The 256,027-nt window shown below is 49.7% G+C and overlaps 9 protein-coding genes and 1 long non-coding RNA gene across 17 annotated transcripts in view; 6 read left to right on the forward strand and 4 right to left on the reverse strand.

Annotated features, from left to right (window-relative positions):
- Positions 1–14,608: 14,608 nt before the first annotated feature.
- On the reverse strand, positions 14,609–22,986 carry MPST (mercaptopyruvate sulfurtransferase). 2 transcript variants are annotated; one of them, XM_084751222.1, is made up of 3 exons: positions 22,740–22,986; positions 18,210–18,831; positions 14,609–15,212 (listed from the first exon to the last, which is right to left on the reverse strand). In XM_084751222.1, exons 1-3 carry the CDS (start codon positions 22,848–22,850, stop codon positions 14,914–14,916), a joined length of 1,032 nt encoding a protein of 343 aa, XP_084607348.1. In that variant the 5' UTR covers positions 22,851–22,986; the 3' UTR covers positions 14,609–14,913. The 2 variants fall into 2 exon arrangements, with proteins under 2 accessions (XP_084607348.1, XP_084607349.1); XM_084751223.1 differs by lacking the exon at positions 22,740–22,986 and adding an exon at positions 22,659–22,725.
- A 541-nt stretch (positions 22,987–23,527) lies between these two features.
- Positions 23,528–30,164, forward strand: TST (thiosulfate sulfurtransferase). The gene is made up of 2 exons (XM_084751226.1): positions 23,528–24,267; positions 29,702–30,164. The coding sequence occupies exons 1-2, from the start codon at positions 23,673–23,675 to the stop codon at positions 29,998–30,000; spliced, it is 894 nt and encodes a 297-aa protein (XP_084607352.1). The 5' UTR covers positions 23,528–23,672; the 3' UTR covers positions 30,001–30,164.
- A 6,652-nt stretch (positions 30,165–36,816) lies between these two features.
- On the forward strand, positions 36,817–57,575 carry CIMIP4 (ciliary microtubule inner protein 4). 4 transcript variants are annotated; one of them, XM_084749508.1, is made up of 7 exons: positions 36,869–36,909; positions 40,030–40,119; positions 43,530–43,590; positions 47,380–47,789; positions 49,600–49,744; positions 57,112–57,222; positions 57,411–57,575. In XM_084749508.1, the coding sequence occupies exons 3-7, from the start codon at positions 43,569–43,571 to the stop codon at positions 57,500–57,502; spliced, it is 780 nt and encodes a 259-aa protein (XP_084605634.1). In that variant the 5' UTR covers positions 36,869–36,909; positions 40,030–40,119; positions 43,530–43,568; the 3' UTR covers positions 57,503–57,575. The 4 variants fall into 4 exon arrangements, with proteins under 4 accessions (XP_084605635.1, XP_084605634.1, XP_084605636.1 ...); XM_084749507.1 differs by lacking the exon at positions 36,869–36,909 and adding an exon at positions 39,896–39,954; XM_084749509.1 differs by lacking the exon at positions 40,030–40,119 and having other exon boundaries at positions 36,817–36,909.
- Positions 57,576–61,915: 4,340 nt separating this feature from the next.
- Positions 61,916–69,443, forward strand: LOC311609567. The gene is made up of 5 exons (XR_014783444.1): positions 61,916–62,097; positions 62,477–62,565; positions 67,422–67,552; positions 67,792–67,857; positions 69,065–69,443. It is a non-coding gene; the product is annotated as an uncharacterized lncRNA (long non-coding RNA).
- A 4,624-nt stretch (positions 69,444–74,067) lies between these two features.
- LOC311579350 (cytokine receptor common subunit beta-like) lies at positions 74,068–102,060 on the forward strand. Its single transcript, XM_084749830.1, is given in 16 exon segments — positions 74,068–74,206; positions 77,602–77,671; positions 86,153–86,404; positions 87,898–88,021; positions 90,416–90,606; positions 93,168–93,325; positions 93,404–93,572; positions 93,726–93,861; positions 93,974–94,131; positions 96,615–96,754; positions 97,569–97,728; positions 98,292–98,382; positions 98,585–98,642; positions 99,278–99,381; positions 99,984–100,966; positions 100,969–102,060. Coding segments are annotated over 14 exon segments (2,676 nt in total). The 5' UTR covers positions 74,068–74,206; positions 77,602–77,671; positions 86,153–86,316; the 3' UTR covers positions 101,085–102,060.
- A 9,888-nt stretch (positions 102,061–111,948) lies between these two features.
- On the reverse strand, positions 111,949–148,410 carry CSF2RB (colony stimulating factor 2 receptor subunit beta). 3 transcript variants are annotated; one of them, XM_084748651.1, is made up of 14 exons: positions 148,390–148,410; positions 126,171–126,422; positions 125,052–125,175; positions 122,480–122,670; positions 120,810–120,967; positions 120,563–120,731; positions 120,288–120,423; positions 120,018–120,175; positions 117,196–117,335; positions 116,231–116,390; positions 115,581–115,671; positions 115,321–115,378; positions 114,560–114,663; positions 111,949–113,985 (listed from the first exon to the last, which is right to left on the reverse strand). In XM_084748651.1, the coding sequence occupies exons 2-14, from the start codon at positions 126,256–126,258 to the stop codon at positions 112,881–112,883; spliced, it is 2,682 nt and encodes an 893-aa protein (XP_084604777.1). In that variant the 5' UTR covers positions 126,259–126,422; positions 148,390–148,410; the 3' UTR covers positions 111,949–112,880. The 3 variants fall into 3 exon arrangements, with proteins under 3 accessions (XP_084604777.1, XP_084604776.1, XP_084604778.1); XM_084748650.1 differs by lacking the exon at positions 148,390–148,410 and adding an exon at positions 135,686–135,897; XM_084748652.1 differs by lacking the exons at positions 125,052–125,175; positions 126,171–126,422; positions 148,390–148,410 and having other exon boundaries at positions 120,810–120,962; positions 122,480–122,667.
- On the reverse strand, positions 146,544–147,044 carry LOC311578310 (large ribosomal subunit protein uL15-like; the record flags this gene model as incomplete). The annotated part of the gene is made up of 1 exon (XM_084748190.1): positions 146,544–147,044. The coding sequence occupies one exon, from the start codon at positions 147,042–147,044 to the stop codon at positions 146,598–146,600; it is 447 nt and encodes a 148-aa protein (XP_084604316.1). The 3' UTR covers positions 146,544–146,597.
- A 14,090-nt stretch (positions 148,411–162,500) lies between the features above and the next one.
- Positions 162,501–179,028, reverse strand: NCF4 (neutrophil cytosolic factor 4). 2 transcript variants are annotated; one of them, XM_084749831.1, is made up of 10 exons: positions 178,714–179,028; positions 173,929–174,013; positions 173,197–173,350; positions 170,678–170,748; positions 168,987–169,114; positions 168,289–168,346; positions 167,523–167,621; positions 164,381–164,511; positions 164,075–164,140; positions 162,501–162,879 (listed from the first exon to the last, which is right to left on the reverse strand). In XM_084749831.1, exons 1-10 carry the CDS (start codon positions 178,743–178,745, stop codon positions 162,684–162,686), a joined length of 1,020 nt encoding a protein of 339 aa, XP_084605957.1. In that variant the 5' UTR covers positions 178,746–179,028; the 3' UTR covers positions 162,501–162,683. The 2 variants fall into 2 exon arrangements, with proteins under 2 accessions (XP_084605957.1, XP_084605958.1); XM_084749832.1 differs by having other exon boundaries at positions 162,744–162,879; positions 164,044–164,140.
- Positions 179,029–213,632: 34,604 nt separating this feature from the next.
- On the forward strand, positions 213,633–228,736 carry PVALB (parvalbumin). The gene is made up of 5 exons (XM_084749833.1): positions 213,633–213,721; positions 215,904–215,971; positions 217,405–217,537; positions 218,851–218,960; positions 228,509–228,736. The coding sequence occupies exons 2-5, from the start codon at positions 215,911–215,913 to the stop codon at positions 228,535–228,537; spliced, it is 333 nt and encodes a 110-aa protein (XP_084605959.1). The 5' UTR covers positions 213,633–213,721; positions 215,904–215,910; the 3' UTR covers positions 228,538–228,736.
- Positions 228,737–247,927: 19,191 nt separating this feature from the next.
- The window catches only part of IFT27 (intraflagellar transport 27), a 15,141-nt gene continuing 7,041 nt past the window's right edge, over positions 247,928–256,027 (forward strand). Inside the window, exons 1-4 of the mRNA XM_084750181.1 lie at positions 247,928–248,240; positions 254,000–254,079; positions 254,444–254,503; positions 255,668–255,727. Coding sequence (XP_084606307.1) covers positions 248,207–248,240; positions 254,000–254,079; positions 254,444–254,503; positions 255,668–255,727 — 234 coding nt within the window. The 5' untranslated portion in view covers positions 247,928–248,206. The remainder of the gene's footprint in view (positions 248,241–253,999; positions 254,080–254,443; positions 254,504–255,667; positions 255,728–256,027) is intronic.

Raw genomic sequence — 256,027 nt, forward strand, 5'->3', positions numbered from 1 at the left:
ACAGAAGCTTGGAGGTGAGGCATCTGGTAGCCTGCACAGGTCTGCTCTGCAAGGTAGGGAAAGGGAAGTTGTGAGGCACAGACCCCCAGCTACCTCTGTAGGGAGTGTGTGCTGTGTAACAGGACTGGGGTGGTGGGGGTGGGGTTGGGGGTGGGGGGACCAAGGCTCTCAATGAAACAGAAATGGCCTTGAGGTAGTGTTTTGGTATGGTCACTCTGATGTTGGTGTTCAAGGTGATTATTGGGATGGGGGACTAGGTGGGAAGGGAGAAAATGGAATGGGCGAAGCCTGTTTAAGGGACATGGTCTTTGCTGTCCATCCCTCACTGTTCACTGAGCTCCTGAGGACAGCTGTCCTTTTTAGGACAACACAGCAGGTACCAAAAGTACCAAACACTGGATGTGACTTAGGTAGGGATGGCCTAGTTTCACGTTCTGTCCATGTACTATTAACAGCCTGCCAAAAAAGCCAACTTAGGAAGACAATAGTCTCTTTGGCTCATAATTCCCAGTCCCAGCCCTTTGGTGTAGGGAAGTCAAGGTGACCTTGGAGCAGCTGGTCACATCCACAGTCAAGAGAAGAGGGAGGATGAGCGCACATACACTTGTGTTCAGCTCACTTTCTCTACCCAGTGCACGGTGTGGTCCTGGACCCCATCCTGGGGAATGGTACCTCCCACAGTGGGCTGTGTCTTCCCACATCAATTAACGTAATCAAGGCAATCTCCTACAGAAAGCCAGGCAGGCCAACCTGACTTAGACAGTTTCCCCATTAGCTCTCTTCACCGGTGATTCTCATCTGTGACCATTAAAATTCACCATTACTGGGGAGGTGAGTGGAGCAGACCCCTTGTGAGGATGGAGATCAGGTCTTCCTCCTTCAGGCTGCACTTTTTTTTTTTTCCTGTGGTGTCCTCCAGCCAGGGCGCTGCTGTAAGTGCCCAGCCTTAGACACCAACAGCACTCATTCAGCAAAGACAAGTTCATCGACCACTGTGTTCTCAAGGCCACGCTCTCGGTATTCTGTTGTGACAACGGTGGTGACATCAGCCGCCAGAGCAGCCTGGTACTACTCACTGAGGGCTTTTCCTGCTTCGAGGGGGTCACCGTCATTCTGGGACTCAGATACGGTTCAGGGCCTGTGGGCTTCTCCAGTCAGTGCTGGAAGAGCCTATAGAGAGCAGAGCCAACCTCAAAGCTTTGTCTCACTTGACTCAGAAGCTGTCCCACCCTCCTGCCCCCATCCTAGGGCAACCCTGTAGTGGCTTTCTTGAAGCCACACCTCAGGCAAGGAGACCACAGTCCACATGGTTGGTCCAAGCCATTGAATCTGAGGCCAGCACAGGTCAAGGCACTGCCCTGTTTGGCTCCAGTCCCAAAGGCAGCAGATGGAGGGCGGACCAGTACCTTGAGGAAGGCTTGTCTCAATTTCCCCTCCTTCTTTTAGAACCCCTGCCTCGGACACAGAGCCCCTTCAAGCGGATACCTAAATCCCCCCTCCCTGTGTTAATGTTTTGTTACTATGGCAAAATAAAATTACTTAAACAAAGAGTTATTACGTTTTGCTCAGTTTCCATGTTTTACTGACTGATGATTTAAGTTTCCCTTTGTAGGGGGTATGGTAGGGTGCGGTACTCGGAATTGAACCTAGGCTCTGCTTACCCAGGGACAAGTTCTGCTATTGTAAGGCATGCCCCACAGTGACCCACTTCCTCCATCTAATCATCCCCAATGATGCCACCAGCTGGGAACCAAGCTTTCACATAAGAGCTGGGTGAGGAGCACTGCAGATCCAGACCACCAATCATTTGAAGTCACACCCTCACCAATGAAGGTCACAGCCAGAGCCAGGTAACAAGATCCACATCCCCTGAACAGCCAACAGCTGCCTCTATATTCCTTCCCCTGTCTGCCTGGGCTTTAGTCTGGGTCCCTTTTGGGCAGGAATGCGGAGCGTACTAGGAGGCTCTTTGCCCAACTGTGGAAAGGCCCTTAAACCTTCTCTCCAGATGACTTTCAAATTTCACTGAATTTACTGAGCATCTACTATGTGCCGAGATTGAAACCTGGAGATAAAGATGTCAGAGGTGGCCCTGTCTTTCAGGAGGGCTTACTCGCCTCAGGGAGGGTGGGTCTGAGAGTGTGAGATAAAACTCAGAATCTAGGCAGCCTAACTGTTATGATGATGCATTGTCATGTCTTTGTGGTTTGTTTATGTACTTGGGGTTTTTCGGTTCTTCCTCAGAAGACAATTGGGAAATACCCAGCATTCTTTAGATACGTTCCGGGAAGGTGGCTAAGCCTGAAGAGAGCCAAACTTCAAATGCCCCCTGGGAGCCCATCTGATGCTTTTCCATGGGTCCTGATTCAGGTGGAAAGTGAGACAGGCGAGAGTGGAGAGCAGGGGCACAGTCTCCCAGGCAAGGATGCCAGCCAGCAGCCCAGCTTTGTGGCTTCTCCGCTGAATGGCCTTGGAAATGTTACACACCCTCTCTGAACCTTAAAACGAGACAGTGGCTGTGCGAAAGCAGTCCCTAGAGATGGGCACTTACTATGTCACCTACGCAGAGGCCAGAGGACACCGGCTTTTATGAAGCCAGCCAGCTATTATTGTCAAGATTGGTGCCTCACTAGCCATTGGTGAACTAGCCTACCACCCACTCCCTCTGCTGGAGCTGGAAGGGAAGGCAGGAAGACAGGCCACCCCTAGATGCTCCAGGACAGAGTGGCTGGCTGCCGTTGCATACTAAGCCCCAAGGCCTAAAGTGATCCTCAAGTCATTCTATTATAGGGACTCGGAAGACCCCCTGGGTTCTCACCTGAGCACGTCGTTCATGGGCTGCCCCATTTTGAGTCTTCTCCATTTAGCAGTACCTAGCATCAGAGCGGCTGGTGTCAGCTCTGCTGGCAGTTCTGTGACAGAGATGTCATTCATTCGGTTCTCCCCACCTCCAAGTTCAGAATGTCAGAACCATCCCTCTTAGCTTCAAGTCCTTGTTTGGTTCCTCACGTCAGATCCAATTCCACCCCTGCCCTGGGGGTGGGTTCTGCTGTTCATCCTTGTGTGGGTGCTGCCTGGCAGTCAGCACCCCGAGGTCGGGTCACCTGAGGAGAGAATGGGATGGAGTGGGTCAGAGAACACACATCCGGCCTCAGAAACTATTCTGACTAAGCAACAAGCTTCAGAAGTCCAGGGTCTGGATCTGCCCCATGGTCCTTCATTCACCCCTAGTTAGCTGGGTCTGTAGCCTCGTCAAACCTCCCTTTACACTACTTGCAATAATCAGGCCATGATGTCAGTGCACATCCCGACTTCCCAGTGTCCTTACAAGTAGTGAAGTTTAACTCCCATGACTGAACACCTACAGTGTGCTGAGCCTTGGTAAAAGCAACATCCTGGGTGTGGAGGGAGAACAGACCCACAGACCCGAGTGTTCCAAACAACTGCGTCACCATCTTTTAAGCTAGAATGTCCTAGAATTTTCACAGATGTTCCCCCAAGACTGTCACAGGGGTCAGGGTGTAGTTTCAGAAAAAGCCCAGGGCGGGAGGTGAGGGCAGGAGCATCAGGAGCTAAAAGTTATTCTGAGCTTGGCATGGTAGCACACGCCTGTGATCCCAGCACTCAGTGAAGCAGAGGCAGGCAGATCACTGTGAGTTCGAGGCCAAACTGGTCTATAAAGTGAGTCCAGGCCAGCCAAAGCTACACAGAGAAACCCTGTCTTGGGAGGAAAAAAGTTATTCTGACTGCATAGGAAGTGTGAGGTCAGCTTAGGCTGTGGAGACCCTGGCTCGAAGATAGATAGACAGATAGATAGATAGAAAGATAGAAAGATAGATAGATAGATAGATAGATAGATAGATAGATAGATACCAGGTGAGCCCTCTGCCCTCCCCTTGAGGTCACAGGAAGGGCCTATAACTCTCTCCCATTCCATGAGCTGCCCTCACAACTCCACTTATGCTGTGAAAGGGCAATCTAAGGCCAGGTGTGGTGGTGGCACAAGCCTTTAATGGCAACACTCAGGAGACAGAGGCAGGAGGATCTGTGAATTTGAGGTCATCCTGGTGCAAGGGCTATATAAAGAGACCCAGTTTCAAAACAGAAAGAAAGGAGTCGGAGAGAAAGGAAGGAAGGAGGGAGGGAGGGAGGGAGGGGAGGAGAGAGAGAAGGAGGAAGGGAGGAAGGGAGGAAGGATATGCTCACTCACATTTGCAGAGACCTGCCTAGCCACCAGCGGGACCGCCTGGGCCAGGGAGTTGCTCCCTTCAACCAGCAGGGGGCGCGCATCAGGCTCCTCCATCCTCAGGAGAAGGAGGACAGACCAGTCCACCTGCTGCTGGTTCCTCTGCACTCTAGGTTGTTGGCTTTTCAGAAGCATGGTTTGTGGAACGAGGCTATGACCTGTGGCTTGTTTGTTTCTTTTCAGTGTCACACAGTGTATTCCTCAGGACCCCAGACCTGTCCAACCCCACCAGGCACATGGTGAGTGATGACTTTAATCCCAGTCCAGGCTGTTGGCTGCCCTGGGAGGATCCAGAGGGAAGTTCCCACTCTGTCCTGGACAGGGACTCACCTGTGAACCCTCTACAAAGTCAGCTCCTGGTGTCAGCTAAGGATACAAGCAGAAGAAAGGAAGGGCAGAGAAGATTTCCCTTGCCCAGAGCCTCTTCTGGTGAGACTTTCTTGTGACCAGAACACGTGGCTCCAGCTGGCTAGTTTTGCTTTGTTTTCTGGTGGTGGTGGTGGGGGTGGGGGCCTTCTTTGGAGCCCTCATAGTGGCGAATAATTGACAGTGCAATGCCCTTCCAGGGAAGTGTCTCCTCTGATTGGTCCTTGGATACTGCTCCAAGAACAAAGCTATAGAGCAGTGGTTCTCAACTTGTGGGTCACAACCCCTTAGGGAGTTGAGCAACTCTTTCTTACAGGTCCCTCAAGACCATGGGAAAGTACAGATATTTACATTATAGAAACAAAATTGCAGTTATAATGAACTAGCAATGAAAACGATTTTGTGGTTGGAGGGTGTCGCAGGATATTTGATCCCACTGTGAACCCTGAGCTTGTGAACTGTAAAAACCTGTTTCTTGTCTGGTGTGGTTCAGCCCTAACACATACCTTTAATCTAAGAACTTTCTGTTTACTGTAAACAGGTGATTGTGGTGTAGCTCTGCCCTAGCACACAGCTTTAATCCAAGAGCTTCCTGTACACAGGATTTAATTAAGTTATTCCTAGGTCAGGAGGCAGAGCAAGAAACCAGCTGACAGGGGTTAAGTAGGTAGGAGAGACTTTGAGAGAAGAGTATTTAAGACAGTGTGGAGAAGAAGGAGCTTTTTGGCTTTTGGCTTTTTTCCTTCTGGGCTTTTGGGTGAGCTAGAGCCTTTTCCTCCTGGACTGTGAATGGAGCTAGCAAGCTTTTGGCTTTTTCCTTCTGGGATGTAAGCTGAGTAGAAAGGCTTTTTCCTCTGGGATGTTGGTTGAAGAGGAAGGTCAGCTGGGTACTCTCTCTGCCTCTCTGAGCTAGTAAGTTTTCGCCCCAATATCTGGTTCCTGAGTCTTTATTGGTTAAAAAAAAAAATCAAACAATTTGGGATTTTCTTTCTTTTTTCTTTCTTTCTAGCCGGGCGTGGTGGCACACGCCTTTAATCCCAGCACTTGGGAGGCAGAGGCAGGCAGATCGCTGTGAGTTCGGGGCCGGCCTGGTCTACAAAGTGAGTCCAGGACAGCTAAGGCTACACAGAGAAACCCTGTCTCGAAAAACAAAAACAAAAACAAGAAACTAAATTCAAATTCTTTTATGAGGGGGAAAAAAAAAAAAAGAACAGCTTTAGGTGGCCTTTGTACCTTGTTTGCAGAATGTGGGTCCTCAGTGGAGATGGAATCAGAAAACCTGTAGGAAAAAAATTTATCTTCAGGCGTTATGAAGTGTCACCTCCCCCCCAAAAATCCCTAAATGTCACCACTTTGTTATCTTTGTCATCTCCCCCCCCCCATTCCATGTCTCTGTTTTTCCTTGCTTTCTAAACTGATTTTTGTTGTTGTTGTTTTGTTTTTGTTGTTGTTTCTTTTTTAATAAAGCACAGACAATGGCTTCTCCCTCCTAAACTTAGCAAAGGAGTCTAACACCAGGGCATCCCCCTGACCACAGTGTAGGACTAGTAGAGGATCTAGGGGAGACTAAAGACATTCAAGGAAAAAAATTTTTTTTTCTTTTCTTTCTTTTTTTTTTTTTTTTTTTTTTTTTGCATCCAAGCCACCCAGTACTTGGTCTGTCAGCTCTCTGCCCTGTGTGTGTCCTCACCCCTACTATGTAGCCCAGGCTGGCCTGGAACTCACGATCCTCTTGCCTCAGCCTCCTGAATGCTGGAATTATAGGTCTTCACCACCACACCCAGCCCCTCTGCTCTCGGTTGGTCTGCAGCCCTTTTGCTGTCTTCTGTGTTTGACGCCGGCAGGGGATCTGGGTAGCACGCCCTTCACTGTGGCTCTGCTGGATCCTCTCTCACGGTGATGTTCACCCTGTGTTGTTGCCTGGGCCTCACAGACAGACTGAGCTCTTCTGGCTGCCCCATCTTGGAGAGGTGGTGAATGTAGGTTTCCGAGCTAAGCAGTCACTTTTCCTTTCGGGATGAATCATCGGTTGAAGAGACAGAGGAGGCCACGCTGGCTCTCTTCTCCTCCAGCTAATTTCTCTCATCATGACTTTCAGTATTCATTGATTATTCTCGTGTGAAATAATCAACTGTGGTGACAGCTAAGCTCTGCTTCTGTAATCCCATCACTGCTTCTGTGTTCACTGCGTGTCTATCTATTGAACAGCTTCCCTGTTCCCTGAATTAATTAACTAATTAACTAATTAATATCAATACAGGCTATTAATTAATACAGACATCAATTAAAATGCAGGCTATTACTATGAATAATAATTAATATCAATATGCAGACTATTAGAGTCTTTGTTTTATGAGTTATAATATGCTACTGTTGTTTTTATAGTCAAAGTATCTAAGATTTGATTGATGGGAACATCTTCACGGCTTCTGTAGCTTTCTGTTTTTAATAAATTTGTGGTCTGGAAACGTGGCTCAGTTGGTAGAGTGCTTGCCTTTTATACGTGAGCCCTGGGTTCCATCCCTAGCACAGCATGGAGACGCATGGCTTGGTGCATGATAATAAGCCCAGCGTTTGGATGTAGAGGCAGGAGGACCAGAAGCTCAAAGTCATCTTCAGCTATATAGAGTGTGTTGCCAGCCTGGGCTATTGTTTTTAAAACAAAATCTCAAATGTTCAATTTTACCAATAAAGACTCAGGAGCCAGATGCGAGGGTGAAAGCCTGCTAGCTCAGAGAGGCAGAGAGAACACCCAACTGACCTTCCTACTCAGCCAAGGTCGCAGAAGGAAAAAAAGTCCTTTCTTCTTCTCCACACTTTTTTAATTTTTATTTATTTATTTTGGTTTTTCGAGACAGGGTTTCTCTGTGTAGCCTTGGATGTCCTGTACTCCCTTTGTAGACCAGGCTGGCCTCGAACTCACAGCGATCCGCCTGCCTCTGCCTCCCGAGTGCTGGGATTAAAGGTGTGCGCCACCACGCCCAGCTCTCCACGATGTCTTGCTGTTTTAAATACTCTTCAACTCAACATCCCTCCTTCCTATGTTTACTTATGTTCACTCTCTGTCAACTGGTTGCTTGCTCTGCCTCTTGACCTATGGTTGGCTCTACTTAGCTCTTGCTTACAGGAAGCTCTTGGGTTAAAGATGTGTGCTAGGGCTGAGAAACACCACAATAAGAGACAAGTTTTTTCCTAGTTCACACACAATCTCTAGTTTAACAATGGGATCAAATATCCTGCGAAACTGGGCAGGGTGAGATCCTGTCTAACAAACATACATACAAAAGAAAGAAAAAGAAAGAAAAAAAAGAGGAAATTATTAAGCAAATTAATATTTAGCCTTTTTAAAATGGTGGCAAAATACACAAAACATGAAACTAGATGACCTAAGAGATTTTAAGGCCAGCATTCAGCAGCATTAAGTCATACCTCTGACATAACCCCCACCAAAATCACCACTGCCATCAGACCACCCTTGCTATAATTGCCATGATCCCCACCCCCACCCCCACCACACCCACCATGGCCATCACCCCACCATACCAACCGTCCTCACCATCCCCACTAACCTCACCATCGCCCCCTCACTACCTTCTTCACTCTCCCCACGATCTCCACCATCCTCACCACCACCCCATCATCATCAGCATCAGCTGTTCCCATCGTCCACACCATCCTCTCAGTCCCCACCATCTTCATCCCCACTATCCCCATTATCCCCCACCATCCTCATCACTCTCATCTTCCACATCATTAGCACTCTCCTTCCCAGCACTCTCTCACTTTGTGAAACTTGACATCCTTAAATAACAGCCCCTCCCCCTCCACACGTCCTTTGGACTCACCAGGTTCCAGTGTGGTTCAGTGATCGAGGGGTTGGTGAAGCACAGACAGGGCCCTCAATTCCACCCTCAACACATGAGTTAAACCCACCACCAGTACCGCCCCCCCCACGCCCCCACCAAAATGGCGGATGCATGAATACTCACTCTGCGTTCGCTCTCCCTGCTCCAGCAGTAGCTAGGTTCTTTGCATGGATAATGCTGTTTAAGTGAGTCCCCGGGCAGCTTCAGTGCACCGAGGTCATTGCTCCTGTGGGCTCTTAGTGAACAGTGCAAGAGTTGGGAAAAAGACACATGGAACTAGTCTCACATGTGGTTGCACACAGACACATACTTGGTTTTTGTTTTTGTTTTTTCTTTTGGTTTTTCGAGACAGGGTTTCTCTGTGTTAGCCTTGGCTATCCTGGACTTGCTTTGTAGACCAGGCTGGCCTCAAACTCACAGAGATCCACCTGCCTATGCCTCCCAAATGATTGGATTAAAGGCATGTGCCCCCATGCCCAGCTTGTAAGCATGCATGCGCACACGCATGTGTGTACATTTCTCTCCCTCCTTTCCCTGAGAACCCAGAGGTCACTGACACTTCTAACTCTGACCCAGCATGATGATTTCACCGCCCCCACACCTTGTTTTCCTCTCTCTAGCAAAGAACATACTGGTTCCCAGGTTTCTGAGTTTTCTTGTCTTTCGTCTGAAGAAGCACAGTCCTAACAGCCAAAACCACATTCAAGTATTGCCTGCATGGGCTGATGGTCAGAGTGGTTGTCTCTTGTCTGAATTATAGCTGGGTTAGCTTGCTCCTTGTAGTGCTGTGTTCTGTTTCCTTCATCACTGTCGATTGATTGATTACTTGATTGATTGGGATGATTGGGGGGGGCGTGGTTTGGTTTTGTATGTCACAAATCTACAAGCAGGAAAACAGAAAAGTGCCCCCAGTACTCCATCCATCCTGATGTTTCTGCACATCCTCATTTGGTTGTCAACCTCATACCTTTTTTGGTTACCCTTTGGCATGATATTTTACAGGAATGAACAGGTCTATGTCTCTCTCTGTACTTCTGTGTTCTTATACAATAGGTCAGCTGCCGGTTGTGTGCATGGCCTTTTTACTTAACACTTTGTCTTGGGCTTCATATCAAAGTTTGACAGGCTTTGTTAACTTCCTGCTCTTATCTCTTTTCTTCTGCTGTCATTATTCAATAATAATAATAATAATAATAATAATAATAATAATAATAATAATAATAAAAAATGTGTCGGGCTTATGCAGCAAGTATTTTTACCTGATGAGCCATCTCATTGACCTCTTTCTTTCTTTCGTCCTTCCTTTCTTCCTTTCTGTCTGTCTGTGTATGTTGGGGCTAGAGAGATGGCTTAGCACTTAAGAGCACTTACTGCTCTTTCAGAAGATCTCAGTTCATTTTCCAGCCCCAGCCCCATGGGATCTAACATCTTCTTCTGGCTTCTGAGGGCACCTACATACATGTGGCACACACACATACACATAAATTCATTTTTTAATCTTAAAAAAAAAGTAAAACAAGGTTTTGCTATGTAGCTCAGACTGGCTTCAAACTCTCAGTCTCCCTGTCTCAGCCTTTTTGGGGTGACAGTTTGCCACCAAGTCCATCACACCCACCACACCCACCACACCGACCATGCTCTAACACTGGCTAATAAACTTATTGCTATTGAAGTTAAAGTTTTCCCTCCCCTTTATTCTTTATTGTGTAGGTGCTGTTGGAATGTTGCATGTTAATTTTATACAGGACTGACTATCTGCTCAGCTAACTCTTATTCCAAGTTCTCTGTGGTATTTCAAGTCATATTACTTGAAAAGAAAATAAAAGAATAGCTTTCCTTCTGTCTTTCAGACTTTTTATTTGTTTGCCCTAGGCTGGCTTGAAATTCACCACTCTTGCCAGGTAGTGGTGGCGCACACCTTTAATCCCAGCACTCAGAAGGCAGAGGCAGGTGGATCACTGTGAGTTCGAGGCCAGCCTGGTCTACAAAGTAAGTCCAGGACAGCCAAGGCTACACAGAGAAACCCTGTCTCAAAAAAAAAAACCAAACCAAACCAAACCAAACCAAACCAAACCAAACCAAAAACAAACAAGCAAAACAAAAAAGAAATTTACCATTTTCCTGCTTTAGCTACCAGAAATTACAGGCATGTATCACCATGTTTGACCAGTAACTAATATTTTAGAAACCAGTTATTTTATCTATCTATCTATCTATCTACCTATCTATCTATCTATCTATCGGTTTTTGAGACAGGGTTTCTCTGGGTAACCCTGGCTATCTTAGAACTCATTTTGTATCCTAGGCTGACCTCAGACTCAGAGATCCTTCTGCTTCTGCCTCCAGGAAGCTGGGATTAAAAGTATATATCACTACTTCCTGGCTTTATTTTATTTTGAGATAGATTTCTCTGGGTAGCCCTGGCTGTCCTGGAACTCACTCTGTATGCTAGGCTGGCCTCAGACTCACAGAGGCCTGCTTCTGTCTCCCAAGTGCTGGGGTTAAAGGCATGCACCACCACAGCTGGCTGAAGATCTCAATACATAAAATGGTGAAGCTTGCCCATTGCTGGTGCTGACTCCCACCTTCCCTGTGCTCCCTGGCTAAGTTGCTTCCAGTAGGTTCTAAGGGCTCCCCAGTGCCTGGAAGGACTCTTGTCCCCATTTCTCAGAAGAAAGGCTGGGGCCCAGGAAGGCAGCTCCCCAGTGCCAGGGCTGAGGCACTGAGCTGATTTATGATTCAACTCTCTGATTAGTGGGTGCTTTGGACCATGACCCTTAGCGGCAATGGTCCAGAGAGTTGGAACGTTCTGATGCAGCTGGTTAGACAGGGTCAGACAGGGAAGGCCTCAGCGTGGTGGGGGTGCTCAACAAATATTTGTCAAGTAGACAAAACTCTGGCCATTGCTGGTGTTGCAATTCCTCCCTGAATCCCACAGAGTGGGGGTGGGAGCCGTTCACAGAGACTGAGGTGGCCTTGCAGAGGACAGTCAATTATTCTGGGGCTCAGCCTAGTGGGAGGCAGGGCAGAGGTCAGAGACGGCCCTGGGTCATTGCTGGAAAACCCTGGCTAAGTTCAGGATTTCTTGGAATCTGTTCCAATCACCTTAGCCTTTCCCAGGACAGAAAAGGCTCAGCCATTGATCCCTTGCTGGGGTTGGAGCTGAGTCATGGCGGAAAACCCATCACCCGACCCTTTGAAGCACTTTGCCACATCCCGTGCTTGTAGTGCACACATTTCTGTTCTCTTGATCTGTAAATCTGGACTGCAGGCATGGTGCTCTGAGAGATCTCTGCACTGAGGTTTAATCTCCTGTTAGGCTCCTCTCAAAGTAGCTGTGCACACTTGGGCAAGTTGTTCCACTTCTCTGAGTTTTTCGTTTCGTTTTGTTCTTGTTTTTTTTTTTTTTTTTTCTTTTCTTTCTTTCATTAATGTAGCCTGTTATAAAGCAGACCGGTTCATAGAACTCTTTACTCCCTGGAAAATGATAGAAAGTTTTGGTTTCCTTTCTTGGTTTGGAAGCCCTTGAAGCAAGGACGTAAATTCTTGTATTCATTGGTTTCTATCTCCCAATACCAGAGAAAACTTAAGATGCCCAACTACTAAAAATATGCTAAAAAGAACACTGTGGGGGCTGGTAAGACGGCTAAGTGGATAAAAGTACTTGCATGCAAGCCAAGTGGCCTGAGTTTGACCCCTGGGGCTGAGAAGGAGAGCACTGACTCCCAAAAGTTGTTCTCTGATCTTACATGAGCATTGTGAAGGATGCATGCACGCCCATGCACACAGACACACAGACACACACACACACACACACACATACACACAGAGGAGGGGGAAGAGAAATACAAAATAAGTAAATAAATAAATAAACTAACCCAAACACTAGTAGTTGAGGTTAACTGTGTCTAACATCAGGCTGAAGCATTTCTGTAGATTATGTCAGTTTATCTGTCCTATTGCTTAAGGAAGGAACAACGAGGCCAACCTAAAAGAAAAAAAGAAAAAGAAAAAAAAAAAAAGACACCAAAGCCAAGGGAGTCTGCAGCAAGCCCAGAGTTGATCAGGCAGCCTCCGTAGAGAGGCTGTGTCAGGAGGGCAGGGAGAAGGCTCCTGTCTCTCCTAGAACAGACTCCTCTAGGGAGACAAAGCAAGGCTCCGCCTGAGCCTGACAGGAAGGAAGCTCTGGAGAGGAACTGGATGTGAAACTGGGAAGCTTCCTATCAGTTGAGGGACTGAGGGTGTCTGTGTCCATGCTGTTCCTGACTGCTGCTGTCAAATGTCTTTTGTTTGTAGTGTTTTTTCCGTGGAATGTCATAGTCAGGAGTCAAATGACATTTGATGGGTGGAGGTCAAAACGCTGGTGAGTGTCCCGTGGGCACAGGATGCTCTCAGAGCAGAGTTGTCCAGACTGAGACTGGCGGTGCAAGGTTGAGAAATCCTAGACCAAGGAAGGAGAAGCTGTCGTGGCTCTGTCGTGACTCCCCTCTTCTGAAGCAATTGGCTTCCGACTTTATAGAAGAGGAGGTGGGGCTCTGGGGGGGGGCGGGACTTCCCACTTTATAGAACAGGGGGCGGGACTCCAGGAGGGCGAGGCTTCCCACTTTATAGACCAGGAGGTGGGGCTCCAGGAAGGCAGGGCTTCCTTCAGAGCTCTTGGTAGCCAGAGGCCATGCTGCTGGCTCCTCCCTGTCTTGTGGAGGCCGCTCTCGAGAGGGGAGCTCAGAGTCTGGGTACTGGGCCTGGGTCCCAGCTCTGCTGGAAGCTCTCCATGGTTAGGTACTGTCTCGCACTGTTTATTTCCAGAAGATAAAACATCCAATGCCACCTCCGAGGTCCTAGTTACAACTGACATGGTGCTATTCTGTGCCTCTGGAAGGGCATTCAGGGGAAAGATGGGGAAAGGGGTCCGTGGCTTGGCTCTGTAGTACTGTGGTTCTCTAGCAGGTATGAGACCCTGGGCTCAATTCCCTGCATTGCCAGGATGGGGCAGATAAGTCCATCTCTACCAGAGGATAACTACAGTCAACAGGGTATAGCGCCCCTATTCTGGGACAATGGTTAGGCTGTTTTTTTCTGGAACAGAGAGGCTTAGAGCCTGAGTCCACCCATAGTGTGAATTCATTAGATATTTATTTATTTTATGTTGCTATGCATGCTTGTACATGTATGGGTTTATGTGTGCATGTGTATGTGCATGTGAGTACATGCCACAGCACCTGTGTGTGTACTTTCCAGAATTTTCTCCTTTCACCTTGTGAGTCCCAGGGATTAAAGTCAGGTGTCATGAAGTTTTGTGGCACACCTTTGTTCTCTGAGTCATATCACTGGCTCTGTTAGTTTTTTTTTTTTTTTAATTACATTAAGCATTTTTTATTTTCTGGCATGAGTTCAGAGAACAGCTTTGAGTGAAAGGCAGATTCTCCTCGCAGGCCACCAGATTCAGCCTCTTTTCAGAATACTCTGGCAAGGTTGAAACAGCCACCTTAGCTGTGGACCTGTCTTTCTCCTGAAAGGACCTCTGTTGTTCACCCGCATGCAGAAGCCACCCCTCACTCCCCACCCCCATGGCATCCCAGACCAGTCACAGCTAACTTCATCTGATATCATCCAGAGGCAGGGATGTGGACACAGCCCAATCTGTACATGGCTTGCAGAATTTACATTCAGTCCTCAGAACCCATGTAAAACAAGCCAGATGTGGTGGTGTGCACTTGCCATGTCAACATTAAGGAGATGGAGGTGTAAATCCTTGGCGGTCCAGTCTAGTCTACATGGTGTGTTCTCAACCAGTGAGAGATCCTGTCTCAAAAACCAAGGTAGATGGTGTTTGAGGGATGACAGCAAATGTTGTCCTCTGATCTCAACAGGCATGTACACACACACACACACACACACACACACACACACACACACACACACAACACACATATGCAAATAAAATGAAGAACCTAAGTCAGAGGGAGACTCCAGGATTATAGGTAAATGACAGTTTGTCATAGCATCTGGGAACAAGGTCTCAGAGACTCCAATGTTTCTCCCAGGCTGGGAGGCTTCCCAAAGCAATGCCTGCTGGGTGTGCGGGAATCCATGGTTCCTCAGGAAACAGACATTCTCACAACCACAAAGGTTTTGTGCTTGGTGTTTTATTTCCCAACAGTGAAACAAGCTAGGTGGGCCCCAGCTTAGCACCATGCAGGCTGTTCTGCTGTCTGGCCTCCCTGCCTCCCCTGGGTACCCTCTTACTTCCTGCCACCTTCTTTACTCCATCCACTGGGTGAGTCATTGGATCTCCTGGTCTCTGGGATGTCACCCCAAATACCACCTGAGTTGTCTGCAGAAGGACAGACAACTTGGCAAAGCAGAGTCAGAGTGGCCAGGCTGGCACTATGGTGGTCAGGTGTTACCCTGAGCTGTACTGTGTCCTGCCTGGCCTCACTGGGTCTTGCCTCGGCCCTCAGAGATAACATGCTCAGGCTGGGCACGCATGTACCACTCTACCCAGGAGCCATCATAGACAGGTACGTCAGGTTTGCCACAGAGGAAGGCACCCAGGGCCACATGGCAGGCTGTGACACCAGAGCCACATGTGGCTACTAAGGGCTTGGACAGGTCCACCTTCTTCTCCTGGAACAGGCGTTGGATCTCCTCTGGGGACTTCTCCAGACCCTCCTTGGTCAGGAATTCAGTGAACGGGATATTTACGGAGCCAGGGATATGTCCAGGTTCAATGCCTACGCAGGAGGAACACACGGAACAGCAGTATGAGTGACGTCTAGCGTTGCTGGTATTTGTGCCAAATATGTCTCCTATGTCTCATCTTATCTCCAGCCACCAGTTGCTAGGTACCCCTAGGTACCCCAACTACACAGATGGCCAGCCTAAGGCCAATTAGCACCCACAGTCGCTGCATCCAGCTAAGACTCTTCCAGAGCCACACAGGCCCCGGGGCTTCCTGACTGGGAACCTTGGAGGCAGCGGAGCAATACACATGACCTCTGTTCAATTAGAACTTGAGACACTTGGAGGCCTAGAGATGGTGTACAGGGCGGACAGGCAATAACCAGATAATTGCTAATGTGACAAAAAATGCCCTAGGGCTATAGCAAAAAAAAAAAAAAAAAAAAAAAAAAGCAATAGTAATCAAAACAGCTGGCGAGGCTGACCACTTGCTTTGTGCGGGATAGTACCTAGACGCCCCTTAGCAGCATTTTCTCCTTTAGTACTGCCCAAATCCTATGGGAAAGAAATAACTGTCATCCCTACTCCAGGAGACTGAGGTACAAAGGCTAGCATGCTCTAGCCAGCAGCAGGTGGCCTCAGTGCCTAGGGAGGGTGGGGCCTTCTCCCAGGATGAGCAGAAGCCAGCTAGTCAAGGGTCCTGACAGGAGCACGGCAGACAGGAAGAACAAACGGACCCTGGAATTATGCACAAAACATTGTGTCCACCAAGGCTCAGACAATAGGGAGTTGAAGGTGCAGGAATGGCTCAGCGTGTCTGGAAGAGCTTGGGCTCCATCCGGTCATAAAAATCAGACTTTATTCTTAAAAGAATTCAGTCTTGATGCTGGGGCTGGGGCTCTGCTAGTACAGTGCATGCCTAGCATGCATGAAGCCTTGGCTTTCACCCTCGGCGCCTCAGAAACAAACAAGCAAACAAACAAAACGATTCTGGTGATGCCTGAATGGAATCCCAGCACTTGGGAAGAAGAGACAGGGCTCTGAACTGAAGCCCGAAGCCCGTACCAGCAGAGAGGGCATGGGAGAGCTTCCAGGGCTATGGCTGGCTCCTGCATCCTAGCAGGTTGGAGAGACATGGTGGAGGCTGGGGCGGGGGTTGCTGGTTGCTCACTGTGGGTAAGTGTGCAGGGGATCTGAATCCAGAGGGGATCCTTTCTGAGACTTCAGGCAAGGCAGCCATTCCAGGCCTCACCTGCACAATGGCAGCACAGGCATTGCTCCATATTTTCTTTTTCTTTCTTTTTTTCTTTTTCTTTTTTTTTTTTGTTGTTTTTTTTTTTCAAGACAGGGTTTCTCTGTGTAGCCTTGGCTTTCCTGGACTTGCTTTATAGACCAAGCTGGCCTCAAACTCACAGTGATCCACCTGCCTCTGTCTCCCAAGTGCTGGGATTAAAGGTGTGTGCCACCACCGCCCGGCATTGCTCCATATTTTCAAGAAAATTGGTGCCCGGACCCCACAATCATATGAAATGGTGTCTATCATGTAATCTACATGCACTCTCCTAACATTAAAACATCTCCAGATTTTCTCTGATTCCTTTCTTTCCCCTTTGAGTTTTGAGACAGGATCTCACTCTAGTGCAGGCTGAGCTGGAAATCACTATGTAGCCCAGGCTTGGCCTCAAACTCACGATCCACCTATCTGAGCCTCCAAATGCTAGGATTACCGCTGTGAGCCTCTGCACCCCCCCCCCCCAGATTTCCTTCAATACCTATAACAGTTGTAGATGTTAAGCAAAAGAAACTTATTCTAAGTCCTCCCGTTTCGTTTTTCAGACTCCATTTAACCACAGGGAGGTACTACAGTCAAGGTCCCAGGCCCGAGGGGGCGTTGGGCACTTCCCAATAGCTGAACAGCTTCTGCTGTAAGGGGACAGTTGTATGAGTTTAGACTTTTCGGGGACAACCTGTAAGGAGATGGTGGTCTGAGTCCAGCCATTTCAAGGACAACGTCTCCGTCTTGCTGGCCGGTTCAAACTAAGTTCATGTTCTCAGACTCAGGAACCTACTCCTGACTGATGGAAAACGCCCTTGCCCCACCCCTTACGTCGAAATATGATTGGACAGTGCTACAGCCCACCCTGCTCCCCCCCCCTTATGGTTTTATCCTTTAAATATGCTGTACAACATCCCTTCAGGGTCACAGTTCACCTCCCGACTCTGTTCTTCTGCCCTGATGGATCAGTATAGACTTGATTACGGTAAGTTTTTGTCACCTGCACTGACCTAGTGTTTGAGTTATGTTGGATTTAAGTGAACCCCACAGCAGCAAATGCTGTGAAGTTACATCGTTCAGGAATAATGACATGGTAATAAAGAGCACACCCTCAGTACCTGCCCACCCCCACCTCACCACCAATAAAAAGCTTTCTGGGGCTGTTTAAACACCGGATGCGATATTTGCAGGCACTAAAGGCTGCTTCTACCTATCTCCTGAGAGGTTTGAAGGGTCACAGCAGCATGGCTATAGCCCTGTCTGCTTTGCGGGGGCCCCTTTTCACATCACACAGGGTTTTGCCTGGGGAAGGCCACCCCCCTAGGCAGCCGGCTTGGCCCTCACCTGGTGCACCAACCACTCAGTTTGGGCCACCCACCCTACTCCCCTTTTGGAATCTCTTATGATTGATTACTCTGGCCACAGGTGCAGGCATCCAGGGCACCACCTACTCAGGCGGCCAGACGTCATCAGGACCAAGTTTGGGTCTTTCTTAAACCATGTGGAGACTGCCTTCTGCTATTCTGTGGTGACCGCAACACAAGCATAGTTATTGGGCTAGTGCACTCCGGGTGCTCTGGATTCTCAGGGTATTTAGGCGCCCTCAGGCCAAAGTGAGGTAGTGTGGCCTCCGCTCTAAGAAAAAAGCAAGAGGCTTAAAGGGAGGCGCTCTGCAAACAAGCCTTCTCCTTTGCTCTGTATGCATGAAAGGCTAGCACAAGGCTAGCCAGTACCCAGAGCATACACCAGCCTGTCCCCACACCCAATGTGTTACCATCTCGGGGTTCTGGGTCAGTGCCTCGGAACCGGCCAGCTGCGCGGGCGTCCACCACTTGGAAGCGCCGGGCCTCCAGGTTCTCCAGGATGTCCTCGTGGGTCTTGATGAAAGAGGGATCAAGCTTAGCGCTGAATTCCGCAGGCTCCGTGTGGCTCTTGCCAGAGCTGATTGGCAGGTTCTGGCTCAGCCAGTGGCGGAGGCCGCCGTCCAGCAGCGACACGGAGCGGTGGCCGAAGGCGCGGAACATCCACCAGACCCGCGGGGCGGAATAGAGGCCCTGGTCGCTGCCGTCGTAGATCACAACGTGCGTGGCGGCGCCCACGCCCAAGCTGCCCGCGTAGTCTGAGAAGTCCGCGGCGCTAGGCAGCATGTGGTCGTAGGGCGAAGTGTGGTCGCTGCAACGATCAATGTCAAAGAAGGCGGCGCCCGGGATGTGGCGCTCCTCGAACTCACGTCGCGCGTCGCGGCCCAGCTTGGGCAGGTACCAGGAGGCGTCCAGTAACTTTAGCGGCTGCGAGGTTCGCGGGGACCGCAGAGCCTCTGCCACCCACTGCGCAGACACAAGGGCTCGGAAAAGCTGCGGAGCGGCCATGGCTTCGGGGATGCGCGGATCGTGGGCCTGCAAGACAGGGAAGATACCAGAATCTAGAGAGCAGCCTGTCTTCGGGGACTGTGACTGGGGCATATGTGCTAATTGGCGGAGGTGGAGCCTGCGCAGCCGGCAGAGCAGAGTCCAGGAATGCAGATAGGGCCTGGGGTGAAACGACTCTCTGCTTTTATCACCCAGGGATTACCCCTGCCAGCACTTGAATAATACACAGCTTCAATTGACGTTATGACCATGGGCGCCAGGCGAGGGTGGTACGCGACCCTCACTCTCTCTTCCTTGCCCAGCAAGGTCGGGTAGGGCAAGCTCAATTGGCCCTTTCAGTAAAGCAAACAAGGCCAAAGTTTCAACCCTTTCTAAGATGCAGCCCAGCTTCACAGCCAATCAAATTCACTCATTCATTTGAGCCGGTCTAGGTGTCCAATGGGAGCAACAATCAGATTCACCCTTCTCCCAGTGCTGTTTAACCCTAGTATATTACAACACTTGACAGGGCAGCCTCTCCCCAGCCTCCTGAAGGAATAGGCTTTAAGAGGTTTGGTACTGTCACCTTTTTCTGAAAGCCACGAGGCTCCTAGACAGGCTTTGAGTCACCTGGTGTGGAAGCGGTACCTCCTCAGGAGGAGGAGTCTGTACTCAGGAGACTGAGGTAGGAGAACCAGTGTTCAGGGCCAGCATAGTCTATACAGGAAGTTCCAGACTAGTCTGGGCTGCTCAGCAAGACCATCTCACCAAAAACAAAAACAAACACAAACAAACAAACAGACAGACAAAAAAACCCCAAACAACAAACAACAACAACACCCAAACAAAACAAACAAAAACCAGAATAAATAAATACACAAACAACAGAAACCAGGGCACTAAGTAGGAATGGGCTGGAATCACTCACTGCCCTAGGCCTTGGGGTGGGGGTGTGGGCTTGTGAAGTGGGGTGTGGGGGCAGAACTGATAGGCTCAAGCAACTGTGCAAGTGAGAAATTCTGGAGTTTAGTGTGAGCACCCAGGTCTCTACCTCAGCCTGGATGGGAGGGAGAAGGTGGAAGGACTTCCTGAAGGAAGCAGGAGCACACTATGACTTAGGGAAAGAATAAGAATGCAGCCGGGCTTGGCGGCACACGCCTTTAATCCCAGTATTCGGGAGGCAGAGGCAGGTGGATGGCTGAGAGTTTGAAGCCAGCCTGGTCTACAAAAGCGAGTCTAGGACAGCTAAGGTTACATAGAGAAACTCTGTCTCAAACAACAACAACAACAACAACAATAACAACAACAAACAACAACAACAACAGCAATAAGAATAAGAATGTGAATCAGGCGGTGATGGTGCACACCTTTAATTCCAGCACTAGGGAGGCAGAGGCCTCCAGTTCACGGCCAGCCTGGTCTACAGAGCAAGTTCCAGAACAGCCAGGGCTGTACACAGAAACCCTGTCTTGAAAAAGAACAACAACAACAAAAACCTCAACCAACCAACCAACCAACCCAAACCAAAACAACATTAAAAAAAGAAAAGTTGGCTAGCCATGGACTCTGGCTAAGGACTGACCCCAGCGTCTCTGCTGCACCTAGATGTGACAGAGGGGGTGCACAGAGGGCACGGAGGCCAAGGCTGGTGGGGCAACCCTCCCATAAAGCTCCTTTACCTCCATCGTTTTTGGGAATTTTGCCTTCCCAGCTCTGGTTTCAAAGTCAGAGAGTACAAATACCCTGGCACAGGCTGTTTGTGTGGGTATGTGATGGCCTCTGTGTGTGTGTGTGTGTGTGTGTGTGACATGGTCCGTGTGTGTGTGTGTGTGTGTGTGTGTGTGTGTGTGTGTGATGGTCTGTGTATGTGTATGTGTGTGTGTGTGATGGTCCGTGTATGTGTGTGTGTGTGTATGTGATGGTCCGTGTGTGTGTGTGTGTGTGTGTGTGTGTGTGTGTGTGTGTGATGGCCCCTGTATGTGTGTATGTGTGTGTGTGATGGTGTGTGTGTGTGTGATAGTCCGTGTGTGTGATGGTCCGTGTGTGTGTGTGTGTGTGTGTTTGTGTGTGTGTGTGTGTGAAGGACAGAGGACAATCTCAGATGTCAGATGGGACCTCAGGCATTAGCCATTTTATTTTGTCTCATTTCATATTTGAGATAGGGGTCTTTTCGTGGCCTGGGACTCACCACAGCTGCCTGGACACTCAGCCCCAGGCATCTACCTGTCTCTCCTTTCCTAGTGCTGGGATTGTAGGCGTGCAACATGCCTTGTATTGCTTATGTAGGCTCTGGGGATCCAACTCAGGGCCTGTGCTTTCAAGGCAAGCACTTAATTGGCTGAACTATCTTCCCAGCAAACACCCTGCCCCTCCCCCCATCTCACTCTGTATTCTGGAACTTGAAATCATCCCCCTCCCCCACCACCTCAGCTTCCAGAGTAGAGGGGGGAGTCACAAGCAAATACCACTATGTCAGACTCCAAAAAACACCTCTTAATGAGATTTCTAAAAATGAATGCAGGAGGGCCACCGTTTACCCTATATACAGCTTTTTTTTTTAATGATCATTTAGGGTAGTTGAATGTAAACCCGTTATTTCTTCCTTTACTCTCTTAAGTAGCTCTTGAATCTACAGCTGCAGACTATCTTATCTTAGACTTCCAGCAGGGTGGGACTTCAGAGGCCTGAGATCACCTGACCACACTACCTGTTTGATTGACAGATCACAAAAGACGTTGGGCAGCCTAGAGGCTAGGCTATGGGTGTCCCTGGGGGGGGGGGCAGGGGCGGGACAAAAACCAGACACTAGATTCCTTTGTGCTTGCAGGATTCCAGGGGACAGTGGCTCACTGGAGGGCAGTCAGGACACAAAGGGCGGCTCCATGCCATCCTAGGGCTAGTGTGAATATATATATATATATGCACACCACCTTTGCAGAGGGGCTCAGGTGCTCCGCAACATTTCCTCACCTGAAGCCTCTTGGCACCTTCTTTTCCCTCACTGTCAAGCTCAAGGCTCAGAGTACACTTGGAAAATGCTAAGCAGTGTTTGAATTTTTGCAACACTCAGTGACAATATTTCAGGGCAGGATTGATGTTCAAAAAGGGGCAGGGGGAGGAGTCCAAGAGAAAAAGATTCCAGGGCAACAATATAGCCTAGAGAGGTGGTGTAGAGCCAGTTTGCAAGAGCCATGCTCCATCTCCAGATATTTTGCCAACTGGCATTTATATAGATTTACAGTGAAGTGGTCAAAATGGAAGCTCAAGGAAATCAGTTTAAAAAAAATTTTTTTTAAAAGCATATGGCTTCAAGGACTGGCAGGTAAACCAAGGCAGCTCCCAAAGCTTTGGGCTTCAGGTCAGAATAAGTGCCTACTCCACTCCGCACCCTGACGCCTGGGTCCACCCGTTTCTCCTGTTGGGAGAAGTTTCAGCTCTATCACGCGGAGTCGTCAGGGCACTCGGCAAGGCCGCGGCGCGGCAGGCGAGCCGGTTAAACGTTAGTTTCTTAGTTTCGTTTCATTCCACTATGTTCTGCTACTTTCTCCTTTGGGGGAACGCTCGGTCTTCTCACCACAGCCCTTCTGAGCGGCTTTGTTGGTTCTCTCGGGCCCTCCTACTTTCTCAGGAGGCACCAGGTCATTCGAAACCCCAGCCAGCCACTGCTACCCACTAGACTCTTACCCTACCCCAATCCCACAGGCGGTCAGAAGGAGCAGTGGACAGTACCCCGTAATGCAAATTAGGGACACCCAGAAAACTCCTCTCTCAGTCTGCACCCCCTCCTCCACTCCCCTCGTGGTACCATGCTATGCACCCCCGAAACGCTCCCTCCCTCACAGAAAAGCAAATAGGACGCGATGGGCAGCAGATACCAGGGCTTCGTGCTCCCTGCTTCCCAGCTTCGCCATGTCACCCCCTCCCCGCGCCCTCAGAGGTCCCCTTCCGCCACCAACCTGCGGCCAGCCAAAGGGAGGAGACTTGGGCACAGCCCACTGCCTTAGCCACTCCGGGCAGCTGCTGGTTGCACTTTCCATTCTCCGGGCTGCGGGGGACGAACGCACCATGCGACCGGGTTGCGTGCCGTCCCCGAGCCCCCGAGCCCTCAATAGCCCCTTTTGGGTGTCAAAAGTGTTATACTAGGAGAGCAAACAGGCTTTACGTGCGAAGGCTAGGAGCTGCTCTGGTCCCTGTTGTCTCAGAGAGAGGTCCCATCCCCCTATGGGAGGCCGCACAATGGAGAGGGCCATTTGGGAACACTCCCGGCTCCCGGTTTGAACCCGCCAGCTTCTCCCGAGCGCTAGGGCTAGTGCCAGCTCTGCTACCGGGCGGAGCTAATGCCACGGGCCGCCCGGGATGGGGCCGCTGCCTGGGTCCTGGTGGAAAAAGCAGGCCAGGGTGCTTGGAGCCCCTTCACCAGACTTGGGCATTCTAAAAGTCAGAGTACCCAGGCTGCAGAAAACGGAAGCAGAAGGGCTGGCGAGTGGTCAGTGCGCCCGGAGAGGGGACTCGAAGCCCACGGGCCTTCTTCTCCACCTAGGACCTGTGTTCTCATTCTTGCTTTCAGGGTCCTGACCTAGTCCCTCCCAGCTGCTGCTGCTATAGGAGTGCTCCGACGCTCTTGGCCACGCCCACCTGTCCTCCTAGGGACCAGACAGGGAGGGCGCTAGAGCAGTGGGAGGGACGTAACAGGCTTTCCCTAGGGAAATATGCAAACTTTTCCCACTGTCGCCTTAGTCTCACTCTGGGTGAGGTTACCATTGCACGCTGGGAAAGTGTAGTGGGGACAACAGCCCCGCCTCCTGGGCTCCTCCTACCGCACTCAGTGCTCTCAGGCTTGTCCCTTTCTTGGTTCCCACCCGCGCCAGGTGACACGCAGAGCTGACACTATGGTTCATCAGGTGCTCTACCGGGCGCTGGTCTCCACCAAGTGGCTGGCGGAATCCATTCGGTCCGGCAGCCTGGGACCCAGCCTTCGGGTGCTGGACGCGTCATGGTACTCACCGGGGACCCGCCAGGCACGCAAAGAGTACCAGGAACGCCACGTGCCTGGCGCGTCTTTCTTTGATATAGAGGAATGTCGGGACACAGCTTCGCCTTATGAGATGATGCTGCCCAGTGAGGCCCACTTTGGGGACTACGTGGGCAGCCTGGGCATAAGCAACGACACGCACGTAGTGGTGTACGACGGAGACGACCTGGGCTGCTTCTACGCGCCCAGAGTGTGGTGGATGTTTCGTGTCTTTGGCCACCGCACAGTGTCAGTGCTCAATGGTGGCTTCCGGAACTGGCTGAAGGAGGGCCACCCGGTGACATCTGAGCCCTCGCGGCCAGAGCCAGCCGTTTTCAAAGCTACACTGAATCGCTCCCTGCTCAAGACCTATGAGCAGGTCCTGGAGAACCTCCAGTCTAAAAGGTTCCAGCTGGTAGACTCTCGGGCCCAAGGACGGTACCTGGGCACACAACCGGAGCCCGATGCAGTAGGTAGGTGCCGCTGTGGCCCCTGGGGAGGATTGTCCAGCAAGAAAGATGGGGAATCAGAGCACCTGGGACCCTCAGTCCCTCCAAATAGACTTGTCTTTCCGTCTGTGTGCCCATAGCCGTGTGCTAACGAGCTGCCGGCATTAGTAGGGGTGACTGTCCATGGTCCATGTCCAGGCACCAAAGGATGTTCTACCCACAAGTAGTCATTTACATGGTTGTACAGAGGCTCACACCCTCTAGACCCGAGAAACCCTTTCAAACACCAACAGGGCCCTTTCAGGGGCTCTTCTGGGACCCTGCGTAGTGTTTGTGAAAGGCAACTCAGACAGCCTCAGCCTATTTGTGGAGCTGTTACAGTGGCTGCCAGCTTGTCCCACGGATATGGATCCAACGGACCACCTAACTCAGACGCAGTGCTGTTACTTGGTCAGTTAAGTGGTAGAGCCTGGATTTGAACTCAGTACTATTTGGTTTTAAACCTGGCTTCTAAACTCAGATGTAAGCCCATTGGCAACCTCCCCACCACTTCCTAGGGTTCAGGAGACCCCAAGTCTTGCTTTTCCTCCGCACAGGAGTGGTGGCCCTCCTCCCAAGGTTCCTTTTATCAGTAAGTGTCCCTGTCCTGCATGACTTAACACTTGGATACTATTTTGCCTAACTTGTTACAAAGTGCCTCTTCCTTTCGACCAGCTAATGTCGGAAACACTGTTTTTACAGTCTTAATACTAAACTGTGTCCCCACTGGACAGAGCGGGGCTGAGGCACACAGGCAGGAGCAGGTCAAGGCCACACATCTAGTTGGCAGAGCTTGGCATCTCTCCATTCCCGTTCTCTCCAAGCCTTTGATTTGTCCCGCCTGCTGTGCCCTGGGAAGGTCAGGAGAGAAAGATGTACGCTCATTAGGCACTTTGCAGAGACTCCGGACAGGGAACGCCTGCAGCCCCTCCTGGTCCTGGCCCAAAGCCCTTTTTCTTCTTGGAACTTATGCTGGGGGAAGGGAGAGTGAAGCTGGCCGTTGAACTTTCACCAGCAGGCTGGAAAGCAAACTGAGAAATAAGTGATACGGGGCCCAAACATAGTGTTCCCGCCGTTTTATAGATGAGGAAAACAGAGGCTTGGAGAGGGGACACAGCCTGCCTGAGTTCTAAAGTCCCTCTCTTCTTATGACTCTTCCTATCTCTTCTGATTGCCCTGGAGTGCCAGGGAGCTTGGGTTCCCTGTCTAGTTCGGCCACTCCTATGTGGCTATGTGGAGGGCACTGAGCCCTCCTAGCCATAAACAAGCAGAGGTCCCCAGCCCTGTCACATGCACATGGCTTCTGTCCTGTTCAGCAAGCCAGCAAAGGGGCTCTTTGGAGGGGACGACACTGAGCAAAGTCCAGGGCCAACTACACAGGCAGGGGATGGGCCACCTGCCCCGTTCTGTACGACGATTTGCTGGACACAAATGCACACTGCCAAGGTCGTGGCCTGCTGTGTGGGGTGGGTTCAGGGAGGTTCCTGTGGGTTCAGCGGTCCAGATATAAAGCACAGGGGGGTGGGGAGGCCTTGGCTCCGAGCGTTCCTGAAGGGCATGAGTGTGGTGCATGTGCTCTCTCTCTCTCTCTCTCTCTCTCTCTCTCTCTCTCTCTCACACACACACACACACACACACACACACACACACACACACACACCACCACCACCACCACCACCAAAAATACAGGACCCCATGGCTACTTCTTGCCCCCTGGGGGCAATCACCTCCCCCTCAGGACTTCACATGTCTTCCAGAGTTCTGCCTGAGTGAGAGTGCACAATAAAGGAATATTCAGGTGCAGCTGTGTATCCACTGGGAGGAACACTGCAAAGAAAGGCAGAGGTAACCTGTCAGGTCCAAGGCTGGACAACCAGAGTAAGTAGGAAGAATCAGAGAAGAGAAGGATCTTAGAACACAGGGATCTCTGGAGGCTTTGTCAGTAACAGGCTGTCTCCCCTCTCCAAGCCTCAGTGTTCCTCATCCATATAATGGGAATGCTGTATTTGGGCCTGGTAGCATTCATTTCTCAGTTGTTCAGCCTGCATACCTGGGAACCTGTTCTTTCACCTGGTGGGGGGGGGAGAGTGGGTGAAGATGAGGAAGGAGGGGGTGGTGTTGGTTCATGCCTAGCACTTTGATTTGCAGGCCCCTGGATGCAGTCAGCTTCTGGAATCCTGAGTGGCCTCTCAGAGGCACTGGCCCTATTCCACTTGGTTGCAGGCACCAAAGTGAGGCTTGCCTAAGGCTGCTGCAGAGGGTGGGGTGAGCCAGATCAAATGTGAGGACTGGGGCGGGAAAGGTCACCACTCCACACTGTTGCTATGTGGGAGCAAGGAGACCCTCTACCTGTGGCCCTGCCCCTTGGGCCACAGCCAGGGCGCCTACATGAGTTTCCCTGTCTTTGGGAAGAATGCCAGAAAAGTACAGACAGGTTTTCTTGGCTTCCAAGAGCCTTGCCCATCCATGGCCTGAGGGATCTTAGCATGCCTACTGACTCGAATCTCCTTAGCCAAACCTGGAACACAAATGCTTAGACTTCTAGACAGTTGAGGAACACAAGAAGTCATTTCAGTAATCCTTCTGCCTCAGCCTTCTTTTCCAGGGGAGCTCAGAGTGACTAACAAACACAGGCTTTGGAGTCTGGATTGATTTTACATGTCTCCTCTCTCTATCCGTGTGTGTGTATGTGTGTGTGTGTGTGTGTGTGTGTGTGTGTGTGTGTGTGTGTGTGTGTGAAGTTATTATGTCTTCTCTGAGCCTGGGATCCCCATTAGAGCTGGGAGGAAAGACTTCAGTTTTGTGAGGAATGAGGGAGATATAGTTCTCTGGGAGAACCCACTTTTGAGGTGCTGGCTGCAGAGAATAGGAGTGTGGCAGGAGACCTGCCTCTAGCTGCAAGCCTGTCCTCTGTCCTGAGGTTGGTAGTGTTCCAGAGTTCTCTGGACTGGGCCCATGGGTTCGCTGGCTGTCCCTTTGAACAAAGGCTGCAGTTTTTGTTCCTTTAAAGGCCCCAGGTAGAGGCTGGAGAAATGACTTAGTGAGTCAAGCTCTTGCCTTGTGACCATGAGGACAAGTCACATCTCCAAACACAACTTAGTGACTTTTGCTTGTGACCTTAGCACTGAGGAGGCAGAGACAGGCAGATCTGTGGGGCTCACAGCAGGTTCCAGGGGGATGGGCCAATGAGGAACATCACCCGAGGTGGCCCTCTGATCTCCATGTGTATGTTTACAGGGGTGCACTTCTCTCTCTCTCTCTCTCTCTTTTTTTTTTTTTTTTTTTTTTTTTTTTGGTTTTTCGAGACAGGGTTTCTCTGTGTAGCCTTGGCTGTCCTGGACTCGCTTTGTAGACCAAGCTGGCCTTGAACTCACAATGATCCGCCTGCCTCTGCCTCCTGAGTGCTGGGATTAAAGGCATGTGCCACCACCACCCGGCTTATTTATTTTTTCTTTCTTTCTTTTTTTTTTTTTTTTGGTTAGGGGTGCACTTTTCAACCACCATCCGGACGAAAAACCCAGAAGTGCCTTGAGCCTTCCTGGCAGAATGGCCGTTGCTGGTCAGGCTGGTGCTGAGGCTTCGCAGCATCCCTAGCTTCATCCTTACTTAGACAAGGCCCCCGTTATAGACTCAAGACAAGAATCAGTTGGTGTGTTGAAGATAAGAAAACAGCACAGCCGGGTGTGGTGGCGCACGCCTTTAATCCCAGTACACGGGAGGCAGAGGCAGGCAGATCCCTGTGATTTTGAGGCCAGCCTGGTCTACAAAGGGAGTCCGGGACAACCAAGGCTACACAAAGAAACCTTGCCTAAAAAAGAAAAGAAAAAGAAAAGAAAAGAAAACAGTGCAGAGGTTTGGTGCAAATGATCCTGCCCTTCCAGTGCCAGCAGGAAACTGCTGTAACCTGACAGTTGATGTCCTCAGGCCAGCTGCTGCTCCCTACTGACAGGGTTACACATAGCTGGTTTCAAGTTCAGCAGGAAGACCTTCTAGATGTCACTGTTGCAAGCAGGGACATGTGTTCTGTCAGAGGACTGCTTGTGCTGGTGAATCTAGAATCTTCTTTGGGGTGAGGGGTTTACCACATTGCTGCATTGACTGACTGTGTACCCACTGTGCTCCTACGCACACTAGGGTCTTATACCTAGAGGAGGGGAGACTGAGGCCCAGAACAGAGAGCCTTCCTGTCTGTCTGATGCTGTTCACAGTGTTGGCCTGTCCCTCGCTCGCTTGCTCGCATCAGTCGAAGCCCTTTCCTCTCCTTTCTGCCACACCCACCATGCTGTTTCTATCTTGCCCCACAGTTCACATTTAATGGGTTGGTGGGGATTGGGAGAGCCTGAAAAGATGGAGGCAGTTCTGACATGGGCCTCACTCTCAGTGTTGCCTGTGGTGGGGTGCAGGGTACACAAGGAAGAGAGAAATGGCTAAGCATGATAAGACATGGGTCCTTCGGGTGCCACCAGCCAGCCATGGCTCATCTTTGTGGCCTCCCCTTTATTAGTTTGATGTTTTTCAAACAAGGTCAGACTGACCTCTAACTCACTGTATAGACCAGGCTGACCTCAACCTACAGATTCTCCTGTCACAGCCCCCAGCTGAGTTACCATGGATACCACCCATTGCTGGCTTTCCCAAAAACCTCACTGGGTATGCTCTAGAAAGGACCTTGGCCTGCCTCACCCCTGCCCTGCTCCCATAGAAGCATAGAAGAGGGAGCACAGTATTGGGAGCCACAGCATGGGGGCAAGCATTATTAGGGTTCAGTCTATGTCATTTATCCTCATCCAGGAGCATTTACTCCCCATAGGGAAACTGAGGTGCAAAGAGGTGACTTACTGAACATCACCGGTGTAGTAAGTGGCAGAGGTAGGATTTGAACATGTGTCTGAAACCAGGTCTCCTTCCCTTCACAACTACGTGCCTCACAGGAACACCAAAGCCTGGGTGTGGTCCTGGGCTTGCCTGTCCTTCCTTGTGCTTTTAGCTGAGCCATTTCTTGTCAGCACACCTCAGCGTTTTCGCCTGTAAAATACATTCACAGGAGGGTTTGCTTAGTGACTCACAAAGCTAGCCAGCATCGGTGCTCTTGCAAACAGCTGCCCAGGAGGGCCCACATAGTTTCTCTCTGCCATGCCCTTGGCAGCCAGCACACACAGCCATCTACTCTCCCCGGTAATGCACCGCAGATGTCCTTTCCAGCAGAAGTGACTTGGGACATCCTTCCATGAAAACAGGTCTTGGGGCCGGGACTGCAGGCCTGAGGCTTATATATAGCTTGAGTGTTGATGATAAGCAGAGATTGCAAGAAATTGAGTTCCCAAGAGAGCAAAAACCTGATTGTTAATGGTGGTGGCCCCGGGCTCTCCAGTCCCCACCTCCATGCTTGCCCTAACCCATGTCCTCTGTTGCCACCCAGGACTGGACTCGGGCCACATCCGTGGCTCAGTCAACATGCCCTTCATGAACTTCTTGACGGAAGACGGCTTCGAGAAGAGCCCAGAGGAGCTACAAGCCATGTTCCGGGACAAGAAGGTGGACCTCTCGCAGCCCCTCATAGCCACGTGCCGCAAGGGGGTCACCGCCTGCCACGTTGCCCTGGCTGCCTACCTTTGTGGCAAGCCCGACGTGGCTGTTTACGATGGCTCCTGGTCGGAGTGGTTCCGCAGGGCACCCCCGGAAACGCGTGTGTCCCAGGGGAAGAGCGGGAAGGCCTGAGTGTGCACAGCCTCCCCTTCTGCCCACCAAATACAGCCTTCAGTGAGGCTGGGTGTGTCCTGCCATGGGTTCACACCTCTTAGGCAACGGAGAGTGACAGTATTTTAGAATTGCTCTGAGCGCCTCTCTCCCTCCCTACTGAAATAAAGTGCCTTTTCTCAGTAGTGTGTCTGCCCCTTGCCCTGAGTTCCACACTGGACCCCGACCTTCATCAAACTTCAGCTATTAAGGCCATGCAGAGGACACGATTACTGTACTTGGTCCTGGCTGAGGTAGCTGGCTGGCCTCTCTTGGGTCATGTGGCACACTTTTCCTAAGAAGATTTGCCACACATGTCTACTCACCCTGGAACGGGAACACATGAAAGACCAAAGCAACGACTGCACCAATATCCAATTTGGTGAACCAAGGAGTTTTTATTGGGGTTACTCTCGGGAGCATGGGTGAGGCGTCACTTAGAAGGCATAAATCAGAAGCAGCTGCATCATCAAAGCAAACATGCACCCCAAACATGGGTGACAATTCACAGGAGCTGTGCCTGGAGCTCTGGAGCTCTGAACAGCTTGTAGACAGCTCCACAGGCCTTTAAAAAAAAAAAAAAGCACCTCTGCTGGTCCAAGTGCTCTCCTCCAGCATTTTTGGCTCCGTGTGAAGAGGGCTCAGGAATCTCAAATTTTTGTTCTTCCAGACATGTGACCTCTATCTACCTTTTGAGATCCTTCCCCCACCCCTTGTCTAACATGCCTGGAGGGAATGTTTCTTTTTGTTTTTTGTTTTGTTTTTTTCGAGACAGGGTTTCTCTGTGTAACCTTGGATGTCCTGGACTCGCTTTGTAGACCGGGTTGGCCTCGAACTCACATCGATTCACCTGCCTCTGCCTCCCGAGTGCTGGGACTAAAGGTGTGTGCCACCACGCCCAGCTGAGAATGTTTCAATTCTTAGGAGACTGTCATATAATACTATGTCAGGAATGCTCTACACAGAAGATGCTGGGAACTTCCTGAGAGGATATTGAAGGAGGGTGAGGAAGGCAGTGAGAAGCCAAGACTAGCCCAGTCCGGAGCCCTCTACTGTAGGCTCCATGCCCCAAAAGTGGAGAGAGAGAGAGAGAGAGAGAGAGAGAGAGAGAGAGAGAGAGAGAGAGAGAGAGAGAGAGAGAGAAACTAGCCTTCTAAAGATGCAACATATGCCCGAAACCCTGCTTGGAATGGGGCAAAAGGGAGGTGGGTGGTCTTGGCCTTGACTCCTTTGCTGGCTCTGAATAGACCCTCTGGGGATGATGGAAGGTGGGGCAGCTCCACAGAGGTGGGGGGTGGGGGTGGGGAGGGTCCCTGCAAGCCTAGTAAGTATAAGCAGGAAGCCAAGCCGCCATAGGTGAGGACCCCATGAAGAGGCAGAAGGATCATTGCTGATGCATTTTGAGTTTCCAAAAACCAAGCTTTGAGGCTGCGGGGTGAAATCTAAGTCCCATCTCCTGGAGATGTTGGCTCTCTCATGTCCAGCCTTCCAGAGTGAAAAAGGAGTTGGGGTGGGTCCTGAAGGGCTAAGATCATGTTTGTTAGGGAGGAATCCCAGCCCAGTGCTAAGGCAAAAGGGACCCATGAGCTCTGGGGAGGGGCTCTGAGGCTACAGGCAAGGCCTCATTTCTGTCACTTTCCCTCTCCCAATGCCCCTCTTGGAACCTGGATGAACTCAAGCATCCTTGGGGATGAAGGACAAGTTTCTTTCTCCTGCTCCTCCCACCTCAATTGCTCCATCCTGCAGCGGATGTTGTGCGGCCCAAAGAAGCTTGGAAGGAAGGACTGACTAATACAAAGGCCGCGAGGCTGCTGTGTGCAGCTGGGGCCGTGAGTGCATAAGGAGAATGGAAGGGCCCATAGCAGATGAAAGGGTCCGTTAGGTAGATGTTTTACTATGGTGAAGATGGGAAGGTTCAGAACAGGGAGGTGAAGTCATCTTGGCATAGGTTTGGCCAGGACCTTGGCTATCTATGGAGGTGAAAGAAGCCTTCAAGGGGATTTGACTCTCAGAGTCCAGTGTGCCTTTCTGTGGTATCTGTCTTATCCTGTCCCATGCAACTCTCTCCTTTAGAATAAGGGTTGGACCTGTGACTTCGTTATAGTCAACAAAGAAGGGCAAAGTGGATTTTCTTCACTTTGCTTTGATGAAATGGTGTGTCGGGACACTAAAGCCTTATGTCCAGTAGGTCACAAAGCAGTGTCCCACCAGCAGCCATGTATACCTGCAGGGATATCTGTCCCCAAGGGAATCTCCAGATGAGCCCCCACTGGCTCTGGCCAGCATCTCCACTGTAGCCTGCCTTCTGAGATGCTAGGTAACCATTCTTGGATCCCTGTTCCAGCGACTGTGGTCAGTAGTACATAAGAAACTGAGACGGTTGTGGGTGGGCCCAGTGCTGTCCCCCAGAATAAGATCCCTGAAGAGTGTGGTGCAAGCCGCTCACCTGATGAGGTGGCACATCCTGGCATCGCAGCACACCGGAGGCTGAGGCAAGACTGTCATGACTTTGAGGCCAGTCTGAGCCTCGTAATTGAAAATTTTTAGAAAGTTCATTCAACAAGTATCAGGCCCTGTTGATCCCAGACTTAGCCAAGTATCTCTCTTTTCTGGGGAGACCCTGGAAGATACCTACCTCTACCCTGCATCCCCTGGGGGGCAGAGCTAGTGTCCACTGCCATGGTTCTGCTTCTGCATCACTGAATAGAAATCACAACCTTATTGAGCATTGTAGAAAATAAAAATGGGATGTTTATTATGGGCCTATCATTATTATGACTGTATTATCTAACTATCTATCGTAAGCAATAAAAGATACAGACACCTGGTAGGTTTTAGAATAAGCCTTATTTTACCTGGAGCTGGGCAGATATTACCACCCAAGCTATCTTGTTATCTCCCAGCCCCCAGAGCATACCATATGCTTTAATTATTCCTATCTGGGCTACTTCCCATCCACAATCCCAAAATACTTGCTTATGCTTTCTATCTGGCCGCTTCTCTCTATGCCGAACATCCGGGCCCATGTGGTTCTTTTCCTATCCCATGGCGCACTCTGCTCCTTCTTTCTCCTCCAGTACCTCTCTCCTCTCCTGTGATCCTTCTGCCCTCAAACCTTAGCTCCGCCCCTCACGTGTGCCCTCTCCAAGTGTAAGCCTTTCATTCAGCCAATCAAGGAGGCAAGGTTGCTCAGCAATGCTTCGGATGTGTGGGTGTCTGCTCAGCAAGCAGACCTTGGGGAGCAACATAATCAAATACAAAGCACCAGACCATGCTGTTACAATTCCCCCCTTTTCGTCTAATTAAAAAAGCTGTTTTTGTATAAACTATATACAATAAGAACAATTATGAAACAATTATTAAAAACCAATGGTTAAGACTTACATATATAATGCCTAGTCTAGAAAATATTGTCTATCCTATCTATGAGAGTTTAAAATTTTGTGCCTAATTTAAAAAAATATTTTATTAATTTATTTATATTACATCTAAATTGTTAGCCCATCCCTTGTATCCTCCCATTCCTCCCTCCTTCCCGCTTTCCCCCGACTCCCCTCCCCTATGTCTGTGACTGAGGGGGACCTCCTCCCCCTGTATATGCTCATAGGGTATCAAGTCTCTTCTTGGTAGCCTGCTATCCTTCCTCTGAGTGCCACCGGGCCTCCCTCTCCAGGGTCAAAAAAGATTCCTAATTTTTTTTTTACATATTTTTTTACATAGATTTTAAAATATCTTTTTAACTTATAAGCAACTAAGCTTAACTGTAAAACTATAACTATCTAGTCTTCAACCCTATCAGAGACTTGAAAAGGACTAAAATTTATTACTTGAATAATCAGGAAGTGTAGGCTAGCAGCTTCAACACTACAAGTAAATATGACAGAGACAGTTTGCTGCCTGGACAGTCATCCAAAATACTATAATGTTGGAACACCATCTTCAGTCTATTGGCCCAGTATATCTGACAGACATATTTGTGAAGCAGGAATTATTAAGAACTTCGTTACTTGTCTTGGCAGAGCTTGGCAGTCGACTTGGCCTGCATCCAGGCTTGCCTGTTTTAGGCAGAACTCTGTAGTAGAAACAAGGATGTTTTCTTTGCCCTGGTGGCTTGCTTGCCACACAGATGCAGCCTCACATGGAGGTTTCCTAATGCTTGTCTCTTCTCTGAGGTAGGCTGAGTGCTGCCAGGAGTTGACCTATCTGCTGTCAAAGAAACCTTAATATAATAAAATATCTTTAAATGCCATGTTCTATAGCTCTCTGAGGTTTTTAGAGACCTATCTACTTATTTTACCTGTCTATCTATCTATCTATCTATCTATCTATCTATCTATCTGTCTGTCTGTCTTCTATTTGTTTAACCTGGGAAGCATATTTCTGTGATATTTAGACTAGTATCTGACATGACAATGAGTTGATTAACTAACAACTTACGTTACTTTATTATCTGAAGCAGTGTGTGGTAGCAGTTTTGAAAGTACTAGAAGTAGACCTTGTATTTATAAATGAATTATATGGGTACAATAGCTCATGCCCTGTTCACCTCCCTCTGTGTGTGTGTGTGTGTGTGTGTGTGTGTGTGTTTGTGTGTGTGTGTGCGTGCGTGTGTGTGTGTAAAAGATAACTCTAAATTTTAATTTTATACCAATGTATCACAAATAAACTTAATTTTGCATCAATATACAATTTCTGTATCAATGAATTAAAAATAACCTTCCTTGAGAATAACAATTAAGCCTTTAAAGTTGAGGAGTAGATTCAATAATCTACCTTTTGTGCTATCATTTCTATACATTTTCTATATTCCCCCTTCTTTCCTTTTAACCCCTTTCTTCTTACCTAAGAAAGAAAGAAAGATTAAGAGAAGGAAAAGAGAGAAATCCCTCACCTTGCTTTCTCTTTGAATAAGACCATTAATAACTTATAACTAACCCCTTTATAACAACAAACATCCATTACCCAAGAAAACAACCAAAATCCAGCCACCCCACCTTAAGGGGAATAGGACGTTATTCTTCTCAGGTTTGCTTCTCGCTGATTTTGGGGCATCGGATACCTTTTGGAGGGCCCAAATAAATTGGGAAAGAATAGTTAAACAATCCAGCAAATGACATTTGTGGTCCAGTTTGCAAATGTTGAGAAGTTTTAGGCTTAATAGACGTTCTGTTTGGAACAGTCTGAAAAGGCTGGACCACTTGGGATCAGCAGCTTTCTTTGAAGCTGCCCTGGAAGCAGGCTCTGATGGAGCAGTTGTGAGGCTGGAGCACGCAGGATGCTGGAATATCTTGTGCCAGCATCCAATCCAGCAGCATCGGTGTCCAGTTCTTTTGTTCTAAAAACATATATTTTCTTACAAATGATATATAGTTCTAAAATAATAAATGCGTGAGATATGCAACATGCACAGATCAATTATGGAGCTTTTGCTCTTTGTATGAGCAGAAGAAAAGACATCTTTCCATAACCCATTCTGGATTGTAAACCAAATATGCCATTTAAACGAATGACATGACAAGTCTTGAGGATATTGTAGCCAAAGATTTATTGTCCATGTATGGTTGAAGTTCTGGCTGGAGACATTTTTTTATGTCTCAGTCAGTCTTAGAACTGTTCCCATGTGGAGGGATCAGGGATTATGTTACCTGTCCTGTTTGGTTTTCTTGCTTTCTTTTTTTCTTGTGTCTGTAGCCAAGATACTCAGGAGGCCTCCCCCTTGTCATATCTGACCCTTATTATTTTGGGAGGAATCTAAAGCCCTTTTATTTTCCTGTTAACATAGCTGCCCTCTAACGTAATCTGGTCTCCGTCCTCCACTTGGAAGTTACCACAAGCATAGAAAGATCCAGCTTAGCAGTCCACTTTTTATTCAGGTCTGCTACATTTTGATTTTCTCCAAAGGGGATGAATAATATCATCATTGAATATAGAAACACCTCTATGCTGATAAATTAGACAAGATTATAAGAAGTTAAGATATATTCTTTTATAGAGACATAATTATTAATTTCATTGAGATAAGGTTTCTCTGTGTAGCCCAGGCTGCTTTGGATTGATTCTGTAGATTAGCCTCACCAGGAACTTATCTGTTGTCATTGTTTCCCAAGCATTGGGATCAAAGGCCTGAATTTAGTCAATCGGATTATTTTAAAATTAGTTGATTATTTTACACTAGTTATTTATTTACTCATCACTAGTTAAAGTACCTATCGGTTCCCGTGGAAGCTCTTTATCAAGCTGCTCAAAGCATAAATTAATTATTCATTTTGTGCCTGCACACGCCTTTGATCCCAGCACTCAGGAAGCAGAGGCAGGTAGATCACTGTGAGTTTGAGGTCAGCCTGGTCTGAAAAGTGAGTCCAGGACAGCGAAGGAGAAACCCTGTCTTGTAAAAACAAACACGGTCAAACAAACAAAATTATTCATTTTGTATTAGTCTGAATTTCCCTCGTTTTATCCTGAATGTGGCTCCAAACTAGGATGTTGATTCTGGCAAGTTTTTCCCAGGAGCCATTGTATGAGCTGAGGCGGGATTGGTCCCACTGGCTCAAGTTGTTCGCCCCTCCCTCCCTCAGTGGCAGTGATCATCCTATGGGAGCCTCGTGCAGTAGCTGCTGAGTTTGTGAGATGCTTGGAAGCACGGGTGCTAAGTTAGTGTGTGTGCGCAACAGTGTAAAGTTAGGGAGGAGAGGGCCGGGGACGACATCGTTGCTAAGGGGTTGTTGTCCATGTCTCCCAGTCTCGTCCCGTCCTGTCCCCGTCACACCCCCATTCCCCCCCCCCCACCCACTCGCCTCGCGCAGCTTTTCTGTAGCTACGGTTTGAAAAGTTGGAGGATCAGTTAGAGGCAGTGGCAGCTGCTCTGCTCTGTTTGTCTCCTGACTGCCCGCAGTAGGTTGCCTTTCGTGTTTAAGAGTCTCTCTTAAAGAGACATGTAGTAACAGTTTCTGACCTGGCAGTTTTTAGATTTTAAGATTATGTTTTTTCGCCCCCTCGCTGGGATCTGATTCGAACGTAGTTGTAGCGGCCAGCGTTTCTCTCAGTAGAGAGAGTATAAGATTGTAAAGGGAACCCGGAGTCATTCAGACTGTGGGTCTTTTATTCTCCCCCCACCAAACTATGATACCATATGATGTTTAAGGGTGAGGATAACATGAAATTAGTATTGGATGCCAATATATTGTCTGAATATCCTCCTCCGGGCCTCTGGGCCCAGTTGTGCCAGGTTGGGCCGCCACCTCTCTCCCCCAAGAGCACCTCACATCTAAAGGGACAAGTTGGTTGCCCAGAGCAACAGAAAAGGCATTACCTTCATTATTACTGTTGTTATGGTTATTATTTACATGTTTTTAATAATAAACATTATTAGCCCATTTTTATTTTCTACAGCGTATTGGGAAATCAATGCAGGGCTTGAATCTAAGCCTACAGGCTGAGAACTCCTGGGTGAAAGGAGGTTTCTTAGGCAAAGAGCAGGGAACCAAAGCCAAATGCATTTCAAAGGCATGGCTCCCTAAAGAGAATTACCGCCTTGCAAGCAGGCTGACAGAGGGTAGGAAATAGAGGGTGCTTGGACCAGCTCCTGAAGGCGCAGCAACAGGGTTGAAAGCAGCACGCTAGACAGAGCCCTATAGGCCTAGAACTGCGGCTGAAATGAAAACCACCGTGGTAGAGGGCGCTTAGATCTTTTATGGCTTCGTTTGTTGTCGTGGAGCTGGTTGCAATGTGTCCGGTGGTGATCGTAGTTTTCTGTACTCTCTCTAGGCAAGCTGGGGGTGGGGTGGGGGAGTGGGGAGGAAGCTGAAGGATGGAATGCTAAGTTATAGGCAACAGGACTGGAGGAAGGAAAGGGACTCTTCCTGACACACAGTGGGAGGTTGATGGCAGCTGGAGCTCAGAGCGCAGCTATTTCTGGAAAGGGCATGCTGATACATTTTAGCAACAACTAAATTCCAGGGACTGGCAAACAAGGCTTTGCTGTTGCTGTGTGACAATGGCACAACTGGCCCCAAACTGAGAATCTTCTTGAATCTTTGCTTGATAGAGTTACAGTGATTTGGAATTGAGAGAAAATATTTTAACAGAGCGGCAGTGGTGCACGCCTTTAATACCAACACAAAGGAAACAGAGACAGGCAGAGCTCTGTGAACCCTTGACCAGCCCAATCTACACAATGAAGTCAGTGTGTGACCCTTGCTCATAAGATAAAGCTGCTTACAAAAGACAGTCTAGGATTCAAAGTGACAAATTGTTCCTTAAAGTTACTATATAAGTTTTTTCTTTTTCTTTTTAAAATTAATTTATTTTTATAAGTGCTCTATCTGCACCCATGTACACCTGCAGGCCAGAAGAGGGCATCAGATCACACTATAGATGGTTGTGAGCCACCATGTGGTTGCTGGGAATTGAACTCAGGACCTTTGGAAGAGCAGCCAATGCTCTTAACCACTGAGCCATCTCTCCAGCCCCAGTAAGTTTTTCTTAATAATGGATAATAATGTCTTTACTGATCTAGAGGATGGATACACACCAGTCCTGGGTTTATATGAGGAGAGGATGAGTCTGTCAGGTCGTTTTCTTTTTACTGGTGTTTGGTCCTTTTCTCTGTTGATCTGTGTGCTCTCACAGGTGACATGCAGTCCTGCATTTGGATATGCATGGGATGGGGAGGTAAGATGTCACACTGCTCTAAAAGGCCAGCCAGTCTCCTTAGGAAGTGGGGCTCCCACAGGAAAACTGGTGTCAAAGGAAATTTTGGGCTAAGAAATATGTTGTTAGTCAACGTTAAGGGCCCAAGGCTAGGCTGCGAGACAAACATGCAAGCTGCAGTGCTTCTCAGAGGCAAGAGCTATTAAATGCTGACTGAGGTGAGATGTCATGCGGCTGTGGGCAGCCAGCTTATCCCTACAGACCTGAGGCTTTCTCTCGTGGGACAGGTGGTAGTGCAGAGAGACACAGAAAGGGGACAGACAATACAAACAACGAAATATACATTCCAGCCTAAATTAGATTCCTATGTTTGAAAGCTACAAATTCCTATGTTTGAAAGGCAAAACCCGCTCAGTCCGTGTGGAGGAAAGGGCAGGGCAAAGATAGTCACAGCAAATTAGAAACCCAGGTACAAGAGGCCTAGGGTGTGCTCGAGCACTAAAGGTAGAAAAGAGTTTATATGAAGTTTACTCAAAAGGCAATGCCTTTCCTGTTGTTCTGGGCAACCAGCATATTCCTTTAGATGTGAAATGTTCTCAAGGGGAACAGGTAGCAGCTTGGCCTGGTCAACTGGGCCCAACGGCCCAGAGGAGGGTATCCAGACAATTGAGCTCATCTGCAGGGCCCCTGGAGTTCAAGGGGGAGAAGAGGCCCTCACTACGACACCCCATACTTTAACTTTATTCCCTGATTTCCAACATCCAGGTGAGACAGTAAGGATTCGTCACTTTGAATCACACTTGTGCTCTTAAACACCTTTATACCTCTCCTATTCTGTCTCTTCTCAACCATTGAGCTCCTGTGCATACTTCAAGACCCAGCTCAAATGGCCCTTCTGTGAACCCTGCCCTCCATTCTCTAGACAGAGCTGGTTCTAGTGTCTGCTTTTTCCTAGCTCTTCCAAGAGTGTCCTTTGTGCCCTGATCTGAGCCATGTGAACCTGGCGCATACATAGCCCAGCCTTGGTGGCTGCTCCATGGATATTTCTGAGAGTGTCATCTGTCAGAGAGTAACACATGAAAGTGTCTCCTGTCCTCTCAGGCTTGGCCCCCCCTTGCCCTTGGAGGACGAGCCTATCATCGGCTTCTGAGGTAACAGAGGCTAGTATACAGTGTCACCATGGAAACTCCAATGAGCAGCTTGGAAGCCTGCTCCCTAGTAACCCATTGGTCCTCTTGGGTAGCAGTGCTAGTCTGTCTGACCCTCCAGAGTGGTTCACCTGGGGAGGTGAGGCAGAGAGACTTGTGAGGTGGGTGGGACTCCATCACCACCTGGAGTTTCATTTTCCTTGCTCCCATTCAGAGCTGCTTGCGAGTGCCAGGTGCCCAGGCTGCCGCTGTATGCGTCTTCCTGCCGTCCTTGGCTAACACCTCTCAGGACTTCCCTCTCCAGGTCAGTGGCTGGCTGTGAGGCCACCTTCAGAGTCAGCCAGCGAAGGCTGCTCTAACTGGCTGTACCTCTCGGTCAAGGGGTAGCTAAGCATATCAGGTTGTGGTTGGGGAAGGGGACCAGCTAGGAGCAGAAAGATAATTTGAAAGTACTAATTTGAACTTCACTTGGCTTTGAGATGGAGCACAGGGCTTATATTGCATGCTTGACACTCAGTTTCCTATTTCGTCCCACCCCCCAGTCCTACTTCTCTCAACCCCATCTTCTCCATCACGACAGAGGGTAAGGTCACAGAGACTCTTAACACCTCTTTGGGTCCTTCTGAAGGCACAATGATCTGCTGGTTCAATGTTCCATTGCTCTGAAGATATACCATGACCGCGACAACCCTTATAAAGGAAAGCTTTCAATTGGGGCTTGCTTACAGTTTCAGAGGCTAAGTCCATTGACATCATGGTGAGGATACAGGAGAAACATAGTCATGGGCCCCCAGTGATTCTGAGCCCCACAGACAAACACTGAACCGTCCTTGAACTGACTTCAAGGCACAGAACCTCACTCGCAGCCCTGTACTACGGTGTCACTTCCAGGCTAAGTGATGTCTTTTTGCCCAGTGGTGTCTGCTCATTTCATACAGTCTGTGTTGCTTCCACTCCCACCTGGTAGTGCTTTGCTGACTGCAGCACACTGTACACTCCATGGGTCACGCTGGGCAGAAGCCATGTCTTGTTTATTGAAAGAAGCTTCCTGAACAGTGTGAGGTGTGCCCTTCATTACCATACAGTGGTTCTCAACTTTCCTAATGCTGCGACTCTTTAATACACTTTTCATGTTGTGGTGACCCCCCAACCATAGCATTATTTTTGTGCTACTTCATAACTAATTTTGCTTCTGTTGTGAATTGTAACGTAGATACCTGATATGAAGGATGGTCTCAGATGACCCCTGTGAAAGGGTCATTCAATCCCCCTAAGGGGTTGTCACCCACAGATTGAAAAACCACTGTCTTAAAGAGCATTTTATGTGGCTAAAAAAATGTGCTGGTTTCTTTATCTTCCCATGATGTTAACAGGTTGTACATCCTACTGACAGCCTTTGCCTGAAACTATCCTGAGCCTTTTCTTGTATGTGTGCTCACTGTGCACATGTGTATGTGAATGCATGTGCATGCACAAGTGTGTGCGTGTGCACATGATTTTCATGTAAGTCTTCTGTGTGCATGTTTATGTGTGCATGTGCACAGGTGTATATGAGTGCACGTGTGCATGTATGATTTTCATGTGTGTGTGTATGCTTGTGTGTTTGCATGCACATGCTCAAGTTTGCATATCTATGCATCTATGTGTGGAGGCCAGAGGTCAACCTCCAGGTGTCTTTCTTCAGCTTTTGTCCACCTTGCTTTTTTCATTGGCTGGTAACTCACCAATAAGGCCAAGGTGATTGGCTAGAGAGCCCCAAGGCTCCTCCTGTCTCCACCTCCCTAACTCTGGGATTGCAACCATGTGCCACCACTCCTGGCATTTTACATGGGTTCTGGGTATGAACTTTCATAACAAGAATTTTAACCAACTGTACTGTCTCCTTAGCTCAGGGAACCATTTCCTAGTTCTTTCGGCATGTGAAAAGACAATCTTTTTCCTTAAAAGCCATTTTGTATTTTATTTATTGTGTGCACACATACACAGACACGCACACTAAGACAGATGTGGGAGTCAGAAGAAAACCTGTGGGAGTCAGTTTGCTTCTCCCATAATGTCGGTCCCAGGGTTTGAACTCGGGTCATCAAGTTGGTTGACAAACACCTTTACCTGCTGAGCCATCTTGATGGCCCAGGTGTGAGGATTTTCAAGGCCTCTAAGCCTGGCTCCTTTGTGTTTAGTGTTCCTCCTCTACAAGCAACCAGAAGGGCGTGGCTTGCACCCTGTGTCCAGGTGTGGCTGGCTTCTCTACTCTATCCCATCCCTCAGCTTGCAGCTCCTCCATCTTCCTTCTACATCCCTGAAGGCAACAGTGCTGCTGAGTTCTTGCCACTGGGTGCCAAGGCATGTCTTTAAATCCTCTTGATGGTGCCTCGCTGCCCAATGTGCCCTTGACAGCAGCATTCATTTCTTGATTCCAAGATGAGCAGGACACACGTTTCCTACCATGAATCCCAAGCTTCTCCTAGGCGTTCCCATTGCTTGGTCCAGAACCTTCCCCTTCATCTCATTGGCTTGTCCTGGCATCACCCCAATCTTGGTATCAAAATGTGTGTTGGTGGGGATCAGATAGTACAGTGGCTTCAAGTTTTCAAAAGTCACAAGTTAGGGTCTCACTGTAGCTGTGGCTACAGAGGGCCAAGCTAGGAAGGTGCTATGTGGAAGAAGTTGTGCCCAAAAGATGTGTTGAGGTTATTGAAAATGTGGGTTTATTGAGTGACCTAGAAGTCAGACACGTAAGGTCTCAGGACTTCAGGAAAGAGGGAGGCATTGGTATAAAGTCCAGTTACTGTCTGAATCAAGCACCTTGCTGAGGACTCCCAGGCCTGCACCGGGGTGGCATCCTCTTGTCTGACGACTGGGCACTCCAGTTGGCCAGTTTTTTAGATTCTTCTTAGAGTCAGTTTAAGAACAATGCAGAGTACAGGTGAGCATGGGAGACATGACACAGGGCCACCAGTGGCCACAGCCTGCTACATGGTGGGCCAGGTCCCGAGGATGTAATATCATGTGGACCACATTCTCAGGTTCAGCTAGAGGAGGATACAATTCCAAGTTCTTCCAGAGGCAGGGATCTCTTGGTTCTTCGAGGTCACTGGGACCTGGGGCTTGTGCTCCTCCTGAGCTGCCAGCCAGAGGCTGCTTCATCCTCCTCCACGTGGCTTCTGCATAGGGCAGCTTCACACATGGCCTGTCAGAGTAAGCCAAATGGAGGATCCAGGGCAAATGCTGTGAATCTAATCCTGGAAGTGATTGTATCACTTTTATCATGTCAGTTTGATCAAGAAACAAGTCACTAGACGCTTCCTCTAAGCATCTGTGAAGAGTAGCATTAAGGCAGAAGCGTGTGCCTCTTCTGATAACAGCTTTCTCTTTGAAGAAATAAAAGAGATCTCATAGAGCAGGGGGCTGAGGCCCACAGCCAGGGTTCCCTGGAACTGGTGGAAGAGAGGAGGAAGAGACGGTAGGAGACAGGAAAGAGTAAGAACGTCAGTGACGTGGCTGTGTGAGAAAGGCCACAGAAGGCCAGTTGGTGGCCTTGGCTAGCCAGTAGTGAGTGGCAGGTGGTACTGGGGTCAGTGGCAGCTGGCTGCAGCACAGGGAGCCCAGTCAGGGCTGGCTGGATCGCTGGGGCCTCTCTGATCAGTTCTCAGTTGTCATCCTTTATGGAAGCTGTCACCTGAGACCATTCAGGGTGCACTCCTTTGTCTACAGGGCCAAGCTCAGAAATCGTGGGTCCCAGAGCCAGAGTCCATGGAGCTGGACCACCGACAAGGTAGGATGGGAGGATGAGAACATAACCTGCACAGACTGGCTTCTTGGAGTGGGGATGGGTGGGTGGGTGTGTGGGTCCGTGGCTCACCTCCTCGTTTGCTAAGACCTCCAGAGGGCATGGCCTAAATGATCCAGGACACTGAGTACAGAGAAAACTGGAGAATAGAGCTGCTGAGCCCTCCCTCTTCCAGGCCTAAAAGCTCTGACTTAATATTTTCTCGGGCTCCAGCTTCCCTGGGTTAAGGCTGGGTTGTTAGAGGGTACTCCCATGTACCTACAAAATGCAGGGCTGTGGGACTGCTAGGAGTTGTGGGTACAACAGGCCTGGCTGAACCCTGCTCAGGATGACATATGGGCTGGAGTTGGTGGCGAAGAGGGGTGTGCATCTCTGCTCTGGGCACTGGGGAGAAGAGATGACAGGCGTGGGAAGAGAAAGGAGTCTTCTGCAGGTGTGGCTGAGGTAGCTCAGCTCTGAGAATGCTAACCCAGGTTGGCGAGGAGGTAGCCAGCACAACGGGAAGACAGTACCGGGAGCGTCAAGCTATTTCTGCAGCAAGCTTCCCAGTGACAGGAGTCACCCCAACAGCTATTTTACGTCCTTGGTTTTTGGGCTTTTCCTGGACTTCCTGACTCAGGAATCTACTTTTAGTGAGTGTGAGGGGTGTTTTGATAAAAAGGTCAAAGTCAGAAAACAATGTTCGTGGTCCTTCCTTGCTCACAATAGTGAACAAAGCAGGGCTTACTTACTCTGCCTACTTGACTGACGGATGATTAGAGGTGTAATGAAATTTTAGCAAGGCCAGATCAGATATTCTTTAATCCATCTATCCATTCATCTACCTCATATTATCCCATCTCATCCTTCCATCCACCCACCTACCAATCTATGCATCCATGCATCCATGCATCCATCCATCCATCCATCTACCCATCCATCCATCCATCCCACCCATCCACCCGACCACTCGCCAATCCATCCATCCTATCTCTCTTCCCTCCCTCCTTCACATCCATCCATCCATCCATCCATCCATCCATCCACCTACCAATCCATGCATCCATGCATCCATCCATCCATCCATCCATCTACCCATCCATCCATCCTATCTCTCTTCCCTCCCTCCTTCACATCCATCCATCCATCCATCCATCCACCTATCCATCCATCCATCCATCCATCCACCCCACCCATCCACCCATCCACCCATCCATCCATCCATCCATCCATCCATCCATCCATCCATCCAAGAACTCTGCCCCCTTCTTGTCACCACAGAGCCTGGCCCACTGCCAGACACAAGTAGGAAGAGGGTGCGCAGTGGACAAAGGTAACGACCTTTGCTCTCTGAGCCCAATAATACAGGACACACTCAGGCCTGAAGTACTACCAACCCTGAAGGGTGGCAGAAGTCTAGGAAATTATTGTTACTTCATAATGACTCAGCAGATAAGGCAGCCAGGAGGGTAGGCTGGGGGCAAGGCATCCCTGAACCTTGGGTTAGGAAAGGGTGGAGTGTGAAGTTCACCCCTGTACCGACTTTGTCTTCCTGGGGGTAGGTGACGCTTCAGCTGACAACGCAGGTGCAGTGTATTCTGTTCCTTCTACCTCAACCCCTATTCTTTCAGCCTCAGTTGTCCCTGGAGGCCCTACTGTTAGGCTGTCTGCTTTGGTCAGATCCCAGGAGGGAAGTAGGGCCACCTGGCTCCAGGACACAGCTTCTCCCTTTGACTTTTGAGTGTGATAAACACACACAACAGAGTGGACAACAGAGTAGAGTAAGACAGTCAGGAGGAAGTGGGGGGAAGGGAAGAGAACTCAGTTTTTTCTGTGCCCCTCTCCCTGGGGAAGCACCCACCCCACTTTCAGTGGGGCACAGGGTTCTGGCACTACCCCTCATGAAAGCTGAGCAGGGCTCTCAACAGGGCAAGAAACTGACAATGGTGAAACCTGATGTTTGCACCAGCCTGTCCTCAAAGCCTGACTGGTGACCGCCAAGCAGTGGCAGCAGCAGCCAGGGTCTTTGAAAGTAGGAAGGAACATTCCCCCTGCCCCATCCATGGTGCGGACCGGATCCCTGAGGTGCAGAGATGTTTTTTAAACAGCAAGTTAGAATGCATCATGAAATCTGATTTTGTTTATACACAAAGGCAAAACAAAGTGCCTGTTGTAGACTGGGAGACTCTTCTGGACTGTTTAAGAGGGGGAAGCTAACCAAGTACTTCCAGCTGGCTCCTGGGACTGAGGATGGGGGCAGGCTGTGAGGACCATTGGGGGACTCTCATGCACGCCACATGCACCGGAAGACACACCACCATACCGCTTAGAGAAAATGCCCCTGGTTAGCTCCATCCATGGCTATCAATACATACATACAGCCTGTAGTGGGAATGAGACGAGATGGTTGTCTTGGCTTGGATGAGGTGTCGTTATTCCATGGGTTTGATATTCTTCAGCCACCTGTTCGTGTTCTTCTTTACTGGGGGACTCAAATGTTCTGGCCATCGTGGGGTATTGAGGAATGCCTGAGACTGGCCCCCTACATGGACTTTACCTGTGTGACCCTCTCCCCTTATCTAGGAGGAGAAAGGAGGCTTTGTGGAGCTCACATTGAGGTAGAAAGGGAAAAGTCAGGGCTGTGTGGACAGTGTCAGGTGTTGAGCAGAGCCCTGGCCAGCCAGCTGGGGCCGGTAACAGGAGGTGTGAGGAAGAAGAGAAGAGAGTGGTGTCTGCACTTGAAGGGTCTGATTTCACTTTCAAGAAAGGGGAGTGGTGGAGGGTGGAAAGATGGCTCAGCAGTCAAGAGCCATGCTTGCTCTTCCAGAAGACTGGGTTCAATTCCCAGCGGTATTGATACCCTCACGGTGGCTCACGACTGTCTTAACTCCAGTCTCGGGGAATCTAATACTCTCTTCTAGCCTCTGTGGGCACTGTACACTTGAGGTGCATGGACTTACCTGCAGGCAGAACACCCATCTACATAAAAATAAAAAGGTTAAAAAAATAAAAAATACAAAAAGAAGGGAGTGCCACCAGGTAGTGGACCAGTCTGAGTGATGCTGAGAGGCGGGCTGTCTCAGGATAAATAGGGAGGGAGGCAACAGCCCCTTGTTTGAGCCAGGCATGAAAAGAATGGAGGTCCATAGGCCAGGAGTAGCAGCCATCCTTGGCAGCAGGAGTTTTGGGGTGATGCAAGTGGGAATGAGAACAGTAGCCGTTAGTGGCTCTGAGATCTAGGGGAGGTGGCTAGAATGGAAGGCAGAAGACGTGGGGGGGTTGGGGGGGGCAAAGACCCAATCTCGGACCCCATCCTGGCTCCCTGCAGCACCTGAAATTTGGCCAAGCCGAGAGCCGTCTTTGCCATAGCCATATCTACCGGATTCATCTAATGATTTGTTGGGGTTCAAAGTGAGGAAGGGAACCAACCAAAGTGAGCTGGGGGACACTAAAGCTCAGAGAAACTGCATCTCCTGCTTAATGCAATTAGGACTAATGAAGGCTGGACTAACCTGAGTCACAGCCCCTTTGGTCACAGCCTTATGGGGCGGGGGGGGGGGGGACAACACTATTCTGCGGAGGTCTGCCCACTGGTCTCCCTCTGTCCCCTCCTCTCTCCTTTCTTACCTTGCCATGGGATTCTGTGGTTTCTCTATTCCACTTTCTTGTCTGTCTCTGTCTCTCTGGCTTTGTCTACTTTCCCTCCCACTGGTCCCACTATCAACCTGTCCTGCTTCTGCTTCTCACACCATCCTGTGCCTTCCTACCTCTCTTCCCCTCCACCCCCCTGTTTAGGTACAACCACTTTGACAAGGACCCACCCAGACAACAAGGACGATTCCTGGAGAGCTGCCCACAGCCCCTTGGACAGCTCTAAATTCAAGCACCATTCAGGGCTCTCCCAGAGCCCTCGAGGCAGCCCCCTGGGCCAGGGCCACCTGGAGATCCCACCTCCACTCCCGACTCCTACCAGCAGGACTTCTCTGGCCATGAGCTCCCAGTCTGAGGACCCGAAGAAGGGGGCATCCAGATACAGCTCGAGAGAGGCCAGGGAGACCTTCCGAGAGGGAGGTCTGGGGGAGGAAGGCCGGGACTCCAGGACCCTAGAGCAGAAGCCTCTGAGCCAGAAGGACAGCGTCATTCCTGAAAACATCCGTCACAAGTTTGGGAGCAAGGTGGTGGACCATCTGATCTCCGAGGAACAGGTGACAAAGCAGGGATGCGAGAGACTAAGGGTGGGAGAGGGTTATCTTGGAGACTTTTAATGAGGGGGTATGAAACCCACTCCCGGAAAGGGTCCCTATACTGCTAGAAAGTGGCATTTACTGAGACCTGCTACTCATTAGGCATTGGGTGCTGTCTTAACCCTGTGTGTGCGTGTGTGTGTGTGTGTGTGTGTGTGTGTGTGTGTGTGTGTGTGTGTGACAACTATGAAGAGAGAAGTTTTTACTCCCACTTCATAGGAAGTCCAAGGTGAGAGGGGCTGAGTAAGCTAACCACATGTACCCAGCCATGTGGGATGAGGATCCCCCAAAGGGCTGACAGCTCTGGCTGCTGCTGCTGAGTTTGCAGTTACAAGTCTGTTGTTTGCATTAGACATTTTCGATTTGAACACATCCCCTAAGGGGGTCAGCATCTGGGGATAGTCTGTGCATGCTGGATCTCAGAGAAGCCAGGTTTGGACCGTGGCTCTACTTCGGTAGGCCAAGTGACTCATTAATCTGTTTTCTGTCTCCAGCTTTATTCAGTCTCTAGATCTGCAAAACAGAGCACCCAAACTGGTCAGGCTGTTAAATCCATGACATGTATACCACAAGTATCCTAGCCCTACTCATGGCAGACATAACTAATCGATCTTGGCACTCTTTTCCACCTGCTTTGAACTAGATTTCACCTGCCATTTTTTGTCAAAGGATAAGCTCCTCTCTTGCTTTGGCATTCTGCAACACTTAAAAAAAAAAGATTTAAAAAATATTTTATTTATGCTCATGCATATATGCCTGCATGCCAGAAGAGGGCATCAGATCCCATTATAGATGGTTCTGAGCCACCATGTGGTTGCTGGGAACTGAACCTGAGTCGTCCTCTGGAAGAGCAGCCAATCCTCTTAACCACTGAACCATCTCTCCTGACCCCTGAGACATCATATCAACCTTTGTACGAGCAGCAGCATTGTGTGGTCAGCAGGGCAGACGTTATTGCTTCCACTTAAACAGAGGGTGACTGGGACCAAGAGAGGTGTTGTATGTTGTGATGTTCAGAGCGACAAGGTTGGTAGATCCATTTTGTAAAAAGTGAGGGTTAGGGCTCTCCCCAGCTTGCCTTCATTTGTCATCTCAAAGCATAACAAACTTATCCTTAAGACACCCTGGGGCTGGGTTAGGACAGTGCTCCACTGAAGACAGCTGTGGCCACTCCTTGCTGCTCTTGGCCTTTGGAAGACACAGTTTCTGTTTAGCCAGATCTGCCTTCCACCCATGTTTTACAAGTAGGGAAACTGAGGCCCAGAGGGTCCCCAAGACCCACCAAAGGCAAGAGCCACTCACTCTGTGTCAGAACTGGTCTCACACTCAGGTTTCCTGCCTCACGGACCCAGACTTGACCTTGTGGGCCTTGGTTTCCTTCTTGGTATAAGGAAGGCATCACTGGTCTCAGTGTAAATGAAGAAGTTTGACTTGTGGAATGCCTTGGCAGTAGGCAGAAAGTTGGGGCTCTAGGGTTCCCCAGCTGTGTGCACTGGGGGAGTCTGGCTTCTCAAAGTTCTGTTTCTTCATTTTTCTAAAATGGTGGGGCCAGGCTCAGCTTCTGAAGACCCTCTTCCTGAGGGTCAGGCACTCAGTGGATGTAAGACCGTTGCCATCGCTCAAGTCTGAACACTGGGAGGTGGGAATGAATGTGGGGGGTGTCAAGCTTGCCCCGGGGGCTGCAGTTTGCAGTGGGGAAGGCAGGGTAGGAGGGAGAGGATGTATACTTACCTTCCCATCTCTTGTCTCTTGTCCTTGCCTCAACCATCAGGCTCAAAGGGCCATTGGTGAAATCTTTGAGAACCAGAAGAGGTCAAGCTCATGGCCTAGCAGGGTCCAGAGCCCTGTGCAAATCTCCTCCACCTTCTCAGACTACTATGACCTGGGCTACCACATGCGGTCCAACTTGTTTCAAGGTCAGGTTAAAAGGCAGGGGTGGGGTTTCAAGGATGTGTGGTCCCCAGGACATTGGGCACAGAAGGCCTTTGGGGTGTCTACCCTACCTGGGCCTTAAGGTCCAAAGGCACAGGTATCCTCCATGTAGGCATGTCCTTGGCAGGTGTGTCCTCACTGTGCAGGTGACAGGGCTCACTTAGCAGTGAGGCCCTCCCACACTGGACACCTTTGGGTCCCTAGTCTGAAAGCAGGAGGCCTAGGTCCTCCTGACCTGACACCTTTGGTGACAGTGACAGTGGCAGCTTTCTTGGGTTCAAAGGTTAGCTTGGCCACTCACTAACCGGGGATGATTGTGAACAAGAAACCTCCTCCTCTCTGAACCTCTGCCCCGTCCTTTGGCAGCTGGGTTGATAAAGACAGGATAGCTCTTATTGCCACGGGCAGGATTCCAGGACAGGAAGTTGACAAGGCATTCATTTTTTTCCCCCTTGGAGCCTGGTGGTGACAATCCCTGGGGGGAAAGGGTAGGTGGGTTGGAGGGGTACCATTTTGAGAAGGATACCTTGGCCTGTCCGGTCTTGTCTGGCTCAAGAATACCAAGAGCTGCTCATGTCGCAGCTGGGCTTGCAGCCGAGAGCTTAAGAGCTTTCTCTCGTGTGATAAGAAGCGGGACTCAAAATGGTGGTCCCTGGGGGTAACAGGATTCTCAGGGTTATCCTCCATTGCACGGGGCATGGAGTACACAGTGAGCGCGCAGGGTTCCTCCTTGCACGTCTCAGCTCAGCTTCACCACCAACAGTCCACTTTCACTGGCTCTCCTCCCTCTAGCTGTCTTTAGGGCTCCCAGGGTCTGGCAGACCTCTTTTTCCCTGGCTTGGGTCCCTGTTACCCGAGGAACCAGACATGCCTTGGGAGCTTTTCTGGGATTTTCTTTGAGCCCGAGGAAGAGATGACACTGGAGGAGAGAGGCTAGACCTGCTCAAACTGCTGTCTCTCTTTTGGAGCTTGGGATTCCACTTTCTCTTCGACGCTGGTCACCAAAGAGTTCTTACCTACCACATCATAAACATGTGTGTATGAGTCTAAGAGAATAAATACTGTTCTTAAGAATCCACGTCCCCCCTCACCCAGCCGAGGCTAGTGGAAGTGTGCCAGGGGTGAGCAGGGACCAGCTTCTGCCAGCTCACAAGGCTAGGCTCACAAGGGCCCATTGTTGGGTTTTCCTGAACTGACTGCCATATAAATGGCAACTGAAAACTAGGTAGGAGCAGCTTGTACTCGGAGACTGGAGCCAGAATGAGGGCTTCGGGCTGCTAGCACTCTAAGCATGTGACTGTCAGTGTCGGTGTCAAGGTCCACCCAACAGGGATTCACCTTGGCACTTGCCAATGGGAGTTAGTGAGGTGTGGCCACATCCGGGCAAGGGAAAAAAAAAAAAGCCAAAGAGAGCAGTCTGGGTCATGGATCCTAGAAAGTCTTTTTCTGGGGCAGAGTAGGAGCCTAAGGTATCGTGGGAGACAGGGAAAGGAGCTTGTTCAGCTTGAGTAAAGGACTGCTCCAATGCAGGGTGGCGAAGGACACAGGGAGGGGGGCAAGGGAGTGAGGGCAGTCTCTGAGGGACTGGGTAAGGCAGACACAGGATGGTGATGAGGAAGAATGGTAAACATCCAGGAGGGGCCCAAGATGGTGGTCTGGTGTGCTTGTTAGCCTTCTGTTATTGTAACAAGTGCCCAGGATAATCAACTCATAAAAAGGCTAACCAGGTGTGGGGGTTACAGGGCTGTAATCCCAGCACTAAGTAAGCAGAGGCAGGAGGATTACCTAGTGAGTTCCAGGTTAGCCTTGGTGAAAAAGAATAAACCCATTTTCAAACAAGCAAACACATAAAAAACCAAAACAACAACAAATAGAGCAAAGCTTTATTGTGGCTCGTGGTTTTGAAGGTCATCTAGGCTATGATCAGTTGGCTTCTGGCTCTTTTGGGCCTTTGGTGAGGCAGAAAGAACATCATGATTGAGATGTGAAAACAGGGGGAAAAAAGGTAGGCAAGATCTTATTATCCCACTGGTGCTCCCCCTCTCCATCCAGCGACCCGAAGTCTCCAAGTAGATCCCGTCTTGGTTTCCGCCATCTTCCAATAGTGTGAGACCAGGGGCTAAGCATTTGGCACTGGGCCTTTGGAAGACATTTCAGGTCTAAGTTGGTCTACGTTTCTGGGCTGGTGCCCTGAACGTATGCATGTGGCAGCTCTGCCCCAGGCACAGGAGTGTGGGCATTGCGTAAGGATGAAGCAGTTGAGCAAATGGAGCTGGCTAAGGAGTGGACTTGGGTGTGAGAGCGGGGTTATGGCTGATTTCAAAGCAGTTGACCCAAGCAGCCTGCAGAACAGCTTCCTGGTTGTGGAGCCAGAACCTTCCAGGAGGAGCAGACTTTGCTGAGTCATGGATGTAATCCTTTCTGCTCTCTCAGGCTTGCTTTAAGCCCTTAATCCACCCCAGGTCCACTCCTGTTGGCAGTGAGAGGGCTTCTTTCCTAATTGCTTTGTGTGGAGTATTTTTCTCTCCCAGAGTCCCATCTTCCCCCAGGGACTGGCAGGTGTCCACCCTCAGATGTCCAAGTGCGGGAGGCTCTGGTTCCTGTCTCCATCCACCTGTCTAGTATTCCACTGTGGCTGCTTATTTACTGTAAGGTGTCTGGGAACTCAAAACTTTCTGCATCCAACACCACCACTGAGGTCCTGGCTTTCTAGGCCCTTGACTGTTTCATGCAGTCGTAGGATCACTTAGACAGTTTCTGTGAAAACCCTCTTTGAGTTTTTGATGGGAGCACATTGACTCAATGAATCACTTCAGGGGCAATTGTCAGTGTGGTACTAATTCATTTTCCAATTTATCAGTATGCTACACAGCTCCTTCCACTAGAATCTTCCTTCAGCATTTTGTAATTTGGGGTAAGAATATCTTATTTTACCATTCATTGCAAATGGTTTTTTTTTCTTTGTCTTTGTTCTGAGAGAGGATATATAGCCTAGGCTGGCCCAGAATTCAAGAGTAACTCTCTTACCCTCAGCTTCCCAAGTGTTTCTCTATTTCAGATGATATTTTTTAAAAAAAAGATATTCTCTGGGGCTGGGGGCACAGCTAAGTGGCAAAGTGTTCACTCAGCATGTTTGAGAACCCCAGTTCAGTCTCCAGAATAAAAAAATTTAAAAATAAGTGAAACATAACACTTTATATTTTTGCTACTAGTCTATGCAAGGGTCATTTTATTCATTTGCTTATTTATCTATTTACTTACTTATTTTTAGTGCTGGGGATCAAACCCCAGCTAGGTAAATATTCTCCCACTGAGCTGCATGGCTAGCACAGCCATTTTTATTTTTATATGTTAATCATAGAAGCTAGAAGCTCATCTATTCCAATAATTATGGATTCTCTGGACCTTTTTGAATAATTATAGTCAGCTGGCCATAAATATAAATCTATCTATCTATCTATCTGTCTGTCTATCTATCTATCTATCACCTACCTATCTTTATGTATATATAAAAGTTTGTAACTGGAGGCTGAGTGGTGGCTTCATGAATATTAGATAAGCACTTGGCCTGAGTCTTGTTTTTCCTTGGAGGCAAGGCCTTGCTAAGTTACTCTAAGTGGCCTTGCGGTCACTCCTGCCCAGGCGAGCCTCAGACGTATGAACCTCCTGCTTCAGTTCCCGAGTAGCTGGGATTGCGGGCCTGTGCCACCACCCCACAGGGCCTCCTTGCTTGGAAGAGAATTTTAAATTGTGTTTAGGAGGGGCCCCCCCTATACCTAGATTGTTTTTTTAACCCTTTCAAATTCTGACTGGACATTGAGTTTGCTAACTTCTTATTACTGCTGGCTTTTAGATGAGCCTGGATTCTTTTCTCATTTGTCTGGGCATGTAGTAAACCACACGACTGGTTTCCTCGAAGTAAACCAGGCTTCTTGTCTTGCAAGCTCCAGGCCAATGAGAGACACTGTCTCAAAAAAAAAAAAAAAAAAAAAACAAGGTGGATGAAATTAAACTACAGCCAAGATGGTCCTTTGCTCGCTAAGTATACACAAACACATGTGCAACCTCCCACATGCATAAATACACACACATGTGCATATAACAGACACACATACACACAAAGACACACAAGTGCACGCACACTCACATGCACAAAGATATTCACATGTATAAGGACACACAAGTGCTCACACACACACACACAGATACACACAAACACAAAGAGTACACATGGACACCCATATACATAAAGACACCCAGTACAACACACACACACACACACACACACACACACACACACACACACACCCCAGGGTGAACTAGAATTGTGTAGCCAGCACAGATGGGGCCTCCAAAGCAAGGGAAAGTACCTGAGTAATCTGGGTCTAGCTTTGGCTTGGACTGAAAAGAGCTTCGCCCCCAGGGCCAGCATTCCTGAGGAGGAGAGTGTGACCCCTAAAAGGCTGAAGTGTGACAAGGGTTTGAAACCAAGTACAGTGCTCCTGCTGTCACCCCATGTCCCCAGCCCCACTCTTTGATGTTTGGGGGTGTTTTTGGTGCTGCTCCTGCTGGTGTTTGCCAACCCACCCTCTGAAAGCCTCGGAGTGTGACTTCTCAGGGCCTCGGGGTTGGACCCCTTTCTACTGCCTATAGCTGGGTTACAGAAACTTGGGGTTCCCTGAACTGGGGGAGGAGGAGGGTACAGCTGGCTCACATGTGCTCTGTTGTGGTTTTCTCCTGACTCTGAGGCAGTGCAGAAGCTCCTGAAGCAAGCCCTAATTCCATCTAATTAGATTTATTCTGAAAGGTAAGAAGCGGGCATTATTTCTGCCTTGGGGAAATCTTAAAAGCCAAAATGATCCTTTTAAATTATGCAGGTCATTACCCCCACCCCCAAATCTAACCATTTACAGCCTCATCGAAGGCCTGCTTTCAAGTTCTGTCCAAAGGCTTCTGTGTCCCAGCTGGCTTTGGTCTCCAATTGTCATCAGGGCTGAGGGCTTCGGACCAAACCTCCAATTCATTCTGTTCCATAAGCCTTACAAGCTATAGACACCAAACTTGAAAATTCACTTTTCAGAGTGATTTCTACCTTGATGGCATCATCCTCCAAGAAGCAGCCTGCAGCCTTGGACATTGTCAGGACCTGCTTCACAGCCTAGCCCAAGGCTACTTTTGCAGAGCTGCTCCTGAGCTTGCAAATCCTCTTTTGGCTGAAGGCTTTGTGTTTGCCTAATAGGAGAGGCCTGTTAATAACTTCTGCATAAACCCTGTCAGTCTCTATTAACACTCTTTGCTTGATCTATTAATTAATGAAAGATGAACCTCTAAATCCTTCCCATGGCAGCAGCCTCATCAATTTTTCTCTTGACCTTGGCATATCTACTCAGATGCTTGCAATGAAACAAGGTTAGAACCATGGTGCTACCTCAGATAATTAGTTACACACACACACACACACACACACACACACACACACACACACACACACATTCACACACATTAAAAATTTTTAAATGTGAATATGAGGAGGTGGGCACACACATATCATAGCATGCCTGTGGTGGGTCAGAGCATAATTTGCAAATATTAAATCTCAAATTTTGTCTTGAGTCCCAGGGATTGACTTTGGGTCACATACTTGGCGGCAAGCCCCTTTACCTGCTGAGCCATAGTGCCAGTCTCCATTATTTATATTTTTTCTACTGCTGTTGGCTACAGGCTGTTTTGTCTGATATCAATGTAGCAAGGCCAGCTTGTGTTCAGCTGACATTTAGCTAGCATATCTTTTTCTATCCTTTCATACTTATCCTCTCCCTGGGTCCTTTTTTAAAGTATGCTTTAAATAATATAGGCCTGGAAATTATTTGCTCTGACAATCTGTTCTCTGTAACCAATGAGCGAAGTCAGGTTTTATTTCTGTTGCTGATGTATTTGGGGCCATCCATGCTTTCTTTGTGTTTTTTCTTAAGCTTTTAAAAATTTTGTATGAGCTTTTCTTCTTATTTCCCCCCAAATTAGATGTATTTTTTTTGTCCTTTCCCACAGTTCCTCTTTATTTTCTAGCTCTTGCTGACATTTTTAGCTGCACAGCAGACAAATTCTGTGCAGTCTCAGGACAATAGCGGGTGGTTTCCATTCTTCTGTCTCCTTCTTGGTGCTGTGTCCACCACATTGTCCTGTTGTAATATCACAAAGTTGAACTTCCTGTCCCAGCTCTTTGCTTTCCAACTGTGTGGATTTGCACAGTCTCCCTCATTCTGTGCTCCAGCTGTGAAGTGGGGACACCTGCTTCCTAGGAAGACTGATTCAATAGGCAAGTTCTGGGGAAACGTCTGGAATTATTCTTAGGTCCTGGTAAATTCTGAGGAAACATCTGGAATTATTTTTAGCTCCTGGTAAGTCTACACACACACACACACACACACACACACACACACACACACACACACACACACACACAGCGGGTTGGTGGCATGGTTCAGTGTAGAACTCTGGCCTAGTGCAGTACTTTTCCTGCCTATCACATTGATTGGACTGAGGTCTAGAAGATCAGTCAACAGGCCTTTTGGTGTGTCTGGGAGGCAGTTTCTAGAGGCATCAACTAAGCGTGTGTCAGGGGTGGCAGGTGTCTACCCTGGATGTGTGTGGTACCTTTCACATCTCCTGGCTTCCGTGGTGTGAGCTTCTCTCTTCCCACACCCTTATGGGCACCTTGAACTGAAAGCTCTGGAACCCTGAGCCACAAACACTTCTTTGCTCCCTTTAGTTGTTTGGCTCAGGTAGTTTGTCACAGTGACCGGAAACTGATTGACACAATGGCTGGTGTCAGAGGTGTGAATTCCTTGCTGTGACTAAATCTGAGCATAGGATTCTGAAACTAGCTTGTGGGAGGAATCCGGAGAAGTTCGGAGTTTTGAGCCAGAGAACCGCCCGCCCCCCCTCACCCCCCCCCCTCAGGGGACTACAAGCTCAACCAAAGAGTGATCCTCAGGGTAGCCGAGGAGGGCACGCCACCAGTGAAAATGTAAACAGTGGCCTGTTCTGCTGTGTTCATGGAAACAAGGATTCTCCTGGGAACTGGGCTAAAGACGTTCATGCTACAATCTGACAAAGAACGTGTCTACGTTCCATGTCCTGAGAGTTTGTGGGAAGCTGAGTTTAAGGATGGGCGGACAAGACCTCATCCCCTCATGTATGCCCAGAGTCTGAAGCGTGGAGAGGTTAAACACCGAGGCCGAGGCCGTGCTGAACGCTCCTACCCCACTTCTCATCCACGCCCTCTGCCCACAGAGGAAACTGGCTGCATTAACCTTCGGTGACTTGGGGATTTCTCCTTGGTGTCTGACAGGCGCACCCCTGGAGACAAAGAGCCTCATGAAGGCTTCCTACACGCCGGAAGTCATTGAGAAGTCAGTGAGGGATGAGGAGCACTGGCATGGCAGGAAGACGGACGAGCTGGGTAGGTGGAAGCTGGCCTGAGGGGGGCGCCCTCTCCTCCATGGGGAGAGTGGGCGGCTGCATGGCTCAGAGCCTGAGGTGGAGTCCTGCGGGTGGACTTGAAGAGGCACGGGTCACAGCCACTAGGGTCTGTCCGTACCCCCTGGAAGCTGCTGGCTCCTGTAATGGCTCCTCTCCTGTCCCTTGCAGGCCGGTGGCACCAGAAAAACGCTATGAACATGAACTTGCAGAAAGCGCTGGAAGAGAAATACGGAGAAAAGAGCAAATCCAGGGGCAAGTAGCTGAAAGGACGTTGGAAGGAAGCGCAAGGAGAGTGCTGCCAATAAAGAGAGCAAGGCTCTGGTCTGAGCCCCACCCCTGTGTGCTGCTGTTGCTCTCCATGCCAGGATGGGGGACCCCTGCAGGGGGCTGTAGCAACAGCTAAGGAAGACAGAAGCCATGAGCAGCCAGGATGCCCAGACCTCCCCTCTTTATGGCTTTCTCCATGAGCTCCGGAAGAGTCGGGGGGAGTTGAGCCAGTGTGCCCTGGGTGACGGGTCCTCTACTGACCACTGCTAGGTTGTACCCTGCATGTGGGCCCGTAGCTGATTTGAATTGTTTCTAGAAGCCTGTTCCTCCCACACGAGCTCCTCCCACATCTGTGGTAATAGAGATTGGCATCCATGAAAGATCTGAGGCGGGCAGATTTAGTATGCAATGGTTTAGCAAGTGTTAAAATGGGTGGTTAATGTCCCCATGGCCTTGGTCCAAGAAAGCATGACCAAAGCCAGATTGTGAGAGGAGACTCCATAGACACGACTGAACTTCAAAGGGCACCTTAAGGAAAAGGAAGCATCAAGGTCTGTCTTTGGTGCTGGGGAAGCTGGACCTCATCTCTATGGAGTAGCTACTATGTGCCTGGGACACAAGGCACCTGAGAAACTCATTTAAAGCAGGTCCTGCACTGCTGTGACACAGAAGCAAGCGGATGCTTTCCACACACAGCCTCACTTGCTTCTGAGGCCTGTCCTCAGTTATTTCTGCAACAGGAAGCAGGTGTGGGGAGGCCTAGGAAATTGCACAGGCTATACTGATAATGCCTGGGACCCAAACCCACAACCAACAACTAACAACTTTCTTTTCCCTCCTTTTTTTTTCTTCTCCCTCTTTTCTTCCTTTTCCCTTTTTCCTCCTTCCTTCCTTTTTGTTCTTGTTCTCTTTTCACCTCCTCCTTTTCTTCTTCTTCTTCTTCTTCTTCTTCTTCTTCTTCTTCTTCTTCTTCTTCTTCTTCTTCTTCTTCTTTTCTCTCTCTCTCTCTCTCTCTCTCTCTCTCTCTCTCTCTCTCTCAAGATAGGGTCTCAGTACCTTGAACTTGTAATCTCTTTGCCTTTATCGCCTGGTGCTGGGATTGTGGGCAGGTACCACCACACCCAGTTTATGAGGTACTGGGAAATCAAACCCATGCATTTGAGGCAAGACCTCTACCAAATGAACTGAAAGCCACTTCATCCCACAAGATAATCACACTGCAGCATCATCAAATGTGTCCAGCACCACAGACAGAGTTCTGTTAGGTGCTACATTACACTGTCCACCATAGCCCTTGTCCTCAGGGCATCATGGTTTGCAGAGAATTGATGGGGAAGCTATCTTTGACCAATGAGCTGTCTTATGGGCAAAGAGTGAAAACAGCAAGACCCATGTGGGGCCATGGAGGAGAATGGGGTGACAGGTGCAGCAGGAATGGGTTCAGATGAGAAGCTTCATAGCAGAGGCTACCTCAAAACAACTTTGGGTCACTGAGATGGACCATAAGGGGCACAACATTCAGGCCATCATGTTGAGTATGTAGCAAGGGGTATTTGGGGAGATGAGTGTGGCTCATAAAGCTTGGAGCAGAGCTCCATGGAGGAGAGGGTCAGCAGATAGTCTGCTCCAGAAGGGGCTGGCTCCCCAAAGCGCCATACCTGGGAGACCCAGCCCCTCCTTCCTAGGAGCTTATGATCTGGTTGAAACATTCAGGGTCCTCAATGACTGGGTAAACAACACAGGAGAAAAGAGAAAACAAAAACCCTGAAGGCATGCTCATCCTTCTGAGTCAGCAGAGATGCAGATGGAAACAATCAGCTCATCAGACTGACCTAAATTAAGTGTAGAAGGTAACATGGCATGGCATTGCTGAGACAAAAGACCTGACAAAACTCAAGGGTTTATGTGGCTCACAGTTCCATGCAGGGGGAGGCAGGGGAGCAGGAGTGGGGCCTCTGGTCACATTTCAGGCGCAGTCAGGAAGCAGGAGTTATGAATGCTCATGCTTGACATCCCTTTTCTTCGGTCTGGGATCTCAGGGCACAGAAAGTGCAGCCCACATTAGGGCATGTCTTCCTACGTCAGCAGCTAATCTCGGTACTCTAGGCCTGTTTCTATGGTGATTCCAAACCCCATCAAGTTGACCAGATCAACCTTTGCAGATGAGAACAAGGGTGCATTTAACCAGAACTGAAGTATCTGCCAACCTATCCAGATATTTTATCTGGAATTTCTATTCAGAAATCCCACTTCTGCATAGTGCGGGGAGAACCCCTCATACATGCAGAGAGAACCCGCCCTAAACACTCCCTGCAGTGCTGACAGAAGACCAGAGAGGTGGTGGGAAAGAATGAACTTCTCCTACGTGCATCACCACAGAGTAAGGTCACCATGGGCCATGACACCAAATGACAACCTGCAGAACGTGTCCCATAAGAGCAGTGGCTCTCAACCTTCCTAATGCTGCAGTTGTTTAATACAGTTCCTCATGCTGTGGTGACCACCAACCATAAAAGTATTTCATTGCTACTTCATAACTCTAAATTTGCTACTGTTAAGAATTGCAATGTAAATATGGGATATGAGAGGAGTCTGGTATAAAACTACTAAAGAGATCAGGATCCACAAGTTTTGCAAGAGGGAATACACCAGGCATATCACCATCCAAAGGCCGACCACGGCTCACGGGGGTGCTCATAAAAGTAAGGAGGGAGGATCCTAGGGACCCACTTTGATGCTCAGTTTAGCTGAGTACTTTCAGAGCCACTCTGGGGTGAGAGGTGGCTGGCAGAGCGCCTTCTAGTGGGAGCAAGGTGGCTTATAGCACAAAGTCCATGAGCTGATGCAAAGCGACAGAGTGATTTCCGTTTTGGCCTAAGTAAACAAACGCGACACATGCTATGGCCCTAGCCCAGTAAAAGATTCCATCTCAAGACATGAGGAAGAGCTTGGCTTAACTAAACAAAACATACAGTTTTTGGTTTTTGTTTTTAACCTAAAGGAGGCCTTGATCTCTAGGTGCCACTTCTGACAGCTCTCTTGGCTCTCCTTGGTAGAACTCACAGTGATAGATAAGCACCGTGTACAGGGACCAACTGTCAAGAGGCATTGATTAGCATAGTAGAAGCTATCTACCGTCTTCATGATTTGTGTCATGTCCATGTACCACAAAGAGAAGCCCCTGAGGATGTCCTGAGCTAGGACAATGGCTGTCTTATGCTACCTTGGCCCATGTTGGTACAGTCTCTTGACCTCCACCTTCCTGGTGATGTCATTTCCTCCTTCCATGCATATTGTCTTGTGACCCCCCCCCCCACCCCCGAATGGGTAGAAAGTCACAGGAAGCCACTGCTTGGGACTAGGCTCCTGCACTGGCCCCATGTTAAATTTGCAGCCACCAGGACAACAGCCATTTGATCTTCTGAGGGGCCAGAAAACCATGAGAAAGTCAAATTTCCCAATAGACACAGGCATGGAGTCCCCCCTGCCTCAGTTTCCCACAGAAGCAATCTGGAGTATCCTGATACTAAGTAGGTATTTCTTTGCGGCTTTGCCTCCCCAACTCTTCCCTCCCCTCCCCCCCCCCCCTTACAAGAAAGGTATCTTGGGAGGAATGCTCTACTTTTGGCTCTGTTTCTTCCCTTCCCACTAAGCTGTCTTGGGTCTGTCAAGCCAACCTGTTCTGCGTACTCATCAGAACACTTGCTCTACTTGATGGAGTGAACTGTGGCTACAGAGTTAATGATAAACGTCTTTAAGCTGTGTGTAGAGGGGTCTGTTTATAATCCTAGCACTTGGGGGCAGGAGGATCAGAAGTTCAAGGGCAGCTCAGGCTCATAAACCCTGTCATGGAAAAAATTTGAAAAAAAGCAAAACAAGAAAGAGATAGAAAAGCAAATATAAAGATCTTTAAGGTTTTAAAATAGAGTGGGTGTAATTTTATCCCTTGACATACAATACACGCTGGAGCTGGGATTCAAAGCAGGTGGCCTAACCTGAAACCTGTGCCTTGCCCACCAAGCTACCTCACGCCACTGAAGTACAAACTGTGGTTTTCTCAGGAATTCAGGTGGGCATGGACGAGGATTCTAGAATGTTTGTCTAGGGTGCAGAGGAGGAAGTTCACATGGAGATTTTTCTTGTTTGTGGTGAGGCCTTAAATTCTTCCAGATAAGGAAGTGCCAGAGAGCCTTCCAAGCTGGTGATGGAGGAGGAGGAGGAGAAGGGAGAGAGGGAGGGAGAGAGGGGGAAGCAGGAAGGGAGGAGGAAGAGGAGAGGAGAAGGAGGGAAGGAGGGGTGAGAGGAGGAGGAGGGAGGGAGGGAGGAAGAGGAGGAGGAAGAGGAAGAAGAGACACTGTAGGTGCATTTGGTGAGATTTGGGTCAGAGCAAGGCCAGGGCACAAGGAATATTTCCCGCAGTAACAGTTGCCAGGTAGTCACAGGGCATCATGGACTATAGTGAAAAAGTCATTAAGGGACAAAAGGGTAAAGGGTAGAAGTCTTAAGAAATAGTCTATAAACAAATGGACAAACCAAGACACAGGCACAGAGAGAAATGGATTGCTGAGGGAGATCCAGAAACACAGAGGTAGGGGACAGGGAGACAGAGACCGGGCATTGACTTTCTAGGGTGACTTCTTGGAGATCTCGCAGCTTTTTCTAACTATTGTGGAGTAGGGGGTGAGGCTCAATAAAGGCTGGGGTTCAGCTGACCCCAGGCTCCTGTACAAAGGAGAGTCAAAGACTTCCCTCTCAGGGGCCCCCAGTTCTGTGACTGAGCAATGACCAATCAGAACGGGTCATGGAGTAGGGCAGAGTAGCCTCCACATTCCCCACAGGTTACTGGTCTTGAACTGAGAAAGAAAGGCTTTCAGGAGAAGTGGAGAAGCCAAAAGGAGAGGTGGTGGGTGTCTATGGGGGTCAGAAATTGCACCCAAGGCTGGCTCTGAGCAGAGCTATGTCTTCAGGAGACATGCTGCCTACTCCTGGCTGACCCCTCCTTCAGCAGCTGTCTGAACACAGTGGTGATGGATCCCCGAGATCCCTGGAGAGTGCGGTGAGTCAGCAGTGCCTGTATTTAATCTAGTACCTTTCCTAAGCCCCTAAACTGCTAGCAGGGTGGAATGACAGGGCTGGCTTCTGAAATCATGGCTTTAAATACCCTCACTAGCCTGCTAATCGCAGAGACTCCCCCTCGCTAAGCTCAGAAACCCCTCCCCTCTAAAGTGTGAAGAGATCTCCTTGTTCTGTGGATCCCCCAGCCCCCACTCATGCACCATACACGTAGTGGTAGCATTGTTAAGGGACTCGAAATCCCCCCTCAGTCAATGTCCACTGAGCCGTCATGCACACCCTGTTATGTCCATACCTGAAAGAGGAATAAAAAAAGCAAAGCCTCCTCTCCAGATTAGCCGCTGACAGAGGCTCAATGGACACAGCCATTGAGACCAGCATCAGAGGACAGTCTCCAAGGTGGCTCAGTTCCAAGAGCCCAAGTTCTGAGACTAGGGCTCTTATGAAGGGTTTACTTAGGAGCTATTTCCAGAAAGTTTCTGCTTGAGAGCTCAGAGGCAGAGCAAAGAAAGACAATAGAACGTATCCCTCAGCAAACTGCCATCCTGCAGCTGGCTTAGACCCCCAGAGGGCCTCTGGGAAGTGGTCAGAACCTGGGCACTTCCAAGCCATCGCCTAAAAGGGCTCTCAGATGGGAGGGGCTCTTGGACACTGCTTCTCTGATGCAGGCAGCTCTGCTCAGCGCCCTCATGGGGACAATGTGGATGCCCTGGTGGCAATGGGGCTCTGTGGAGTGCCCTGGAATACAGAGAGCGAGAGGGTGCAAACCAAAGAGGAACAGCTGCTTGGGAGTTCCTGGGAAAGAGCAGATTTCACCCAGTAATTGCTGTCAGACGGCAACATGACAGGATTTAAACAGGCTAATTGGTTTTATTTTTGATTCTAGAACCAGGCGGCATTTCATTTTTATAAAACAAGAATAGTTCCAGTGTGCAAACAGAGGGTTGCTCCACAGAGAGGAAAGGTTTAAAGAAAATGGCTTCCCTTACAGGTGTAGACAGATAGGAAAACATAAAAAGCCCTGGCCCCCCTTCAGATGACTTCAAGAGCCCCATTACTTGCCAGGTGACCTGGCATGCTTGGAAGCATGGCTGTTCTCTAATCTTGATTTCTTAGAAGGACAGAGAAACTACTTGTAGCTTGATGTGTAAGGGACTGCTCTGGAGGCTGTGGCAAAACTCTTGACAACGACAATTCAAGAGGAAGAGTTTACATGGGCTTACAGTTCCAGGGAACACAGTCCATCAAGACCAGAAGCAGTCAGGGAAGATCCACGTTTGTGGGCAGCCATAATCCAATTGGCCAGAGTCCCAGATAAAGAAGCAGGGAGGGATGAGTACTGGTACCCAGTGTGCTGTCTCCTTTTTATTCAGTCCAAGACCCCGAGACCTATAGGACGGCACCACCCATATTTAGTGTGTGCCTTCACACACTGATTACCCTGACCTAGCTAATCTCTCACAGATACACCCATAGGGTCTTTTTTTTTTTTCTTTCACGGTGATTCTAGATTGGTCAAGTTGTCAAGATTAGCCATCAAACCGGGTGCCATGGGACTTCAGCAAAATACAATGGCTTCCTGGCTTTTTAATATAATATTATTGACAGAGGGGAGAAAGTGAGGGCCCCTCTCATTGGCTGGACCTTTGAAGGGATGAATGAGGGTGTAAAGGGAGAGAGTGGGGAGGCACGCGTGCTTGTACAGACAGACACACATCAACGTGGCATGTACACCAACATAGGTGTCTGTACACATCTGGGCATTTACACACAGAAGCATTGCTAACATCCACCCAAAGTGTGCAAGAAGGGACAGCTCTGTGCCTATGCCACTGACATGGCCACATAGGACCTCGTGCTCAGAAGAGTCATTACCAGGCTTAATTTAATAAGTCTACTATTGTGTGTGTGTGTGAGGTGTACATGTCTCATGGCGCACACACAACGGCACACCTACAGAAGCCAGAGTACCACCTTTGGGAGTAAATTCTCCCCTACAGTGTATTGGAACTCAGGCCGTCAGGCCTGCATGATGAGTGTGTTTTACACACTGAGCCATCTTGCCAGCCCCACTCTCTTCTTCCTCCTCCTCCCGCTTCTCCTTCTTCTAGGGTAGTTAAGTGTACAAGTCAGAATGAGGAATATAGAACATGGGGTCCTATCTTTGACTGACTGTGAGCAACCAGCTGAGACTGTCACTTCCTTTAACCTGCGCATGCTACGTTTAATGCTCCAGCTACAGTTGCCGTTTTACAGTTCTTAGCAATGTTTGAACAAGAGGTCCGAATTTCCACTTAGCAGCCAAGCTCTGAACAGATGCGCCCACCGGCTCAATCTGTTTTGCGCTTTCCTGTCTTGACCAACCAGCCTCAACCCCTCAAATTCAAAGGTTTTCAGAGGAGGGTGCAGCTGGAGATGCTGACTCCGCAGAGCTGAAATAATGCAGGGTGCCAACCTCTAGGTGGCAGCGCGACTCCAAGTAAACCTCAGTGGGCTGCACAGGGGAGGAAACTGGCTGCTCAGCCAGGAGGATGGGATGCCCCAGGGTTCACCCTCTCCACCTCCAAAGCTTGAGAGTTCCCAAAACAACCATCTCTGAGAAAAATCATCTGATTATTCTTCTACCAATGCATTTTTTAATAGTTTTCTTTTAAAAATCTGATTACAAGCACCAAGTAGTGGCACTACACCTTTAGCCCTAGCACTTGGGATGCAGACAGGCCGGTCTCTGTGATTTGGAGGCCAGCCTGGTTTGCACAGTAAGTTGCAGGACAGCCAGAGCTATATAGTGAGACCCTGTCTTGAAACAGACAGACAGACAGACAAACAAATAAATCTGATTACAAACACATCACATTTTATTGTAGAAAACAGAACACATACACACAGAGATGTAAAAACCATCTTAGCTTGATACTTAAAAGTATTTAAAAATTTTTATATATGTGTGTATGAACATGGATTTGTGCATGTGAGTGCTGGTGCCTATGGAGGCCAAAAAGGAGTCAGACCCCTTCGAGCTGGAGTTACAGGCAGTTGCGCGCCACTTGATACAGCTGCTAGGAACTAAATGTGGGTCCCCTGCAAGAGCAGGAGTGCAAGCCATCTCTCCAGAACCATATGTGGCTTTAAGAACGCCTTCAGCTTTTTCTTTCTACCTTTCTTCCCATCACACTGTTGGTTTTTTGATAGGCATCTCCCCAACTGCAGAGTTCAAGTTAGAACCCAGGGGAAGGGCCCAAGTCCCTGAAGTCACTGGTAAATCTCCCCCACTCCTCAAGCACTGGGGGTATGTGGTCTGTTGAGATCTCCCCAGGAAAGCAACTGTAAGATAGACTTCATCTCTATTCGGGCTTGCATGACTGCAAGGACTCACCACCATTCCCTTCCGAGGTCCCCTGCAGGTGGTGGAGGGTTTCCCACACCTACTTCCTTAGAGGCCTGCCTGGCTCCCCAGTGACTTGCTTTTGACTCAGACTCAGCAGGCAGGAAACAAGGAGTGGCCATCGCTCTCAGAAGGCACCTGTAGCCATAGTGTGGGCACCGGCGGGATCCTCGCATCACTCTTGGGAGTGATTAAAAACCATCCTTGCCCTTTGGTGTAATGACAGTGTCAACCTGGCTGGACTGGGGGAGCACCTAGGAGGTATCATTTCTGGAGCATCTGGGAGGCTGTTTCCAGAGGATCGTGTCTTGCCAGTGGGTTGAGTTTTATGGTCTGACGGTGATGACATCCCAGACAGATCGTCACCATCAGCCCTCAGGCTGCAGGAAGGGCCTGGGTAGGGCAGGAAGAGGAGCCTTGGTTTATACGTCCGTGTGGTAGCATGAAGAAGATGTGATTTCCAGAGCAGCAGAGATGACTCAGGTAGTAAACAGGACCTGACTTCAATCCCAGGAGCCACATTAAAAAGCCAGTGATGGTGGCTTACGTTCATCATCTAGCCCCGGGAGGCAGAGACAGGTGGCTCTCTGGGGCTGCTGGCCAGTCAAGCAACCACACATGGGTCATGTTCTGGTTTGCTCTCTATTGCTGTGATAAACACCATAACCAAAGGCAGCTTGGGAAGGAAAGGGTTTATTTGGTTATACATGCCAGATCACAGTCTGCCCCTGAGGGAAGTCGGGACAGGAAAGAACATGGAGGCAGAAACCGAGGCAAAGGCCATGGGAGAGTGCTGCTGACTGGCTGGCTCCCCATGGCTTGCTCAGCCTGCTTTCTTATACAACCCAGGACCACCGGCCCAGGAGTGGCACCTCACACAGTGGGCTGGGCCCTCCCATATGAAGCACTAATCAAGAAAATGCCCTACAGGCTTGCCCACAGGCCAATCTGATGGAGGCATTTTCTCAGCTGAGGTTCCCTCTTCCCAGATGACCCTCGCTGTGTCAAGTTGACAAAAACTAACCCGTAGGGACAAGCCCCAGGTCAATGAGAGACGTTGTTTCAAAAAGAAAAAAAATGTAGCTAGATCCTGAAGGATGATGCCTGAAGTTCTCCTCTGGCCTATACATGTACACATACATGCATATGCATGCACACACTCATATAAACACATATACATGCATATGTACACACATGCATAGGCATTCATGCACAAATGCACACATTCACATAAATACACACACAGGACATGTACACATATACAAATACATGAATATATATATATATATATATATATATATATACACATACATATTACATATGCACATATGCTTAGGGGAGAGGTTCATGCCTCTGAGTGACACCCAGAGGATGAGAAAGAGCATGAAGCACTTTCAGGTCTCTCTGTAACCCCAACATCTGGCCCCTGCCCTGATTTCTTCTTTTCCTTACAGGGCACAGCCCATGGAGCCACAGGCATCTTCCCAGGGTCCTTCGTTAAGATCCTGAAGGACTTCCCCGAGGAAGACGACACCACCAACTGGCTGCGCTGCTACTACTATGAAGACACAGTCAAAACCATCAAGTTGGTGGCCTGCTGGGAGAACAGGCCCCTCTTCCCTGTCCCTCCTCGCCACCCCTGTCATGCCACAATCTCCCAGTCAACACTTCCATGTTGTCTCTCCCTCCCCTCCCCAGCAGCTGCTGTGGCTCCCACTGCCTTCTAGATAAACCACAGTGCTGCAGCAAGAACTGAATTCTGACCCCCAAACATGTCCCACCTCCTCCACCCTGATGCTTCCTCTCTCCTACTGTCACCCTTAGGGACATTGCAGTGGAGGAAGACCTCAACAGCACCCCTCTGTTCAAAGACCTGCTAGCACTCATGAGGTGAGAGGGTGGACCTGCTAGCACTCATGAGGTGAGAGGGTGGGTAGGAGAGCCGGAAGGGAGCCTGGAGAGGAGACTGGGGCAGATGGGGAGGCTCCCACCTGTGACAGCTCCAGTCCCCACAGCCCACATTGCCCGAGAGAGGAGCCGAGCAGGCTGCAGAGGGGCAAGGGCTCGGCTGAGGCCACAGTGTGTGGCTGTAGATCCACTGTTAGAACACGTCTCTCTAGCTGAGAGCACTGAGATCCAGGCCGTGGCTGAACAGTTACTTCACAGAGCCGTGCAGCACTGCCCCATCTCTCATGATGAAGACAGTGCAGCTTGTATGAGACTATGACGTCTGTAGCCACATTCTAGGATGTGCTCAGATTCCCTCAGTGTGTGCACACACGAATAAACATGCACACACACATAAGCACACTCACACACAGTCACATGAAACAATACAGACCCACGACATATAACAAACAAGCACAAACACAGAATACATACACATATACAAACATACAAAATGTAACATACAAATACACACTATATACAACACAAACACAGACACAGAACATGCACTCACAAACAGAAGTAAACACAAATATACATAAATTCCTGTAACAGAAATATACATACAAAACAAGCAGAAACAGATACATACACACCCACACCCACACACACACACCCACACACACACACACACACACACAAATGCCCCTCCAGCCGTGCCCACCGTTCTCAAGGCCTCTCAATGGCTTAGCCCACCTCTCTCTTTGGTAACCACTATCAACCATATTGTCACCCTTTACTCACATATTGTCTCATTATTTTCTGAGGATAACCTTCAAGAAGTGGGATTATGGGATGGAAGTGTGTGCAAGACAATTAGACTGGGCCTGTTGGGTCAAACGGTGCATGGGAACTCCCCTCAGAACTTGTTCCCACCATCCATGTGGAAACCTGGCCTTCCCCCAGAAGCTGTCAGCTGGTTCCCACAGGCCTCCCAGGGCTGCCATGCCTTCCCTTAGGAAACTCCTAAGCCTTCCACTTCAGGCTGGACCATTAGAGGATTACAAAGTCCCCTCTTCCTTCAAGGTCTCAGTTCCCTCATGTGAAGAATGAGCCCAAGGCTGCTTGGATGATGAGGGTCTGTACCCCTCAAATCCAAAGGCCCTGGGCTCTCCAGGAGCTAAGGACTAACCCCAGTGTGTTCCCCCAGGCGTGAGTTCCAGAGAGAGGATATCGCCCTCAATTACCAGGATGCTGATGGGGATCTGGTTCGACTGCTGTCAGACGAGGATGTGGGACTCATGGTGAGGCAGGCTCAAGGCCTCCTCTCCCAGAAGCACCTTTTCACCTGGAAGCTACATGTCACCCAGAAGGATAACTACAGTGTCTACAACACTGTGCCCTGAGTCATTGGCATCCCTGTGGCAAGGATGAGATGCTCAGCAAAAGGTTTTGACTCTCTAAGAACATGAGGACCATCAGGGAGGCTGGGATGAGAGCAAACCTCCTGGGTGTGCCCCCTGGGCTGGGATTCTACTAAATGTTGACGCTTACCTCTGAATGAAATAAACCATTCTGTCCCTGAGGAACAGACTTGGGAAATGGGGTTCTGTGGAGAGAGGATCAGGGAGTAAAATGCTGTTGACTAAAGCCTCTCACATTTCCAGATGATGTTATAGGGAACACCGTGAACTCTTTCCCTGTGAACACACATTTAACAGGACATTCAGGCAGCCACTCAAAGTCTCTAGCTGCACACAACATGGAGAGAAGAGTCACTGCCAGTCAGCAGTTTGAGAACTATTGGGTCTGTGGTATTAACAGCCATTGCTGTCCTGACCCAGACTCAAGGATGCAAATTCCATCCCAGCTACTCTGCTTGGGGTGGGTGTGGCCAAAAAGATACAGTTCCTTCTCCCTGTGGCTCCTGATCTCCCCCATGGGGTAGGAGTAGACTGCCTGAGCTCCCTGCCCTTCCCAGCCCTGGGCTGGCCTGTGGAGATGCAATTCCAGGCCACTGTGGTGAATGGCCTGAGTCCCAGAGGTGCCGTGACAAAGTACCACAAAACGGAGACTTAAAAGACAGAAAGGCACTGCCCTGTGGTTCTGGTTGGCCCAAGTCCAAAACTAAGAAGCCCACAGAACCGTCTCCCCATTAACCTGAGGGAAATAGTCCTCACCTCTCCCCAGCATCATCAGTAGCATTCCTCACTGTCTTCCCATGAGCTCCCTCTTGTGTGCCTTCTCTCTCTGCGTGCACCCATCTCAGTGTCCAACCACCTCTGTGTATTGGGACACCTGTCAGATTGAATTAGGGCCCCTTAGCAAGGGCCCCATTTTTTAACTTGATCACCCCTATAAAGACCAAGTTTCCCACAGCCTTCATGCTCCACACTATAAGTGGGAACTTCAACATGACACTTTAAACTCAAACAAATAATTCAACCTCTCACACTCACTTCATGCTCTTCCCACATAAAAGGCAGGGGCTCTGCCACAGAGGCAGCAGGCCAGGGCTGTGGGGTACAGATTGTTCAATCGAAACTCATGTGCGTGTGAGTGTGCATGTGTGTGTGCGTACAGATGCACTGTGGAATCTGGGACAACCTTGAGTGGCAGTCTGCAGGCACCTCACCCTTCTGGTTTGAGACAGGATCTCTCATTTGGCCTAGGACTTCCTCAGTAGGGCCAGGCTAGCTGCCAGCCAGCTTCCAGAGCGCCATCGGTCTCCCCCTCCCATCTTGCCATGGCCGAGGCTGCACGCATGACCCACCATGCTTGGGTTCTGTGGGAGTTTGAGGCATTAAGCTTAGCTAATCGTGCTTTAGCATCGAGTCTTCTCTGGAAGACTCCATTTCTCCAGCTCCAGAGTCATATTGTGACTCAGTAATGATCCCTTCAGACCACTGGCACACACTCAGTGGTGACATTCTGAACTGGGAGGAACAATCTGAGGGTGTTAATCGTGCCTGGGAACTGCTGTACTAGCCTCTTCTTGGTTTCATGGGAAAAGTATGGCTCAGCTTTAATTTCTCCCTAGTGTGCATGTACCGTATAGCCTCTGTGCAGGGGATTTTGGAGGAAGAGTGAGTGTGCATTTTTTTTTTAAGTATAAAGACAAAGCCTAAAATTCCACAAGTACCTCGAGATCATTCACACAATGGCAGGGTTTGGGGTGTGGGGGTTGCCAATGAACCAGAATTGATTGAGTGATCCAGATTCTACATGTAAAGATGTTTGTAGACAAATGTGCCCACTGGGCTATGGAGAACATCTTGTGACTAATGAGAAGATGACTTCGTCTTTGTAGAAAATGGTGATAAGCGTGAATGAGTGAGCGAACAGAGCTGATGTGGAAGGCCAGGTTAACTGTGACTCATCTGTTGGATGTTCTCTGCATGACAGGGGGAAGGAGGAATGGCTGCTGGGGACAGATAAGAGCCGAGGGGGAGATGATAACAGCACTGAGGTGACAGTGCCCTGATATTTGTATTTGTTAGTTGCTGACTTGAACCAAATGATGACCAGGGCATCTTGGGAAATGCTCTCATTGAAAACGGGCCCTCTTTACTTTGTTATCCTGTGGTGTCTAGTAAGGGGCATTGTTGTCCCATTAGGAGGTAATGCCATTAAACTCTTTATATGTACATATGTATAAGACTCCCTCTTGAAATCTCCCCTTTACTATTTTCTGACCTCCATGGATATTCCAAATGGAACACATTTATCTGAAGACTCAAGGCTAACATCCTTAAATGAGAGCAAATGTGTGACATTTGTATTTCTGGGTCACCTCAGTCAGGATGATTGTTTTCAGCTCCATACATTTACTTTGAATTACACATTTCTTATCATCTGAATAACAGACCATTGTGTAAACATATCACATTTTTATCATCTGTTCCTCAGTTGAGAGACATATATCCAGAAATTGGTTCACTCCTTTGGAGTTGTTGCAAATGAGGTCCCATAGACCATCTGCTAACATTACAGGCTATCATCAGTGCTCTGAATACTCTTAGTGCTCCAGAACTTGACAGCAAGACCCTATTGCAGAAGGCACCACTATATAGACCAGCCTAGCCTCCAACTCATAGAGATCCACCTGCCTCTGTCTTCTGAATGCTGGCACGAAAGGTGTGTGTCACCACAAGCTGGCTTTGTAAATGCTGCATTTCCAAAACAGTTCACATTGTGGTGGCATTAGGAGTTTCCACTTTAGCTTGACTTTCAGCAAGTGCAATCCTGCCCTGGTAGATGGTAGATAGCAGCCCACCAGGGATGGGAACGTGTGTGTGTGTGTGTGTGTGTGTGTGTGTGTGTGTGTGTGTGTGTGTGTGTGTGTCTGAGATGACAGAAATCATTTTCCTCATGGCTGACCCAGAAGAAAGTGATAGACACAGAGAGAGAGACAAACCCACAGCAACCCTGTGGCATGGATTGAAACGGGCAGGATCAGTGTGAACCTGCTGTGAAGATATTCTCTCACTCACTGACTCACTCATTCAGTGCCTCTGTCCACCAGGACACCTAAGAGCAGGGGTTACCAGCAGAGGCTATGAGGATGCCTGACTCTACACTGTGAAGAATCTGGATGTGTTGGAGTGAGTCCAAGGCTGGAGCAAAAACACCGACAAGATGAGACCGAGGCACCTACCTCACGGTGCCTGAAAGATTGTCAGGGACATGTAGAGAGCGATATTACAGAGCTCATTTCGATCATACCTGAGATGACATGAGCCTCTAAATCAGTCATTTTGAAAATCACCATTTGGAAATCATCACCGTCATCACTGCCGTCACCCTCATCCTTGTCACCACCATGACCATCATCACTGCCATCACCATTATCAACAACAATTTCATTGCTATCATCACGTGTAAGCTGATGGCATGGTCACTCACGGTATGGTTAAGAGAAAGACTTTTATTGTAGATGAGAGAGAGAGAGAGAGAGAGAGAGAGAGAGAGAGAGAGACAGACAGACAGAGAGAGACAGAGAGAGACAGAGAGACAGAGACACAGACACAGACACAGAGACAGACGGACGGATGGATGGACAGACGGACGGACATACATACATACAGACAGACCAGAGGCATCTGAAAGAGTCCAGTGCAGGGAGAGGAAGAAGTGGACTGAACATGGTGAGCAGACTGGACCTGGCCAGGGCTATCTGTGAGGGAGAATAGCAGGGGAGAGAGGATGGAGGAAACATGGTGAGAGAAGCAGCAGCAGGACACAGAGTGAGAGCAAGAGTGAAGGGGGCGGGGCATCAGACAGCAGAGTTATAAGGAGAATGAGTAGTTGGGTGGGGGAGGGCCATGAACTGCAGGGAGGTTAGGGTACAGGGAGGAGGTGAGAGGGCATAGGATGATGTAACATGTCCTTGTGATGTTGAAGGAGCCTGGCACCAATGACAGCGACGTGTCCCTTCTGTCAGAGGTCAGGGGAACCACGACTGCCTTTGGCAAATGGGAACCAGTTTCGGGAGCTATGAAAAATGCTGGCTCTTATCATGTGCTAAGCTGTGGCCTAGCAAGCATTAGCCACCTGCCTCTGACCTCCATGCTGAGAACACTCCTCCACCTGGGCACCTGGTGCCTATAGCTAGACTGTAGCCTCTGCCAAGCATAAGGGAAAGTTGAAGGAAAGAGGCTCAGACAGATGTTCTTCCAGCCTGTCCCCTCTAGCCACAGACAATCCTCTCCTCTCCTGACCTGGCCACAGCACAGAAAGAGAGACTTGGTCAAGGTACTGAGAGAACTCGGGGTCAGAAGCTTCTCTCTGGCCACTCCAGCTAGGGATTTCCCTGCCAGGGTGGAAGCTCCAGTATTGCAAGCTATGCATGGACAGCACTGGGCTTCCTGGCAGGAAGTGGGGGGAAGGGAGGGAGAGGAGAGGAAGAGAGAGACAGAGACACAGAGAAGAAAAAAACAAAGCAAAACAGTCAGGCTAGGCTCGGCTTCCTGGCTGCCGTAGATTGAATGTCTTCTTCATGCTGTGTACCTCCGATGTGATGTACAGGAAACTTAGAGCACCAGAAGAAAGCCTTTGGCCTTCCTTCATGGTGCTCTTTCCCCAGGGATGTTCCTGACAGGGGATTCTCACCTCCCCCTGCTAACTCTTCAGCATGCCACTGCAGAGGCTTTGCTCATGGGACAAGTCCATGGAGCCAGTGCTGAGGGACAGCCCAGTCTGCCTCCAGCTGCCAGACGGAACAGATTGGACATCACCATCCTCTGCCACCCACCCCACGCTGACATCCACTTGAGACTGAGGAGCAGAGCAGGTTTGGAGATGCCCTGTGATGCAGAGATCCTGGACGCTGCCCTCCTCGACGGCAAGCTATGTGGGTTGTGGGCTTTGTTTCCATGGTGGCTTCTTTTTTTTTTTCATTTACAATGGACATAAATGTGGTGAGTTAATTGGCAGAGATGAAAACTTCTTGGGTGTCTTTACCAAGGTGGAATACAGGGGGTTCTGCAAAAGTCCCCAGAGGATACCAGTGCCCAAATATGATAAGAAACAGTAAGGTAGAGCACTAATCTCAGAGCTCAGGTCTTAGGGGATTCAGACCTGTCACTCAACAGTGGGCTGTACTGCTCTCTCACTGTCCTGCAGACAGAAGTGTGTTGGCTAGGCCAGGAAACCAGCTAGTGAGACATTTCTGTCACATACCTACAACTGCCTGGAGCATCACAGCCACTGGGAGCTTCAGCCAAGCCATCTGCATCTGTCCTGCCCATGTTAGTGTGGTGCTATGTGTGGTTCCTGTGGCCCCCAGTGTGTTTAAACCAGTGACAACCGGAATTAGCTTGATCCTGGCAGCAAGCTTTGTGCTGCAGCAAACTGGCATTTTTACACAGTAGAAGGAGCATCTAGCCTGTGCTTTGTCTTCCCTGGTGAGCTTTGTTCTGGTCCTTAAGACTTTAAAAGCTGGTGTCCTTGATACTGAGGTGTGAGAGCCAGTGAAGAGCTGCATTGTTTGTGTGCCTGATTGGTCAAAAACATGAACAGGTGTGTGGGTGTTGTCCTGACTTTATTTGTACTGTGACAAGTACCATGACCAAAGCAACTTAGGGGAGGAAAGGGCCTGTTTCAGATCACAGCCCTTTACTGAGGGGAAGTCAGGGCGGGAACTCATGCAGAAGTGTGAACAGTGGAAGAACACTGTGTGCTGGTGGCTCGTAGGCTCACGCTTACCTAACCTCTTCCACAGTTCAAGACCCAGGGAATGCTGCCGGGCCCTCCTACATCAATTAATAGTCAAGACAGTTGGTGCACTTGCTCACACCTTGTGGAGGCAAAGGCAAGCTGACCTCTGAGTTTGAGGCCACCCAGGGCTGCCTAGTGAGCTTCTGTCTCAAGCAAAGGAACAGTCATGACAAACCCATCTGATCTGGACAGGTTCCCATTTGAGACTCCTTTCTCAGGTGACTCTAGACTGGTTAAGTCACTAGTTATAACTAACAAGACATGTGTGAATAAATGAAGACATTAAAAACACATCCCTTGTGTAAACTACGGTAGATTAGTAAGTGTAGGTTTTGCTTTAAGACAGATACTGACATTTCCAAGGCTCTAATCTGCAAGCCATAGGACACTCCACAAAAATGCACCAGGGACTTTTGATTTAATAAAGTGACCTACAGACATATTGGACGGCTTAGGCATAGCATACCTTTTGTTGTTTGTAAGGATGTCCTTCTAAATGGCCTTTTTGGCCACTAACCACTTGTGTTCGTTTTCACTTTGAGTCAAGATTCGAGATTGAGTGGGACCTGAACTTCACAGGAGAAGGGCACTTTATCTCTGCTCATTCCTTGTTAAGAAAGGAATGGCTGTCTAGAAGAGGCAGCAGGAGCATGGGGGACAAAGACTTGACAGGTCACTAGTCTGACACTGTTCCCAAAACTAGTAGGTTGCCAAGAAAGACATGTTGTCACTGGGGTACAAGTGAAGGATCAAGGGATTTCCTGTTAGCTTTACATGCTGGAGTGTCCTGTGTAGGTAGTGATAGCGGACGTGACCGTGTATGCATTGGGACTGAGTTTAAGGGCCATCTGGATGACACATTCATTTTCCTCAAACACTGAGGTATTTGGAGAAGCAGTTAGGCAACATGTGAAGAGATAGTCATTTCTCTAAATTTCAAGGCCACAAAGCATGGCAGATCCAGTTATCAGATAGAGGCCCCCTGCCTTGTGTGACTATCCCACGTGTACAACAAAAGGCTCGTGTGGGTGCCACACAATTCCTACTCCGTGCCATTTGCTGCCAGTGAACATAGCATAGCTATTACACAGGCCAAAAGGATTTACTAAGCAGTTAATTAAACACCATTGCGAACCAAGGGCGTTCCATCCACCTGCTGTCTACCCCATGGGCTGAGTCATCGCTACCAGCCCACCTGTGTTAGTCTTGACTTCTGTTTTCTATTGAATAAAGGAAAATGTGGGTTAAAACAAAACCTGTTGGAGCCGGGTGTGGTGGTGCACGCCTTTAACTCCTTTACTCAGGAGGCAGAGGCAGGCCGATCGCTGTGAGTTCAGGGCAAGCTTGGTCCACAAAGGGAGTCCAAGACAGCCAAGGCTAACACAGAGAGACCCTGTCTCAAAAATCAAGCAAACAAAAATTCAAACAAACAAACAAACAAACAACAACAACAACAAGAAGAAACAAACACCAAACCTATCAGTGTCTGAAAGTCAGGTGTCTGTACCGCTGTAGATTAAAAGTGTACGATCTGAACACAGCGATCTCCAAGGAAAGAACAGTCAGGACAGAGGACGACAGGTGGCTTTGAGCCTGTGCCTGACCCAGTTTGTTCATTCTGAGCTGATTCCTGTTCCCTTCCCAGGGGGCCCCTCTCCTTACCTCTCTGGCCTCCTGCATCTGTAGCTCTGTATTAGGACATGAGAAATGACCAGTGTGTCACTGATGCTGCCTTTTTTTTTTTAAGGCCGATGCTTCATACCTTGGATATTATACTCATTTGATTATTTATTTTTACCATATTGTATTACAATATCACTCATTTATATGGCTAAGTTTTAGTGTACCTTTAAATTTGGCCCCTAGGGATTGACTCACTGGCTTCATCATAATTTCACCAGCCTCAGAGGTACTTATTCTTCCGTTCATTCATTGATTCATTGACTTTACATCCATGCATGAGGTCCTCCTCTGGGCCATGGCTGAGCACTGGGGAAGGTCAGTGGAGGCTCACTCCCACTTTCTCTGAAGGCCAAGTTGGGGGAAGGGCACAGTGGCCAAAGCTTCCACTGCATACAGAGGGGTGTGAGCTTAGGTTTTTGACATCAGTGGTGTTCTCTCAAAACCCATCTAGATTGTAGATACTTCTAGAAAAATACCACAAGGGGTCCCAAGGCTTGAACCTGCCACCTTTAGGTGATTTGCATAAGGCCACTTGATGAAAGGTGGTGCCCTTGGGGCCCACCCCAGCTCTGCCTGGCTCTGGGGTCACACTTGCAAGGAGGTGGTTACTGCCCCCTGTGTCTGCTCCCTCCAGAGGAGTCAGGGAAGGTGCCTTGGAGGAGGCCATTCCTGGACTGTGACCAGGGGTCAGCAGGATGCAAGTTTCCCTGGCAGAAATAAATGCCGTGACTATTATCAGAAACTTAATGTCCGCAGTTCTGAGAAGCAGGCTGAGCTGCTTGTGAAAGGGACTGGCGCTTCCTCATTCTGCTCTCTGTTTCCTCCCGACGTGGCACAAATAAATAGGAAGCACCAAGGCTCAGGCACTGCTGCCTGGAGGCTCCCGAAGGAGGCTGCCTGCGCCCCCAGCGCGGAGGTAAGGGTCTGGCTCCTGCTATCGGGCTGAGGATGGGATCAAAGTAAGGGGGTGTCAGGGTCTCCAGGATGGAAAGGGACAGGAGAAGGGGCTGGAGTGACATGTTGCTCTAGAGACCTGAGGAGCTAGGACTGGCCTCTCTGGGAAGACTATGTCCCAGACTCCAAGGCAGATTTTAGGGTAGGGGACACCCAGTAGTGGACTAGCTGGGTACAAAGCCAGGGGTCCAGGAGGGTTAGGGTCAGCTCTGGGGTCTGTGAGACCCGGTTTCATCACTGGCAGTCTGGTGGCAGGGAGGGTTCCCTTGAAAGTTCTACCTGGGGGTAGATGGAGCGTTCCACCTAACTTTGCCATGTATATGTTAGTTCTGTCCCTGTCCTGAGCTTCCGGCCACGCATCTGTGGTGTAGGATGAGTGGGAGATAAAGCTCCCTCTGTCCTCAACTAGAAATGAAGGGATGAGAAAGAGAGGGAGAGGAGAGAAAATTTACCTGGGATGAAGTGTTGGGGACAGAGTCGGAGATGTAGACTCTCCTCCCACAGGAGTGAGTGGAACTTGGCATGCCCACTTGGGAAGGGGACCAGAAACATACCAGATTCTCTCTCTCTTTCTCTGTTTCTGTCTCTCTTCTCTGTCTGTCTCTCTGTCTGTCTCTGTCTGTCTGTCTGTCTGTCTGTCTGTCTGTCTGTCTCTCTCTCTCTCTCTCTCTCTCTCTCTCTCTCTCTCTCTCTCTCACATCACACTGTACTCTGAACCACTACAGATGGTTTGGGTTTGGTGCAGATATGTGTATCCTGTACCTAAGGTGCTGGCTGGTAGATGCCTCATCACATAGCAAAGGACTCGTCTTTCCTGAACAAGGACACACTCAGCCCCTCTGCTGACTGGGGTCAAAGACAATCTGACCACTGTCTCATCTCACAAACTCACCAGCTCATATGTCCGCATGCCATGTCCCACAGGTCATATAATAACTGTCGTTTGACAGAAATCTCCATGATTTTTTAACCTAAGAATTTCCTTGAGGTTCAGTCTCCCACCCCTTAGTGCCTTTGAACCTAATTTGGCAATGAAAAGGGCCCTTCACCTACTTCTCTGTGGTGCAGTGCCTGCCCTCTCCACACCTCCTTCTGAAAGGCTTTAAAAGAAGGCTCCTTCTCTGTCTGGGCACGCTGAAATGGCACTTCAGACCCTATCATGCCATCAGCTCTAACAAATCTTCTGCTGGAACCTAACATCAGCTACTGGCACCTGAGGGGTGTCAATGAGGTTACCCCATAAGGCTCCTCCTCCTTAGGTCTGTTGTTTCTGCATCCAAGCCTGGACCTCCATCCTCCTCTGCTGAGTCCCGGGGTCTTCTCTGATCTCCTGCCTGTCTGTTCCGGTATATATGTCTATGTACTAAGTCACAGCTTCCATGGGGCTCGGGTCCTTCACCCAGACCCGTTGAGTCTAGAGATATCTGTTCTCAGTCTCCATCTACTGCTAGTGGCCCAGACACACTTCAGGAACAGAACCCGGGGTCTACAAGTAAGCTTGTCTCCCCTTGCTGCCTTTCATTCAAGGCCAGCGGCTCTCACTTTGTGGGTCAGGATCATTCCTTTGGGGGTCACATATTACATATCCTGCATATCAGATACCAATATGACTATTCATAGCAGCAGCACAATTATGGTTACAAAGTAGCAACAAAATAATTGTATGGTTGGAGGTCCCCACAACATGAGGAACTTAATAGAGGGACACAGCATTAGGAACGGTGAGAGCCACTGCTCTAGACCCTCTTGACCAGATCTTGTGATGGTATCGCTCACTCTCTCCTGCCTAAGGACTGTCCTCCCAGCTGTTTTCTGTGTGACCTCTACACACTTCACCCCAGGGAAGATATCAAACCTCAAATCCTGATTTTCTCTACTGACCACAAGGCAAGTAGCCTGGAAAACAGCTCCTTTGATCTAAAACTTCCTAGACTACATCACACAGTGCAAACCAAGCAAGGGCCCTGAGATTCCTTATACTTGGCCATTCTTCCTCATCCATAACTGCCCGTCTGTGAATCTAGGACCACATTCCAAATTCTCTTTTTTTAGTTTAATTGATTTATTCAGATTACATCTCAATTGTTATCCCCTCACTTATATCCTCCCGTTCCTCCATCCTTCCTTTTTCCACACTAATCTTCTCCCCTAGGAGTATGACAGAAGGGGACCTCCACCCCCACCATATGGTTACAGCCTATCAAGTCTCATCCTGGTAGCCTGATTATCCTTTCTCTGAGTGCCACCAGGCCTCCCCACCAAGGGGAAGTGGTCAAATATGGGGCACCAGATTTCATGTCAGAGTCAGTCTCTGCTCTCCACACAACTGTAGATCTGACTAGGTATTCAATGTTTACTGCATGTATTGTCCTTGATTGGTAAGGTAGTTTGAGTAGACACCCCCTGTGTACAGATCTGCCCATCATGATATTTTTCTTGTAGGTTTGTAGGGCCCTCTGGATCCTTCTAGTTTCCCATTCTCCCATACTTCTCTCACCTAGAGTCCCAATAGGAAGTGCCCACATCTATCCCAATCTCCTGGTAAGTGAAAATTTTCATGGGACATCCCTTTTGGGCTAGTGTCCAGTTATAAGTGAGTATATACCATGTGAGTCTTTCCGGGTCTGGGTTAACTCACTCAGGATGGTCATTTCTAGTTTGATTAATTTGCTTGCAAATTTCAGGATTTCCTTGTTTTTAATAGCTGAGTAGTATTACACAGTGTAAACGTGTTACAGTTTCTTTATCCATTTTTCGACTGAGGGATATTTAGGTTGCCAGGTTCTGGCTATCATGAATAGGCTGCTATGAACATGGTTGAGCATATGTCCTTGTTGTGTGGTAGAGTATCTTTTGGGTTATTCCAAGGAGTGGAATAGCTGAGTCTTGAGATAGCCCTATTCCCACTTTTCTGAGAAAGCACCTGATTGATTTCCAAAGTGGTTGTACAAGTTTGCGCTCCCACCAGCAATGAAGGAGTGTTCCCATTTCTCTACATTCTCGCCAACATGTGCTGTCACTTGAGTTTTTGATCTTAGCCATTCTGATGGGTGTAAGAGGGAGTCTCAGAGCTGTTTTGATTTGCATTTCTCTGATGTCTAAAGAGATTGAGAAATTCTTTGTGTTTCTCAGCCATTCGATATTCCTCTGTTGAGAATGCTCTCTTTAATTTTGAGCCCCGTTTCTTTTTTTTTTTTTACTTTACTAATTTATTCTTGTTACATCTCAATGGTTATCCCATCCCTTGTATCCTCCCATTCTTCCCTTGAGCCCCGTTTCTTAATTGAATTATTTGGGTTTGGTGGTGTTTAATTTCTTGAGCTCTTTATATATTTTTTATATTAGACCTTTGACATATGTAGAGTTGGTTAAGATCTTTTCCCAGTCTGTAGGCTGTTGCTTTGTTCTGTTGATAGTGCCTTCTGCCTTACAGAAGCTTCTCAGCCTCATGAGGTCCCATTTATTAATTGTTGACCTAAAGGCCTGAGTTGTTGGAGTCCTGTTCTGGAAGTTGTCTCCTGTGCCAATGAGTTCCAGGATATTCCCCCACTTTTTCTTCTAACAGATTTAGTGTCTCTTGTTTTATGTTAAGGTCTTTAATCCACTTTGAGTTGAGTTTTGTGCATGGTGATAAATATGAGTCTATTTGCATTTTTCTACATGTAGATATCCATTTAGACCCAAACCATTTGTTGAAGATGCTATCCTTTTTTACATTGAATAGATTTGGCTTCTTTGTAAAAAATCAAGTGTCCATCTGTGTGTGGATTTATTTCTGGGTATTCAATTTGATTCCATTGGTCAACCAACCTATTGCTATGCCAGTACCAGGCAGTTTTAATTACTGTTGCTCTATAGTAGAGATTGAAATCAGGTATGGAGATTCCTCCAGAGGATCTTTTATTGTACAGGACTGTTTTAGCTGTTCTGGTTTTTTTGTTTTTCCATATGAAGTTGAGAATTGAACTTTCAATGTTTTTAAAAAATTGTGCAGGCATTTTGATAGGGATTCCATTGAATCTGTAAATTGCTTTGGTAAGATGGCCATTTTTACTATGTTAATTCTCCTGATCCATGAACAAGGGAGATCTTTCCATCTTCTGATGTCATCTTCAATCTCCTTCTTCAGAGATTTGAAGTTTTTTCAAACAAGTGTTTCACTTGCTTGGTTAAAGTTACTCCTAGATATTTTGTATTGCTTGTGGTTATCTTGAAGGGTGTAGTTTCCTAATTTCTTCCTCTGCACGATTGTCATTTGTATATAGGAAGGCCACTGATTTTTTGAGTTAATTTTGTATTCAGCCATTTTGCTGAAGATGTTCATCAGCTGTAGGAGTTCTCTGGTAGAATTTTGGGGGTCATTTATTTATACTATCATATCATCTTTGAATAGGGATAATTTGACTTCCTCCTCTCTCATTTGGATCTCCTTGATCTCCTTTTGTTGTCTTATTGCTTTAGCTAGAATTTCAAGAACTATCTTGAAGAGATATGGAGAAAGTGGGCAGCCTTGCCTGATCCCTGATTTTAGAGGAATTTCCTTGAGCATCTCTCCACTTAATTTGATATTGGCTATTGGCTTGCTGTAAATAGCAAGCCAATTATGTTTAGGTATATGCCTTGTATCCCTGATGTCTCCAAAACTTTAAATATGAATGGGTGTTGGATTTTGTCAAATGCTTTTTGTGCATCTAAGGAGATGATCATGTGGTCTCTTTTCTTTCAGTTTGTTTATATGGTGGTTTACATTGATGGATTTCCATTTGGCATCCCTGCATGCCTAGAATGAAGCCTACCTGGTCATGGTGAATGATACTTTTGATGTGTTCTTGTATTCAGTTTGCAAGTATTTTATTGAGTATTTTGCAATCTCTCGTAAGAGAGATTGGTTTGGTCTGAAATTCTCTTTGTTATGTTTAGGTATCAAAGTGACTGTGGTCTTATAGAACGAGTTGGGTAATGTTCCGTCCATTTCTATCTTTTGGAGTAGCTTGAAGAGTATTGGTATTAGCTCTTTTTTAAAGGTCTGGTAGAATTCTGTGCTGAAATCATCTGGCCCTGTGCTGTAGGGTTTTCCCTCCTTAGAGGCCCTGCCAGACCATTTGTGCATATTCAGATTCTAACTTTATTAAATCATATCTAGCTTCTTTGCACTTCACAGTGAGTAAACCTTTACTCTCACTGCTGGCAACTCTTCCCCCCACACACACAAACAATCATCAGTTTTACTTTTTGTACCAAGCTATTCATGACCCAGCACTCTATGAGAGGGCATGAGGTTGCTTGTGTTTAATGTCAAAGAAAGACCCTGGACTTGTTAAGGGTTAGAAGAATCCAGGGTCGTGGATGTTGCACAAGCCTTACTGCATTTGTGACTAGGTGTGCATTCAGAAGTGGCTGCTTTAAAACTATCCAGTCTGGTCTGGGAAATGAAACACAACGTGGATTTGAGAGGTTCTGGCTTCAGCAAATTGCACCTTATCTGAATTTACTTTTTGAGGTCACTCAGAATAGGAGGACCTCAGAAACACGGGCTTATTACCCGTGGCTTTGAATTAGTGAATGTTTATAAACAAGACAAATAACACACACACACACACACACACACACACACACACACACACACACACACACACACACAAACCCAGAGTAGCTCATTGGCATGACAGTTAAGTCAGCTCTAATCAGCACCTATTGGAAACTGTCGCCAGCATTGAGGCACAGGAGTAATGTACATAGTATCAAACTCTCTTCTCAGATAAAGAAACCGTCTCCAAAAGGTTTGAATACCTTTCCAAAGTATTGAGTACCATAAAGTTGCTATAAAACAAAACAAAAGTCAGCACAAAATTCCTTTAGTTCTCCTAATGTCACTCTCAGAGACAATGTGTCAATATTGGCTCCCATTAAAACACAGTTATTTTTTCCACACTTATAATTTTAAAAGTAAATGTGTGTGTGTGTGTGTGTGCGCGTGCGTGCATGTGCATGCAGGTGTTGGGCTCCAGCTCCCACACAGAGTGTCAAGTTCACCTCTCTTTTCATAAGACAGAATGTAAAGATTGCTCCAGGCTTACCTCTTGGCCAGCATCACACCAGCTTCAACAGTCTTTGTATTTGTCAGACACATCAGCTCTCACAGCTGTGTGGGGTTCCATTGTATATCTTGTCCAGTGTTCCTATGGTATTCTGGAGTGTTTCCTAACTTGTCCATGTCCTCATTGGTATGTATCCACCTCCATCAGCAGCTTGCCTCTGGTGTCTATTCTGTGACTCAACCTCCCATTGCCCTGATTTTTCCAGAATACCTATCTTCAGACATCTTGGCTTATTCTTAACAACAGCAGTCTGTGTTTAAACGGCTCTGACTCTGCAGTAACTAAGGGGTGAATACTCAGGGACTCAGTTTTCCCTGTCCTTGGGCTATGTCTGATTAATAAAAGTATGTCAGAGCAGGCTGCACAGGAGCAGACAAAGGGTACATCTACCACCTACGGTCAGGAAACACAACCTCTCTGGGAAGCACAGTTAGAGAGGGCGAGTCCTCAGCCAGCTCACCTGGGCTCCATCCCAGCCTGTCTCACACAGCTGTGCCATCATGCACCCACCACTCCACATCCCTATACCATTTCCTGTCTGTAAGGATTCCAACAGCTGCCTTGACCAACATGTACTGATTTCTGCAAAGCACTCTACACACTTCCTGCCTGACAGTTCGCATTAAATCCTGCTAACACGAATCCCCTGTGAGGATTTAAATGCTCTGCCCCTGTTCTTGGATGACACAACTCTGTTGTCTTCCCAGTAAATGATTACTTGTTCTCTGTGTCCTCCCAACTCTCTCATCTTGAAACCACAGGGTGCCAGAGATGAGGCGTTTGGGATGTGAGGGGTCATAGGAGCAGACCCCTCATCGTATTAGACAGCCCAGGCAGCTCCCTTAAAGCCTCCACTACACTGGTAGCAGTGAGATGTCCACAAGGAAGAGGCCTCATCTGACCTCAAACCTGCCTATGCCTTGACCTTGCTACTTTCCAGAACTTCAAAGGAATAAATGTGGTTTTTATGAACTGCCCCATCAGTGGTGTCCTGTGAGAGCAATCCTCCCAGGTTAAGACACTGGTGTGTCTTCTTTCCCCCTGCCATGTGGTCTTTTATTCAGTGACTCTGGGAGTTTTATGGAAGGCAGGAGGCTGAGCTGCAAGATTCTTTCATCCCTCTTTGTCTCAGAATCCTTTGGCTACTTTTAAATGTAGACAGCTCAAGGGCGCTGGCAGCAATGGTTTAATGTGATTTGTAATTAACCTCACGTTTGGGGAGTGGTATGAGATAGAGGCTTGGGGTTTGTGTGTGTGCTGTTATTCAATCATCTTAGCATTTTCAAATGGAACAGGCTGTCATTTTACACCGTTTGCTGGTTCTTCTTCCATTTATATAGGACACCTGGAGTAAAATAACACTTGTTCCAGTCAAGGTGTGCAAGACTAGATAGGTAGATGATTGGTAGGTAAGAGATAGGTAATGATGGGTGGATAGATAGATAGATAGATAGATAGATAGACAGACTAACAGACAGACAGACAGAAAGATAGGTAGATAGATAGATAGATAGATAGATAGATAGATAGATAGATAGACAGACAGACTGACAGACAGACAGACAGACTGACAGACAGAGAGATAGACGATACATGAATGAAGAGACAGATAGATATGGATACATGACACAGCCCCATGGGTAGACAGAAGGATGAATAGACAGATGTGCACATATGAAGATGGAAGGACGGGCAGGTAGACGGATGATGTATAGATAAATAGAGAGATGCATGCATTGATTGATAGATGAAAGATGGACACATAAGTGTGTGCACCATGTGCATCATGACTGAAGTTTCCAATGGCCTTGTAGGAGAAGGGGCCACAGCAACTGTTCTGTGCCTCTGGTACTTCCCAGGTGAACTTAATGAAAAGGAGGAAATCCCCAGGCTTTGGAGAAAAGGAAACTGGGAAGCAGAGGGGCCTGTGGGAAAACTGATGGTAAATGAAGCAGAGGTGGGGAGAGCACCAGGTTCTGCGTGTGCGAGAGAACAAGGGAGGATAGGTGTGTGCAGAGAGAAATAAGAGAGAGATCACACATGGGTGCACCCCCACTCACCCCGCCCCCCAGCCATCAAAGGTGTGGGTTTCACTCCTCTGTGGGGCCTGCTTCAAGTTAAGCACCAGCCTTGCTCTCCTCTCAGGGCCCTGCTTTGTGGTCTGAGAAGGGAACTGCTGCTTCAGAGGCCCTCAGCCCCATCTCTCCATGGTCATGCTTTAGGCCAATGAGGCTTCAGGGAAGGGAACAGTCCAGGGCACCACACATCAGGGCCTCTTATTTAGGTCCTGGCCATGTGACATCAGCAGTGTCCTGGGCAGCTCTCAGCGTTCATGTCATTTGCAGCCTCAGAGGATGCAGTCTGAATGGAGACCCATGAGACATGTGACATGAGTGTGGTCCTAGCCCCTGCCAAACAGCAATGTGGAACCGCAGGACAATGAAGACACCACCGTGCCCATAGCTACAGCCTACCTGTGCAGCTGCCTAAAGTCAGACCTAAAGTCAGAATGGACCAGCAGATGGCACTGACCTGGGGGCTGCTCTTCATGGCCCTGATGGATCCCTGCTGGGGACACGGTGTGACAGAGGCTCAAGGTAAGTCTGAAGACCCCTTTCCCTTTTCACCCATCATTTTAGTGTTGAGTCTGGTAGGAGCCATACCCACCATATCCCCAGGGGCTCCCAGAACACCAGCAGCTCTGGCCAATGTATCCACCTCTGTCTTTCCTGCATCTTCTTTTTTTTTTTTTAAATATTTATTTATTTATTTATTTATTTATTTATTTATTTATTACGTATACCGTGCTCTGCCTGCACATACACCTGCAGCCCAGAAGAGGGCCTCAGATCACATTATAGATGGTTGTGAGCCACCATGTGGTTGCTGGGAATTGAACTCAGGACCTCGAGAAGAGCAGTCAGTGCTCTTAACCTTTGAGCCATCTCTCCAGCCCCTCCTGTATCTTCTTTTTCTCCTCAGGGTTCCCCTGGGTCCCTCTCTTCCATGTTCCCCATGTTCCCGCTCACCCTTGCTTGTCCCTGGAACATGCAGCCCAATGGTGTCCCTCTCTGCCCATACTGCTCAATGTAACCCCCAAAGCCCCAACCTCCAGTGGACCAGGATCTTCTCTGCTCCTCATCCAGGCAGGCCACCTACTCCTCTAAAGTTTTCCAGGTCGGCTAACATTTGCTTCTAGGAGCTCTGGCCTAAAGACTTTTCCCCACTATTGCTCTAGCTCTCTCCTCTACTCAGAGGCCCTATGGTATACTCTCGAGTTTCTATGGCCAGATGACTGTCCTGGGTGCCCCTGGACTTCCTCCATGACAATGTGGGAGTCACATTCATTTTAGAAATCCCAGGTTTAGAGGCCAAAACTCTGTGTGTCAGGACCCTGGAAAGGGATATGCCAGCTACACCTCAGGCCCTGCTGTGCCTGTCCTACCAAGTGACACCTCAGAGAATGTGGAGGGGGGCGCTCTGAGCAGTACCCTTAGACCATGAGGACCTGTGCAGCACCGGACATGCTGTCACAGCTGAAAATCTACTAGACTTTCATGTTCCTGACAGAAAAGGATCATCCCCAACCTGGTCCTCAATACAGCCCCACTAGGCTCTGAACCTGGTCATCTGGGCTTCATCAGAAAGGTGGAGAACCCTCCCAGGGCTGGTGGTGCTTAAAAAAGCTGTGGGACCCAGACCTTCCTGATACCCGCCTTAAATCCCATCAGTCAGGGAACAGAGGTAGGAGTTTCATTGGTGTGTGTGTGTGTGTGTGTGTGTGTGTGTGTGTGTGTGTGTATCAAGATATATATATATCAGGAGAGGGAGAGAAAGAGAGAGAGAGAGAGAGAGAGAGAGAGAGAGAGAGACAGAGACAGAGACAGAGACAGAGAGACAGAGACAGAGAGACAGAGAGACAGAGAGAGCGCTCCTGGTCTACAGAGAAAGTTATAGGCAGCCAGAGAGACAGAGATACATAGAAAAACCCTGTCTCAAAAAAAAAAAAGTTGTGGTACAGGAAAGACAGGGGAGACACCTGGAGGGGAGAGGGTGACCCTCCTGCTTCTCCTCTGCTTCTCCTTGCCAGAAATTGTCCCTCTGCAGACTCTGCAATGCTTCAATGACTACACCAGCCGCATCATCTGCAGCTGGGCCAACACAAAGGATGCCCAGGGACTCGTTAACGTGACCCTCTATCACCAGCAAAACTCGTGAGTGCCACTAAGCCCATTGGTATTGCAGCACAAGGACCTTCCTGCCACCAGCACCCTTCCCACACCTGTGTTGTCAATGATATGCTGCCATCATCTCCTGTCACCTTGTATATGTGCTGCTCCACTGTCCCAACACCTGCAGAGCTGTAGCACAAGGCCTCTCCTGTCCTGAGCATCCTGCATCTCCCTAGCCTCTGCTGCTCACTGATTCCCATGTCTAAGGAGCTGCTGGCTTCTTGGTCCCTCGTGTCTTTCCAGTATTTCTTGTCTGAACATGCTTCCTCTGGATTTGGCTATCTCCAAGGGAATCCAACTGCACCTGTCACTACTCATATAATATGGTCAGGCCTGAACCCTCTTCTATCAAGCCACCCAGGATGGCTTCCTTGTAACTCTCCTTGACTTGTCTCCTGGTCACCACACTCACTGGGGTCCCTGGGGTCCCTGACAGCTCTTTCTGGTCTATTTTCTTTCCTTTTCTCTCCTGTCCACTGGAGAGGGTGAGATCTCTGAACGCGGCCCGGGCTTCCTATCCAGACAAAGTCTTTCGAGAGCTCATGGGCAGGGTCCCTCAGCCGAGGATAATCCACTCCAGCCCAGACTTTCCTGCCTGCCCCACGAGTACTTCTCCATGTTTTTATTTATGTAATCCTTTTCTCTGACTCCAAATTCTGTAAACTAAATTCTGCTCTTGCTCTGAGGACTGTCCTGCTTCCATCTCCAAGTCTCACTTTGTTAATAGGGAAGAAATGGCAGCTTGACTCAATGACTGAAGGAGATGGTTCTAAATGTCTTCTTCCTCCTTCCTGGCTTCTTGTGAATGTTACAAAGCTTATCTCCAAATGAGATGCAAGTCCTGCCAACTCGGACACCATCTCCCTCTAAATTACTTACAATCACCAGGATGGCACCATCACCAGAATCCTTCAAATCCTCCGCCAAACAAGCCCGCACCCCTTCCTTCACTCACAGGTCTCTACAAGCTGGCTAATAACAAACACACAATGAAACCTACTTTCCTTGTGACCAGACCCCATACTATTTTGCTTGCAGCATGAAAGCAGATGCTCAGGGACAAGTTGTCAGGGCCAGGGGAAGGACTGACTAACAAATGTAAAAACTGAGGAAGATTCCAGAGACCACCTGTGGTGATGTCACAAGTGTAGGATTTCAATAGGTATTTGGGTCTCAGGCAAGCTTTGAGGCAGTTACCTAGCCATCAAAACTTTCAGAGTGATCTGGGGTTTGGATACAATGTTGTGATTGTGTGAAGGTTGGTGCCTGTCCCGGGTGCTGCACTAGTAAGGAGAAAAGACTAATCCAAAAGTTTTATGAGGAGGTCTCTTTAGTTTCTTTGCTCAGGAATAGCTAACAAGTTGCAGTTGAAGATACAGAAAAAGTGCATTCTTTGCTAAAGACTGACCTTGACCTGTTTATGTGGCCCTGGTCAGAGATTCTGCATCCAGCAAGGCTGTAGATCAAGAATAATAAACTGCTCAGTGCTGTGGCAGACAAAGTTAGTGATTTTTAAAGACAACTAAAAGCCTTTGAAGCTAGGGGCTTCTTAGGCTCCCCTCTGGTGGCAGTCAGATTTCTTGGGAGTGTTTGCAGAGCAGGCTCATTAACTAGATAGCCCCTCACTGCACACACTCTGCACTCTGTGCATTCCAGTCGTAGGCCTGGTGGCAGCCCCAGGGGCTTTGCACTTGCTGCAATCAGCCTGCTCCGGAATCTGCCTGCTTTGCTCCCAAGTCCTTGGAGATTCTGAGCATATCTCACATGTAGAGAGTGAATCTATCTGTATTCCACTCCTCATTCTTGCATTTTCCTTCTATTCAAGATTTTCTCATGATATATGTTACTTAGTGGTTTAGTGTGTGCCTGTTACCATCAGGATCCTCATGGCATGGGCACATACGTGTGCATGTGTGTCCCTCTGTGTGTGTTATGTATGTGCATTTATCTGTGTTGTATATGTGTGTGTATCTGTGTTGTGTATGTGTGTACATGTGTGTCTCTCTGTCTGTGTGTATTTGTGCATCTCTATGTGTGTGTATGTCTCTCTGTCTGTGTGCCTGTGTATTTGTGTGTCTCTATGTGTGTGTATGTCTCTCTGTCTGTGTGCCTGTGGATTTGTGTGTATGTCTGTCTGTGTGTACATGCATGTGTGTGTACATGTGTGTTGTGTATGTGTGTATATGTGTGTGTCTGTCTGTGTCTGTGTGTTTGTGGATATGTGTGCATGTCCGTATGTGTGTGTATCAGTGCATGTGTGTGTCTATGTGTGTGCGTGTGTATGTGTGTGTATGTGTGTGTATGTTGTTAACTGTCAGACACTGACCGTGGATAAAAACAGGTGTGTAGTAGGACCTAATAAATATTTGCTGACAGGAAACAAGAGCCAGTGTCCTGTGACACCAGTGAGGACCTACGATGGTCAGAGTGCCCGCCACCCCACCGCTGTGCGCCAAGAAGATGTGTCATTCCCCACACAGATTTTCAAGTCGCCCATAATGACATCCACTCATTCCAACCAGATCGGGACCTGGGCATCCAGCTCTTGGTTCCATTGGCCCAGCATGGTGAGGAGCTGGGGTGCTGCCTATGCAGTGTGTGCAAGAGTGGGTGGAGCGAGGATCTCCCAGGTGTAGGGACCCAGTCCTGGGGTTGGAGCAGATGTGAGGTGAGGCCGCTGCCCAAGGCTCCTCCTGTCCTGGCTGCTTGTGCCACCTGCCAAGCCCCAAAGCTCCCCTCCAGGAGGAGCCATGCCTATGACTCCTGCAGGACTCTCCAGGTGACAGAGCTCTGGTCTCTGTTGTTTTGCTTTATGGCTGCAACACTTGCCAATCATTGAGGCTCCAAGACTGACAGAGGTTCCCTGCAAAGTACCAGTATGGAGCAGGGATAGCCATGCTTCCAACCCAGAGCCAGGCTGCTCAACACCCTTCTTCGACCCGACCCGAGGGGTGCGCAGCAGTCCCACAGGGCCCATTGTTACAACATGCTCCTAGGTGCAGCCAATGCTCACCTGGGAGATTTCCTTAAGGACTACAGTAGACATCTCACCAAGACGTCAGATTAACAGAGAAAATGAGGTTTGCTTTGTCATTCTAAGCCTGGGCATGTGTCATGCTTCTAGGGGGGACACCATGGATGATGCTTGGCCTCCAACAATGCTTTGTTGAGTGCTCTTATCAACTGGCCACCCTTGGTGTCTGAGAGAGTCTCTCATCTTGGGTACTTAGAGCTGCAGGCTGAAGGGTTGGCTGCCATGTGTAGGGGATAGAAGGCAAAGGGTGTTAGCAATCAAGAAGAGCTTCCCAGAGGGAAGGAAGAAAGGGAGGAAGTAGCTTTGTAGCCACGCCCTTGCTTTGGGTGGAGCACAGAGCCAGAAGCAATTCTTGGCCAGAAAAGCACACTTGCAAAGGCTGGTTACAGGGCTGGGGCTGGAGAGAATGGGGCATTCTGGGAAACCCAGGGATGTTCATTGTATCCGAAAAGCAGCACGGTCCAATGCCTTAAAAACGGCAGGGAAAATAGGAGACACAGGCAACTCTGTCTCAAGCCTTGAACTAAGGAAGGGGAACAGGGAGAAGTTAAACTTACCCTTGTGTGACAAGACAGGGATGGGAGTTACAACGAGCTGTGACAAGACGAGAAGAGGGGCCAGGGGTTCTGTCTGGGGACAGGAGTCTAAGAAAATCATCCAAGGAGATGATGTTTCTGTTGTGCAATGTCACTCAGTGGTAGGCACCTGCACTGTGGGGAGGGTGGGCAGCAGGGGAGGGAGCCAACTGCCTCACAGTGCCCTCTGCTGGGAAGAAGGCCTCAGTGCACAGTAAGGTAGGAGGAGGCCCCATTGAGTTGAGTAGCCAGGCCACAGAAGGCAGAATTGCTTCTCTCACCTAAAGTCCCAATAGGATGTCCTCTCCTCTGTCCCACTTTCCTGATAAGTGAAGACTTTCATGGGACATGACCCTTGGCTAGTGTCCAGATATAAGTGAATATATACCATTTGAGTCTTTCTGCTTCTGGGTTAATTCACTCATTATGATCATTTCTAGCTCAATCCATTTGCCCATAAATTTCAGAAATTCCTTTTAAAAAATAGCTGAGTAGTATTCCATAGTGTAAATGTACCACAGTTTCTTTATCCATTCTCCTACTGAGGAACACTTAGGCTGTTTCCATGTTCTGGCTATTATGAATAAGGCCGCTGTGAACATGGTTGAGCATATGTTCCTGTTATGTGCTGGTGCTTCTTCTGGGTATATTCCAAGGCGGGGAGGAATAGCTGGGTCTTGAGGAAGCCCTATTCCCAGATTTCTGAGATAGCACCAGATAGATTTCCAAAGTAGTTGTACTAGTTTGCATTCCCACCAGCAATGAAGGAGTGTTCCTCTTTCTCCACATCCTCGCCAGCCTGTGGTGTCACTTGAATTTTTTGATCTTAGCCATTCTTATGGGTGTAAGAGAAGCACTGGAGAATGGGGAAATAGAAGGATCCAGGGGGTCCTAGAAACCTACAAGAAGACCATTATGACAGGCAGATTCGGGCCCAGTGGTCCTGCTCAAACTATGGCACCAGCCAAGGACTATACGTGCAGTAAACATCGAACCCTGACCCAGATCTAGCCAATGGACAGGACATTCTCTACAGTTGAGTGGAGAATGGGGACTGATTTTCACACGATCTCTGGGGCCCCATATTTAACCACGTCCCCTTGATGGGGAGACCTGGTGGCACACAGAGGAAGGAAAGCAGGCTACCAAGAAGAGACTTGATACCCTATGAGCATATACAGGGGGAGAAGGTCCCCCTCAGTCACAGTCATAAAGGAGGGAGTAGGGGGAAAGCTGGAGGGAGGGAAGAATGGGAGGATACAAGGAATGGGATAACAATTGGATGTAATATGAATGAATTAATAAAAAGGAAAAAAAAAAGAAGGCAGAATTGCTGTCACATCTGCAGTTTGCAGGTTCAGGGCCTGAAGCCACAGAGGAAAGGCCCTTCAGGCCCTTGTTAATGATCATGAGCTGATGGTGTCAGCACTGAACCTGGGCCCAAGTGTTGCCCAGAGAGCCAGGCTCTCAGCTCCACCTGTGTTCAGCCCTCAAAGCCACTCAGCTCCCTCTCTTGCAGTGCAGCCACCACCTCCCAAGGACATTAGCATCAGCCCCTCTGGGGACCATTTCCTGCTGGTGTGGAGAGTGCCCATTGGGGATGCCCAGGTTCCCTGGCTGTCAGAAGAGGACATACAGTTTGAGGTGGCTTACAGGCGGCTTCAGGACTCCTGGGAGGTAGGACCCTGAGCCATCTGCACCCAACCTTGGGGGATGACCTACCAGACCTCTCCTTCAACTCCCCTGTCTCCACAGGATGCCCCCAGCCTCCACACCAGCAACTCTTGGGTCATTCTAGAGCCAAAGCTGCTCCTACCTGGCAACATCTATGTGGCCCGTGTGTGCACTTGGCTTTCCCCGGGCTCAGGCTTGTCTGGAAGGCCCAGCAGATGGAGCTCAGAGGTGCAGTGGGACTCCCAGGCAGGTAATGGTACCTGACAAAAGTGCCCCTCTTAGGAGCACAGACGGTGAAGACAGTCTAGACCTGATGCTCCAGCTTCTACCTTACCTTGTCCTCAGCACCTCCCACCAGCCCTGTGTTCTCAGTTTTCCATCTAGGCCACTCTGTCTCCCACAGGGGACAAGGCTAAGCCTCAGAACCTACAGTGCTTCTTCGATGGGATCCAGACCCTCAGCTGCTCCTGGGAGGTGTGGACCCAGATGACTGGCTCTGTTTCCTTTGGGCTCTTCTACAGCTCAGGCTCTGCCTCTCAGTGAGTATCCCCTGTCCATCCTGCCCTGCTTCTCTTCTTCTTATCCCCAGGGTTGTCCCTCTCATGTGACCCTCCCCTTGGCCCTGCTCTCAGCTCAACTATACTTCCCCAGGGAGAAGGAATGTTCCCCGGTGGTGAAGGAGCCACAGGCCAGCCTCTGGACCCGGTACCACTGCAGCCTGACCGTGCCCGATCCCAGTGAATGCAGCCAGTACACAGTCTCTGTTAAGCCACAGAAACAAGAGAAGGTCATAGAGAGCTATAGCCACAGTGAGTTTGTCCTACTTCTATATGACTTCCCAGCACTATAGGGGTCCGTTGTGTCACCCCAATACACACAGGGACTTCTTTGTCATCATTGTGTTTGACACTTTCAAAGGTTTGCAGACCAGTGGCTCACAGAGATGAAATGACTATTCTTGGGTTAGGAGTAGGGTGAGAGCAATTGATGAATAGTCATGAGTTCGAATCCCTGCACCCACATAAAAAACTGAGCATGCTCAGCCAGGTGTGGTGGCCCATGCCTTTAATCCCAGCACTTGGGAGGCAGAGGCAGGTGGATCACTGTGAGTTCGAGGCCAGCCAGGTCTACAAAGTGAGTCCAGGACAGCTAGGGTTGTTACAGAGAGAAACTCTGTCTCTTAAAAAAAAAAATGATCATGCTCATATGTATCTGGCAGGAGCCAGGAGGATGGTTGGGGCTCTCTGACTACTAACCTGGATCTAGGTTCAGTGAGAGAACATATTTTAAGGGAATAAGACACCGAGAAAGGACAGGGGACATCCTCCTCTGGCTTTTGCTTGCCTTTGTACAGGCACGCACACCCATATGAAGGCAGATACAAGAGAGAGAGGGAGAAACAGAGACAGAGAGGTAGAGAGAGACAGAAAGATGGAAGGAAAGGTTATTCTAATATGCTTCTACTGTCTTCAAGGAGACAGGGACATCAGAGCCAGCTTATAATTCACACTGTGCTGCAGCTCACACTGTCACCTCTCTAGAGTCTCACTTGAAACCTGCTCCATCCTTCCCTTCCTCTTTCTCTCATCTACACACCAGTCCCTCCCCTGGACCACCAGCCTTCTATAACCATCCCATCCTGCTGTGATGCCAGCCTTCTCCCTCAGCTCATGTTCTCACTTCTCAAATTCTGATCTTTGTTTTACTGTCATGCCAGGCAAGGTCTGTGTGCCAGCAGATGGCTGCCTTAGAGATCCATGTCCCAGCTTCCTGGCCCAGGGCAAGGAGCCTGATACCAAGGAGTCTTTCCAAGTAGTCAGGAATGCAAGTCATCTTCGGTAGTCAGTCTCTTTGTTGCCTGAGTTCACATCTAGCATTTTCTGCGTGGGGTCTTCCCTCCAGGAAAGGATTCCTCTGACTCAGGAGACCTCTCCATGTGTCATAATCATCCACATTATTTTTGTAAAAGCTCTTTGAAGTCATAAGTTGTGAATCTTTTGTTTTGATGGAGACATAGAAGGCCACGGAGAGCTAGAAGGCCGCAGTGACTGAATAACTTGCTTTACGTTGCCCACCTTGCTTAGAATGTGAACCAGGAACACATGAGGAAGCCTGAATCCCTGCCCATGTCTCAGCTTGTGTCTGCTGGACAAGTGGGCAGGGCTGTCAGAACAGTCTTTGACTTTCAGCTTGGCCACAGTGTGTTGTGGAGAGGGTCCCCAGTGTGTGCCTATTGCAGCCTTGTGTGAGGGGCAGGCTTGCCGGCACATCCTGGCTTAAGGCAACTCCCAGGGTTACCAAAGCAGCAGAAGGGAGTGGTGACATAGGACACTGGAAACACAAGCTCTACAAAGTCCAGTCTTTATCTTCTGGGGGAAGTTAGAGCACCTCACAGGGGAAGGGAGAGAATGGAGTGATGGAGTTCCCAAAAAGTGGGTGTGTTGGCCAGAGCCTGGAACAATCTGTGGGCCTAGATAGAAAGCCAAGTTGGCTTTTCTTTTTTAATCTATCACAAGCCTTGGGCCACCTCATCACCTAGGCTTATCTCACAAGTTCCCACAGGAACCAGCTTGGGATAACGCTGTGATTCTGTATTGTTGGGTGTCTTAGTTCATTTGTTGCTGTTGTAACATCATGAGCAAGGCAACTCATAGAAGAGAGTTGACTTTGGGATTATGGTTTCAAAGGGTTAGAGTTTATGATCAGAGCAGCAGTACAAGACATCAGGGGCAGGAAGCTGGAGAAGCAGCTGAAAGCTCACATCTTTTTGTTTGGTTGATTGGTTGGTTGGTTGGTTTTTAAAGATAGTTTCTCTGAGTAGTCCTGGCTGTCCCGAAACTTGCTTTGTAGACCAAGATGGCCTGAAACTCATGTCAATCTGCCTGCCTCTTCCTCCTGAATGCCAGGACTAAAGGTGTGTGGCACCATGCTCAAATCTTGACCCACAAACCAGATGCAGACTACACACACACAAAGAAACAAAACACACACACACACACACACACACACACACACACACACTCACACACACTTGCTAGTGACATGCCTCCTCCAAAAAGGCCACACTTTCTAATCCTTCCCAAACAGTTCCACCAAGTAGGCACCAACTATTCAAACATATGAGCCTATGTGACCTTTCTCTTTCAAACCAGCGGAGTTCAAAGGAGTCAAAGTACCTGGCGGTTAGGGATGTTGGTCCTGGGAGGAGAGTGCCTGTGACTGGCTTGGATAATAGGGACCATTCTGCTGGTGGGAGAACATCATGACACCCCCTAAAATTATTCTCCTCTAGTCCAAATGAATCCTCCAACTCTCAACGTGACCAAGAATGGAGATAGCTACAACCTGCATTGGGAAAGTGAGAAAATACGTGGTAATAAGAATGGGTACATATTCCATGTCCACTACAAGAAGAAAGAAGATAGCTGGGAGGTGAGGTCCAGGACCAGGGGGAAGTTATAGACAGGGAGAAAAGGAGAGACAGGACACCCTGGAGAGGTCTGCCTGCCAGAAGCCTGACCCCCACCCCCCATTCTTAGGATACACAGGGTCAACAGATGACAGTCCCATTTCTTGATGAAGGATTCAGGCCTTTAGAAATGACATGAGATGGTCCAATGGCCAGTGCTGCCCTTGAGCTGAGGGGCAGACTACTGTCAGAGTGGGGTAGCAGAGGTACCTGGAATAAAATTTTCATAGCTCACCAAGGTCTGGTGTATTTCCTCCCAGGAACCAGAGCTGACCCCATGGTGTAGCTGCTGAGTGCCAAGCTGAGGGCAGGCCCTGACCAGCTCACATCCCATATGCAGAGGCCTGGCACCTAGATGCAGACCCTAGGGCACCACAGAGCCCAAAGCAGGACCATTTGACCAAAATTCTGACTCCAGAGGGGAAATGGGGAAACTGAGGCCTGAGAGTGGGTCAGCGGAGAGTCAGGAGACGATCAGTCCTGACCCCTGACTCCTGGCCTAGGACCCAGCAAACTAGCATGATGTTCCTGGATCAGACAGAATTTAGGCCAAGGCAGCAACCAGACAAACTGGGAGTCTGGGCTTTGGCCTGGGTGTAGCTGTCAGTTCTGGAAGAGGTGGCATCTGGGGAGACCACAATGGTTAGATACAGAGGCTCTGTACTGGGGTCCTAAAATGGACTAGAGAATCAGTGGGTCTAGATGTGGCTTCAAGGAGGGCAGCCTGAGCCCCTGAACCTGGCTAGTGGCTCAGCTTCAGCACATCTGCCCCTGCAGGACAGCAAAGGAGAGAATATAGCGCAAAGCTATAACATGTTCCTGCCTCTGCTGACATCTGCCACCACATATGAGGCCAGAGTGAGGGTCAAACCCAATGGTATCTACAATGGGACCTGGAGTGAGTGGAGTGAAGAGTGCATCTGGACCACTGACTGGGGTATGTCTCTTGGCCACCACCATGTTCCTGGAACAGCCACACTGCACACACTGGACACACACTGTGCAAGGCAAGGGCTGGAGAAGTTAAGAGGACATGGGGATAGGGGCCAGGTACAGGATGGCATAAAGCACCCCACATAGTCAGCCTTGTGGAAGGGAGAAGACTCAGGGTAACAGCCAGTCAGGTAGAAGGGGGGCTGGGATGATGGACTGGGGAGGTGGGAAGGGGACCTAGGTAAGGAGGGCTAGTGTGTTGCCAGGGGGACCCTCTTCTGGCCCACCTTCCCATCTCCCTGACACTCCCTGGATCAGGAGGTCATGCTCTTTTTGCTGCCTCCTTCAAGAAGATTCCCCAGTTGCCAAGCTCTACCAGTCTCCCCTGGCTACTTGCTGCTGCTTAGGGCAGAACTCCCCCATGTTGAGAACTGGGTTTAGACCCAGGGGTTCTTCCCAGGTATCTGCCCTTGCACCCCTCAGAAGTCCTATGGGACAGTAGCCTCCTTCCTTAACCTCCATCCTGTGCCTCCAACCTAATTCTCCTTCTCCTTCTTGTTGAACAAGTGATGTCCACCCTGGGGATAGTTCTCATCTTGGTCTTCCTCATCCCCATCTTGCTCCTGGTCCTCTACGTTGGTTGTGTCTATTGGTACAGGTAAGTACAGTCTGTGGACAGAGGCAAGGGAAAAGCGGGCTGCCGGGTCACAGGGATGACACAGCTTGGCACACTATGTTCCCACCCTGCCACTCTTCCCATGGCTTCAGTGTTCCCTCTCCATATAGCAATGGAGTAGCTGGTCCTGAGGTCTCTGGAACCTCTCCTACATGCATCCCCTCACCTTCCTGCTGTCTTCCAGGCTATACGGGAAGTGGAAAGAGAAAATCCCCAACCCAAGCAAGAGCCTCATATTCCAGGTAGGAAGGCAAGACCTGCTGCTGGCTCCCTGTCCCATTGCTGTCACAGTGAGGAGAGCTGGGAGACTGGGGTAGCAGGAGGTGGCTTTCTATGACTCCTTGGGTACCCTAAGAAGCAGGAATCTCTGTCTGAAGCCACAGACAAAGCTAAGAGCATTCCCCTGTGCAGGATGGCCAAGGAGAGGTCACCACTTTGGGGGGTGGCATAGCCAGGAGGCTGAGGGACTCCAGGACAGGAATTGGGCCTAGCACAAGATGCCTCTGAGCTGGTGGGAGAGCTGGCTGCAGCAAGAGTGTCTCCAGAGGGTCAGGCCTTGAGACAATAAAGAAGGTCAAGACCAGAAGGCTATGGCTGTCTGCTCTTCCTGAGACAAAGGCTATGGATAGATAGCTGTGTCATGGGAGAAGAAGCTGTGGGGAACAGTGGGGCTTGCTCCCCTCATGAGGTTGACAGCTTAGGGGAGTCACTGCCTCTTGGATGCCTCTGTTTCCTGGCATCAGAGGCCCCACCATGGGGGCACTGTGACCCATGTACGAAGCTCATGGAAGATGCCAAAGGCACACGCTGTCCTCTGCTATCTCCTTCTTGCTGAGGTGCCACCTTCACAGGCACAAACATGTCCTTCCCCTTCTAGGATGGGGGTAAGCGACTCTGGCTTCCCGGCAGTATGGCAGCCTTAGCCACTAAGAATGCTCTTCCCCAAGGACCACAGAGCAACCTTCTCACTGAGCTGCAAGGGTGAGTGGTCGGGATCTGACCCTTGGGGAGCCTGAGGTCGGGAACTTTTCCACTGTGCACATTAGGGCAGCCTGTGAGTCTCTGATGAGATTATAGGAGATGATGCTCACTGTAGCTGGTCGTACTTCAAGTAGAGCATCGTCCTGACTCTCAAATTAGAGTGGGACAGAGTGGGACCAGAGGCAGCATCCTGGAGTAGGAAACCTCTGCTCTGCAGGCTACCTAGGGAAGCCCTGTGCTGTAAAAGCCTCACTGCAATGGTCACTGAATGTGATTACCTGCAGGACTTGGTAGGAAGAGCTAAGCCCATCTGTGGGGAAGTCAGTAGCCGTGTATGGGACCCAGGCAAGTGTGAACCTGACCCTAAAGGTAGTGGACGGCAAGGGGCAGAGAATGGTTAAAGGCAAGATGGTGGTGTGAAGTGACCCCTGGGTAACTGATCCCTTGGGACACTAGGCACACACCCATGTAATTCGCAGTGCCCCATGCCCCAGTGCTCACTGTGAGTTCTGGAGGAAGTCAGGACTCCCAGAGAGCCTCACCTGTTTGGGGTATACACTAAGTATCTGGGTTCCACGTCTCTGCCTCCATTGTCCCCACAGGGTGTCATATACACATTTGGAGGAAAATGAAGTGTCACCTCTCACCATAGAGGACCCTGACATTGTCCGAGATCCACCATCTGGGCCTGACACAACCCCAGCTGCCTCATCTGCACCCATGGAACAGCTGTCAGATGATCAAGTCGACCCACCAACTCCTTCTGGCAGACCCGAAAAGCAGATATCCTTTGACGTCAATGGACCCTACCTGGGGTCTCCCCAATCCCACTCTTTGCCTGATCTCCCAGGCCAGCTGGTTTCCCCTCAGATGAGTGAGAACCTGAAGCCAGCACTTCCAAGCTCACTGGAGTACCTGTGTCTGCCCCCTGGAGGACAAGTGCAGCTGGTCCCACTGTCTCAGGCAATGGGGCAAGGCCAGGCTGTGGCTGTGGAGTGTGGGTCCAGCCTGAAGAACACAGGGAACCCATCAATGGAACAGAGGGATGGCCCTGCATTTGAACTGAGGGTGGAGGAATGGGAGCCAAAGGACAGTCCAATGACCCCACCCATGAGCTCTGGGGCACATGAGCATACTCTGGTGGCCTCTGAATACGTCATCCGTGCAGATCTGGTGCTCACTCTGCCCACAGGGCCCCTATCTACCTCCCTGGGTTCCTCTCTAGGGTTCCCCTCAGATCAAAGGCCCAGTCTCTGTCTCAAGCTGACCGGGGTCCCTCCTGGATGCCCAGCTCTGGGGTCACCAGAGGTTGAGGACTATGTGGAGCTCCCTCCAAGCATGATGCAGCCCTCCAAGTCCTCTCCGGGCAATCCTGTCCCTCCTATGCCACACAGTCCCACAGTGAGCCCAGGGGAGCCCAGGGAGGCAGTAACCCCAGCATCCCCACAGCCTGAAGGCCTCCTTGTTCTTCAGCAGGTGGGGGACTACTGCTTTCTCCCTGGCCCCCTCTCACCACGCAGTAAACCATCTTCTCCGGGCCTGTGCCCTGAGATTGGGGACCCAGCCCAGAACTTGCCTGCCCAAAAGCCCCATGCCAGCCCTTGCCCCAGGTGCCAGCCATTCAGTTTTTCAAGTCCCTGAAGCATCAGGATTATCTGTCACTTCCCCCTTGGGACAGCAGCCAGCCTGGGAAGGTATGCTGAGTCCACCCCCTCCCAAGCTCACCAGGAGCCCTGCACATCAGCCTGAGGACCTCAACCTGAGCATCTCAGAGAACCCTTGCTGGAAGCACATTTGTCCTTGTTCTCAGCCCTGACACTCAGCAATACAGGACCAGAGCTCTCTGTCCCTGCTTCCTTCCCTCCCTTCTTTCCTTCCCCTTCCTCTTCCTCCCTTCCTCTCCTTTCTCCTCCCCCTCTCTCCTTTTTTTCTCCTTTCTTCCTTTCCCACTTCTGCTTCCCCTCCCCCCTCTGCAGTTTCCAAGCTTCTGTAGTATCTTCCTTCTTTTCCCTCTGACTTGCTGACTTGCTGGAGTGGGGGATGAAGCCAGAAAGCCCTCTGAGGATCAGATCTGCATGGTCTGTCTAAGGTTTAAGAACTGATGCTGCTTGTCTTCCTCCTCCCCCAGGTACCAAACAGTGCAGTTCCAGCTCAGTTGGGCACCATGGCGATCAGACTTTGAAAATAGACAGGCTCAGGTCACTACAAGAATAGACAATGTCCACTATGGCAGTCTGAAGCTCCAGGGGAGCCCTGTGGGTCCTTGCTGAGGGGACTGAGGACCCTCATTACAGAGAGAAGACACTGGGGTAGGCAAAGTTGGCTGGTGGCCTCGGTTATAACCAAGCTGGAGGGGTGAGAAGCAATGGGGAAGGCTAGGTGGCTAGAGCTCATGGTGGCAACTGCAGAAAGGCCAGGGGGTGGATCCCTAAAGGGCAAGAATGCAGCGATGACACAGGCAGCACATCCAGGGGCTTAGTGTAGATATCCTAGCTGCCCTCTCTCCAGAATACCTGGGTGCCTGCAGCTCCCACTGGCCTCAGGTGAGGGCCTGCTGTGGGCTTGCAGTCCTAGGAAATCTCTGCCTTCTTGGCAGTCTGGCACGATGGCATTACATCATTCATTCTCACTTGCACTGTTCACTCATGCTTTTGTGTCTTGAGTATCGGCTTTTTTGTTGTTGGGGGTTTAGGGGGCGAGATCATAAATAATTTTGTCCCTCAGAGTGTCATCTGAGACTGTACAGCTTTTTCCACATAGTCTTTTTGAAGCATCCACTTCTCCCCTGAATGTACCCTCCTAGTTTTGTGCAGGAGGCACAGTGGCGCCCCGAGCACTTCCATGTCTGCATTGCTGGGAGATGCTTCCCCAAGCTGAACCCCTCTTTGGGGTCCTATTTACAGCGGCCTTTGCATCAAACGTACATGTGCCTTTGTTTATATCCTTTCTGGGTCTTTCTGTATCTAGAGCCTTGAGCAGAAGGCTTTAGCTTTTCTAGAACACGTTTACCCTGCAGAGATCTGTCTTTACATGTTTCCTGCACTCGGGCCAGGGGACATTGTGTCATTTCTTCACCCATCTGCTTCCTGTCCCTGTGTCTGAGCCCTGAGCTCCTTCTGGCCTGTCCCAGCATCCTATCTCATGGCCTCACTGCCTTGAATGCGGCCACCTCTCTTCATTTTTGATTTTGACCCATGGCAGGCAGAGCATGTGTTTCCTGGTCACTGTCAACTGCAGGGAAAAAAAACCCCTCTAACATCTTGAATATGTTTCCGTGGTGATGTTCACCATAGCCTGTTGATAACTTTTAAAGTGGACCCCTCTAGGGAAACGAGCAAGAATGAGCTCCGTGAGGAAACATTGTAATACAATGTTTGTAACGTAGCATAAAACAAGGCTGTGTGTGTGTGTGTGTGTGTGTGTGTGTGTGTGTGTGTGTGTGGTGTGTGTGTTGGGTATGTGTGGGGTATGTGTGCATGTATGTATGTATGTTTGTATGGGGGACATGCACGTCATGGGTGTGAGAGAGGGAGAGGGCACACACATGCATGTACTGTGGAGAGATCCTGGCTGTGGCCCACAGGGTGAGAAGCAGACAAGCTTCTGAGAAAATCCAGGAGGGAAGATGGAGGAGGCAAGGGGGGCCTGAGGCATGCTGCCTCTTCAAAGCTGCTGTCACCTGGGACTTGGGTTTAACTGGGTGTCTCACACCTGCTCTCTGCTTGCAAAAATGGAAAGAGACAGCTGATTTGACCATGGAAAAAGCTGACAACGATAGAGAGTCAATTCTTAACAGACTCACTCAAGTGACTGCTGGAGACTCTGCCTCTGTCAAGCCTGGTTTTGTACCTGAGGCAGGCAAAGGCTGGGGAAGTCAGGGTGGGAGCTGGTCCAGGCTGATTTGTACAGGCATGAGATGTGGCAAAGACTGCACAGCTGAAAGTCTAGAGGCCAGATCCTCCAGGAAGGTGGGGACATGACATAGGAAACGGTCAGGAAACAGGTGGGGTAAAATGATAATGACTTCACTGGGTCCTGCTCAGAGGGCTCAGGCCTCAGAGGCCCCAACATACACAGACTGAGGATGGAAGAGAAAGATTTAGTGATCATCATAAGTAAAGAGTTACCATAAATCAATAAGTTTATCCTCACTAGTAATTAGGTATAAAGGAACTAAAGTTGCACACATTTTTTTTCCATTCACTAGATTGGTAATGATCAAGGGGGGAAAACCTCAATATCCACAACTGGGAAAGGCATGAGATATATTCTTATACTACTTTTAAATTGGACTTTATATCCTAGAGTGGTTTTGTGTTTGTTACAAAATCAAGCTCTGTAGAGTGCCCGTGGTCCCCTATAGCCTCCCCCACACCAGCAGTCTTCAGGATACTTATCCGGTCCCTTTGAGCTGCTGTAACAAGAGATAGGTCAAGGGGCTCAGGGGCAGCAGAATTGTGTTTCCCGTGGTTCTGGAGGCTGGGAAAACCACAGTAGGAGGACACCAGACCCAAATGTGGCAGCAGATGCCTGTAACCTCAGCACTCAGGGAGGCTGAGGCAGGAGAATTGCCATGAATTTGAGGCCTGCCTGGATTCCACAGTGAGTTCCAGACCAATCAGAGCTACATAATGAGTGCCAGGCTAGCCTGGGCTACATAGCAAGACCCTCCATAAAGAGGAAAGACGTGTGAGACTTGGTTCCTGGCAAGAGCCACTTCCTCACAGGCAGGCCCTTCTCACTGTCTCCTCCCATGTCAGAAGGGGTCAGGAGTTCTCTTCAGGTATCCTTTGTAAGGTACCAATGCCTGCTGCAGGGAGGAGACTTTATGACCTCATCACCGCTGTGGAAGACCTCATCTCCTGATGCCACCATGGGGGTTAGGATTTCAAGAGTGGGCTCTTGGAGAGCAGAAAGCATGGCAGCAGTGGCACGTTTCATAAGATGTATGGAGACACCACTGGCTCCCGGAGTCAGAGGTTGGCTTTGGTGTGCACACTCGGCATCTCACGTTCTGTGGACATGGACAAATGCCAACCAACCTGTGGCCACAACTACCGAGTCACACAACTGGCTCACAGCTGGAAGGATCTTTGGACCTCTGCTAGGTCATTCCTCCACCTGCTGAATCTCTTACTGTGCCTGCAATCTTGCCTTCTCACACTGGAAGCACCAGGGATTCTGAAATTGATGTATCATCAACATCCGTAGGGATGAGGTTGTGGGTGGCACTTCCCGGCACGCCCCCACCCACAGAACCAGCAGCTGCTTCACCAGTTGTGGGTCTGATTCTGAGGCAGTGAGGTTCAGCAGCCTTTGCTCCTGCCCTGTGCTTCACAGCCTTTCTCCAGAAACATGGAAGCCCTGAGAAGGGGCAGGGACATCAGGCAGGGGCTAGAGTCTCAACCAAAGCTGAGCAGGGGTGAGGACAGCCTGTTGTCACATCACAAGGCCATGCACACCTACAATGGCTTCACTTTGTTAGGAGGACTAATCCACCTGGCTGTGTCACAAGCTGAGGCAAGCTTTCAGGATGTCTTAGTCTGAGCTCTGTCTCTATCCTGCAGATTAGGGCCTAGGCCTGAGGAGGAAGTGGCCAGACACCAGTGCAGGGAGACAGTTGTCTCTCACCTGTTTCAAAACAAAGAAGCCACTGGGATAGGAGAGTGCCAGGACCACCACGTCCCAAGGTGCTGGACACAGAAGGGGCAGGGCTGGCCACAGTGAGCCTGGAAGACTAGATTATGCTTTGGAAGAAACATGATATGCCTCTCAAAGTCAGATGGGTGAGGGTCCAGATGACCTGAGATGGTCACTGGGGTTTGGAGCTGAGGGGAAGCCCAGAGATGGGGCCAGGGAGCCAGAAGAAGCAGCCCCTGAGAGCATGATGAGACCAGGTCTGTATCAGCATGATATAACCAGAGAGTACTATGAGCTCATAGGCAGAGCCTGGACCTCTCCCTGACACCTGCTGGTCCCTCCCAGCACGTCCCTCTGGAGGACCTTCTGTCCAACTCACCTCTTCTTCTATGTCTCCTGCTTTGTTCCCCTGGGTTGAAGTCCTTACCTCTCAGGTATGCTGGTACTTCCTGTGCTGGACCTAGAACATGTGTCTGTCCAGTAATTCCTTTGTTCCCCTGTGGAGGCTGTGGCCTTTTCTGTCCTTGGTGACAATCAGAGTCAGAGGGAGCATAAGGGCTGGAAGGAGGGTGATTTCAGAACTCCTCGTGATGTCCTCTCACCAGTGCCTTGGTCTAGGTATTCCCAGCTGCTCTCACAAGTGTTCTCTGTCCTGCCCAGGTCACCCCACCTCCAGTCCCTCTTGAGGGCTTTTGGTCCATAGTTCTAGAGTTAGCCCAGAGCTCCCAGTGAGCATCACCCCCTGGTGGACACAAAGAAACACTGCTCCCTGATTAGTAGGCAGGAGGCAAAGCTGCCTGGTCACCTCTACCACTCACTGCCTTTTGGAAGACCAAAGGCGCCCACCATGTGCCTTCAGCTCTAAGGTCACCTGGGTGCCGTGTCCTCCCATTAAAGGCACCTCTTCAAGGCCTTTCCCTCCCAAGGTCTGGTTTGTCATATTTCTGTGGCTACCCATGAGATGGGCTGTGTCCTCCAGGGATGCCCTATGCCACATGTGCAGCTTCAAAGGGTCAGAAACCCTCAGTAACATTGGAGCATAAGACCAAGAAGACAGATCTTTTTGCGAGGTGTTCAATGAATATGTCTTTGTTAAGGTTTTATTGTTGTGAAGAGACACTATGACCAAGATAACTCTTATAAGGGCCAATGTTTAACTGGGGCTGGCTTACAGTTCAGAGGTTTAGTCCATTATTGTCATGGCGGGAAGCATGGCGGCGTGCAGGCAGACACGGTGCTGGAGAAGCAGAGAGTTCTACATCTTGATCTGAAGGCAGCCAGAAGGAAGTTCTAATTCCAAACTGGGAACACAATTTGAGTATAGGAAACCTCAAAGCCCATCCCACAGTGACCTACTTCCTCCAACAAGGCCACACCTCCTAATAGTACCACTCCCTGTGGCCAAGCATTCAAACACATGAATCTTGTTCAAACCACCATAGTATAGCATGGACAAAACAATAGTGATGGTGAGAACTTATTTGCTTTTTCCTTGTGTGTGTACATGTGTTCATGTGTGTCTGCATGCATTCAGCGTTCATACGGAGGCCAGTAGTCTACTTCCGGCTTCTCCTGTGATTGCTCTCCACCTTAATTTTTGAGACAGGAACTCTCCCAGAACCCAGAACTTCTTGGTTTGTCTAGTAAGCCCCGGGCCCTCCTGCCTCTGTCTGCCCAGTCACAGGATGTGCAGCACTGCCACTGGATTCTCAGGCTTGATGCTGGGGAAGGAACTTGAATGCTCTAACAACTCAGGTATCTCCTCGCCTGCCCCAGGACTATTTTCTTTGTTTCCATTTTGCTTCAAAGACCTTAAAGAAAAGGAAAACCCCTTCCTCTTGCCCTAACACTCCTCCCCACCTCAACGAAAAGTCTTGGCAGAGGGGTTATGCCATGAGGGGAGAGTAAGAGTCAGAGGACTGGGGAGCACAGAAGGACAGAGGTGGGAGGAGCCTGTCACCTTCAGCCCCAATATGGATATTAGTTTCACATTTCTGAGCACTCCCTCCGTACTGAACACTGTTCTGGGCACAAGAACAGAATGGTCAGCAGAGCTGAGCTTGCTTCACACAAGACACATGGGAAAAATCAAGGTCTCACTATGGACAGCAGTTAGTGCTGAGAAACAGAGGCAGTCAGAGGACAGAGCCAGTGTGATGAATGGGTCATTTCAGATGAGGTTTTGAGACAAGCGTTTAGAGATATTTTGAGATATAAACGGGTGTGAAAGATGAAGACAGTCAATTTCAAAATCGGGGTTAATGCAGATCTGTAATCTTAGCTACTTGGAGCTGAGGCATGAGGTTCAAAAGTTCTAGGCTAGCCTGGGTTACAAAGTAAGTTCAGGCTAACCTAGGCTACAAAATTCAAGCCTTCCTGGGCAACTAAGTGAGCTCCTGGGTCCAAATGAAATGTAAAAAGGGGGCTAGATAGAGCATTGCCTAACACTCATGGAACTGGAAGTTTAATGCTCAGCATGGGGCCAGGGGCAAAGGCTCCTGGCAGAGGGGACAACAAAGACCCTGAGGGAGGAGGATACCCAAGAGCAACATCAACAATTAGGTGTGGATTGTTAGAGGAAGTGTGTCACTGTGGGATGGGCTTTGAGGTTTCCTATACTCAAATTGTGTTCCCAGTTTGGAATTAGAGCTTCCTTCTGGCTGCCTTCAGATCAAGATGTAGAGCTCTCAGCTCCTCCAGCACCATGTCTGCCTGCACACCGCCATGCTTCCCGCCATGACAATAATGGACTAAACCTCTGAACTGTAAGCCAGCCCCAGTTAAACATTGGCTCTTATAAGAGTTGCCTTGGTCATAATGTCTCTTCACAACAATAAAACCTTAACAAAGACATATTCATTGAACACCTCGCAAAAAGATCTGTCTTCTTGGTCTTATGCTCCAATGTTACTGAGGGTTTCTGACCCTTTGAAGCTGCACAGGTGGCATAGGGCGTAGTCCCTGGAGGACACAGCCCATCTCATGGGTAGCCACAGAAATATGACAAACCAGACCTTGGGAGGGAAAGGCCTTGAAAATGTGCCTTTAATGGGAGGACACGGCACCCAGGTGACCTTAGAGCTGAAGGCACATGGTTGGTGCCTTTGGTCTTCCAAAGGGCAGTGAGTGGTAGAGGTGACCAGGCAGCTTTGCCTCCTGCCTACTAATCAGGGAGCAGTGTTTCTTTGTGTCCACCAGGGGGTGATGCTCACTGGGAGCTCTGGGCTAACTCTAGAACTATGGACCAAAAGCCCTCAAGAGGGACTGGAGGTGGGGTGATCTGGGCAGGAAAGAGAACACTTGTGAGAGCAGCTGGGAATACCTAGACCAAGGCACTGGTGAGAGGACATCACGAGGAGTTCTGAAATCACCCTCCTTCCAGCCCTTATGCTCCCTCTGACTCTGATTGTCACCAAGGACAGAAAAGGCCACAGCCTCCACAGGGGAACAAAGGAATTACTGGACAGACACATGTTCTAGGTCCAGCACAGGAAGTACCAGCATACCTGAGAGGTAAGGACTTCAACCCAGGGGAACAAAGCAGGAGACATAGAAGAAGAGGTGAGTTGGACAGAAGGTCCTCCAGAGGGACGTGCTGGGAGGGACCAGCAGGTGTCAGGGAGAGGTCCAGGCTCTGCCTATGAGCTCATAGTACTCTCTGGTTATATCATGCTGATACAGACCTGGTCTCATCATGCTCTCAGGGGCTGCTTCTTCTGGCTCCCTGGCCCCATCTCTGGGGTTACCCTCAGCTCCAAACCCCAGTGACCATCTCAGGTCATCTGGACCCTCAGCCATCTGACTTTGAGGGGCATATCACGTTTCTTCCAAAGCATAATCTAGTCTTCCAGGCTCACTGTGGCCAGCCCTGCCCCTTCTGTGTCCAGCACCTTGGGACGTGGTGGTCCTGGCACTCTCCTATCCCAGTGGCTTCTTTGTTTTGAAACGGTGAGAGACAACTGTCTCCCTGCACTGGTGTCTGGCCACTTCCTCCTCAGGCCTAGGCCCTAATCTGCAGGATAGAGGCAGAGCTCAGACTAAGACATCCTGAAAGCTTGCCTCAGCTTGTGACACAGCCAGGTGGATTAGTCCTCCTAAAGAAGTGAAGCCATTGTAGGTGTGCATTGCCTTGTGATGTGACAACAGGCTGTCCTCACCCCTGCTCAGCTTTGGTTGAGACTCTAGCCCCTGCCTGATGTCCCTGCCCCTTCTCTGGGCTTCCATGTTTCTAAAGAAAGGCTGTGAAGCACAGGGCAGGAGCAAAGGCTGCTGAACCTCACTGCCTCAGAATCAGACCCACAACTGGTGAAGCAGCTGCTGGTTCTGTGGGTGGAGGCGTGCCGGGAAGTGTACGACATCCCCACGGATGTTGATGATACAGCAATTTCAGAATCCCTGGTGCTTCCAGTGTGTGAAGGCGAGATTGCAGGCACAGTAAGAGATTCAGCAGGTGGAGGAATGACCTAGCAGAGGTCCAAAGATCCTTCCAGCTGTGAGCCAGTTGTGTGACTCAGTAGTTGTGGGCACAGGTTGCTTGGCATTTGTCCATGTCCACAGAACATGAGATGCTGAGTGTGCACACCAAAGCCAACCTCTGACTCTGGGAGCCAGTGGTGTCTCCATACATCTTATGAAATGTGCCACTGCTGCCATGCTTTCTGCTCTCCAAGAGCCTACTGTTGAAATCCTAACCCCTATGGTGGCATCAGGAGATGAGGTTTTCCACAGCGGTGATGAGGTCATAAAGTCTCCTCCCTGCAGCAGGCATTGGTACCTTACAAAGGATACCTGAAGAGAACTCCTGACCCCTTCTGACGCGGGAGGAGACAGTGAGAAGGGCCTGCCTGTGAGGAAGTGGCTCTTGCCAGGAACCAAGTCTCACACGTCTTTCCTGTTTATGGGGGGCGGGGCGGTCTTGCTATGTAGCCCAGGCTAGCCAGGCACTCATTATGTAGCTCTGATTGGTCTGGAACTCACTGTGGAACCCAGGCAGGCCACCAACTCATGGCAATTCTCCTGCCTCAGCCTCCCTGAGTGCTGAGATTACAGGCATCTGCTGCCACATTTGGGTCTGGTGTCCTCCTACTGTGGTTTTCCCAGCCTCCAGAACCACGGGAAACACAATTCTGCTGCCCCTGAGCCCCTTGACCTATCTCTTGTTACAGCAGCTCGAAGGGACCGGATAAGTATCCTGAAGACTGCTGGTGTGGGGGAGGCTATAGGGGACCACGGGCACTCTACAGAGCTTGATTTTGTAACAAACACAAAACCACTCTAGGATATAAAGTCCATTTTTAAAGTAGCATAAGAATATTATATCTCATGCCTTTCCCAGTTGTGGATATTGAGATTTCCCTCCTTGATTATTACCAATCTAGTGAATGGAAAAAATGTGTGCAACTTTAGTTCCTTTATACCTAATTACTAGTGAGGATAAACTTATTGATTTATGGTAACTCTTTACTTATGATGATCACTAAACCTTTCTCTTCCATCCTCAGCCCATGTATGTTGGGGCCTCTGAGGCCTGAGCCCTCTGAGCAGGACCCAGTGAAGTCATCATTATCTTACCCCACCTGTTTCCTGTGTCATGTCCCCACCTTCCTGGAGGACCTGGCCTCTAGGCTCTCAGCTGTGCAGTCTCTGCTACATCTCATGCCTGTACAAATCAGCCTGGACCAGCTCCCACCCTGACTTCCCCAGCCTTTGCCTGCCTCAGGTACAAAACCAGGCTTGACAGAGGCAGAGTCTCCAGCAGTCACTTGAGTGAGTCTGTTAAGAATTGACTCTCTATCGTTGTCAGCTTTTTCCATGGTCAAATCAGCTGTCTCTTTCCATTTTTGCAAGCAGAGAGCAGGTGTGAGACACCCAGTTAAACCCAAGTCCCAGGTGACAGCAGCTTTGAAGAGGCAGCATGCCTCAGGCCCCCCTTTCCTCCTTCCTCTTCCCTCCTGGATTTTCTCAGAAGCTTGTCTGCTTCTCACCCTGTGGGCCACAGCCAGGATCTCTCCACAGTACATGCATGTGTGTGCCCCCGCCCTCCACACTCACCCACCCCCACATACATACATACATATATACATACATGCACAACCCCCCCACATATATATTCATACACACACATGACCTTGTTTTATGCTATGATACAAACGTTTTATTACAATGCTCTGTCTTAATGCAAGGCATATTGGAGTCCATATCTTAACACATGGAGCTCATTCTTGCTCGTTTCCCTAGAGGGGTCCACTTTAAAATGTATGGACAGGCTGTGGTGAACATCGCCACGGAAACATATTCAAGATGTTAGTGGGGTTTTTGATGCAGTGAACAGGGACCAGGGAACACGTGCTCTGCCTGTCACAGGTCAAGATAAAAAATGGAGAGTGGTGGCCGCCATCAAGGCAGTGAGGCCATGAGATTGGATGCTGGGACAGGCCAGAGCAGCTCAGGACTCAGATACAGGGACAGGAAGCAGATGGGTGAAGAAATGACACAGTGTCACCTGGCTTCAGCTGCAGAGAGCATGTAAAGACAGATCTCTGCAGTGTAAACGTGTTCTAGAGAAGCTAAAGCCTCCCGCTCAAGCTTTAGATACAGAAGGAAGCATAAAGAATATAAACAAAGGCACATGTAAGTTTGCTGCAAATGCCACTGGAAATATGACCCCAAAGAGGAGTTCAGCTTGGCAATGCATCTCACAGCAATGCAGATGTGTAAGTGCTGGGGTTGCCTCCTGCACAAAAATTAGGAGAGAGTACACTTGGGGGAAATGTACTCCCCAAAAAAGGGCCATATGGAAAAAGCTGTACAGCTTCAGACGACACTCTGAGGGACAAAATTATTTATGAGCTTGACTCCTGACAATGCCACCCCACCGACAACAAAAAAGCCGATACTCAAGACACATACAAAAGCATGAGTGAACAGTGCAAGTGAGAATGAATGATGTAATGCCATCGTGCCAGACTGCCAAGAAGGCAGTGATTTCCAAGGGCTTCAATTCCACAGCAGGCCCTCACCTGAGGACAGACGAAACTGCAGGCACCCAGGTATTCTGGAGAGAGGGCAGCTAGGATATCTACACTAAGCCCCTGCATGTGCTGCCTGTGTCATCGCTGCATTCTTGCCTTTTAGGGATCCACACCCTGGCCTTTCTGAAGTTGCCACCATGAGCTCTGGCCACCTAGCCTTCCCCATTGCTTCTCACCCCTCCAGCTTGGTTATAACCGAGGCCACCAGCCAACTTTGCCTACCCCAGTGTCTTCTCTATGTAATGAGGGTCCTCAGTCCCCACAGCAAGGACCCACAGGGCTCCTCTGGAGCTTCAGACAGCCATAGTGGACATTGTCTATTCTTGTAGTGACAAGAGCCCCCTTGTTTTCAAAGTCTGATCGTCATGGTGCCCACCTGAGCTGGAACTGCACTGTTTGGTACCTGGGGGAGGAGGAAGACAAGCAGCATCAGTTCTTAAACCCTAAACAGACCATGCAGATCTGATCCTCAGAGGGCTCTCTGGCTTCATCCCCCACTCCAGCAAGTCAGCAAGTCAGAGGGAAAAGAAGGAAGATACTACAGAAGCTTGGAAACTGCAGAGGGGGGAGGGGAAGGGGAAGTGGGAAAGGAAGAAAGGAGAAAAAAAGGGGAGAGGGGGAGGAGAAAGGAGAGGAAGGGAGGAAGAGGAAGGGGAAGGAAAGAAGGGAGGGAAGGAAGCAGGGACAGAGAGCTCTGGTCCTGTATTGCTGAGTGTCAGGGCTGAGAACAAGGACAAATGTGCTTCCAGCAAGGGTTCTCTGAGATGCTCAGGTTGAGGTCCTCAGGCTGATGTGCAGGGCTCCTGGTGAGCTTGGGAGGGGGTGGACTCAGCATACCTTCCCAGGCTGGCTGCTGTCCCAAGGGGGAAGTGACAGATAATCCTGATGCTTCAGGGACTTGAAAAACTGAATGGCTGGCACCTGGGGCAAGGGCTGGCAGGGGAGCTTTTGGGCAGGCAAGTCCTGGTCTAGGTCCCCAATCTCAGGGCACAGGCCCGGAGAAGATGGTTTACTGCGTGGTGAGAGGGGGCCAGGGAGAAAGCAGTAGTCCCCCACCTGCTGAAGAACAAGGAGGCCTTCAGGCTGTGGGGATGCTGGGGTTACTGCCTCCCTGGGCTCCCCTGGGCTCACTGTGGGACTGTGTGGCATAGGAGGGACAGGATTGCCCGGAGAGGACTTGGGGGGCTGCATCATGCTTGGAGGGAGCTCCACATAGTCCTCAACCTCTGGTGACCCCAGAGCTGGGCATCCAGGAGGGACCCCGGTCAGCTTGAGACAGAGACTGGGCCTTTGATCTGAGGGGAACCCTAGAGAGGGACCCAGGGAGGTAGATAGGGGCCCTGTGGGCAGAGTGAGCACCAGATCTGCAGAAGTAACATAATCAGAGGCCACCACAATGTCCTCAGGGCCCCCAGAGCTCATGGGTGGGGTCATCGATTTGTCCTTTGGCTTCTGTTCCTCCACCTTCAGCTCAAATGCAGGGCCATCCCTCTGTTCCATGGATGGGTTCCCTGTGTTCTCCAGGCTGGACCCACACTCCACAGCCACAGCCTGGCCTTGCCCCATTGCCTGAGACAGTGGGACCAGCTGCACTTGTCCTCCAGGGGGCAGACACAGGTACTCCAAGGAGCCTGGCAGTGCTGGCTTCAGGCTCTCACTCATCTGGGGGGAAACCAGCTGGCCTGGGAGATCAGGCAAGGAGTGGGATTGGGGAGACCCCAGGTAGGGTCCATTGAAGTCAAAGGTTGATATCTGCTTTTTCGGTCTGTCAGAAGGAGTTGGCGGGTCGACTTGATCATCGGACGGCTGTTCCGTGGGTGTAGATGAGGCAGCTGGGGTTGTGTCAGGCCTAGACGGTGGATCTCGGACAATGTCAGGGTCCTCTATGATGAGAGGTGACACTTCATTGTCCTCCAAATGTGTATATGACACCCTGTGGGGACAATAGAGGCAGAGACGTGGAACCCAGATACTTAGTGTATACCCCAAACAGGTGGGGCTCTCTGGGAGTCCTGACTCCCTCCAGACCTCACAGTGAGCACTAGGGCATGGGACACTGTGAATTACATGGGTGTGTGCCCAGTGTCCCAAGGGATCATGTACTCAGGGGTCAGTTCATACCACCATCCTGCCTTTAACCCTCATTCTCTGCTCCTTGCAGCCCACTAGGGTTCACACTTGCCTGACTCTCCCACAGATGGGCTTAGCTCTCCCTACCAAGTCCTGCAGGTAATCACATTCAATGACCATTGCAGTGAGGCTTTTACAGCACAGGGCTTCCCTAGGTAGCCTGGAGAGCAGAGGTTTCCTACTCCAGGATGCTGCCTCTGGTCCCACTCTGTCCCACTCTAATTTGAGAGTCAGGACGATGCTCTACTTGAAGTACGACCAGCTACAGTGAGCATCATCTCCTATAATCTCATCAGAGACCCACAGGCTGCCCTAATGTGCACAGTGGAAAAGTTCCCTCCCTCAGGCTCCCCAAGGGTCAGATCCCGGCCACTCACCCTTGCAGCTCAGTAAGAAGGTTGCTCTGTGGTCCTTGGGGAAGAGCGTTCTTAGTGGCTAAGGCTGCCATACTGCCAGGAAGCCAGAGTCGTTTACCCCCATCCTAGAAGGGGAAGGACATGTTTGTGCCTGTGAAGGTGGCATCTCAGCAAGAAGGAGATAGCGGAGGACAGCGTGTGTTTTTGGCGTCTTCTATGAGCTCCATTCATGGGTACAATGCCCCCATGGTGGGAGCGTCTCCGACTCCAGAAAATCAAAGGCATCCAAGAGGCAGTGACTCCCCTAAGCTGTCAACCTCATGAGGGGAGCAGGCCACACTGTTCCCCACAGCTTCTTCTCCCGTGACACAGCTATCTATCCATAGCCTTTGTCTCAGGAAAAGCTGATAGCCATAGCCTTGGTCTTAACATTCTTGTCTCAGGGCCTGACCCTCTGGAGACACTCTTGCTGCAGCCGGCTCTCCCACCAGCTCAGAGGCGTCTTGTGCTAGGCCCATTCCTGTCCTGGAGTCCCTCAGCCTCCTGGCTATGCCACCCCCCAAAGTGGTGACCTCTCCTGGGCTGTCCTGCACAGGGGAATGCTCTTAGCTTTGTCTGTGGCTTCAGACAGAGCTCAGGGCAATTTATGAGATTCCTGCTTCTTAGGGTACCTGAGGAGTTCCAGAAAGCTCCCTCCTGCTAGCTCAGCCTTGAGTTCTCCCACCCTTCTCCACCGTGACAGCAATGGGACATGGAGCCAGCAGCAGGTCTTGTCTTCCTACCTGGAATATGAGGCTCTTGCTGGGGTTGGGGATTTTCTCTTTCCACTTCCCGTATAGCCTGGAAGACAGCAGGAAGGTGGGAGGATGCATGCATGAGAGGTTCCAGAGGCCTCAAGGCCACGTTAATCCTGGGCCATGTAGAGAGGGAAATCCGGAGCCATGGGAAGAGTGGCAGGGTGGGAATATGTGTGCCAAGCTGTGTCATCCCTGTGACCCGGCAGCCCAGTTTTCACTTGTCTATGTCCACAGACTGTACTTACCTGTACCAATAGACACAACCAACGTAGAGGACCAGGAGCAAGATGGGGATAAGGAAGACCAAGATGAGAACTATCCCCAGGGTGGACATCACTTGTTCAACAAGAAGGAGAAGGAGAATTAGGTTGGAGGCACAGGATGTAGGCTAGAGGAGGCTAGTGTCCCATAGGACCTCTGGGGGGTGTGGGGGCAGATACTTATGAAGAACCCCTGGCTGAACCCAGTGTTCAATGTGGGGGAGTTCTGTTCTAAGCCGCAGCAAGTACCTACGGGAGACTGGTAGAGCTTGGCAACTGGGGAATCTTCTTGAAGGAGGCAGCAAAAAGGCCATGACTTCTTGATCCAGGGAGTGTCAGGGAGATGGGAAGGTGGGCCAGAAGAGGGTCCCCCTGGCAACACACTAGCCCTCCTTACCTAGGGCCCCTTCCAGCCTCCTGAGTCCGTGGTCCTAGCCCACCTTCTACCTGACTGGCTGTCACCTTGAGATGTCCCCCTTCCACAAAGCTGACTATGTGGGGTGCTTTATGCCATCCTGTGCCTGTCCCCATCCCTATGTCCTCTTTTAACTTCTCCAGCCCTTGCCTTGCACAGTGTGTGTCCAGTGTGTGCAGTGTGGCTGTTCCAGGAACATGGTGGTGGCCAAGAGACATACCCCAGTCAGTGGTCCAGATGCGCTCTTCACTCCACTCACTCCAGGTCCCATCGTAGTCAGGAAGTGGCTTGACCCTCACCCTGGCCTCATATGTGGTGGCAGATGTCAGCAGAGGCAGGAGCATGTTATAGCTTCGCTCTATATACTCTTCCTTGCTGTCCTGCAGGAGCAGATGTGCTGAAGCTGAGCCACTAGCCAGGTTCAGGGACTCAGGCTGCCCTTCTTGCAGCCACTTCAAGACCCACTGAATCTCTAGTCCATTTTAGGACCCCAGTACAGAGCCTCTGTATCTAACCATTGTGGTAATCCCCAGATGCCACCTCTTCCAGTACTGACAGCTACACCCAGGCCAAAGCCCAGACTCCCAGTTTGTCTGGTTGCTGCCTTGGCCTAAATTCTGTCTGATCCAGGAACATCATGCTAGTTTGCTGGGTCCTAGGCCAGGAGTCAGGGGTCAGGACTGATCGTCTCCTTACTCTCCGCTGACCCACTCTCAAGCCTTAGTTTCCCCATTTCCCCTCTGGCGTTGGAACTCTAGTCAAATGGTCCTGCTTTGGGCTCTGTGGTGCCCTAGGGTCTGCATCTAGGTGCCAGGCCTCTGCATATGGGATGTGAGCTGGTCAGGGCCTGCCCTCAGCTTGGCACTCAGCAGCTACACCATGGGGTCAGCTCTGGTTCCTGGGAGGAAATACACCAGACCTTGGTGAGCTATGAAATTTTATTCCAGGTACCTCTGCTGCCCCACTCTGACAGTCTGCCCCTCAGCTCAAGGACAGCACTGGCCATGGGACCATCTCATGTCATCTCTAAGGGCCTGAATTCTTCATCAAGAAATGGGACTGTCATCTGTTGACCATGTGTGTCCTAAGGCTTGGGTATCAAGCTCCTAGCAAGCCGACCTCTCCAGAGTGTCCTGTCTCTCCTTTTCTCCCTGTCTGTAAATTCCTCTTGGTCCTGGACCTCACCTTCCAGCTGTCCTCTTTTTTCTTGTACTGGACGTGGAATTTGTATTCAATGTGTTTGTAGGGTATTTTCTCACTTTCCCAATGCAGGTTGTAGCTGTCTCCATTCTTGGTCACGTTGAGAGTTGGAGGATTCATTTGGACTAGAGGAGAATAATTTTAAGGGTGTCATGATGTTCTCCTACCAGCAGAATGGTCCTTATTATCCAAGCCAATCACAGGCACTCTCCTCCTAGGACCAACATCCCTAATCCCCAGGCACTTTGACTCCTTTGAACTCCGTTGGTTTGAAAGAGAAAGGTCACATAGGCTCATATGTTTGAATTGTTGGTGCCTACTTGGTAGAACTGTTTGGGAAGGATTAGGAGGTGTGGCCTTGTTGGAGGAGGCATGTCACTAGCAAGGGTGTGTGTGTGTGTGTGTGTGTGTGTGTGTGTGTGTGTGTGCACGCGCGCACACGCCTGCGTGCACACGTGCATGTGTGTGTACTCTACATCTGGTTTGTGGGTCAAGATGTAAGCATGGTGCTATACACCTTTATTCCTGGCACTCAGGAGGAAGAGGCAGGCAGAGCTACATGAGTTTGAAGCCATCTTGGTCTACAAAGCAAGTTCCAGGACAGCCAGATCTACACCGAGAAAATATATTAAAAAACAAACAAACAAACAAACAAACAAAAAACCAAGCAAACAAACAAAAAAATGTGAGCTTTCAGCTGCTTCTCCAGCTTCCTGCCCCTGATGTCCGCTACTGTTGCTCTGATCATGAACTCTAACCCTATGAAACCGTAATCCCAAAGTCAACTCTCTTCTATGAGTTGCCTTGCTCATGATGTCACACCATGAACTAAGACAAATATGCAGCAAAATGGAATCATAGCGTTATCCCAAGCTGGTTCCTGTGGGAGCTTCTGAGATAAGCCTGGGTGATGAGGTGGCCCAAGGCTTGTGAAGAATTCAAACAAAGGGGGAAAAAAACCTACCAGTGGCTCTCTGTCTAGAATCATTTGATGTTCCAGGTTCTGGGAAACACACTCACTTTTTGGGAACTCCATTGCTCCTTTTCCCTCTTCCCCTGTGAGGAGCTCTAACTTCTCCCAGAAGATAAAGACTTGAGCCTCCAGTGTCCTATGTCACCACTCCCTTCTGCTGCTTTGGTAACCCTGGGAGTTGCCTTAAGCCAGGATGTGCCGGCAAGCCTGCCCCTCACACAAGGCTGCAATAGGCACACACTGGGGACCCTCTCCACAACACACTGTGGCCAAGCTGAAAGTTAAAGACTGTTCTGACAGCCCTGCCCACTTGTCCAGCAGACACTAGCTGAGACATGGGCAGGGATTCAGGCTTCCTCATGTGTTCCTGGTTCATATTCTAAGCGAGGAGGGCAATGTAAAGCAAGTTACTCAGTCACTGTGGCCTTCTAGCTCTCCGTGGCCTTCTGTGTCTCCATCAAAACAAAAGATTCACAACTTATGACTTCAAAGAGCTTTTACAAAAATAATGTGGATGATTATGACACACAGAGAGGTCTCCTGAGTCAAAGGAATCCTTTCCTGGAGGGAAGACCCCACGCAGAAAATGCTAGATGTGAACTCAGGCAACAAAGAGACTGACTACCGAAGATGACTTGCATTCCTGACTACTTGCAAAGACTCCCTTGTATCAGGCTCCTTGCCCTGGGCCAGGAAGCTGGGACATAGATCTCTAAGGCAGCCATCTGCTGGCACACAGACCTTGCCTGGCATGACAGTAAAACAAAGATCAGAATTTGAGAAGTGAGAACACGAGCTGAGGGAGAAGGCTGGCATCACAGCAGGATGGGATGGTTATAGAAGGCTGGTGGTCCAAGGGAGGGGCTGGGAGAAGAAGAAGGGAGAAGAAGGGAAGGATGGAGCAGGTTTCAAGTGAGACTCTAGAGCGGTGACAGTGTGAGCTGCAGCACAGTGTGAATTATAAGCTGGCTCTGATGTCCCTGTCTCCTTGAAGACAGTAGAAGCATATTAGAATAGCCCTTCTCTCCATCTTTCTGTCTCTCTCTACCTCTCTGTTTCTAGTTCTCTCTCTTGTATCTGCCTTCATATGGGTGTGGGTGCCTGTCCATAGGCACGCAAAAGCCAGAGGAGGATGTCCCCTGTCCTTTCTCGGTGTCTTATTCCCTTAATATATGTTCTCTCACTGAACCTAGATCCAGGTTAGTAGTTAGAGAGCCCCAACCATCCTCCTGGCTCCCGCCCGATACATATGAACACGATCATTGGTTTTTGTTTGTTTGTCCTTTTAGAGACAGAGTTTCTCTGTGTAACAACCCTGGCTGTCCTGGACTCACTTTGTAGACCTGGCTGGCCTGAAATTTATAGCGATCCACCTGCCTCTGCCTCCCAAGTGCTGCAATTAAAGGCGTGTGTTACCACACCTGGCCGAGCACGCTCAATTTTTTGTAGTTACAGGGATTTGAACTCATGACTGTTCATCAATTGCTCTCACCCTACTCCTAACCCAAGATTAGTCATTTCATCTCTGTGAGCCACTGGTCTGCAAATCTTTGAAAGTGCCGAACACGGGCCGGGCGTGGTGGCGCACGCCTTTAATCCCAGCACTCGGGAGGCAGAGTTGGGCGGATCGCTGTGAGTTCGAGGCCAGCCTGGTCTACAAAGTGAGTCCAGAACAGCCAAGGCTACAAAGAGACCCTGACTCGAAAAACCAAAAAAAAAAAAAAAAAAAGAAAGTGCCGAACACTATAATGACAAAGAAGTCCCTGTGTGTTTTGGGGTGACACAATGGAACCCTATAATGCCGGGACGTCATGTAGAAGCAGGACAAACTCACTGTGGCTATAGCTCTCTATGACCTTCTCTTGTTTCCGTGGCTTAACAGAGACTGTGTACTGGCTGCGTGCACTGGGATCGGGCATGGTCAGGCTGCAGTGGTACCGGGTCCAGAGGCTGGCCTGTGGCTCCTTCACCACCGGGGAGCATTCCTTCTCCCTGGGGAAGTATAGTTGAGCTGAGAGCAGGGCCAAGGGGAGGGTCACATGAGAGGGACAACCCTGGGGATAAGAAGAAGAGAAGTGGGGCAGGATGGACAGGGGACACTCACTGAGAGGCAGAGCCTGAGCTGTAGAAGAGCCCAAAGGAAACAGAGCCAGTCATCTGGGTCCACACCTCCCAGGAGCAGCTGAGGGTCTGGATCCCATCGAAGAAGCACTGTAGGTTCTGAGGCTTGGCCTTGTCCCCTGTGGGAGACAGAGTGGCCCAGATGGAAAACTGAGAACACAGGGCTGGTGCGAGGTGCTGAGGACAAGGTAAGGTAGAAGCTGGAGCTTCAGGTCTAGACTGTCTCCTAAGAGGGGCACTTTTGTCAGGTACTATTACCTGCCTGGGAGCCCCACTGCACCTCTGAGCTCCATCTGCTGGGCCTTCCAGACAAGCCTGAGCCCAGGGAGAGCCGAGTGCGCACACGGGCCACATAGATGTTGCCAGGTAGGAGCAGCTTTGGCTCTAGAATGACCCAAGAGTTGCTGGTGTGGAGGCTGGGGGCATCCTGTGGAGACAGGGGAGTTGAAGGAGAGGTCTGGTAGGTCATCCCCCAAGGTTGGGCGCAGATGGCTCAGGGTCCTACCTCCCAGGAGTCCTGAAGCCGCCTGTAAGCCACCTCAAACTGTATGTCCTCTTCTGAAAGCCAGGGAACCTGGGCATCCCCAATGGGCACTCTCCACACCAGCAGGAAATGGTCCCCAGAGGGGCTGATGCTAATGTCCTTGGGAGGTGGTGGCTGCACTGCAAGAGAGGGAGCTGAGTGGCTTTGAGGGCTGCACACAGGAGGAGCTGAGAGCCTGGCTTTCTGGGCAACACTTGGGCCCAGGTTCAGTGCTGACACCATCAGCTCATGATCATTAACAAGGGCCTGAAGGGCCTTTCCTCTGTGGCTTCAGGCCCTGAACCTGCAAACTGCAGATGTGACAGCAATTCTGCTTTCTGTGGCCTGACTATTCAACTCAGTGGGGCCTCCTCATGCCTTGGTGTGCACTGGGGCCTTCTTCCCAGCAGAGGGCTTTGTGAGACAGTTGGCTCCCTCCCCTGCTACCCACCCTCCCCACAGTGCAGGTGCCTACCACTGACTGACATTGCCCAACAGTAACATCATCTCCTTAGATGACTTTCTTAGACTCCTGTCCCCAGACAGAACCCCTGGCCCCTCTTCTCGTCTTGTCACAGCTCATTGTGACTCTGATCCCTGTGTTGTCACACCAGGGTAGGGTTAACTTCTCCCTGTTCCTTTTCCTTAGTTCAAGGCTTGGGACACAGCTGCCTGTATCTGATATTTTTCCTGCCATTTTCAAGGCTTTTGAACTTGATGCTTGTGGGATACAATGAACATCCCTGGGTTTCCCAGAATGCCCCGTTCTTTCCAGCCCCAGCCCTGTAACTCGGCTTTGCAAGTGTGTTTTCCTGGCCAAGAATTGCTTCTGACTCTGGACTCCACCCAAAGCAAGGGCTTGCCTACAAAGCTACTTCCTTCCTTCCTTCCTTCCTTCCTTCCTTCCTTCCTTCCTTCTTCTGGGAAGCTCTTCCTGATGGACAATGCTCTTTGTCTTCCATGCTCTGTACATGACAGCTAACTCTTCAGCCTGCAGCTCTAAGCCCCCAGCATAAGGGACTCTTCAGACACCAAGTGCGGTCAGTTGACAACAGCACTGAACCGATCATTGTTGGAGGGCAAACAGCAGCCGTGGTGTCCCTCTTAGGCGCATGACACATGCACAGGCTTAGAATAACAAAGCAAACCTTTTTTTCTTTGTTAATCTGAAGTGTTGGTGAGATGTCTGTTATAGTCCTGAAAGAAACCTCCCATGTGAGCATTGGCCGCACCTAAGAGCTTGTTGTAACAATGGGCCCTGTGGGACTTCTGCGCACCCCTCAGGTCGGGGTGTTAAGCAGCCTGGCTCTAGGTTGGAAGCATGGCCATCCCTGCTCCACGGTGGTACTTTGCAGGGAACCTCCGTGGGTCTTGGGGCCTCAATGATTTGGCAAGTGTTGCAGCCATAAAGCAAAACAACAGAGACCAGAGCTCTGTCACTTGGAGAGTCCTGCAGGAGTCATAGGCATGGCTCCTCCTGGAGGGGAGCTTTGGGGCTTGGTAGGTGGCACAAGCAGCCAGGACAGGAGGAGCCTTGGGCAGCGGCCTCACTTCACATCTGCTCCAACCCCAGGACTGGGTCCCTACACCTGGGAGATCCTTGCTCCACCCACTCCTGCATACACTGTGTAGGTAGCACCCCAGCTCCTCACCATGCTGGGCCAATGGAACCAAGAGCTGGATGCCCAGGTCCCGATCTGGTTGGAATGAGTAGATGTCATTATCGGAGATGGAAAAATGTGTGTAGGGGATGACACATCTTCTCGGCTCACAGCGGTGGGGTGGCGGACACTCTGACCATCGTAGGTCCTCACTGGAGTCACAGGACACTGGCCCTTGTTTTCTGTCAGCAAACATTCATTAGGTCCTGCTACACACCTGCTTTTATCCACGGTCAGTGTCTGGCAGTTAACAACATACACACACACACACACACACACACACACACAGACATAGACACACACATGCACTCATACACAAACATGTGCACACATACAGATATACACACATATCCACAACCACATCGACACAGAGAGAGACACGCACATATACATATATTCACACAGACACACATATACACACATACACACAGAGACACACATGCACACATACAGAGACATAGATACACCCACATGTATGCACACACAGACAGACATACACACATATCCACAGGCACACAAACACAGAGAGACACACAGACACAGAGAGACACACATGTACACAATATATAACACAGATACACACACATATACAACACAGATACATGCACATACATAACACACACAGAGGGACACACATGCACACGTATGTGCCCATGCCATGAGGATCCTGATGGTAACAGGCACACACTAAACCACTAAGTAACATATATCATGAGAAAATCTTGAATAGAAGGAAAATGCAAGAATGAGGAATGGAATACAGATAGATTCACTCTCTACGTGTGAGATATGCTCAGAATCTCCAAGGACTTGGGGGCAAAGCAGGCAGATTCTGGAGCAGGCTGATTGCAGCAAGTGCAAAGCCCCTGGGGCTGCCACCAGGCCTATGACTGGAATGCACAGAGTGCAGAGTGTGTGCAGTGAGGGGCTATCTAGTTAATGAGCCTGCTCTGCAAACACTCCCAAGAAATCTGACTGCCACTAGAGGGGAGCCTAAGAAGCCCCTAGCTTCAAAGGCTTTTAGTTGTCTTTAAAAATCACTAATTTTGTCTGCCACAGCACTGAGCAGTTTATTATTCTTGATCAACAGCCTTGCTGGATGCAGAATCTCTGACCAGGGCCACATAAACAGGTCAAGGTCAGTCTTTAGCAAAGAATGCACTTTTTCTGTATCTTCAACTGCAACTTGTTAGCTATTCCTGAGCAAAGAAACTAAAGAGACCTCCTCATAAAACTTTTGGATTAGTCTTTTCTCCTTACTAGTGCAGCACCCAGGACAGGGGCCAACCTTCACACAATCGCAACGTTGTATCCAAACCCCAGATCACTCTGAAAGTTTTGATGGCTAGGTAACTGCCTCAAAGCTTGCCTGAGACCAAAATCCCTATTGAAATCCTACACTTGTGACATCACCACAGGTGATCTCTGGAATCTTCCTCAGTTTTTACATTTGTTAGTCAGTCCTTCCCCTGGCCCTGACAACTTGTCCCTGAGCATCTGCTTTCATGCTGCAAGCAAAACCGTATGGGGTCTGGTCACAAGGAAAGTAGGTTTCATTGTGTGTTTGTTATTAGCCAGCTTGTAGAGACCTGTGAGTGAAGGAAGGGGTGCGGGCTTGTTTGGCGAAGGATTTGGAGGATTCTGCTGATGATGAGTAGGGAGATGGTGCCATCCTGGTGATTGTAAGTAATTTTGAGTTAGCTGGACTTGCATCTCATTTGGAGATAAGCTTTGTAACATTCACAAGGAACCAGGAAGGAGGAAGAAGACATTTAGAACCATCGCTTTCAGTCATTGAGTCAAGCTGCCATTTCTTTCCTATTAACAAAGTAAGATTTGGAGATGGAGGCAGGACAGTCCTCAGAGCAAGAGCAGAATTTGGCTTACAGAATTTGGAGTCAGAGAAAAGGATTACATAAATAAAAACATGGAGAAGTACTCATGGGGCCAGCAGGAAAGTCCAGGCTAGAGTGGATTATCCTCGGCTGAGGGAACCTGCCCATGAGCTCTCGAAAGACTTTGTCTGGATAGGAAGCCAGGGCCGCGTTCAGAGATCTCACCCTCTCCAGTGGACAGGAGAGAAAAGGGAAGAAAATAGACCAGAAAGAGCTGTCAGGGACCCCAGGGACCCCAGTGAGTGTGGTGACCAGGAGACAAGTCAAGGAGAGTTACAAGGAAGCCATCCTGGGTGGCTTGATAGAAGAGGGTTCAGACCTGACCATATTATATGAGTAGTGACAGGTGCAGTTGGATTCCCTTGGAAATAGCCAAATCCAGAGGAAGCATGTTCAGACAGGAAATACTGGAAAGACACGAGGGACCAAGAAGCCAGCAGCTCCTTAGACACGGGATGCGGTGAGGAGCAAAGGGGAGAGAGGTGCAGGATGCTCAGGACAGGAGAGGCCTTGTGTTGCAGCTCTGCAGGTGTTGGGACAGTGGGGCAGCACATATACAAGGTGACAGGAGATGATGGCAGCATATCATTGACAACACGGGTGTGGGAGGGGTGCTGGTGGCAGGAAGGTCTTTGTGCTACAACACGAATGGGCTTAGTGGCACTCACGAGTTTAGCCGGTGGTAGAGGGTCACGTTAACGAGTCCCTGGGCATCCTTCGTGTTGGCCCAGCTGCAGATGATGCGGCTGGTGTAGTCATTGTAGCACTGCAGAGTCTGCAGAGGGACAGTTTCTGGCAAGGAGAAGCAGAGGAGAAGCAGGAGAGTCACCCTATCCTTTCTCTCCACCCCCCCTCTCTCTCCTGCCTGTTTCCTGACTGCTGGGATTTAAGGCATGTATCAGGAAGGTCTGGGTCCCCCAGCTCTTTTAAGCACCACCAGCCCTGGGAGGGTTTTCCAGCTTTCTGATGAAGCCCAGATGACCAGGTTCAGAGCCTAGTGGGGCTGTATTGAGGACCAGGTTGGGGATGATCCTCTTCTGTCAGGAACATGAGAGTCTAGTAGATTCTCAGCTGTGACAGCATGTCTGGTGCCGCACAGGCCCTCATGGTCTAAGGGTACTGCTCATATCCGCCCCCCCCCCACTTTCTGAGTTGTCACTTGGTAGGACAGGCACAGCAGGGCCTGAGGTGTAGCTGGCATATCCCTTTCCAGGGTCCTGACACAGAGTTTTGGCCTCTAAACCTGGGCTTTGTAAAGAGAATGTGGCTCCCACATTGTCATGGAGGAAGTCCAGGGGCACCCAGGACAGTCGTTCGGCCATAGAAACTCTAGAGTACCCCATAGGGCCTCTGAGTAGAGGAGAGGGTTGGAGGAATAGTGGGGAAATGTCCTTAGGCCAGAGCCCCTAGGAGCAAGTGTTAGGGGACCCGGAAATCTTCAGAGGAATAGAACACCAGCCTGGGTGAGGGACAGAGAAGAGCCTGACCCATTGGAGGTTGGGGCTATGGGGGTTACATTGAGCAGTATGGGCAGAGAGGGACACCATTGGGCTGCATGTTCCAGGGACAGGCAAGGGTGAGCAGGAACATGGGGAACATGGAAGAGAGGGACCCAGGGGAACCCTGAGGAGAAACAGAAGGTTACAGGAAAGAAAGGAAAGACAGAGCTGGATACATTGGCCAGAGCTGCTGGTGTTCTGGGAGCCCCTGAGGATATGGTGGGTATGGCTCCTACCAGACTCAACACTAAAAAAGGGATGAAAAGAGTAGGGGGTCTTCAGACTTACCTTGAGCCTCTGTCACACCGTGTCCCCAGCAGAGAGCCATCAGGGCCATGAAAAGCAGCCCCCAGGTCAGTGCCATCTGCTGGTCCATTCTGACTTTAGGTCTGACTTTAGGCAGCTGCACAGGTAGGCTGTAGCTATGGGCACGGTGGTGTCTTCATTGTCCTGCGGTTCCACATTGATGTTTGGCTGGGGCTAGAACCACACTCATGTCACATGTCTCATGGGTCTCCATTCAGACTGCATCCTCTGAGGCTGCAAATGACATGAACGCTGAGAGCTGCCCAGGACACTGCTGATGTCATATGGCCAGGACCTAAATAAGAGGCCCTGATGTGTGGTGCCCTGGACTGTTCCCTTCCCTGAAGCCTCATTGGCCTAAAGCATGACCATAGGAGAGATGGGGCTGAGGGCCTCTGAAGCAGCAGTTCCCTTCTCAGACCACAAAGCAGGGCCCTGAGAGGAGAGCAAGGCTGGTGCTTAACTTGAAGCAGGCCCCACAGAGGAGTGAAACCCACACCTTTGATGGCTGTGGGGGAGGGGTGAGTGGGGGTGCACCCATGTGTGATCTCTCTCTTATTTCTCTCTGCACACACCTATCCTCCCTTGTTCTCTCGCACACGCAGAACCTGGTGCTCTCCCCACCTCTGCTTCGTTTACCATCAGTTTTCCCACAGGCCCCTCTGCTTCCCAGTTCCCCTTTCTCTGAAGCCTGGGGATTTCCTCCTTTTCATTAAGTTCACCTGGGAAGTACCAGAGGCGCAGAACAGTTGCTGTGGCCCCTTCTCCTACAAGGCCATTGGAAACTTCAGTCATGATGCACATGGCACACACACTTATCTATCTATCAATCAATGCATGCATCTCTCTATTTATCTATACATCATCCGTCTACCTGCCCGTCCTTCCATCTTCATATGTGCACATCTGTCTATTCATTCTTCTGTTTACCCATGGGGCTGTGTCATGTATCCATATCTATCTGTTTCTTCATTCATGTATCGTCTATCTTTCTATCTGTCTATCCATCCATCTATCTATCTATCTATCTATCTATCTATCTTTCTGTCTGTCTGTCTGTCTGTCTATCTGTCTATCTATCCACCCATCATTACCTATCTCTTACCTACCAATCATCTACCTATCTAGTCTTGCACACCTTGACTGGAACAAGTGTTATTTTACTCCAGGTGTCCTATATAAATGGAGGAAGAACCAGCAAACAGTGTAAAATGACAGCCTGTTCCACTTGAAAATGCTAAGATGATTGAATAACAACACACACACAAACTCCAAGCCTGTAGCTCATACCACTCCCCAAACGTGAGGTTAATTACAAATCACATTAAACCATTGCTGCCAGCGCCCTTGAGCTGTCTACATTTAAAAGTAGCCAAAGGATTCTGAGACAAAGAGGGATGAAAGAATCTTGCAGCTCAGCCTCCTTCCTTTCATAAAACTCCCAGAGTCACTGAATAAAAGACCACATGGCAGGGGGAAAGAAGACACACCTGTCTTAACCTGGGAGGATTGCTCTCACAGGACACCACTGATGGGGCAGTTCATAAAAACCACGTTTATTCCTTTGAAGTTCTGGAAAGTAGCAAGGTCAAGGCATAGGCAGGTTGAGGTCAGATGAGGCCTCTTCCTTGTGGACATCTCACTGCTACCAGTGTAGTAGAGGCATTAAGGGAGCTGCCTGGGCTGTCTAATACGATGAGGGGTCTGCTCCTATGACCCCTCACACCCCAAACGCCTCATCTCTGGCACCCTGTGGTTTCAAGATGAGAGAGTTGGGAGGACACAGAGAACAAGTAATCATTTACTGCGATGACAGAGTTGTGTCATCCAAGAACAGGTGCAGAGCATTTAAATCCTCACAGGGGATTCATGTTAGCAGGATTTAATGCGTACTGTCAGGCAGGAAGTGCGTAGAGCATTTTGTAGAAATCAATACATGTTGGTCAAGGCAGCTGTTCGAATCCTTACAGACAGGAAACGGTATAGGGATGTGGAGTGGTGGGTGCATGATGGCACAGCTGTGTGAGACAGGCTGGGACCGAGCCCAGGCGAGCTGGCTGAGGACTCGCCCTCTCTAACTGTGCTTCCCAGAGAGGTTGTGTTTCCTGACCCTTAGTGGCGGATGTGCCCTTTGTCTGCTCCTGTGCAGACTTCTCTGATAGACAGAGCCCAAGGACAAGGAAAGCTGAGTCCCTTAGCCTGCACCCCTTGGTTACTGCAGAGCTGAGAGCCATTTAAATAGACTGCTGTTGTGAAAATAAGTCAAGATGTCTGAAGATGGGGATTTTGGGAAAATCAGTGCAATGGTGGCTTGAGTCACAGAAGGGACACCACAGGCAAGCAGCTGACAGATGTGGATGTGTACCAATGAGGACATGGACAAGCCGGGGAATACTCTAGAATACCATGGGAGCACTGGAAAGGAGAGCAAGCAGAGGGCAGAGAGTAAGGCATGCATGTGGCGCACAGTGCCAGCTGCCTAGCTGACCCTTGCTTCCTGGGCTTATTTTGCACAGAATAAAAGGCAATGGCTCTTACTCTTTCCCACCACTGTGCATGCTCAGACAACTAAACGCTGTGTAAGAGCCCTGAGTGGAAGGCCGATATGTGCATTTCCCAAAGACTGCTTAAAAGGCATGAACTTGCACTTGAAGAGGTCTGTCTGTTTGTTTTTCTTTCCTTCTCTAACCTATATTTCAGAAGTGATGGTTGGAGCTCCAGCAGCTGTTTTATATCTTAAGGGAAGGATGGAAGCCGTGTGCCAGGAAGTGCAGCAGAAAGGGATCAGGTTTCCTCTTGTCACTCTGATGTCACTAACCAGGCCTAAGATCTGCATCTTGGTGTCTCTATTATGTGAGGGGGAAAGTAAACACTGTGAGAGTTTCTGTAGACAGCTGGAAATGTCTTCTGGATTTAAAGCAAAGTGGCTCTCCACTAATCAAGAAACAAGAGGGAGAAATTTGATTACAGGAGAGGGCTGCTGAGTAAGGGCAGAGACCAAGGTTTCCCCACAATAACGTGGCACTTGCTTTTGAGCTAATGTGAACACCAGCTCTTTCCAGAACAGAGGGGTATAATCCTAGAGAAACTTCCAGAAGGAAACATACAGCAGGCTGTTACCAATAGGACAAAGGTCATATTGGCAAGCAATTCCTCAGTAGGGATCCTGGTATCTAAACTCACAGTGAGGAGTCTGGTAGATGGTTTAGCAGTTAGCAGTTAGAAATCATTACAAATAGTTGCCCAAGCCTGATGAGGTGAGCTCAAGTCCTGGATTCCATGGTGGATAAAACTGAGCCCAGAAACTTATCCCCAACCTCCACACAGGCAATGGTGCCTCTGTGTCGTACCCCACATGAACAACAATACATTTTTAAAAAAACACTTAAGTCTTCCTTGCTGTTCAAGGGTCAACCGAAGGCACAGAGGAATTTTGCAGATACTTCCTGGAAAAAAAAACTATTCTAGCCTGTTCTTTGGGGAAAGACAGGTTCCAAGCAAGACAGTGTGCCAAATTGGAACAGGGAAACCAGCAAGCAGGCTTTGTTGTTAAGTAGGAAAGAATTGCTCCCTCATGAAGCAAAAGTGAGTGGCTACACAACAGTGGCGAGGGCGAGGCAGAAACTCAGATGACGAATGTGGGAGGTGGCTCCGAGGCAGAGGTAGAGGAGAACTGAAAAGTGACTCGGGGCCCGCCTGGCTTTATGAGGGCACAAACCCAAGTGCTGGCGTAGAATATATAAAGAAGGGGACGCTGCCATGTGAGGATTGAGTCAGGGTTTTGGTGAGCATTCAGTATCTGCTAGTAGTGAGGCTGAGACGGGATTATTTCAGACTAGGAGTTTGAGGCTAGCCTGGGCAACATGGTGAGAACCTGTCTTCAAATAAAACAAAATAAGGCTTAAAAATTACTGAGGATGAAGGGTCTGGGGGAAAGGGGGTTGGGGAGCAGTGGAGAGGGAGAAAAGTGGGGAACCAGAATGTTTCCCCTAATTCCTGAGTGTATGAAGAGATTTGGTTGGGGGAGGGGAACAAACAAAAAAATTTACTGCAGACAAAAACAATTTCATAAGCCATTCAGATTCGGATTTGTTGAAGTGTGCATGGCGGCCACATATGGAGCCTTTGATGAGGGGAGAGTCACTCAGAAGTCTGCTCATAGTGCACGGCCAGCAAGAGGCAAAAGGACCATTTACTTGACAGGGCCGTGGAAATGCTTACTACAGAAACCATTCTGATGACCTGAGTTTGTCTGCCTGATACCCAGGCCATTGTAAGAGCCAGAGGGGACTTGTAGGGCTGACCCTCCTGGCCAAGGCCAGCAGAGGAGAAAGTGTCCTGGGGTCAGTTTGCTGGGAGTTGGTCCTGAAGCTCAGTGAAGCAGAAAGGAAGGGTAGAGATGGCTTTTTAATGCCCCTGACTGAGCTGATTCTGACTCCCAAGAGATGGAAGAGAAGATGCATAAGCACTTGCTAATAAATAAATAACAAAGCAAAAATTTTTTAAAAAGAATAAAAACAATAAGGAATACAACCAAGTGTGTCAGAGTTTAGAGTTATAGTGCTGTCCCCAGCCACTGAGAGGTAGGGAGACTGCGTGCCCGTGACTGGTGGCTTCTAGCCAATGCAGGGACCATGCTTATAAAGATATAAAGTTGTCCCTTTATATCTTACCCTCTCTTCCAAACCCAAGGTGAATTAAAGATCTGAAACTCAAAACTAAAACACTAAGAACATGGCAAATATGTCTTTAATCTTAGGGGTTAAATAATATATCGAAACCAGAAATCACAAACCAAACCAAAACAAAAACCTAACCCAGCAGACAGGGCTGCGAAGGTGCTTAGTGGGTTGAATGCTTGATTTGCAAGCATGTGGACCTACGTTCAAGGCCCAGAAGCCACACACAAAACACCAAGTCAGGCTAGGCATGGTGGCACACGCCTTTAACCCCAGCACTTGGGAGGCAGAGGCAGGCAGATCGCTGTGAGTTGGAGACAAACCTGGTCTACAAAGTGAGTCCTGGACAGCGAAGGCTACACAGAGAGACCCTGCCTCGAAAAACCAAACCAAATAAAATAAAATAAAAAAATAATCCACCAAGTCTGACCCATGCCCTTTTGACCCCCAGCGTCAGGAAGGCAGACAGAGGAAGGCAGATCCCAAGGGCTTCCCAGATGGCCAGCTTAGTCTACTCATTGATTCTAGGCCAGTGAGAGGCCCAGTGTCACGAAGAAGGTGGACTCTACCCAAGGAAGGACACCGGAGCCTGTCATCTAGTCTCCGCATGCATATGCACACTTATGCACTCACGCATCCATGATCACACACACACACACACAGAGCCAACAGATGATGGAAACATTTTACATGAAAACAGACAACTTAAGCTTGACAAAGAAAAGGGAGAAGGATAACCCCCAAGGAAATATATTTTCATCACCTGTAACTGAATACTAACACATGGGATAACTGGTTTGGCCATCAAATGTGTGGATGAAGACTGGGAAGCCGCAAGAAGAGAAACTGCATCCTGCGCACTGAGACATTCGGTGGGGCATCATCTTTTGATGCTTCTTCAGTGGGACGTGGCAAAGCCTACTAATTAGACACACCTCTGGGATATGACTCAAGCCAGAGAGACCCTGCAGACTGGTCCCCCCCGGGAGGACGGAAGCTGTTCCAGTTTGCAGGGGAAGTAAAATGGGCTTGGGGAAAACAAGTGACAAAACCAGGGCAGAACCAGAGTGGAGAGCCTTGAGAACAGGCGGTGGGAAAGGTTAAGGATGCATGTAGCGAAAGGGAAAATGGAGAGGCTGCCTGTCTGGAGCGAGGAGAATCACCTCTTGAATCTCAAAAGGAAAAGGCTAGGGAAGAAAACACGGCACCTCGAGGAAAGCTTTCCACAACTGGAAGGCAGCAAATGAAAGGAGCCTAGGTGTTGCCGATGAGCTAAGAGGCTCCTCTGGAGGCCTCCAAGGTGAACAATGCCCCCACCCCACACCCCCCCCCAACCCCCGCAAGAGTGAGAGCTGATGTGTCTGAGGAATATGAAGACTGTTGAAGCTGGTGTGATGCTGGCCAAGAGGTAAGCCTGGAGCAACCTTTACATTCTGTGTATGAAAAGAGAGGTGAACTTGACACTCTGTGTGGGAGCTGGAGCCTAACACCTGTATGCACTCATACAGACACACACACACACACACACACACACACACACACACACACACACACACACACACATTTACTTTTAAAATTATGAGTGTGGAAAAATAACTATATTGTAATGGGAGCCAAGATTGTCACATTGTCTCTGAGAGTGACATTAGGAGAACTAAAGGAATTTTGTGTTGACTTTTGTTTTGTTTTATAGCAACTTTATGGTACTCAATACTTTGGAAAGATATTCAAACCTTTTGGAGTTGGTTTCTTCTTCTGAAAAGAGAGTTTGATACTCTGTACATCGCTCCTATGTCTAAATGCTGGGGACATTTTCCAATAGGCGCTGATTAGAGCTGACTTAACTGTCATGCCAGTGAGCTACTCTGGGTTTGTGTGTGTGTGTGTGTGTGTGTGTGTGTGTGTGTGTGTGTGTGTGGTACACACACACAACACTTCTGTAAGCAGTATTTGTTTTGTTTATAAACATTCACTAACTCAAAGTCACAGGTAATAAGCCCGTGCTTCTGAGGTCCTCCTATTCTGAGTGACCTCAAAAAGTAAATTCAGATAAGGTGCAATTTGCTGAAGCCAGAACCTCTCAAATCCACGTGTTTCCTGGCCCAGACCAGATTGGATAGTTTTAAACCAGCCACTTCTGAATGCACACCTAGGCGCAAATACAGTAAGGCTTGTGCAACATCGACGGCCCTGGATTCTTCTAACCCTTAACAAGTCAGGGGTCAAACACAAGCAACCTCATGCCCTCTCATAGAATGCCGGGTCATGACTAGCTTGGTACAAAAAATAGAACTGATTAATGTGTGTGTGTGGTGGGGGGAGAGTTGCCAGGAGAGAGGGTAAATGTTTACTCACTGTGAAACTTCAAAAGAGCCAGATATTAGAATCTGAATATGCAAAAATGGTCTGACAGGGCCTCTAAGGAGGGAAAAACCCTACAGTCAGGCCTAGGAGCTTGTCGAGTGAGGCTACAAGTCACTCCCAGGTATGAACAGAAACAGATGCACACACACACACACACAAACATGCACAAAGGTATGCGTACCAGCATGCACTTGTCTGTGCACAGTCACTCACCTTTTGTCATAGAGGAATAACTCAAGGCTTGGGAGTGAAAGACTCAATCAGATCAGATTTGCTGCGACGGTTTCAATAAGAGCAGTGGGTAGAAGCACAGTGGGCAAACTCTTACAGGAAAAACAGAGAACCATGGGCCTCAGAGTGGATGGGGTCCTTTTAGGATTTAGAATGTGGTCCTATATTGACAGAGGGGCAGCTATGGAGGAGGAAGGATGCTTTGCACTGTGTGTCTAGGAATTTTTAAATCAAAAAAGCTGTTTTTCAGGCTACTTGTGTTGTGGTCAATAGAAAAAAAAAAAACAGGATTTGAGGTTTGATATCTTCCCTGGGGTGAAGTGTGTAGAGGTCAAGCAGAAAACAGCTGGGAGGGGAGTCCTTAGGCAGGAGAGAGTGAGCGATACCAACACAAGATCTGGTCAAGAGGGTCTAGAGCAGTGGCTTTCACCGTTCCTAATGCTGTGTCCCTCTATTAAGTTCCTCATGTTGTGGGGACCCCCAACCATACAACTATTTTGTTGCTACTTTGTAACCATAATTTTGCTGCTGCTATGAATAGTCATATTGGTATCTGATATGCAGGATATGTGATATGTGACCCCCCAAAGGAATGATCCTGACCCACAAAGTGAGAGCCGCTGGCCTTGAATGAAAGGCAGCAAGGGGAGACAAGCTTACTTGTAGACCCCGGATTCTGTTCCTGAAGTGTGTCCGGGCCACCAGCAGTAGATGGAGACTGAGAACAGATGTCTCTAGACTCAACGGGTCTGGGTGAAGGACCCGAGCCCCACGGAAGCTGGGACTTAGTACATAGACATATATACCGGTACAGACAGGCAGGAGATGAGAGAAGACCCCGGGACTCAGCAGAGGAGGATGGAGGTCCAGGCTTGGATGCAGAAACAGCAGATATAAAGGAGGAGGAGCCTTATAGGGTAACCTCATTGACACCCCTCAGGTGCCAGTAGCTGATTTGTTAGAGCCGAGGGCATGATGGGGTCTGAAGTGACATTTCAGCATGCCCAGACAGAGAAGGAGCCTTCTTTTAAAGCCTTTCAGAAGGGGGTGTGGAGAGGGCAGGCACTGCACCACAGAGAAGTAGGTGAAGGGCCCTTTTCATTGCCAAATTAGGTTCAAAGGCACTAAGGGGAGGGAGACTGAACCTCAAGGAAATTCTTAGGTTACCAAGTCATGGAGATTTCTGTCAAACAATGGTTATTATATGACCTGTGGGACATGGCATGCAGGACATATGAGCTGGTGAGTTTGTGAGATGAGAGATATGACAGTGGTCAGATTGTCTTTGACCCCAGTCAGCAGAGGGGCTGAGTGTGTCCTTGTTCAGGAAAGATAAGTCCTTTGCTATGTGATGAGACACCTACCAGCCAGCACCTTAGGTATAGGATACACATATCTGCACCAAACCCAAACTATCTGTGGTGGTTCAGAGTACAGTGTGATGTGGAGAGAGAGAGAGAGAGAGAGAGAGAGAGAGAGACAGACAGACAGACAGACAGACAGACAGACAGACAGAGACAGAGAGAGAAAGAGACACAGAGAGAGACACAGACAGACAGACAGACACAGAGACAGACAGAGAAGAGAGACAGAGAGAGACAGAGACACAGAAAAACAGAGACTGAGAATCTGGTATGTTTCTGCTCCCCTTCCCAAGTAGGCATGCCAAGTTCCACTCACTCCTGTGGGAGGGTCTACATCTCCCACTCTGTCCCCAGCACTTGATCCAGGGCATCCTGGATGTCCTACGTACATTTTCTCTCCCCCTCTTTCTTTCTCATCCCTTCATTTTTAGTTGAGGACATTCACCCTACACCACAGATGCGTGGCCAGAAGCTCAAGACAGAGACAGAACTAACATATACATGGCAAAGTTAGGTGGAACGCTCCATCTACCCCCAGGTAGAACTTTCAAGGGAACCCTCCCTGCCACCAGACTGCCAGTGATGAAACCGGGTCTCCCAGACCCCAGAGCTGACCCTAACCCTCCTGGACCCCTGGCTTTGTACCCAGCTAGTCCACTACTGGGTGTCCCCTACCTTAAAATCTGCCTTGGAGTCTGAGACATAGTCTTCCCAGAGAGGCCAGTCCTAGCTCCTCAGGTCTCTAGAGCAAGATGTCACTCCAGCCCCTTCTCCTCCTGTCCCTTTCCATCCTGGAGACCCCGACACCCCCTTACTTTGATCCCATCCTCAGCCCCATAGCAGGAAGCCAGACCCTTACCTCCGCGCTGGGGGCGCAGGCAGCCTCCTTCGGGAGCCTCCAGGCAGCAGTGCCTGAGCCTTGGTGCTTCCTATTTATTTGTGCCACGTCGGGAGGAAACAGAGAGCAGAATGAGGAAGCGCCAGTCCCTTTCACAAGCAGCTCAGCCTGCTTCTCAGAACTGCGGACATTAAGTTTCTGATAATAGTCACGGCATTTATTTCTGCCAGGGAAACTTGCATCCTGCTGCCCCCTGATTGCAGTCCAAGATTGTCCTCCTGCAAGGCACCTTCCTTGACTCCTCTGGAGGGAGCAGACACAGGGGGCAGTAACCACCTCCTTGCAAGTGTGACCCCAGAGCCAGGCAGAGCTGGGGTGGGCCCCAAGGGCACCACCTCTCATCAAGTGGCCTTATGCAAATCACCTAAAGGTGGCAGGTTCATGCCTTGGGACCCCTTGTGGTATTTTTCTAGAAGTACCTACAATCCAGATGGGTTTTGAGGGAACACCACTGATATAAAAAGCCTTAGCTCACACCCCTCTGTATGCAGTGGAAGCTTTGGCCACTATGCCCTTCCCCCAACTTGGCCTTCAGAGAAAGTGGGGGGTCTGCCTCCACTGTCCTCCCCCAATGCTCAGCCATGGCCCAGAGGAGGACCTCATGCATGGATGCAAAGTCAATGAATCAATGAATGAATGAAAGAATGCATACCTCTGGGGCTGGTGAAATTATGATGAAGCCAGTGAGTCACTCCCTAGGGGCCAAATTTAAAGGTATACACTAAAACTTAGTCATATAAATGAGTGATATTGTAATACAATATGGTAAAATTAAATAATCAAATGAGTGTGAAAATACAAGGGATGAAGAGTCAGCCTTAAAAAAAAAAGGCAGCATCAGTGACACACTGGTCATTTCTCATGTCCTAATACAGAGCTACAGAGGCAGGAGGCCAGAGAGGTAAGGAGAGGGGCCCCTGGGAAGGGAACAGGAGTCAGCTCAGAATGAGCAAGGTGGGTCAGGCACAGGCTCAAAGCCACCTGTCGTCCTCTGTCCTGACTGTTCTTTCCTTGGAGATCCCTGTGTTCAGATCTTATGCTTTTAATCTACAGCGGTACAGAGACTTGACTTTCAGACACTGGAAAGTTTTGTTTTAACCGATATTTTCTTTTATTCGACAGAAAACGGAAGTCAAGAATATTGCAAGCTACCCGGTAGTGAGTGACACAGTCCATGGGGTGGACAGCAGGTGGATGGAACGCCCTTGGTTCGCAATGGTGTTTAATTAACTGCTTAGTAAATCCTTTTGGCCTGTGTAATAGCTATGCTATGTTCACTGGCAGCAAATGGCACGGAGTAGGAATTGTGTGGCACCCACACGAGCCTTTTGTTGTACACGTGGGATAGCCACACAAGGCAGGGGGCCTCTATCTGATAACTGGATCTGCCATGCTTTGTGGCCTTGAAATTTAGAGAAATGACTATCTCTTCACATGTTGCCTAACTGCTTCTCCAAATACCTCAGTGTTTGAGGAAAATGAATGTGTCGTCCAGATGGCCCTTAAACTCAGTCCCAATGCATACACGGTCACGTCCGCTATCACTACCTACACAGGACACTCCAGCATGTAAAGCTGACAGGAAATCCCTTGATCCTTTACTTGTACCCCAGTGACAACATGTCTTTCTTGGCAACCTACTAGTTTTGGGAACAGTGTCAGACTAGTGACCTGTCAAGTCTTTGTCCCCCATGCTCCTGCTGCCTCTTCTAGACAGCCATTCCTTTCTTAACAAGGAATGAGCAGAGATAAAGTGCCCTTCTCCTGTGAAGTTCAGGTCCCACTCAATCTCGAATCTTGACTCAAAGTGAAAACGAACACTAGTGGTTAGTGGCCAAAAAGGCCATTTAGAAGGACATCCCTACAAACAACCAAAGGTATGCTATGCCTAAGCCGTCCAATATGTCTGCAGGTCACTTTATTAAATCAAAAGTCCCTGGTGCATTTTTGTGGAGTGTCCTATGGCTTGCAGATTAGAGCCTTGGAAATGTCAGTATCTATCTTAAAGCAAAACCTACACTTACTAATCTACCGTAGTTTATACAAGGGATGTGTTTTTAATGTCTTCATTTATTCACACATGTCTTGTTAGTTATAACTAGTGACTTGACCAGTCTAGAGTCACCTGAGAAAGGAGTCTCAAATGGGAACCTGTCCAGATCAGATGGGTTTGTCATGACTGTTCCTTTGCTTGAGACAGAAGCTCACTAGGCAGCCCTGGGTGGCCTCAAACTCAGAGGTCAGCTTGCCTTTGCCTCCACAAGGCGTGAGCAAGTGCACCAACTGTCTTGACTGTTAATTGATGTAGGAGGGCCCGGCAGCATTCCCTGGGTCTTGAACTGTGGAAGAGGTTAGGTAAGCGTGAGCCTAGGAGCCACCAGCACACAGTGTTCTTCCACTGTTCACACTTCTGCATGAGTTCCCGCCCTGACTTCCCCTCAGTAAAGGGCTGTGACCTGAAACAGGCCCTTTCCTCCCCTAAGTTGCTTTGGTCATGGTACTTGTCACAGTACAAATAAAGTCAGGACAACACCCACACACCTGTTCATGTTTTTGACCAATCAGGCACACAAACAATGCAGCTCTTCACCGGCTCTCACACCTCAGTATCAAGGACACCAGCTTTTAAAGTCTTAAGGACCAGAACAAAGCTCACCAGGGAAGACAAAGCACAGGCTAGATGCTCCTTCTACTGTGTAAAAATGCCAGTTTGCTGCAGCACAAAGCTTGCTGCCAGGATCAAGCTAATTCCAGTTGTCACTGGTTTAAACACACTCGGGGCCACAGGAACCACACATAGCACCACACTAACATGGGCAGGACGGATGCATGTGGCTTGGCTGAAGCTCCCAGTGGCTGTGATGCTCCAGGCAGTTGTAGGTATGTGACAGAAATGTCTCACTAGCTGGTTTCCTGGCCTAGCCAACACACTTCTGTCTGCAGGACAGTGAGAGAGCAGTACAGCCCACTGTTGAGTGACAGGTCTGAATCCCCTAAGACCTGAGCTCTGAGATTAGTGCTCTACCTTACTGTTTCTTATCACATTTGGGCACTGGTATCCTCTGGGGACTTTTGCAGAACCCCCTGTATTCCACCTTGGTAAAGACACCCAAGAAGTTTTCATCTCTGCCAATTAACTCACCACATTTATGTCCATTGTAAATGAAAAAAAAAAAAAGCCACCATGGAAACAAAGCCCACAACCCAAACAGCTTGCCGTCGAGGAGGGCAGCGTCCAGGATCTCTGCATCACAGGGCATCTCCAAACCTGCTCTGCTCCTCAGTCTCAAGTGGATGTCGGTGTGGGGTGGGTGGCAGAGGATGGTGATGTCCAATCTGTTCTGTGTGGCAGCTGGAGACAGACCGGGCTGTCTCAGTACTGGCTCCATGGACTTGTCCCATGAGCAAAGCCTCTGCAGTGGCATGCTGAAGAGTTAGCAGGGGGAGGTGAGAATCCCCTGTCAGGAACATCCCTGGGGAAAGAGCACCATGAAGGAAGGCCAAAGGCTTTCTTCTAGTGCTCTAAGTTTCCTGTACATCACATCGGAGGTACATGGTTCAATCTATGGCAGCCAGGAAGCCAAACCGAGCCTGATTTTTTTTGTTTTGTTTTGTTGTTCTCTGTGTCTCTGCGTCTCTGTCTCTGTGTCTCTGTCTCTCTCTTCCTCTCCCCTCCCTCCCTTCCCCCCACTCCCTTCCAGGAAGCCTAGCGCTGTCCAGGCATAGCTTGCAATCCTCCACCCTGGCAGGGAAATCCCTGGCTGGAGTGGCCAGAGAGAAGCAGCTGACCTTGAGTTCTCTCAGTACCTTGACCCAGTCTCTCTCTCTGTTGTGGCCAGGTCAGGAGAGGATTGTCTGCGGCTGGAGGGGACAGGCTTAAAGAATGTCTGTCTGCACCTCTTTCCCTGAACTTCATCTTATGCTTGGCAGGGGCTACAATCTAGCTATAGCCACCAGGTGCCCAGGTGGAAGAGCATTCTCAGCATGGAGGTCACAGGGAGGTGGCTAGTGCTTGCTGGGCCTCAGCTTGGCGCCTCTGTGGATTCAGGGCTTGAAGAGGCCAGGTGGGCTCAGAGATTTCCAGCCTGGCAAGGATACTGTCACCGGCGGCTTGGACACTTCATTTACTACCCCAGGGAAAGCCTAACCACTTGCCTACCAAGATACTCACCCTGACAAGGAGTTAGGTTTTGGTTAAGACTTGTACATTTCTCGGGCTGAGGCACGTGCCAAAGTCTGCCTAGATGGTGTCATGAGGGAAGACTGACCTCCAGCCCAGATCTGGGCCCAGCCAATGATTGCTCTGAGGTTTCTGAGAGGCACTGCCATCTAGGACTTGGTACCCTGGGCTGTCATGCTTTTCTGCATCTTTGTGTTCCTGGCCAGTAACTCTATGCCTGGATCCCTCTCTGAAACCTTGGACTGAGATCTTCAAGATGCATCCTCAGGTGACGTATCCTCAGGGAGAAGGAGAAAAGTCTTGAAGACACTTGTACCCTTTCCAGTTCTAGCCCTAACCCAAGACCTTCCTCCTTCCTTTCCAGGGCCTCCCCAGACGCCTGGAACTTTTGTTCTGGGCTCTCTCAACACTGAAGCCCGCCCTGCAAGTGTTGACTCACGGGACGACCCTCCTCCACCTCCCACAGGGGAAACAGTAGAGAAATAACCATGTCCTCTGGGTTTGGTTCCTTGTTCCCACCACCCAGTGGCCTATCAGGTGCCTAGCACGTTTGTCCTTTGACACTTCCCTCAGTCACCCTAACCCTGGGCAGCTCAGCTGAGCCCCTGACAACTGAGATCCCCTTTCCTTGAGTATGGGAAGATGGGTCTCAGCCTTGGGTCTTCCTGCGGGAGCATCCAGGCACAGAGCCAAGCACATTTCGCACGCATCTCCCCACCCTAGTCCACTTAATCTGAACCGCCTTCACAGACACACACGGCACTGTCTCTCCATAATGATCCTGAATCCAGCCCAGTTGACACACAGCTGGACTGCCTGCAGGGACCTCTGACCTCAGTGGGACTGCTGGTCACGATGGGACTGCTGACTGTGGGACTGCTTGACTTATAGCTCCCCGATTAAAGCAATTCGGCACTGTAAGTGAGGGCACAGTGGAATCACTGGACTAGATTTGCTTCAGGGGTAGACAGATAAGTTTATTTAAGATGAAATTGCCAAGGCTATCCCTCAGGAGGCAGGGAGAGCAGCAGCAAGGAGGGGAAAGCCATCAGATTTTAGGCGTCAGCAGGGCTGGGTATTTGAGCTGACACACTGCTGCTGTTCCCATTGACTGGAAGCTAGAGAGGTCTTTGCCCAAGGTAGTTGACCTTTGGGGCTGATTAAGGGAAGTTTCTCGTAAACAGAAACCGCCTTAAGATATCTATTTCTTCCAGTAAACAGAAACCTGCCTTTAGGCTTGTTTATCCAATAACTTTTTTTTTTCTGATTACTCAGCCAAAGCCCTTCTGTTTCGGACACTGCCACCCTCACTGCCATTTTGGGGTGCTGATTTGAACCTAACAGGCACAATGTCTGTCGACTGTCGTTTAAGCACCCCTTATCACTTCTGAAAAGGGGAGTATACACAGAAGGCATAGTAAGGCGACACTCCTAAGACTATTTAATTTTGCTTAGTCCCAACTATGTGCCCTTAAGAGAGGGTGAGGCATCTCTGATCCATCTCAGATATGTTTGTGAGGTCCCATGGAGGCCGCTGATGCCTGTGAGGTCCCCCGGGGTCACTGACTGATGTCACATATAGAGTGGTCTGGCAAGAGGGTGGGAATGGGCATAGATCCATCTCCTTCTTGAGATCTTGCTTTGAAGGTCACAGCGTTTGGTTCCTCTCTGCCGGGGACTTAAGTTTTTTTCAGCATAACTGAAAAAAACTATACTATATTTATATCAAAGTATTTTAAATTGTAGACATATTATAGGGTGCACATCTCAAGTGTGTGGCAAATGTTTAGATGCCTACGCACCCAGATATTATCCACCATCAGGACAAGAAGTAGGACACTCTAGTCCAAGGTGGCATCGTAGGCCCCTGCATAGTCACTCTCTCTAATGGTGGCTACTGCTCTGCTTTCTCTCACTGCACAGCAGCTGCATCTGCTTTTGAAAAGGCTGTGAGAAGATATACAAAAGTTAATATTTTTGTTGCTCTCATGTGCACAGCCAGTGCCTTATGTACACTTGGATGACTCAGTAACAGTTCCCACCGCCCACCTCAACAACTTTCCCATCTTTCCCAATTGAAACAACGTAGCAGCGTGCCATTTCTCCTCTCTGTCCACAGAAATCACCAGTCTACTTTCTGCCTCTGTAAATTGGAGTACTTAGGGGCCTCATCTAAGCGGCATCACACTGTGTCTTTCTTTTGTGCCTGGCTTATCTCACTTAGAATAAGTTCCCCAGGACTCATCCAATTGTGGCCTAGGTCATAATGTTCTCCATATGTAAGTGATTAGTACAGTGACAGTGGTGGCAAAGATGATGGTGGTTGTCATCGTCAAAGGAAAAGCCAATTCCCCAAGCTCCAAAAGGCAGTCCAGATATCCAGGAAAGAACTCTGTCTGGACTAGAGTAGGGTTTCTGGTGGTCAGAGAAGATCCAGAATTTTTCACAACTCTTGAAACTGGTTCCCATTTGCTGAAGGGAGTTGTGGTTCCCCTTACCTCTGACAGAAGGGACACGTCGCTGTCATTGGTGCCAGGCTCCTTCAACATCACAAGGACATGTTATATCATCCTATGCCCTCTCACCTCCTCCCTGTACCCTAACCCCCTCTGCAGTTCATGGCCCTCCCCCACCCAACTACTCATTCTCCTTATAACTCTGCCGTCCCTGGGATGCCCCGCCCCCTTCACTCTTGCTCTCACTCTGTGTCCTGCTCCTGCTTCTCTCACCATGTTTCCTCCATCCTCTCTCCCCTGCTATCCTCCCTCACAGATAGCCCTGGCCAGGTCCAGTCTGCTCACCATGTTCAGTCCACTTCTTCCTCTCCCTGCACTGGACTCTTTCAGATGCCTCTGGTCTGTCTGCCTGTCTGTCTGCCTGTCTGCCTGTCTGTCTGTCTGTCTGTCTGTCTCTCTCTCTCTCTCTCTCTCTCTCTCTCTCTCTCCCCCTCCCTCCCTCCCTCTCTCTCATCTACAATAAAAGTCTTCCCCTTAACCATACCGTGAGTGACCATGCCATCAGTTTATACATGATAATAGTGATGAAATTGTTGTTGATAATGGTGATGGCAGTGATGATGGTCATGGTGGTGACAAGGATGAGGGTGACGGCAGTGATGACGGTGATGATTTCCATATGGTGATTTTCAAAATGACTGATTTAGAAGCTCATGTCATCTCAGGTGTGATTGATATGAACTCTGTAATATCGCTCTCTACATGTCCCTGACAATCTTTCAGGCACCATGAGGTAGGTGCCTCGGTCTCATCTTGTCGGTGTTTTTGCTCCAGCCTTGGACTCACTCCAACACATCCAGATTCTTCACAGTGTAGAGTCAGGCATCCTCATAGCCTCTGCTGGTAACCCCTGCTCTTAGGTGTCCTGGTGACAGAGGCACTGAATGAGTGAGTCAGTGAGTGAGAGAATATCTTCACAGCAGGTTCACACTGATCCTGCCCGTTTCAATCCATGCCACAGGGTTGCTGTGGGTTTGTCTCTCTCTCTCTGTGTCTATCACTTTCTTCTGGGTCAGCCATGAGGAAAAAGATTTCCGTCATTACACACACACACACATGCACACGCACGCACACACACACACACATGCGCACACGTGCACGCACACACACGTGTACACACACACACACACACACACACGGACGCACACGGACGCACACGGACGCACACACGCACACGTTCCCATCCCTGGTGGGCTGCTATCTACCATCTACCAGGGCAGGATTGCACTTGCTGAAAGTCAAGCTAAAGTGGAAACTCCTAATGCCACCACAATGTGAACTGTTTTGGAAATGCAGTGTCTACAAACCTAGATTGTGGTGACACACACCTTTTGTGCCAGCATTCAGAAGACAGAGGCAGGTGGATCTCTATGAGTTGGAGGTTGTCTGGTCTATATAGCAAGTTCTAGGCCAGCCAAAGGTACTCAGTGAGATATTGTCTTTTAAAAAAATGGTTACAAGTTAAAATGGGACTTTAGGGTAGACCTGTTCACAGGACTGGTGTGATTATAAATACAGGACGTTTGAACACAAAGACAGTACAGAGTGAAGGTGACCATGAACTGGAGAGACAAAACTATAATCTGAGGGCCACGAAAGATTGTAGGAAAACCCAGAAAATACACGAGACTGCATGAATTCTCTGGAGCTCTCTGGAAACTGTAGTCTTACTGTCACCTTGGCTTTAGACTTCCGGTGCCCAGAAATCTGTGGCTGACAGACTTTTACTGTTTAAGCCACCCAAGTTCTTTTTCCCCCCTTGCTGTTGCATTAAGCAGCTCCAGGACACTGAGACACCCACCCACTCACATCAGTCCTGCTGTCAGTGTACTTCCTCCCAGCATGCCACAGGGTAGCCTGATGACTTCAGCTGACAACACAAGTGGGAAGGAAGAAGGACATCTGGAAACAGAACTTGAATTCAAACCCACCTGTATCCCGAAGGCCATATCCTCTGTGTGTGTGTGTGTGTGTGTGTGTGTGTGTGTGTGTGTGTGTGTGTTTGTTTGTTTAGAGACAGGGTTTCTCTGTGTGGCCTTGGCTGTCCTGGACTCACTTTGTAGACCAGGCTGGCCTTGAACTCACAGGGATCCGCCTGCCTCTGCCTCCTGAGAGCTGGCATTAAAGGCATGCACCACAGCCACCAGGTGCCATATACTTATTTAATTCTGTTCTTTCTATGGAATGTCAAAATAAGCCTGTTAGTTAGTAGATCTTTTAAAAAATGTTTTTGCTCTTGAAGGTGGTATTCATCCCCTTGGCCATGCTAGATAAGAGCTATAGCCCCAGCAAGCAGGTAGAACATAGTAATTGCCACAGAAGTTTCTGGTGTACTGTGGCCTACAGACTATAGGTTGAGATTGAAATACTTAGGTAGGGCCAGGGAAGGTGGCTCAGTGTGCTGAGACATTTGCTCCCAACCTGAGTTTGACCCCCAGGATCACACAGTGGAAGGACAGCACTAACTCCTCCAAGGTGTCCTCTACCTCCACAAAGGCTCTCACACAAATAAATAAATAATCAAAATCATAGTAATAGTTAAGGGGTTAGAAAAATCAAAAGAAGGAGAACAGTTAATGGCATAGAGAAATTACATGAACTTATGAAAATTCCAGTTTTTACGTAGTGTTTCCTTGGGGCTACACCCGTGCTCGCTACGAATTCCCCCATCATGGAAAAGTCCTGGAGTTGAAACAAAGATGCTGTGACCTGCACAAGCATATTTGCTCCCTGGTCCTTTATGAAAAAGTCGACCAACCCTGTTCTAAGGTAGACATTTGAACTGCATCTTTTGCAGTATAACAAAAGAGATTTCCACCTGGGGGTGGGGGAGAGCAGGAAAAAGCCCCCAGGGACAGAGCTGGGCACTGAATTGTGAAGGGGGACATAAAATGCTGACATTTATTAAACCATTCATTTACCCAGCAAGTACTGAACTCCTGCGGTGTACCTGTCAGGAGATATGGACACGCTATGGAATTTACAATGCAGAGTTGGCTGTACACAAACCTGTCTTTTCTATGGACCAAGAGGACCCTACCCAATAGCAGAAGCCTGCGGAAGCCAGGGGGATGCTCCTGGGAAATCCAAGCATATGGCACAGAAGAGGTGACCCCTGGAACTGGATGGTGGAAAGACCCGGGTTCTTGGAGATTTTACTGGAGGTTTCAACATTCCTGGTGTCCATTGAGTCTTCTGGAGACTTGAGGGCCAGGACAGGGACTAACCCAGACCTCCTTCCTCTCACACTCTAGGTGGTACCACGAGCTATGGAACTGAGGCCGTGTTCATCTTATGGTCCTCAAAAGGCCAAGAGCACACACGGAATCTTGGGATTTCTGTTCCTTTCCCCCTGTGAACGGCACCTTCTGGAACTTTTGGAAGCACCATGGCTATGCCTAGAGAGGCCCAGCTTGGCCTCGTGTCCACGGGACCTTTGTCCCCCCCAACCCCCAAAGCCTATTTAATCATCTTCCAGCCGCTGCTGAAGATGCTTACACTCTGCCCTTCTTGTTAACCTAACAACCAGTAAGGAGCCAGAGATGTATTGTTAATTTCTTATCCCACACCAGATACATGCGTGCATGATGTGCTAGGCTGCACAGGCAGGGCAGCACAGGACAGGTCAAGTGGGAATGGCACATTGTCCCAGGCAGGATGCCAACCGATGCAAATGGTTTCCCTCCACGGATCTCAAGAGTCACAGGCTCTTCCGAAGGTCCTCTGTGTTAAACACTGGCTCCCCGGGCGGATCTTATCTGGAAATTGGTCACCCTCTTTGTGTTTTTCAATTTTATGGTATCTGAGTAGACTTCCCTTTTCCCTCTTGAGCAACTGTAACTACCAAACCTCAATTCTTTATCTGCAGAGCCCGGCAGCCCTCAGCCTGCAGATGCTCGCACAAAACGGTGGGCACCCAGGCCCTTTACCTGCTCTGTCTCGCTTCTGTGATCAGGTCTGAATGTGCGTCCATTCCACTCGAGATTTGGATACCAGTCCTCATCAGTGACCCACCTGCCACCCTCTCGGGCCTTCGTTATGTCCCTGCAAGCTTCCTGTTACACCTTTCAGCCCTGCATCCCTTCCTCACAGGACTTCCCATCAGGCTTTCCAAAGTGCACTCTTTTTTTTTTTTTCATGGAAAATGTTAGCATTTAATTAACCTCCCCGGGCAGCTTTAAGCCACCAGGACACAGGCACCTCCAACACCCTCAATCTTCCCTTCAGCTCTTCTGATGAAGAATTTGGCCTTCACAATGACTGGCTGCTTAGGGAGCTTGCCCTTCCCCAGAACTTTGTAGTAACCCGATCGCACAACATCAATGATGGGAGCAACTCCGGTCTTGTTTTTTGCAGCATTGACCCATGTCTGCTCACTGACCAGTGTCCACAGCTTATCCAGGTTGACAGTTGGGCAGAAGCTCTGGTTCCTCTTTAAGTGGTAATGCCTCATACCAACTTTCCCAAAGTAACCTGGGTGATATTTGTCAAAGTTGATACTGTGGTGATGCGGGCCTACAGCGCTCCCGTGGCCTCCGGGGTGCTTGGGGTACTTACCGATGCGGCCATGACCGTGGCTTCCGTGGCCCCGGAGTTTTCGGGTCTTCCTCAATCTAGATGGCATGGTGGTGGCAGAAAGGAAAGAGGCCAAGGTTCACTCTTGAAGGTAGAACACAAGCCATGCTTCCAGTGTGTTTACGCAGGACTCTGTTCCCACATGCAACAACTGACTCCTCTGTGGCCACACTCTGGCTGTTTAACTACCACAGGCAGAACATGCCCTGCTGAAAATACTTGGGACCAGAAGAGTTAGGAATAGTCACATGCATACAATAGTCACACACACACAATAGTCACACACACACACAATAGTCACACACACACAATAGTCACACACATACAATAGTTGCATGCATACAATAGTCAGTCACACACATACAGCTATCTAGAGGGCAGGCCCAATTCTGTACAGGAGATTCACTAGTGTGCATCTTATACACAATAGCCCTTTCCAGAATCCTAAATTTCCTTCAGCCTGACCCACAATGCAAAGCGTAAGATTTCCCACTTCTAACACCATGCCAGCACTTTGTAATATTTCGGTTTGGACTTTTGGGTTAGGCTTTCTTAACTCGAATTCATCTATTTAAATCTACTTAACTCCTGCTGCATCTCCTCCCTCTCACACCATGCGTTGTCACCTTTGATCAACATCCCTTACCTGCCACCAAACTCAGGCCTGACCCCTTTGTGAGCCTCAGAGCTCCAGAAGTTCTGAATCTGCCTAACTTCCTGTGAGCAGGGTTGTGGGCACCACCTCTCACCGGCATCTGGCTTTAAAACTCTAATTTTTTATAATTTACTGTGTGTGTGTGTGTGTGTGTGTGTGTGTGTGTGTGTGTGTGTATGTGTGTGTGTGTGTTCATGGAATGATTTTGGGTGTGCAAGCACATGTGTGCACATGCGTGTAGAGGCTGGAGGTCAGCCACAGGTGTTGCTCCTCAGAAGCCATTTGCTTTGTTTTGTGAGGCAGGGTCTGTCACTGAGGTACGCTAGGCTAGGCTGGTGGCCAGTGACCCTCCGGGGCCTGCCTGTCTCTCCCTGCCTCCCCAGGTTGACATGTCCTGGCCATGCAGAGTCACATGGCTGCCTCAGACAGCTGCAAGAAGCATGGATGTGCTAATGGAAGCTGAGAGAAGCAGGTATGCTGAGCTGGCCAGAGAGAGCAGGTGGGGCTGAGTCTTGGCTGCTTGAACTGCCGAAGGCAGGTCTCTAGTTGGCTGAGAACCTAACAGAGGAAGGAAGTGGAGGCCCACAGGCCCTGGTATCCTCCTGAGAATCCCCAGCCCAGGCAGCATTGACAGGAGACTGTTCAGGACACACATGGTGCCCAAACTTTGTTCTTGGGTTCATATGCCTCTCTCCCCCCTGCCTCCTCCCCCATAGAGAGCTGCTTCTCCTCAGTCTACCTGTGTAGCTCTGGCTGGAGATCCGCTCGGCTCATTCTTAATTGCATCATTTGATTCCTTCAAATTGATAATCACCCAAGCACAACACAGGAAGTGGTGAGCATGTGTCCTGGAAGGATTAGCATCTTCTTGGGGAGCTGGGGACACACGGTCATGCACACCGGATGGATGGAGGGGCAGTTAATATCTGGGAGGAGGAAAATGAGAAGAGCTGAAGTGAACTCGGATTGTGTGAGCATACAATGTTGGGTTCAAAGGTGACTAAGGTAGCTTCTATCTAGAGTTCCCCCAGAGACTTGGCCCTGGCACAATTTCTTCCTTCCAGCCCCAATGATCGGCAGCTTTCTATGAAGTTCTCTGGAAGCTCCATGGTCCTCTGAGTCACCCTCCTTTTTCAAGAGGTCCCTCTGTTGTGGCCTCCAGGGCTCATGTCTCCTCATATAAGGTAGCATGAGTCAAGCATCTTTTTATATTATCATGGTGGTTCTCCTACTGAGCACCTGAGGCTACTTGGTGGGGCTAAGAACCCTGGCTGGCTGTGGCAGGCACCAGGGCTCTGGGATGGACTGTGTGGCCTGTTCTGGCCTTGCACAGAGAAGCCAGGCATCCTGGTGATGCCAACTGCTCCCCTGGCTTTAAAGCAGGCCATCTGCTTTTATTCCTGGTTCCACCTGAGAGATGGGCCCCTCAGAGCTTGTCTGTGATGCTCACTCTCCATTGTCAACTTGATGAGATTTAGAATCCCCTAAGAGAAATGTGTCTGGGTGTGACTGTGATAGAGTTTTCAGAGAGGTAAACTGAGGTAAGAATCTCTGCCAGGAATGTGAGCAGCACTGTGCCATAAGCTTGGGGCCTAAGTTGAAATGAAAGAAGACCAAGTACAGATTTCTGTCTGTGTTCTGACGAGGGACACAATGTAACCAGATTCCACACACTCCCTCTATGATGTCTGCCTATCATGAAAGATGCACTGCAGTCTCAAACTGTGGACCGGAACACACCCTTCCTCTCTCAAGTGGCTTCTTGTCATGAACTTGGTCATAGCAATAACATAAGTAGCTATTTATACCTTCAGTCCCCAGTTGACCCCAAACCACCAAGAACACAAGAGAGAGCAGCTGCCTTTTGGCCCTAGTGACATCTGGAATAGGTCATGTTCCCCCTCCTCCCAAGAGACCTCAGAGACACCCCCGTGGCGTGCCTCAGATGCTGGATTTAATGTCAGAGGCGCCGTCTAATTCCTTTGCACCTGTTTCTATGCTCTCCTGGTCCCTCTCAGTCTTCTCCCTCACTGCTCACTCTGTCCTTGTTGTAGCTTGGATTCCCGAAGTCCCTGGCACTCTGGATGTGGCTTTCCTTGGAAGTTGGGTCTTTACAGGAGAATGGAGGTAAGTGGGGCTGTTGACTGGACGCTAAGACCATAGAGCTAGTGCGCTTATTAAAAGATGAAACATTGGCTAAAAAGATGATGCAAGAATAAGTTTAGACCTTGGTATCCATGTCAAAGCTGGTCATGGCTGGATAGATGCCTATAACCCCAGCACTATGGAGGACATGCCACACCAGTCCCACGCTTCCAGATTCATTGACAGGCCTTGTCTCAAAGGAGTAAGATTTAGAGGGAACTAGCTGGACACCCAATGTCATTCTCTGATCTCCCCATACTCACCCACGGGTACACATACCCAAACACTCACCCCTGCCCTCACTTCCCCTCCACTCTCTCTCTCTCTCTTTAAAACACTATATACCACTTGCAGTTTTGAAACACACTATGGAGACCAGGCTGGCCACAAACTCACAGAGCTCTGCTTGCCTCTGCCTCCTCAGTTCTAAGATTAAAGCGATCTGCCACCATGTCCTACAACACTTTACTCTCAGGGTGTGTGTGTGTGTGTGTGTGTGTGTGTGTGTGTGTGTGTGTGTGTGTGTGTGTATAATTCAAACTCTCCCTGCCCCCCCTCTCTCTCACACACACACAAACACATACACAAGGATTGCCAATTAAAGGGATGGAGAAATGGCTGAGTTCAGTTCCCAGCACCCATGTCAGGGGGCCCACAACTGCCTGTAAATCCAACTCCAAGGGCCTGATACTCTCTCTCTGGTGTCTGTGGGCCACTGCATTCATGTGCATAGGCCTCCCCACAATGAAAAATAAAGCAAATCTTTAAAAAAAATGTTAAGTATAAAGTTGTTAGCTAAATAACTAAACTCTAAGGGCATAGAGAATGAGGGGGAGAGTTTAAAAGGGGGACAGAAGGGGATCTTGGGTGGGGGAGCAGTGTCACGTGGCAGGGCCAGTCCTACTAGGGTTAGAAAAAGCTGTAGGATGCCTTCAGCTGCTGGCACAGGGAAGTGTCACACTGCTGAGGTAAAGTGGCATATTCCCAGATCAGCTGACAGTGGTAAATGGGGCTGGGGAGTCCCCTGTCCAACACAGGAACACTCAGAACGCAAGTCAGAAACAAAGGTTTGGAGTCCAGCAGTTCAAGGCCAGTGACATAGGGACAAAGGAGGGAAATAAGGAAATGGGTGGATGGTGGCTTAGACACCTGCCTGTAGTTGGCTTTACAGGCAGGTTTCTGTGGCCAGACAAGAGAAACCCCAGTGGGACTTACCGGCTCCAAACACTTTGAGAGTTAACAAGTGACATCTTTCCAGGATTAAACACACAGGTCATGCAATGGCCGCCACATCCTGTCATCAGAAAGTGCAGAGGCTGCCGCACCACCATTTAAAGCTTCAGCACAAAGGCAAAACTTTACAGAACAACCCAGACTTGGGAACTGAACTCAGGTCATTTTGGTCAGTAGTAAGTGCTCTTAAGCATTGAGCCATCTCTCCAGCCCCGTGTGTGTGTGTGTGTGTGTGTGTGTGTGTGTGTGTGTGTACAGAGTTGAGGATGTAGCTCAGTTGGTAGAGTGCTTGCTTAGCACACACAAAGCCCTGGGTTTTATCTCAGCACTCAGAAGGCGTAGCAGGAGGCTCAGGTGTGAGATATCATCCTCAGTACGTTCAAGGCCAACCTGGGTTACAGGAGACCCTGCCTCAAATGAATGACTACATATGAGCATTCTAACAAACAGTGATTTGTAAAGGAAGAAAGGGAAGTGGCTAACAAATGTGGAGAAGACATTTAAACAAGAGGATGGGTGCCATCCCCATGGGGCCATCGCTGGGTCTCTTTCCGATTCACACTTTCAGAAAAGAATTATCCTTTTTTCACAGCTTTGACCCCACCCATGGGATGCACGACTTTCTTGGGGACAAATGTCTAGTCACCCCAGAGAGGGCACCACAACAGACCACAGACCTGTCCCACGCATGCTTACTAGCTTGAACCAAAGAGCTTAATGGGATTACTTACAGGAATGACTTAGGGATAGCCTTACCACTAAGCACTCTCTCCACTCCGTGCTGGCATTTGTTTATGGTTTATTTGCTCCTCAAGTGCCATCTCATGCACCTTATCCTGGACACTACATGTGGGCCCAATCTCATATGGGTCTCCCTCAGGTAACCACAGCTCTGATTTTCAGGTGCCACTGGGTATATCCTGCTTGAAGGACAGCACCTTCATCTTTCCCTTGCTTTTGTTGTGTTTGCATTTTCAGGTCCAACCTCTTCTCTCCCAACACATGTGCACACACTTGCTTGTGCACACACATGTACTGTAAGAGCCTATGATGGCCCAGACAAAGCCACCAAATGTCCCACTGTAGCTGCAGGGCCCCTGAGTCCATTACATTGACCCACAGGACTCCTGATGGTGAGGTTCTAGTCAACAGCTTGCCAAAATCCACCTAGGAGCCAGAACTATGTCACTACACTCCTGGATGGCTTCACGTTGCTGGGAGTTTCCCTATTTGACTGCATTGTCACAAGACCCGTAAAACAGAAAAAGGATGAGAGCAGTGTCCACTGTGTCCTTGTCCCCTCTGGGCCACGTTTTCATCTCAAATTGCTGAAATTTCTTGTCAGAGCTCAGGTGACTTCTCTGTCTGCCACTGTGTTTTCTAAGTAGGTTTCACATACTAGAAAATGTGCTCAGGAAAACAAGGAAGATGCTGTTACTTATAGCCCATTTTACAGATGCGGAAGCTGAGTCTCTCCTGCAGTGACCCATCGAGGCAGAAGTGGAGAATCCACCAGACCCGGATCCACCTCTTAGCCTCCCTCACTTCTCTTCCCTGCATAGCAACCTCTGAGCAGGTAGCTCTCTGCCTTCCCTTCTTACCACACTCTTTCCATGCCCTCCCCATGCCCAGCAAGTCAGCTCATTGTCCCATTCAAGTTGCATTTTAAGACAATCCTCCAAACAGTGGCCCCTGTGAGGCATTTCTACACTTGTTTATAAGGAAATCTGATTTTAACCTGAATTCTGTAAGTGGAAAGTCCCTAAGTTTTCAGCCTGGGAAACAATATTCAAGTCCCTCGTGCCAACAGCGCCAGGCTTTGGACTGCAGTGTGGACCTTAACTCCAGGGCAAGGCTCAGCCAGCCACAGTGTCACCCAACCCTGCTCTTCTGGAAAACCCCTCACATCTAGCAAATACAGAGGGCACACAGAAGGCAGAGTAGAGATTGTCAGCTGCAGCCTTGGCCACGCCCTCTCAGAATCACTAGGAACACCAGAAAGTTGGAGAGTGGATAGTGCCTGCTCGTCCCCCCCACCACATCTGTTAGATCAGGGAGGACAGGTCAGTGTGATTCAAGACTGAAGCGTACAAAGTGCCATAGAAGGAACCAGAGTGCATCAGGCCATGTGCAATATACTATACACAGAAGGACCTGCTCCCTCTTTTATGTGAAACGTGGGAAAACAGCAGCTTGAGCTGTAGAGTGTGAGCTCCTCTTGCAGAGGACCAGAGCTTGGCTCCCAGCACTCATGCTGGGCAACTCACAGTGCTTGTAACTTCATCTCCAGAGGATCTAGCACCCTGTTCTGGCCTCCTCTGGCACCTGGACTCAAGTGCACTTCCTAGACACACACACACTTACATAGACACACACACACACCACAAACACACATACCCACACCACACACAGACATACCACACAGACACACACACAGACATACACACTACACACACACACTTAAAAATCTTTTTTAAAAAGTTTACTCAAATGTAGAGTAATTATTACTGGAAGAACAAAATAGTTAATAGTTAAGTTCAAAGAAGTCCATTTTATTAGTAGTTGTTTTATATGCAAACTTTCCATAGCTTAGGGTTAGGGAGATGGTATTTTGTACATCTTTTCAAAAGGTGTGGCGGTTCCAATCCCATTTAATTAGTTCTCCTAGGAATTGAAAAATTCCCAAACACCATTCCTGAACTCCCTCTTCCTTTCCATACTGATGTGCACACACTATGGGCACACCTTCCCGAAGTGTCTCTCTGCTCAGATCTGACCCACGGTGACTTGCTCCTTGTGCACCTAGGTGTGTCTATTTTCCAACTTAGTGAGCTGACTTGTGTTTTCTGAGTGGTACCATCCACATTAGAACCTCAGGATCTCGAGCTCTTTAGTGTTCTGTATACATTTTTGCATACACATGTAAAATTCTAAGCAAAAACACTATAGAAATGTGTCCTAGTTTGCTTTCTATTGGTGTATCTTATTTGCTTTCTATTGACCAAATCACCTTGTGGGAGAAAAGAAATCACTTGGCTTACACACTCCCATCTCACAGTCGCCATGTAGGGGGACATCAGGGCAGGAGCTCACAGCAGGGACCTAGAGGGAGGAGCTGAAGCAGACATCACAAAGGAACACTTATCAGTGGTATGATCCCCATGACTTGCTCAGTTTCCGGGGCAACCTCTCCCGGAACAGTAGCACTCACAATAGATTGGGTCCTCCACCATCAACTATTAATCAAGAAGTGCTCCCAAAGACTTGCCCGCAGGCCATTCTGATGGAGACATTTTCACAATTAAGGTTCTCTCTTCTCAGTTTCCATAAAGTTGTCAAACAATAACAACAGCAAAAACAAAAACAAAAAACAAACCTAATAACAACAACCAGCACAATTGGCACCTTGTCAACTTGACACACAAACACATCACTATTAAACCATAATATTCCTTTTATTGTTTATCTCCAATATCTCATGATAATGTCATAGTATAAAACACAGTAAAACTTTAAAGGTCCCAAATACTTCAAAAGCTCTAGTTTCTTTTTAAAAAATCAAAGTCTCTTAACTATGGGCTCTTGTAAATAAATAAATAAATAAATAAATAAATAAATAAATAAACAAGTTAATTTTTTTACTCCAAAGGGAAGAACCAAGGCATAAAAACAAGCACATTTAAAGACCATTGGTATAGCTACAAATCTTGTATCTCACTGTCTGACATCTGGAACCCACTTACGATCTTCTGGGCTTCAAAGGGCTATGCAGCTTCACCACAGCTTCACTGGCTCTGCCATCTGCAGCCCACACAACTTGTCTGAAATGCTCAGACTGGCTCCTCTCTACACCTTCTGCCATCCTTGATGGCTGCCTGGTAACCTCGGCATCTCCAATATCCTGGGGTCTCCACTGAACCTGAGGCTAAGCCTTCACCAATGGCCTCTCACAGTGCCAATCCTCAGCTGCTATCTATGACACCTTCAATGTTGTACCTCTCATGTTGCCAAAAGCAGTCTCATGAAAGAGACTTTTGCAACCAATGTTGACTGCTATCTCAAGATGCAGCCTTGGCCCCCTCGGGACCACAGCTCTTCTGTGCTGACCCAGAGGAAATACTTCTCAGAAGATTCTACCTTATGACTCTGGTCTCTCACATCTTCAGCCTCAGAATGAAGCAAAAGTTTAAATTCAACATACTCTTAATCCAAACTGTTATATACATGGCCCTGATAAAGTCATGCTTCATTCTTAAACTTCACAAGCCTGGTATCCACTATCTGAGTAGGAAGTATTATCTTTCATGTACCTATAACACCTCATTAAGCTCTGTGTACTCAATGACTTTCCCCCAAAGCTCCAACATGTTCCACTTTCCTCTCACAAAACATCCCAAGACACAAAAGCCTCACAGCACAACTCGACTCCTAATACCAATTTCTGCCTTAATTTGCTTCGCTGTTGCTGTGATGAAACACTGACCAAAACAACTTAGTGGGAAAAGAGTCTTTATTTTTATCTTACAACTTTAAGATCATCATTGATGTAAGTTAGGGCAGGAGCTCACAACAGGAACCTGAGGGAGGGAACTAAAGCAGAGGCCATGGAAGAATGCTGCTCAGTGCCTTTATACCCATGGCTGGCTCAGTTTGATTTCTTCTACTCAGGACCACCTGTCCAGGACCACCCACAGAGTACTGGGTTCTCTCAAGCCAATCATTAATCAAGAAAATTGCCCCACAGACCTGCCTATATGGTCAGTCTTCAGGAGTCACTCCTCAACTAAAGAATTACCTTTTTCCCAGGTGACTCTAGTTTGTAGCCAGTTATCAAAAACTAATTGGCACAGAACATTTTCAAAGTTCCATCAACTCTGTCACAATCTATGGATCAGTTGGGGACATTGGTGTCATACATACTGGCTTCCTGTTCATGGTTATGGACTTACCTCTAATTTCAGTTTCTTTTAATTCTCTGACTCTTGCTTTTTGTTATTTCCCTTTTTGAGACAGGGTGCCCTGTGGTCTAAACAGGCCTCAAGCTCACGGTATAACTGAGGATGACCTTGAGTTTGTGATCCTCCTGCTTGTCAAATGCTGGGGTTACAACCATGTGCCACCTTGCTCATCTTTTTCTGTTGTTGTTACTGTTGCTGTCTGCCTTGTGCATCATAAATTACATTGTCCCCGAGTTTCTTAAACATATTATCGTGGTTGTTGCTGCAAACAACATGCCTTTTAAGTTTATTTTTCATGTTATTCATTGCTGATATGTAGAGAGGCATTCACTGTTCGGTATCTATATAATCATCCACCTAGCAAAATTCCATGGCATCATGAAATAATTTACCTGTACTTTCCACTGGGCTTTGGTATAAACAATTGTGTCGAGTGTGAGTAATGACAGTCACACGTCTGCCAGCAAATCCTTATGATTTTATTTCGTCTTAAAGCCCTTCGGGGCTAGCCAAGGCCTCTAATGTTGAATGTCTGAGTGACAGTGGATGTTCTCACCTCTTCCTTTCTAGCAAAGGAACTGATGCTGTTCTAATTGCTGTTCCAATGTTCTATTGCTAAGAATGATGATTGCTTGGCTGTAGAGACAACTCACATTTCCTGTTCTTTCAGAGGACCTAGATTTTGTTCTTAGCACCTATGCCAGGCAGCTCATAACCACATGTTCCAGCTCCAGAGGAGCTGACACCACGATCTTCTGTCCTCTACACATGTATACATGTACACATGTGGTGCACATAAACTCACACAGGTACACACGCCACTTTCGCATGCCTCTTCCAGGGTCACGTGACATCATCTTAAGGCCGTGCCTAAGGAGCTGAGCAGATGGCTCAGAGGGTGAAAGTGTTTGCTGCATAATCACAAGCATCTGAGTTCAAGTCTCTAGTACCCAATGGCTGCTCACATCTGTAACCAACAAGCCTTGCAGAGGAAAAATGGGAATGGCATTAGGACTTGGCATTTGACCACCAGCACAGCTCCAGCTCCAGCTCCAGAGAGAGAGAGAGAGAGAGAGAGAGAGAGAGAGAGAGAGAGAGAGAGAGAGAGAGAGAGATCTATTTAGGGATGGGCATTTGGTTACTTTTGATCTTCTGCATCTTTATGAGTTGTGAATCTCCATGTTAATCGCCATCTACTGCAAAAAGAAGCTTCTCTGGTGAAGGCTGACCATGCACTGATCTACAGGTATACGGATGAGTATAAGGAGTTCATTTATCAGAGTAATAGTAGTCATGTCTCCTTTAGGGCCAATGATCTGTCCAGCCACAGGATCTTGGTCCCAGTCATGGCGCCAGATACGGGTTTCAACTTCCAGAGTGGCCTGAAAGCCGATCCAAAAGTGGCTGGCTATCCCCTCCCCCCCATAACATCCTTGCCACTACTGCATTAGTGAGTGTGTGGGTGTCCCTTTCCAGGCCAGCCATTGTTTCAGCTCACAGACTTCACAGATGGGTAATGCTGGTGACTCCTTTTCTCCGTCAGTGGTGTACATAGCACTCGCTAACACTGTGAACACTAGCCAGCAGGGATGAAGCTCGCAGGTGACTACAAGCCGGTTTCTTTGTGTTCAATGACTCAAGTGTGTTCTGTCTTCTGTGATAGGGTCCTACTGTCGAGTTCTGGAGCACTAAGAGCACTGATGATAACCTGTAATGTTAGGGGATGGTCTACGGGACCTCATTTGCAACAACTCCAAAGGAGTGAACCCATTTCTGGATATATGTCTCTCAACTGATGAATAGATGATAAAAAAAATGTGATATGTTTACACGATGGTCTGTTATTCAGATGATAAGAAATGTGTAATTCAAAGTAAATGTATGGAGCTGAGAACAATCATCCTGACTAAGGTGACCCAGAAATACAAATGTCACACATTTGCTCTCATTTAAGGATGTTAGACTTGAGTCTTCAGATATATGTGTTCCATTTGGAATATCCATGGAGGTCAGAAAATAGTAAAGGGGAGATTTCAAGAGGGAGGTTTATACATATGCACACATAAAGAGTTTAATGGCATTACCTCCTAATGGGACAACAATGCCCCTTACTAGACACCACAGGATAACAAAGTAAAGAGGGCCCGTTTTCAATGAGAACATTTCCCAAGATGCCCTGGTCATCATTTGGTTCAAGTCAGCAACTAACAAATACAAATATCAGGGCACTGTCACCTCAGTGCTGTTGTCATCTCCCCCTCGGCTCTTATCTGTCCCCAGCAGCCATTTCCCCCCCTGTCACCCAGAACAACCAACAGATTAGTCACAGTCAACCTGGCCTTCCACATCAGCTCTGTTCCCTCACTCACTCACGCTTATCACCGTTTTCTTCAAGGATGAAGTTTGCGGTCACCTTCTCGTTAGTCACGAGATGTTCTCCATAGCCGAGAGGGCACATTTGTCTATAAACATCTTTACACGTAGAATCTGGATCACACAGTCAATTCCGGTTTGTCGGCAACCCCCACCCCCAAACCCTGCCATTGTGTGAATGACCTTGAGGGACTTGTGGAATTTAAGGCTTTGTCTTTATACTAAAAAAAAAATTTTTTTTTTTAATTTTTAAAAAGCACACTCACTCTTCCTCCAAAATCCCCTGCACAGAGGCTATACGGCACATGCACCCTAGGGAGAAATTAAAGCTGAGCCATACTTTTCCCATGAAATCAGGAAGAGGCTAGTACAGCAGTTCCCAGGCACGATTAACACCCTTGGATTGTCCCTCCCAGTCCAGAATGCCACCACTGAGTGTGCCACTGGTCTGAAGGGATCGTTACTGAGTCACAATACGACTCTGGAGCTGGAGAGATGGAGTCTTCCAGAGAAGACTCGATGCTAAAGCACGATTAGCTAAGCTTAATGCCCCAAACTCCACAGAAGCCAAGCATGGTGGGTCATGCGTGCAGCCTCGGCCATGGCAAGACGGGAGGGGGAGACCGATGGCGCTCTGGAAGCTGGCTGGCAGCTAGCCTGGCCCTACTGAGGAAGTCCTAGGCCAAATGAGAGATCCTGTCTCAAACCAGAAGGGTGAGGTGCCTGCAGACTGCCACTCAAGGTTGTCCCAGATTCCACAGTGCATCTGTACACACACACACACACACACACACACACACACACACACACGCACACGCACACGCACACGCACATGAGTTTCGATTGAACAATAGCAGTTGTTTAAAGATGGCAGGTGCCAGCTTTTCTCAGTTGTTCCTGAATGTCACATGATTGTGACAGTAGCACGTGGACATCAAGGATGGTCAGCAAGAAACCAGGAGTAACCAGTTGTAAGTCTCATCTGCTTATTATGCAGAGCAGTTTCCTCGAAGCAAAGACTAACTGGTGACACACTTGTCACCAGATCACTTAGTGAGTCCATGGGTGCCCTTGTCAACATCTCCATCATCAGCCAACCCTTTCTCACTTCCAATTTGGACATTTTACCTTAGCTAAACAAAAAGCCCCAAGGGAACCCATCAACTCAGGAGAAAAGAGCAGAGGCCACTGTGGCTGCTAAATGCAACTGTTTAGAGTTGAGGATTGCACCAGGAGAGATGTGCTTACTAAGTGCAGCTGGTGCTGCCCTGTTGTGTATGGACGTGGTGGCGGCCATCCATTCCAACAAGTGAAACATACCAGCTTTGAGCCACTGCCTCAAAAAAGAATAATAGCCTTTCTTCCCACAGCAAAGGCTAACAGCTCCTCAGTGAGGGGTGGGCCCGAGAAATCATCTGCCCCATCTACACTGGGACCTCGGCCGGCTTGATCTTATATAGACAGCCACAGCTGCTGTGAGGGCCCCGTCTCTTTGACTCCATCTCTCCAAGTCTCCACGTGACTCTTAACCCAATCAAATCTAGCACCGAGACCATGGATTTCTCACTTCAACTCTTCTACATTTTAACTCTAAAAGCACAGCAGGATTCACACCCTCACGCTCCTCCTACAGTGGAAGTCGCTATCAGAGCCCTCGTCATCCTGATACTTTCTTTTAATTGCTTACGCCTGGGTTGAGCCTGCTTAACCCATCTGCTGAGGGCCTTGCTGGCTACATCTGGCATCTGGACCCACCTCAAAGGCAATTCTATGGCCTACTTACCCTTACCCCTCCAGATATGGATTATTCTTTTTTCTTTGAATTTCTCATGATTTTTGCCAAGCTCTGAGCATTTTAAATAAATTATAGCAACTGTAGGTACCGGCGTTCCTTCTTCCCCTCAAAGCCTAGTGTTATTATTGTGTGTTTGGTCATTTTTAGTATTTGGGAGATGAACTTACTTCTTTCGAGGACATTTTCCCTACTATGTGCGGTTTCTAACATCCCTGCCAACATTTTTCCTCCTTGGTCTTTTTAGCCTCCTTCCTGGGAGTTGATTCAGTTTGTGGAAGCTGCTGATTAGTGAGCACTTGTGTTTAGGTCGCTCTGTCAGTTAGACATTTACCCCTAGGCTTGGGCCGGGCATGTGGGTAGGAGACTTTTGGAATGTTTGTAAGTTTGTCTGTGTTTAGATGGGAGTTCGGTCCTCCAAACTGTCCTGAGGGCAGGTAGCCTCAAGTGTGCACTGTGGAGCATGTTTCCAGCCCAGGAAGCCAGTGCAGATTTCACTCTAAGCCCGCCTTCCTACCAATGTCCTTCAAGTCAGAGCAGCTCATTGTTCAGTTATTGGTCAGTCAGGATTACACATGCGCTCCGCTGGTCAGTCATGCCTGTGAGTTCTGCTGAGGGGATTATGTGTGGCTTACAGAGTTATTTCAAGTCAGAAATATTTTTTGTTCTCCTAAGTGGATGCTGCCCACACAGGCAACCTTCCCCAGCCTTCATAGATGGCCCCAAGTTTAGAAAGCTGATCTTGGCTGTGTCTCCTTGGACTTAACACCATGCCACTGGCCTTACATTTCTTGGAGCTGACAATCCCTTCTGCGTTGCCAGTCCATGCAACTTCTGCTATTTGAAATCGTGTGTGTGTGTGTGTGTGTGTGTGTGTGTGTGTGTGTGTGTGTGTGTGTGTGTATCAGCCTGTACGTATAGAGGTCATAGGACAATTCTGGGTGTCATCACCTTCTACATAGCTAGAGACTGGGCCTCTAGAAGCACCTCAGTGCGTGCCAGGGCACCTGGCCCAGGAATTTCCATCTATCTCTGGCCTCCACCTCCCATCTTGCCTTAGGAGTGCCGAGATTATGGACCCTGTGGCTGCTCCATTGGGCTTTATGTGGTTCTGGAGATTGGGATCCATTTGCATGAACAGTGCTCTTCCCACTGGCCTCTCTCTCCATCCCAGCGGTCATTATTTTTGGTAACTTTTCCAGCTTTCTTTTCAGGAAATATCAGTTGATGTGACTCACCATCCTTAAATCTCATCTTCCTCCATGGCTGGAGCCTAAGCATCAGAGCTGGGAGATGTGGGCGAAGTCAGCCCGCCTCTCCTGGAGTCTCTTCTGTAGGTGAGCCCCAGAAGAGGACTGTCTCTTAATCTCAGGCTTTCCCTATTGTCATGGAAAGCTTGCTCTTCACTGAAGCTGTACCCCACAGCCCTGGCCTGCTGCCTCTGTGGCAGAGCCCCTGCCGTTTATGTGGGAGCAGCATGAAGTGAGTGTTAGAGGTTGAATCAATATGTTTGAGTTTAAAGTGTCATGTTGAAGTTCCCACTTATAGGGTGGAGCATGAAGGTTGTGGGAAACTAGCTCTTTATAGGGGTGATCAAGTTAAAAATGGGGCCCTTGCTAAGGGGCCCTAATTCAATCTGACAGGTGTCCCGATACACAGAGGTGGTTGGACACTGAGATGGGTGCACGCAGAGAGAAGGCACACAAGAGGGAGTTCATGGGAAGACAGTGAGGAATGCCACTGATGATACTGGGGAGAGGTGAGGACTATTTCCCTCAGGTTAATGGGGAGACGGTTCTGTGGGCTTCTTAGTTTTGGACTTGGGCCAACCAGAACCACAGGGCAGTGCCTTTCTGTCTTTTAAGTCTCCGTTTTGTGGTACTTTGTCACGGCACCTCTGGGACTCAGGCCATTCACCACAGTGGCCTGGAATTGCATCTCCACAGGCCAGCCCAGGGCTGGGAAGGTCAAGGAGCTCAGGCAGTCTACTCCTACCCTATGGGGGAGATCAGAAGCCACAGGGAGAAGGAACTGTATCTTTTTGGCCACACCCACCCCAAGCAGAGTAGCTAGGATGGAATTTGCATCCTTGAGTCTGGGTCAGGACAGCAATGGCTGTTAATACCACAGACCCAATAGTTCTCAAACTGCTGACTGGCAGTGACTCTTCTCTCCATGTTGTGTGCATCTAGAGACTTTGAGTGGCTACTTGAATGTCCTGTTAAATGTGTGTTCACAGGGAAAGAGTTCACTGTTACTCCGTAACATCATCTGGAAAGATAAGAGGCTTTAGTCAATGGCAATTTACTCCCTGATCCTCTCTCCACAGAACTCCATTTCCCAAGTCTGTTCCTCAGGGACAGAACGGTTTATTTCATTCAGAGGTAAGCGTCAACATTTAGTAGAATCCCAGCCCAGGGGGCACACCCAGGAGGTTTGCTCTCATCCCAGCCTCCCTGATGGTCCTCGTGTTCTTAGAGAGTCAAAACCTTTTGCTGAGCATCTCATCCTTGCCACAGCGACCCCAGTGACTCAGGGCACAGTGTTGTAGACACTGTAGTTATCCTTCTGGGTGACGTGTAGCTTCCAGGTGAAGAGATGCTTCTGGGAGGGGAGGCCTTGGGCCTGTCTCACCATGAGTCCCACATCCTCGTCTGACAGCAGTCGAACCAGATCCCCATCAGCATCCTGGTAATTGAGGGCGATATCCTCTCTCTGGAACTCACGCCTGGGGGAACACACTGGGGTTAGTCCTTAGCTCCTGGAGAGCCCAGGGCCTTTGGATTTGAGGGGTACAGACCCTCATCATCCAAGCAGACTTAGGCCCATTCTTCACATGAGGGAACTGAGACCTCGAAGGAAGAGGGGACTTTGTAATCCTCTAATGGCCCAGCCTGAAGTGGAAGGCTTAGGAGTTTCCTAAGGGAAGGCATGGCAGCCCTGGGAGGCCTGTGGGAACCAGCTGACACCTTCTGGAGGAAGTCCAGGTTTCCACATGGATGGTGGGAACAAGTTCTGAGGGGAGTTCCCATGCACCGTTTGACCCAACAGGCCCAGTCTAATTGTCTTGCACACACTTCCATCCCATAATCCCACTTCTTGAAAGTTATCCCCAGAAAATGAGACAATATGTGAATAAAGGGTGACAATATGGTTGATAGTGGTTACCAAAGAGAGAGGTGGGCTAAGCCATTGAGAGGTCTTGAGTACGGTGGGCACGGCTAGAGGGGCATTTTGTGTGTGTGTGTGTGTGTGTGTGTGTGTGTGTGTGTGTGTGTTTATCTGTTTCTGCTTGTTTTGTGTGTATATTTCTGTTATAGGAATTTATGTATATTTGTGTTTACTTCTGTTTGTGAGTGCATGTTCTGTGTCTGTGTTTGTGTTGTATATAGTGTGTGTTTGTATGTTACATTTTGTATGTTTGTATATGTGTATGTACTCTGTGTTTGGGCTTGTTTGTTATATGTCGTGGGTCTGTATTGTTTCATGCGACTGTGTGTGAGTGTGCTTATGTGTGTGTGCATGTTTATTCGTGTGTGCACACACTGAGGGAATCTGAGCACATCCTAGAATGTGGCTACAGACGTCATAGTCTCATACAAGCTGCACTGTCTTTATCATGAGAGATGGGGCAATGCTGCACGGCTCTGTGAAGTAACTGTTCAGCCACAGCCTGGATCTCAGTGCTCTCAGCTAGAGAGACGTGTTCTAACAGTGGGTCTACAGCCACACACTGTGGCCTCAGCCGAGCCCTTGGCCCTCTGCAGCCTGCTCGGCTCCTCTCTCAGGCAATGTGGGCTGTGAGGACTGGAGCTGTCACAGGTGGGAGCCTCCTCATCTGCCCCAGTCTCCTCTCCAGGCTCCCTTCCTGCTCTCCTACCCACCCTCTCACCTCATGAGTGCTAGCAGGTCCACCCTCTCACCTCATGAGTGCTAGCAGGTCTTTGAACAGAGGGGTGCTGTTGAGGTCTTCCTCCACTGCAATGTCCCTAAGGGCGACAGTAGGAGAGAGGAAGCATCAGGGTGGAGGAGGTGGGACATGCTTGGGGGGTCAGAATTCAGTTCTTGCTGCAGCACTGTGGTTTATCTAGAAGGCAGTGGGAGCCACAGTAGCTGCTGGGGAGGGGAGGGAGAGACAACATGGAAGTGTTGACTGGGAGATTGTGGCATGACAGGGGTGGCAAGGAGTGAGGGGGAAGAGGGCCCTGTTCTCCCAGCAGGCCACCAACTTGATGGTTTTGACTGTGTCTTCATAGTAGTAGCAGCGCAGCCAGTTGGTGGTGTCGTCTTCCTCGGGGAAGTCCTTCAGGATCTTAACGAAGGACCCCGGGAAGATGCCTGTGGCTCCATGGGCTGTGCCCTGTAAGGAAAAGAAGAAATCAGGGCAGGGGCCAGATATTGGGGTTACGGAGAGACCTGAAAGTGCTTCGTGCTCCCTCTTGTCCTCTGGGCGTCACTCAGAGGCTTGGACCTCTCCTCTAAGCACAGGTCCAGGACACCGATCCTGTTTCTTTGTGTTGCTCTTTGTGATCGCTTAAAACTTTCATGACCACAAGTCAGAAGATGCATTCTTTTCTGTGAGCATGTGTGTGCACATGTGCATATGTAATATGTATGTATATGCGTTCATGTATCTACATGTGTGTACATGTCCTGTGTGTGTGTGTATCTATGTGAGTGTGTGCATCTGTGCATGAATGCCCATGCATGTGTGTACATATGCATGTGTATTGTGCTTGTTTGTGTGTGTGCATGCATATTCATGTGTGTATACATGTGCACATGTATGTGTACATGTATAGGCCAGAGGACAACTTCAGGCATCATCCTTCAGGATCTAGCTACATTTTTTTTCTTTTTGAAACAACGTCTCTCATTGACCTGGGGCTTGTCCCTACGGGTTAGTTTTTGTCAACTTGACACAGCGAGGGTCATCTGGGAAGAGGGAACCTCAGCTGAGAAAATGCCTCCATCAGATTGGCCTGTGGGCAAGCCTGTAGGGCACTTTCTTGGTTAATGCTTCATATGGGAGGGCCCAGCCCACTGTGTGAGGTGCCACTCCTGGGCCGGTGGTCCTGAGTTGTATAAGAAAGCAGGCTGAGCAAGGCACGGGGAGCCAGCCAGTCAGCAGCACTCTCCCATGGCCTTTGCCTCGGTTTCTGCCTCCATGTTCTTTCCTGTCCCGACTTCCCTCAGGGGCAGACTATGATCTGAAATGTGTAACCAAATAAACCCTTTTCTTCCCAAGATGCCTTTGGATATGGTGTTTATCACAGCAATGGAGAGCAAACCAGAACATGGCCCATGTGTGGTTGCTTGACTGGCCAGCAGCCCCATAGAGCCACCTGTCTCTGCCTCCCGGGGCTAGATAGTGAACATAAGCCACCATCACAAGCTTTTTAATGTGGCTCCTGGGATTGAAATCAGGTCCTGTTTGCTGCCTGAATCATCTCTGCAGCCCCGGGAATCACATCCTCTTTATGCCTCCACACGGACGTATAAACCAAGGCTCCTCTTCCTGCCCTACCCAGGCCCTTCCTGCAGCCTGAGTGCTGATGGTGACGATCTGTCTGGGATGTCGTCACTGTCACACCGTTAAGACTTTCCAGAAAAACACAACAGTGGTCAACAGTTCCTCTTACTGCGGGATGGTCACAACAGCCACTTGAGTGGACAAGGCCGCTGCCTGGCTTCTGAGGCTCAGCGCAAAAAGAGGCACTAGCTCAAGCAGCCTTGTCCCTACACCTGACACACTCACTGTTTCCAGCCTTAGGACACCAAGCACCTGCCCTTGGCCCATCCCAGAGCCTCCTTCAGACATCCCAAGGGCCAGAGAACGTCTAATAGTGACAATATTATGATCGAGTCAGCCAGGCCCAGATCAGGGACCTGGCACACAGCCACCCCTGTCAGTGTAGGGCAAGGTGGCAGTCTGGGGTCCAGCTTCAAGGTCTCATTCAAGCCTTCCCAGTCCCCTAACATGCACCGGGAACAAGGCACCCGGACTATCTGAGGACAAGGCCTAGACAACATCCGCCTCTCTCTCTCATCCCTGCCAGGAACTGATGAAGAAACAGTGTTTTCGTCACTTGCAGGAAAGGAAATCATGGGGTTGAGCAACCTCCTGAAGTACAAGAGGCCAGATAAAAACAGCAAGTGCTCCAGACGTGCTAGTCAAGCGCTCTGGTCCGTTGTTTAACACCATGGAGGGTGGGACCCAGAGCTTTGCACAGTAGGCAAGCTCTTCTCCACTGAGCTGCCTCAGGCATGAATGCACACTCTTCCCCCTCCCACCCAACCCTGCCCCCCTAACCCCCACCCCCCCAACCCCCCACCCCCGCCTCTGGGTTTTTGTTGTTGTTTTGTGTTTGTTTGTTTGTTTTGGTTTTTCAAGACAGGGTTTCTCTGTGTAGCCTCGGCTGTCCTGGACTCACTTTGTAGACCAGACTGGCCTTGAACTCACAGTGATCCGCCTGCGTCTGCCTCCCGAGTGCTGGGATTAAAGGTGTGCACCCGGGAATGGACACCCACACTTAATTACAATATTCTTGCTACTGGCCAGGGAAGTAACATTATCACATATGAGGCCCACATCTCTCAGACTGGCTGTGACCAGATGCACTGCCAACACCCAGTGGGAAGACCAGGCTACTGCTGAGCACCCTGCACCTTACAGAGTAGCCCTCCCTCTCCCAGGTACTATCAGTCCTCCAAAACCTACAGTGTCAGTTCTTCGAACCTCTGTTAGTGGTCAAGAAACTAAACAGAATGTGAAATGGCTGCCCATGCTGACAGCCGGAGTTCCACCTCCAGAACCAGCCTGGCAGAAGGGCAGAACCGACTCCTGCAAGCTGTCCTCTGACTGTCACATGCGCTGTGACACAAGTGTCCTGCTTCACCCGGCTCCACCATGCCTGTGACTCACAGGTCACCCAAAACCTGCCGGGAACCCCAGGATTACAGCAGAGGGCTTGTACTCTCGGGCTTCCCTAGCTCTTTCGTGGTGTCTGCCTGTGAAACACCCACACTACCCTCCTTCTTCTGCCCTCGCCTCCACCTTTGCCTCTTCCCTCGCTTCCCCATCCTCACTTCCACCCTTGACCCCGTCCTCCCCTCTCCTCACTTCGATCCTCAGCATCATCCTAACCCCCATCCTCATCACATCCTTGCTCCCACCTTCTCTCTAACCTCACCTCCCACTCCCATCAACAACTTCCCCCTCCAACTTCCCCTCTAATTTACATCCACCACTTTCTCTCCGACTTTATCCACGCCGGCACCTCCGCCCTCTCTGTGTACTCTCTGACATCACCCTCCATCTCATCTCTGGCCTCACTGAGCCTTGCTGTCTCTGCTCATCTCCATTCTCACCTCCAGCCAGTCCTTGTTGATCCTACTGAGAAGGAAGATCACATCCCCAGCTTTGAAACTCAGCTCCAGCTTGCTGTTCCCAGCGAAGTCGAACAGGGCCTGAGGAAGACACCATGCTGAGAGGGAGAGAAAAGACTCCTGATACAGGCCGCTCTGTTTGTGGGGGTTCAGGTTAGAACCTTACTCTCCCCTCCCCTCCCCCCCCCCCAACTGCGGAATGGATGGTCCTTTCAGAGCTGGTAGGGTGCACATACGGGAATGTGTGAGTGTCCAGACTCTGTGCTGGGCTTGTCTTGCTTCCCCACCCACCTGGGCCTCACTGTGAGGGGGGCTAGAGTCCTCCTATACCCCCCCCCCACTGCTCTCTACCTGGACACTACTCACTCTGGTTTTTTAAATGCCATTTGTGTGCTTCTGGGGGACAGGACCTTGTCTGAGGTTTTGGTCACAAGACCAGGCTTGCCCCAAAACAAAAACAAAACAAAACAAAACAAAAAAAATGAAAAAACAAAAAAACAGCAAGCTCTCTGGGTGAGCTGATGAATAATCACTTACTCTCCTGCTCCTAGGTGATGTGGATCAGGATGGGGGATAAGGCGATAGGGGTGGGATTGGGGGAGTGGTAGTGGTGTAGGGAGGTGGCCAGCATCATAGCTGAGTCTGTAGCCCCTCCTTCCTGACATGAACCCAGCACCATCCAAGATGCACAGTGGCACACAGCAGGTGTGCTACACAGCTGAGGTGGGTGAGGTCTAGCCTGTGGTACCTCTGCTCTTGGAGCTTCCATGCGGTCCATACTGGCGCCTTGTGGAGACACACCCTTGCTATGGAAAGAAAAAAGGGGCTGTCAGCCTTGAGGATCCCTCAGGACTCAGATCCTGGCTTCTGTGCGGCCACTGTTGCTCCCGCAGCCAGCCCCTCACCCTGTAACTCCCACCACTGCCCCAGGGCAGGTTGCTCTCCCACTGAAGACCCAGAGGAGGCAGAGCTTGCAGAAGGAGTGGAGAGACCACAGCTCAGCGCCTTTAACTCTTCACCTGCCCTCAGCTTGGCCCTCAGAGCCAAACTCTCCCAAACACGGTGTTACTATTCTATTTCAGTCCAGGAAATTGAGGCTGTGAGAGGTGCCTGCATAGCTGCAATTCAGACCATGCCTTCCTCGTTGCAATGGGAAGTGGCTGGGAAGAAAGGGAATTTGGGGGAGGTAAGGGCTTAGGATCGCTACCTGCTTTTCCTTGGCTTAAAGAAGTGGCTCACTCTAAGATATCAGTGTCACTTCACTACTTGTGCTGCCTCAAGGTTCTTTTTTTTTTTTTTTTTTTTTTTTTTTTTTTTTCTTTTCTGTGAAGGACTGCTTGAGAAGGGAGCACTGGACTCTTTAGAATGAGGAGCAGCAGCGACCCCTGGGTGTCAGAGATCAGACTCCGACTTAGTCTCAGAAGAGGTGCAGTGATAGTCACCTACATTTTGCGCGTGCGTGGTCGGAGCCTCCGGAGTGCCTGGGGCACCTGCTCTGCGTCATATGCAGACTGATAGAAGAAGATCCTGACGTCGGGGTCCATCAGCACGAAGACTGGCAGGCTCAGGAGGTTCTGTATGGAGAGGGCAGGACAGGGTGAGCAGCCAGCAGAAAGGTCTAGACAGTCCCGTTGCCACACCAGCCCTGTCTATTCATCTCTGCTAATGCAGTCTCAGGTGGTAATAAAAACAAGTTATTAGCCTTCAGCTGCCAAAATAGACAATTCCTAAGCTTTGATCCTGGCCTAGGGGGAGCAGGGTGGGGGATGCAGGGTGGGGGTGGGGGTCTCCAGAGAGCAATGAAGAGGGCTAATTACACTAGGAACTTATCCTATAACCCGGAAGCTAGGTTCAGAAGAGGAAGAGGATCTGCCCAAAGCCATTCTGCTCAGTAAGTAACGGCTAGGCCTCAAACTCGCTCTGTAACCAAGAATGACCTTTAACTGTTGATCATCCCGCCTCTCCCTCCTAAGTGTTGGTATTATAGGTGTGGGCACACCACGCCCACTTTATTTGGTACAGGGGATCAAACCCAGGACTTCTTGAATGCTAGGCAAACATTCTATCAACAGAGTCATAAAGAGGTACCATGCCTGGCTGTGGGGGTGGGGAGCAGATCTAGGAGATGACTGGGATGGGGGGGGTGGGAGGTGCTTGTAGGTTGATGTCCTCCACCCCATGCACACGCATTGAGACTGAGCTATGAGTATATGGAGCAGGGGAGGCTGACGTGACTACCTATCTAGGCCCACAAGCCTTGGGTGCCCTGCAGAGCTGAGGCCAGTTTAGGGGAGCTGCAGTTCTGGAGGCATCCAGAGTTCCATGGGAAATTTCTAAGCATCACAATTTAGAAGCAGTTCCCCACCGCACCCCCTCATTTTCTCAATAGAGCCCGGGTTCACTCAGTGAAAGCGGTGGGCTGGAGGAAAGGAGGGGTTGTCCGGTTTACAATCGAGCAAGCTGAGGCTCCGTGAGAGAGGATTGCTTGCTCATTCCAAGGCACCCATCCAAGCAACAGTCTCCCCAGCTGTAAAAAGCACCTCTGGAGCCTAGGAAGGCTTTCCATCAAACTGTGGCTTGGATGCTCCCATTGATGGAGTGCCCACTACCTTGCAAGGAGCACCAGCCCTTTCCTGCATAGCTGTCATGGGAGAGCATCCTTTGCTGGCCACCCTGGCCTCTGCCTCAAACACCAATCCGTCTGCATCCTCCTGTCATTTAAAGCTGACAGTGTGCAGAGGGGGAACACACAGAGCACCCCAGCAAGGATAGTGAGTGTAGTGCGAACCCATCTGTTCTGGGTTTGAGCTCAATCGGGACCCTTCTCTGGTTTGTGGGGGCGATGTAATCTGCTGTTATGCCCCCGCTGTGCAGGCATGAGACACCCTGTGTGGTTTTGTGGTTCACCAGCCACTGGGGCACAGATATTCTCCTGGGCTTGGAACAGTCAGGGATTTGTCAAGTGTGACTTCTTGTGACCAAGCTCCTGGATTCCTGAGAACATACCCTGTTTCTCCAGCTAGGCCTTCCAGATTGAAGATGGAGCTATGGGAACCTCAAAGAGAGCTCTGTTCTCAATTCATGCCCCAAGGCACTACCCTGCCCACTCAAGTATCATGAAACATGGCAACAGGTACCTTCATGTAGGCATTGAGGGCCGGGATCCGTGTCTCAGCAATCTCCTGTTTCACGCCCATGTAGATTTTGGCTGAGGAGAGAAAAATTGCCCAGAGCCTGGACCACATGGTACCTGCCCTTCAACTGCCCCACCGGTCAGATAACTGTCCAGTAACCCTCTCCACAGCTCAAAGCTCTTCTTGCCTTCTGTCATGGTGCCACAGTGTCACCAAGATACTTCCCAATTGCATCTTCCAATCAGACCATCATTAGAAGATAGGAGTTTGTTATGCCATGCCTGATCCTACACACAAAAGTGTGTACACATATATACACTTTCACTTTTATGCATACACACACATATACACTCAGCACAATGCAGGCACTCTATACACTCATGCAAAGCTCATACATACACAGACACATGCATATACATTCACATGCATGCATACATAGAGAGAAACATGCATCAACACAAATGCATCCACATTAACTTATATATACCTATTTATATATGTGCACACCCATACCACAGATACAGCTGCATTCTGGAACATGAGCATACATACATTCATATATACACACATATACAGTACACCTGCATGTACATATATGCAAATTCACATATAAGGACTATGAGCACATGTACACACACTCATGCAAATATATACACACAACATATGCACACAGATGAAACCTGGTTTTACACACAAATATATGCACACACACACATGAAACCTTCCTTAGAGGTTGCATATGCATGCACACATAGTCACAAGGCTTAGCTCTGAGCATAGGATCTCTGCCTGCCCTGATCACACTGATCTTCCTATCCTTAGGCTTGGATAACATTCAGGTCACCGCAGGGGCTTTCGAGCATCCCACTAGGTAGGGCTCCCCAGAACAATTATATTGTCATCTTGGTGGTGGGAGGTGCTTCCTAAGGTCCCTCTCATCAGGCTGCCATAGTTAGAAACCAAGGACCTCAAGCCCTACTCGCACATACTGGCACTGCAGAGGATTAAGAACCCATTGAGCAGATGAACAGCCATGTCCCTAATGCAAGGAGAGTGTCCTGGGGAAGAAGAAACAGGTGACGTCCAGTCAAGTGACAAATGCCCTCCAGGAGCCTTTAGTCAGGCACTTAGGGGATCTGCCACTCAGGGAGACACACCAAAAGGCAACCCTATCCAACCCCTGTGAAACAAGATAGGCAGGGTGAGCGCCTGTGATGCCAGGAGGGTGACGTATAAACGCTAGAGCTACCCGGGAGCCATGAACAAAAAAGTGACAAAGTTACAGACACCAGCTGGCTTGCCTGAGCATCCGTTCAGAATGAGAAAACAAGACAGGTGAGGATAGCACAGGGAGAGAGCTTGGCTTTGGCAGCAAGAAGGGTGGACCAGAATCAGGAAGGCGGGACAGGTCCTGGTGGTAGAGGAGGCCTCATGGAGGAAGAGAGTGGGAACAAAGGGAGCCTTCAGCATCTGGGCATCAGATCAGGACCACAGGACTCTGTCCCTAGAGGGAGATGCAAAGGTGAGAGACTGCAAGAGAAGAGACTCTGCAGAAGGAATGAAAACAGAATCTTTGGGGACCCTGGGGACAGGAGGCTCAGAAGAGAGGTTCCCTACAGGGCAGCTTGATTGCAGCTTGCGGGGGTGGGGGTGGGGGACAAGAGGCTGAGGAGCCTGTGCATATGCTCTGCAGAGAGGGCAGCATGGCAAGGAGACAAGCCAGAACTCTCTCAAAGGATGCTGGGAGCAGATGATGGGTGGTGAGGATGGAACCTGAAGAGAGAGGTGCCAGCTCAGAGTGGCTGAGTCCCCTCCTCACCACTCAGAACGTGGGAGGGGAATGGGGTGGGGGGGCTTGACTCTCAGCTCAGAGTCTTTGTTGGAGATGGATGCAGAGAATGGGGTTCTTTCCAGAGTGGGGAGGTGGGGCAGTGCACACCTGGGAGGTGGGCTGGAAGAAGGGCAGGCTTCTACAGCTTAGGGAAGATGTGATATGACACAGGCAGGGGCATCTCCAAGGGCTTTCTTGGGCAAGCTCAGGAGCGGGTTGCAAGGGAGATTTGGAGGGGGTAGGGGATGTGGGAAAGAGACAGGGAGGACAGGGATGGAGTGAGGTTATCTGTACTCAGAACCATGTGGTACCCTGATTCCCCAAGGGACAGAAAAGGAGAGCTTCAGCATCTGTAAAGGCTGGGGCTGTGCCGCTGGAGAGCTGGCCACATGGGTGGCTGAGGGAGACAGAAAAGCCCTCCGGAATGCAGATGCTGAGTGCTCCCAGCCCAGGCTCTCTTGGTGGCAGATGGCTGTGGCAAAGTGACTGGTCTGGCCCCCCAGAGGTCAAGGGTTACGAGGCAGAGGCTCTAGAGGCGGCAGGCAGGGCAGACACCGCCAACCTATAGCTACAAGAGGGGCACCAGCTGAACAAATGGTTTGCAAAAAGGGCTTGAAATAACATTCTGTGGAGCCAGAAGGTGAGGGAAGGGTCAGGGCCAGCTCTGGGCATCTGGCAGAGTGCAGCCTACCTGGCAGTGTGGGCAGGGTGCAGGTGAATGGGCTGCTCTTGCTCTCGGGCCCGAACCGCTCCTCCAGCTTGCTCTGCAGGGCGTGGAACTGGCGATACCGGCGATAGATGAGATACTTGGATCCTCCTTTTGTCTTTACCTCGATGACAAAAACCTGAGGGGAGAGGCACCCAGGGCAGGGCATCTAGAATTAAGGGGGGTCTGGGAGGCTGGGGGTGGTTTATGAGGTAGGAGAGCTGGGAGATGGAGGGGTCTGGAAAGTGGAGAAGGGTGGGCTGGAGAGGGACTGGGAGGTGGAAGGGCTGGGAAGGCGGGGAGACTGGAAGGTAGAGGCACTGGGAGGTGTAGGGGGGATAATGGGGGGGGGCAGAGATGAGCACAGGCACTGAGGTAGGGAGAGCTTAGAGCCCAACAAAGAACCAGGAGGTCAGGGCAGAAGCAGGATGAGGTCAGAGGTCACAGAGAAAGCCAGAGGGCAGGCGTTCTCAAGCCCTGTAGTGTACTGAGTAAGGTGAGCCTTCCCTGGAGTGTTCCATGCTTCTGGATGTGTTCAGGAGCACCTTACGTTCTACCCAGCAGGTGTTGGCAACCACCTTGTCCAGAGAAACCACAGTCAAGAGTCTTAGAGAATTGCCAGAAAAAAATGGCCCTATAAAGAACTACTGAGACAGGAGACGAAAGGTAGAGGGTCAGGGGTTTGTGGGCAAAGGACCAGGGGTTGCGGACTCTTACAAAGTGGCTGGTGAAGCCCCTCTTCTCCTCGATGTCAGCGATGTTGGCTGAGATGGCCACATCATCAGGAAGCTGCTCAAAGTCACTGCAAGAGGGCAGAGGGAGGAGCCCACTTACCACCTTGCCTGTTCTGGGCAAACCCGGCTGATGGAGCCCTGCACTCCTCATTCGGAACCCTGTCCATGCCTGGCTCCTCACTGGTGCTGGAAACCCAGAGAAGTCAGGACACAGGGCAAGCCCTGGGCATGAGTGATGCAGAGCTGAAGTTGGATGTCACCAGCTGACTTCTAGTCCAACCAATCACTTGGCAGCCTTGCTGTTTACCCAGGAGCCCGCCAGGTGCCAGTACCCACTCTTGCCAGCCTTGTGCTAGGCTATGCATCACAGGATGAAGAGTGCACTGGGGAGCCTACAGTGCTTTGTGAGTGGAGGAGGGGTCCCCCACAGTTAAAGGCTTAGTGCATTGGGCATCGTGATTGGGAAGTGCTGCACGCCTCTAGGAAGGGAGCCTCAAGGGAGGTCCTTGGGTCCCTAGGGCTGGCCTCGAAAAGGACTGAGGGACCGTGTTTTATTCTTCATCCCCTCTGCTTGCATCTGGCTCCAGCTGCAAGTGGGGTTGGCATCCGGATCTGCAGCAGCCACAGTGCACCCACCCGTGAGGCAAAACCATGGCGCAGAACAAAAGAATCTGCAGTGTCGGTGTCGCGCTCCCTGAGCTACAGAACTAGTTGCAGCCTTTCTCTGGAGTTGCTCTGTGGTAAAGAGCAACCAGTCACTGTTTAAGCCAAGACCGGTCTCTCTTCTCCCTGCTCCCTGGAAGAGATAGAGATGGAAGAGAAAGAGAGCGGGGGAGGGGGAGAAGGATGAAGAAGGGGAGAGGCTGAGGAGGGGGGAGGAGAGGGAAGGGAGGGCAAGGAGGGGGAGGTAGAGGAGAAGAAGCAAAAGTGAAAAATGGACAATGCGTTTTCAAGGGCTACATGACCAAGATATGGCAGCCGAGCTGGAATGAAAGAAAAAGATAAGGCAGGAGTGCTGCCTGCATCCGACCAACACAGGGAGGGGCGGGGCTGGGGGGGGGGGGCTCAGGCCTGCTATTGTGAGAGGCCTCTGGGAAGACATCCAGCAAGAGGCTGGTGTGTAGGTGTAGAGATTAGCATGGCGAGACTGGCTTGGGATGGCTGAGGTGAGAACCACCTGTTTGTTGCTTATAGCTGTGGTTAAGACCCTTAAATGAATGGAAGAGGGGCTGAGAAGGGCAAAAAGAGAAAGAGAAAACAGGCCACCAGGCACAGCCGGGGTCACCACTCTGGCCGCTTGCACACAGACAAGGAAGCAGGAAACTGGTGTAGCCAGGCATTGGTGGCGCCTAGCTGTGATCTCAGAAATTAGAAGGCTGAGCAAGGGGAGTCGGGATGGGATGGAGAGTTCTAGATCAGCCCGGGCTGCAGAGTGAGGCCCTGTTTCAAAAACGGAGGAAGAAGAGGAAGCAGAGGCGTAGTCGAAGGGTGTGGGAGAGATGGAGGATCATAGGATGACAAGGAAGACGGAGGAGGAAGACAAGGACAGAGGAGAAAGAGGGGGAGGGGGAGAAGGACAAAGAACAGGAAAGGATAGGGAAGAGGAGGAGGAGAAAGGAAGGCAAGGAGGAGGAAGTAGAGGAGGAAGAAGGCAAAGTGGAAATGAATATGGAAGAGGGAAGGTGAGGATGGGGAAGAGGAGGAACTGGAGGAAAAACTGGGTTCTCCTGGTAGTGCCTGAGAGACAAATGGGACAGTGTGTCCCATACCTCACAGGGTGTGTGGGCACCAAGAGCCTGCACATCCTCATCTCAGTTCATGCTGCTTCCATGGTCCCTTGGTCCCCTGGTCTGTCCTAGGTTGACACACCAGGACTTAGAAGTCACCAGGCGGTGACTAAGGGAGTCAGAGGGCCAGCAGGGGTATCTCCCAGGCTGGGGCACCTCTGTGGCCACTCACTTTTCAACATGGCCCCTGAGGACACCTTTGGAAAGAGTGGCCTCACCCACTTCCCCTAGAGGCTTAGTACATTACTTAGTGCAACACTACAGTCGATGGTAATTTCATGGGCACTGAGGCTGGGGTGGGGCAGAAAGGAGCTGGAAAGGGAGAAATGGCCATGGGCCATGCTAGAAGTTTAGGTACCACTGATAGCTGGGAGTGCTCATTGAGATCACATCAGGGACTAGGTACCCACTCCCTGGAGATAAAGCCACTTTGGAAACTTGAGGCACAGAGAAGTTAAGGATCTTGCCCAGTTAGGGAAGCTGAGGTTTGAGATGCAGCAGCTGGGAGAGCTTGGATGAACCCCAGCACTTGGCCTGTTCCTACATTCTGCTGCCTGGATGTGTAGAACAGACACTGCTTAGCACACAAAGGACCCCAGGTCTCTGCTTCTTGTACTCTATAGTTCTGAGGAGTGAGGAAACTAATTACCCAATAAGTAACGGCCCTGCTTCACCACTGCCAAGGTCTTTCTGCAGGAGAGAGGACCCCATTACTTTCTTCAAGGAGCCAACAGTGCGGCAGAGGACAGCTTGTGGGGGTTAGGACTGCCAGAGGGAAGCGGGGTTCCCTACATCCAGGGTAAGGAAAGTGCAAAGGAATTGGCTATAGGGACAGGGAAGGCCTTTCAGGCAGTGGCTAGCACAACTGCCTCTGCCCCCGGGGGGCACCTAAGAGAGGCAATTTCAAGGGACCTCAGGCAGGCAGGCAGGCATGGCCAGGGTACACGAGGCACAATGAACACAGAGGAAGCCAGACGCAAGCAAGTCCCACAGAAGGGGGCTTCATGCCTCATGCTAGAATCTCAACTTGACTTTGGGGTAGAATAACCTGGAAGTGTGTTGTCAGCACAGGTGTCAGAAGACACAGCCAAACAGGGCCTGATCAGGCTGGCTTAGGACTAGAATTCTATGGCTCTCTCCATCCTCTGGCTCTTCCTACCCATCTGAAAATAGAGACAACCAAGTACTTATGTCATGTGGTCAGGAGAGCCACTCTGTGACAAGCAGGATCCCTACAATACCACAAGAGCAGGGCCGCTCTTGTATGGCATCCCTAAGTGCCCAGAATTTGCACCGGGAGCTTAGTAGGTTCCCAGCAGTCGCTTGCACCTGAGACAGAAGGTGCAGTGTGAGCAGTCTGGCAGCTTGCTGGGTTGGTGTGGGGAGAGGGCAGGGACCTGGGGAAGGTAGCTGTCCCCTCAGGCCCCACTCAGGTTCTGCTGGGTTGAGACCAGGCTCTGTGCACATAAGAGCAGCTGGTGGTGGTCCACATGGGGACCTGATCTGGAAGAGCCCTGAAAACTGCAGGTTCGTGGTACCTCAGTCACAGTAGGAGCTGGACGTGGGGTTAGAGGAACTAAACTCCGCAGCTGCCCTTGAAGAGAGGCCCTGTTTAGCTTTGGACACTTGTCCACAAGCTTCTAGAAAGTGCTGTTGTATGTACTGTCTCCTTGTTTGTATCTTTGCTGGGCTGGTACCCAAAGAGGACAATGGGGATGCTGGATCTGATGGCCCTAGGACCTGGACCCGTGACCCCATGAGTTACAGAGGGGAGACACCCCTCTGAAGGCGTAGGACAGAGTGGGCGGAGGAAGCACACAGCCCTGCTTACCTTAATCATCTGAGCCCTGCAGCCCAGAAACAGGAAGGGACCCAAGCCTCAAGCAGCTCCAGTTTCTAGAAGACTCAAATTTGCATATCTCAGTTTCCTAGGAGAACTAGGGGGTCAGAAGGGCTGGAATCATGTCCTGCAAGCCTTCTCTGACCTTTGACCAGCAGAAGCCCGAACATTTTTTTTTCCCCTGAGATTACATGGGCCCTTTGCTCCTACCTGGGCCTCATCAGCCAGACCCGGCTGTGGTGTCTGTCAGGCAGTTCACATAGACACTAGCTCCTGCTTAATCCAGGGGACAGACTCCCAAGTCTGTCATTTGGGTCCCTACACTCAGATGGGAGCACAGACCTGGCTCCAGAAGACACTGCTCATAGGCTGACGACTCAATATCAGAAGGAGGTGGCCAGGCTTGGGGCTATCAGGCCTCGCTCTCCCTCTCTGTGCAATGTCAACTTTGTCCAAGATAGAGCTAAAGCTAGGTCATTCTTGGGCTTTCACAGATTTATTGAGCACTTAGTGCAGACCAGTACTGTTCTTCCCTCTCAGAGACAAATGTGGGATCCAAAAATACAAAAAACAAAACAAAACAAAAACCAAAAACAACAATAACAACAACAACAACAAATACACTCTTGGAGCAGACAGAGCAGAAGAAAAATAGTTAATAAGAAGACTCCTGACCCCCCCCCCCCCCCACACACACACACCATTGTGCCAGACATCTAAGAACTGTGTAGTTGGAGTGAGGGGTCAGGGAGCAGAGCCAGGGTTATCTGAACCTAGGACAGGAAACGGGCCGTTTCTGTCTGAACAGCAGATGGAAAAGCCACCCTGACCGCAATGTGGTACCAGGAACCCCGGAGCCCAAGCCCCAGGACACCTGTGCTCCCAGGCTCTGCCGCCCACTCATCTTGTAGCCCTTGGATACAGCCAAGCCACTCCCCATTCTGAGCCTTAGAATTCTCATTGGTGCCCGAGGATGCTCACAAAGTCAAGGTTTCAGAAACAGTTGCGGAGGCCTGCATCTCTGAGTTCACAAATTGGACTCAGTGTTGATACACTGGTACCAGGCGACAGGGAGAGGATGCGGAGTGGGGACGGGGCGAGGGGCGGGGGATGGGGGTGGGGCAGTGTTACACATTCTCACCTCTCTGATCGCAGTTGCTGGGCCAGGGCCATGGCTGTTGGGTAGTCAGGAGAGCAGGTGGGTGAGGGCCTTGCCCAGCCAGGCCCAGGCTGAGTTCACTTCTCACTTCCTCCTGCGTGCATCCGGGAGCCTCCTGAGGCTTGGGGCGTCCCCAGGAGCAGCCTTTGAGGAGGTCCCACCCTCCCCAGCTTCTCTGGACCCTCCCTGAAGTACCTCCTTCGAGCTCTGAGCTGCCTTGGCCCCACACTTCTTCTCACCCACTTCCCAACAGCACGGCAGTTGAGGAAGTGCTACCCTTGTGTGAGACCAATGGCTTTGGGGACTTCCTCAGTGCCTGTCTCTGGAGCTAAGCTCCACCCATCATAGAGTGGTTTCAGCACTGGCTAGTCCATCAAGGAGACCTGTGGCCCTGGGGACTCATTGTTCAAAGGACTCCTTGCCTGAGTCCCTTGTCCAAGGTTCCAGGGCCTGCCATTCCTAAGCTCTGGTAGAGAGATTGCTTCTGTCAGGAAGCTCTCCCACTATCTCTCCCTCTATTATGCCAGGGTGTGAGGGTTGGCATATGGCCCATCTTGCCCTCACCCTGGTGCTCTGGGCCCTGAGATCCCACATTCAGCTGGCCCGGAGCCGTCAATCACATAGATGGTCTCATTACAGTCTGCCTCCACTGTCCTATTCTGCCCTATTCGGCTGGCCTCAGAATCCCCAAGGCCCTGCAGGCTGCCTACTCTCACAAGCTCTTTCTTCCCTCACTGCCTCCTCCTCCGCTCCAATGCTCCCTTCATGGCTCCTGTAGGTCTCTGATGGTAAGTTGTTCTTTGAATGTCAGCCCTGCCCTGCCCTGCCCTGTCCTGCCCTGCTGTCGTCTCCCTGTCACTCTCAGAGCTTTTCCTGTAGCAAGCAAGCCCCTACCAGCTGGAGTTCCCTATTCCTGTGTGTTTCACATGTGTTGTTCATATGTTAGCCTCTTCCAGCCAGCACCACCCTGCAGACACCCAGCCTACTATGTGAGCAGAAAGAGGAAGTTCTTTGTCAGTTCCTTCTAATGCAGAGGGCCCTTTGTGTCTGCAAGAAGCACTCCACAGCCGGGCATAGTGGCGCACGCCTTTAATCTCAGCACTCGGGAGGCAGAGGCAGGCGGATCGCTGTGAGTTCGAGGCCAGCCTGGTCTACAAAGTGAGTCTAGGACAGCCAAGGCTACACAGAGAAACCCTGTCTCGAGAATGGACCCAGCAGCCCACAGGATCTCCCACCCTTCCTTACCCCCTGCAACCCTCCCCAATAACTTCAGTCAGTAGTGTGCAAAGGTAGGAGAGACAGTAACCTGCCACGGTGTCCCTGCCCATCACTAAATAAATGAGCCTCTGCCTATCCCGTCTGAATCAGGAGCCTATCTCCAGTTGGGGGATGGGCCTGTGGAAATGGAGCCATCCCTGGGGAGTCTGGAGCAACCCACATTTCTCACTTTATGTAGGGCTGAGTTAGAACCAGTCTCAGACTCAGACCCAGGGTCTGGCTCCAAGAATACAGAGCTGCTGGCAGCCCAGACCCTTACTTTGAAATGTCCCCCCCTCCATCCTGCCTCTCCAAGGGACCTTGTGGCCCTGGCTCAGCCCAGAGTGGATGGGCCCAGAATCCCAGGATAGAATCTGCCCAGTGAGAATTGCTGTCTGTATGGCCAGGCAGAGCATGGTCTCTGGGGAGATGGAAACCAGGTTGGAGAAAGTCATAGGAGGGGACAGGAAAGAGAGGGGAAGAGGAGCCCTCCACCCGTGGCTGCATGTTCATCAAGGCATTCGTGCTGCACAGACAGAACAAGGTGGCAGATGAACAGACGGTGGAAGGCCCATCCTTCCTCAAGCACATAAAAATGCTATGGCTGGCGGGTTTAGGTCTTTTAAGCATACAAGCCAAGGAAAGGTGGTCCGCAGGCTCTAGGATAGGGCAGGAGTTATACCCATCACTGAGGCTGGAGACTGATGACCCTCAGCCTTGGGAACTAGAGCTGAGTCTCCAGCGGCTGGCTGGAGACCTAGTACAGGCCACAAGTCCCACTGCCGGCAGGATGTCGGCCCTGAGCTCCCATGCGAAGCTGGATATCACAGCAAACACTGAAAAGGATTCCTCAGCTGTTGGACTGGGTGCCTTGGGGAGTGGAGGAACTCTTCCAGCCATGGGGTGCACAGAAGGAGCCTAACGCACTGGGTCAGAGCCTCAAGCCTGAAGCCCCCACTGGCGTGAAATCCAGAGAAAAGCTGGCTCCGAACTGTGCTTCGGAAGCAGTCTGGAGTCAGCACAAACGCAAAACTGCAAACCAGGCGCCTCGGACTTCAGAAGAATTCACACCTGAGGAGCTAGACCCAACCCAGAGGCTCTGGCTCCAGCCTCAGGGCTCAGGCGCCCTGACTTTAGTGGGGGGAAGGAATCAGGGGAGCTGGGAGGGGTGCAGGAGAGGAAGATGTCTATGGGCACAGAGGTACAAGCCCCGGGGCAGGAGAATGTTGGTCAACAGGTGGTCGGGAAACAGGAAATGATGACATGGCTTCCACAAGAGAATGTCACATAACACTAGTGAAACATTGTGTCATAGCATGCATGTCCTGGCTTGAAAATATGTTTGTTTGGGGCCTGGGGTGTAGAGTGCTTGCCTAGCTTGAGTGACTCCCTGGGCTCAAGGCCAGCCTCAAGTAAAACAAGTGTGAGTGCACCTATAATCCCGGCGGTGGAGGCAGGAGGGTCAAGAAGTTCATGGACTTCTTAGCTAAGGATCAGGTCCGAGGCCAGTTTGTGCAGAGACATGTACAACTGTGTGTGAGCAAGTGTGAGTGTTTCTGCAGGGTCAATAAATAACCCTGTAACACAGAGAGTGGCGACATCACAAGCAGGCGCAAACGCTTGTCTCTGATAGAATCTTGGTGGTGGCCCATGCTCACACACCACACATACACACACATACACACACACATACACATTGGCAGTATATCCACCCAGCCAACACATCCTTTAAACTATTTCTCATTTATTTAAAGGAAAAAAAAAAAAAGATTCGGCTCCGTGTGCATGTGTGAATGTGTGCGTGTGTGCACGTGTGTGTGTGTGTGTGTGAGTGTGTGTGTGTGTGTGTGTGTGTGTGCTAGGGTCTCACTCTACAGGCCAGGCTAAATTTGAGTGCATTATGCATTATATAGCCCAGGCTGGCCCCTAATTAGAAGCAATCCTTCTACCCAAGCCTAGAATAATGTCAAGATTACAGGTATGAGCCACCACACAAGACAGGACCTTTTGGTTGTCTTTCGATTTTGGGACTAGGTTTTACTATCTTTTCAAGCTGTCCTCAAATTTGCTATTCTCCTGTCTCGGGCTCCCACACGTTGCCATTGCAGCTCTATGCTACGACAACCAGCCAACACAGTTTTTATGCCTCAGTGTGTGTGCATGTGTGTTGACCTCTCCAGGCCACCAGCCCAGGTCCCCCCAGCTCTCATCCCTTCTCACACTCAGCCCTCCCTCCCCCTAAAGATTATCCTGTGTCCCTGACTCAGCCTGGGAGGCACACGGGCAGCAGGGTCCGAGGAGGGGCCTGGAGCCCGTGCTGGGCCAGCCCTGCCCTTTCTCCCTCTGTCTTTTGCCCCTGCTTTGGGTTCTGCTGAATGTAGCTGTTTCTCTGGCTCCTTTTACAGAGAACACTGCTGCTAATTTTGTGCGGACCTCTGAGGCAGTGTAATTGGAAGCCAGACACCCTGTCAGCAGTGGGCTCCAGGCCTGAGCTGCCATGATTCCTGCACTCCTCCCTGTCCCCCGCTCTCCATTTCACGTTGCCATCTGCCCCAGGGAGAGGAGAGTCATCTGGGTTTCTCCTGCGTGTCTCTTAAGTAAGTAAGCCTCCACTGCCCTGCGCACGTTACAAGGAAACCCCTGGTGCGCTCTTCCAGACTCACGCCTGACTTCCAACGGCCTCCTCCTCCCTCGGCAGCCTGACAGTAAACAAACAAAGGCGACATGGAATCTTGGGTTTGGGACCAGCCTGGGCTACATAACAAGCCCTAGTCCCAGACAAACAAATAATCTGTCTAAGCTCGAAGGCTGCAAGGAGACTGGCATGTTTCATTGAGGAAAGAACGCTCTCAACCCCTCACTTCCTGTCAGGTTTCTTCCACACACTCCCAAAACTAACAACTTAGCTCAGAGACTTGAGATAAGCAAGTCAGGAGGTGGGATGTGCCAGAGAAGTCAGGGGTAGGTACACAGGATTTAAATGAAAGACTAACAAGAACCAAGAAGCTGAAGCATAAAATAAAATAATAATAATAATAATAATAAGGTAAAAAAAAAAAATAAACCACACCACAAACTGAAAAGCAAGTGTCTCCAGGACCATTCACAAAGGGGCATCTCATGTGATCTGTATTACCCTTGGGTGAGACTGAGCATGCATGCTCAGAAATTAGCTGAGGTCCCCAGAGTATGGAGAGAGGCGGTGGAGGGGTGGGGGCTGCAGGAGGGGGGAAATGAGGAGGTCACAAAATGCCCAGCACTGTTCAAGCCCTCCTCGGCAACATGAAGCAGCAGATAGCCCCATTTAGGGGATGAGGCAGAGAACTGCCAACAGTCAGAGCTAGGAGCCCCCAACAGCGGGCCCTGAGGGGCTCATGGTTCTGCTGCTGGATCAGCTGCTCCCCTGGGAACAGAAGGAAAATCCCTGATTAGAGAGACTGAGATTCCTGGGGTTCCCTCATGCACTGTGTTCCCCAACCCTGACCCACATGTGTCTCCCTTCATAATTTATGAGGGGAGCTTCACTGACGCCTCCCTGAGCCATAAATAGCCATCACTGGCAGCTCCCAGGCAGAGCTGAGCACCCAGCGGCTGTGGGGAGGCCGAGAAGGCTGACTCCCTGAGGGTAGAGCCCCACCCTCCTGGAAGCAGAGCCGCCATGAGCTCACGAGCATTGCATGCCCTAGCTGCACTGCCTTCGTGGCCCTGAGTTTGTGCATTCAGCTCTCTAAATTGAGATAATATTTGTCCCATAGAAGTATGTTAGCCATCTGAGCCGGTGAGATGGCTCAGTGGGCAAAGGCGTTTGTTTGCTCCCAAGCCTGCCCGCCTGAATTTGATCCCCAGGACCCACATGGTGGAAGGCGGGAACTGATTCCTGAACGTTGTCCTTTGACCTCCACCTGCGTCCTGTTGGCACATGCACACCTACACAGTACATAGGAATGAAATGAAAACAATTGAAAGCAGTATAGCAATCATATCATCCCAAGGTGACGGGCACCTACTGCATGCAGGCTCTAAACACACCTCGGGACACTTGCGTTAACCAAGGAAATGAATCCTTAGTCCAACCTCAAATATATAATCGTATGACTTGACCCCTCATTTCTCTCTACCCCCAGCACATCTATCTCCCATTTTCTTTGCTCCTCTCTATGGTACAAATTATCAAACTGAAATCTCATTTTTTCGCCCTCCATATTTATTATATCACCTGGCAGAACAGCTCCCCACTAACTACATTTTTATTGGAATGAACACCAGGGGGCGCTATGACTCAGTAGTCAGGATTCCTCACTGCAGCACCACCCAGAGGAGGACGTAAGCACGGAATCCAGGTAGATCTGAGCTCTTCAATCAAGGGTACTGATGCCCATTGATTGTTAGTTATGAAAGCAGTCAGAGTGCACGGAGAACTGCTTGCATCAGCACACTGTCCACGAACTGTTCGGAGGAGCTGCGCGGCAGCCCTCAGGACAGAGCAATGGGCCAGCTTGGAACGGGGTGGCTTTGGTTGCCCCTACCCCAACCACACTGGCGTGCACAAGATGGGTAATGCTCTCATACCTGTTCTGCATATGAGAAAACTGAGGTGCCATGAGATTAGGAGACTAAAGGTACTTAGTGAGCAGGGCGGAGTGAGGCGTGGAGCTCCACTGTTACTAACTGTGCCATAAGGCCCCTCATTCATTTGTTCACCAGCTATACAAGCAGTCAGTTGTCCTCCACTCTGAAGCAGACAACAGTAGACAGAGGCAAACCCAGTGCATTGCTGCCAAGCATCTCAGAAGGCTGTTAAGGTACACTAATAAACCCTGTGTACAATACACATGGGCAGATACATGCATACATTCACATATGCTTACTCATGCATGCAAATATGCCCTCATGCAGGCATATATACCCACGCAACGGAGCTATCAACACACACGCATGCCACATACGTTCTTTCATACATGAACGACGGGGAAGAAACCAGGAAGCCTGTGTTTAGCATCTAATTTCTCCGATCCCGTTTCCAGGGCAGTGCCTCCCACAGACAGGGGCAGCCTTGCTGTTTCAAAGGGACTCTGGGAAAGGCAAGAGGTCACAAAGACTGAGATAGGAACTGGCTCTTGACGCTCTCACCCTCTGGCACTAACTTCCCAGGAGTCCACGGATCCCCCGTTTGGACCTGGCTCCGGGCTGTCCTTCTCCATGCACAGGAGGTGGCTGCTCCCAGGCTCCAGGTCTCTCACTGGCTCCGGGACTGGGCTCCTGCTCTGCAGAGCCTGGAACAAATGTCTCAAGGGTCAGAGCGCCTGGCTAGTGGTGGAACTGTTTCCCTCAGCCTCTAAACCTGCCTCCTCCTGTTCTCTGCTTTTCTTGTCTATAAAGGGCATTTGGCTAGACCCCCATATAACTGAGGACTTCATGAGTATTTGAAGAGGGAAGTGGAAGAACAACAGATTTCCTGTCTGTTGCTGACATGGGCGCAGTTGAGCATGTGACAAACCATGCCTGGGTACCGACTGATGTGGCCGAGACTGCGGCTCCCCTACAATCCACTCTCTCCCATCGCCTTCTCCCAAAAAGCAAGTCGACTCATGGCCACTCAGCTAAAAATAATATTTCTCACAGTCTCCCGACTGTGATGAAATCCCAGAGACTGGTGAGTTGATAAAGAAAAGAAGCCCATTTAGCTTATGGTTTGGGAAGCTGAAAGCCCAAATAGAATAATGTTGACTTTCTTGAGGCTCTGCCTGGTTGCATCACACCACAGCAGGTGACATCACAGGGTGCATGTGACAAGGTGCTCCATGGAAAGACAGGAAGCTAAAGCTGGACTCAGGACTCAGGATCCAGTTATAAGAACTTTTAAAAGTCATCTTAGGGTGGGTTCCATTAGAACCACTTTAATCCCTTCCTAAGTTGGGGGGTCCCCTCTTGAGCCTACCTTGTTTGTTTTTTGGGGGGGGTTGTTTGTTTGTTTGGTTGGTTGGTTGGTTTGGGTTTTGGTTTTTGGCTTTGTTGTTTTTGTTTTTTGAGCCAGAGTTTCTCTGTGTAGCCTTGGCTCTCCTGGATTTGCTTTGTAGACCAGGCTGGCCTTAAACTCACAGCGATCTGCCAGCCTCTGCCTCTGGAGAGCTGGGATTAAAGGCCTGTGCCACCATGTCCTGCTGTGCCCAGCTGCTGCTGCTTCTTCTTCTTCTTCTTCTTCTTCTTCTTCTTCTTCTTCTTCTTCTTCTTCTTCTTCTTCTTCTTCTTCTTCTTTTAAAATATATTTACTTAGTTAAGTATACAGTGTTCTGCCTGAAGACCAGAAGAGGGCATTAGATCACATTATAGATGGTTATGAGCCACCATATGATTGCTGGGATTTGAACTCAAGATCTCTGGAAGAACAGTCAGTGCTCTTAACCTCCGAGTCATCTCTCCAGCCCTATGCCCAGCTTCTTAAACTGTGGGTCATGACCCCATATGACTTCTCCATCTCCTGCATGAGGGTCACAAAAGTAAATGTGGAAATCACACGCAAAAATGAGTCTCATTAAAAAGCTTTGAACCATACTCAACCAAAAATTAATTCCAAGTCAAATGTGTAGTGACCCTGGTGTTTCCGGCCGTTTTATCGTGTGACGTCATTGCAGCGTCGGTTCTGAACACACATGCGCACATTGGCAGGATGTGGCGTTGGCATTTCTCAATGCTGAGAAGTGTCTGAACACATGGGCTGGGATTCCAGGAGATTGTACATTATGAAATGAAGCGTTTTCCACTGTATGCAGTTTCCTTCTCTCATAGAAACATGGAGGAAGAACTATATATAATATTTCTTTCCATCATTTCTTAATTTATAAGCATCAGATTGAGGTATCTCCGGGTTGGGTTGGGTTAGAATATTTGATTGTTAAAAATTACTGTATGAGTTGCTAGCTTGAGTTTCATTGTTTTAAGGTATCATCTGATGAGTTTTAGCTAGGTGTGCTGAGTCGCCATCAGTTTTTGAAATGGTTCTAAACACACTCTCACATTGTACTGTTTATGGTGGTCTCCTTACCACTGATCATAAAATCAAAATATCAGCCCTGAAAAATCATTGAAGACATTTGATGTCCTAACAGTCATATATTAAGCCAAGATTAATTATTTTTTAAAAAATATGCTAATTTGATCTTTAATAATGCTTTAATCTTTTAAAAAATTGTAACAAAGAGTTGCTTTATAATAAAATTTTTATTGTCAGCAAATATTTGATTCATATACCTGTTTATGCATCTAGATACCCAGGTTCTGTATAAACTTTCTAGGTGTGACGAGACCATGAGCAAGTAATTTCAGAGGCCCGTACTGGATCATTTTGAAAAAGTTCTGCCACTCCTTCTTATGTTCAGACACAGGAATCCATGGGTGGCAAGCCACAGATAAAGTATGTGACCAACCTGCCTCAAATCTGTGCGGGAACAGACTACCAACAGCTGGCCAATGCCCTGGAGCCAGGGGTACATACTCGTTAAAGGGACACAGCACACACCCCGTCTCCCTTCTCTCCTCCCACCTACTGGAAAATGGCTGAGTGACAGTGAACCACACTGTCACCCTGCTCCTTTCAGATTGTCAGTGAGGCAGAGAGAATTGCCACAGTGCTCTGCTCAGTGACAACCTAAATCTGCCAGCCATTTTCAGAAAAGGCTAGATAGTAAACACTTCAGGCTTTGCAGGGTGCTGTTCCATCACGATGGCTGACGTCCCTGTTGTCGTGGCATGAAAACAACATTAAACAGTAAATCCTCCGACAGTCTCCAGTATCCAGATGACAGTCTCCAACATCCAGATGACAGTCTCCAGCATCCAGATGACAGTCTCCAGCGTCCAGATGACAGTCTCCGGCATCCAGATGACAGTCTCCAACATCCAGATGACAGTCTCCGGCATCCAGATGACAGTCTCCAACATCCAGATGACAGTCTCCGGCATCCAGATGACAGTCTCCAACATCCAGATGACAGTCTCCAGCATCCAGATGACAGTCTCCGGCATCCAGATGACAGTCTCCGGCATCCAGATGACAGTCTCCAGCATCCAGATGACAGTCTCCGGCATCCAGATGACAGTCTCCGGCATCCAGATGACAGTCTCCGGCATCCAGATGACAGTCTCCGGCATCCAGATGACAGTCTCCGGCATCCAGATGACAGTCTCCGGCATCCAGATGACAGTCTCCGGCATCCAGATGACAGTCTCCGGCATCCAGATGACAGTCTCCGGCATCCAGATGACAGTCTCCGGTATCCAGATGCGGCCTTTGCTCTTTATTTACCGAACCCACTCCAGAGTCCAGAGTCCGGGTAAGGAGCACTGAGGAGAGCTGGGAAGGTTTGTACTCAGTGGGAGCGAGGCAGAGTGCTGCCCAAGGGACACCTTTTACCTGGCTGTGATCCCGACACCACTGCAATGCCTCCATTCCCTAACACTGCAACCAGAGCTGCCCTTGCCTGCTATAGGACCAGGACAGAGAAACAGGACAGAACATTTTGGGCAAGTGATGTCTCATGTTGATCTAAAAATCTTTAGTGTCCAAACAGGGTTCATTGTTTGGTATGTGGGAGGAAGAACCATTAGAGAGAAGGGAAGGAAGTGGGGATGGGGGGGTGGGGGGGTGGCAGCAAGCAAATGGTTAGAGGAACAAGACCCTGAGCTCCCAGCTCCAACAGCGCCTCCTGTGGCACTGAGGCCATTTTCACATCTTCCTAGGTTCCATTCTGGGTCTTCAGGGAAAAGCTGGCCCTTGTCAGGCCCACACTGTTGCTATGACTACTGGCCCACCACACCTCTCCCTGCTGCCCCCGCACCTGGCCCTAACCTCCTGGAACTGGGTCCTCAGCTTACAGTTGGTCTTCTTATCATGATAGTCAGACTTTCCCTTATATAGTCCCCCCAAGCCCCTTGTCCTGTGGGAAGCTACTGTCACCAGTGCCCTGCTGTCCCTAAAGCACCTGTCTGAGCTAAGTTCTCTGCTGTGGACACAGCTTCTGCCTTGCTTGGGCCCCTTCCACCTCTCTGCTCCGTGTCTGGGGGCTCCTTCCCAGGGTTCTCTACAACCTTTCCTTGCATGCCTTCTTGCCTCTCTCTCTCTCTCTCTCTCTCTCTCTCTCTCTCTCTCTCTCTCTCTCTCTCTCTCTGTGTGTGTGTGTGTGTGTGTGTGTGAGATCTCCCATGGGTCTCTCCCTGAGCCAGATCCGTATGTCACTCACTGTTCCTGGTCCCTCTCTTGTCCCAGTTGCCCAGCATTCTCCTCTCTAAATAGAATCTCCTCCTCACCAATTCCCTGCTCACCAGGCATCACCTTGGCTCCTCCCTCCCCCTCCTACCAGCCTGGGAGGCCTGCACCTGGCCTCCTTTAGGGCCCCCACAGCCCTGTCCCAGATCACACTGCCCTCCTCCATCTGTGGATTCTGTCAAGGGCTGCCTCTCAGGGTCTTCCCGTCCACAAATCCTACTCCCCCTTCTGCTCCCCTTCCTCCATGAGTGGGAGGAGCTGACACTGTTCTAGCTGAGCCAGGCTCTGTGCTCAACTCAGCTTCCTTGCCGCCTTCTCCTCAGAGAGCGATCCTCAGTGTACCTCCATGCTGCCTGTGGAAAAACACCAACTCTGCCCTAAGGAAATAAGACAATCCTTTATTCTGAGTCAAAGATGAACAGAGAGCCGAGTTACCCTGCGTGAGTGACATGCTCTGAGTGGGAAAGGTCACACAGACTTTGACAGTCATGGGAAAGAAAGTCCTAAGTCAATATGTCTAGAGGCATGTCAAGTTCATCTACATTCTGAATTGTAAAAAAAAAAAGAAAGAAAGAAAGAAAGAAAGAAAAGAAAAGAAAAGAAAAGAAAAAAAGCCTGCCAGGCATGCCTGTAACCTCAGGATTCAGGGAGCAGAGGCAAGGAAATCAAGAGTTCAGTGTCAACCTCAGCTACATAGTGAGCTCTAGGCCAGGTTGGGCTACCAGAGACCCTGTCCCAAAAGAAAAGGAAAGAAAGAAAGGTAGTAAAGTCACAAGCCGAGGCAGATAGGCAATGACTACTAAAAGCGGGTACAGAGAGAGTCGACGAGATGGCTTAGTGGGAAATGGCGCCCGCCTCAAGGCCTGATGACCTGAGTTGGATTCGCAGGACCCACATGGTGGAGAGAGAGTACCAACTCCCTCAGGTTGCCCTCTGACCTCTGTACACACGCTGTGGCGTGTGCAAGCACACAGGCACACACAAGTAAATGCATGTGATAATTGTCTTTAAGAGATGGCTCAAGATGGCCCTGGCTCTTCGCCTGGCCCCTCTCTCCACCATGACTGTCATTGTGTTCTGTGCCATCTTCCACAGCCATTGGCTTCCTCCCAGCATTCGCCCTGGCCACAGGCTCCGCTGCTGCTCCCATGGTTTCTTTTCACCAGTTTGTCAATAGCCGCACCAGAAATGCAGGTTTACAACAATAAAGAGTATTGATAAGCACCCCTCTCCTTTCCCACACCCAAAGAAACTCAAGTCTTCCCATGGCAGAACCTGGCTACAGCCCCCAAGGTAAATGACTGCAGAGTGCGGACAGGAGAAAGAGCTCTGCTAGTAACAGGGCAGTGTGGAGGACGCTGGGCCAGAGCCCTGAGATGCCACCTTTTCACCTGGCAAGAGGCGTCCGTTAGGATTACACACGGGAGGGGGCGACGGTCTCATAGGGTGGAGCCTGGGAGCGTCCTGACTCCATGAATTAGAACGCAAAAATATAAGTAATCAATAATAATAACAATTAATCTTTGACTCATGTCTGGTTTTCCTTATAGCCATTTTTCGCTCCATATTTCTGGAAGGCTATCACTCCAGGTGGGAACTTTCTGGTTTCCTGGGTGGAGATGTGGAGAGGGAGGGAGAGTGGATCATGGAACCTGCTTCTGGCTCCCTTAGTGTGGAGGTTAATTAGGCAAGAAAGGAAAACAAACAAAGTCTGGGGGAAGAGCCTAACTCCTGTCCAAAAGGTGTTTCTTGCCTTCCTCAGTTGGTTTCATTGTTAGTTCCGCCAGGTGGTTCTTTGTTTCTGAACAAACTCCAGCACTGCTTTTTTATTGATTTATTTATTCATTCATTTAGAAATTATATTTCAGTCTCCTCTTTCTGTAAACAAAAACCAAGTGCTTTCACTAGCCTAACACCCTCCCCTTCCCACCTCCCCAAGCTGGTTATGTCCTGACTCTCGGTTGAAACAGTAGTCTGGTGTCCATTTTCATGACTACACAACTTATTTATTTAAGAGTCTTTGTGGGTATTGTGGAGATTTTCCCCTCCTGAACAACTTTGGTTTTGTTTGGTTTTTTTCCCCCCACAAATCAATGATTGCTTTGACTTTTTAATTCGACAGTCAGCTTTTTCTTTTCTCTGCCTGGTGGACATTGTTTCAACGTGTTGGCTCTCAGCTGTTGCTCCAGCACCAGGCCTGCCTACCTGATTCCGTGCTCCCAGCTGTGGTGGTGTCTTCCTTACGGCTCTACTGCCCTGAGGAGACACCATTGTTGCGGAAGTTATGTTACGTACACATGTTTTTGTTTTAATCCCAGGTGTGGGATATCGGGGCTGAGCCAGTTTTCCACAGCTGATAGCAGCCCTGCGAGAGGGCTTTGTGAACTTTGTCAACAGGAAACTGCCGCGTGCAGAGTTGTGGTCTTTGGAAGTTGGAAAAAATTATGAGAACTCAGAGAGAGAGAGAGAAAACGAGAGGGGGGGGGGCGGCGATGGAGGAGGAAGAGAAGGCTGCTGCTGCATTTGCTGTTTCTGGCTGAATATCCTGACAACAGAGATTGATATTGCCCCCAGAGAACCTGACGACCCTAAACAGCAGGAAGTATCCACAGAGAACTGCGCCCCTACTCCCCACTACCCTCCTTTCTCTTCTACCTGGTTTTGGGGTGTTGGAAGGGATTGGGGTGGAAAAGGGAAAAAGAGACATAAGAAACCAAACTAAAATAGATTTAAAAATACATGATACACACCATGACCAAGGCAACTTATAAAAGAAAGCATTTAGTTACCTTGCTTACAGTTTGAGAAGGTGAGTCCCTGACCACCATGGCGGAGAGCAATGGAGGCAAGCAGGCAGGCAGGCAGCCAGGCACTGGAGCAGTATCTCAGAGCTTGCATCTTATCCACAACTTGGAGGCAGAGAACAAGACTAAATTTGCAGTCTGTGTTCTGGGTTACATGGGACAATCCATTGGGGGGGCGGGGAGAGAGAGAGAGAGAGAGAGAGAGAGAGAGAGAGAGAGAGAGAGAGAGAGAGAGAGAGAGAGAGAGAGAGAGAGAGAGAGATTCGAGGAGGTAGGGGATGTGCAGGAGAAGGGGGGAGACTGTGGGATGAATTTAGGCTTCTGAGAAGGAAGGGGAAGCCGCCTCTCAAGGTCTGAACGCTAGCAGCTTCTCACAGGTGCTTTCTATTGATTGTTACACAAAAGGCCGCTTCGCAAGCCAACTCCAGCATACCAAAATCACTTAGCAGATCTTTACCTAAGCAAGCACGGTCTTATGACTGAGGTCCTGCTAAGGTTCTGAAATTCCCAAGAGCAACCCCAGCAATTTCAGATAACAATCACTAATTATTTACAAGACTAAGTGGCCTTGCTCCAGACTAAATGCCAGGTGCGATGACTCTTCTTAAATTCTGCTACAGCCTTGACCTTTGTTTAGGTTCCAAGCTCAGTGGCCCCATTCTGAGGGCTAGGGTCCTGGGAGCAGATCTTTAGGCGAGAGTGTGGGGCCAGATGGGTGTTCGCAGTGCCATGTGGCCAGGGAAGCTTTCCAAGCCCCGTGGACAAACTCTGGGGGTGGGGTGGGGGGAGCAGGAAACAGGTCACCCATTTTCTGAACCCTGTACAAGTGTCAAAATAAAAGCTTCCAAATAGTAATAGTCCAGAGATGGAAGTGACCTGCAGAGGGGCAGGGTAGGGCACAGGGAAACTGACAAGCCGAGGCCCAGCATGAGAGGGACTTTCTGGGGAGGAAGGCGAGGTTGTATTGGCTAGTTAAAGGCACTCTTTACTCTGGGTGACATACTGATACAGGCTCCTCCCAGACTCCAGGGACCCCTTCTAGCACTGCAAGGGCTCTGGTCTGGCACCTCAGCAGGCCCCTGGGCAGTGCTTGCTGACTATGCAGTTGTGCTTAAGGATTTTCAATGAGACTCATGGGAAAAGCCATGACATTAGCAGACATTGACTCCACGGTGCCTCAGAGCATTTGCTTCTGTATGTGACCTCATTGATAGACACCTCCACAGAGTCTGGTGTGTGTGCCATACACCGAGGATGGCCCTAAGGGAGAGGTGGGTCAAACAAGCGGTAGGTAGAGCTCAAAGTTAGGGCCTAGGAGGCAGTGCCCAGGGTTGAAAAATAAAACAGGAGGGGAAAAATGGGAGGGGAGAGTGTGCAAGTTCCCTGTGAGCAGGCACAGGAAAGCCTTCTAAATCACACCACTGAGCTCCATCTGGGAGGCGAGGAGAAGCAGCGGTTGTGCTGTGTCCTGTGACTTCTGCTTCTATGTTGTAAAAATGAGAGACTGAGAGGGCTCAGCAGATTGTTTGCTGTATAACCCTGAGCACCTAGGCTCAGAACCCCTGTGCCTGTGCAAAAAAAAAAAAAGCAGATGTACAGCACTGGGCTGGGAGCAAGCAGGCAGAACCCCCCGGGGGCTTCCTGGCTAGCTGGTCTTGGTGGAGAGATGCTATCTCAAAACACAGAACAAACCAACATAAACTCAAAACCGCATGAAACAAACAAACAGAAAATAGGCAAAAATAAAACACACACACACACACACACAGTGTACGGGGCATAATCTAAACTTCAGGGCGATTGAACAACATAATAAGTTTAAACGAAACATAAAAGCCTCGAGTTACTTCATAGTATGGCCTTGCTACTCATCAGAGTCTGAAATAATTTGTGTCTCCCTAGGTATCGCAAGCTGGCCTCAACCTTCCGCGGTTGGAATTTCAGGACAGTTGCACCATGCCTGGGTTTTCCATGTTTCAAAAGAGATCATCTGACAGGAGGCATTGCTGGATCGATCTAGTCTCTCACTGGTGGAAACTGGAAGTGTTTAGTTGAGCTGTGCTATGACCAAAGTACTCTCAGTGTCGAAGAGCCACATGTCTGCCAGCCTGCCACTCATGAATCCATCCTCATCCTCAGCTTCATAGTGAGTTCAAGGCCAGCCTGAGCTACATAATAAGACCTTGTCTAGAAATAAGAAAAACAGAGGAATATTCTTCGGGTAAGTATAGAATCATTGTCAAGGCAAAGGGCATGAGCATCTTGTATTGGATTCAAGTGATCAAACTTTTTTCCTTAAGTGATTTATTTATTTATGAATTTATTTATGTATTTATATTTATTTATTTATTTTGCCTCTCCTCCTCACTGTTACTTCTGATCACCATTTAAGCTTTTGTTTGCTTGTTTGTTTGTTTAGAATCTGATGGGGTCAGGCCCTGACTTGGGTTTTGTGTTTCTTTGTTAGGAGACAGGGCTGAACGGAGTCTAAAGCATTCCTCGCCTTGTCCTCTTCCCTGCCGCCTTCCCGTCTGTGGCCAGGGACCCTCTCCTGCCGGCTTGTCCATCTCCACCTCTACAAGCTTATCGTGACGCCGTGTGCTGGTCATTTCTCCACGGCATGCGGTGAAGGCATTTATTCCCATTGGTCTCATTGCTTGTGTCTGTCATCCTTGGGGTGCCCCCCGCCCCCCTCCCTACCCCACCCCCAGCCCCGCCTCGCCTTGCAGAGCTTTCTCATTCTCCCACAGTAGCTCCTCTACCTATTTATTTCTGGTGTCTAGGCAGCCTGGTGGCTGAGGAGGCTCCTTGTCAGCAGGTTAGCGGCCGGGTGCTCTCTCAGCCGCTGGCTGTGCCCCCAGTGCTGCGCCACCCCCATGCTGCCCCTCGGAAGACTCAGCAAACCCGCTTCTTGGCCTGCTGGACCTGACTGAGGGGGACGCTACCTCGCCTTTCACGGCCAAAGCCGGGGTGCTCCCGGTTTGGTTCTCCCTGGACACCCAGTTCCTTTTAAGGAGTTATGCATCTTATACGTTCCTTAATCCCCCGACTAAATTTACCAGCTGTCCCTTGCAGCCAAGACATTGGCTAAATTAAACTCCACAGTGGTGGACACGGTGTATCAGATGCGGCTCTGTGAGCCGTGGCGGGGGCAGCCACGCCCGACCTGTCCTGAGGCCTGGAGGTCAAAGCACCTAAAGGGGGCCTCTCTCTTCCCCCCAAAGCACTGCTGTCTCACTAGCTACCAGGACACTGTTCCTTTTTTTTTTTTTTTAATATAAGATTTTTACTAATTCTTTCATACAATGAATTTTGACTCTGTTCATCCCCCGTAGCGCTAACTGGTCTCAGACCCACATGTGCACATCCCACTCCCTCCCAAGGTCACATTTTGTCTCTCTTTTTAAAATAAGCCACCGAGTCATGTTTGTGCTGCCCATATACTCACAGGCGTGTGGCCATCTGTGGGAGAGGCCACACTCTTAAAGAAAACACACTCCCCTTCTCACCAGAAGCCTTCAAAATGTCATTAACTCTTCATCTGGGAGTGGGGGCTCAAGATCCGTGCTGGGGTTTTAACTGGCTTGATCTTATGTGGGGAAACACGGCTAATGGTGAGCTCATGATTGCAGTGGCCCCTGTCATGTCCTGAAGACACCCTTTCAGCCTGGCCCTCCCTGCCCCGCCCCCTCATCCCGCCCTCACAATCTTTCTGACCCTCTTTGAGTCATGCAGATCCAATTTCTACAGAGAAAGGCTATTGCTAAGGCTCATTCACTTATTCAAAACATTTAAAATGATTGCTTATTAAAGATGTAGTTAATTTTAATTTTTTTGATGTGTGTGCGCACACACACACACACACACACACACACACGCCTACACATCTGCCTATGCACCATGTGCGTGCCTGGTACCCAAGGGGGCCAGCAGAAAAGGCACTGGATTCTCTGGATCTGGACTTAGAGGTGGTTCTGAGCCACTTGTCATGGGTGCTGGGATTTGAACTTGGGTCTTCTGGTTCTGAAAGAGCAGACAGTGCTCTTAACCGCTGAGCCATCCTTCCTGCTCACTTCCAACAATTCTTTGTGAATGCCACTTGTTCCAAGGCAACTTCATGGGGGAGGAAGGACCCCTGAGATGCTGTTTCAGCGATGCCCAAGTGAGTGAGAATCCCACACTCAATAGCAAGCAAAGGGAGAGGAGGAGATGGTGGAGGCCGCATCACATTGAAGTGGCAGGAGAGCACATCTCTCTGATAAAGTGACGTTATACAGCACGAGCCATGTGGGTGTCTGGAGGAAGGTTCCAGGCAGAGAAAGTAGTGGGGTTATAGGGCCCAAAGGAGCAACATGGAATGTCTCTACCCAGGTTTCACAGAGCAGCAGGATGTCCCCCACCTGCCCCAGGGTGTGGGCCAGCTGGTGCCAGGAAGAGTTAGGATGATGCTTGAGACCTGAGAGACGAGCCGCCTCAGTTCCATGGAAAGTGACTTCCTTGTGTGTGAACCTCAGTAGCAACTGGATACAGTCAAGTCAGCTGTGGACTTAAGGGAAGAGAGGCCAGTGGGGCCCTTTCAGGTCCTGGACCCAGCTCTTGGCAATTGTCTGAGTTAACAGACCCACATGCATGTTGCCTCTGCTGTTGCTACTATTGTCCCCTTTAGAGCAAGGATTCTCAACCTGTGGGTTGTGACCCCCCCTGCACACCCCCCCTGGGGAGGTCAAATGACCTTCCATGGGGGTTTTCCTAAGACCAATAGAAAACACAGGTATTTACATTACGATTCATAACAGTAGCAAAATCACAGTTAGGAAAATAATACCATGGTTGGGGGTCACCCCAACACGAGGGACTGTATTAATCATGAAGTCTGTCTCGGGAATGTAAATGGCTAAGGCTTGGGGTGTGGGAACATATGTGGCTGTTACACGTGCCAGGAAGTCCCATGGTCCAGCGGGTCCAAGTAAAGGCTGTCTAGGCTTCAGCTCAGAAGTCATCAGAAACCTTTCCCTAAACCCAAATGCACTCCCACAGACAGCAGAGCATTCGCAGGCTGCTTGCTCAGCAAGCTCGCTGTGTTGGTTCCCAGGAAGACAGGATAAGACAGCAGAGCCTGCAGCAGACAGAATGCAGGAGCTGAGCTGCCGGCCTCCTGAGCACATTAAAGGCATAGGGTGACGGGAGGGGCGCTGAGCATCCCCAGGCGGAGGAGTCTGGCTGCTGGGGAACAGGTGTCCTCTGATCACATGCGCACACGTGTGCACACACACACACACACACACAAAAGTCTGCTCAGGAATGACACTTGAAAACTGTAGATGTGGCAGGCAGGAGCCTTGATAACAGAGAGATAACAAGGGGGGAAAAGCATCCCAGGGTTTAGTTGTGCCCTTTTCTGTTGTCCTTTGAAGGCTAACTTCCCTCACCTACCCCAAAACCCTGGGAAGAAAGAGCAGAAAAGTAAAGGTGAAGGGAAGAAGGGGACCCATTGTTAAGCGTTTATTGGCAAGTTCGGCCATCATCAGGGAAAACAGTATGAGGCCTCTCAAAAATTTTAAACTGGAACTACCATATGAGGAGACTGCCCACTAGCGAATGCGTAGAAGTAACCAGCGTGTTGAGGGGATGTTTGCACTCTTACATCCGTGGGTGCATTGACCATTAGTGCCAGGATACAGCACCAACCTGCTTTTGTGGATGGGCGAAGGACCTGTGGTCCAGACTCAGAGTGCCATAGCCTGTTGAGAGTAGTGAAGAGCGGTTACAGGGAGCTGGGTGGGCTGGCAGGCTGGGAGTGGCCACTAGGTGCAAAGACAGTGACAGAGAAAGAAAATTCTCAGGTGTGCATCTCATCACCAGCTGGCTGTGGCTAACACGAGCTAGTGTGATGGAGCTTTCAAATTAGTTGGAAGAGATGTTTTTGGATTTCCCTGTCAAAGAAAAAATGAGTGTAGGAGGATGTATCCGTTGCTTTCCTATTGCTGTGATGAAATGCCACGGCCCAGGCAACTTTGAAATGAAAACGTTTAAGTGGGCTTATGCTTCCAGTGGGTTAGCATTCATGATGGTGGGGTGAAGGCATCGTGGAAGGACCAGCTGAGTGCTCACATCTTGAACCACAAGCACAAGGCAGAGAGTCCACTGAGAAGAGCCCACCCCTACTGATACATCTCCTCCAACAAGGCCACACCTCCTAATCCTTCCCAAACAGTTCCACCAATAGGGGACCAAGTGTTTAAACATATGAGCTTGTGTGTGTGTGTGTGTGTGTGTGTGTGTGTGTGTGTGTGTGTGTGCGCGGTTTGTGTGATTTTAATTCAAACCACCACAGAGGAAAATATTACACGCCCTTACTGACAGGTACAGAAGATCAACACATGCCAAAGCATCACTCACCCCCCAGAAAGTTACACATTTGTTGTGTATCCATAACATACGAAATAAACTATATATGTAGGGTGGTACATGCCTGTAACTCCAGCACTCAGAAGGAAGAGGCAGAGATCTCTAGAGTAAGCTAGCTAGCTGGACTAACTGTTCCAGGTTCAGCTGGGAGACCTTGCCTAAATGAACAAGGTGGAGAGGGATTGAGGAAAAGTCCTCCACATGCATGTACACACTTGTATAGCTACAGACATGCAAACTCACATACATGCACTACATCCATGAGAGAGAAAACAAGCCAATTGGGGCAGCATGCGCTTGTAATCCCTGCATGGAGGCGGAGGCAGAGACAGGCAGATTCCCCAGGGGGCCACATGGCCAGCCTCGCCTGCTTGACGAACACAGAACAGTTCTGTCCACTTTGCTCCACTTTGCTCCACTGCTCCGTGATGCCCTCTCCCAGAGCCACTTGTTGCGTCTGGTAACTGTGGGTGTCAAGCGAGTCACAGAAGATGCCTCAGCAGAGAGATCTACAAGAGTGGTAAAAAGCGCACATCCCAGCTCTCTCCTCCCCTTGGAGAGATTCCTACCATTGGGAAAGCTGCCTTACCTCTTATTTCCCCACAATGCATTGCGTGTTTATTTGGCCTTGATGCTGGTTCGTCAGCACCTACACACTGACCCTGAGCTATTTCCACCTGAATGTTAGCTGAAGGTGTAAGATGAGAGCTGCTGATGGCCAGGTGAGTGTTCCAGGTGAGAGTCTAGATGCTTCGGCTTCCCCGAGAGTCTGATAGGGCAAATGTTAGATTTCATGGTCACTATTCATGAACTGTTCAAGAAGTGGGAAGGGGAATCTGCCTGGGCCTCAGGCTTGGGTTTTCCAAGCTTTGCTTTGGCGCACTTAGCTGATCTAGGAAACAAGGGTGTCAACCACAGGTTTGTGCAGTGACTCCTGGCTTCTCCTCCAATGCAATGTACGAACAAGATAAACGGATGGAACAGAGAGCTTGGACGTTGAAGATAGTTTCTTAGAATAGGGTTTTTGAGGGCCAGGCATGACCCCAACCCCAAAGAGAAATGGTTGCATATAGCTCAGCTATCCACAGAAGAAAAATGTTCCTTTGTAGATTAATGACTCTTCCTCTTCCTGTTCTGCCTTCTTCTCCTTTGTGTTTGTTTGTGGGGTGCACACACACACACACACACACACACACACACACACAAGCACACACACACACATGCACTGACCATGGGGCGCAACATGGGGATGTCAGAGGACAACTTTCTAAGAATTGAGTCTCCTTCCACCTTATTGATGGAGGCTCTCTGTTATTTTTCTTCTATGCCGCAACACTCCTGGATAGCCAACCCAAGAGCTTCTGGGCCATCCAGAACACCTGGCTGTGTTTACATGGGTGGAAGTCAGACTGTTAGGCTTGTACAGCAAATGCATTTACTTTCTATGCTGTCTCACCAGCCCTCTGACGTATTATTTCTAATGGGTCTTGGGTGGATTGGTTAGTCAATTCTTCTGTTCCATGTAATGTCACCAAAGGTCACTTAATTGGCATTTTGGCTAGCATTGCTTATGGTACAAATGTACACCCCAAAAGTTTTTATGTTGATAGCTTAATCCCCAAGTTCATAAGCCATGGCAGTTAGAGGTGAAAGCTTTGGGAGGTGTTTAGGGTTAGATTAGATCATGAGGGTGGGTCTCCCATAATAGCATTAATGACTTTATATAGGAAGGGAGTCCCTAGAAAGCAGGTAATTCTCTCTACATGACATAAGAAAACTTGCCAGAAGCCAAATATATTCTAGAAACATAAGACTTCCCAACCTCCAAAAGCATGACCCAATGCAAGATTCTTTCCTCTAAAGCTTAAAACCCACTGGTGTTTTGTTATAGCAAAAGAAAACAGAGTAAGATACATTGGAATCCCAAAGTAGCCTCATCTACAAGCCTGTGACGTTATCTGGAATAGGCTGGAGGCCTGGAGGTTGGTCAAACTTCATACATAAGGGTATTTATCACTGAGGGCTTTGGCTCCAATCTGCTTATACTGTAACTGGGTCCAAAGGAAGCAAAGTTGGAAACTTCAAAGCAGCAGGAAGCCTGCATTTTGAAAATTTACATATTTCAAGTTCTGTCCATCAGAAAGACACAAAGACATCCCAGAATCAAGAGGATGGAGAAATCTATTTTTCCTTGTAGGAGAAATGCCATGCACAGTTAGGAACAGGAGAAAGTATTGGAAATTATCTTTGGATTGGCCAGTCTTCTTATGACCATTAATATCCATAGATCTCCAACAGTTGAAACATTCCATGCCTTCCCAAGGCATTCAAAGTTTGCCCAATTGCTACAGCAACTCAAAGGCCAGTGTCCTGTGGCCTATGTTAAGTCTAGTTTATCATGAGGAGCCTCAGGGATATTTTTAAATCTGATATGGTGACTTAAGGGGTAAAAGGATAATTTGTACCACCACCATCCTAAACAAACACATCTAACAAAAGCATAATTTTATTGAGAGAGAGAGAGTCAGAGAGAGACAGAGAGAGAGAGAGAGAGAGAGAGAGAGAGAGAGAGAGAGAGAGAGAGAGACTATATGACAGTAATTTTAAATACAGCAAACATTTGTTACCAATAACATCAAATCCCACTCCTGGTACCAGTTTCCATATATGGTTTCTTTTAATAGCAAATAAATGTTGTTAATTCCAACGTTTATTTTCTTTTTTAAAAAAGATTTATTTCTTATTATGTATACAGCACTCTGCCTGCATTTACACCTGCAGGCCAGAAGAAGGCATCAGATGGTTGTGAGCCACTGTGTGGTTGCTGGGAATTGAACTCAGGACCTCTGGAGGAGCAGTCAGTGCTATCTCTCCAGCCCCAACATTTATTTTCTTAAAGCCACAGAAACAATTTTCTTCATGACTCTTTAACTCTTCAAGATGTAATGGGAACAGCTCATCACTGTTTCATGTGGTGCTAATTAAGCTGGTTTTCCAAAGATTAAGGTAGGAGCCTGGCTGGAATGTCTGGCTTTCCCTGTCACCTCTGTCATCTATCACTCTCCAGGATCTCTTTACCCAAGTGGCCTGTCTTGCTAGAAGGATGCCAAGGTTTCTGTTCACAGTGGTCGGCTTTCTACAACACTATGTCAGTAGGAACACATCGCAGGACCAGCCAAGACTCAAAACAAAGGGAGAGTGAACTCAATTTCCTTGATGAGAAAAGAGACAAAGAATTCGTGATGTTTGTTAATTCATGATAATATGTACTTTCAGCACAAACATTCAGATGTTTCCCACGTGTAAAATATCTTTGCTCATAAGTGACTGTGGATACTCAGTCCTAAAACAGACATATACATTAACCCTTCCATACACCAAGGCTCAAGAAACATCAAGGAAGATGTGATGGGAAAGAAGAGCCTGAGGGAAGATAAGAGTGCTATGAAATGCTTTCTTCTGGACATGATGTGCCCTTTGCATTCATGAATCATAGCATCTATGTGCACCTGCACAGAATCAAGCCAGCACGGTCGGCCAACATGCCAGCGGGAAGCACTTTTGGTTTCAGTGGGTCATGAAAATAAACAAATAAATAAGAAAGAGAGAGGATACCGAGGAGGAGAGGGGGATGTGTTGAGGGCAAATTGAGGGAGTGGGACGGTGGGGAAATTGGGGGTACATATGTTCAAGATATATTGTCAAAGAACAAATAAAAGAATTTTTATTACAAAGATACCTTCTTTCTACCTCAATAGCCCTGAGTGCTCATCTTATGGAGACATCAGGAGGGAGACGTGGATCTCAGCATCTGAGGTACCTCAGACATAGCTCCTTCTGATTGCAAACTCTGTGAATTAAAAAGACAAGATTTTAACAGTAAAGCCCCAAAGCATGCAATGGCAAGGCAGTGACAAGGTAAACACAAGAGACACCCCCATTCAAAGCTAAGAGGAAGGGAAGCCCACAGCTGACCCTGATCCCTCCCAAGTGTGGGGAGGAATCTGAGGATGTGGACCGAGAAGCACTACCTCATCTTGAAGCAGTTCCCTAATCTGCTGTTCTTACCTCTGCTCTCCTGGTCTGACTTTTGAGCCACCTCTTCTTTACCATAACAAATAGCTACATTGGCAGCCTGGTCATGTTTTCCACCTTCTTCCTAACTGCAAGCTGAGGGTCCCAAAGACCTCTTTTCAAAGGCAATATGATTATATATTTATTGCTATCTATCTATCTATCTATCTATCTATCTATCTATCTATCTATCTATCTATTCTCTCTCTCTCTCTCTCTGTGTGTGTGTGTGTGTGTGTGTGTGTGTGTGTGTCTGTGTGTGTGTGTGTGTGTGTGTACAACTTAAGGAAGTCAGTTCTCTCTTTCTACCATGCAGGTCCCAGGGGTGGAAGTTAGGTGATCTGGCTTGGAGGCAAACACTTTAACCAGCTGGTCCATCTCACTGGCCCTCAAAGAACTCTTTTTTTTTTTTTTTAATGTGAATAGTCTCTGTTTCCTTATGGAAGATGCTTTCACCAGTCAGTTGCCTTAAAAATGATGTGGGTTTTCCACAACTCCTGTTGGGTTTCCTGTGTACCCCCCCCCAAAAAAATACAGAGGAGTCCTGTGTACATCAAAATATATACACATAATTCTTTCCCGAACAGACTTTTTTGAGTATGTTAGATAACTTAGCTATTTCAAATTTCTGAGATGAAGTGCCTGATAGAAACAACTTTAAAGATCAATCTTGGCTCACAGTTTCAGAGGCTCACAGTCCAGGGTCTCTTGGCTCCCTGCACTTGGGTAGAACATCATGGCTACAGGAGTGTGGGCAAGGAAAACTGGCTACTGCATAGATAACCAAGAAGCAGAGAAAAAAGGGATGCTGGACCTGCCCGGCTTTCTCCTTTTATTTCTTCTGGGCTCCCAGCTCCTGTGAGGGTAGGTCTCTCCACTCAGCTCATGGAAGGACACTGCCTGCCTCCAGTGTGGGTCTCCCTGCTCAGTTAATCACCTTGAGAGGCATCCTGCAGACACATCCGGAAGCATGCCTCCTCTGTCTCCTAGGTGACTTTAATCCCAGTCAAATTGGCTGTGAAGATGAGCCACCTCAGTTGGCTAACTAAGAAAGCACCTTTGAGATTAAAAAGTCTTTTCTTCTACCTGGGAGGATTTAAGAGCACTTCCGGTCTTGGAGTGTGAGCTTCACCTCGAGCCCCATAGTGCAAGGGCTGTGCCTCTGCTGGGAGCTCGTGTGTCCACCTTCACAGGAAACGCTGGATAAAGCTTGTTCTAGTTATTTACTATTATGACAACGTATCTGATGCATTTATTTATTTGTTCCTTTGCAATGTTAGGGATCAAATTCAGGGTTTTATCGTGGTCTGGAAATGACTTCTTGCTTTGACTGCATCCTATTCTCTGAAAAAAAAAAAACTATCAAGAGTCCTCTATTGCTTGGATTCTCCTTGGAAGTTGAACTGCTACCACCTCCTTTTCCCTGCTGTATGAAGCCCTGGGTCCCATCTCTATGGACGTATAAGACTGGGTGAGACAGTGCGTGCCTGTAATCCCCCAGCACTCCAAGCATGGGGTGGGTCAGAGGTTCAGGGTCACTTTTGCTACAGTCAGTTCAAGACCAGCTTGGGCTGTAGGAAACCCCCTCAGAAAAAGGGGGAAAAAACTAAAATCAACGTTCAGCCTCTACAGCAAAGCTTCTACATGGAGGACAGCCCTTTCTGCAGCCTCTGGTTGCTGACTTCCGGCCTGATGCTCTGCATCTAGCCCACCTAACTCCACCTGCCCATGGAAGCTAATGGCACAGCTTCCGAACTTGGAACCAGGTTCTCTTTCGGTTTTCTACTGTGGCAATTTGGGGCTTAAATATCAAGCTTAGCTCATGGTTCTGTGGATTCAGTGGGCTAAAGTAGACAGTTCTCCTCCGCATGGTATGACTAGGGGAGTCACTGATGGAGGCTGCATCCAGCTGTGGTGGTTGGCACGGTAGTGGTTAGCTGGGCCCACAGGCTGCTCTCATCACCTAGCCGTCTATCTACACTTCTGTCTTGTTAGTTGGGAGAGCACAGATGGAAACTGCTTCATGTGCCAAGCTCTGGGTTCCAGATAGATACAGTCTGCTTTCGCCATTCTTGTCAATCAGAGAGAGCCACAGGTCATCTCTACCCATCAAAAGAGCTGAGTAGAGGGGACTCCAGCTTGGCATACATATACAGTGGTGAGACACTGGAGGCCATCTTTATGGATTAATCCATTATTAAAGGCTTTAGTGTCCTAAGGAGACCCATGAGAAAGGTTTATCTGCATACACTTGGCCCAGTAGACTGATGTCTGATGTATTGAAGTGGCCTGAGGAAACAGCGAACATAACTGAGCTTAGGGGGGAAGTCACAGTCAGGAACCGTGTAATGACAGTTTGCTTAGTGACAGATTTCATAAATGATGGTAGTCCCACAGAGCCATCAGTGAGCTGGGTATGGTGGCATGTGCCTGCAATCCTAGCATTCAGGAGGCTGGGATGGGAGGAACCGCCTCCATCAGATTGGCGTGAACATGTCTTCGAGGGCATTTTCTTGATTGCTAATTGATGTAGGGGGCCATTGTGGAGGGCGCCTTCCATGGGCCTGGTCTGTGCAACAGAGGTGGTTGAGCAAGTCAGAGGAAGAAAGCCAACAAGCAGCATTCCTTTACGGTCTCTGCTGTAGCTCCTGCCTCCAGGTCCCTGCCCTGACTTCTTGCTTTGGGTTCCCTCAGTGATGAACTGTAACCTGTAAGCCAAATAACCTATTTTCTTCCCAAGTTGTGTTTGGTCATAGTATTTGATCTCAAAACAAGAAAGAAAAAACAAACAAACAAACAAAACCCAGAAAAACAAACTAGAACTTTTGTGTGGGTGAGTATGAAGTCCATAGGAGGACATCATGTGTTCTGTTCTATCACACTTGGCCTTGCTCCTTTGAGACAAGATCTCTCACTTACCCTGGAGCTGGTCTGGAAGTCATTATGCCTCAACAATTCTTCTGTCTCTATCCTTTACAGCACTGGGCCTACAGGGGCCCCCACAGCCATGCGCAGCTTTTAAAAATCCACATAAGTAATTTCTGAACTCATGCCTTCACAGCAAGATATCTGCTGTCTTGACCACTTAGAACTTAGAGTTCAGTACTGTCAAGTATGGCCAATGCTGTCAACCACCTCGTGTTACACAGAGGAAGTCTGAGGCACAGAGCTGGCAAAACATGCCCTCCAGAAAACAACAGGGGAGAGATTCACACCCAAGACAGAATGTCCAAATTTGCAGAGAAGAGACAAGAGGCACAGCTTGTCCCACATGATATTAGGAACTTGATGAGAGGTTCAAGACACTGGCTGATTAACCCTCATGCATGTTTGCCTGGCTGAGCTAAGTTCCTCCCTAACCCAGGGGCATGGAACAGATGAGCCTAAGGGATTTCTGGTTTAATGCCAGTGGACTCACTAGATTTATGCGGAAGCAGAGAGGTCAAGGCTAGAACACAAGAGCAGGACACAAATGCTAAGCAACAACGAAGGAAGCTCAGCAACCATGCTTCAGAGAGATCCCAGACAAACCCCCAGCATGCTGTATTTTGTAGGCCAAGCAGAAGGCACAGATCTCTACTGTCATCCACAGCAGCCAGGGAAATTCCTCTAGACTTCTAGCTATCTTGACTTTGGGCAGCCTAGGATCTGTTTCTTTGACACAAAAAATAATTTTAGGACTAACTAGCTTATGGAGCAGAGTAGGTGCTGAATAAAGACGTTTAAGCATCAGGGTTAAGGGAAAGAGAAGCAGTCAGAAGGAGAGGCAGACACATCATCTGATAGCACGGGTGTGGGCTTCTCAAAGAAGGATCTGGAGAGACACTGTCATTACTGGAGACATCAAACCATATGTGCACAACAGAGAACATGGTAGAATGTGGTGACCTACATTTGCACCCAGAACAGCAGGACATCTTTGTCATGGGCTGTCCGAGAACCAGGGAGTTAGTAAATCATTGCACTTAAGGCAGAATATGGTGGAGATATAATTTGTGTGTGTGTGTGTGTGTGTGTGTGTGTGTGTGTGTGTGTGTGTTAACAGTTGATGTGTGAGGGCCCAAACCTCTGTGGGTGGGACAACCTCTGGGCAGGTGGTCCTGGGTTGTATAAGAAAGAAAGATGAGCAAACCATGTGAGCAAGCCAGGTAGCAGCATCCATCCCTGGCCTCTGCAGCAATTTCTGCCTTCAGTTTCCCATCCCGTTCTCCCTTGGTGGATTGTAAACTGCACGGTGAGTGCTCCTGACCAAGTTGCTTTTGATCAGGATGTTTTATTATAGCAATAGAAACTAAACTAAGACAGGGCACGGCTGTAATCAAAAAACATTACATGCAGGTATGAGAATGTCAAAATGAAACTTATTATGTATAATTAATATTTGTTAATTACAAACTTTAAAAGATGCTGGGCGTGGTGGCACATGCCTTTAATCCCAGAACTCAGGAGGCAGAGGCAGGTGGATCTCTGTGAGTTCGAGGCCAGCCTGGTCTACAAAATGAGTCCAGGCCAGGCAAAGCTACACAGAGAAACCCCGTCTTGAAAAACCAAAAACAAGCAAACAAAAACTTTAAAACATAACCCCCTAAGTAAGTATAGTAATCATTCTTTCATTATTCATGGATTAAGAAAATTATGAACAAAAATTCATCATGGATGTGGTCACAATTCTCAGGCTAACTGGTGAGCTGCTGGGGGCTGCCCTGGGTGTTCTCAGCCTATGGCTTAGGATGGATTCAGTGTTTGATTCTGGAGACCCTTGAAACTCAACCTGGATCAAGGGACCATTAGCACCCAGCTTGGAAGCCACTCTCTTCCCTCAGTCTGTCAGAATCATCAGCTTCCAGGGCACGTTTGAACATGTTGCTCCCTTGTCCTAGAATGACCGTCTCTCAGGCCTGGCCAGCCTACTGGGCAAGTCCTTTGACTCATTGCTCACCACTGCCCGGCACGTGGCCCTGCCCATCACCTCAGAACCACAGCCGGGTTTCTGTCATCGTTGGACCACTCTGTGTGTCACTGTTTGTTTGCAGTACCATTGTGTAATCCAGACACTTGGGAGAGGAGCCTGGTTGGCATCTGTGAGCCCAGAGTCCTTGTCACCCTGTCGTGTCTCATGTGGACCAGGCTCTCCCTGACGGCCACCGAAAGACTGATTTGCCTCAACTGAACTGAGGGTGGCAGCTGAACCAACCTTTCCTTCCCTCCCCATCTCTCCCTTTCTTCCTCCCTCCCTTTTTTCCTTCCCTCCATTCTCTTCATTTCCTTTCTCTCCCTCTCTTCTTCTTTTCCTTCCTCCCTCTTCCCTTCCTTCCTTCCTTTCTTCCCATTCCTCTCACTTCCATTTTCCTACCCTCCTTTTCCTTCCTCCCTCCTCCCTTCGCATCTTTCCTTCCTTTCTTCTTCCTTTCCCTCCCTCTCTCTCCCTGCTTCTATCCACCTGTCTCTTCCCCCCCATGTTCCTCCTCCCTCTCTTTCTATTTTAAAAAAGGAATTTGCTCCACTCAGTTCTCTGGGGCTGCGGTGGTGAGCAGCTTTCCAGACCCAGATGCTAAGAACACTTGATCTGCTAATCACAGGGACTGCATTGCCTCTCAACATTGCTAAGTGGTATGGTTTGCTGTGGGCAGGGTCTCTGTGGAGAAGCTACCAATGCTCAGATGGTAGAAATGCCTGCTTCATGACCTGGAGGCAAAAATTCACCGTTAGTGTGCGGCCGGTTGTTTCTTGTGAGCTAGCTATAGGCGGTAGGCTTCTCCGGTGTCCTCCCATGACCTCTGTCTGTCCCACTCTTCTCTTATTAGGACTCAACTCACTCTGGACCAAAACCCACTAACATGACCTTCAATTGATCCGATGGTTTCCATAAAGAGCCTGTAACCTGACACAGCCACTGTTGGAAGTCTTAGGCATTGGGACTTCAACACAAGGGACCAGGACACACTTAGGCTTATAACTCTGGGCACAATGATAGTAAGAGGTGAATCTTTGATTGTCCGCTTTGCTGTGGGAGGTGGGGGACACTGGAGCATTCTGATGGTGATTCACAAAGGTGCTGTCCCTAGAGAGAACAAAGTGTCCTTGGGCGGAGGGAGGGGGGACTTGGAGGTATGTGAGTGAGGAGAGGTGCTGGCCATCCTGAAAGTGAGACATGAGTCCCCAAAGAAGAATGGAAACTCACTTTGCTGCCCCCCACACCACACAGACACAGGCAAGCACGTGAACTTACAGCTCTCTGCGATCTCCCTTCATCTTGCTCCACGATGAATGAATCAGAGGCTGAGGTGGTGGGCGAGGAAGATGTTTTCGAGTTGGGACACAGCCTCGCTAACCTAGGACACCCTGGTGCAACCAGCAGTCCAGACACCACCTGGTACCAGGCTGTACCAGGCCTCTCAAGTTCAAGCCCAGGTTCTTGGCTCCCCAGTCCCCTTCACAGCTCCAGCCCACATATGTCATGGACTAAACTCTCCCCCAACTCCTCTGGGCACCACTGAGACAGGTGGCCTTTCAGGAAAAGGTCACAGAACCCAGGTGGCCAAGAGTCACTGTCACCTTGGCGCTCTTGGCATTTGGCTCATCTCTCTGGTCCAACGTAGTCCCCTTCAAACCCTAGTGACTGACTCAGAGTCCCACCCAGACCTGTCTATTGTTCCTGTCCTTTGGTTCGCCCCTTTTTTTGAGGGTATGGTGCCTGTTTGTTCATATGCTTGTTTGTCGTATTGGGGTTTGAACCTCCGACCTCACATATGCTAGCCAAGTACTCTACCACTGAGCCATACCCTTCTCCCTTTTTCTTAAGCTTTTAATTTTGAGGCAGGGTCTTGCTAAGTAGGTCAAGCTGGTCTTGAACTTCCTCTGTATCCCAGGATGGTCTTGAACTTTTGGTCCTCCTGCCTCAGCCTCCTGAAGCCTGTGTTAGGAGTTTATGACCTCTAAAGGCCTTTCTCCTCTGACTCACTGCCTCTCACAGCTTCCTCCATTTTATGTATGAGGATATTGAGACCAAGAGAGGCCAACTGACTGGCCCAAGGTCACACAGGGACAGTGGCAGAGCTGGGCTTAGGGCCTCTGTGGGGAAGGGGAAGTGGGGCCACCAGCTCAGGATCTGTCTGTCGGGAATGGAGCAGAGATTCTTTGAGTTAATACACGTCACCCCGCAGGACTGGCCTCATAAATATCACTGGATCTGCAGGTCCACCTGTGGCCAGCACCCTGGACCGCAGCAGTTCTGTATCCTATTCCCTGCCACAGCAGGTGGAAATAGCGTGAACTAAGGAAATCCTCGCCGGCAAAGATAACAGCTGAATGCTTGTCTCCTGGCAGACAGAAGCTAAGAGAATGCTGACCCACACACAGGGCCTCTGTCCCCTCCCCCTACCATGGGCTGGAAGGCAGAGCGCGCTTTGGACATGACTGACCAGGCTGTGTGTGCCTGGACAAGTGACTTGACTTCTCTGAACCTTAGTTTTGTTCATCAGTGAAAAGAGAACAGGCAATTCATTTTGGGAGCATCGGTGTAAGTGTAGCACACATGGACGTGTCCAGCTGGAGTCAGTGAGCAGAATTAAAATCCGAGGGATAGAAGGGACATGCCATCAGCGTTTGTGCCAGGCACCTGTTCTCTGTCACAGTTAAACGGGGTGGGGGTGGGGAGGGGAGTGTGTCTGGTGCTCTGATAGTAAAGTGCTTGACATGCAAGCAGGAGAGCCTGAGTTCAGATCCCCAGCACACACACATAGAAAGCCAGTGACTTCAGTAGTTGGGAGAGAGGCTGGGACAGGCAGATTGCAGGAGGGCTGTTCTGGCTGAGTCAGTGACCCCTTAGGTTCAGTGAGAGTGACTGAGGAAGACGCTTGACATCAACCTACACACACACTGCGTATGTACACACAGGGACACACACACTTCACATTCACAATACTTATACACACACATGCATGTGCACACATGTACACACGTGCACGTAAACACACACACACTAATGCTAGGAGACAGTTCCACTGTATGCAGTTGTCGCCTTTAAGATGCCTTTTGGGTATAGGAGACTGGCGGGGTAGCAGCAGGAGGTCGGGGGGGTGCATGGTCTCATGTCCAAAAAGCCACTTTGGGTCTCAGAGAGAACAGTCTCAAGAAGTGTGACGCCCTCAAGCATACTGGTCACTCAGGAGATCTCCCTTATCTGGCATAGCTGGCCACTCCAGGTTCCTCCTCAGTGATTGCTTCCCCAGTTCCAAATACCAGAATTTCACAGCCCTTTGTCCAGAGACAGTCCTTCACCGCGAGAGTCTCACAGTGTCAACACGCCTCATTCTCTAAGCTTGCAGTGTCCCTTGGGGCCCAGGGTCAGGCCTCTCCTGCTCTGTACAGTGATGGAGAACCGAGCACAGCTCCTCACAGCCAGTGAAACCTGACCCCAGGCTTCCCCATCAGACCAACCTTCCCCAGCACCGACTTCCTCTTTCCAACAGGACTTGGACAGGAGACTTTCCAGTGCAGCAGGGGACTGCCCTTTGGTAACCCTTCAGGGATGCCAGTCTGAGAAGGCCACCAATGTGGCACCAGGTATGGTCGGGCCATAGAGAGGAAGAGCCTCCTTGTGGGACCTGGATCAAGATGTACCTGAACGTTCATAAATTTGGTAAATCTCCCCTCATCTTAAGGGCAGGTTGAATTGCACTGTTCTGTCATTCACAGTTAAGAAGTCTTCGGTGATAAATTTCTAATTAACACTTAAAAAAAACTAGCTAGGCTAATAAAGACAAGGCTGCCAGGATTAGCACAGACTCAGGGCGGATGATGCTTTAGGATCAAGTCCTCTGGCTCTGTGACCTTGGACAAGTCCCGAAACTTGTCCGAGACTCTAGCTCTTCAAATTTCTGAGATCCATGTAAGGGCTCAGTAAGGCAATGTACCTAAAGCATGAGGCATACAGTAGGTGCTCAGTAAATGTACCCTGGCAGTGCAGTTCACCTACCATTGTTTACTTACAGGACAGAAGGACGTGCTCGTTGCCAGGGTATCCCTCTGAATGAAGCCTGCTCTCAGTCTATTGCTCTTATTCAAGAAAGAGAGAAACTTGGAAACCGAAGGAGCCTGGATTTTGAATCATGCTTCTGTTTTTGTGACTTTAAGCAAATTGTCCAGGCTATGTGAGCCTTATTTTGACATCCATTAAATAAATGGCAAAGGCATTGCCCACATCCTGAGATGACACAGGATGAGCATGTGCATTGTCCCCAGCTCCGTGCTCTAAAGGCCAGCCTTCCTCAAGGGGACGTTCCTCAAGACTGGGCTGGAATCCAGCCTCCCTGAGCTCAGCCTTGCCCATGACTACAACTTCCAATCAGCCCTGATGACATCAAAGCCTTGTGCCCAGGCCCTGGCCTCCCTCCTCAGTGCTTTCTAGGTATCCCCAAGTCAGAACAAAGTTCTGGCCACCATGCCCCCCCCCTTGGTTGGGTTTGAGTCTGCCACCATGACCTCGGTCTCTTGGCTGTAGTGGGCCAGGGCTGATCACTATGGAAGTTATAATCAAATCCTAATGTCTTCTCTCTGGAGCCTGAAGCCCCCCTCTTCCTGAACTCAGAATATACATAGACCACACGGCCTCACTCCATGAAAACCCAGTTGTTTTGTGAGATTTTGATCTTGGTTGCCAACCTGAGTTTAGAGGCCCCTTGGATTAAAAAAAAAAAAAAAAGTCCACTTCCAGAGATTAACTTGGGAGGTTCTGGCTTGGCCCCTACTTTAATCTAAGGGTCCAGAGTGTGAATGGACTGCTGGGAGGTGGCAGGCCTGTGGAAGGTGGTGAGCCTGTGAAGGGCATCTTCTTTTCACTCCTTAGTGCTTCTCGGCCCCCATGGGGTGAGCCATGTTGCTCTACCAAGCCCTGCCTGCTCCAGGTTGGGAACAATGGAGCAACTAAACTGGACCAATGCCTCTGAAACCCGGAGCCAAAATAAGCCCTCTTCTTTTAGATTGCTTTCTCAGGTATCTGTCGGAGGCAAAAGATGAACACACCAGGATGTGTCCACCTGGTGCACTGGAGATGTTTTTTTTTTTCCACAGCCTATCCAGGCTTGAGCTGGGCTTCCCCACTGTGGACTACCCTCTCTCTCTCCTCTTTTCATCCAGGAGCCATTGGTGGTGACAAAAGAGTGGAGCTTCCTTGCCACTTATCTCCCATGGGAGGCTGGAACTCTGAGGCAACTGCCAAGAATGGGACCCTATAGCTGACCATGTCAGGACCTGAAAGTTTGCTTTCAGGTTGGGGTGGGGGTTAAGGAGAGGGGTGCTTCACGGTGTTTATGTTAGACACTTTGTAAGTTCTTATTGAACTCGTCCATTTAATTACATGTCTCCAAACTCAGGCATTGCACCATGTCGGCAACACAAGATGCCACATCAGAGACCCTTTGGGAATCAGGAAAGTGATGGGTCTTTCTTTTTCAAGTCACCCTTACCACTGAGATTTGGCATACATTGCCAGGGGTTCCTAGCTCCCCTCAAACTCAAGCTTGCCCCTTAGAGCTGTACTTCACCGATGGGAAACTGAGGCACAGAAAAAGAGGCTCCTCCAAAGGTGGGCAATACATCTCCATCTGCCAGACATTGGCTTACTATATGGAAGTGCCAGGCCAGGTCCTGGCTGCAGGACCCGAGCCATGTGCTGCAGGACCCTTAGCACCCCACATCGCTGCCACAGCCCACCCCTCCTCCAATGCTTTAGGGTGTAGCAAGGACACGGTATGTGCAAGGGATCTGGCTCAGCACCTTCACCCCAAGAAGCCCCTGCTCTCTTCTTTCCCTTTTCCCTTTCCTTGCAAGCTTGTAACAAAGTGTGGCTGCCAGCCAAGGTGATCATGGAAGGCTTCATGCAAGAGGTGTGCCCTGCTTGGATCTTGGTGCTGGGTGCTGTGGGGAGGTAGGGGCCAAGGGTTATTAATAGGCCTGGCTCAATAGGTCTGGATGGGGGTGAATGTGATACAGACACCCAGCACCGTGGCTGGGGAGTACCTGACACCGGAAGGGGAGGGGGCCAGGGGCTGGGGGAGCGCCACCTCCCAAAATAGCCAGAGCTGAAGACTATTTAAGTGGCTGTCCCACCACCAGTCTCATTTCCCAACAGGATCTCCCACCATCCCAGCTTTTCTGTACAGGCTCCGGCCTCTGCTCATCCAAGGTAAGTGGTGGCCCTTGAGGTTGGAAGATGGAGAAAGCTGAATCAGTCCAACTGGAAGGGATGGGCCACGTTGCCATTTCTCTAGAATCAAATCGGAGGTAGCTGAGTGCGGACCTCCTAGATTCTCTACCTGCCTCTTGGGTGCCCCGAGCAAATCCTTCCCCCCAAGACTTGACCTCAGCTCTCCATCTGAGACCTAAGAGGCAGAGCCATACATCTGCTCACTCTAATGGCTCTGTCTGGGGGCCAGAGGGCAGAAGGTGGGAGCCGAGCATATGGGTGGGGAGTTGATTGAGATGATGACACCATGTTTCACTGAGGATGAGAGGTCCCCTAGAGGAAGGTCTAGCTCCTCAGCCACAGAGGAGAAGGAGGGGCAGGGGGAGGGGGGAATGGTGCGAACTTTTACTACAGGAGCCAGTGTGGGGCTCAGATGTACTGAGTTTGGTATGACTGAGGCTGGGACAGGAGGCAGGATACCAAGTCATTCCAATGAGCCGGAGCTGACCCTGCTCTGCCAGTCCTTGACAGTGGTCTTTTGGCATTTAGAGACTCTAGGCTCAGTAGAGCACAAGGGTCTCCAGCTGGGGAAACAGATGCTGTAACTAGGCCACAGTGTAAGCAGAGCCTGGATGTTGACATGGCAGTACAGAAGCCAGGCGCATCAGAGCAGGCAGCCCAGCTGGGAACAAGGAGCAAAGCCTGAGGCCACTGAGTCAGCTCAGGCAGGAGCCAAAGGAGCTAAGGCAGCTGAAGGGTCCCGGGACAGCTGAGGGGTCTGGAGCAGGCCTCATGCCCAGAGCTATGAAGTCAGGGGCTGCAGCCTAAGTCAGGGGCAGAGCCAGCTGGCAGGCTCAGGCCCAAAGACGCTGACTCACCAGGAGGGGGCAGCTGGAGCCAGCCACTCCTAAGGTTTCCAGGAAGGGCGGCCTTCCAGGGCTCAGCCAGGAGAGACAGTGTTGACAGCAAGTGGCAGGCAACTTGAGCTACTGGGCAGCTGGGCAGCTGTCCCTTGATCCCCAATATCATCGCCATCCTAGACGCTGCCCACCTGCCTCAGGTCCCACCCAGGGGTCCATCCACCTCCAACATAACATATACAGACTTAAGCCCAGAGATAAAGATTATAACTCAAGGTCATGTAAGGGTTCAGTGTAGCTCACATGTATAAACCAGACCTTTGGACTCCCTATCCAGTGCTCATACACTTCAAAGGCTGCTAGTCACAGATTGGATCTTTGGGAGACCAGAGGGAAGATGACATTGAACTCTGGTCACATGAGATAGAACGTGTGCTTGTTCCCAGAGGTGATACTTGATGCTCTGATCACAAAACCGGGATAGTTTAGAAAGTGTGATCTGATGCGATTACCCCTTATCGCCAAAATAGGGCCAACTAGAAAGGTGGGTAGCTGTTCCGTGGGGTCTCCCTCACTTTAGCCTCCTTACTGGGAGTTAGAGGGAACACGACCCAGGTACTGTGGCCCTGGAGCTCAGAAAGTGTGAGAAAGGGGGTCTTCTGACAGTTAAACTGGCGCCTTCCCCGCAGAAACCAAATCAAGTCTCAGAATGAGCCGCCCTGGTCAGGTGAGGGATGGAGCCGGGACAGAACTTCTGCACCGAGGTCTGCTCGGTCCTGGCTACCTCCTCCTTGGGTCCAGTAGCTCGGGTTTCAAGACCTCAGCATTTAGATTTTTCGCGGCATAAATTTGCATCCAGGACAGTGGACAGGAGGCTATTGGAGGCGTGGAGAGATAGAGTACAAAGCCAAGGGGCCCCCCTCGGGTAGAGGCTGGTCAGCATCATTTTTCCTCCTCGGACATATCCGAGTTGCCCAGATCCAAGCCTCGCTGCCTCCCGGTATGCCCTTGACGGCAGGAGAACCCTTCCTCTCCGCTGGTGGCCCCTGAGATCAGGAGATGGTCCCTTACGGCTGGGTCCAGGTCGAGCCCCCGCCCTCCCCAGGTCGAGGACCCCCTAGGCGTGTGACCCGCTCGGCTAGGCGACTTGGCGGGACTGAAGTGCTGAGCTGCGCGCGTAGCCGGGCGCCCCCTGGCGCGGAGCCAGGCCGGGCGGGCGGGCGTGCGCCTGGCGCGCGACACTGCAGCGCTGGTCATATGAGCAGAAAGGATGAGAAGAACACTTTTTAATCTTTTCGCACTTGCTCTGCCCGCTCAAACAGTTGCAGGATGTCGATGACAGACTTGCTCAGCGCTGAGGACATCAAGAAGGCGTTAGGAGCCTTTGCTGGTGAGCAGTGCACTCCCTTGCCTGGCCCTGTCCCCTTGCCCTTTTCCCACGCCTGGGGCACCCCCGCATCCCGCTGTGAAGCCTCCTCAGTTTCTCCCGCCCACGCGTTGGTCCCCATCCTTGGGGTAGGCTCCCTGGTCCTTTGCCTTCCAAGACCTGCACGGAATTTGCTCCCTGCATGAGCCACACAAAGTTGAGGGTGCAGAAGGGTGTTCTTTCTGAGAGGATTCACCCGGGTAGGGTCCAAGCAGGAAGACCAGGGTGGGAAGTAGGAAGGACCCAGACTGCCTCTCTGCGAAGGGATAGCAAGGGTCTTCGAGAGAGACCCCTTCCTCTGCCCCCATTCCCAACACGACTTTTTCTGGAAGGTAGCCCATTGGTGGAGAGCCCCTCCCAGGACAGACCTGAGGGCACAGTGACCTTTCTGCAGCAGGCACCCAGCCCTGCCCAGCCTGGCCAAACCGGGTGCAGACCCGCACAGCACTCCGTTAGTACCCCCAGCCTCCAGTTCCTGCAGGTAGTCTAGGAAAGGGATGCTCAGTCATTTGTATGACCTCTTAACTCTGCCTGAAGGGACTCTAGCTTAGATGCTGTTCCTCTGTCACCCAGGTAGGGAAACTGAGGCTTGGATAGGATGAAAGATACACAAGGTCACCCAGTCCAGCACAAGAATTGAGAACTGGGGTGCCTTCAGGTATCAGTGTCCCACCTTGATGTGTCAGAGGTGGACAAAACAACTTTCCTTCCCTCCAACTCTGGGCTTTGGGGAGACCATAAGACTCTTTAAGAGTCTTTGGACAGAGGGGGGCACCCATCCACTTTTTTTTTAAAGCCCCTTTTTCTCCAGACACATGAGAGAAGCTCCAGAAAGCCCCTTTCCACTCCTGGAGCACTATGATAATCCATTCACGGTGCCTTGAGCCACCTTGTCACCTTGAGGATGAAACTTACTTGAGTCTTCGGAAGCCCTTCATCCCATCCCCAGCCCCTGGGTGGGTCTCGGAGGGAGTCTGTGCAGGACTTCTGGGTCCTCCCCTCCCCCTCCCATGATGTGACCTTGACAAGAATGTGTTGTCTCAGTGTTCATTGTCTGACAACAATATGTGGCCGTGGAAGAAAGCTGATTTTCTGTCCATCCTAGCACCCACTGCATGCCCAGGTGCAGCCCACCCAGCCTCCACCCAAAAAGGCTTCATAGAAATATGGTTCTCTGGAGGCCAATAGTCTCCGTGTGGCTTCTCCATGCGTACATGGGGGGAACCAAGAGGGTACGACCTTGGGCGAAGCATCCTTTCCTAGCTGGGCTCCATCTGCCCTCCTGTTCCCCATGGCTATGCAGGTGACCTTTAACAAATGCTAGAGCACCCCTTTCCCTGATTTTCCCGGTACCCCTCCCCCATCCTTCTTTAACCTTCCCTTTCTCCCCCCAACAGCTGCGGACTCCTTCGACCACAAAAAGTTCTTTCAGATGGTGGGCCTGAAGAAAAAGAGCCCAGATGATGTGAAGAAGGTGTTCCAAATTCTGGACAAAGACAAAAGCGGCTTCATTGAGGAGGATGAGCTGGGGTAAACTGAGGTCTTGGCGGGGAGGGGGGAGGGGAACCTGGTGCTAACTCCCCAAGTCACCAGCCTTCTCTCTCTCTCTCTCTCTCTCTCTCTCTCTCTCTCTCTCTCTCTCTCTCTCTCTCTCTCTGTAACTCTCATGACAGGCAGGCTTTGCTTTGTCTCTGTAGGGCAATGTCCCAGGCATCAGGGAATGAGCCTTCCTGCTTCTGGGAGGGTCAAACCCTCAGCACAGAGTGCAGCTAACTAGGTTAAATTATAGCCACTTAATATCGCAAATGGAATGGGGTTACTTAATAATTTAATACCAATGAAGAGGCACTTATTCCAGCTGCCTCCCACCGCAGGCAAGGCAGGAGGCATTCTCCTTAGAGTGTCATTGATTTCCCTGTGTCTGAAAGGCACCTTCACTGGTCTGGTCTGCAGACCCCACGCTTCTGGACCAGAATTGCAGCTAAGCAACTTCTGGGCAAGTCAGGAAGGCAGAGCCAGCTCTGGGCCTTCAGGGTCCTTGGAGCAATGCACAGAGGAGACAGCAAACCCTACATCCCTGCATCGGCAGAGAGCCCTCTGCCCTAGCCCGCCTCAGCCACCTGGCCCATCTCTGATGACCCAGCTGTGCCTTCTGTTACTTTCCAGCTAAGAACTGCCTTGAATTTTTTGAGAAAAGGAGGAGGAAGGTGTTTAGGGATGCATTTTAAGTAGGGACTTCCTCAGCCTATCCTGTGTCTTCTCCAAACTTTACCCCAAGGGCACCTTCTTCTAGATCTTTCTCCCTCCTACCTATCTATGCCTGACAAATACATGCACATGCATGTACAAGTGGGTGCTAAGTGCTCCCTGTCCTTCAGGTAGCACCAACTCTAGAAAACCTCCCAACTCCTCCCTCACCTGGGTAAGAGGCATATGCTCTCCTCTGCCTCCTCCATTGGGGTGCCCATCACTCCATCACACATGAGGTCTGTCTGTGAGGAGCTGGCCTTCTTCCTCATGTATACAGAAAGCTTATTACGATCAATGGTGACCCCAGCTTTTATATATTTACTGAATAAACAAAGGCAAGTATCCCCTAAACTGGGCTCAACCCTGCACAGAAGAGGGAAGCCACTCACCCGACACTCACCCACCAAGGCACAGCCAGACAGTGCCACCTGGCCAACCCAGCTGCACACATACATGTCCACCACCGTCCACCACATGTACCAGCTTTCCCCCTGCCTTGCGTGGACTCCAGCCCACAGTTCAGCGAGGCCCTGCAGGTGACCTTGGCCTGACTCCCTCCCACGTTCTCCCATGTTCTCCCTCTTCTCCCTCAGGTCCATTCTGAAGGGCTTCGCCTCAGATGCCAGAGACTTGTCTGCTAAAGAAACAAAGACGCTGCTGGCTGCTGGAGACAAGGATGGGGACGGCAAGATTGGGGTTGAAGGTGGGTAGCTGTGGCTATGACTCTGGGGACACTGGGATTCAGGGATGTGTGGCTGCTAAGGCTTTGGTCTGTTGAAAGGAAGCAGGGATGGGGAGGAGAGACAGAGACAGCCCGTAGGTCGGAGGGCTCTGCCACACTGACAGGCAGAGAAAAACTATGTTTTTTTTTTCTCCAAAATTTGAACAACCCACGAGGAATGGCTTTTTCTTGCTTTCCTGTTGGGTAAGAGGATGTGGGAAGAAGAACTGGAGTTTTTCCCTGCTCCTGCTGCCTAGGTTCTGATCCAGGATCCTCCTACACTGGCTGTGTGACCTTGGGCAGTGTCTGTCCTCCTCTGAACCTGAGGCTCGTGTCTGTAACCAGAGGAGACAGGCCCACTGATCCCTAAGGACCCTCAGGCTCTTGTAGGATCAGATTCCAAGGATGGAAATTCCTTATCTCCTGCCTTCCTCGGGTCTCACCCTGGTGTCCTGTAACCTCAGATAGGCTTTTGGCTTCGTTCAAATGCACCATCATTGTAGGAGAGGCAGGAAAGAACAGCCAACCAGGACCCAGCTGGGAGTTAGGACGGCAGGCACTAAAGGCTTCTGCAGCTTTGCCCAGCACAGGTCTCCTGGCCCACTACCCCACATCCTTATTCGGTCAACCTGCCTGGCATCTGTGGGACACATCCCGGAACTGTCAGCTTTCTCAGTGCTGTGACACTTTGCAGACGGTCGTAGTCTTAGCCTGGTTCGGAGAGCTACGATATAGGATGGGACAGGACTTTTGAATCTAGTTTGAATGTCTGAGCAGCATGCTCTGCCACGTGCTTGTGCGGTAGCCCTTTCTGCCGACATAAAAAGAAAACTGTATTTAGGTCCCTCTGGAGTTCAGACTCTAGCCTTTCTAGGGGAATCACATTACTATTAAGGGCCTTGGCATGTTCATCTCTGGAGAAATCATGGTGGTTCTCCCATAGGGAACCCGTGAGGATGCGGCATGCTAATATGTAAAGTGCTTAGGACAGGACCAGGCACAGAGCATGGAGCACATGCCTTCTGTGTGCCTGTAAGGAAAAGGGGAATGGGGTGGGCGTAGGTTGCATTTGCACTTCAAGCCCCTAGTGTCTACCACAGAACTGAGGCAAGTACTTACTTAGTAAGCACCCGTTGCCAGAGGGGAACGTCCAGTCTCCCACACTCCACTTCCCTTCTGCTCCTCACACCTGTGACCTTGGGCACGCCCCCTGCCTGTGTCTGAGTTCTCTTGCCTGGCACATGGCTTGCACAAACTTATCATGGGACCTATAAGTGGTACGGACACAAATTGTTTTAAGTACAAGATTCTGAAAGTATGTGGGAACTTAGTGAGGGATTTAAAATGGCAGCAAGAATGAAGAGTCTCTACCAAGCTCAGGTGCAGGGGATGCCCTGGCCGTACATCCCCAGCTGTTCTTCTTCTGGGTGGCAGGAAGGAGGGGCCTTTTGAGAGTCCTGAGCAGAGAGTGCAGGAGAGATGATTGACAGCTCTTGGTGACCCGACAATAGCTGCTTTCACACCCCTTTTCTCATCAGCTACACCCCAAGCCCTGACTTCCATTACAGCTCGACTTGTTCCCCCCCCCCATTTTTTTAGATGGAGCTCAGAGCAGGAGGCAGGGTCTTCATGCTGGCTGCTCCCAGCCAGCCTAATGAGGGGAAAGAAAAAAAACAGAAAACCCAAAACCGAGGGCAGTCCTTGACCTGGTTCTCTCCTTCTGCTCCTACTCTCTCCCAGTCTTAAAGGGCCAACTGAACTCTTCCAAAAGGGCCGACAGGCAGTTACCAAGGAGCAATGCAATGCCCAGCATCAGATGAAATAAAAACAATTATGGGCAGGGGCTGATAGATAGCTCAGTGGCTAAGAGCACTGGCTGCTCTTCTCTAGGACCCGAGCACCCCTGTAGCAACTCGGGGATCCATCACCCCAGGCATTCATCCGATCCACCTATCTGTGCATACAGGCAAAATACACATACACATAATTTTAAAAAAAAAAGATAATTAGGGCAGAGGCATAGATAGCATCATGTCCTGATGAAGAGCCCTTGAGCAGCAATCCTGTAATCTGGAGCTGCAGCTTCACGGATCAAACACCCATGAAAACTTGAGAGTATTAAAGACAGCACCCAACACTTAGTAGTTACCCAATGAATGGCATCTATGTATTGTTCATGTTGGCACCATTCACACACACACACACACACACACACACACACACACACACACACACACCCCGAGTCATTTGGTTTGAGTTTGTCTTAATTACAAAGCTCAGGACCAGAGAGGTGTATCAGCTTCCAGACATGTTTGGATTTTGAAGTATTCACATACCGTAGCCATGGCCTTAAAAGGGTTTCAGATTTCCAGAGTCGGGGTTAGGGACATTGATCTGTGCCAGACAGAGCGGAGGTTCAGGCGGCTGAAAAGTAGAGCCATAGGCTGGAGTGCTGCAGGTCGGACGGGACTCAGCAGGCAGGGGCAGGGCCAGGTATGGTGTTATCATCCGTGAGGCCACTGAGGCAGGAATAGTCAGGGGAAGTTTAGAAACAGGCCGGGGACTAGGTTGCCAGGAGTGATCAAGAGATACTCCCTAGGTGGATAGCGTGTCCCGGGACGGAGCTGGGTCCTGCCATTATCTCATTTTCTCCTGGGATGACAAAGGACATACATTCAGAAAAGGTAGCTCAGGGAGGCCAAGGTCGTACTCTCTTCAAGATCCAGGCTTCAGTTCCATTCTATCTGACAGCACAGTGGAGGCCTGGACCACTGTGCACAGCACTTCAGGATCCTGGAGGAGCAGGAATGTAGGGACAAAAGATGGGACTAAGGTGACATTGTGGCACGAGGGCCCTACCCTGTGCTTCCCTAGTGAAGACGCAGGTGCCCCTCCATGTCTATAGCCCAACTTGAGAAGCCAAACAAGAGTGGTATGGAGGTAGAACCCTTCTCCGGGGCCCAGAATGTTGTGTGGCCAGATAACTTTGGGCCTCATCTTCCAGACTGAGGTTGCTTCCATTTCTGTGGGACCCATGCAAGTTATGGTCCCCTGTGTCTGATCTTGAAGACCAACGCTAGGTCACCGTCCTGTCCCTGAAGGACCATGAATCAGGCCTTAGGCTCAGCTAAGACCCTGAGCCATGGTAACAGTCATTCTTAGCTTCATACAACCATTCCTATGTGCCAGGCAGTGCCCTCAGCGCTGTCCTCCGCCATCTTCTAAGCTATCTGTGAGGTGCGTATTATTAGGGTTCCCACTTTAAAGGCAAGGACAGTAAGGCTCAGAGGCAAGGGTTTGTCTAACCCTTCTGTGCCTAGGAAGAGAGAGACGGTCAGGATGAGTGTTGCAGTCTGTTTGCTTGCAGCAATGCATTGAGATGTTTGCCTCATGCCTTGAATGCAGTTGGAGTTTAGTAGGGAAAAAAAAAAAACAAGCCTAGCATTTGATGGTTTTAGAGGCTGACCTCACGGCTTGCTTCTCTCCACCATACTTGGATGCCCCTAAAGCAGGGATTTTTTTCCTTCTCCTATTCTCACACCAGCGCAGTGCAGTGAGAGAAAAGAGAGATTTGGTTAGTGAACAAATGAGAAAAGGAACAAATGAATGAGTGAGGGGATAAACTGGTGAATGAATGAATGAGCCAACCAATCAATCAACGGTGGAATGAGGAAACAGATGAGTATGTGTTCTGCAAGGCTGTAGGAAGAAGCAGACCTAACTCCAGAATGTAACGAGGGCTCTGCATACACCCAGGCTGGGGCCTGTAGCCATAGGTGCTCTGGGAGCGCAGAGATGGCCACTGTCCCTGGCTCTGCTCGCCTCTCTGAGGAGAATGATGTTTATGTGGTTCTTTAAATGCCTGATTGCAGGGAGGGAGAGGGAAGACAGTTCTAGAAATGTTCCTTCAGACTCTGGTATCTGAGGCAACTACTTCCAGGAAGTTTAAAGACATTTATAGATGTGATCGATTGCAGACAGCCACCCTAAAAGGCTGGGACCCAGCATGGAAGGCGAGCAGAAAAGGAGAGAGAGGCCACAAAGAATGGGGAAGGACCCAACAGCCCAGAAGTGGCCCTGAAGGCCAAACAGAGATACGTCTGCGGCAGGGTCTCCTCCACTTCCCAGCCATGGGTCTTAGGCTGGAGCTGGTCCCTCTGGCTCCCAACCAGAAGTGTTTGCTCCGTGAGTGCGGGCCAAGTACCTGTGATTCTAACAAGTTACATAGTGACACTGATGGGCCAGGGAGCCAGACAGAACTAGGGCTTTTCAATAATTCCAGAAAACAGGAGCTGATGCTACCCCTTTACAAGTGAAGCCCTGAAACATGAGAGGTTATGTAGTACCAGGGGTCTCTCAGGAGGCCTGAGCCTGGAGGTCCTGCCAGGACCCTGTGCTACCTGCCCCGCTACAGCGTGTGCCCCCAATGCACAAGGGACACAGACGGGGACTGAGGTCAGACCCCTGGCAACCCAGGGTGCCAACAGGCATGCCTCCCCAATCCAGCGCAGTCAGACCTCACAGAGCTTTGCAGCACAGCTTCGTTTTCTGCCCAGACAAGGAACCCGGGCCTCAGGAAACACAGAGGCTTGCTTCTTTTGCCCACCGAGTCTTAAATTGAGCTGCACACCACACGCCTGTTTGTGTGTGAGCTTCCCCCATTGTGCCCCAGCCCCGATAATGACTCTGTTTGACTGTGCTTTGTGCCGTTTGCAACTCTAGCACCTCTGATCTGTGTTTTCCTCCTTTGGTTGAAAGCGTAGCTGTAGTCATCGCAGGAGCCAAGCCTTTCTGCTTCCTTCTGGCAAAATCCTTAGGAGTCTACTTGCGAGTGGGAGGGCGGGGAGCAGGGGCGGTGGTGGTCAGGTGTCATGGGTGGCAAGAACCAGAACCTTCCTGTGGCTAGACACCACACTGGAAAAGCCTGGTTCTCCTACCTTCTGAGCATCCATTCCCTCATCCGTGAAGTCTGTGTAAAATGTGCACATCTCCACCTTCTTGCTTTGGCTTCCTAAGCTACCTCGCTTTTCCCTTTAAAGGGAATCAAGTCCTAATCCACGGAGAAATGGAACTGAGTGTGAGATGGGGGAAGAGGGGACAGCCAGGACAGGAGACCCCCTTCCTCGCTGTGATTCCCACCTGTCTACTCCTGTGGGATTTGGTATGGGTGCCCATGAGGGCCAGCCCACAGTCCTTAGGTGGACGGTGTCTGGTCGCCTAGGAGACAAAGGTCACAGTCCTCACTGAGAGCTGTGGAAACTGAGGCCCAGTGAATACTGAGGGCCAGGGCATGCCCTTGGTGAGGTGCAGCCTGGCTCTTCCTTTCCACACGCTTCCTCCCCGAAGCCAGGCTGAGCTTTTTTGGAGTTATAAATGTTTCCGTGCTTAGCAATCTGCTCCTCTATTCCCGGGTGGAGTTCCGCTAGCTCCGGCCTTATGCTGCACTAGATAAGATGGAGCAGGGAGAGGACACAGCACTACTTATGTAACCGGCCTCTTTAAAAAAAAAAAAAAAATGGAGCAGCGGTCATAGCGGAACAAGACGTCCTCTCTCCGCTCATCCCTCCCCTTCCACTGCTGAGGCTGCAGCTGGAGTCAGACGGCGAGGCTGTTCCAATCAGTCTCTGAGCAGACGCACAGTCAGGCCCCAGCCAGGTCTCAGTTAGCATCCTCACAGCTGAGACCCAGCCTCAGTTTCCCCGTAAATAACACAAGGTTCAGAGGCAGTGAGGGTGAAATGGGATCGCTGGCAGTGCCTAGCAAAGGGCAAGTCCCCAGGATTGATGATGCCACCCCCTTGTGGCTGCCTGGCTTGACCCCGAGTGACCCCGCCTCCTCGTCCTGCACCCGAGAGAAAGTGATCCTGTTTGCGGCACCCATCTATAAGAAACCGAGCCCTGGAGCTATTTCGAGGCGAGGTGAGGTGATAAACCAGGAGCCAGCTCTTGCTATGGTCATCAGAACGGAGGCAAGGCAAGCCTTCCAGACGCTGACTCCGGGACTCTCAGTTTCACTTGGGGCTATCAGCCTTCCCAGGGCTCACCTGTCAAGAGCTTCTAAATTTGTCCGATCCTCACGGCACCCAGGATGGGGGGCAGCCCTAATTAGGCTAATTTCAGTTTCCTGAAGGAAAGAACAGAATGGCCGGGCCTCTGCCTGCTGCCTCCCTCCTGACAGGCTCCCTTGCATCTCCCTCTCTTTCTGATTGGACAAGGAAGACATCAGAGGCGCTGGGGGTGGCCTTCCAACCACAGAGTAGTGCTATTCGAGTATGTCTTGTGAGAGAAAGAACGTTCCAGATTTTTCTAAAGGAATGCAACCTTGTTAGTCACTGATTTAGTTATACTCAATTCTGTGTGCCAAGTACCCTCTCATCTGCATCTTTTACAGTCTTTCTCATGACCTTAGGGGTGTCCCCATTTCACTCATGACCTTAGGGGTATCCCCATTTCACAGATGAGGAGATTAAGGCAGGATGCTAACTTGGATTGTGTCTGGAGCTTGCACCAGGTCGGCTGATGGCTGTTTAGGTTTCCTGGGTGCTCTGCTTTCGTTGTGCTTGACCTTGATTTAGGAGATTGCTATAGGAGGTTGTTACTGCTCAGCTCCCCTGCCAGCTGTGCTACAGAGACCCAAGGGAGGTGGTGCCACCACTTGTAAGCCACCTCCTCCTATGCGCCAAGCATCTTCATGGACTCCCTCCGTTGCTCTTTAGGAAAGCTTTGTGAGCTGGCATTATTGCCACTTCTCAAAGCCATGGTGGCCCATGGCTGCCTAGCCAGTAATAATGGCACAAGACACAGGCCAGGGTGCTTACATAGGCATGGGCAGATGCCTCGGTAGAGACTGATGATGACCTACCCTAGCAATGGGAGTGACACTGACAGATGAAGATGACAGACAGTGGCTTGATAACCGCAGCTTCTGGGAGCTGAGAGTTTTCTCTGCACCAGGCCTATGAGGGAGAGCAGAAGTGCTGACCAGCCCCCTGAAGCAGCTGGTCTCATGGGCTCCACTTTGAAGACGAGGAAACTGAGACAGGAGCATCTAGCCAAACTCACAAGGAAAGGAGCTGCTGGTGCCCCTCTCCCTGCTTGCCCCAAATGCAAAGTTAGAATACGAAGAGCATTTTCCAGCTGGGATGGGAAGGGTAGGAGGTCTGGTCCAGGGAACCAAAGAGAACAGCAGGAGCACAGATCCCAGCCCCACTCACCAACACCCAGTTGTCATCGGACCCGACTGACAAATCTGTTGACCTAGACGGTTTAACCTCTGTGTGTTTGTCATTTGCTTTTCTTTGGGGTGAGAGGGTATGTTTTAGAGGAGACCTTTGCCAGGAAAGCTGCTAGTTAATTGGCAGTTCCTAAGAGCACTGCCTGGAGGCCAATTCGAGAGTTCTAAGTAGGTAACAGTGGCCTTGCTTTTAGTTTGTCTATAGTGCCCTGGTCAGGGTTCTAGGAGGGATAAAATTAGAGTCCTGTGTTCCCTGGAAAATGCCAGGCTCAGTGGCCTTAAGGATGCCCTCGCTGATTCACAGAAGACCCCGGGGTTTGATGTACTGGGCTTTTGGAAACCTCGCAGGTCCAAAACACGCTATCAGGCTCCCAAAAGCCTGACTCCTCACTCTGGTGAGCCTTCATCGATACTCCTGGTCTTCTGACACGGGCCGTACCCCATCCTGTCTAGACTTCACCCCGCCCTAGCTCGTGGCCAGGAGTTAAGAGGAGTCTTGCTGGGGAGCAGTCAGGAGTGCAGAATCCTTAGTGTGGCTGACTGTACAGGCCCACTCCCTCTGGGAAATTTTGTTTCCTCACAGGATCTGGACCACTGGCCTGGTGGGTAGGGCTCACACAGGAACTTTATGAGGCCAGAGGACGAATTATACCCGCCCCCCATTGCTTACTTTCTATCTGATCCTGGCTGCTTCAGCCCCTACTTTCCCATCTGTAAAATGGGAATCACCCGTGTACCTCCCAGGGCTTGCTAAATTTTAAAGGGGTCTCATGAGTAATAACACTCTTCACCACCCCTCCAAACCCACCCATTCATTTAACGTCTGAGTATTCTCACCTGAAGGGTGTTAGGCCACCAGGAAAGGGATGAACTGGAGAGACACTGGGGAAGACCAACAAAAAATAAGCAAGAAGATAAATAAGTTCATTTCATAGTGTGCTAAGGCCAGGAAGTCAATAAAAATGAGCTAATGTTGATGGAGCCAGTGGTGGTGATATCTGAGCCGGGACATGTGTCACTCTATACCTAGGTTAAGAGAGGTCACAAATCTCCCCATCTGAGAGTGACTGTGGCCAGAATCCCATCTGTTGCTGTGACCACCTCAGAGCTAAACTCTAGGTCCTCAATTTCCCCATCAGTAAAGTGCAGGCCAGAATGGCTCTGTCCTTGGTGGGTCTCAGAATTCCATGAGGTGATAGTCCCTAGATTCTTCCTAAGTAGACATTTGATTAATGATTCACTGATTCTCAACGTGGACAACACAGACAGTGTTAATGAGAGTTCTAACAATAGGATAAAGACCGAGTGCAAGAACACTCCCCCCTCCCCCCTTCCTGTAAGCTCTGTGGGCTCTTGGCTGAGAAGACAGGCACACTGACAACTGACATCTGGGGGAAATTCTTCTGAGCATTTGATGTTTACTCATTTGAGTTCTCATCAATGCTTCTCCCTACTCAGTCCAAGAGCCTTTGGAGGTTTCAAGTGGGACTCAATGTCCCCACCTCGAGTCCCAGTGCAGACTACTACAAAATCACTGCCTTAAGGATGGGAGAATGTGCTATCTATTTCCCAGGCCAAATCTCAGGAAGGTGAGAAGCCCAGGTTTCATCCTCTTACGGAGCTGGGACCAGGGACCAGGTCAGCTGCAGGTTATGTCAACATTGCTCTGGTCAATTTGAATTTTTAAAGTGCTTTTTAATATTTGCAGAATGTGACAGTAGCAGGGAGAGTCTCTTTTGCCTTTCTCTCCAGCCTCCCTGGGGTTAACATTTATGTAACCTTGGTACAGGGGTGACAAGTGAGGAGTGACATACACAGATGTCCTGTACGCAGCCTAGGCAGACAGCTGAATGGATTCAGGGGGCTCCCAGGATCCTTTGGCGGTCTTTTAAAGCTGTTTCATGATGGTTTTCACCCATCGCTCATTCTACCCAGGAAATTGTTCCTGCCACCCTCCATGGATGCAGAAGTAATGGAAATATACTAGGAACTCTTCCAAGAAGGGCCTAAACCTCTCACATTGCTCTTATGTCACAACGGTGCATTTTGGCAAGCCAGAATCTTGGCAGGGGGCGGGGGAGGGTACTCAGAGGCAGCAAATGGCAAAGTCGACATCCGCTCTGACCTCTCGGGTCAAACAGCAGAGATGTTCAAGGAAACGTCCAGGCTCAGAGCCTCCATTTCCTCATCTGCAGCTAGAGACAACGAAGATGTTGCACACGGAGTGTTAAAATAGCCGGTGCACAGTAGGCACGTGGACGAGCACAGGGGATAACACTGTCATTTTTCTTTTGCAGAATTCTCCTCTCTGGTGGCTGAAAGCTAAGTGGCGCTGACTGCCTGGGTCTCCTCCCACCTCTCCGCCACCCCCAACGCCCCATCTCAGCCCTTCTTGCGGCCCTCCTGAGTTTCTGTTCAGTTTGTTTATGTTATTTTTTACTCCCCCATCCTCTATGGCCCTTGAATGACACCATTCTTCTGGGAAATGCTGGAGAAACAATAAAGGCTGTACCAATTGGACACCACCTGCAGGGAGGACCCAGGCCTGGTAGGGTGTTGGTTTGGCAAGTTCTTTTATTTATTTATTTATTTATTTTTAGGGCAATGGAGGTGTGGTCGGAAAGGTATGATAGATGAAAGAGCAAGGCCCTGATATCCTCCCTGCTTGATACTGAGTGTTCACATGGGACACGTCGTCGTTCAATCTGTGCACCTAGCCCACACGGGACGCAATGGACCGTCCACCCTAAAAATATAGAAACTGCATTTTAAAAGAGGGGAAGTGAAGTGTTTGAGCCCATACATGATTACTTCCTGTACTCGAATAGCCACCTTCAGGAGTAGCTAGTTCAAGGGGTCGAGTTAATTGCTTCTGGCTTCGCTGTGATGAGATGCCTGATACGAGCAGCTTTAGGAAGGAGCAGTGTACCTGTGGCTCACGCCAAGGGTGCAGCCCGTCGACCTACGGAAGCCGAGGAGGCAGGAGTACGCAGGGGCAGCCTACACTGAATCCCGTCATATCCCCAAGTCAGGAAGTGAAAAGCGACGAATGCCGGCACGCAGCTGGCTTTCTCCATTTTCTTCAGCCTGGGACTCCAGCCCATTGGGTGATGTTGTCCACATTTAAAGTGGGTTGTCCTGCCTCAGGCTAATCTACAAACTCCCTCCACGGGCATGCCCATAGGTTAATTTCCTGGGTGGTTCTAGGTGCCGTCGAGTCGAGAAGATGAACCATCATCCTAAGAACTCACAAAGTGAGCCCTTTGCTGCTTGTCTCTGAGCACAGCTTCCCTTCCTGCTAAAATAGTGCCCGGGTCAAGCCCTCCTCCCCGTGCTTGCAGGACTCCCCAGCAGGGCAGCTGAAAAGCGAGGATGAACCAAGACCAGTAGAAATGGGCTCCTCCTTCCCCAGCACCCACCCCAAGGGCCCAAACTCAGCTGCACAATTAGCCTTGCTGAAGTTTCAGGAACATGTGTTTGCAGGGACCTTGGCCAGATGCCATTTGCAGCAGCCCAGCAAGGCACCCGTTGTCACAACACCCATAAGACTTGGGGAAGTTAAACATTTCTCTGAGGTCACACAGCACATAAGCAATAGAACCAGGACCCCAAGCCCCAAATCACTCCCAGATTCCTGCGCCCCTCGACAAATATGCCCCCCGATGGTCACAAGAGCCCCCGAGCAGGCAGGCCACTTGGGGGTCAAGTGCATTCTCAGAAGTGAGGGCCAGCCACTCAGCTCATCCCTGCGGCAGAGGAAAGAACCTCTTTGGAAATCTGAAACCAGAGTAGCCACTGAGTGGGCAGCCCAGCACAACACGGCAGGTGGCCCTGAGAGAGGTTCGCTTTAGTGTCCCATGTGGGAGGAGGGACTGGAGCTTCCTCCTCTATGCCCTGTGGGATGGGGGATGAGCAAACTGCACAGTGGCACCCAGACAGAACAAGGGATTGGAGGAGCCCCAAAGCCACCCTGCGCAGATGTTCCCCGGGCTCGAGCCTGCCTCAATGGCCAGTGAGTGAACCAGAGGCAATGTCACGGAAGTGCAGCAGAATGCGCACAAACGCATGTGAGCACAGCGGGGACAGTGGCCAGGGCCAGGGGCTGACTCAAGTTTCCATGAGGTCCTCAGAGTTCTTCACCTTGGACCCCAAGACAGAAGGATGATGAGGGGCTACCCTCTGCTAAGCCACAGGGATGCAGGGAGCCTCCAACGGGGACTTTGTCTCCCCAGAGCTGGGTCTCGGGTCACTACAGTTAACTTTGGGCTGACATTTTTATACGCTGGCACCTTCGCCATGTGGAAGTGGGCTGGCTCCTCCCAGGTTCTGAGAGACCCTGGTGGGACTCTGGCGGCCCCTGCACCACTGGAGTGGCTTAGCTTGTCCCCTGCCTTTTCTCTTCCCTCTCCGACAGCTGCACACTTGGACTAGAGGGTGTTTTCCACGATGCAAGTCAGGTTACAGTGTTTAGATAGGAATTGAGAGATTGTTCAGTCTGCTGAAGAAACTGCAGCTCTGGGCACAACTTCTGGCCTCAGGGTTGCCCAGCCTTCCATGGTACCTGCCTCCCTCAGCAGGGCCTCCCCCTGGCTCTTCAGGTAGTCTAGGTGGCACCCTAGTTGGACCCTCCCCAACCACCTCTCCTGGCTCAACAACAAAACAACAACAACAAAAACCAACAACAACCACCCCGACTCTTGCTCCAGCCAGAATCAGAACCCAGACCTTCTTCTGCAAGAGAAGTGACTCCCATCCCTTCCTCTCAAAGGCCATATGATCCTCGCAGGCAGGGAGTGCCAGGACTAATCCTACAAAGGTGCTGAGAGCCCTTCATTAGGATACAGGGGTGCCACAAGGGCTCACTGAGCTCTGTGACTCTGTCAACACAGAAGAGGCTCAGGCTTGCCTGGCATGCACATCCAGCACCACATACTCATGTGTTTTAATGGTAAAGGCGGAAGGCCAGAGAAGGCCCAGGTGCTGGCCTCAAGCCTCTTGCTGTCTCTCCTTCCTGTGGGGCCTCATCTACAGACACCTACTAACTCAGGAAAGAAGGGGGACTAGAGAGGGACCCTCCCCACTTAACACCCTCCTTAGGAGACCCTGTCACTAGGCCCTGAGGTGACCCAGTGACCCAGCTAGCATGCCTCTACCATCACCCATCACCCCTGAACCTTCTCTATATTTCTCCCCAAATGAACAGGACCTAGTTTCCCTTTCCTAAGCTTACAGGAGCCTCTGAGTCCCCACTACCCACTTCCATCAACACTGAGTTAGGGGTCAGAAGGAGGGCACTTAACTGGGAGACGCTGCCAAGCCAGGTGGCTTTCGCACTACACATGGACAGTAAGGAGTGGCACAAGCACCTAGGCACACAGTGTTTCAGGACAGGAGGTAGTTAGTGGGGACAAAGGATGGAGGGTGGTCAGAGAGAAGAGCATAGGTAGACAAGGACAGCTGGCACAGCTGGCTGGGGCTCCCCAGTCTCATGGGCCTGAAGATCCGATTGTGGCTGCACTGCTGGGGGATGGGCAGGCTGCTTTCCAGACCTGCCTCCTCCTCTGCACACCTACCTTGTCTGGAGAGGCTCTGCACTGCCATCCATCATGATCCGAATCCTCCGTCCCTCCAGAGTTCCTGTGGAAAACTAATCAGCAGTTCAGTAGATTAAGAGATGGGGCCATTAGTCTTGGAAGCCATGCCTTATAAATAGGATTAAAGGACAAGAGGCTGGGGAGGTAGTTCCTGATAAAACAATATGCAAGCATGGAGACCTGTGTTGAGCCCTAGCACCTACTTTAAAAAAAAAAAAAAAAAAAAGGTCTGGTATGGTGCCATACACCTGTAATCCCAGCCCTGGAGAGGCTGACACAGGAGGGTCTCTGGGGCTGGCTCACTGGTTATCCAGAAGCTAAATGAGCTTCAATATCAGTGAGGGATCCTATCTCAAAAGAAGGAGGAGGAGGAAGAGGAGGAGGAGGAGGAAGAAGAGAAGGAAAAGGAAAAGGAGAAAAGGAAGGAGAAGGGCCGGACAGATGGTTCCATGATTAAGAGCACTGGATGCTCTTCCAGAAGACCTGGGTTGGATACCCAGCACACACATGGTGGCTCATAATCACCTGTAATTCCAGTCCCAGTGGATCTGATGCCCTCTTCTGACCACGGTGGGCACCAGGCATGTGCATGGTGCACAGATATACATGCAGGCAAAACACCCATACTCATGAAAATTTTTCAAGAGGTAGAAATCAATAAGAAGACACACAGTAGACTTCTGACCTCTCCACTCACACATGCACACGCATATGCATGTACCTACACACCAACATGCACGCAGGAGCACATAGACACATTAAAACAAAGCAAAGCAAAAACAAAGTAATTCAGGGTTAACAATACGGATCAGTGAGTCAAGGCGCTTGCTGCCAGGACTGACAACCTGAGTTTGATCCTCAGAACCCAGCTGGTGAAAGGAAAATACTGACTCCCAAAAGTTGTCCTCTGACCTCCATACATATACCATGGCACGTGTGAGTACACTCGCACATACAATAAGTGAATAAATGTACAACAAACGTAAAAGATATCCAACAGCCTGTTTGTCCCTTCTCTGGTGAGGCCAAGAATTCTGGGGGCACTGCTTGACAAAGTTCCAGGGCCCCAACAACCAGGTGTCCTTAAGGCCTGCCTGGATGCCCTGGATAGATCCTTTACTGCAGAAATTCCTGTTAGAGGCTTCTCTCCAAAGGCTAGAATTGAAAATTAGTAAAAGCCGATACTAATAAAAACTAATAAAGTCATTGGTGATTCCCTGGGAAATACAGCTATGCATAAAATTGAATCTGTTATAAAACTTGTTCAGATTCATTGTTAGATTATTAATAAATGAGTTTGGTAAATGATTTAGTGAACTTTAAAAGAATTAATAAAGAAGAAAATTTTAGGGAAACTTTGAAAGCTGACAAATTATAATTAAAATCACTAGGTCTTTATGTTCAGCTTCAGAAACAAGGAACTAGTTTAGAAAGAAAAGAGATCCTGACCGTGTCATTATCAACAGACCTTGCTGCCTACCTAGAAGCATAAGAAAACAGTTTTAAAATTCTAGTGTTCCTTCACAGATTATAATAAAGATAGAAATTGCATTGATGTAAAAGTTCATAATGAGGTTAAAGGAAAACATTGGAAACAGTCCTAAAGTCCTAATAGTCTTCTATTCTTTACAAAACTGCAGTAAAGATAGAAATTGTATTGATATAGAAGTTCAAGACAAAGTCACAGAGACAGGCATGTTGTCTCAGTGAACGGCCTGTCCTTCTGAGTAAACATGACAGGCCAGGACTTTCCTGATGTTCTGGAAAGACAAAAGGACAAGCTGCTTCCAAGTAAAAAGGCTACATAATATTTTTAAATGATAGCTTTATTTTAAATATAAAATAGGAGAAGAAAGGATTAATTAAGGGTCAGGAGGGCAAGTTTAGGGTACCAGGTGGAGGGATTGATCTTTGACCTATTAACTATATGCCAACTTAAAGCAAAATCAAATAGAGTCGCTTTGTTTAATACCTTTTGTAACCACAAGGCTTTAAGATACCAATCATTAGGAAGAAAGTTTTAAGTTAAAAGAAACCTGATTTCATCCTAAAGTTAATTTTTAGTTCTCAAGAAATCTGATGTTTGCTTGCTTTGTTCCCCTTGTTTCTATACACTTATGAAACCAAAAAGATTTCAAGCTGTGTAATCAATGATTAAAGTTTTTTAAGGAAATGATTTTGTGTATAAATAAAGCTTAAAGGAGACTCAGGTCGTCAGAGTAGGTAAAGCCACTAAGGCTTCCTCTCTGTCTCGTCTCTCATCAAAGGAATTGAATGGTGTCCCGCATCTGATACTTTCTTCCCTCATCGCTCTTAGATACACCCCTCTTCGGGGCCCGACCCTCATCCGGAGCTGGACTCTGGCACTTCTCCACATGGAAGATGCCTCATGCATGAAGCAGAGACCTCAACTGATTCCCACTCTGCCAGAATCCTGCCCTTGGATTTCCAGCCTTCAGAACAGCGAGCATACATCTTTGCCATACACCAGCTGCCAAGTGTAAAGTGTTTGCTAAAGTAGCTGGGATGGACCAAGACATTGCCTCTTAACCTATGCCATGGGTGCCCAAGGACAAGTCTATTTTTCACATGAGAAAAGGAAGGTTCTGGGAAGTTGGGTAACTTCCCCCAAACCACACAGCTAATACAGCTGAAAATAGCAAGGCTTTTTTAGCTCATTCAACCACTGAACAGAAAAACTCAGCAAAGAAGAACATGGACGGAGATGAGACTGCTTGAGGGCAGCGCTGTCCTGGGAGCACACTGTAAGGGAGTGTGGACTCACGGGGTGAGGCTGTTCTGGGGGCTGCTGAGACCCAGCACAACTCAAACACCAGTAATCAAGCCGCCTGATAGATCACAGACACGGCGGAACACAACTCCATGCTCCACCCCAAGCCAGAATGTTACAAAGCTTTACACACACACACACACAACACACACACACACACACACACACACACACACACACACACAGAAAGAGAGAGAGAGAGAGAGAGACAGAGAGAGACAGAGACAGAGACAGAGACAGAGACAGAGACACAGGGGGAGAGGGAGAGAGGGAGAGAGAGACAGAGACACAGGGGGAGAGAGAGAGAGAGAGAGAGAGAGAGAGAGAGAGAGAGAGAGAGAGAGAGAGAGAGTGCCAAGCCAGAATGTTAGAATGTTACAAAGCTTTCAAGTCTGAAAAACACAAACATCTGTGCCAAGTTACGGTTACATTTTTCCACCAATCAGGATTCAGGGATAGGGCACCTCTCCTAGGAACATGTCTTTGTGGTATATTTATTCCGTTCTCATTGGTTTGTTCAATTGTGCCAGAAACACTTGCCGTGCATTCACGTCTCAACTTGCTAACCAGGATGTCAGTTACCCAGGGAGGTCTTGGGAACGTAAACTTTATTTGACCCCCCTATTCAAAATGGAAGCTTTATTCAAAATGGCTTCAGTTTGGTTCCTTCACACAAGGCAAGGGCACATTTGGAAAGACAAAGGTGAGATGGGCCACACAAAACCTTCTGAAATGGTAACCATCTGCCACTGTGATTGCAAACAGGGGCAATATCAGGCTGAGGGTGAAGACAGCCTGTAGGCAGATGTCCTATCGAAGGTCAGAGGTCAACTTCATGCCATCAGTTCTCTCCACCATGTGGTTTCTGGGAACTGAACTCAGGTCATCAGACTGGAGCAGCCAGTGCCTGAACCCGCTGAGCCATCTCATTAGCCAGGAGACACGTTTCTTGTGAAGGGCTGTGCTGGCCTCTAGGTAGGGATACAGCCTGGCAGCTCTTTTAGAGGGAAGCCTGGTGCTCTGCTCAGTTGCATGCTTATGCACTGCCCAGCACAGGGCACCCTAGGACCCAACCGGACCCCAAACTATCATAAAGTATAATATATAAATGTATAATGTGTGTATGTGCACTGTTTTTTGGCTTTACATGGCTTAACAGACTACCCTAGAGAAAGCAGCTGAATGCCCCATCCCTCCAGAGTTCTGTTCGCATCTAATCAGCAGTTCAGTAGGTTAAGAGATGGGGCCCTGGGAACCCTGCCTTATAAGCAAGCTCGAAGGACAGAGGTTGGGGAGATGGTTGCTGATAAGACACTTAATGTGCAAGCATGGACACCTGCATTTGACTCCTGGCACCTATATAAACAAGGCTTGTTTTGTCTCATGATTTTAGAGGATTCGGTGGTGTTTGCTTGGCTTCCATTGCCTTGGGTCTGAGGTGAGGTAGAATATAATGTCTCGGCAGGGGAGGTGACCATGAGGAGGCTGCTTACCCAGGAAGGCGTCCTGTGCTGGAAATGAGGAATAGTCCCTTCAAGGGTACAGCGCCAGCAGCGCACTTTGCAGGCCCTCATGCTGCACTCATGTCTCAATAGCGCCACCAGCTGGAGAGACTTAAGCCCTTAACTCGGGAGCCTTGAAGGTCTTTTATATTCAAACAATTACACAGCACAATTCCTTTTCTAGGTAATGTTAGCTACTGCTGCCAGAGTGTAGATCAATAAGGGGAAAGGGGGACAGTAGGTACTTGGTGGGTGCAGTGTTCTGGGGGCACAAAACATTTTGACACTAGAGAAAAGCTTGAGCCAATGTGACACCCTAGATGCCACTTCCACACAGTTAGCCAATTATCCCATGACTTTCACCTTAGCCAGGAGCATCTTGTGGGAAAGACTGTAAGCTTCGTCACAGGTGAAAGCGGTCTTGGCGGACTTTACCCTTGGGCACCCCATGGATACCTTGTGATAGACGGAGTAGAGCCATCCTGGGCCTGGAATTCAGGAAGCAGACCTGGGGACTCCACCTGGACTATTGTTTTTCTAATGGACCCTCAATGGGAGAATGGGACCGCCCTTCGCACGTGACACAGGCAGGTGGGGAGGAGAGAACAGCAAGAGGTAGAGACCGGACTTGAGCGCACTTGGATCAGCGAACAGGCTGGACCAGCACACAGGCCAGAGACACCCAAGGACCCGTCCTGTGGAACGGATACCGGAAGGTTCACTCTTTTTTCCCTTTAACCTTTTTTTCCCCCTCTGTGTAAGCTAGTAGGGTTGTATAATAAAGTTTAATTGTTGAGAAACAGAGCCTAACAAGAATAAATTAATTTAAAAGAAAGAAAAAAAGAAAGAAACAGAGCCTACAGCATATACCTTCCATATCTGGCTGTTAGGTACCATGCACCAAACACAGTTACCAGTGACAAGGAAGTACTTAGTTGACCTTTCTTTGAGCAAAGCAACTCTTTATTATTATTGTTATTGTTGCTTTCATTATCATTATTAACACAGTATTTTGCCCATATGTGTGCCTGAATGCCAGAAGAGGGCACCAGATCTCATTATGGATGGTTGTGAGCCACCATGTGGTTGCTGGGAATTGAACTCAGGACCTTTAGGAAGAACAGCCAGTGCTCTTAACCTCTGAGTCATCTCTCCAGCCCACAAAGCAACTCTTAAAACAAAGATATCACTCACAGACCAACAAGGACGGTCTGTTAAGCTTTTCTTAGGCAGGGGTGTGGTCTACAAGCTTGCTCTTGATCACAGTTAAGAAGCCCTGTCCACCCTGGGGCTGCTGACCCGGAAGATAGGCCGTCCTTCAAGGTAATGAGTGTCCTGTCAGGAGAGGTATGCAAGTGGTGATGAGGGAACTCTTTGAAGGGATTTAGCATCAGATGAGAACTGTTAAGAGTGCAAGCTCCTCCTAGCCCTGAGGCGCTGTGTCTGAACCAGCTTAGAGACCCTAGTAATCTAGTTCAGCAGTTCCCTTCCTGCCAACTGCCTGCTCAATGCACACAGCACAAGCACCACGTGGAGGGAACCAAAGAGGACAGCCCATGTCGAGGAGACAGTGCCCAGGCCCTGAGAGAGAGAGAGAGAGAGAGAGAGAGAGAGAGAGAGAGAGAGAGAGAAAGAGAGAGAGAGAGAGAGAGAGAGAGAGAGAGAGAGAGAGAGAGAGTGTGTGTGTGTGTGTGTGTGTGTGTGTGTTGCTGTTTCCAGGTTTCTCTGTCTGGGAAGCTGGTCCCATGTGTGCTTGTCCTCTGTCTCTGACCCCTGTGGTGGCCTGGCTGCTAGCCAGTGCTTCTGATAAGCTTCCCAGCTGAGGGGACCCGATGGGGGCCAGGCTCGGGTGGATGAAAGGAGACTGTTACAACCTGGGAAGGGAGGAGGTTAAGGAAAGAAATAGGATATGTGCCTAGGGATGACCTTCAGAAGGTCATGGGTGCGTTAACCGGTGATTTTAATCTTTTCTCCCCAGAGGGTTAGGAGAATCAAAGACATTTTTATAGGCGGCAATGTTATATTATTGCCTACTGTTTATTGCAGCTGCCAGTTCATTTATAAGTTTTAAATTTTTTAATATTTATTTTTGTTTTATCTGGGACAAAGTCTAGCTACATAGTACAGGCTGAGCTGGAACTTGAGAGCCTCCTACCTCTGGTCCCAACTGCTGGACAGTGGCCATGTGCTCCACACCCAGGGCCCCCCAACCCTTCTCCCATCCTGTTTTTCTATAAGAACGCTGCTTGGATATGGGGCAGTAATGTGCTATATTTTTGTTGCATGTGTATGGATTGATTGATTGATTGATTGATTGATTTTGGCCTGAATGTATTTAGGTGTACCATGTGCTTACAGTACCCATGAAGGCCCTGCAGGGAGAGCTATACCCCTCCCCCCCAAGAAGACAACAGTTTGATCCATAGAAAAGGCAGTTTCAGGACCAAGAGGTGAAGCTGGCCCTCCCACTGGGAGCGACTGAAGGCACAGCCACCACAGTTATGTTAGAAAGCTTCTAGGTCTCTGGTGCCTTCTGGAAAGCTGCTGACAAGGAAACAGGCTCTGGTTTAGTTAAGTGGCTGTGGTTAACAGGAGAGGCGGACCTAAGCCTAGCCAATACCACAACAATCAAAGAGCACCCACAAGGCCTGGGGAGATGCCTGTTGGTAAGATGCTTGCCACGCAAGCATGGTGCTCTGAGTTCGGGTACCAGGCGCGGTGTCTTATGCCTGCAATCCTAATGCTGGGCAAGGCAGAGGCAGCTAAGCTAGTAGCCAATCTAGGGTCAGTGAGCCACTCTGATTGCAAAAGTCAAGCAGAAGGTTGTGCTGGATGGTTTTGTGTCAACTTGACACAAGCTAGTTACCGGAGAAGAGGAAAGTGCAATTAAGGAACCGCCTCCATAAGACTAGACTGATTTGTAGGCAAGCCTGTGGGCACTTTCTTAACTAATGATTGATGTGGGAGTGCTCCGCCCATTGTGGGCGGTGTCATCCCCAGGGAAGGCGGTCCTGGAGCATATACAAGACGCTGGCTGAGCAAGCCCGGTAAGCAGCATTCCTTCGTGCCTCCTGCGTGAGCTCCTGCCTTGGTTTCCCTGCATGTTAGACTAGAAGCTGTAAGACGAAGTGAACCCTTTTGTCCCCGAGTTGCTTTCGGTCATGGTATTTGTGACAGCAACCAGAAACCCTGACTAAGACAAAATGAGTGGAGAGACGGTGCGGGGGCAGAAAGCCTGGCTGCTCTTGGAGAACACTGGGTTCAGTCCCAGCACCCACGTGGCGGCTCACAAGCATCTGAAACTCCAGTCCCAGAGAATCCAATGTGCTCTTCGGGCCTTCATGGGCACTGCCAGTATATGGTACATTTATGTACATTCATGCAAAAAAAAAAATCCATGTACATACAATAAAAATTAGAAATCCTTACTAAGATGGATAATGATTGAGGAAGACATATGATATCAGCCTATGGCCTCCATGGGTGTATGCCTACACACACACACACACACACACACACACACACACACACACACACAGCTCCCTAAAGAAGGCATTACCTCAGAACCTCAGGCTGTGACCATAACAGGAATAAGGCTAGGTAAACTGAAGGTGGCATTCCGGTAAGGGCTTGCTTTGTGAGGGCATCTAGATCAGAGCGGGCCCTGAATCTAATGACTTTACAAAAAGTAAATATGAAAGCCATATGGGAAAGCTGGGTGGATACGGAGTCAGAGAGTAAAAGGGACACAGCTGCAAGTTGAGGGTGGCCAGGAGTCACCAGAAGCTGGCAGAGGCAAGAGGATGCTCCCCGGGAAACTTCTAAGGGCCTGTGGCCCCAAGACGTTGGTCTCAGACACCTGAATTCCAGAACCTAGGGACTCGATTTCTGTTATTTAAAAGGGACCACGCTTGTGGCCATTTTTCAGAGAAGACCTGAGAAACTGACAGATGATGATGAAGGCACCTGGCAAGCTGCAGCATCTTCACTGGATGCTGAAGGATGAAAAGAGCGTTTTGGCCACAAAGAAGAGCCTTCCAAACAGACAGGTGGCAGTAACAGCCACATTTCCAATGCTCCTTAATGGAGGACTTTCTGTCCCCACTGCCACAATCCCAGAGGGAGGTAGAGAGGTGACACAGCAGATGCAACGGTGTGGCGGTCCTCACTTCCCATCTTGAAGACCCAAGCCTGCTGTCTGAAGAAGGCTCTTGATCTCTAGCTGGGAAGCCCTCTCAGGCCAGTGGGGAGCCAGGGGGTGCCCTAGAAGGGGACCCGTAGGCAGAGGATACTGGAGAGGGAGCTGGCTCTGAAGACAGCAGATTGCTTCCTGCAGCATCCCCAAGCCACTTCCCAGCCTTCTCCAGTCCACAGTTCCTCTCCTGAGCAAGGGGGGGGGGCCCACTGGAGTGCCTCCCCACTATCTCCTTCCTCTCCTCAGCTTACTGACCCACTCCCTAGGGGTGTTATGGGGACCACTTACAAGGAGCCACTTCTGTTCAAGTCCTTGCTGAGGGTAAACTTGGGGAGACCCCAGATTAAGACGATATTGACCTCACCCCAGAGTCCAAGCTAAAAAAGGGTCTGGCCCATGAAGCTGGGTGTGTCTCAGCCCAGATGTGCACTCAGGACCCTCACAGGAAAGCAGCTAGCCCTCTGCAGCTGTGACAAGACTGGAGGGACTCAGCAGCTGACAGACCAGCATGGCAGCAGTTCTGATTTTGCAGGCTCTTGACAGTCATGCTGGCAAACAGAACATTCTACCGCATTCTGTATTCAGTGCAACGCCCGCGGTGCTGACTTGGCTGCTCTCCAGCCAGAAGTCAGCTCCCTTCTCTTATTTCTCTGGCTTCTCCAGGTCTCAAGCCACTTGTCACTCTTTCTGCTAAGGCTCACATCTGTGAACTCTCAAGGAACGAGCAGGGGCCGATCAGTTCGGCAAATTGCTCTGGAGAAAAAATTGCCTGGCAAACCGCTGTCGGGTGAGAAATGACTTTGCCCCAACAGCTTTGCAAAAAAAAAAAAAAAAATCCTCCCAGGCTGGAGCAGGGGTTATCTGCAGAAGGACTGTTGTCCAGTCACCACAAGTCTCCGCCTTGTCATCAAGGCTAGAGGGATCATCGCAACGGTGTGGGGCCAGCCTTAGAAAGGTCCTTTCAGAATATAGATGTTACAGAGACACCCAGTTCTGCTAAATGACTTCCTCTGCCATTTTATTTCTGCCTCAAAGGCCTTTCCTTGCCTCTGGGTTGCACATTCCTTGCAAAGGAAGCTTCCTGTCTTTGCAGAGGAGAGAGCGTTCAGATTATTAATGTACCTGTTCACTTATTCATTAGTTTTAAAAACAGGGTGCTCTAGAGTCCTAGATGCAGGTGGCGCCTGTCTGGAGTTTACTGTGTCACCACGGCAAGTGCTCTCTGTGCACATTTAGACTGTGCGTGGTCTCAGGGTGGGTCCTGTGATCAGTGCCATCTTCACGTAGAAGGAGACGGAGGCTCAGCTGGGTTTGTGAGTTCTCCCAGGGCTGCTCAGCCTGCAGCTTGGAGAGTCAGGCTGGGGGCAGAAGGGAACACTAGCCTCAGTCTTACACGTTGTGTGTCAATTGGTGAGCAGCTCAGAACCTCCGTGTCCTCCTCTGGAAAATGGCTGCACCTATAGCAGAAGCTTGTCACCCAATTTGGCATCTGTGCTTTAGTCTTGCAAGACCCTAAATGTTTTAAGTGTTTCTTTCCACCAGATCAGATATGGGAAGTTTTTAAATTTTCCTAAGGAGGCAGGTAGGAACCCAACACATAAACTTCTGTTGTTTTTTACTTGGTTTTTTGAGCCTGCATCTATGGTGCTCAGGATGGGTTTACACTCTTATATTTGAGCCATCCTCTTGCAAATATTTGCCCTCCGAGTAGCTGTGACCCCAGGTACACAGTACACTGCACCTGACTCCATAATGCTTGTGCATATGTATGGGTGTATGTGTGTGTGTGTCTGCACGTGTGTGTGTGTGTGTGTGTGTGTGTGTGTGTGTGTGTTAGAGACATACACGTATGTAACTACATGTGAAGAACAGAGGTCACCTGTGGTGTCGTTCCTCAGGCACCTTCCACCTTGTTTTATGAGACAAGGTCTTTCCCTAGCCTGGAGCTTGCCAGACAAGCTGGGCTGGCTGAGTGTTGAGCACCAAGAATCTTCCTGCCTCCCTGTCCCCAGCACCGGGATTGCAAGCCAGTGTCACCACACCCAGCCTCTTTATGTAGGCTCTGAGGATAAAACTCAGCTCCTCATGGTTGTATTTTACCAACAGGGCTATCACCCAGCCTTTCTGAGGCAGGCTCTGGCTCTCGGCTTCCTGATGTGCAATTTGTTTACAGTCAGACTCCAAATGGAATCTTCTAACTTAAAGGGCCACCTGCCTGTACCACTGCTCCCTGAGAGAGCCAGGAATGTCCCTTTGGAACGCTTGGCCTCCGAAGGTGTCAGCGGGGAGGTTTGAAGGACCGTCTGCCTCACCAGCTCCCTTTACAGGACGTGACAGATGCTACTGTGAGATCTCACAGAAGAGGAGCTCACAGCTGCAACGGCTCTGGAATGTTCTGGCAGCTCCAGTCATCCCCACCTCACCCAGCCCCAGTTAATGTGTTTGGCCAGTCCCATCCAAGAAGAACCCTCAGCTCTGTCCTGTGGGCCACCAGCAGGTGCTTTTGTAAGGCCGCTGTGTGCCAGCCACAAAGGCTCCTTTAGGTGTTGGTGACATACTCCAAAGCTACCTGGAGAAGGTGCCAGGGAACTGACCTCTGCATGGAGTCCATCCTGATGGCAGGGGGATCTCTAGGGTTTTCCTGGCACTTTATAGTTCACAATGCATATCTTGAGCACTGGGAACTTTCAGGCTGCGCCTTCACAGTAGCAAAGAACTTGTGTGTGTGCTGCCCTGTCCAGCCATGGAAGCAGCCTCCGGTATGACGATCACAGAAAGGCTGTGCTCAGCAAGGAGGCTCTTAGGGAAGAAGGACATGGTCAGAGCCCTAGAGGACTACCACTTCTGAAGCAGGGATAGCCCCCAGCACATCAGAGAAACACCAATCAGTATGCCTGCTGCAGGAGGAGCCTGTGACCTAACACCTTGCCAGTTGGCAATGAAGTGTTTGAGTCAAAGAAAGCAGAATAGACCAGGCCAAGGCACTGTGGATGCACAGGTAGGGTGGAATCTGCTGGTCTCGGACAGAGAGAAAGGCGCTGAGGTCAGAGGACAGCTTGTAGAGAAGGTTGGTTCTCTCCTTCCACAATACTGGTCCCAGGGATCAAACTCAACGTCACCAGGCTTGGCAGAAGTGCCTTTACCCTCCCAGCCATCTCACTGACCCTAAAAATGTTTAAGGGTGACACTGGCTGTAGCGTGGAAACAGAACAGAGGACATCAGTAGTGAGGTTTAAGAACATGAGAAAATGGGGCTTGTGCTGTTTTTAGGCAGCTGAGGGACAAGCTAAGGTGGGGTCCAAGTAGTTGTAGACAAATGAGCAATAGCCAGTCTCAACAAGATGGTGTGTCCCTCAGCCTCAGGGCATTATGGGGTGTGAGGATATCACAGAAGGAGGAGGAAGGGAAAAGCTCTAAAGACAGATTACCTCATTGTAGAGGAGTTTGGCCTCTGTCATACTAAACCATCTATTCTTATTTGAACCTTCTGAACATAGCAACACAAGTTTTATGCACCGATCTCAAAAAGGGACTAGGATTTGGGGTGTGTGTCCAAGCCACCAGGGAGAGCCAGTTGAGTTATCCACCCACCACCAGCTTCCAGGTCCGTCATCCACCCAGGAAAGGACACGACACAGTGAACGTAGAATGTTCTGGAAGAGAAGCTCTTGTCTTTCTCAGAGAAGCTGGCAAAGGGTTGTTAAAGGAAACCTCGAGTGACTCTGGAGAAGTAATTTGCTCAATGTTAAGTAAAAGAAGCCCTGAAGACCATGAAAAGCCAAGAGTTCTTGGTCCCTGCCTGTGGCTGGCATTTTTCTCCCAGCGACTGCTGCCCCCTGCTGACCAAATCAGCACATGGCAGCCTTCCCAGCGGGCACCACACAAAGCTCCGGGGCTCTTCCACTTTGCATTCAGAACACAGGGGAAATGAGTCAGTCCCGCAGCCTCTGCCCTTTATTGAGATGTCCACTGCCAACCATTGCACCAGCTGAGACACAAACAAGTAGACCCAGGCACACGAGTGGCAGGCACACAAACCTTAAAGGTCATTACCAAAGGACGCTTCATACTAGATGTGCTGCCCTGCTTTGCAGCCAACTGTAGACCCCCAACACAGCCGCAGCCTCATGCGGCGCCCCAGGAGACCCATCACGCCCCAGGCTGTGCATCAGAGCCAGTGGTGATGAGCTTCCCGGCTGCACATCCATGTACTGTCATGGGAACACGTAGGAGAACTACTGAGCTGCTGGCACTCGGGGGACAAGCAGAGAGAGAGATTCAAACCTGGGGCGCGTGGTCCAAAGACCTTAGAGTTTCCATTTTTAAGTCAGGAGCCTTTTCAATGTCAGCAGTCCATGGGAGGGTTTGACCCTAAGGGGACATTTGGCAACGTCAAACGAAAAGCTCGCTATATTAAGATATCAGCGGTGACTAGGAGAAGGCCTCATCTACACCCACAAGAAAGACATTCTCTGCTCAGCACTGCCGTGGACCTGCATGCATCAGAGCGAGCGACTCTTGAGTCCCAGAAATCATTCTTCTCAAGGCTCAGTGTAAACTACCCTCCCCTCTCATCCCCTCCCACAATGGTCTGCTCTGTACCCAACAACTTTGCTACTACACTATGTATGTGAAGGGGCTCCAGCGTCATGCAGACAGGGGGAGGGCCCTGGGCTGCTCTCAGTGTGATAGCGGAGGAACCTAGGCTGTACAAGGGACCCGACCAGCCCGTACCTCTTGTCCAGAGTGTGGCAGCTGTCACTGACTGGCTCTGTACTGCAGCTCATGCATGCTGCTGTCCACGCTGTCAGGAGTTCCGTGACCCTAGAATGATCCAGAGGTCCCTGGGAACAATGTGTCTGTCAACAGCTGCCTCCATGACAGACAAAGCCCTCCATGCAAAACCCCACAGCCAAACAGCAGCACTGTTAACCCTTTCCTCTTCAGTAGAGAATTCAGCTCCAGCTTCGGGTGCAGTCAGGGGAGAGTGAGGTGCCAGGACCAAGCGCCCCACTTCTAAATGACTGCTGCACCCCTCCCAGAGGTGATATCGCCTATGTGAGAACCAGGTGCTCAAGAATGGGTGTCTGTTGGCTGGGGGTGTGGCTCAGAAGTGGAGCCCTTGCCTCATGGGCACGAAGCTCTGACTGCAAGTCCCAGTACCACAGACAATAAAGAATAAATAAAGTAAACAGTCAGTGCTTGTTGTATTACCAGAAGGGGAAACCCTATGAGATTTGTCCCTTCAAAAAACACCCACCGAGTGTCTCACCATGCTGGGGACTGTCCTAGAGCCCAATGACCTAAAGATGTTGTGTCTCTTCTCCTGACGCTGATGTTCAAGTGAAGAATTCTACAAAGCACCATGGCACATGGTGGCCATGTGGTCCTTTCCACTGGTGGCTGGTGCCAGGAAGACAGTACATTAAGGCAAGGTGACAGGCTGCCCAATGGAGGGAGAGTCTCTCAATTGAATGCCTAGGGATGGACCGCTAGGGACATGCCACTGGGATGGCGATCTGAAGGTCATGAGGGACAGAGTCCTGCAGCCATGCTAGGAACATTTAATGCAAAAGCCCTGGGGTAGGAATGCTCTCGAGGAGTTGGAGGAACAATGCAATGCCCAGACAAAAATAAAGCAACCCTGGGAGTGCCTAAGAGGTGGGTATTCACATAGAAGTGGACATTGAAATAGCCCAGGGGGCTCATGGGTTGCAGCATGGGGGCAACTGTGGTCCTGCCTCAAACCTTTCCTTACCCAACACTGACTCCAAATATCTATGGGTAGTCTTCTCGGTCACCTGCCTCCCAGCTGGGCTTGTTGGCTCAGCCCCACTCTCCACTCTCTGCTCAGTATTCTCTAAATATCTACAGGATGAATTCCTGCAAGGCGCAGCATTACTTTTCCAGGAGAATCGCCTCTTCGCCCAGGCAGGACAGAGCAGAAAAACGCTGCCCACGTCTGGTGCAGCAAGCCAATTAGTTTATAGGGCTTTCTCCCAGAAGTGTGGACACGGGTTCCTAGGGAAGGCTGGGTAAGTCTCAGGCAGGAATAGTCCCTCCAGTTCCTCTTGACATAAGCACCCTCTGGGGAGACAGACCGTACCTCTCTAAGTCTTAGCTATCAGAATCCTGGGGCCCAATGAAAGTGAGTGAGCATCAGGGTGGAGAATTCCACGTGGCCAACAGGATGGCAGATATACCCCAACCCTACCCCCCAAGACTTGTGTGTTGAGAGCCTGGCTCCCAGAGCAGAAGTGACCATAACTGGAGGCTTTTAAGGAAATGAGAGATCACCGGAGCTCTGATTTCATCAGTCAACTGATCCACTGTTGGGTACCGAATGTGATAGGCTACCAGAAAGTGACTGGGTCCTGAGAAACGGAGCCTACTTGAAAGCAAGTGCATCTAGGGGGTATATCCTTGTAGCTCTTCCTCCCTCTCCCAACACGGGCTGGGTATATGCTTATACGCTGCCATTGTTATGATGTTCAATCAATGGCCAGACTAAACCTTTCCTCTTTTAAACTGTTTCTCTCGGGTGTTTTGTCACAGCAACAAAACCCCAAGGCACGGATACTTGCCCACTTTCTTTTTCCAATGAGATGGTTTCTATTTCAGAGGTCTAGAGGGTAGGTGATTTGCCCAGCCATATCTCACCACTTGGAGACAAAGAGGGACTCCCGGGATGGCAGATGGCATTTAGCCACCCTTCCCCCACGAGGGGCAAAATCAGAATGGCATCCCTTCAACCACAACATAGGAAGCGGACTGAGAAGCACAAATCCGCTCAGCAAAGTTGGCATGTGCCCCGCATCCTTTCTTTCAGGTTATCGCTTCAAATTGTGCCTATTTTAGATTTTTATATTTTAGTTTCGTTTAATTGATACATAGTAACATAAGTTTGTATCTATTTACATATGTACACACTGTATGAATTTCCATCAGGAAAAGATCTTCTACCCAAATATTTATTATTTCTTTGTGAATATTCCTTCCCTCTTCTGGGAGGTGTACCGAAAGGGTGCTGTCCACAGAAGCCCACTGTGCAAAGCATACTGGGCCTTCCTGCGCTCTATCTACACTGTAATTTCTTCCCCACTGCTCAACGGTCCGCATCCTTTCCTCCCTACTGTACCAAGGTTTAAAGGCGCATAACATGCTTGGGCTTTAAGGATGGCATTTTTTTGTTCTGGACATGAGGAAAGGATTAGATGTGTGGTAGTAGCTTCGTTGAACCTGGAGCGTGGAAAAGATCGGAGTCGGGCTCCGGAGACTGCGGTTTCCTCCACTGCGCAGACGCCGCTCCAGCGGCGTCGCCCCGCCCCACGTGGGCGAGTCCACTCCCAGGAAGAGGGCGCAGCTAATCCCGAGCACTTTGCGACGGTTCAAGCCACGCAATGACCAATCAGAAAACCCCGTTAATTCCCGCCTCCCGCTGCATCCCGGTTAGGCTGCCTCTCAAAAAACGCTGGGAGGTGCCCTGCGGTGATTGACGTCATCTGAAGCCATTGGTTAAGCTGAGAGCTGTAAAAAAAGGAGAAACCTTTCCGCGTCTTCCCGCGAAATAGACGGTTTTCCCCGCCTCTTTCTTCTATTGGCTCTTTGGACTGACCGTTTGGTAGCAGCCAATAGGAGAACAATATGGAGGGAGGAGGCGGGTTAACGATGGTTGCCAGGAGCCCGTTTGGCGCAACACTTGGGACCAGAGAGATTAGTGGACAGGAAAGCTGGGCTGGGAGCGGGCTCCGCTCCGCCCCACCAGCACCCTTGTAGGCTGCCTGGGGCCTGGGGCCCTTTGTCCAACCAACCCTAGCGCCCGGGCCTCCATCACGGCCTCAGGCCCTGGGGTCAGCGGTCTCCGAATCCTAACCCTCTTTCAACCCCCACATCCCTACTAGTACCTGGTTACCATGGTGAAGCTAGCAGCCAAATGCATCCTAGCAGGTGAGTGATAAATGCGCTTAAACGCGTGGTCCCCGGAGCCCCGAGCCGACCTAACAATCAGTTTGGGTTCACTATTGGTCCCACTGTCTCCCATAGGAATGGCTGCAGTGACCAACAGCCGTTTCCAGAAGGCGGGGTCGAGGTGGAAGTGGGTGGGGTCACGACACGACACTCCTCCTCCTCCCTTAGCGCACATTTGTAGCTTCAGCTGTATCCCCGATCTCCGCCCCCCCCCCTATATTTTGAGACCACCTTCACCAGGTAGACTTACGAACTTGAGCAAATGCTTCAGTACAAGTACCCCCAAAGTTACCCCCCAAAAGTTAGGCGTCGGTGACGCTGGCCCCACTCCCTCTGATATCTGGAAGGTGGGGTGGGGCGGATTACTCTGCTGCTCCGCTGAGAGTGAACTTGGGGTTTCCCCAGAAGTAAGAGTCGTGTTACTGACTGACTGACGTGAATATAGCCTGCACAGTGCATAAAGTGGGGGGTGAGTATTTTTAAGTAGAAGCGTGCAGAGTGAGTTTCTGGCGCTCACACCTGCGGGCTTGCCTTGAGCCAGTCTGAACATTTAAAAGACAATTCGCTTAGCTTGTAGACTGCGTGCCCACTGCGTCAGCGCTGCGTGCGCATGCCGAGCACCTGTGTTTCATTGAACCCCCTTGCCACAGCACACCAGAGTAGGTTCTCCGTGGTGTTAGCTAGGGCAAACCCCCAGTTGGAGGTTATTCCCAGCGTTCCCAGCTCCGCTTGACTCCCAAGCTCTGCCCGTGGGTCAAACGTGTTGGCTACTTTTCTTGGTGTTGTGACAACATACTTAACAGGAAGCAACTTAGGGGTTCCACGGTTCCAGAGGACCGGCCATCGTGTCCGGGAAGGCACGGGTGGCAAGATCCAAAGGCAGGCTGGCTGGCCGGCCACACTGCCGCAATGGTCAGGAACTGGAGCCATGGGCACTGGTGCCCAGCTCACTTCCTTTTTTTTTTTTTTGTTCAGTCAGGGGCTCCAGCCTATGGAGTGGTGCCACTCACCTTTGCAGCTGGGCCTTCCCTCCTTACCCTGATCTAGGTCATTTCTCACAGATATGCCTAGAGGCCTGTCTCCTCCGTGATTCTTCTCTGTGATGGAGAGATCAGCAACAATTAGGGGCGTCTTTCCATCTTCATCCTACAGACTGAGAACGGGGGATATAGTGCCCTTAGTGACTTTTCTAATCTGAAAACGAAAGGCCCATGCAGAAAGATGAGTGACAGCCTTGACCCCTGTTGCAGCAGGAGGAACCCTGGCTCTCCAGAGTCTGTAGCTCTCAGGGCGCCAGGGGAGGCAGTATTGTGTAAGAAAAGGCTGTGGCCGGTCCCCTCAAGGCTCTGCTGCCTTGGACAGTGTTCAGCTTCTGCGTGGGTAAGTTGGGGACATCTTCTTTTTTTTTTTTTTTAACTCAAGTTTCTTTTTAAGTGGGTGGCTCTGCCTGCTGTTCTTTGCTACTTCCTCTTTAGCTAGCTAGCTCTTAAGGAGCTCCTGTCATGAGCCACTCTCCTGAGGCTTGTCCTGTGCCGGTCCCACCTCACACCCTCAGTGCAGGGCTCCTCACCGAATCCTCGCGGTCACACCAGCCAGTCCTACCTACGGCATCCTCCTCTAAGGTGAGGCGAGCAAGGCCCAAGAGCAATGAAGACACTTAGCCTTGGCCACACAACAGAGCTGTGTAATCCGGACCCTGGGTCCAAACCCGGGTCATCTGCTTGGCACCTAGTCCTTCTGGCACTGTGCCTGTCACATGATTCCAGCCCCAGCCAGAGTCATCAGTGGCTCCAGGCCTCCTTCCACTCCAGCCTAGTCCCCAGTCTCCAGCTTCTAGCTAAGGCCTCTAAGGAGTATCCCCCTTGGGAGCCTCCAGAGACCAGCGGAGCCTCACTCAGTTCTCATCTCCACTCCTCCCTTGCTAAACACTCGGCCCCTCCCTAGCTGTTTTCTTCTCACCCCTCATAGGCCCACGTGTTCTCTCACATAATCACCAGTCCGCGTGTATAGTCCCGCAGTAGATGTTTACTGAGCATCTGCTACGCTGAGTCGCTGTGCAAGCTGCAGTCGGCCCAACGCCCTCACCAGGAAGGAGCCAGATGTGCAAGTGGGAATTGTGGGCCCTTCATGTGTGGGATCTGAGGGGTGCCCCAGACACAGTTGCTATTTCTTTGCAGAGAGAGAGAGAGAGAGAGAGAGAGAGAGAGAGAGAGAGAGAGAGAGAGAGAGAACGAGAGAAAGAGAGAGAGAAAACAGTTGACACGCAGCTGTTTCATCTGTTTAACAAACAACACTGTACCAGACACGGGACATACTGACTCATTAACTCTCTGGCAATTCTGTCAAATACAGTAGTACTATTGTTAGCCTCTGTTTTACAGATATAGCAAAGTGGGTACAGAAGGATTAAGTAACTAACACAGTTACTTAACACACAGCTAGTGTGGTGCTGGAGTCTGGCCCCGAGCCTTTGCCCTTTTGGTGATGAACCATCTGTCTAGGGATGCGGGGACAATAGTCACGCTTCCCTGGAGTGTAGCCCTGGCACCCTTTCCGGTTATATGAGCCTGATATGATAGCCACCCTGGTAAAGACAACAGAAGGACAGATGATCTCGGAGGCCACACAAGAAGCCAGCTAAGCTTTGCCCAGAGAGAAAGGACAGGATTCGGACTTGGGTTGGGGCGGGGTGTGTCCAGGGAGTAAGAGAACAGTGTGTGCATCCAGGTTTTCCATGAGGGACAGTTGGAGACGGTTGGTGGTCGGCTAGAAGTTGACTGCAGAGAGCTGTGCATTCGTGCTGTGGACAAATGAGAGGACTCAGTGGCTGTGCTGCTCTGTGACTGTCTCTCTGATGGTGGCATGGGGAGTCAGGGAAAGCTAATGAAAGAATCAGTTCCTGACATGGGAGAGGCCAGAGGCCAGCCAGCAGAAGCAGAGACACACAGCAGGGGTACAGAGCTGGAAGGACCCCACAGAGCTAGGTGCAGGCCACTGGGGAGGAGCAGTGCCTGGCTGATACTGCATTCCATTCAGTCACCCTAGGGCAATGTCACCATGTGCCACATTGCCACCAGGACCTGTTTCCCCTGGCAGAGGACTGAGCTCAGCTTCAGAGCCAAGTGCAACCCATCCCACATCTGGGTTCAGGCCAGATGTGGGGCCTGTGTCCTGGTGACAGCTACACTTTACATCAGTGACTGTCATGTAGGTGTCAAGTCAACATCTCACAGGCAGGGACACTGGGGTAGTCGGGAGGATCACTGCCTCCAGGGCTGGGTACAGAGAAACCCAAAGAGGGGTTGCCCAGGCCTGAAGACGATGTGTGAGCTCCTCGGGCAGCTGTGGGTGGTGGGAGAAATGCTCAAGGTATAGGCTTGAGGGTCAGCCCAGAACAGAAAGACAGAAAGAAGACAGCAGGACGTGGAGGTGGGGGCCACATCTTTGGACAGCAACGATGCTGATACATGGTGGTGTGATGAGCAGAAAGAGTGAGACAGATGGAGATGCCACACAGGTCTGTGGTGAGCCGTGGCCTTGGCTGTGGACAAGCAAAGTGCTCCCACGGTAGCTGGAAACACAGCTGGCCTAGGGCAGCAAGGGTCAGGGAATGAGAGAAGCCGGGCTTGTGGCAGTGGCCTGGTGGTAGGACCCTTGCCTCACAAGCTTGAGGCCCTAGGCTTAATCCCAAAGGTGAGGCAGAAGAGGCAGGATCAGAGCACGGAGAACAGATCCCAGCAGTGCCCACCCTTGGAAAACTGAAGAGGATGAACCCGTGTAGGGGGGCAGAGGAGCAAGCTATGACCACAAAATGGAGCCTGTGCAGGGTCGCCCCAACCACATGATCAGGGTGGGCCAATAGAGGACTGTTTCAGGCTACCACCCCATCTAGAGAGTTCATTTGTGGCCACCAGACTTCGAAGTTAGTTGTGAGGTCACAAGTAACGCCTCATGGTGCCTTCCCAAGGCAGTTTGGGCTTCCAGCCCTGCTCATGGCCCCAGGAAACCCTGCACCCAGCAACCACGTGGGCTCACAGACTCTCGAGGTTTCGCATGTTCCCTCGGATGCTCTGCTCCTCAGCTGTGCTGTTTGGCTTTTCACTTGTCATCCTGTTGCGCCCAGAGTGTGTTTACCAGTTCCCCCGTCTCTCCGTGCTCGGATCCCTCCCCGTAGCCCACACACAGGAGCTTCGCTGCCAGCCTTGGTGACTGGCAGTCAGCGGAGAGATTCACGAAATGAACCAAAACCAATCTGTGGGGGAATTTCCCAGGGAGAAAGAGCCAATTTCCTCCCAGAGTTAGGAGCAGAATGGGAGCCAGGACGGTGACTGACTCCTGTTCTGGAGTCAGGGGGGTCATCAAGGCAGACACGGAGAAGGAAATGCTGGCCTATGTGCCCTGGAGTAGGTGGGACCCACAGTCTCTGAGAGGCCATGGTGAAAAGAGCTTCATGGTGGTATTTGGGATTGTCATCCAGATCAGCCTGGTAAGGCCAGGCAATATTAAAATCCCAGACAGTTACCTAGCTTTCATGAGCCTGGCACTTCGCCTGTGACTTCAGTGGGGACACAGCCTGGGAGGGAAGGAATGAGAGAAAACGGAAACCCAGGCAGGAAATCAGGTCTTGAGGGACTCACTTTGCCCTCGCCAAGGTCTCACACATCGAGGCACCACAGTAGCCATGTAATTGCCTCACAAGAGAAAAATGACAGGTGGGAAAAGTCAAGAGCGGCAGTGTCCAGAGAGGCAGGCTGGAGGAGTCAGGCAAAGGGAGCCGCTTTGAAACGATGTTGAGGAAGATTGTCCAGAAGGCTGGGCGTCAGGAAACTGGCATGGATGGTGATGGTGGTCAGGACCCTGAGGGTCAGGGCCAGGAGAAAGCAGAAAGCAGGTGTCCTGTAACACCTGGGCAACAGAGTGAGACTCAGTGTTCTGCTCTCAAGGCGGGGAAAAATTCTTGAATGTTTACATAGTCAGAAGAGGTCAAGGCTGCAGGGACAGTGCAAAGTACAAGGCATCCTGAGCTGCCCCCATGATAATCCCAGAAGAGGTCCATATGAAACTGCTTCCTCCTGTCTTGGGCCTGAAAATCACGGGGAACCTTTCTTGCCAGTGTGCAGGTTCCTGGGGCTTTTTGTTGAACAGAGAGGGAAGGCTCAGCTCAGTTGGGCAAAATGCGATGTGTGCGTGCAAGCGCGCATGTGTGTGCCCCTAAATCCAGCAGCTCAGCATTTACCTGGCACATCGAGATGGAATGCCTCACCTGAAAATGAGTTTTCGCACAGTGGGTGCAGCTTCCTGACTTCTTCACTGTCGGTGCAGATGAGGGTGCTGGCAATGGGTCAGCCAGGTGGGGTCACAAGTCACCGCTCACTCCTTTTTGCAGGCCAGACTCTCAAGTAAATTGGAGTTTGAATGTGACAGGTTTTCCCACAGGGTGTGCTTTGGTGGAAGAGTGTCACTTCTATTGCCAGGGCTCCAGAGCCCTCCTTAACCCCTGTTACCTTCTAGGTCATTCTTTGGGCTGACAGGGCTCTGAGGTGTATAGAAATAAAGTGTGGCCTGTGTAAGCTTTAAGGATCTCCCGGACCAGCTGCTCTGCTTCCCACGAGAGCTGCAGACATTTGCTCTGAAAACTCAGCGAAGTTTCTGGTTTTGAGGCAAGCACTCTAGAATAGGAGGAGGTTCTTGTGCCTGATGGGACCCAAGTGATGACTTTTCCTCTGCTCTGGCCTCAGGAGACCCAGCTGTAGGCAAGACAGCCCTGGTGCAGATGTTCCGCAGTGACGGGACCCATTTCCAGAAGAACTACACTCTGGTGAGCTGAGATTAAAGAGTCCCCGCATGGCTACTGTGTACAGAACTGTAGTCCTTACCTACTAGGGATGACTGGCAAGGTCCCTAGATGATGCCCTAAGAGGCCTGAGACTAGATGAGGAAATGGTCACGTGGAGATCCAGGTTCCACTGGTCACCAGGAAGGGACTGTCTGCTGCAGGGACCAGACAGACCTGGAAACCACATGGTTGCCAGGAACAGTGGAGGGAAGGGAGTTGGGAGTTCTCAGGGCCTCTGAGCTCTGCTTGGCTGGGAATACCTCTGCAGGAAGGTGGGGTCTGGCCTCACTCTAGATTGCCCCACCGCAGGCTCCTCTAATGCCTGTGATCTTGGTGTCCCCTGCAGACAACAGGCGTGGACTTGGTGGTGAAGACGGTGCCAGTTCTTGACACAACTGACAGTGTGGTGAGTGGCAGTCTGAAGCCAGGGCACGTGTGGGGCTACTCCCATGGGCTGGGGTTCCCTCCCTGCGAGGGACATAAAGTGAGGACACAGGGAGTCATTGAGGGAGTTCCCCCACCCTCCGTGGGGAGGTGGGCAGGGACTGGGATGCAGGCCTTACCAAAAAGAACCTGTTATCTCTTATCTGAGTTCTTTTCCTTTTTTTTTTTTTTTTTTTTTTTTTGGTTTTTTGAGACAGAGTTTCTCTGTGTAGCCTTGACTATCCTGGACTCACTTTGTAGACCAGGCTGGCCTTGAACTCAGAGATCCACCTGCCTCCACCTCGCAAGTACTGGGATTTAGTTATCTGAGTTCTTAACTGGATCCCTCCATAGACTCCCACAACTCTCGAGGAGGAGTGGCACAATGCCATGTCATGTTCATTTGTTCATGACATACCTCATTCAGGAGGTAGCATTTATTGGGTTCCTAAGGAGACTCCTGAGCAAAAAGAAAGACACAGAAGTCCCCTGATGCCACAGGAAAGGCTGAGACAGGACCCACTGTACAGGGATGCTGCCTACCAGGGTTTAGGAGGTGCTATACCAGGAGGGGGCTCGGGGATCTCTGAGGGGGTTCCAAGCAAGCACAGCATTGGGTGGGGTCTCCATCTGGGCTGGGAGGGCTGGGTGCCTTGTGTCTGGAGCACATGTTCCCAGTCTCAGAGCAGTGACAGGCTGTCCTACTTTAAGTAGCTTCCTCAGGCCTCCTCAGTGACCTCCTTTACCAAGAGTTGTTATAGGATCTGAGAGTCCATTTGGTTAACAAAGCACAGAGCGGCCTCTTGGACACTGGAACACTTGTCAGCCTGCTTAGCGGTCTGTCCCGCCAGGTGGGCAGTCAGCCTGTTCCCGCCATTTTTGTGCTTGAGGTTGGGAAAGGTGAGCCACCTGCCACCCAGGTCACACCAGGTGGATGGAAGAAGCTATTACCTCTGCCTCTCGGGCACTCTGGACTGTTGTCACCATATCTCTGGGCCTCGGAGAAGATAGAGCATGTATGAAAGCAGCCATGTGCGTGGGCGTGTGCTCCCTCCCCACCCGCAAGCCTCGTTCACAGAAAGCTGAGCGGGGAACCTTGGCTTGACTCTTCCCGTGGTCTCTTCTGACACGCCCTTCTGTGTTCCAGGAGCTCTTCATTTTTGACTCAGCCGGCAAGGAGTTGTTCTCTGAAATGCTGGATAAACTGGTGAGTAGCATGTCATTTTTTTCCTACCTTCTACCTTTTGCACTACCTTCTGCCCAACCCTTGTCCCCATTGCACTCTCCACGGTGCCTCACTGGGACCATCAGAAGTGGCCAGACAGGATCCTTTAAGGGACATCCCTCCTGGCTGGGGCTCTGAGCCACTTGGTAAGTAGATGTTCCTGCTTGCCCATCATGGGTCATCCCAGCTCTGGAATGTGCCAGAAGCCATGAAGTTAGCCAGTCCTTGAAGCTACAACACACACACACACACACACACACACACACACACACACACACACAC

The sequence above is a fragment of the Acomys minous genome, assembly GCF_964271855.1.
Source record: "Acomys minous genome assembly, chromosome: 12".
NCBI lineage: Eukaryota > Metazoa > Chordata > Mammalia > Rodentia > Muridae > Acomys > Acomys minous.

Bases quoted from the DNA above. Each gene is read 5' to 3' on its own strand.
- CIMIP4 (XM_084749509.1), top strand. From the start codon at position 43,569: ATGGAGCTGGACCACCGACAAG. The intron at 49,745-57,111 runs GTCAGGTTAAAA...GGTGTCTGACAG, and splicing joins GCGGTCCAACTTGTTTCAAG to GCGCACCCCTGGAGACAAAG. The intron at 57,223-57,410 runs GTAGGTGGAAGC...TGTCCCTTGCAG, and splicing joins CAGGAAGACGGACGAGCTGG to GCCGGTGGCACCAGAAAAAC.
- PVALB (XM_084749833.1), top strand. From the start codon at position 215,911: ATGTCGATGACAGACTTGCTCAGCGCTGAGGACATCAAGAAGGCGTTA. The intron at 217,538-218,850 runs GTAAACTGAGGT...CTTCTCCCTCAG, and splicing joins ATTGAGGAGGATGAGCTGGG to GTCCATTCTGAAGGGCTTCG. The intron at 218,961-228,508 runs GTGGGTAGCTGT...TTTCTTTTGCAG, and splicing joins CGGCAAGATTGGGGTTGAAG to AATTCTCCTCTCTGGTGGCT.
- NCF4 (XM_084749831.1), bottom strand. From the start codon at position 178,745: ATGGCCCTGGCCCAGCAACTGCGATCAGAGAG. The intron at 174,014-178,713 runs GTGAGAATGTGT...GCCCTCTTGCAG, and splicing joins CAGCAACTGCGATCAGAGAG to TGACTTTGAGCAGCTTCCTG. The intron at 170,749-173,196 runs GTAGGCTGCACT...TTCTCTCCTCAG, and splicing joins CACCCTGCCCACACTGCCAG to CCAAAATCTACATGGGCGTG.
- MPST (XM_084751222.1), bottom strand. From the start codon at position 22,850: ATGGTGCGTTCGTCCCCCGCAGCCCGGAGAATGGAAAGTGCAACCAGC. The intron at 18,832-22,739 runs GTTGGTGGCGGA...CCTGTCTTGCAG, and splicing joins CTCCCTTTGGCTGGCCGCAG to GCCCACGATCCGCGCATCCC. The intron at 15,213-18,209 runs GTAACACATTGG...CCTCCTGCGTAG, and splicing joins TGACCCAGAACCCCGAGATG to GCATTGAACCTGGACATATC.
- CSF2RB (XM_084748651.1), bottom strand. From the start codon at position 126,258: ATGGACCAGCAGATGGCACTGACCTGGGGGCTGCTTTTCATGGCCCTG. The intron at 120,968-122,479 runs GTGAGGAGCTGG...CCTCTCTTGCAG, and splicing joins GGTTCCATTGGCCCAGCATG to TGCAGCCACCACCTCCCAAG. The intron at 115,379-115,580 runs GTAAGTACAGTC...GCTGTCTTCCAG, and splicing joins GGTTGTGTCTATTGGTACAG to GCTATACGGGAAGTGGAAAG.
- TST (XM_084751226.1), top strand. From the start codon at position 23,673: ATGGTTCATCAGGTGCTCTACCGGGCGCTGGTCTCCACCAAGTGGCTG. The intron at 24,268-29,701 runs GTAGGTGCCGCT...GTTGCCACCCAG, and splicing joins ACCGGAGCCCGATGCAGTAG to GACTGGACTCGGGCCACATC.